Raw genomic sequence first — 284,137 nt, forward strand, 5'->3', positions numbered from 1 at the left:
ATCCAATTCCATTAGCACAAACGCTTAAGCATTTCTGTTACAGATAACATCAGCTCTCTTCAAAGTAGAGAGGTAGTGGACAGCAGAGAACCTAAAAAACAAACCTGTTGTACTAGACATGACAGCACAGGATGAGAATGAGCAATAGCTATACTTAAATCAATGCAGTGACAAGTAATGTCTTAAGGCCCCGATATATACTCACAGCGAAGTTCTTCTTTATTCACCACTTAGGGATAAAGAGAAGTTTGAAATATCTTTTCAATGATATACCGTTAGCAAACTTCTGACGCCGACCTCGCTGCTGAGAACGGAATTTAGATGAATACATAAATATTTGCTGCACGCTTTCCTCTCAATAACAAAATTGAGAAAAATTACAGTGGTGCGAAAACAACTGTAAAGAAAGCATCTGATCATAGCAACATTGATATATTTGCTCCAGCTCTGCAATTTGGCAGTCCAGTCAAGTCACCCTAAGTTTATTTATATAGCACTTTATTCAATAGACTGCTTTAAGCAAGCAGCTTTACAGTACTGAACATAACAAAAAATGTCACTTTCAATTAGAACCTAGGGCTGGGCGATATATCGCATTCGATTGTCACACGCATTTCGTCAGTAAAGCCGGTTCCCTGATTACCGCGAAATCGCCATCACCTGCTTTCAAATGGAGCGCCATTTAATAGACAGAATCGTAGATCACTGACAAGCTGCGCAATATCGCGTTCGTTATCGCAGATGAATCGCCTTCGATAATGAACGCGATATTGCGTAGCTTGTCAGTGAACTACGGCTCTGTCTATTAAATGCCGCTCCATTTGAAAGCAGGTGATGACGATTTAGCGGTAATCAGAGAACCGGCTTTACTGACGAAATGCGCGTGACAATCGCATGCGATATATCACCCAGCCCTATTAGAACCACAACTTTAATTTCTACTATAAAGCAGCTCATGTTTTTACTCGTGTCTGACCTTGATGGACTAAACAGAAGATTTCCATGCCAAAGAAGGCGGAGCCTCAGAGCTCACCTATGTAATTGCCATCGACCAATGGTAGCTCAAAGATGTTTACCAGCTGAAGCAAACTTTTCCAGAAAGTTCCATTTTGAACTCCCGAAACGAATTCCAAATTAACTTTGTATAGGCCTGATTTTGTTTGAAATTACACCAGTTTATTCTTTGATTTCACTTGAAGTATAACGGGGGCTTTACTTTTTCATTGCAAATGTTCGCTATGTTAGCTACAAAAACTATTTTTACAATAACAATCAAGCATTAGTAATTATTTGTGTAACGTATTGATAAATGTTAGATGTTAGAGTGTCATATCATAACTGTTAAATTTAGGTTGTCTTTACTCAAAAAATGTGATGAAATCTACCCAAACAAATTAAGTGCAAATTGTTACCTCAATTTTGTTGAACAGATCCTATAGGTTTGTTTTTACAGTGTACCCACAAGCACTGCATTCTTTTAATGTTTGAGTTTGGGGCCAAAGGGCTGTAGGGTTGGGAGGGGGTCAGGGTACGCCTGTGTGTTTTAATGGGGGTGTGAGATGCTGACAAATCAGTCCTCACACTTGGGTCAGGTTACCACCACAGAAATGTGCATTTCCTTCCCAGGACATCATTTAAAGCATCATGTATAATAAAACTTTAGTGCACATTAGTCTGCAAAACCCTATGTTTGACATAAACCGTCTCAAATGGGGCTGAGTCTGCTGCTGTAAAGTTTAAAACCTTCACATTACAGAACATAATTTTCACTTTTTCACTCTAAATACTACAGCAATGACTTAAAGGAGAGAAATCAAACTCGACGCCAAGGTTGGAGTCTCTAAAATCTACAAGGCAGCTTTCTGCACCTCAAGATTCGCTCTGGAATGTCACATGACGTCATGTATTTGGGATCGGGTTTCCTCTGCCTAAAAGATCCGGTCCACGATATAATCCACAACCCATATTTGTGTTTTCCTTAAAAACTCCAAAAACACATTTTGTGACAGTATGTTCCTTTCTTTCACATGTTTTTTTTTTTTTTTTTACATGTGAACACTATCATTCTCAAAGGAAACAGAGTAGAACAAAGTGTCAACACTGCAACAGTTGAACACTCCCCTTTTAATCAATGAAGCTATCTACTTAGGGAGTCTAACTCATTTTGATTCGGTTTAACAAAATGATTCAGAGATTCTTTTACGACATGACATAACTGTCATCATGTGACGCTTGTCATCCCGGCAATAACACAAAATTATTTCATAAAATGTGTATGTGCATTGATTAAACGGTCACATAATCAACTAAACATAAACATTTCTAATATATATAGCACACACACATGTAGGCTATATATAATATATACACAATTCAACATCTTTAAATTAATAGTTTAATCTTCCTCCATTTTTAATTTCACTGTCATTCACAATGCTTCATGGGATTGTAGTTCTTTCCTTCATTAAAGCTGTTAAGTATACATTTATATATACATAAATGCCTATACATAAATGCTGTTTGTAATATATCTCTTAAGTACTTTACATCCCATCTGTCAAATCCTCAAAACTCCCCAAATACTGTGCAGACAAGTTCAATGAGTTGGTGATTTTTAAATTGAGAACCTCAGGGACTGATCTAGTCTGATTAAAGAAAGAATCGTCCAGGGCTGCCAATGAGAAACGCAGCCCAGACTGTTTTTATGAACAAGTTCAAGTGATTCATTTGAAAAGAATCGACTCAAAAGAACGCTATTCTACAATGCAAGTTCACACAGCTTCCCACCAGAACGCGCTCCCCTGAAGTGAGTGTATGTAGACAACTTTGTTAATGCCATTATAGACGGAACTGGATATTATGTATACAATATAAATCACACGTCATACTCATTGAAATGACGTTAACAACCCAGCCGTTACGACATTATATTATTCGCGTGACGCTTAAGCAAACAACTTGTTGCTGGGAATTGACGTGTCACTTTCCAACTGTCTTTGGCATCTTTACCAGTCTTGTTCTTAAATATACAAAGGTTTCATGTGTAATTGGCAAATGAAATGCAATATGATTATATTATATAAACAGCCCCTGTGTTGATTAAAAAAAAAAAAAAAAAAAAAAGTTTCGTAATGAACGGTATCAAATTCCAGAATTTTCCGGGAAAGATGCAGGACAGAATCACAATAGCGAATCCTCCTTTATTAATTCTCCTTTTGACGTTAGGAACGTCGTGGAAGTACATTTTGATAAAGCAGTGTTAATGAGGACTACGAATTAGTAGCTACTTTTTCCTGCATAAAAAAAGTAAACAAGATAGGCTAGCCTAAAAATTGCAGTATTTCTAGTTACAACACAGCTGTCAAAATAAACTCATGTAAATCAGCTCAAGCAAAAGTTTTAAGAGTTTAAAGCACTAAGTTTCGTTTAAGTTTCGTTTCGTTTTCCATTAAATTCAAGACTTCCCCTTCCCATCAAAGAGTCAACCGGCTCGCGCTTTTCTGCAACTTGAAACTTTGCGAAACAATGTCTCAGCGCGCGTCGTAAAATACATTACTTTGAACAAAAACGCGTCTACTTACCTTGGGTTCAGTAAATCTTGCTTATTAACACTTTAGTCCCTAAATGCCCGAAATAGAAAGCATGTCATTCCGTTGCTGCGAAGTCCACGGTGGACCAGACCAGACCAGAGTGGAATTCCGCCATGTCAATTATGTGGAAGCGCACATGGGGGTGTAGAATTTACCGTATTACACCAAATACTCTCCCGATCCATTCCATCAGCGACCGCATCCGCACCACCGGACAAATGTCTGATGATGATGATGCGGATAAACAGGAATGTTAGGAGAGATTGCCCTCTTATGAAAGATTAGTCTCGACTAATCTTTTTCATACATTTTCTTAAACTAGCTAGCACTGTTGTGGAAATTTGACAAGCTTGAAATAGAAACCGGTTAAAGCAGACTTTTTTTTAACGCATTTTTTATTTATTTATTTATTTATTTATTTATTTATTTATTTATAAATGATTTTATATATAAAATATATTTTATATAGGCTATTTATATATTATACATTAATATTTATTTATTTAGGAGGCATATTGCAACTTAATAATAATAATAATAATTATATGTTTTGTTATTTCAAAATACAAAGAAGCATTGATGTAAAACACATTACTGGTGTAAAAGTCATGTGCTTTATCCACAAACTTATTAAGTTCCTTTTTTGCAGGTTTCACATCCTCAAATATGATACACAGGATTTTGTTTAGGTCTAAGAATGGGATATGATTAGCCTACATAGCTGAGTAAATAATAATAATGATAATGACATGAGCAGATAAATACATTACCAGTTTATTGTTAATTTAGTCATAGCACTGGTAATGATGTATTTTTATTGTGATGGTAGTAGAGATTATTGTTACTATCATTGTCATTATTATTGTTATTATAAAACTGTGATATAATAGGATAGGGTTATATTACATGATTATTATAAATACCGGGACATATTAGAATGTTTATGATAATGAGGATTATTATATTGTATTATTGTGATTATTGAGATCTACTTCTTTCCACTCCCTTTCGAGCAAGTATTATATGTGTAAATAATGTGTGTGGATATGTGTATAATAATTGTAATGTGTATATATGTGTGTATATGTATGTGTGTACGTGTATGTAGGTATATTATATATAGGCTATATATATATATATATATATATATATATATATATATATATATGTGTGTGTGTGTGTGTGTGTGTGTGTAGCTATTATGTGTAATGTATATGTATACACACACACACACACACATATATATATATATATATATATATATATATATATATATATATATATATATATGTATGTATGTATATGGGAGATAAACTGTTCTATTTTTCGATGTATATTGTGTTTAATATATATATATATATATATTCCTCTTGAAATAAGCTTAATCACTCAATCAGTAAAAAGATATCTCATAAAAAGCCACAGTGGTGGAATCTGTCTATAATTTCACACTCCCATTAATATATTCTATGGCTACACATACTAATAACCCTGCATTGTTGAATGTTTATCTTATATTTATTGTAATATTATGACATTCCAAAATTCATGAATCAAAGTTTTTGAAACACTTTTTATTTGCCTGATTTGTGGGTCAAATGAGAAATCTTGCTTTATTTCTTATAATAATAATGTGATTGACATTTACAGTATGAGTGAAAATCTATGTATTTTTGTTTTTTGTTGAAATGCTATTTAATTAAGTTTAAAAAAAGATGTAATATATTTCTATAGCAAAAAAGTATAGTAATCAATCAGTCAGTTTGTGTAGAATGGGGTGACCATATCATAAAGAGAAGCTACAGCGCCACTTAGTGGTCATTAACATTACAGTAATCAGATCTCATATTAAAAAGAGATTAGTTCACAGTCTGGGATTAAACAATTGAAGCGAGATTTATCAGGACATTAACAACCACTTCAAAACGAATAGCAATCTATTTTTTACAGTCTATGGTAGCATTATCAAGATGACTACTAGCCTATTATACATAAAAATAGGCCTATAATTTCTTTATAAACAGAATCGTAATTGTAGTAATAGCATTTGTTGTAAAAGAGGAAAAAAAACGTGTAGAGGTTTCATAACTGGGCTGACAGACATCTGATATACAGTACATTCCAATGTGACGTATGCAAACAACTGTTACATGATAAAGCGTGAAGAATATTTCAAAATAAAAGTCACCGTCTACAAGAAGAATACAGTGCTGAGAAAATAAAATCAACATGATATGTCGTTTATTTAAACATTCGCGTAAATTTCGATTTATTCAACAATACATGATTGGTAAATAATGCTAACCATCAACGAATAATATGCACAAAATAAAAAAGGCGGACTCAGAGCTCTCTAATACCCGAGGACTTTTAAAGTAAAATTTGCTGTGATTTCAAAACCGCTGCTCTCTGGGGTCAGATGGGGTATTACAACATCATACGGTCAGTCACTATGTCAACTCTGAGACCGGTGTAGTTTTACAAGTTTTGTTTGTGTTCATTTAACTTATTCCATCATAATGATGCGGTCCATTTTGTTCATGGCGATTTTAATGTCAATAGCAGCTGCTTATTATATTTATCTGCCTCTGCCCAGCACTATATCAGAGCCATGGAAACTCATGTTTATGGATGCAATATTGCGTGGGGTAATGCATGTGGTAAGCCTTTGCATTTGTTTCCATTATATAGTCTATAGAATATATAAATAGGCATAATTGTCATTTCAATGTGGATACATTATTTAAGCATAAATAAAAGAGGGATAGCTAATGCACTCATTTAGAAATAGTGTTTAATATTACATAAAAAAATTTGTGAAATGCACGAATAAAGTTTAAACACTTAAGAAGGAGAACTATAACTATATGCTATAACTATTTCTGAATATGGAGTTTGGAATATGTTTGGTGTAAAAATAAAATTATTTATTTGTCTTTTCATCATATTTTTACTTCAGTTAATTGAAGAGTTTGTTGCATTATTTTTTAAATGTTGAATTCTAATGTAGGATATGCCAAAATCACCAAACAATTTATGTGTTTAAATCTACCAACTTTTCATGCTTGGTTAATTTTATACACAATTTTAATACAAAAAACTTTGGATTTGAGCCTCTAATGCTGCTGCTGCTGCTGCTGCTGCTGCAAAAAAAAAAAAAAAAAAAAAAAAAAAGTAATTGTAAACCAAACTTCATAATCTTTAGGACATTCCTTATATTCCAAATGGAATTTTCTTAAAGAGATTTTCTGAGACTTATAGTGTGTATAACAATCCTGCTCTCTGATCCTACTAATGTTAAGTCTTTTTTCATAGAGCTTAGCTCATGATCTTGGACTGAGTTGCCCTTTCAATGGTGTAAAGTGCACTGTGTCATGGGATGAAATTAGATTTGTTTCACCATTTTACTTCAATTAATGTAATATTAAAATTTGGATGTTTGTATGATTGTTTTTAATTGTTGACCTTTGATATGGGAATTGCCAAAACCACCAAACACTTTATGTGTTTTCATGCTTGGTTGATTTTTGTTAGATTATGCTATATCTAATATCTCTCAATAATACAGAAAAAACGTTCGATTTGAGGCTGTAATGCTGCAAAAAATCAAAACAAAGAAAAAAACTTCATAATCTTTAGGACATTCCTTATGTTCCAAATGGAATTTTCTTAAAGAGATTTTCTGACCCTAGGGTATATAACAATCCTGCTCTCTGATCCTACTAATGTTAAGTCTTTTTTCATAGAACTTAGCTCACGATCTTGGACTGAGTTGTAATGTGATGTTGTAAAGTGCACTGTGTCATGGGATGAAATTAGATTCATTTCACCATTTTACTTCATTTAACTGAATATTAAAGGTGCCCTCGAATGAAAAATTTAATTTATCTTGGCATAGTTAAATAACAAGAGTTCAGTACATGGAAATGACATACAGTGAGTCTCAAACTCCATTGTTTCTTCCTTCTTATATAAATCTCATTTGTTTAAAAGACCTCCGGAAAACAGGCGAATCTCAACATAACACCGACTGTTACGTAACAGTCGGGGTGTACGCCCCCAATATTTGCATATGCCAGCCCATGTTCCCAACATTATGAAAGGCATTAGACAAGGGCAGCCAGCATTAACGTCTGGAGCAGCACAGCTGAATCATCAGACTAGTTAAGCAAGCAAGAACAATAGCAAAAAATGGCAGATGGAGCAATAATAACTGACATGATCCATGATATCATGATATTTTTAGTGATATTTGTAAATTATCTTTCTAAATGTTTCATTAGCATGTTGCTAATGTACTGTTAAATGTGGTTAAAGTTACCATCGTTTCTTACTGTATTCACGGAGACAAGAGCCGTCGCTATTTTCATTTTTAAACACTTGCAGTCTGTATAATTCATAAACACAACATCATTCTTAGCATTAGCCATTAGCCACGGATCACAGCCTTAAATTCATTCAGAATCAAATGTAAACAATATAACAGTATACAATACTCACATAATCCGATGCATGCATGACGAACACTTTGTAAAGATCCATTTGAGGCTTATATTAGCTGTGTAAACTTTGTTTAGGCACTGTTTAAGGCAAGCGCGAGCTCCGTGGGCGGAGAGCACGAGAATTAAAGGGGCCGCACAGCATAAATCGGCTCATATTTAATGATGCCCCAAAATAGGCAGTTAAAAAAATTAATTAAAAAAAATCTATGGGGTATTTTGAGCTGAAACTTCACAGACACATTCAGGGGACACCGTAGACTTATATTACATCTTGTAAAAAAACGTTCGATGGCACCTTTAAAATTTGGATGTTTGTATGATTGTTTTTAATTGTTGACCATTGATATGAGAATTGCAAAAACCTCCAAACATTTAATGTGTTTAAATTGACCTGTTTTCATGCTTGGTTAATTTTTGTTAGATTATGCAATATCTAATATCTCTCAATAATGCAAAATAAAAATGTGGGATTTGATCCTGTAATGCTTTTAAAAATGCAATAGTAAACTGCCATAATCTTCACGAGGACCTTATGTCCCTTCTGAAGTAATGGAATTTTCTTAAAGAGATTTGCTAACCCTTATAGGGTGTTTAACAATCCTGCTCTCTGATCCTTCTAACTTTTAGTCTTTTTTTTCATAGAGCTTTTTTGCTCACGATCTTGGACTGAGTCGACCTTTCGATGTTGCAAGGTACGCCGCGTCATGGGACGTAATACAGGGTCCACAGTCCATCCCAGCCGTCCGGGTCACAGATACTTATTTTGCAGGGGTGGAGGCACAAGTGTTTGAGCCCACAGCATCAGATCAGGAGCTGCATTTGAAAAGAGGTGTGGTCTATTTCCATGGAGGTGGATGGACGCTCGGCAGTGGAAGTAGGTGAAATGCGTGTGATTTCATATTAAACATCTTTTTAAAAATGTATGTTGTGGACAAAAGTAGTGAGAAAAAAATACATTGTTTATTTATTTTCTTTTTCTTTGAAAGAGATGCAAACATATTTCCTTCAGTGCAGGACTATGGCTGAACAGTTGGATGCAGTTGTAATATCAATTGAGTAAGCAATGCACGTTGTCTACTGTATAATTTTATTGCTACATCCTTAACAAACTCAATTATGTTAATTTCCGGCTGTCATTTGTATAATTTGTATGTTCAGGTACAGGCTGGCTCCAGATGCACGTTTCCCAGATCAGTATAATGAAGCCATGCGGGCCTCAAAACACATCCTGACAGCCGAGGTGTTGGGTCGGTACAACATAGACCCAAAAAGAGTGGCTGTGTCAGGTGACAGCGCCGGGGCCAACCTAGCCGCTGCTGTGGTGCAAGAGGTACGAGAAATCCCTGCAAATGAATTTTCACTATTGAGGAGAAGGAATCCACAATAGTGTTATGTTTATTTTAGTTTTAATAATATTTTGAATTAGCTTTTATTTTTATATTTTTAGTTTTCATGTTCATTTTAGTTAAAGTTTTAGTCATTTCATTATGTGCTTTTGTCATTTTTTAGTTATATATTAGTTATATATTAACACATTACAAGTAACTTGAGTTATATAATCAGATTACTTTTTCAAGTAACTAGTATTAGTTAAAAATGACACTACTTTTAAAGTTACTTTTTCAAAAAAGTAATGCAAGTTACTTTGTTATCCTATTTATTGGCTGACAGCTCTTCTGTCCCCATGTTGAGAGGACTTGGGAGTAAGTGCAGAGGTGTTGTGTGCGCTGTGTGATGATGCGTATTGTAAATGTGAGCATGCATTTTACTCATCTCACTTGCACAAAAACAGATGTATCTCTGGTTACATTCATGCTTTCAGCATTAGCACTGTGTCTACTCAAATACTCTTGAGTGTGTTGTTGTGTGCTCTGTAGAAGTTGAGTAAAGCATTGACTTTCTGACTCAAATTTTACAGCCACAGCCTCTTTGCATTACAGCAGCTTTAGCTAGAGTGGCTTCTGCTTCCTGCTCTCTCTCCAGAGCATCCAAGGTAGCTTCTAAACAGGCTTGTTTCTTTGAGAACGAAGCACGAGCCAAGGAAGCCTCAGCCTTTGCTTGTGCCTTGGCTGCAACCATGCAAGCATTTGAAGAGACTGATGACTTAGTTGAACAGGAGGACTTATATATATATATATATATATATATATATATATATATATATATATATATATATATATATATATACAGTACAGTCCAAAAGTTTGGAACCACTAAGATTTTTAATGTTTTTAAAAGAAGTTTCATCTGCTCAACAAGGCTACATTTATTTAATTAAAAATACAGTAAAAAACAGTAATATTATGAAATATTATTACAATTTAAAATAACTGTTTTCTATTTGAATATATTTCACAAAGTAATTTATTCCTGTGATGGCAAAGCTGAATTTTCAGCATCATTACTCCAGTCTTCAGTGTCACATGATCCTTCAGAAATCATTCTAATATGCTGATCTGCTGCTCAAGAAACATTTAATGTGTACAATTGTACAAAATATTTGTGTACAATCTTTTTTTTCAGGATTATTTGATGAATAGAAAGTTCAAAAGAACAGTGTTTATCTGAAATCTAATCTTTTGTAACATTATAAATGTCTTTACTGCCACTTTTGATTGATTTAATGCATCCTTGCTGAATAAAAGTATTCATTTCTTTAATTTCTTTTCAAAAAAAAAAAAAAAAAATTCTTACTGACCCCAAACTTTTGAACGGTAGTGTATAATGCTACAGAAGCTTTGTATTTCAGATAAATGCTGTTCTTTTGAACTTTCTATTCATCAAGGAATCCTGAAAAAAAAAGTACACAACTGTTTTCAACATTGAAAATAATCATAAATGTTCATTGAGCAGCAAATCAGCATATTAGAATGATTTCTGAAGGATCATGTGACACTGAAGACTGGAGTAACGATGCTGAAAATTCAGCTTTGCATCACAGGAATAAATTACTTTGTCAAATATATTTAAATAGTACACAGTTATTTTAAATTGTAATAATATTTCACAATATTACTGTTTTTTACTGTATTTTTAATTAAATAAATGGAGCCTTGGTGAGCAGACGAAACTTCTTTTAAAAACATAAAAAATCTTAGTGGTTCCAAACTTTTGGACTGTACTGTATATATATATATATATATATATATATATATATATATATATATATATACTTAAGCAAGCCCATACTGCATGTAATGTAATGCATTACTTTCCATAAAAATTAACTAAGTAACACAATCAGTTACTTTGTTTAGTACGGAAGAGGATTAGGGCCAAGCAATAATAAAAAAATAAAACCATCTCGAGATTAAAGTTGTTAAATTTCGAGAAAAAACTTGTTAAATTTCAAGAAAAAAGTCAAAATAAAATGTTGAGAATAAACTCGTTAAATTACGAGAAAAAACTTATTAAATTTCGAGAAAAAAGTTGAGATAAAATGTTGAGAATAAACTCATTAAATTATGAGAATAAAGTCATTAAATTACGAGAAAAAAGTCATTAAATTATGAGAACAAATTCGCAATTTAACAAATTTGTTCTCGTAATTTAACAACTTTTTTCTCATAATTTAATGAGTTTATTCTCAACATTTTATCTCGACTTTTTTCTCTAAATTTAACGACATTTTTCTCATAATTTAACGAATTTGTTCTCGTAATTTAATTACTTTATTCTCAACATTTTATCTAGACTTTTTTCTCGAAATTTAACGAGTTTTTTTCTTGTAATTTAACGAGTTTATTCTCAACATTTTATCTCGACTTTTTTCTTGAAATTTAACAATTTTTTTCTCGTAATTTAACGAGTTTATTCTCAACATTTTATCTCGACTTTTTTCTCGAAATTTAACAAGTTTTTTCTTGAAATTTAACAACTTTAATCTCGAGATGGTTTTATTTTTTTTATTATTGCTTGGCCCTAATCCTCTTCCGTAGTTTAGAGAGAAACGCAATATTGTAATGCATTCACATTTAAAAGTAACTTTCCCCAACACTGTATATTCCAATTTATTGCCAAGGCTAATTTTTTAATTTAATATTAGTTTTTCAACTAATATTTATTTATTTCAGCTTTATTCCAATTAAAAGAAACATTTTAAATAGTCCACAATCACATGTATTTATCTCTTTGTTCACAGATGGCTTTGGACAGTAGCATTTCTATTAGGTTCAAAGTTCAGGCCCTTCTCTACCCCGTGCTTCAAGCCCTAGACTTCAACACACCCTCGTACCAGCAGAACGGCAACATTCCCATCCTTCACCGTCCACTCATGGCCCGCTTTTGGCTGGAGTACCTACACGGGGATCCGAGACTCGTTACATCTTTGCTGGCAAACAACCACACTGCTCTGAATCAGAACCAGGAGATGGCAGCAGCCAAAGCCAAGATCAACTGGACCAAGCTTCTTCCGGTGGCCTTTCAGAAGAACTATAAACCAATGGTTCCGCTTCACGGTGACCCAAAGCTGGTGGAGAAGCTGCCAGGCCTGCTGGATGTGAGAGCGGCACCTTTACTAGCTGAAACAGAAGTGCTGAAGGCCGTGCCGCCCGCCTACATCATGACATGTGAGCACGACATCCTGAGAGATGACGGACTCATGTACGCCACACGACTGGAAGAAGCCGGAGTCCACGTCACTGTTGATCACTATGAAGATGGTTTCCATGGATGCCTTAGTTTTGCTTTCGGGCCCTTTCGATTCTCTGTGGGGTTTCGAAGTTTTAGGAACTACATCCGTTGGTTGAAGGAGAACCTCTAGCAGAGCTAAAGTTTTCTATTGTTATGTTAAATATATTTAGATTTTTAAACATTCTCAAATGGTTTTTAGATTTATAATGGCAAGCAACATGTCAATGCAACTGATTATTTGTGAAGAATTGAATGGGAATAAAAGTGCAGTGTTCAGGCCCAAATAATGTCATGCCCAATTAATTTTGAAATAATGTTTCAAAAACAGTATTCTATTGTTTCAGTAGCAGCGGGCTTAAGATACAGTAGTATGTATTATATGGATAATGCCACATAATGCAAGATGATCCTGATTATATAAATATAAATAATTCTGCAGAGTGTGACTAAAAAAGACCATTTCTGTTTAAAAATATATATTATATATATATATATATATATATATATATATATATATTAACAGTTAAAATGCCTTTCTCTTTTTTCCTAAGAGCAGCTGGGAAGACAAGATAGTTCATGTCTCATGTCAAGATTTGCAGTGGTGTGCATTTTTGTGTACGCGCACACACAAGCATGCAATTGTGCTCTCTGCCCTAGTTTTGTGCAGCTGCATCTGGGCGTGAAGTCTGCACAGATGCACATTACCATGCCTCAAGGAGTGTATCTTAATGAGTAGTACCTTCTGAATGCATGCATTTATGTCTTTGGGAAATAATCCATTAGTATTGCTGATTTTTCACAGTGGAATCTGTGTAACAGAAAAAAAAGAATCTGTAAAATGATTAAATGTAAATACAATATAAATGAATTATAATTAGCATAAAACCATAAAAATCATGTGCTTTGTCCACAAAATTATTTCAGGTTCCACATTCTCAGGCATGGATTACTGTACCCAGGGCTTAGTTTAGGACTGTTTATACTGTCAGTACAAATTTCATAATTTCACACTTCCATCACATTCTACTGTGTAAAATGGTGTGTTATATCAACATAATATTTATTAATATAGTATATATTTGATGTATGTATGATATGATGTCCCAAGATCATTAATTAGAGTAAAGAGAAGAGACAAATCAGAAAACCTCGTCTTGTTGTTAATTTTTGGGGAAATGTAAAAGTGAAAAGCTGTATGACCAGTATATGAACAAACAATGGCTTTGCCTGACATTGATTCATTCAAAATTAATCTTAGAGGCAACAGACATGCAGATTATTTCAAAATAAAAGTCTCTAAGTCTCTACGGCAAATCCAGTCAAAGACTATAGATATATGTAACCCCTCTAACCTGGGTCTCCAGGGTGGGAGTCGGACACTCTAACAAGGAGTCTAAAGGCTGCAACCTCTAGCATCAGTTACTAGAGCATCTCTTGAGATCAGAGAAGTGAGGTTTACTCACACAGCTACTACTAGCTGGCCTCCGAGAAGATCCGGGTCACGACACCAATGTAACCCCTCTACCCAGGTCCTACTCGCCCCGCTCTGCATGGGCCTCAAACCTGGGTCTCCGGTGTGGGAGTCGGACGCTCTAACAAGGAGTCTAAAGGCTGCAACCCCTAATGTCAGTCACTAGAGCATCTCTTGAGATCAGAGGAGTGAGGTTTACTCGCACAGCGACTACTAGCTGGCCTCCGTTAGACAGACGGTTAACTCCTATTAGTTATGAATAGGAGAAACTGCAATGCATAACATGGCGGAATACATCCCGCCTTCAAAGTAAAAGAGCCAATCGCTGATTGATAAAGTTATTGTGTCACTGCATCTTCCGTTAGAAGCTTCGATTCCCATGGAAACCTGGGGCCAGTTGCATAAACGTGTATTAAGAACTAGTATGATCAACTAAAGGCAGGAACACACCAAGCCTACGATTGGTCATCGGGCAGTTTTTCTTCGTCGGCCGACTAAGTTTTCTCAGTGTGCTCCGCACCGTCGGCTGAAGTTGGTCCTCGTCTGCCTTTTTTCGCCCGATTCGAAATGTTGAATCGGCGTTGGAGCTCGTCGGTCCGTCGGGCCATCTGATCATTCTGATTGGCTGTTCGGATGCTGCCGCCTGCTGGTTCAGAAAGGCATTTCATCTCACGCAGGCGCAGAACTGACGTGCTGCTTGGCCGTCGGCTGTCGAGCGTTGGTTTGGTGTGTCAGGGCAACTTTGGACACAGACGCTGCTGACATGAGCCAACCCCGTAGTCTGCTTTCGTCGCCACTAGTTCGTCGGCGTCGGCTTGGTGTGTTCTGGCCGGTAATCAGTCTTACTTTTCGGTATTAAATTAGACCAAACTAAGTTTTTATGTAACTGATTTAAAAAAGTTATGAACAGTCTTAAAGAAAAAAATTTGATGACTAACTTGTAAGACTAGACTTAGCAGTTTATGCAACCGGTCCTTGAGACTCTCGCTTAGGACTGCACATGCGCGTTGGCACGTCTAGCCTGAAAAAAGCATAATTTGAGCATAAGAAGCAACATTAATGTGACAGTTCTTGTTGGATTTTGATGCTGATTTGAAATATGTTATTTAATTGTGAGTTCACCAAGCAGTTATGAGATTTCAGGATTCCCCCATTCAAATAGATAGGACTTGTGCAAATATGGCCGCCGAGTGATTTCCGTGAAAGGGACTTTGATCCAGTAGAGAAGAAAGTAGTACATAATTTAACATTGACAGGTCGTTTGCTTAAACCTTATTTAAAAAAATAATTATATTATAAAAAATTGTTATATTAGACCCACATCACCACAAAAGCTTAATATAATTGCTTTTGCAGTAGTTATATGCGCTTAGGAGTAACTGATCTAAAAATATGTAATGCAATCAATTAACAGAAAAAAAAAAACACGAATAAAAATTCAAAAACCACTGCAGTGAAATAAAAACTTAAGTTCGACAAGAGGACTTTTAATATAAAAACATTTCTGTGAATGTCATAATCTCTACTGTGTAAAATCAGGTGAAGTGTCATCCACTCCACACTGCATGACATTTGTGCAGCGGTCCATTTTAATGCTCCTTTAACATAACGTTAATTAATAATGCGGTCCATTTTGATAGGGACGATTGTCCTGTCAGTAGCAGCTGCTTATTATATTTATCTGCCTCTGCCCAGCACTATATCAGAGCCATGGAAACTCATGTTTATGGATGCTATGATACGTGGCTCGATGCATTTGGTAAGATTTTGCATTGGAATACGTTTATATGTAACATTGGCTTTTATATATATACACTTGTAATGAGGTAACAGGATTTATGGAGTTTACTAAAGAGTTCTGCTGACAAAACACAACTTTTTGAATTTATCTCGTAGAGTTTTGTCGCTCACGACCTTGGACTGTGTTCCCCGTTCGGTGTTGTAAAATACTTTTCGTCTTGGGTGGAGGTGAATAGTCACCAGTCCAGCCCAACCATCCGGATCACAGAGGCTTCCTTTGGTGGAGTGGAAGCACAAGTGTTCGAGTCCACTGCTGAAGGGCAGGAGCAGCGTTTGAAAAGAGGGGTGGTCTATTTCCATGGAGGTGGATGGACAGTCGGCAGTACAAGTAGGTGATAGTTTATGTTAAATTGCATATGATTTCATGTAAGGCAAGCCTTCTGTTGAATGCATCAGAAGTTGTAGAAGAGGTAGCTCAGCAGTCTCAATGCTCCCTCATGTGGTACAGAAAGGAAAACTCCTCAGTTTAAAGACACCATGAAATCAATTCATAGCAGGGCCATAACCACCATAGACAGTAATTAGAAATGGCCAAATTGAAAATTCTGTCATTTATTACTCACCCTCATGCCGTTCCACACCCATAAGACCTTCGTTAATCTTTAGAACATAAATTAAGATATTTTAGTTGAAATCCGATGGCTCCGTGAGGCCTTTTTTTAATTTAAATATGCTTTTAGTACCTTTATGGATCTTGAGAGAGGAAGTGTCATTGCTCCCTATGAAGGCCTCACGGAGCCATCGGATTTCAACTAAAATATCTTAATTTGTGTTCTGAAGATGTGTGGAACGGCATGAGGGCAAGTATTAAATGACAGAATTTTGATTTTTGGGTGAACTAACCCTTTAATATTTATCTATTTTGAGTCCTAATTAGGAAACAACGGGGCGTTTGTCCAAATTTCGATAGCAGCAAAACCTCTTTAATTGCTCTTTTTTGTCTTTAAGAGATGGAATCATATTACCTTCAGTGCATGATGATGGCTGAAGAGCTGGATGCAGTTGTGATATCTGTCGAGTAAGCAATGTTGGACATTTTTTTAGTTCTTGCATATGGTCTTTAAATTATTAAAGGCTTTACTTACCAGATTTCATTTGTATATTTTGTTTTGTATGTTCAGGTACAGGCTGGCTCCAGATGGACGTTTCCCAGATCAGTATAATGATGTTTTTCAGGCCTCAAAACACATCCTGACAGCCGAGGTGTTGGGTCAGTACAACATAGACCCGAAAAGAGTGGCTGTGTCAGGTGACAGCGCTGGAGGGAATCTTGCCGCTGCTGTGGCGCAACAAGTATGAGAAATCCCTTTATCAAACTGTCATTGTTACAAATCAATTTTCCCATTAACATCACAGGTGAATAAAGTAAAACATTTAACGTACACATATCACCATACTTCCCCAGTTGATTAATCACAGTACATTAAGTCAACTCTTTTGTATTACAAGTTTTCTGAAATGTTATGTTTAAAGGTGCCCTAGAACTTTTTTTAAAAAGATTTAATATAAGTCTAAGGTGTCCCCTGAATGTGTCTGTGAAGTTTCAGCTCAAAATACCCTATAGATTTTTTTTAATTCATTTTTTTTAACTGCCTATTTTGGAGCATCATTATAAACGAGCCGATTCAGGGTGTGTGGCCCTTTAAATCTTGTGCTCCACGCCCCCGAAGCTCGCGATTGCCTTGAACAACAAAAAAAAAGTTCAAACCACTAATATAACCCTCAAAATGGATCTTTACAAAGTGTGCGTCATGCAGCATGTCTAATCGCGTAAGTACAGTGTTTATTTGGAAGTTTACATTGATTCTAAATGAGTTTGAGGCTGTGCTCCGTGGCTAACGGCTAATGCTACACTGTTGGAGAGATTTATAAAGAATGAAGTTGTGTTTATGCATTATACAGACTGCAAGTGTTTAAAAAATGAAAATAACAACCGTCTTGTCTCCGTGAATACAGTAAGAAATGATGGTAACTTTAACCACATTTAACAGTACATTAGCAACATGCTAACGAAACATTTAGAAAGACAATTTACAAATATCATTAAAAATATCATGTTATCATGGATCATGTCAGTTATTATTGCTCCATCTGCCATTTTTCGCTGTTGTTCTTGCTTGCTTACCTAGTCTGATGATTCGGCTTTGCAGCTCCAGACGTTAATACTGGCTGCCCTTGTGTAATCCCTTTCATAATGTTGGGAACATGGGCTGGCATTATGCAAATATTGGGGGCGTACACCCCGACTGTTACGTAACAGTCGGTGTTATGTTGAGATTCGCCTGTTCTTCGGAGGTCTTTTAAACAAATTAGATTTATATAAGAAGGAGGAAACAATGGTGTTTGAGACTCACTGTATGTCATTTCCATGTACTGAACTCTTGTTATTTAACTATGCCAAGATAAATTCAATTTTTGAATCTAGGGCACCTTTAAGTATATGTATCCAAATGATGCATTATCTAATTAAATATGCACATATTTGCATACATTTCCAGAACAGAAACCTGAGCTTTAGATAAAGCCAGGTTTGAAATTCTTTTTGCTTCATTTTGTAGACATATTAGTGTGCCATAGTATGTTATTAAAGATATTCATCACAAAAGATTGCTAATAATCACATGTATTTATCTCTTTGTTCACAGATGGCTTTGGACAGTAGCATTCCTATTAAGTTCAAAGTTCAGGCTCTGGTCTACCCTGCACTTCAGGCCCTAGACTTCAACACACCCTCGTACCAGCAGAACGCCCACATTCCCATCCTATACAGACCAGTTGTGGCCCGCTTTTGGCTGGAGTACCTCAACGGCAATCAGAACCTTGTTCCGGCTTTGCTGGCAAACAACCACACTGCTTTGGATCAGGGCCAGGAGATGGCAGCGGCCAGAGCCAAGATCAACTGGACCAAGCTTCTTCCGGTGGCCTTTCAGAAGAACTATAAACCAGTGGTTCCGCTTCACGGTGACCCAAAGCTGGTGGAGAAGCTGCCAGGCCTGCTGGATGTGAGAGCAGCACCTTTACTAGCTGAAACAGAAATGCTGAAGGCCGTGCCGCCCGCCTACATCATGACATGTGAGCATGATGTGCTGAGAGACGACGGACTTATGTACGCCACACGACTGGAAGAGGCCGGAGTCCACGTCACCGTTGATCACTATGAAGATGGTTTCCATGGATGCCTTAGTTTTGCTTTCGGGCCCTTTCGATTTTCTGTTGGAACACGAAGCCTTGGGAACTACATCCGTTGGCTGAAGGAGAACCTCTGAAGACACGATATATCTAACCAAGTTGTGATCCAAATTTGAAGTTGATATCACAAAAAATGAAGATTTTGTTTAGACGCTGTACCAAAAATATCCACTGGGTGTCACCACTGGGTGTTTTTATGCATTCTCCGGTAACAAATTAATAGATTTTTGCCAAGATTTCACATCCATCACAAAACAGTCACCAAATATGGAACCTTGAGACTCAGACCTTTCCAACGATATGTGTTTTGTCAAGATTAGAAAAGGTTTTGATTATAATGTAGTTAAAACGATTTTTGTATTATGAAACCTGACACCGCCCACTAGGGGAGGAGCCCGCTAAAAGAATTAGAGCACCGTTTCCGTGGTAACGTAACGTCCAATTTCAAAACAGTTTCCACAGGATGAACTTATAGTTTGTAAGCTTTCGAATGATACGTAATTTATAATGATTACCAAAATATGTGATATGAACAAAGGCGTTAAATAAAAAGAGCGGGACGTGACAAATGTAAGTGGACTATAATGGCCCTGTCCCAAGTGGCACCTTAAACACTCGCGGTCTTCCTATGAGTCCGCACTTTCGTGACGTAATGCCGCTTTGACTGTCGGGAAGATGTCTGCTGTGGAGCTCGGCAAAAGTGCGCATCGAGAGCATATCGACCGCAAAGGGGGCGCTTTTGAAAAATTGAAAATTCAAAAATTTATGATTATAATAGTAAGAAAAAAACAGCAATAAGTCAAGTAAAAAAACAGTATTTTTACTTTAAAAAAAAATGTATTAAAGGTGCTAAAGAGGATGTTTTTGTTTTATACATTTTTGCAATATTACTTGAAACTGTCTTTACTAACTGATAAAAGACTATTTATTAGGTGCACTGAAAGGAATATTATTAATATACATCATCTGTGCACGAGGTAGGGCCTTAAGAACATCAGCCAATCGTTTACACGATCATCGCGTAAACGATTGGCCCTCTGGCTTGTCAATCACTGCCATTACGTTCCTTGTGAGAGACATGCGCGGCTGCGCGCTCCAGTAACTTTCCACACTCCACAGGCGCCGCATGCAATGTTTTTGTCAGGAGACAGGAGTAACAACTGCAGATTATGAGTTACCTGAGGTGAGTCCGACATAATGAATCCACTAACACGATACAGCGAATGCCGGTGGTAAACACTCGTGTTCCAATACTCGTGCACGAGTTTTGGGAGGCGTTACCTCGAAATGAGCTGTGAAGGAGGGGGGTTGTTCTTACGCATGCGCTCATTTCAAAAACTCACTAACGGTCCTTGGTTTCTCAGTCGACGAAAAGATCCTCTATATCACCTTCAATAATAATATATCATTTTGGGCTTGACAGAGCTTTCAGGGACAGATATAATTCTAGATGGATAGCATGTTCATAAAAATAGGTATATGTCATAAAATCTTTTCTCAAAGCATATCAACATGTTTACATATAACTTATGTCTGTTAAAATACAACACCACTGGGAAAATGTTTCTTACTCTTGTCTGGGAATTACAACTTCTTTGGCAGTTTCTTTGCTGCTGGCAGTCAGCAGTTTTGACAAAAGGGAATTTCCTAAAAACCGGCGGTGTGGTGGTTTAATGAAACACGAGCTGGAAGGGAGTATTTGAGGGAAGCTATCCGTCAGTGTTAGCGCATGGGAAACGCCGGGGGGTTCAGATAAGCGCCGTGGAATGCGGCTCTCACTGTTTTTCTCACCTGTGAGACCTTTAACTATTATTGCACCTTTGGCTTTTTCCTCTAATTGAGAGTGTGGAGACAATAATCGATTTCAGTCGATGTTTACAGGCACTACCATTATTCTCAGGGAAAAATGTAAAAGAAGGATCTGAGAACCAATTATTATACAGACTATCTAATACACCCATATTTATCTCCTCCTTTTCAGCTAATGTTGTTTTGTAACCACTCTGCATGCCATTTTCGAAACTGATACTACTATCTTCTCTCAAGTATGATGAGTATGTGAGTCACTGTAGCTTGTAATCATGTTTCTTTTGAAGCGGTGTAAAAATATAACAATTGTTTCGGAACCTTCTTGATTATGTGATTTCTTGGCTACACAATAAACCAATGATGATGACTTGCTTTGTGACTTTGTGTACACAAAAGATGCCACTGTTATTCAGCACTGCCCACTGGAAAGAAAAATCACAAAATGCACATCTGCATCAGCAATAAGATTAAATGGAGATCAAATGAAGTCTCCAGCATCTTAAATAAAAGACCTATGCAATTTCACATTTGTCTCCTCTAATATCTTGTACCATTCAGATTGTACCAAAAAAAGATTTCAATGAACTAAAACATTTCTCATCAAATTATCTGAGTTATCCACATTAATTTTATTAGTTCATTTAAATTTTTCTTTATTTTAAATTGTTTTATTTTTTAAGTAGTGATGTCAAATCGATAAATCGCGCTTAATTGCATCTAACAAAAGTTAAATAAAATTTTAATTTATATAAGTAGTGACGTCAAACCGATTAATTGCGATTAATAGCATCTAACATAAGTTAAATGAAGTTTTAATTTATATAAGTAATGTAGTCAAACCGATTAATCGCGACTAATCGCATTAACATAAAAGTTAAATGAAATGTTAATTTATATAAGTAGTGACTTCAAACTGATTAATCGTGACTAATCGCATCTAACATAAAAGTTAATTCTTTTATTTATATAAGTACTGACGTCAAACTGATTAATCGTGACTAATCGCATCTAACATAAAAGCTATTTTTTAATTTATATAAGTAGTGACTTCAAACTGATTAATCGTGACTAATCGCATCTAACATAAAAGTTAATTCTTTTATTTATATAAGTAGTGATGTCAATCCGATTAATCGTGACAAATCGCATCTAACATAAAAGCTATTTTTTAATTTATATAAGTAGTGACGTTAAACCGATTAATTGTGACAAATCGCATCTAACATAAAAGTTATTTTTTTTTATTTATATAAGTAGTGACATCAAACCGATTAATCGTGACTAATCGCATCTAACATAAAATGTTTTTTTTTTTATTTATACAAGTAGTGACGACAAACCGATTAATTGTGACAAATCGCATCTAACATAAAAGTTAATTTTTTTATTTATATAAGTAGTGACGTCAAACCGATTAATCGTGACAAATCGCATATAACATAAAAGGTTTTTTTTTATTTATATAAGTAGTGTCGTCAAACTGATTAATCGCGACTAATCGCATCTAACATAAAAGTTAATTTTTTATTTATATAAGTAGTGACGTCAATCCGATTAATCGTGACAAATCGCATCTTAACATAAAAGTTAATTTTTTTATTTATATAAGTAGTGACGTCAAACCGATTAATCGTGACTAATCGCATCTAACATAAAAGTTATTTTTTTTATTTAAGTAGTGACGTCAAACTGATTAATCGTGACTAATCGCATCTAACATAAAAGTAAATTTTTTAAGTAGTGACGTCAAACCGATTAATCGTGACTAATCGCATCTAACATAAAAGTTTTTTTATTTATACAAGTAGTGACGACAAACCGATTGTGACAAATCGCATCTAACATAAAAGTTAATTTTTTTTATTTATATAAGTAGTGACGTCAAACCGATTAATCGTGACAAATCGCATATAATATAAAAGTTAATTTTTTTTATTTATATAAGTAGTGACGTCAAACTGATTAATCGTGACAAATTGCATCTAACATAAAAGTTATTTTTTTATTTATATAAGTAGTGACGTCAAACTGATTAATAGTGACAAATTGCATCTAACATAAAAGTTAATTTTTTTATTTATATAAGTAGTGACGACAAACTGATTAATTGTGACAAATCGCATCTAACATAAAAGTTATTTTTTTTATTTATAGTAGTGACGTCAAACCAATTAATCGTGACAAATCGCATCTAACATAAAAGTTAATTTTTTTTATTTATATAAGTAGTGACGTCAAACCGATTAATCGTGACAAATCGCATCTAACATAAAAGTTAATTTTTTTTATTTATATAAGTAGTGACGTCAAACCGATTAATCGTGACAAATCGCATCTAACATAAAAGTAAATTTTTTATTTATATAAGTAGTGACGTCAAACTGATTAATAGTGACAAATTGCATCTAACATAAAAGTAAATTTTTTTATTTATATAAGTAGTGACGACAAACTGATTAATTGTGACAAATCGCATCTAACATAAAAGTTATTTTTTTATTTATATTAGTGACGTCAAACTGATTAATCATGACTAATCGCATCTAACATAAAAGTTAATTTTTTATTTATATAAGTAGTGACGTCAAACTGATTAATCGCGACTAATCGCATCTAACATAAAAATTATTTTTTTTATTTATATAAGTAGTGACGTCAAACCGATTAATTGTGACAAATCGCATCTAACATAAAAGTTAATTTTTTTATTTATATAAGTAGTGACGTCAAACTGATTAATCGTGACTAATCGCATCTAACATAAGTTATTTTTTTATTTATATAAGTAGTGACGTCAAACTGATTAATCGCGACTAATCGCATCTAACATAAAAATTATTTTTTTAATTTATATAAGTAGTGACGTCAAACCAATTAATCGTGACAAATCGCATCTAACATAAAAGTTAATTTTTTTTATTTATATAAGTAGTGAGGTCAAACCGATTAATCGTGACAAATCGCATCTAACATAAAAGTTAAATAAAACTTTAATTCATATAATTAATTGTAAATATAATATATAATTGTAAATACACAATCCATTATGTTAAATGCGATTAATCGACTTGACAGAATAATTTTAAGTTTTATTTATGTATTGTACATATTTAATTGTTTTATAAAATTTGATATTTAGATCAAGTGGTAAAAATTATCACACACAAAAAAAGCAATGCTTAGGTCATGAGTCAATATAAATTCAATAATTTCTCATCAAATTTGTACTAGACCAACTAATCTGAGCTATACTATACATTTTTTATTATTATGATTTTACTTTAATTTTGTATAGTTTTAAAACATTCCACATAGTTCTATCCACATTCATTTTATTACTATATTTCAACAATATTATTTAATTTTTCATTTTAAATAGTGTTATATTTAAAGTTTTATTATTTTATGCATTGTTAGTTATGGTTTTGCTGGTTTTTGGTTTTGGTTTTTGTTAGTTATGGTTAGTTTATTTTTTGCTGAAGTGGTTGAAAATTGTGCAAGTAATGCTAAGGTCATGAATTTGATTCCCATTGAAAAACTGCTAAAAATGATGACTGCACTGGAAGGCTTGGGATATGAACATCTGGCAAATGCGTACATGAACTGAAATGAGTCATAACTGAGAATAATATTGAGATATGAAAAGCAAAGTCAGAGCAATAATCTTTTCTGGGTGTGTCTTTGCTGAAATCAAAATGCAAAACAGAAAAAGCAAAACCAGAAGACTTTTTTTGCCCCATTTATTTATATAAAAATGGTTTATTCAATGTTTGTTAGCTTCCTTTGAAGAGACTAAGAAAATTGTGCTGTTTTTTCTTTTCATAAACGACTGTGACAGAAGGATAAATTGCTAAAGTGAACACAGGCAGAGTTAGCCTGCAGGCCGAACCGAGATGATCCTGCTGACTGGAATAACCTGTTATCGTTCGTGCTGTGACAGAGAAACTGAAAAAAGCTGAGATGTTTTTATGTGAACCTACTCAAGAGTGTGACATGTCACGTTACATGGCCAAACTTGATCTCAAGAAGCTCGATGGCAAAGTGTGAGGCAGTTCCTGTTCCCAGCAGCTACATAACCCGATACACGTTTTCAAACTTTGCATGATTTGCCTTCAGGAAGAATTTTTCATGCCAACGTCTCAAATCCCACCCAGATTACGATGGCACACTGTAATACGAGTAGCCAATGATTAATCAGGGAACGCTGCGTGATTATTTTAAAGGAAAACAAAACCCAAAGTGTTCACATACCTAGTGCTTGGAGGAATGTTATCTTTCACATTGTTCATTGCTTCCTGAATTTAAGGGTAGTTGCTTGCACGAAGCCAAGCCTCATACTTCCCTGCAAAGCACTTCATTGTCAAAATTTAGAGCAATATTCCCGAGCTGATGACAAAGAAGCCAGTTAGACACTCAGTAACTCATTAAAATCTTTTTTTTTTTTTTTTAAATAGGGTTGTCTGTTAACTATTTGGCCTGATTTCAATTCTAACAGCTCCATAACAATAAAACAAGAAAGTTGAAGTTCTCTGGCAATGTGCACACAAATAAATAGACTTTCACTCCACTGCTTAAAGTGCCCCTCTTATTCTTTTTCAGGTATTACCTTTAATGTAGTGTTATATAGCTGTTTGTGAAAGTAAAAGATCTGCAATGTTTCAAAGAACAAAGTGCACGATAAATGGTGTTATTGTCTCCCAAATTTCTGAACTGCCTGAAACGAGTTGTCAGTAATTCTAGTCTTTTTTTTTTTTTAAATCCAGTCTTATTTCCTGCACAAGCCTATGTAGGTTTGTAACAAATTTGCATAATGCCCGCCCTATGGTTTTCATTGGCTGCCCGTTAACATCGACTTTGACCCGTCCTCAAACACTGTAGTTGTAGCTGAGGCCTGGAAGAGTTTGGTTCGTGTTGTAGACATGTTGAGAAGACATTTTCTGTGCTGTGAAACAAATCGATACACATGCACTTCCAAAAGATGAGGACTTGCACTCTAATTGATACGGTAAAACCGACTCCATCGTTACTGTTTATATCATAGTTTATCAAGTGTTTATCAAGCCTCCAGAGCTGAAATTCAGAAATGATAATGGGCGTTTCGTGACACGAGCTGTAAACGGTAGACCAATCACAACAGACTGGGGCCATCTGACTAATCAGAGCGGAGTAGGCTCTAAAAAAAGGAGGGGTTTAGTTTAGCAAACCGTTTCAGACAGGCGTGTTCGACATCGGCTGCGGCTGGATGCAACCGATCGGCGAGAGTAGCCGCGTGCAGGCGGGGAGGAGCTGAAAACGGAGACATGAATTCAGACACTTTCTGGTTCCTGTAATGACACCAGGGCCGGGTCTAGGGGGGGGCTAGGGGGGCATTGCCCCCCAGAATTTCCTTGTGCCCCCCCAAAAATGAATAAGCCTACATAAACATTAAAAACGTCTTATCTATTGAATAAGGATCGGCCACTTTAATCACAGAAAAAAAAGTGAATATTATGCTTATAATGATATTTAATCTCACAAAAATGGACTTAAAATCCAAAAACATGCAAACTGGGAAGTAACGAACATTAATCAGAAAACACGTCGAAAACAAGTGTACACCTAATCTTCAAGCAAGTAGCCTAAAAAAAATATCACAATGAGGATCATATCTGCATCAGCCGAACATATTTTCTGCATGCTGAGATAGCTGTCAGCGAACATTTCCTCAGTAATTTCGTTAACAATGAATAGTTTGAACATTATATCCAGGGGCGGCACTAGGGGTGGGCTAAGGGGCTGGAACCCCAAATGTTTTTCCAAAAGCCCTGAATCTTTCAGGTTTGAGGTTTCTGTGCTGCGTGTTTTAAAGAGAAGTGTGCATCCGAAAATACAATGTAGACTGAGACTCTATATCACAACTAAAAAGATGTTTGAGCCCTCTTTCATGACCAGGTACAAGTCAATGCTGTTTCTTTGTTCCATTTGCACTCTGTACATGGGTTGAAGCTCTCAGTTTTGAGCTTCCAAAGTGCACCAGACTGATGCATTTAACCTTAAAATACACAAAAATTTCTTAGCGGGGGGGCATGCCCCCGGACCCCCCTAGATGATAATATATAATGTACATTTTATGAACTTTAACCAAGAATACTACAAAAAACGCTCCTTTCATGTCAGTAAATTAAAATGTCATTGGACAAATATAGATTTCGGTTAAGCCCCGAATGTTTACAATGTCTGGCTCCGCCCCTTATTATGTCCATAAATAATTCACATGGCCTACATAGCCAGTACAAATTAGGCTATAGCCTATAATTTGTTAGCCACAAGACGATTCTTGATGAATCAAAAAAACAAAAAGTTAGCTATGAATATTAGCCTAGAAAATGCTGCCCTACCAAAATTTGTGATTGCCCCCCCAGTCCAGCAAGCCTAGTACCGGGCCTGAATGACACTCACGTGGTGTTTGCATACTTTATCACAGCTGAAGTGAAATAAATGCCCACTTTTGTTCCGCAGAGACCTCATACTCAAAAACTTTCATATTTAACGGCTCTTGAGATGCTGCGTGGGCTGACTCATACGACTGCTCTCGAATCGCTCTCGCGGTACTTTGATGCCAGTACGTCACAGTCACATGGTGTCGGCACTGTCTCAAGTCGGACAAAACTTCTTACCAGCATACACTGCTTCAAGTCAGCCGCTGATCGGTCTTTGCAGCGCTGCTTCAAGTCGAACAAGCCTACTGTGAGAAAAGAGGTCATGCTACAATATATATAATGATAAAATTAAAGTGTTTTTTGACCTTGGATGCATGTAAATCTATTGTAAAGACCTCAACACAAAATTATCAACCTTAAAAATAGCATAACATGGGCACTTTAACTGTTTTGTAAGTTAATTAAAACCAAATTCATTGGTAAAATATGCCACATACACACTGAACAACAGCTTCCGCATTGATGATACAGAAATTTAAATTACAAATGGTTGTTTGTGAAAATATCTGAGCTCTATCCCAGAAGCCGTTTTCTGCCACAAGAAATAAAATCATGCTTTGGTAAATCATAATTATGACATTCAAGTCATATTTATGAGATAAAATATTGAAATTTTGCCATAAAAAGTAATAATTATGAAATTAAAATGAAATATTTCATAAATATGACTCAATTTTGACTTTTTATCTTGGTGTGTCATAATTTTGACTTTTTATCAAGTCAAAAGATTTAGTATGTATTAATTTAGACTGTTTATGTCTAGTGCTGTCAAATGGATTAATCGCAATTAATTGCATCTAACATAAAAGTTTGTAAACTTACGTATATAGTGTATACGCTATACATACACACACACACACACACACACACATATATATATATATATATATATATATATATATATATATATATATATATATATATATATATCACTTTTTATGTTTTTTATGTCATTTTTATGTCATTTACCAAAACTAAAGTGCTATTTCATTAGATTAACTGTAGTTTAACTCAAGGACATGAGTTCGCCCAGCATTAGCGCTCACAGTACATCGAGTGATCAAGCTTGTATAGGCGAGACATGTTGATGAAAACAGAGCCTGTTTCATATACTCTTCTGATGACATGTCGGATTACGTGTTTGCACGCAGAGTCAGAGTTTAGATCATCGATCACACCCCACCCAAGAATGACCATTTGGCTCTTAAAGCTTCTTAATAGAGAAACACTGCCAAGTCTAACAGCACAAAACACCCCTCTATGCCTTCACATTTTCATCTTCATAAATCAGCTAAGAAAATCTTCTCCTCCTTAGTGGTTTGTGGCAGACTTTCTCAGCGATCTCTGACCTGAAGTGCATTTCAACTTGAAAACTTCAATAAGAGGCCATTTTCCCAACACCATTTTCAACTAAAAACGTAAAACTTTTTATGCGTTTTGGCCGTTCATTTACACGACAACAACGTTTTGGGGGCCTGAAAATGCAAACTTTTGAAAATGATACCGCTGTTGTCTCTATGTAAACTACAAAAACATGAATTTCTGAAAACTGACGTCATGCACATGCATATTACATGTTTATTCTACAGGCACGTAGTGTTTCTTTACAAAGTGACATCGCCAACTACTGGCCTGGCAGCATAATACAGCGTTTGTAGTCATTTTCGCGGATCCGTGTGAACGGGGATCATTTTGACAATGCTGTTGTCTTTATGTGATAAATGCAAAGGAAAAACGTTTCTGTTTTTAGTACATCGTTGTCATGTAAACGTACCCTTAGAATAGCATACATTAATTTAAGCTCTGATGGCTATGGATGGAGGGAGGGCAGGCCGCCCCTCAGGACAATCCTCCCACATGGCGATGTGGCAATCAACATCAAGCTCTGGCTTTTTCACCCCAGAGGGAAAACTGGGAATCTCCCTGTCTCCCTTCCCACTTACTCAGCAGTGATGTCACAGAGAAGCACAATACGCCCTTGTATCTCGGCCTATAAGTCTCTTGGCACTTTGATTGCATGGCTTAGGCATGTCAGAATATCATTTTAGCCCCCCCACCCCACCCCCATGACTTTATAGCTCCCACAAACTATTTTACTCTTTCACCCCTTCTTAATTTCCTCCTGCTCTGTTTTCCATTTTTTGAGCATTTGACACTAACAGAATTTTTTTCAGACGATAAAGTGGGGCCCCCCAAAATTGGGGGCCTTTTCTCTAGCCAAATTCCTGATTCCCCAAGTGCAATGGAGCATTGAATCAAGGCCTCATAACTCTCTCCGTGAACCCCCCCCCCCAACCCCCCCCCCCTCCCCATGTTCTTCTCAACGGATATGATCACACATTCATCAGTGGTCTGTCAAGTCTTTACAGCCCCTGCGGCTTCGTTTAAAAATCCCTGAGGATGGAAAACTAACACTAAGGTCCTATCGTTAGTTCTCACTTTAGTTTGCTATCAGTTTGAAAAAGCACATAGTAACACAATGATATCACAGTTCAGCTCTATATAACTGCAATGAACCTAAGGCTGATATGAAACAGTCCTGAGGTTTTTGTTATGCAGAATTACATTCAAAAGTTTAAGCAGTGCTTTAGAATGCAAATTCATTGCCATTGTGTCCCTGTTTCCACCTGGGAAACAGGGTTTTGTTTGATCAGATCACTAATGGATGATGGAGACACATACCCGTTTCCACCTGGTATTTTAATCCGTCTCTTTTGTCCACTTTCAACCACTTCTGTAATGATTTCTTCAAGGGTGGGCAGGTAAATGTATGTTTTTTTTCAGATCTTTTGATCTAATCGACAAAATAAGCTGGCGCAATTTACATATGAGCACGCCAATAAAGACGAAAAAACATACAGAGAGCAGCAGCTTTCGTTTCTGCTCTGACAGCCACAAGACAGCCGAACACAGTGAGAAGGAATGGTGGAGAGAACATTGTGATTGGTACATTTTTCGTCTTCAAACCAAACTTGTCTGTCTTCAACAGAAAATGTTCCCGTCTGGCTAGCGTGTTTTCCAAAATATTTACACATTAAGTGCAGTAGGCGACATGAGCGTTTCCACTATGAAAGCATTCCGGTCGAATGTATTCGGCCCTGTTTCCATCTATTAAGATTCATTTTGGTCGATCGGATCACAAGTGAACAACGCTAAATACAGGTGCAAACGGCGTATAAAACGCTTTGAGCTTGTCAACTTTCGACCACTTCCAGAGGTACTCAAAAACGCATTTGACTGGATTGCTTTTATAGTGGAAACGCTCATGTGGTTGAATGTGTTCGAACAGCCACAAAAGACCGCCTACCTAACGCGTAAACATTATGGGAAGCACATTAGCCAGACGTAATTTAAACTTTGTCAGCTGAAGACTCAAGTTTGGTTTGAAGTCGAAAAATGTACCAAGCACAATGTTCTCTCACCATTCCTGATTTCTTAACAGCATTTGGCGTGGTATTGCGGCTATCAGAGCAGAAACAAAAGCTAATGCTTTCTGTGTGTTTTTCCGTCATCTCCAGGTGTGTTCATTTGTAAACTGTGTGAGCTTATTTTGATCGAAATTTATTAGATCGAAAGATCTGAACAAAAAAAACATACATTTACCCGCCCATATAACCTCTTCTCGAAGAAATCAGGACAGAAGTGCTTGAAGTGGTCAAAAGAGATGGATTAAAACACCAGACGGGTATGTGTCTCCCTCATCCACTTGTGATCCGATCGACCAAAACGCATCTTAATACCAGGGAAAAAGGGCCAGGGAAACAGGGAATTAATACCTTAATACCAGGGAAACAGGGCCTTCGACTACCTCTGGAAGTGGTCTAAAGTGGACAAGCACAAAACGTTTTGCACCCCGTGCGTCGTCCACTTGTAATCCAATCGACCAAAACGCATCTTAATACCAGGTGGAAACAGGGCCTATGTTAGGGTGTTGTGTGGATTGTTGTTCTGGTTTGTTGCTAGACCATGTATTTGCTAATGCATTTCTAGTTTGTTGCTTACTGGCCCAAGTTAAAAGATCCCACCCCAAGTCTTATTAATATTTGCTCCCTAGATATAGTCTGAGATTTTTTCTCCCGCCGAAAACTGTAAGTGCGATAGCTTACCGTGAGGGAGAGAGAGCGTTCCTGTGTGTTCAGGGGTTGCTTAAACATTCAGCTCCAAGAAAAAGGGAGTCAGTGGGGGAGGATTTTCTCTCCGGTGCAGGACATCGGTCAATCATGGCGCCAGACTACAGTCATGTTTCATGGGGAGAAGAATCTCCCTCCGCTACCTCCCACACCAACACCACCCACAGACTCATACACACACACACACACACACACAGTCATAAAAGACATCCTCAGATCATTCTGCTTATGTATAAATGTGGCAGGGTCAACATAAGGGATGAGTTTGTCACTCTTTGGCTGCAGTTTTTCCTGGCGTCAGCTAAAACAAACCCAGCCAAATCTATACTTTGCATTCGCTTCTGCTGGAAAATCCCAAGTTTCCGGCCCGTCCACTGGTCGCCTGCCGCTGTGTTTCTTTTTTCTCCTTCTTTGTGTTCCTCCTCCTCCCTTCCACCATGTCTGTGCCAGATATGCTCAGATCCACAGTGCCGCTTGTTGCATTGTTTAGGTTGCCTGCGATTCAGAGCAGGACATGTCAACACCGTGGCCTTCAGAGACCGCAGTCGAAACGCAGCTGGCTGACAGAGATAGAGCGAAAGAAACAGCGAAAGAGAATGGGTGTGGAAACAAAAGAAATATTTGAATTAAGAACAAGGTTCATACCAATTGTTCTACATGCAAGGACATTTTGTTTAGCTGTATAATCTCTAGCTTTGACTGTGGAGTTGCGAATCGGTCTGAACAATCACCACAACAAGTATTGTCATTCAGACTGTTTCTTCACAATAGCACTGCTGATCCTTTATAAAGAAGCACACCCTCCATTTTCTGCTGAGCTTTACTTTTTAGGAGGAAGTCACAGTCATTGTCCCAGGAGATCACTGAAGTCTGTTTGGTCACCTCTGTTCATCTGCTGTTGATTATAGAAGCTGATCTAATCTCAGCGTGACACATCTGGCACAAACAAGTCCATGAAAAAAGCAATATTGGGTAACTTTGCTGACGTTTGTGGAGCGGGATGGAGCTTCAGAAGGCTCTGCTCTGCTGTGAACTCGCATAGGGAGTCGTTTTAAAAGCATCTATAAATGGTAATGTGAGAGAACATGAAGCACCTCCAGGTTAACGAGTAAATACACTTCGCTGGAAACAGTAGCGCTTTTTAAAGAGTGTTATTCATATTTATTATGTGTTTAAACTTAATGATCGTACTTGTGGATGGCACAAAAGCAGCATTGTTTTTAATTAAACATTTTGAGTTTGGAAAATTTGTTTATTGGCTTGGGATTGGAGCATAAACACACTGTGTTACGGAGCACCTGGAATGTCATAAGCAAATAACTTTGTCATGTGAAAACTATATATAGTGTATATACGAGTTAGACATGGTTGGGCAAGAAGAAGAAAACATAGCTTTTCCTTTTTAGACACTGAAATTTAGAATTGACTTTGTTTTAAAGGGGCCCACCAAAACCTGTCAGCTGAAGTTGATGGGAGTAACAGAATAGCTCTTTAAATCAGATGGCAAGAAATGGACGGCCCTTGAGAAGCACAATACATGAAATACCCCCTAGACTTTCTAAATGGGACCAGATTGCAACCACATGTTAGAAATCAAATACAGTCAGAATTGGTCATGTTTTCTCAAACAAGAACAGCGCATTGTTACATTAGAACAATACATGAATTTTCATGAAAACAAACATGTTTTTAAATGATAATACATCAGTTTATTAATACAAAACAACTAATTCATTTAAACCCTGTGCTTTGGTTTCTAGCTGGTCTTTAGCTGATGCAAGTTGGACATTAGTTCAAGTTCTAGTCCAAGATGTTCTTCCAATTTAGACAAACTAATAGCCAACTTGGACCAGCCAATGATGATCAACTTAGGCCAGTTATAAACCAGCTACTCAAACTAAGCAAAATATGCTGTTTGGTGCAGATGTTGTTATTTATATGGCCAAAAAGATGAAATTCTGATAGCTTTAAATTCAATGAGATTTTGGTAACAACATAGCACTACTTACATAAAATGCACATAATTATCAGTTGTAACTCGGTCTCTCCAAATAATATGTCTTAAGCCCGGAACACACCAAGCCGACGCCGACGAACTAGTGGCGACGAGAGCAGACTGCAGGGTTGGCTCACGTTGGCAGTGTCTGGGTCCAAAGTTGCCCTGACACACCAAACCAACACTCGACAGCCGACAGCCAAGTAGCATGTCCGTTCTGCGCCTGCGTAAGAAGAAATGCCTTTCTGTACTAGTAGGTGGCAGTATCTGAACAGCCAATCAGAATGACTCAACACCGATTCAACATGTCAAATCAGCCGAAAAAAAGCCATCGAGGACCAACTTCAGCCAACGGTGCGGAACACACTGAGAAAACTTATTAGTCGGACGACGAACAAAAACTGGCCGACGGCTGAACATCGGCTTGGTGTGTTCCGGGCTTTAGTATGATGATATTTAAATGCGTACGATCAAAGCTCTGTCGTTTTAATTTTGGTGGAAAAAATATATAACGCAAAGCAATACAATGTTGATTGCAGTGTTGCCAAGTCATTGCAGAATTGGGATTTTTTTACACTTTTACCAGGGGTTGTTTTTTTAGTCCAAGGGTTGAAACGACCCCCCGATTAGGCTAGTTTTGGCCGTGATTGGCTGTGAAGCCAATTGCTTTCAGTTGAAAGTAGCTAAAACTGGTTGCTAAATGTCGCTAGACAACGTCATACTGGCGAGTTCACTGATCGATATTAATATAAATATAGATCAGTGGGTGAGTCACGGAATCTAGATAAGGTTTGTCCAAGAAGTTGCTAGATTTGTCGCTAGGCTTTTGAAAAAAGTCTCAAAAGGGGCGGGGAAGTCATTAAATCTAGTGACAAAATCGCTAAATTGGCAGCACTGGTGACTGGGCAGGTTTTGAATAGCACTGGGGCTGGTTTTGTTACTCAAACCTGGCAAACCTGGTTGATTGAGAGATGTACAAACAAACGTTCCTCAAAAGCCTGTTGTATCATTTTTTGATAATTTTTCTTTCTAAAAAAAGAAAAAAGATAGATAATCAAGTAAACACAAGTTGCTTCATACCAGTAAATGTTCATCTTGAAATATTACTACCATAGGTTATTCTTACACTTACTTTATAAAAATTTAACAGCAAAAGGAATAAGACGTGTACCACAACATGAAGGTGGAGTTTCACTAAAAGGACAAAAAAGTATTATGTATGAAAAAAAAGAAGTATAGAGCAAAAGGCATGTAGAGGACCGTGTACAACCGCAAAATTTTGAGCTTGTTGATAATTTAGAGGCCTGATAAATTCATGTATCATATTTGATTTAGAGACAAAATCACTATTTACTCGCCCTGATGTTTCAGACCTGTATATCTTTCCTTTATTCCAGTGAAATCCAAACAGAGATCTTTACCATACAAGTGAATAGTGATTAAGGCTGTCATCCTGACAAACATCTTCATTTTTGTTCCATGGAAGAAACCCCTAGGGTTTAAATGATGACAGAATTTAATTTTTGAGTGAACTGTTCCTTTAAACTGAATTTTCCAGCAGGGCAAACACGATTTTATGATCAAATTTGACAGGTTTTATGTTATGTTATATAGCTACGTCTCAGACGTAATTATTTCATAAAAACTGATTGCACTGATCAGAAAAGCAGAAACGAAAGAGGTTCTTACATGCATTATCTTTACAGGAAAGCAAATCTTGCACTTTGTTTCCTTGATAGTCAAGCGCTGCCCCGCCTCCATGCTTTTTCATATGAAGAGAGAAGGAATTCTGCCCCAGCTTTTGTCTCGAGCTGCAGTAACACACGCAGTGGTCAGCATGACAAGCTCACACACCATGCAGTATATCGGACTTTTGTTGCTGGCTGCAATTCTCCTGCAGACAATAGCAGTGGCTGTAACATTCATATACTTCAGCAACGTCTTATCGACGGTAAGGGCCGTGTACCTTATGCGTTTTCCTGCACGCTACCTCAGAACTTGTGCAAAGTTTGTCTGGACGCCTTGTTGTGCATGTTGCGACATTGAAATGCAGTAAATGGAAGACTTTGGAGCGAATTAGTGCGTTTCTCGTTTCGTTCGCTGAGTTTCTGATTGCATTTTGTTTAGTGGACAGCTGCCAACAGGTCGCTCAGTGGAGCCTGAAGTACAAGTTAAGCAACAGCAGACGACAATCAATGGCAATGTAAAGTTACTAAAAAAGTCTCTTTTAGGAGAAAAAGCTTGCATTTTATGTATGCAAAATATATCTTTTTATCATTGTTATTGTATAATAAATACAAAATAAGCACAGAATGTCTTAATTTGTGCACTATGAATAGAAAAGATTTCACGAAATGGTTATTTATAGAATGGATAGGCTTCATTTCGCATTTTATGTATGCAAAACATTATAAGATTAACCGTGTCTTAACATTCTGTGTATACGATAATACGATTTCAAGCAATATTCAATATATAGGCTAGCTAGTATTGTATAATAGTTATTTTATTGTATGCTAGCAAAAACGATACGATTAGTATTTATACAAAATGTCTTATACAATATAATACTATTTTTTTTTTTTTTTTTGCAATTTATGGATGCAAAAATGATCAATCAAGTGAAATAAGCAGATATAATTTTGCACTGTAAAAAATATATATTTTATAAAATTGATATTTTGCCTGATTCTAATAAAAATAAGTACATATAATGTCATTATGTTTGCGTTTTATGTATGCAAAACAATAATTCATATGTCATGCATATGTAAAATGCTTAATTGTGACATAAGCAGTTTTTGTACTTGGTCACCTCGCAGAATATGTAGTTATAATTTTTAAAATCATAAATATTAAAAACATTTTTTATTCACAGATGAAAGAAACCTTCTCCAAGAGCAGCGTGTCGTGTCTGATGCGCGCCAACCTCAGGACGATAAAGGGTCAGGAACTGAACGCGGCGGAGGGAAAAGACGACCCCTGCTGGCAGGTCACGCAACAGCTCCACTTTCTGATTGAAAAGGTATCCGCTTCAGAGGAGGCCCGTGAAGTCATAAAGCTGGCCAGACAATGAGTCCATTTATGACTTGTATCGTTTTTCGTTTTTTAATTACTACAGGAATTTACTCAATTTTTGCAAGAGGAAACCCAATTTTTAGAAATAATACTGAAGAATTGGTCTATTGACAACTCTCATTGTGAACCCAGAGATTTATCTGTTTATTTTTCTTCCTTTTTTAACAGTCAATGTCCAGTCGTTATCAGAAAGAAATCTCATCTGCCGTTAAAGGTATTTCAGAGCACATTCAGATTAAGTTTATACTGTATGAAGGAGGCGTAAGCCACGAGTGAATTAACCTTCTGGATTTTTGCAGACGAAGTCTCGCGTGTTCTTCCCTCATTGGTGATCCAAGATCAAGACGATTCTCCTCGGCCTAAGATCGCAGCGCATGTGACTGGAAGCTATATACCAGAGGCAGAAAAAGATGGAGGAGGTATGTCTTGTTCCAGCAAATACTTGATTTCCGTTTGTTGATAGCTGCAAGTATGACACTTTTCAGTTTCTGTATTTGTACTGAATTATTGCAACAACAACAGCAGCAACTCATTAAAGGTAGTTTATCTCAAGGCCATAGTCCACATACACCTTTAAAGTGCATTGAGATATGCAGGCTGACTGGATAACATCCAAATCAGATAGAAAACCACTTTGCTATGCAAAAAAATTGCACGAACAATGTTGCATCCCTGGAAATAAACATTGTTTTCTTGTTCGCTTCCCGAAAAGGAAGCTCATAAAACCTTTAATGTAGGTCAGAGTACATGCCTTCCTCCTTTTAAAAAAACCAAACACACTGTTTCATCATATCTCTGTGGCCATTTGCCTGAAACAAAAAGCTGGTTTATAACTTGAGCCGAGTCTTTGAAACAAGCACCCCGTTCCATTCGCCTGCCAAATGCTGAAACAATGCAGCTTTTCTGTCAAACCCGACCCATAATCCTTCTCTTTGGCTTGACAATGCAGGTCTACCGAACAGGAAGGTCTACGGCCAGAAAATCCAGTCGTGGGAGTCCGAAAAAGGTCTGGCTTTCCTCCAGAACGTGGAGTTAAGTGACGGAGAATTGGTGGTGCCTCAGGCCGGCCTCTATTATATCTACTCCCAAACTTACTTCAGACACTCGCTCATCGAGGAGGACGAAAGTGACCGCGGGGAAGAGGACGGCACATCGGGCCAATCGGTCCGGGGGAAACCGATGTTGCAGTACGTTTATAAAAAAGTAAGCTCGTATCCAGTGCCCATCCTGCTAATGAAAAACGCCCGGACGACGTGCTGGTCACGTGACACCCAATACGGCCTGTACTCCATCTACCAAGCGGGGCTTTTTCAGCTCGGAGGAGGGGACAGGGTGTTTGTGACGGTCAGCAACGTGAGCACCATCGACATGGACGAGAAGTCGAGCTTCTTCGGAGCGTTTTTGGTCAGCTAGTGATGCGCAGCCAGAAAAATCGCACCTCACGGTTTGTTTTGAACTCCAAGATGAGCGACAAGACTCGGCTTGCTCAGTATTTCTACCTGAGGTTTTTTTTGAACAGATGCCAAGTGCCTTAAAACATTTGGACGCTCTTGTCGAGATGCTCCGTCTCTTGCCAAAACAGTTAACGTTGATTGATGAGAGCTCGGAAAGGTGCAAACATTTGGCGCTTTTTTACATTCGGCCAGCGGATCTGATTGTAAATCAGTTTCTTGGTGAAATGTGTTGGAGCTCAATCCCAACACGTCTGCCTGGAGGGGCGACGAAAAGCGAGGGGCTTGCCAGGTCGTTTTGGAAGCGAGTTGTTTGGACATGGTGCGTCTGTCCGGGCAGGAAAAAGAAGGTGTGACTTTAAGCAAGACTCTTGCGCCTGCGGAAGAGCTGCGGGCTTTTACTGTGCGCTTCTGTCCTCTTTGGACCTGTGATTGCATTGGCTTTTTCAAAGACAAACTACATATTTGGGATGTAGAAATGCAGTCGGAGAGATGTACAGAATCTTCATGCCTTGATTGTATTATTGACATATTGTGATTGTCAGTTTCAGCACTCTTGTTTGTATGTGCGAGTGAAGGAGAGAGCGATTTTTTTTTTTACATTTTTTTTTTTTTTATTACATAATTCATTCCTAAAGCATTAATTTTGCAATTCGCTAAATGTGAAAATCACTGTGATGGTAAATTGTCTTGTACATAATGTCTTTTGTATATACATTTATTTACCAGCGCTGAACACATACTGAGGAATGTACAGACACCTGAGATGACACTCAAGTCTTTTCACCCTTCTACATTTTAGTGTTTTTTTGTAGTGTTTCAGTTTTATTCTTTTTGTAACATTTAATCTGAAACAGTAACTATGTACGTTACAGTACACCATGTTCTCCCCTTCTGGATATTTTTTCTTATCTGGGCCATAATTTTCATATTAAATATGTACACTATACATAATTTTGGTAAAACAATCATTGGATGATTCATTATATTATATATGATTCATTTTAAGACCATGTAACTGTATTGCATTCAATTTTGTTGTAACAGTTTAATATACATTTTTTTATATTATTTAATAATTTATGTATATGTGTGTGTGTATATATATATATATAATATATACACACATATATCACACACATTACAAAAAAATTGGTGTAATACAGTACATAGTCATTATGTATTATTATGATTATATCTGAAATATTTGCCACTGTCCACTGGAGCTACCAAGTTTTTTGTATCAAGGCTATTTTTTATTGCCATTTTTTATTTAGCAAACCCCTTTTACCCAATCATGTTTCTCGTTATTATGGCAACATGAATAAAATGTTTTATAAAAAATTTGATCAGATTTACTACACCCATTTCCCATGAACAAAGAAGCCATGAATATGCAAATTATTGAGGTACACACAGCATTTTATAACAATAGCAATTCATTTTCTCTGTATTCTGCCCACTTGTGGTAAATGTTCGTAAATACAATTACTGGGCAGAGATCCAGTGCATTACTGCACCCCAAGGTTTGTTTGATTACACTATTATAGATGTTTTGGTTAACCATATAGTGTTCTTTGGAACAAGTGATTTAGAGTTATATTTTTAATCTCTGATGTTTCAGGTGCAATATAGATGGTTCAAAGGTACTGTAGACAAAGATGCTACACTAATACAAACAATACGGATTTTACCATGGCTGAATGAACCTGAGCAATACTTTTCCTGAGCTGGAATATGAATAAAACTATGCTTACTAATTATGTCAAAGTGTTTTTTGCACTAGAAAAGAAAAGATGCTGTGGATCTGCCTCCAAAATATACCCACCTTCATGTTACTTCTGGTTGACTCGGCCAGGAAAAACAACATTGCACATGTACAGTTCATTCATGGACAGTTGTATAAGATACGCACTCACATATGGACAACATATGCAAAGTCTTGTTGCGATTGTAATACACTGTTGTAATTGTTTGCAGCACCTTGTGTTTAGCATCATGTCTGTGCAGCTGTGTTGAGCTTATTCTGTTCACATTCAAGTTTAGATGTATATAGTCACACTAAGTAATACATTTATCATTCAAACCACCTTTCTAAACAAAAACTAGTAGTATGATAAAATGACTTTTGAAATGAAAAACAAGAGTCGTGTTAGGATTTTTCTTTTTTTGTGGAAATATGTTACATTTATATTACAGGTATTTAAATGCCCCAAGGGAAAAAATAACAGTTTGAGACAGCAAAAAACTAGCACAATCAGGACAACAACATAATTTAGACAGAAAAACCGTACATACTGCATCTGTGTGACTTGCATCTGTAGAAATGGTATCCAGCTGATGCCCTGGGTGGACCGTAATCTATGTTAAGTGATACCCAATAAATACTGCAAATGTTGTTAATGTAACTTACAAAATATATCATAAAATGTACTTTTTAAATTGTATTCCGTAAGTCTGTGTACAAAAACTGTTTATAAATACAACCAGTCTCTACTGATGCTGTAGGGTACCATTCATTTAACAGGTCTCATCCCCTAACCTACAAACTGAAAATCTTCCACATATGCACATAACGTGACCCACAACAATGAGGTCAGGTATATCTTGCCAAAGATCATGCCTTATAGATCACTTGTACTAAAATGTAAAAAAAAAAATGGAAAGAAAAACCTTTACCAAAAGTAACTCTCGACTTCCATTATCCCGTCTCACCGCTCCTAAAGGTGTGCAAGGAAACCAAAAAGAATAGTACAAATGATTTAAAGGCACAAGCTTCAGCAATAACTAGTTTAATTGATAATGTGAACTGGAACAGAATCACAGTAGCTGCCTTTTCGCTGACTCTGCTGGCATCAGCCCCTCGGTACAGTGCCGCCACACTGAAAGCAAGCCGGTTTGGAATACAGGGCGATGTTAAAGGAGAATCATCTGGTACTCAGTCAAACCTCATGTCCAACGGTTCATCGAATCCTTTGTCTTCGTGTGGCCCCGTAGCCAAGAAGGACGCCACAGGTGAGCCAGCTGCCGTGGACACATTAAGCATCCCGCCAGTGCTGCTACCAGTGGCGTTCCGCACTGCGATGCTGGTGACGTTGATACCCAGAGTTAGTCTTGTCTGCTCGAGTGCCTTCTCTGGCACTGCGAAGGCCTCCAGCTTCTTTTCGCCATTGGCCATGTAGGAGTTCTGGCAGCCCCTGCATATGCAGTCCAGACAGGCTTTGCGGTTGGAGTAACAGGGGCATCGCTGTCCACGGCATGTAAGAACACTTGGGTTTTGAGTTGCTCTGCCGCACTTGCAGCCCTTTTTCTCTTGCGCTTTTTTGTACACCACTTTTGTGGGGCTACCGGGAATGAGGGTGTTTGTCAGAATCCGTTCTTTCGTCTTCTCTTTAGACTTCGGAGTGCCCTGTTTGGACTTAGTGTATGCCTTTTTGGGTCCATGGTGGTCAAGGGTCTTTTTGACAGTTTTAGTAGGCACCAGTAATGTCTTGCCCACCTTAGAAAGGCCGCCACCGTTGGGCACCGCCGCCATGTGGGGGACAGTCAGAGCAGGAGATTTCGGTTCGCACTTGACCGGAACAGGGGCGGAGGCGCTCAACGTGGGGCCGCGGATGAAGGTGGAAATGGGTAGGGGTTGAATCTTCTCGCTGTCGCTTTCCGACCGCGAGCGCTTCCGGTTGGTCCGTGGCATTCTCGGTGTCACGGCGGAACAGGATATTCCCAAATGTTGCAGATTCTTTTGGGATGTTGGGTGTTGGGGTATGAGAACTTCCTGTGAGTCATGTGGGAGCGAGGAGAGTTGTCGGGCAGAGTCAATCGAGGCAAAAGGTCCGTTTAAGTTCCCCGAAGGTTCAAGAGGTGACTGCAAGATGGCAGGACACTCATCCTGGGTGACGTGGTCTGGTTCTAGAGTCCTGAGCACTTCTTCTACACTCAAGAGGAGAGTCCCGCCATCGTGTTTAATATCCTCGCCAAAGCCACAAATGTCCATGGTGCTGGTACAAAGCTCCTCTCCAGCAGCTGCCACTGCCTCGCACACCGGGATCTCATTTGTGAAACTCTCTTGTTTCACTTCGTCACTCCCACTCTCCACCGAGTCTGGAACACTGGCCTCTAGTGAAGGTAAACTGGCGGTCAATTCCTCCACGTTGGTCAAGCCATTGCAGTCCTGGAGACCATTCAACCCTAGAGGACTAAGGCCTTGCTCTTTGATCTCTGTCGAAGGGGATTGGCCCTCGTCAGGGAGCGTTTCTGAGGTTGAGGGTGTAGGGGACTGGTTTGTCAAGCTCAGGGAGAGTGACTCTTCCCCCTGCCTGTTGTCCAATGAAAGGCCCTCATTCAACAGAGCCAGGATGTCTGGGGACCCTCCCACAGTACTTGAAATGTGCTGGGCCAGAGGAGAATCTGCGATATACTCGCAGAGCTTTCTGTAGCAGTCCACCAAGATGCACAGCTGCTTATTCTCTTCAAACTGCTCATAGTCTTTACACCAGCTGCACGACGGTTTCATCATCATCTTTTTGCCTTTACATGATTTACAGACATAGTGCTGGCATGAGGAATTGGTAGGAGCGATTGGATCTTGTAGCAAATTGCCTAAATAAAAAAAGAAAAAAATGTTTAGACCATGAAACAACATAACAGGTATTTTGATAACATCAATATGCAAACTACTCAAATCAAAGCCTAAATAGGCTGCTTGGATGTTGTACCTTTACAATGATCACTCTGATCTGTAATTAGTTTTGTAGATCATGAGCAACATAATACAAGCACTATATTGTATCTCATAGGATATGGTACTGTAACGTTCAAGAAAAGCCCCACATATGTCCTGATGTTTAAGGGTCATGTGATGTTGCATGATGTGGTTCATATTACATGCTCAGCAGATGGTTAACAGGGATCTCAAAGGCAAATACAAATGCATAGTTCTTATAACACAAGCACATCATGTAAACATGCATTGCTTAATACAAATAGTAATCAATTAATTTTGCAATTAATAAATATGCATGGATTAATAGAAATATATATTTATATATATATATATATATATATATATATATATATATATATATATATATATATATATATATATAGCTATATTAATTCCAAATAAAGCATTACTGCAAACAGGGTTCCCACACTTTTTGACCAATTAATTTTTGACTACAATCAATTATATATATATATATATATATATATATATATATATATATATATATATATATATATATATGCACTGTATATTTATAATATTTAAACCCTGAGAAGCAGGAATCTAAGATGTTGGAAAATCTGAACTGTCTCAAGCAGCCAGTTTTATCTGACTGTGCAGGCAAGGCATTACTATTCAGCCCCCATGTATCTATAAACACACAGTCTGTATGCACTGCTGTGTGTCTAAATGCCCAGGCTCCAGTTGTCATTGTAGGTCAGGAATTTGTGGACTCAATGGGGGTGTGTCATGGTCGGTGGGGCTTCGAGAACAGCTATAAGCATGCAGCGATAAAGCACAAGTGATCATGCAAGCATGCAGTGATGAAGCAGAATAAACGGGCTCTCACCACACACAAGGCAGGCGAGAGACTGTCTGAAAAAAGGCAAGAGCTTATAGATTTCCGCCAAAGCCTGGGGGTCCCGGGGATCGCACTGCAGCACCGACCGACAAGCTGACACGTAGAGAGTGGTCGCATTCACCGGGTTCATCTCAGCAGTGTCGTGCTAGACAGATCCAGTTCGGGGAGGAAAAAAAAAAGAAAAGGAGCGACAGTACAAGACTTCAGTCCCGCCAGCAGCCCACGTATCATCAATGTCGATGAACCTGCGCGTGCAATTCCGTCGCGTGTGAAATGCAAGGGAGATTTCAGCAGATATGCTTGTCTTTACATCGCATGCATTAAAACCACTCCATCTTAACGTTTGCCCCTCTTCCACGGCACGAAATACGGCCAAATCATCATCGTCATCGGATAAAAGCCCATCCACGTTGATCCGATTGAAAACACATTCAGCGATGCATTTGCACAATTTTTTGCATTATTTTTTTTATTATTCAACAACACCACACTGGTGGCGCTCTTCACCCTACCGGGCCTCCAATTACCACCAAATTCAAACAGAGCACAGATTGCCTCCTTGTCTTATCCTGGATGAATGCAGTCCTTGCTTGCAGTGTTATTCCATATGTTTATTTATTATTCTTGTCGTGCACATACGTGATGAGCCTCAGATCAACACACAAGCACCGTCACTCTTGTTATTGTCCGCCGCTCTTCATGGCGCTGCCGCTGCAAAAACAGAAAACAGGCCGCTTTTTGTGCACCCAGCCTTCCAGTGCGTTAGGGTGCCAGATATTCACCGTGCTTGCTTGCGAAGTAATTTCAGGTCGGGTGTAACAAAGCGCCGTGAGTTAAGTGCCCGTTTGATGTCAGTGTGAGCTGCGCCTCAGGAACAAAAACAGGCCGCTTCGCTTCTTTTTAGGATTTATCCTGCCGTTTTCCTTTCGTTTGAGTGCGTCGTAAGTGTTAAGCGTGATAAATATGCGAGTTTAATATCCACACCATATGCACAAATCATTCTTTGGAGAAAAACGTATAGATATATATTCAGTAGCGATATTGAAATGTATGTGTATTTGAAAAGGCTTCTCCCCTCCCTTCCTCTCCGCATTAGAACAAGGAGGGGGCGCTGCTGTCCACATCTCGCGAGAACAAAGTAAGAACGGTTATGGGAGAGGGACGCTTCCGTGATAATCTCGCGATACTTTTCCCGGCTTGTGAGGCTGTAGTGTTTAACTCGCGAGAAGAGAACCCAAACTAGTGTGGGCGACTGGTTCCCTTGGTTACATAAACGTTATGATGTGGGGCGTGGCCCCTCAAGAGTAAAGATGTCCGATGGTTAACAGAGGCAGAAGAAACACAACAATAAACATAAATAATTAGTAATTCAGACACATAGCAGTCAAATTATATATATATATATATATATATATATATATATATATATATATATATATATATATATATATATATACATATATATATATATGACTTAATAAATGTTAAAACAGAAACATGTTCTTTACTAAAACAGTAACATTTATCTGTCTATCCATATACATACATACCTTGGTTTCTTGTCTTTCTATAACTGTCCGATTCTCAGAAAACGCACATTTGTCATTTCAACAGCGCCATCTAATGCGTGAAGCAATTTAATACTAATCTGTGAATTTCTCCTTTCCTTCACAGTATATTAGGATCTCTCTTGCGTCAAACGGTTATTACACATGTATTACAATAGCAGTAGACTATTTTAACTAAACTTTAAAATATATTTATATAAATATATTTTTATATAAATGTTAATTATTCTAAACAATAATAATAATAATAATATACCACAATACTATTAACTTTTGGCGCTCTAGCGGTTAATAAACAAAACTGCATGTTTTGCGGAAGAACATTGTAGCCGGAACTACTTCTCTGTTTATGTCTATGACGAGTCACAAAGGTACTGTAATACTCCGCAGCGGTTGGATTCCCGCTCGGTCTAAAATAGTATAGTATATATATATTTATTATTATAGGCGTACCGCAGTGATTTATTATGATAAAGCAGAAACTCGGTTTTAAATTACATTTTTAAATTAAATAAAATACAGTGTAGTGTTGCACTGAAAACCAGTAATATCTCCATCATGAAACTGCCTCATAGTTTAATTATGTTGGCTGGAAGCCCGTTTCCCAATAAAACCAATGTTTGTTGACACAATCCTTGCTGTTCCCTTCCCATGTCTCTAAAACTTCTCTTCATATTTTGAGGAGCTTGAAGAGAACGTCATTTTTATTAATGTTAGTACCAAAATGTCTGAGAAAATTCAAAACAAATCTTGTATGTAGGAACAATTAATGTGTATTACACAAGAATTTGGTAGGTTTCACAAAATTCTTTCGAAAATACTTGACAATACTTTTAAATACTTTTATTTAAACATTTTTTTTTTAAAAAAAGCAAAGTTTTAACAGTGAAAAGGTTAAAATAAATGACAATCCCACTGTTTGATCGGAGTCTGTATCTAAAAGCACCGGTCTAAACAAGGGTTCTGACATCACTCATCAATACCACACAGGTCTTATCAAAACCTGCTCTGTGGATATTCAGATGGACCTAAAAGCCCAATAAACGATCAATAAATGTTCACAGCAATACAGTATTGTGTGAAAGCTACAATGTTTCCACAAACGCACAGTAAAAAAGGTAAATCACTGAGCAGACTCTAAACAGAGGAGGTAAACATGTCTTTAAAATGGGAAGAAACAAGTTCTTCAACAAAAGGTTTGTATAAAACACATGACCAGTGTCTGAAGTAATGAATACTTCGATGTATTTCCTCCTCAAATATCCTCATATATTTTTACATCTTTCATTTTAAAGAGTTGTTCTGAACAAACATGGGCTTTGCTATTATTAATCTGGTAAATCAAGTAATCTAACACCAAATTCAAGCAATAATACATGTTTAAGGCCAATAATACTTCTGAACAGACTTGAAAAGAAAATGATCACGACCATAACATGTTCCTTTCTAAATTTCACCCTGAACAAAACCAGAACATGAACGGGCGATAGTCTTAAAATATCTAGAAAGCAGTGGAGTAACAAAACGTCTGTCCAAACAATGTCTGATTAAACCACATTTGCTCTAAGAAATCAATGGATGATATGAAAAATAGGAACTGATACTGCTGAGATGTTGCTGAAATCGTAACACCATTGTAAGACCAGCAGATTACAGCTTTTACAGGCTCTCTTGGTCCTTATGAACTGAGGAAATGCCGACTGACAGGAAAGGCTCACAATGGGATTATGGCCAACCACAGAACTAAGAGAGGAAGCTTACATATGCTTGCGTACAGTTGTGTGAAACTGCTATTAAAAAACAAAATAAACATTTAAGATGTGATTCTTGTTGGTTGCTGGTTGTGATCACCCATAGAGGCTGAAATCTCTCTCAAAACATCTGCATTCCGAATCCCTGTTAGAGGAAGAAGTCAACAAGAGAAATCAATTAGTAGTTCCTTCTCAATAGCACTAAGCTTAAATTAGCTAGCCTACAAAACAAGTTACATTGTTACACCTATATCTAATTTACATATCAATCTCGGAGGTACACTTACAGAATCATCTTCCATTATGGCCGTAGAGTCAAAAAAGTCTGGTCTCAGTTCAGCTCTTTCTCTGCGGTTTCTCGACGCTGGCTAAAATGTAGAACAGACAAGAGAGCAAAAAATGACCTCAAAGATCTAATCTAACAGATGAACAGATGTTGTAATATGAAACATAGCCTTGGCCAGAAACATTACAAACACACTAAAGAACTCGGAATGGAGCTCAGCACACATCTGTAAAATCTTACCAGATCTATCACCATGGTATCCTCGAATTCCTCGTTCATGTCCTCTAGCTGACCGCGCGAGGACATCATCACGTCCTCGAAGATGGGCTCAGCATCATCTTCCATGAGGCCTCGCCTGAATGAAATGACTCAAGTTCAAGGAACTGACAGATACAACTTAATTTTTTGTCATTTTATATATATAATTTACTAATAAATAAACATTATAAGTGGATTAAAGTTCACTGGTCACAATTTTGACATTGATACCATGGGGTAAAACTGCCATAACGATATTTTGTAATATCTCATAATTTGGCAGCAGGTATATTAGGCTGCTGTCACTTAAAGACCTGACGCACGGATCCATACTGTTACACATGCGTTTTCTTTATATTCTATTAAAGGTGCCCTAGATTCAAAAATTGAATTTACCTTGGCATAGTTAATTAACAAGAGTTCAGTACATGGAAAAGACATACAGTGAGTCTCAAACTCCATTGTTTCGTTTTTCGTGTGTAAATCTCATTTGTTTAAAAGGCCTCCGAAGAACAGGTGAATCTCAACATAACACCGACTGTTACGTAACAGTCGGGATCATTAATATGTATGACCCCAATATTTGCATATGCCAGCCCATGTTCAAGGCATTAGACAAGGGCAGGATGTCTGGATCTGTGCACAGCTGAATCATCAGACTAGGTAAGCAAGCAAGAACAATAGCGAAAAATGGCAGATGGAGCAATAATAACTGACATGATCCATGATTACATGATATTTTTAGTGATATTTGTAAATTGTCTTTCAAAATGTTTCGTTAGCATGTTGCTAATGTACTGTTAAATATGGTTAAAGTTACCATCGTTTCTTACTGTATTCACAGAGACAAGAGTCGTCGCTATTTTCATTTTTAAACACTTGCAGTCTGTATAATTCATAAACACAACTTCATTCTTTATAACGTTAAATCTCTCCAACAGTGTAGCATTAGCCGTTAGCCACGGAGCACAGCCTCAAATTCATTTAGAATCAAATGTAAACATCCAAATAAATACTATACTTACGCGATTAGACATGTTGCATGACGAACATTTTGTAAAGATCCATTTTGAGGGTTATATTAGCTGTGTGAACTTTGTTTACGTTGTTTAAGGCAAACACGAGCTCTTGGGGCGTGGAGCACGAGAATTAAAGGGGCAGCACACCCTGAATCGGCGCATTTATAATGATGCCCCAAAATAGGCAGTTAAAAAAATTAATAAAAAAAACCAATGGGGTATTTTGAGCTGAAACTTCACAGACACATTCAGGGGACACCTTAGACTTATATTACATCTTTTAAAAACATGTTCTTCAGCACCTTTAAAACATAACTAACTGTGTTTACATGAATACTTGACAAGATCAGCATTTTGACATTATTTTGTGTTTATTTGACTGTTTAAGCGCAATAAGCAGCGAAAAAGGACTCAATTTAGTACTGAGACTCGCCTTTACATGTGCGCACTTTGGGTGTGAATGCAAAAAATCTGCATGAATGAGTAAAATTATGTGCCATATGCACAATCCCATGCCGAAATTCAAGCCCTGTAACACCAACAATATTCATCTGGAGAAAATGAAATGAGTGAGTGAGAGGAGAAAGGTTTGGGTGTCAACTCGCTGTCTGAGAGATGAGAGAGAGAGAGAGAGAGAGAGAGAGAGAGAAGTGCAGCTGGTATCATGCATCTATTCTGCGGAAAATGAGTATTGGAAGCGTTTTATATATTTCAGTATCGATATGTATCGAAAAATCTATATTTTTGACCACTACATTACACTTAGTTTATCATTTCAGATACGTTTTTAAAAGACTACAACTTAAAAATGTATATATTATATATAAAATTCAACCCTAATAGGAGTGACAGCTGAAATCCACCCACATTTAGCAAGTTGGCAGGTGTTAATGTCAAGCCCTATGTATATGTATATATTACAGAAAGGACACAAAAGCTTTCCGAGATGTCAGTGTGAGTACGTACACCTGCTGTCTCACTCCTCCAGTGCGTGATTTCATGTAGTTCATGCCTCCTCTCTCTTTTCTGTTCACCTCCTCCATCTTCTGCTGATCCAACCATGACATCTGCATCTGAGGGCTGAGAGTGAGGGAACAAAATGACGCAAGAACAACGTGAGAATTGCTTTAGCAGGAGCTCAAATTACAAATGAAAACAGTGCATTCTGAAAAATGTTTCTCCAAAGTGAGGAGATCTTTTAGGCATCTTTCAATGTAAAAAAAATCTCTCTGAACAACTGCCTGTTTTTATTAGGCTGTAACTCCATACTTGTGCATGTAGTCTGGTTCTGAGCCTGGTTCCGATGAGTCTTGGTCTGGGATGTGATCTGCTGCCTGTCTGGGGTTTTCCCTCAGGACAGTTGATGTGAGCTGTGGGGTGTGGAGGCCCCCTGGTGTCTGGAGAGTGTCATTACGCATCACCCACGAACCCTCAACACTCTCTTCTGTCAAATGAAACAAAAAAAGACATTGACCAATTAGATTAATCTTAGTCGATGCCTAGAGAATAACAGTATTTTTTATACACGTTGTGAATTTCATCGTTTTTTAATGGTCTTGTATGAAATGGTTTTATTTTACCGTCTGGACGTCTTTTGTGCTGTGGCGGTCGGCCCCTTTTGCTGCGGACCGTGCTGGCTTTGCTGGTTGAGCTGGCGCCGGTGGTGACGGACAACCGGTCATCATCTCCTCCTGTCAGTAGGGAGTTCCTGTACGCGATGAGAGGCAGCCAGACGTCCTCTCTTCTCTCCATCATATACTCCGTCATAAACTTCTCCAGGTAGGAATGACTGTGGCATGAACACATTTATCAGAATCAAAAACAGATGCACAGATACAATACTAAAAGTCTGGACACACAGGACAGTTTTAGTGATGTTATCCTTATTCTAAATTATGGAAAAAAGCAATAATATGATATTTTGAAGAATGTTAGTAACTCATTTTGGTTCCCGTTGTTTACCATTGTACGGACAAAAAAAAATAAATACAATGGAAGTCAATGGGAACCAGAATCATCAACATTCTTAAATATTTTAGAATAAATTACATAAGTGAGTAAAAGTGTTTTCTGTACTTACACAGTCTTTTTGTCCTGTCGTAGGAGTTTGGAGGAGAACTCACAGAGAACCTCCAGGAAGGCCAGGTTTGGTGGTGGGTATTCTGGTCCTTTTGGATTCGGGACCTTGAAGGCGAATTCAATCCCATCCCTATGGTTTTTATAAGACATTAGTTCATGCAAACATTCACACTAAACCTCCAGAGCCAAATGCAACTGAAGGTCATTAAAGAAACACTTGGTCCTGCTCATAATTGCTTCTCATTCTGTAGAAACAAACGGTGTAGTAAAGCTGAAGGATGCCGATCTGAAGAATTTCTCACTTGTGCAGTGTGGCCACGGCTTCTCTGGTTTTGATCTGGTCCAGCCCAAACGTGAGTGCAAAGCGACGGGCCAGTTCCTTAATGCCGCTGACATGGGAGGACGTTCGGTCCAGGTTGGGTCCTTGGTCCTGGATCAGCTCATTGAAGAGCTGCAGACAGGGAAAGTGTCCAAATTGAAAAGTTGTTAGAGATTCAAAATTCATAACCGACTGTGATAATGATCTCATCCTAAAAATCACATCACATCCCATACCTGCTGCAAGCTGAGGATAAGGGTCTTTGCACACTGGATCTTGTCCATCTGTCTGGTCTTACTCAAGGTTTCTTTGATGATGTCTCCATAGTCATTGTAATACTGAAAAATGAACACCAGCCATTTGAATCACTTGTTAACCATACAGATCTATGTGGTTTAAATGTATCAGTTTTTCATACCTTCATGTATTGTTTGAAGATGTCAGCAGCAGCAGGCATATCCACAATGTCGTAGATGATAAGTTTGCAGAAGGCGGCCAACAGATTCCTCCTCTTATGAAGAGCCTCAATCTTATTGGCTTCATCCTCTTCGTCACCTTCTGAAAGCAACGGCCCAGCATGAAGTTAAAATGTTAAATTAGAGCCGGTTTGAACGAATCTTATGAATGATTCAATGACTTGCTCATTTAGACATTTACCGCCACCTTTTTACTTTCTTATTTAGAGTATTCATTTAAAAAAAATAATTTAATATTTATAAAAAATCCATTAAGGGTATAATGTCATCATCTACTCACCCTTATGTCCGTTGTAGCCTAAACATTTATGTGTAATAAATTCTATGTTGAATCAAATATAATATTATTTTCTAAAGCTACTTTTTGTAATGTCTATTTGATGCTTCTTTCATTTAACACAATAATGACTTTAAATTATTTTTGGGGGGTAATTTCTCAGCCAAATGTGTGATTAATTTGGTTAATTCGTCGTCACATCATGTAATCAATTAGATAAAAAAAAATGTAATTGCTTACAGCCCTAGTTTTTATATGTGCTCTATAAATAAATTCTCCAATTTCTCATTATTTCACTGTCTTAGTCTCAGAATAGTTCTGATAATGTCCAAGAATATCAGAACAGACACACACCCATGCTCTGATTTTCATCATCCTGGTCGATAAATACGTGATCCAGGACAAAATTTAGCAGTTCATTTTGCAGGGAGCTGTCTGGATTGAAGACCAATGGCTGCAGAGCGTCTCGACCGCCGTTGACCAATTGGTGACTGAAGATCATCAGCAGGTCACATAGCAACATGAAGGCCTATGAAGAGAAACCAGAAAACTATTGAAAACATGACACATAGTGTATGTTATACATGAAATTTAAGATGTGTAATTAAAGAACCTTAGCAAATAGAATTGTAGTTTGTTATGGTCACTTGTAAAAATGTCTCTGCTCACCTGCTCTTTGACTGGAGTGTTCACATTAGACAGGCACTGTTGGCAAACTGCTAGAAAAGACTTCACCACTCTCCTTAATGCCACAAGATCATCCTACCCAGGAAACACATACGAACTTCTGTGTCACATAATTCTCAGAGAACATAAGTAAATCAGACGACGTACGTGGAAAGTTTTTGGCAACTGCATATTATGGGGTCTATTGCACCTTTGATGGAAATCCTTCAGTAATTTTCACCAGCTGCCACAGGATGGAGTAATGAGAGCACTGCAGAGCCTGGACAGCGATCTGACCACAAGACAAGAGAATACAGATTCATTTGGATTACAAAGGGCTATATCATAATACATTTTTACAACATCAGACATTTTGATTGTAATGACATGTTCCTTGATTGAATTTTTAAAGTTAATACAGTTTGCAAAGCAAGCACTTATTTTGGTTTGGTATGCACTACCAATTAAAAGTCTGGGGTCGGAAAGATTTTTTTAAATGTTTAGCCACTGTTTTACAAGTCTGTTTCTCATGTCAATTTATTCAATGTTATCAAGTTAGCTGCACCATCGATCCCCATCCATTTACATAGTTTAACATGTTTGTTTACCTGCTCTGGCATGGAGCCCTGTTCGATCCCCATCTTCAACAATCGATAGCAGTTTTTGAAAAGGTCCCACTTTGTAAGGTCATGTGCACTGGAAAGCATACAAAACAAACCTGAATACTGTGTAGACAGACACAAACTCTGCATTCCCAAAACAAAGACAAAATCAGAAGGAATCGGTCTCTTACTTATGGAAAGCAGTGAGCTTTTTTAGCGTTGAAAGAACATTATAAATGTCATCGTCATCTGCTTCATCGCCCTAGGAAAAAAAACAAAAATTTTGTTTCAAATACTTAGAAGCCATTCACTAATATTCATACATGAGGAAAAGAACTGAAATGAAGCTGCTCTTTCACCTCCTGCAGCAGGTCTTCCACAGAGTGAGCGAATCTGTCCGTGAGCTCGTCGATGAGTTGGCTGCGAGCGATGTCTACGCGGTTCATGATGGTGTATTCTTCACTGCACAAGATGCTGTAAGTCTTGCTACACGCCTCCAGAACATCCATCTCTGCATGCTTCTCCACAACCACCCGGATCTGCTTCAGCAGTGCATCCAGATGCTGAACACAGCAGGAAGAGACAGGGTTAAATGAGAAAACGACTAAACACTAGTGTAAACTGGAACACAATGCATCGGTCTAGATTTTTATGTTACAGTTGTTAAAACTCCAACAGACCTTCTCCATTCGTCCTGAACTGTAGACCTCGAGATCAAAGAACTGAGGGATCTGAAGGAGGTTTGCCACCTTTTCAGCATCAGCCTGGTACTAAAGACAAAAACAGAACAAATGTGAAGCATTTTTTTCTGTAACATTCAAAGCAATTAGATTCAGCATCTTTATACCATTACAAGCTAGCTTTGATGTATTAGTCAAAAGTTTTTCTTATTATCAATGTTCAAACGTTTTTGTTGCTTAATATTTTTGTGGAAATGTTTCAAGATTCTTTGATGAATAGAAAGTTCAAAAGAACAGCTTTTATTTGAAATCTATTAATGTCCCCCTGTGGTGAAAATCAAGTTTTTAATGTTGTTTATATGTCTTTGTGGTGTTTTTAATGTGCTTTAAGACCAACCATGTGCAAATTCATAAGTCAACACCATTGCCGAGTATTTTCTCTTTAAAACTGCAGTGATCTAAGGACAGTTTCAAAAACACAGTTTGAAATCGCTGGTGTTTGAGACGTCACAAATTTCCTTGTAACCAATCACGTCAACGTGTTGGTGGGCTTTAGCATATCATTAACTATCACTGCTTTGAAGCAGCAACACATTATTAGCAGCTGGGCTAATCATATTAATTACCGTCATGTGTCCAACATTGTGAAAAGCGATACCATTGTGCAGTGTTTACCTCGGTAAGTTGACCAAGTGGATCTCTGAGCTTGTGCGAGTGAGTGGAGGCGGGGCTAATTAGCATATTCATATATCTGCGTATATACTAAATGAAGCAAGGGTGTAGAGTTACATTCAACCTATTTTAAGACATGAAGATTTTTTTTTTTTTTCCCACAGGAAGAAATGTTTAAATGTGTCATTTTGGTGATAAAAGATGAGTTTTAAGGGATAAAATTATTGACTACAGGAGGACTTATATGTAACATTATATGTAATAATAATATGTCTTTACTGTCACTTTTGATCAATTTAATATAATATCTTTGGTGAATAAAAGTATTAATTTCTTTTAAATAAATGGTAGTACATCAGAGTTTCCACAAAAGTATTAAACAATTTTCAACACTGATAATAATAAAAAATGCTTCTTCAGCACCATCTCAGCATTTTAGAATCATTTACGCTTTAAAATATATTAAAACAGAAAACTGTATTTTTTTTAATTATAGTATTTATTTTACTGTATTTTTGATCAAATAAATGCAGCTTTTGTGAGCACAAGAAGCATAAGAGAGACTTCTGTTAAAAACATGTATACTTGTACATTTGTAAATCATTTTATTGCAATGGAAAATAAACTGACTGAATCAGCTTTATAACATGACAGAAATAGGATATGAGAAACCACCAACTGAACTTGTGCCATCATGCCACATTGAATGGCAGAAGAGTAGACAGCTTTGTTGATTATAATTAGTGCAATTTGGTTGTGATTTGCATGTAAAATTAATGTTTTGAAAACTATGTTGTGAAGCCATTCTTTGGACTCTTGACATTATTGGACCCTGGTACTTTACCTTTGAAAGTAGCATGGGCAGAGCAACAATCAAGTGCTCAGTGAGTCGATTCTTATCGTCAATCTGTGTCTTCTTCTCCTTGGCAGTGAGCACCTGAGGTGAGCAAAGAAGAACATCACAAAGTCTTTAAACTCAAGAGTATATAATGTGTCTACATTAAGGACTAATTCCAAGACAACTTACCCTCTTTCCTGTTCCTCTGCCCACAGGCGGATGAGCTTCGGCTGCCTGCCTGATGGTGCAGACCATGAGTTCGATCAGTGCGCTCTCATGCCGGTCTCCCAACACTACAACAAAACCCACAATCAGAAAGGAATAATGGGCAACACAGAGATACAGGCTAGGTTCATCCAGAAAAATCTGACATGAGTTGCTGTACCCTCTTCCCCCTGCACAGGGTCCTCCAGCAGGAGCTCTACCATGCAGTCCCAGTCTTTCAGCAGATCCTGCGAGCTGTCCCACAGACTGTCCACCAGGTATGCCGCATGCTCATGAAGCTGCCATGCAAGAAGACAGGAGGATAGTTAGATAAATAGCAATAACCAGTGTTGGGGAAATATCAGGAGCTAAGAATTGGCTTCCTTTAATGAAAATGGAATTTTAATCCCACAGAAGGGTGAATTTTCTAGAACTGCTATTCAAAGAAATTCACAGTCATACAAAAATTGTGGCAAAACAATTCATTATTATGACTAAATAAGGATAACTGAGAAATAATGCAGGACACATAAGCAAGATTACAAATATTTTCTTAATTAAAGGGATAGCTCATCCAAAAATGAAAATTCTGTCATCATTTACTCACCATCAAGTTGTTCCAAACCTGTACAAATTTCTTTCTTCTGCTGAACACAAAAGAAGACATTTTGAAGATGAAGAATATGGGTAACCAAATAGTTAACAAGCCCCATTGACTTCCATAGTATGGAAAAAAATACTATCAAAGTCAATGGGGCCTATCAACTGACATTCTTCAAAATATCTTCTTTTGTGTTCAGCAGAAAAAATAAATTCATACAGGTTTGGAACAAACCAAGGGTGAGTAAATGATGACAGAATTTCCATTTTTGGGTTAACTATCCCTTCAAGTTAAAAAAACCACTGATTTTAATTTGGACAGAGTACCAAAAAAAGTCCATCACATATTGACAAAACAAATTAGCTGTGATTAGAATAGGCTACTTTCTAAAATGTATTACATTTATTAAAATATGCATATCAAACATGAATTTATAATTTTTATGTTTAATATTTTTTGTGCGCCAAACCCCCCCCCCAAAAAATGACTTACATAGTGATGGCCGGTTTCAAAACACTGCTTCAGGAAGCATCAAAGCATAATGAATCAGCGTATCAAATCATGATTCGGATCATGCGTCAAACTGGCAAACTGCTGAAATTGCGTGACTTTGGCACTCCGAACCGCTGATTTGACATAAAAGATTCATAACGTTCCAAAGCTTCATGAAGCAGTGTTTTGAAATCGGCCATCACCATATAAGTCATTATTTTGTTTTTTTTGGTCCACCAAAAATATTCTTGTTGTTTTATAATATTAATATTGAACCACTGTACTCACATGAACCGATTAAAATATGTTTTTAGTACCTTAATGGATCTTGAGAGAGGAAATGTCATTGCTCCCTATGCAGGCCTCAAGGAGCCATCGGATTTCAACTAAAATATCTTAATTTGTGTTCCGAAGATTAACGAAGGTCTTACGGGTGTGGAACGGCATGAGGGTAAGTAATAAATGACAATTTTCATTTTTGGGTGAACTAACCCTTTAAGGAAATGAATTTTTAAGTGAAGAGATAAGCTAATAAATTAATATGTGGTGAATACAGGCATATAAAAACAGAGAAATGCATGAATTTTTCTCACTTCGCTCTCAAGGAAGAAAAGCACCAGCATTTTTATAAGGTTCCCATTGGGGCTGTTTCGACCTCGTCTCTTCGCCAAAGCCTCCTCTGCCTGAGGGTCATGCCTGCTGAACAACCTGCAGCAAGACAACAATCAAATGATCAAAACATTAGGGAAGTTGGGCATGCTGTGATCAGGTTTGAAACAGACATGTTCATTCATCTCACTTTCTGTGAAGGAACTCTCCAGCTGCCACGGCAACAGGCCGATGAGCCGAATACACTAGATGGTAGACGTTCTCACAGTCTTCATTAGACAAAGCATCCTCACTACCGCTACAGGAGGAAAAAAAAAAAAAAGACAAAAGACAAATGAGACATGAGAGATGGAAGAGTCATACAACAGAGATCTTATAATAAACACAGGAAAGATTATTTTAGGAACTCTTCTTACTACGTCTATAATATAAAATATTATTATTTTTCTTATGCAAATACCTACATTTGCCAAATTTTCCACCACTCAACACTACAATGTAACATACTATTGCTTTTAAACGTTTAATAATGCTGTCATATTATTAAAATAAATGTTTTTTATTGTTAAATATCATAATATAATACAATATATAATATAATATAATATAATACAGTCATGGAGTCAAAGAAAATTGAAAAATAGAGATTGTGTAGAAAATACTTACTGCAGAATCAAAGTGACAAGTCTTATGGCCTCTACTGCCACATCATACTCTTTATCCAGCGTCATAGACACAATACGGTCCTGAGAAAAAGGAAGTGACATCATAATGTTTCCAAACTGATGCCTACAGCACTTGGAAAGATATAATAAAGGCTGTCATTGAGTATTTACACATGTGCTACCTTAAATCGATTGGTGAAGAGTTCAAGCTTGGGGAAAAGCTCTCTGTTGGTGTAGAGGGTCTGAAGGGCCTTTAGACATTTGAGTCGAACTTCACCTTGCTGTGAAGGATTACATTTTACACAATTATTTAAATCTAGATTAACACCAATATATTATTTGTTACATGTGATAGTTATGAGAGATGGGAATAAATAAAACACACACACACACAGAGGAAAATATAACTTACTCTGTCGTGTAGCGTCCAGCCCACATACTTCAAGTAACTGTCATTGAGAAAAGCATCACTGTATAACTTCATCCAAACTCCAATCTCCTCTATGCAAATAGCTCTAATCTCCGCAATGGCATCCCTGAGAGAAAGCAAGATAACACAACATGAAACAAACCTGTTGTCTAACGAGTTTCCAGTCCAATGAATGGATATGTATTTGATTCACTACTATATCATTCAATCAGACTATGATTTGTGAAAATGTTTGAGTTTAAACCATCACAAATGGGTTTCTACCAGCAACTTACCTGTAACGGTGAACAAAAATACCCTTGAAGATCGAGTTCATCATGTTCTCAATCTCATCTTGATTTTCTTGGAGCTACAAGATGAATTAAACAAGAAAACACATTGAAAATCAAATTCATGAGACAGTAAAACAAAAAAATTGGAAAGAAAAGGAAACAATCCCACCTCTTTTCTCTTCTCCAGCAGCAGTTCCAGCTTCTCGTTGGCCCTTTTCCCTGCAACCTTATTCCGTTCAGCCTCATACTGCCTCTGTGTGTTATCCTGATTGATGCTCAGGTTCAGAGCCACATTTACCAGTGCTGTCATCAGTTTCATTGCTGCAGTAGAAACAAGACACATGACAAAACTTAATAACTCAACTGCAGTATCAGGTATAACTTAAAGGGATAGTTCACTCAAAAATGAAAATTCTGTCATCACAACTCAACACAAGAATGTTTGAAACCAAACAGTTATGAGGCACCATTGTATTTTTTCTGTGGAAGTCAATGGTGCCACACAACTGTTTGGTTACAAACATTCTTCAAAATATCTTCCTTTGTGCTCAACAGAACAAAGAAATTTATTCAGGTTTGGAACAACCTGAGGGTGAGTAAATGACAACAGAAGTTTCATTTTTGGGTGAACTATCACCTTTAAAAGGTCAAAGGTGAGGGACTGACCTGCCAGCGTGCTGGTGTGTCTGAAGGCTCGGACCTGTGAGTCTGAGAGTCCAGTGAGCAGAGAAATAACCGTGTCCATCATGTATTCATCGTAGATGATGCTGTACTGGCACTGACGGATCAGAACCATGATGAACTCGCAAAAGTTATATCGGAATTTCTTCCACTGTGGTCCTGCCATTGTGAGAGGGTAGTCGCCGCTATCCTGGATTTGACAATCAGAGAAATTTATTAACAGAGTATTTGAGAATTCAGGTGGGTTAAAAAAAAAAAAAAAGTCAAAAGTAACATCAAACCTCATCAAACTCCTCTGTCATCTTCCTGATAATTTCAGCATTCTGCATGTTCCTGAACATCTCGATCCTTACAGTACCTGCGATTCACATGAATATATCACATCAGTACAGTTTGATATTTGTGAAATATCAAACAAAAAATATATACACAACCGTTCATAAGTTTGGGGTCATTAAGGTTTTTTTTTTATGTTGTTTTTTTTTTTTTTAAGAAATTAATACTTTTATTCAGCAAGGATGCATTAATTTGATCAAAAGTGACTGGGAAAAAAAATCCTGATCCATGTTTTCCTCAAAAAATATTAAGTTGTACAACAGTTGTCAATGTTGATAATAATAAGAAATGTTTTTGAGCACCAAATCAGCATATTAGAATGATTTCTGAAGGATCATGTGACAATGAAGACTGGAGTAATGATGCTGAAAATTCAGCTTTGCGTCAGGAATAAATTACATTTTAAAATAGAAAGTTATTTTAAATTGCAATAATATTTGACAATCATAGTGGAAGTGAAAAGTGGTATTCATTTGGAACTGTAATGAAACGTGAAATACAAAAATTACCTTTACAGCCAGAACACTGAATGAAGAAGTTGATTAGATCTAGGAGGGCAAGATCTCTGTCTTGCTTGTAAGATTCAATCCAGTCATCAATGACAGACTGAAAACAAAAAGAAAGTCATTTAATACAATTGCACCTCAAAGAGACAGAAAGAGATTGAAAGACACTTGACATGTTGTGTTTTACCTGCATGGCACTTTTGCCTTGTTTGACCACCTCGAACAGAGTGCTTGGGTCTGGCCCCTCTCCATTCTGATGGGCCACTCCATTCGGCCTCCTCCCTCCTTTATCAACCGGAGATCTTCGGGCCTTCTTATTGGCCACCTGGCAAAAAAGACAGACCAGAAAGAGTGGTTGACAGCTGGCATTTAAGGTTAAAATCAATGTAATCAGTTGATCTGCTCTGCAGTGGTGGTCTTACTCCTTGTTTTCCAGGCCTTCCTCTCTTTTTCTTGCCTTTTCCCTCCCCAGAGTCATCCAGTTCACTGACACTCATGCTCAGACTCATGGTGTCGCCTTGCCCGTCATTTGACGAGTCCCTGCACAGAGTAATGCAAAAGTTTATTAACACTTGTATGGAAATGCATACAAGTTCCCTTCAATTTAAAGTGTTTTACTTACTGCAATACAGGAAATTCTGAGTTGATCATGTTGAGCCCTCTGACAAAACTAGGGGAATCTAGAGAGGAATCACCCAGTGATGCCGTGAATGTGTTCGCAATTCTTCAGTTCAGGCCCAGAATGCTTCAGAACACATAACCTGAGAATTAAGAGCAAACAGAATCATATCAGGATGATGTGAAACATAATTACGTGCAGATTAATGCAAAACAAGTACAAAAAACTGATGCACAATATGACATAAGCTGCTTGGCTTACTGGCCATTTTATTTGGACATTTAATAGATTTATGCCTCAGTAAATATTTAGACAAATATTATTGATAGAGTGAATATAACATTTTTTTTAAAACTTTATTTTATATTTTTTTACATATATATTTAAGTTAAAGAAGCTATACATAAAGCTAAAAATTGCCATTTGAAACCATTTAAATTAAATGAATAAATCAGTAACATCATACAACCACTAGGGACAGCACAACCCATGATTTTTCAATAAAACTAAACTCCAGAATAAGGATCACAAAAATATGCAACAACTCAAAATGCAATCATAATAACCACTTATTACAGCAAACTGACATTTGTCTTAAATCACTTAAACCTGAGGCAAAAATATTACATTAAATTACATTACATTAGACAAAAGAAACACTGCCATTAGGGGGCATCCCAAGCATGACTTTTCCCTGTTGCTGTGGAAACAGCAGAAACGGAGGCAGACAGGAAGGCTAAACACATTTATGTCAAGTGGAGATAGGATGTATACGGATCTAAATTAGATCAGACTTTATCTGAGCTATTAAATAATATGAAAAGCAAACATTTCCATCCCTGACTAAATTAGACAATGCACTTGGATGCATCTTCACACATGATTTGATCTTAACCAACACAAGATGGCTCCCCACCCCCAGAGGAGACTTTCCACACGGTAGTAATAGATGTTTCTGTGGATACTGAGGATTCAAACTGCTTGTATGCAACCGTGAAGCAGACATATGGATAAAGTTCAACAGGAATGCACACTGGAATTCCCTTCATTACAAGAAACAGGGTTTTCAAGACCAAACTGCCGTCAGATGGTTTTCTAAGTGGACATAAGGAGAAAATAAAACCCCTTACTTTGCATCTTTACTGCTCCCCTCCCCCATACAGATTTGGATATCTCAGTAAATATGGCCCAGGCCGAAACTGGGCTTCTGCTCCAGAAAAAGACTTCGCAGTTTTGTCAAACTCAACAGCTGACCGTTACGTAATCACACCAGAGATGGGCAACAGACACATGAGACAAACAAATACTTATTAAAAGAACATTTTTCAAGCACAAATATCTCTAGTTCAGCAGAAGTGTATACAAGCGGTTTCTCTCTGATGAGTAAGTGTTAGCTTAACTATAGTACATACTAAGGGTACAACACAGGAAAGAAAATGTAATTTACACCTCAGCGGTGGAGGCTGGTGACAGTGAAGAGAGCTGAATCCTTTTGGGAATTCTAGAATATGAATGTCAATGTCAGCAATACACAATGGAGGAACATTCAGCAGTACACCTTCAATGGTTCATGGTAGTAAAAGATCATTTATTTGAAATTAATCACTACTTTCACTATGAGCTTCAACTAATCTTCTGGTATTTAAAGGTGCAGTGTGGAATTTTTGTAGCACGAGATTAGAAGAACTAAACAGAATTGCAGTAAAATGACTTTTTCAAAACATGCCAATGCCATTGTTATTACAAAACAGGAAGCCCCACCTTAAACTCACACAACCAAACGTCCTTTTAAGGTAAGCCAGTCACTCGGCAGCCATCTTGGTAGCATTTCCAGTCAGGCAAGTACAATTCCTGTCTATTTGAATATGAAAGAAACATTCAAAATGGTTTAAATGTTTTAAATCCCATTGATTTTATATTGTTATTGTCGCCTATCCATACTATATCTCATTCTGATGTTCATTTTCACAACCAGTGGCAGTCACAAATGGCCCTGATGCAGATCATGCAAAATTTTCAGTTACAGATATAATTGTAGAAATGCATAATTTAATTTATTCCACCAGCAAAAGTGTCCAACAGCAAGGGTTTAAAGAGGTGTTCAGCTTGTCATGTGATCTTAAAACGACTGCTCCCATGAAGCTACCCACTGCGTGTTAAATAACTGCACATCATTGTAAGTGTTTGTCAAACATACTATTCATTTCTGGGTGGAAAAAATACTTTTAAGATAGGAAAAATTATTTTAAAGGGATAGTTCATCAACGTCATCATTTACTCACTCTCAAGTTGTTCCAAACCTGTATAAATTTCTTTATGTTTCTAAGAATGTTTATAACCAAGCAAATCTCGCCCCCATTGACTACCATTGTATTTTTTTCCTACTATGGTAGTCAATTGGGGGGGGGGGTTACAAACATTCTTCTAAATATCTTCCTTTTTGTCCAGCAGAACAAAGAAATTTATACAGGTTTGGAACAATTTGAGGGTGAGTAAATGATGACAGAATTTTCATTTTTGAGTGAACTATCCCTTTAACATTTACCTGAAAGAAACATGCATTGCATTACTGTTCAAAACGCAAACTGAAGAGATGACAGAGGGGTCAAGACCAGAGTAAATGGTTCTCTCGGTGAGGTCAAATTGGAAAAAGAAGTGTTGATGTGCCAAGTAATGGCATTGGACAGAACAGCCCGTGAAAGCAACTCAATGGCTCAGTGAATGTGCTAATGGGCCTGCAGCTTCTCATCGAGCTGGTAGAGCAAGCAGCACAGATTCATTAGAGTCTGGGGACACACTATTAAATGGTTTGCACTGTATGATGACAGTGAAATGAGGCTATTCTTGGCACTGGCCGTGTGAGATGCTTTTAAATTAGACCAATTATGTCCTTTTCCCATTCAAAGATGGTAACTGGCTATTTTCATGTTTGTGCATTTCTTTCAAATCACTCTGGGCTCTTAGTTGAATCACTAATGGGGTTAAATGTGGAAGAGACACTCTGAATCTTCAGTTTGGTTTACATCAGACCAAACTGCCCATTCTAAATGTTGTTTGCATCATGCACAAACCTCTGATATCTGCGTCTGATCTCTAGCTTTAATGGTTTTGTTGGATGAAGAGTGGATTTTCATGCTTATGTTACATAATGACTTTCAAGTTCATCTCTGATTGCTAAAACATACATATCTTTCAAGCATACAAACATCACATTACAATGAAAGATAGCTAAACGATCCAATTCACTCCACAGAAAACAATGCTTTCACAAGCGTAACGCATCTTACAATAACTAATGACATGGCGCAATAAGTAGTTGCACAGAATTACTTTCCCTGACTCTAAATTAACACTGCAAAGATATTATTGTTGGGTTGCAAGTCAAATTCTCCTCAGAAGAGGGTTGGATGCAAATGTCTGTCAGTTACAAATTACAAAAATGTAACAAAATTTTACATCAGTTATAAAATTTAAACGTTAATAAGCGAATTATCATTTGTTTCCGTAGCTCAACTACATCATAGCGCAAACAACTTAAAGGTTGTAGGTTCGATTCCCACTGCTAACATGTACAGTTTGAATGCACTGTAAGTAGCTTTGCATTAAAGTCTGTGCCAAAATCATGAATGTAAAAACAACCACACAAACCTGTTCACAAAACAAGGCACATTTCTAATAGAAAACCTTGTGCACATTTCCCTTTTTCCTCAGCAATTATTTATTCTGGTGTCAAAAAGAAAAATTGAGCGTGAGAGTGACCTGCCAAACTCAGCCTTTTAATATTGTACTGTATCTGGAGATCACAGATATCTTAGTCTATACGTGCACTGGTTTAGAAGTGAAGATTGTTTATTCAGAGTAAATGAGAGTTAATTTATATCTCCCTTCATCTGTTCATCTCATAAACACTTGTGTTAAGAACAGACAGCAGTCTCTAATGATCTGTGAAACACTCAAAATAGCTTGACAATTGCCCTGAGAGTCTGTGAGAAAAGCAGCATTCGCTCTCGCTTTGTCTTGCAGATGCTCATTGCCATTTCAGGTTTGAAAGAAAACTCAAGGTTTAATAGATCAAAATCTGTCTTAAGACATCAATGTAATCAAGGTCTTTTCAAACGATTGGGCCGCAATGAAAGGCATTACCAACACCGACTTTCTAAATTATGTAATTACAAGTGGCTTGTCAATGTGGGATTTTGCCTTTAGCTAGATGACATAAAAATATCTTGTAGATAAGTGTAACATTGTTTGTTTAAACTCCAACACTCTTGCTACTACACTTGCTCATTTTTACATCGTTTTAACACTGAAATATCTTAAATGAACCAGGTCTACATAGAAGCAGTGCATGCCCACGTAATTTGAACAGCTGTTATTCAAAGTTTGAGACATTTCCTGCCTCTTGAATGTTTATTTATTACATATTTTGGATACCAATAGGAGCACAGTGCTTTTAGTTTCATTTAACTCTTTCTACTATATTTAAAACCATTCCACAGATTTCTTTTTACCCCAAAATCAGCACAGAAAATGTGGAAAAAGTACTAACAGCTAATTAGAAAGTGTAGAGAGCTACATATTGCAACTAAACATACAAAAAATGAGTGTATAGTGTATATAAATGCAGTGTAGTAATAAGTATGCTATGATAAGTATTTAAACAAAATTGAGTTGTGGGTGAAAATGGCATTTTAGACTATGATCTTTCTGTGATAGCTTTGGCTTGACTAAGCTCAGATTCAGAGAGAAAACAGATTATGAATATGATATCAACCAATCATTAAACATGTAATCCATTTTTTCTCAGTTTAATGGTTAAAGGGTTTAGATCAAAAATTTAAATTGTGATATTTTACCCTCATGTTGTTCCAAACCAGCATGACTTTCTCAAAATACATTACTTTGTGTTCCACAGAAGAAAGAAAGACATACAGGTTTGAAACAACATAAAATGATGACAAAATGTTCTGAAATTTTCTGGTGAACTATCCTTTTAATGTGTTTTGCATTCGTAGGGTATACATTCAAATCTAAAGTGCACTGCAATTTATACTAAATAATAATATTATACTAAAATAAATATAGTCAAACCAATATTTGCTTTATATGAGATTGTACCATAGAGATTAATTATTCCATACAGGTTTATACTGTAAGCAAGTAAACAGAGGGATATTTAATAAGCATATAAACATGTCACGAATATGCACGTGCACAGGAATATTAAAGCCCCTTTCAACCCCATACATAAGAACACCTTCAGATAGGGATTAATGTACAGACATCAAAAGCCTATTCATACAAAAAAATCTATATCCACTTCCGTAATTAAAACTATTATTCATCCCACAGGTGATGCGATTTTTCTTATCTCTTAAAGCAACATTGATTCATTGATCTCCGTAACACATCCAATAAAATTCCAGGATAAGAGCATATGACCGACAGTGAGGGTGTTTCCATGGCAACAACGGCCTCCTGGAATACATGTCACGCATCTAAATTGCTCGCCAAAAACACCCGCACTCAGGAGAGGGCATAATACTACAACAGGAAGGTGAAGTCACACTAGTTTAATATTAACTATCCAGGCACCATTTAATCTAATAAACATCCGTTTCAAAATAGTTCACTTCAGAATCAAAGCTGATGACAATCATAAAAATATTCACTGGTATAATAACCATACGTTTTATCTTAGCATAACACACACCTATATACACACAAACACTAAATAATGCAAATAAATGAATGACCAAAGCAGAAAGGTGATATCTATGCTTGTATAATTTACTAAGGAGAGCTTTTCTCTCCATATATGTGGTTCTCCAAAGGGACAAAGCCAAGGACACCAATTGCTGCGGTCTTTAATATGGGATTTCTGCCTACAGTTCAGACTATAAAAGGTGAGAGATAATGAAATCAGCACACTTGAGCTGAAGCCTGCCAAGAAATGGGTTTGAAAGGAACTCCATCAAAGAAAACAGACTTTAAAGAAATCCCAAATTTAAGTTAGCTATACGATGTATCTGAAGCTAGGATTTAGGTTTTGTTTTGAAGTCTATAATAAGTCCTCCAGGGATAAATCCTAGTCTATTGGGAAATCAACCATTTTACACTTCACACAAAGTCTCCCTTGTCTACGCCAAGATGTATAGATAGAATTACAAACCACAGCCTTCATTTGATGTATTTAAAAAGCCATCAAGTTCCTGGCAACAGTGCAAACAGAAACACTTAAACACAATAAGAGTAATGTACTTCTAAATCCAATAATATCTTTACAAATAACAAGCCAACCTCTGATGTTGGTTAGACTATTAGATACTAAAACATTTAGCATTCATCACAACGATTATAAGTTACACACCTTTATGCTTTTATTAAGAGTGTGTGAGGTATGTAGACAGACTACATAATCGAACACTAAATTGTCAAAAGCCTTTTATATCAATGTAGGTTTCTTGAATCAGCACAGACCCTGCATGAAACCCTCACAACAGTCGCAGATCAAACGGCTTGAAGCTTTCTGGCTAAATTTGAAACTGTGTCTTGCAGAAATTCTAATGTTGTACTATTCCTCACGTCTGCCAAAATTCAATACAAGTAAACAGAAACTTGAATGTACAAACCAAATAAGGCTGATGATGACTAATGATACATTTCTTACATTTTGACCAATATATCTCCAAACCCTTTTCAGTTCTTGGAAATTACTGCATAAGAACACATTCAAAATCAATCATGCATCATTCAGACTGATTCGTGAACCAGGAATAAATTAATTTAAAAGAACAATTCTGTCACAAATCAGGAAATATTGCCTACGGGTGAATGATAGCAGATTAAGATTTTATTAAATCTCATGCTTTCTTAAGATGGAAAACATGAATTTAAAAGTCCTTGATATTTCCAGGTTTTTCTCACGACAATAGTAGCATTTTATATATTGTGTGTGGAACACTGCAACATAAGATCGTAAACCATTAACTGAAAACCCTCAGAAATACACTACTCAAATGATGCACAATTGCATCCCTTAAAAGCATTTGATGTAACCACATATTTGTAGATTTGATGCAACCACATTTCCTCAAAAAGCAACGACGTGTAGCACTATCATGGTTCAGTGCTGAATCAAGATTAAGAAACTGCACAAACAACATTTGGATAATGCTTGTTCAGTGCTTACTCAGTAGTACGGGTGAGAATTTACAGACACCTGCCAACATCTCAACTTAAAAAGCAATACAATCAAAAACAAATGATGTGTTCACATTAGTGCATTGGACTATAAATAGAAAACGGATTGATGGGTAAACAAGAGCTCTCACATGATGTCAATCAGTGTTCATTCAGTCTGAATAGAGGATATGACCAACTGTGACAACCTAGTTAGCCAGGTATTTTTAAAAGTTACATTATATTTTACAAACATGGAATGAAGCCTAAGTCTTCAAGTGGTCATGTTGTTCAATAAGTTAAACAACCATAACTCTCTTTTTGTTTTTGGTCAGCCCAGGTAAAAAAAAGTACATTTCTATAATGTACTTAAAGTGCTCTGTTTTCGTGCACTAATTTTGTACTTAATATACTAAAAATTCTTCTTTAGTACTTCTTAAGATCATCTAAGTGTACTCAACTGTGCTATTTTGAGACGCCATAAAATATGAACTAAAATCTGCTTTTAATATACTATCTCTGTATTTTAAAAAAATGTATTTAGATACTGCTTATAGTACATTTGAACCCATAGTGTACTACAAGTGATAACTAAATATAGGTTTTAAATGCAGAAATAGTATATTAAAAGCAGACTTTAGTTCATATTTCATGGTGTCTCAAAATAGCACAGTTGAGTACACTTAAGATTATCTTAAGTATATGTGTATGTATATGTGTATGTATGTATATATATATATATATATATATATATATATATATATACACACACACACACACACACACACACTTAAGTATACTATCTTAGTATATTAAGTACAAAATTAGTGCATGAAAATAGAGCACTTTATGTACATTATTGAAATGTACTTTTTTTCACCTGGGAGTATAAATATAAATAAAATATTGTGCATGGAAGTATTTCATTGCTCATGTTAGCAATCAAATACCAGATAAAGTCCTGAAACTAGCCTAGTAGTGTCTAAACTCCTCTTATTTATTTTTAAAAAACCCTTCATGAAGTAACTACCGGCTAAACTTGGACATAAAGTGAATAAGAAAAGACAAAAACTAAACTTTGAATGATTTAACATACACAAATAACACTCCACACATTTTTTCCTCTCATGCGTTTTATGTTACTTAACCAAGTTATGTACGTTTAGGACAAAAAAAAGTTGTGTTGTTTATCTTTACTGACCCAGATTACTTAACCAGAGCCAATCTCCTTCCCTTAAGTTCGTAAATAAATCATTTAGTTCGTGACAACTGTAGGAAACTTAGCAGCAAGTACACAAATCAGACATTACATTTCAAACTAGCAGCGACCTGCACGAGCGCATCAGAGAACAACAGCAGTTCAGAGTCTCGCGCGCCTGACTGACTGCCTGTCCGCGTGCATGGCGGCAGGAAGACATAATGTCACACTCGTCCCTGCAATAACACACCAAATCACAAACGCTTCAGCTTATTAGGATAATATAGCCATGAGTGAAATGGAAGACAGTGCCACCAAGGACAGGGGGCATGAACACACTCTCACACACACACTGTCCTTCGAGAATTGATCCCATCCCCCCTTCACGCACACACATATACACACACACGCACGCACACACACACACACACTCCCTCTTGCATGTCCTCCATCTTTAATGCAAGCTCGATTTACGCAGTGAGCGCGCACCCCACAGAAAGATTCAGATTCAGTTGTTACAAAACTAGTACAAACTCACCTCAACCGCTTAAAGGGGTCCTCCGGGACACGCGTCAGTAATAATTGGCGCGATTAATTCACCAAATAGTTTATGTTTTTATATTGTAAATTAGACCTGAAGCAGAACCGCGCCTTTCCTGAGAGAAGCAATCCTAAACTGCCATCTGGCGGCTTTTACCGCAACGAAATGGCGCGATGGGAGTCTGATCTGAGGTCGCCTCCTGGTGGACAGAGGAGATTTTTACACAAAGCAAAAATAAAAACAGTGTTTGGAAGAGATAAAGAGATAAAGTTTACTGTTGACCACTTACAAATGTTGCCTTTTGTTATTCTTCATGAACATATGTGTTACTCTAGACTTTTGTTTAATCACAAAAACAAAAATATAGCAACTTTACATTTATTTTTCCACCATTTTCTCCTCTATGGCCTGTACCCCTTTCTTGAGTTATTTTCTATATATTAAAAATAAATAAATATGGAAATAAAAGCTAGCATGTTGTATTTTTTACCTCTCTTTGTATATTTTACATCATGTGGTTGACAATAGTTTATTAAAATTGCAAGTATTTTAATTAAAATGTATTGCACAAACACTTTAAAGGGTTAGTTCACCCAAAAATGAAAATAATGTAATTTATTACTCACCCTCATGCCGTTCCACACCCGTAAGACCTTCGTTAATCTTCGGAATGCAAATTAAGATATTTTTGATGAAATCCGATAGCTCCGTGAGGCCTGCATAGGAAGCAATGACATTTCCTCTCTCAAGATCCATTAATGTACTAAAAACATATTTAAATCAGTTCATGTGAGTACAGTGGTTCAATATTAATATTATAAAGTGACGAGAATATTTTTGGTGCAGCAAAAAAACAAAATAACGACTTATTTAGTGATGGCCGATTTCAAAACACTGCTTCAGGAAGCTTCGGAGCGTTATGATTCTTCTGTGTCGAACCATGATTTGGATCGCATGTTAAACCACCAAACTGCTGAAATCACGTGACTTTGGCGCTCCGAACCGCTGATTCAATACACTGATTCATTTGTGCTCCGAAGTTTCCTGAAGCAATGTTTTGAAATCGGCCATCACTAAATAAGTCGTTATTTTGGCACACCAAAAATATTCTCATTGCTTTATAATATTAATACTGAACCACTGTACTCACATGAACTGATTTAAATATGTTTTTAGTACATTAATGGATCTTGAGAGAGGAAATGTCATTGCTCCCTATGCAGGCCTCACGGAGCCATCGGATTTCAACTAAAATATCTTAATTTGTGTTCCGAAGATTAACGAAGGTCTCACGGGTGTGGAATGGCATGAGGGTGAACTAACCCTTTAAGAAATTCTTTGGCTTATCGAATGTTTAAAATCATAAACAAATTTAATTTACATTTGCATATACAAAAAGGGGAATTAAAATTGTAATAATTTCAGCCATTTTGTTAAGACAGTGTGAATATTATACTTGAATATTTTTTCCAATATTAAGGGCACAGAAAAACACGCTTTTCTTCTATTTATATCAAATACTTTGATTGAATTAATTTATTTAAATAAACAATCTCATATTGGCTAAGCATTTTGACCCTTAAACTGCACATAATGTATCTTATGGTGTCTGTAGATCCTCTAAACCCACACTAAACATAGATTAGAATATTATGAAATATAGAAACTGTTCTATGTCATATCAAAAACAAAATTCTCCATATGCCTACAGTCTTAATTTTGGCACTTTCAGTGGCATTTTTCCTAGTTAATTTCTGACCCTGGTTCACATCTCGTCATCTCTCACTATTACAATCTGTCAAACATATCTGGGATGGTGGTTAGGTTGTAAAACCATACATCAATGACTGTTCTTGCACATTTTAAATACTTAAGATAAGAAGATTTGATAAAAACACCACCTTTAAGAGATCAGAACTCATTTTTGGCCAATATCAGTATCCGTAGTCTATCTCAACCAACCGAAAAATCTCGCAGATGAAACGGAAGCAAAGAAGCTTCCAATACAGGCCAGACCGTCCACTCAGACACACATGAGTCACATGCTTCTCAGTGACGATACTGATTGGTTACATTCCTTAGCAGTGAAGCAGATGCTGCCATCTTTTCAAAAACACAAACATCATCTAATAAATGTAAAGATTTTTACATACAGACCTATATATAATGATTTTACATCAGTGTTTTCAACTGATGGGTCGTGACTCGTGACCACTGATCTATATTATTTAAATATAGATCAGTGGTCGTGACCCCAAAAACGATCTGTTGCGATGGGGTCATTGACAAGAGGGAAAACAATGCTAAATAAAATTTAAAATAAAACAACGAGTAAAATGAAGCCACATTAACATGTCTGCATTTGTTGTTAGCTTGTTTATACAAAATACAATCAACCAGATGGGAACTAGTGATTTACATACATAGCTTTAAATTTAAGCACATTATTCGTGCATAACTGCCAAAAAGAGAAAACCAACGTTTTAATTTGATCCATAATCTCTATGGGTTACAGAGCACTCACAATTCATTGTGTTATGTCGCCCCCTATCGACAGCGCTCATTGAACTGCAGCTAAACGCAGTAGAACATACAGCCGTTGAGTTATTGAAAGGGCCGCAGTGGAGAGTGGGCGGGCTAGTCAATAAAGCGTCTCTGGGCGGGAGTTCGCGGTGCGGTTTGGCCGAGAGAGTGAAGCTCAACTCCGGACACAAATACACGGGGAGGGAAGAGGCGTGCGGCTCCGTTCTTCATCATATCCCAGTTTAACTAGCACGTACACTTATACTTAGTCGCATTTCCCGCACTGTGATTTAAGCCGTTTTGAATAATAACACCTTCACTCTCGTGTTGTTAACATCTCGACAACAAACGTTAGCCAGTCACTTAAACATCACCAAACAGACCTTTAAAGTTGACTATCAGGCCTGGTACCGAGGAGCTGGTGGTATTTGGAGGCTGTTGAACGCGTTGTGGTGGTTTAAAAGTTTCCTGCACGGATTCGTGGATTTGTTTTTCTAAGTTTTGTCCGTGGAAGTCAGACGCTCGGGCCCGCAAACAGTCTCCCGTGCGCGGAGAGCAGATACAGGTGAGTAGAAACTCATACGAACGATTATTGCGCTTACTTAATCGCATATTTCATCCCTGCATAATTTCAGACAGCCATTTGATGTAAATGTCAATAGCTAGAGTGTTTATTCACCTTTTGAAGTTAGCAACTTAAGCTAACTGTTCAGGCTAGCTGTATTACTTCTCACTATCTGCCAGTCTTTAGCATGTAGGCTAACATAGACACTTATTGTTTTTCTATTTGAATTCGGATATTTACCATTTTCTGTTTGGTGGTTAAAGCTTTTAAGAATTGAAAAGTTTGTTTTTCATATGTTCGTGTGCAGTTAACTTCATAGTTAAGGAGACTTCGACTGATTCAGCTAGCAGCTGTCTGTTGTGTTTATGGGTTTGGCCTGCAGCATTTATGTGCTTTGACATATGGATATAGTTGGTTTGACATCTTCTGTACATTTATGCCATTTTATCATCATTTAGTTTCATGTGGCCATTATATGTCGTTTTGGACCACAGTATTTGTTATTGTCGTTTTAGATGGTAATGCATTGATTGCATTGCGCTCATGTTTACGTATGTGTCATAATGTAAACATCCCCCATGTGTCATTTGAAAGGACTGTCTTTAGTCAGCTTTTGTGTTTGACAGGTCATGTATGTTTTTATTTTAGCATGATCGAGCAAATGTTAAATAATATTTAACCCAGGCATGCATCATTAATTCAGAATTTAAGTGCATTAAGTATTTTTGGTAAATCATATGGTCTTAGTTTGGATATAAATGCATTATTGTTTTTTTTTTTTTTTTTTTACCTAAATATGCCTATATGATACTTTAAAGAGTTGTTTTCATTACAATATAGATGCTTTTTATTCATAGATTTGCTGTTCATATTACTGTACAGATATTTTAAAGTATTTTTTAATTTCTCATGAATGCAATCTTGCCAGTAATCAATTTTAGATATCTTGAATGTCAGTCTTCAGCTGAGTTCCTTTTTCAGCATATTAAGTGTTTGTAGGTTTTGATGATGTTGGCTAGTTCAGAGATGCTTTCCACAGTAGTTATATTGACCAGTCAGCTCTACTGTACAGATTGAATTTAAAAAAAAAAAAAAAAAAAAAAAAACCCTCAGAAGGTTTAATTTCAAGCAGCCGTTGTACATTTTGTCAAAACCATAGGTTGAGCTCTTGATATTTGTGGAATGTGGAATGGTTTTATGTATTTTTTAATACCTTAATATTAAAAAAAGGTATATATATATATATATATATATATATATATATATATATATATATATATATATATATATATATATATATATATATATATATATATATATATATATATATCTATCATACACACACACACACACTACCATTCAGAAGTTTGGGGTTATATAAATAATATTATTTTAATGTTTTTGAAAAGTCTCATGCTCATCAAGGAAATATTTTTTTTTAATCAAAAATAGTCAAAACAGTAATACTGTGAAATATTACAATTTAAAGTAACTTGTTTTCTATTTTAATATATTTTATAATGTAATTTATTCCTCTAATGTCAAAGCTGAATTTTCAGCATCATTACTCCAGTCTTCAGTGTCACATGATCATTCAGAAATCATTCTAATATGCTGATTTGCTGCTCAAGAAACATTTCATATTGTTAATGTGAACAGTTGTGCTGCTTTATTTCTGTGGAAATGCATTTTTTCTGCATGCTATGAATAGAACGTTCAAACCAACAATGTTTATTTGAAATGGAATTTTTTTGTAACATTTTTACTGTCACTTTTGAGCAATTTAATGCATCCTTGCTGAATATTAATTTCTTACCCCAAACTTTTGAATGGTATAGGAATTATTATAAATATTTATAAAGTGTAACTGGTTAGCATAGCAGTGTCAGCTTTCTTGCCTGGTGTCATTAAATGTATTGAATAGTATTAAATGAATATTGTACTGTGAATATTATTGATTCTTATAAAAAATTGCTTGTGATGCTCCCCATTTGTAAGCTGCTTTGCATATATTGTCATTTGAATTGATTTAGTAAATGATTTGTAATTGATTTATGTTCTTTGTTTCGTCATCCACAGTTCCCTGGTGGTCTGGAGAGCTCTGCGTTCGGAGCTAGAACCTGGACAGCTCATGACTTCAGACCAGGAAGGAAAAACTATCGTGGAGCCACAGGTGCAGCAGTCACAGGAAGCAAAGGAGAAAGAGATTCCCCTTTTGGTAAAGTATAAGCTACATATTGTTTCAGTCTTTTGAAGTGTGTTAAGTAATTGTGATTAGGGAATTACAAACCTACTAACGAAACAGCAGAGATGCCCCGCCCAGCTTTGGGTGTTGTGAAAGGGCTTAACAGGCATTTGTGTGAACCACCCTTGTGCTTTGAGACCATGCCAAGTTGCTGATCCCATTCATATAATGCAAGTACAGCGTCCATAGAAGCACCAATCATTGGAGAGTTTGTATTTGAGTGATGGGCCCATGTGAGTCAGCTGTATAATTTTAAATGTGCTATTTTTGGTTTGGGGAGGGGGTAAGCAGCCATAGCGTGCGCCTCTGTCTCTCTTTTCCTCTCTGAGGAGCTTATGAGAGGAGCTACACAAGTTTTTGTTCATCCATTTACATAGACGTCCTTTCATAAATTAAAATATGGGGTGTTGTTTCAGCAAAGAATTGAATCCTAACCTGGTCAGCGAGAGAACAAGTCTTCTACAGGCGGCCATTCCTGAGGGCTCCACAGCGAAAGACGTCAAAGACTGTGCTTGGTCTGTCGCAGATCTGACCGACGTTAAGCCTTCTCAAATTGGGAACGTGAACGCTGCTTTAGATATCCGTTGTGATGCTTCCTCCACAAACTTGTCAACAGGTCTCAACCCCATTAAAGAAGGCGGTAGCAGCATACAGGAAGGGATGGCATTTTGGGACCCACCTGTCGGTGATCCACATATCCACGAGGCTACGATCCAGAAAGGAAATGCCAGTGAATTGGGAAGAGACAGTAGAGACAATTGCCAAATTAAGGAAACTGAAACTTTGGATTTTGTGAAACAGAGAATAGCTGAAAATGCCGTAATGAGAGCAAAGTGGTTTTGTGATGGTCAACAGTCTTGTTCCACAGATTTAACTGGAGTTGGCAAGAGCAAGAACGAAATACAAAATACCCTGGGCATCAGTCCGTTATGCATTTCAAAGGATCAACACTCGGATGTCTCCATTATTGCAAAAGAGGAACAAGTTAAGACACTGTGGCATGCACAGTCAAAATCTGCGTCCACTCCAAAGCATGCCATCTCTCCATTCAATAAATGCTCTGGGAGCTCGATGAATCCGGATGACTCAGAAGAGGGAAATTCTGGACTGTTGATCACTGACCGTGGCTTTAAAAAAGAACAGAGTTTCTACAGCATCTGCTTGATTGATTTAGAGGATCTCGGGAGCGAGTGTGGGCACCAATCCATGACTGAATCTGACGCAGTCAGGTACGCAAGCGCACCAGCTGTCTCTGAAAAGGCTTTGTTTGATAATTCATCACTCCCGAAGGACCACACAATATCGGGTTCAGGGCCTTCACATGAAATTACAGCAGCACAACAAACAGAAAAACGTCCCACAGAGAGGACTCTAGGGTGTTCTGAAAGTCTACCTGTAAATGTAGCACTTCCAAATGAGGAACACCCCCTCCCAGATCTTCTAAATCAATTTCCTGCCCAAGAAAATGAAAAGCTTTTATCTGAAAATGACATTTCCACTTCATGTAAAGATACAGAGAGCACAAATTCTCCCTTTACTGCTGTAGAGGACGGCATTGATCAACTCTCCCCAGATCTTCTGCTGCAAAATGTACAGATGTCAGTGTTGAAGTCAAGTACAGATACCGCATCGCCACAGGGGGAACCTGCTGACCTACTTAATAACCATGAACTTTATGGTAGCTCTGGTTACAAGGCCACCGATCTGGAGACTGGTTCTGAACTCAACATGCACAACGCAGTGTTTGATGAATCAATGTTGAGACCACCTCAGCAAAATCTCAATGGTCCTCTGGATGAAGTGGAACTGGAAAATCATGATGATTATAGAGAATCCATGGACCTAAAGGAGGAGAAGAAGAAACTGATTGTGTCAGATAAAGATGATTACTCCATTTCTTCTTTTAGCAACACAGCAGATGGATTTCCAAACTTTGAAGTCGCTATTGAGGAATCCGTTCAATGTGCTTCCAAGAAAACCCCTACTGAGAAAGTTTACAAAGAAACGCCCCAAGCTTTCTCGGCTTTCAGCACTGCTTCAGAAAGGTTAGATGATACAGAGGACCATGGATTTCCCTGTAAAGATGCCTCTGAAGACATTGAAAATGTAAAGTTTTGCTCTGAAAGCCCACTGGCTTCTGATAAAGAAGACAACCTGTCAAAATCACCTTCCTGTCATGGAGTTGAAGTTGAACCAAGACAAATAGCAACACAGGAGGAGGTAATTCTGAATCCTTGCCAGTGTAGTATATTGCAATGTGAAGGGCAGACAAATGAATCTGACATGTTCAAGGTTGCTCAGTGTTCGAGCAGTCCATCTCATGCAGAAAGTATTTGTGTAGATCCTACTTGTAATGCTGAAGAAGACAAGTTGGACATGACTTTGAGCACACATGTCGACACTTACGGTGTTTTTCCCACTGACCAGACAAAGATTGTGTCAGAATCTTGTGACATTCCAAACAGGGAACAGAATGTAGAACCAAATGCAAATTTTACAAATACTGAACCATGTGACATGAGTCCATGTCAGCTTCCTACGAATGAGCCTATGAACTTTGAGCAGTTGCTGGAATTCACTGGTAAATGTGAAGAAGCTGATTATCACAATGTACATTCTTCAAGTTCTTCTGTTGTTGAAGTTCACAGAAACACTCCACCTGTACCCGATTCTGATTGTCCTCTTGAGGAAGATCTCTCCCAGGGTGATGCCACCTGGTTTGTAAAAACATCGAACAATGATATCTGTAATAAAGGACATCCAGAAAGCGTTGCAGTGAATTATTTAATACAAGTGGGATTGGGAAGCGAATTGCCTGCAGTAGCACAAGAGCAAGTCGTGAACAGTGAAATAGGAGAGACTTGTTTACAACATGATGAGAAGACGCATATTGCCAGCGAATGCTTCAGTGAGGATGAACAAAAGGTACTGGGTGAGATTTGTTTACTTGCAGATGATGACAAAACCAAAATGTCAGAACTTGAACCGCAGGGACTCGTACCAACTTTAGAGCTGCTTAATTGCTCAAATAATGGGAATAACAACAATGACTGTTTGAAATCTGTTTGTTCTGCTAGCAGTGATGTACATGCACCTTCTGAGCTGCCATGCAAATCTGAAGTATTGGAAACTTTTGATTGCACTTCATTGTCAATAAACTGCTCAAGTGAAAGTGCTTGCCAGTACCTGGACTCTTCTTTAGAACAGCCATCCAATGACACTCAAAGAGATATTCAGGAGCATGGAGACCTTCAAGATATGGGGGAAATAGGAGGCACTGTTGTTGACTGCAGCATTCCTCTCGTGAGTACTTCAGGACTATCACTTGAAACTGGAGAGGCACAGTCATGTGCCATACAAGGCCATGGCGCCAATTATGCGTCTGTTGAGAGCTCGACAACTACCATGCCTCATGTTTCCCAACTTATAACAAGCAGTCTTGGAGTTCTTGACATTGATCAGTCTGATTTGAAAGTCATTGTTGAAGATATGAATGATGAAGCCCCTTATGTAAATGCAGCAATTCCGTTACCAGTGGAGCCTGATCAGGTGGACATTTACGCCACCATGCCATCTTACGAGATACATTTTCTCAATAAAGATCTATTCACGGTTCCTGTGCAGGTGGAAAACCTTCAGGGTTCGGGCTGCTCGGATGAAATGGAGGGAGAGCAAGGCATGCTGAATATGGTGTCAGACCTTCTCGGGAAATCAGAGTTGAGCGATGAGGTGGACTCTAGTCACTGCCTTCCGGCGTGGGCTAAAGAACCACATGGCCTGTTTTCTGATAACCAAATAGAGGCATGTGCGGCATGGGACCATGCTGTCTCTGAGGCAAGCCTTACAATGCAAAATGTTGATCAGGATACAGAATCTAACCTTGTTGTTGGCCCAGAGGATTTTCAGAACTCTATGGGTTTTATAGCACCCTACCCTTATAACCTGTTAGCGACTGAAGGATCCTGTATATGGGACTGGCAGAATGCTTTTTGTGAACTTGTGAGTACTGTCCATCCAGCTTGTTTGGCTTGGTTATACAGTGGTCCCTAAAATTATTTTGGTGCTTTAGCCACGTTTACAAATGTATGAATGTCAGTGCATTCCATAGAAAAAATATTACATTTATTTAAAATTTTATTTATTAAACAGACATTTTATTAATTTATTTTTATCTTTTATTTTTTATTTTTTATTGTTTTTGTTTTATTTTTTATATTTTAAGACATTTTTATTTATTAAAAAGTTACTTTTATTATTATTATTATTTTTTTTTTAAAAAGGTTGTCTTTGCAAAAATTATTAGTTTTTCTCTGTTCTAAAAAGCTGTAACATCATTTGTTTGCAGATGCTACTTGGTTTTTATATTTTATGTAATGCAGTAAAATTCATATTTAAGTGTGGCTGAAGTGGCCAAAGTTTTTGTAACCAATTGATTTTTTTTTTTTTTTTTTTTTTTTTTTAACAGGAATCCTCCAAGATCTCAGACCTCAATCCCAATGCGAAGGCATGGGCAAATTACATGCCTAAACCAGAGGCCTCTGCTACAACCTGCCCAGATTCTCAGCAGTCATGGGTAGATGCGGCCGATGACCCATCAAACTGCATCTCAGGAGGTAAACCTCAAAATATAATTTCACATATGTTTTTAATTCAGTATACCGACCTTATCAGTCTGAAGAGGTTTTGATCTGTTTGTTTTGTCCATGTCCAGGTTATAACAACAGTGAAGACAAAGGGAACTGGAATGAGGAACAGCAGGTATCTACCTCTGTAGAACTGCCCTTTGCAGCACAGCCAGAATCGGTGTACATGGGAAGCTCAGCCAGTGAGAAGGGCATTGTGTCAAATCAGAACACCAGTATGAAAGGTAATATCCTTTTGGTCTTTTGTTCGCTGTTGTCAACCTACTCCTTGTTTACAGTTGTGCATGTTTACAATGACACAAGACGTCACAGTCATGAAGGATTAATTTCAACCACACCATTTTTAAAATAATTGATCTTTTGATTTCTTTTGTGCAGGGGTGAACGATTCAGACTCCTCTAGACAGCTTGAAGACCTTCGGGAACAACTGAAGGCAACACTGGAGTTCTGCCTCTCTAGGTAATTACTCGCATCTTCACAACTGATCACATTTAAGCTGACTTCATGATTTTCTTAACTGGTCCTGTCAGGTGTGCTGTCCTGGAGTTCAAGGCTTTTTTTCTTTCTTTTCAAAACCTTAAATCGAGAACAATGTGTCTCATTCACTAATAATTGTGTGGATTATTCCTGTTTATACGCACAGGAGAATGTCTTAAGATAAAATTGCTCTCAGCGAACATGATAGGACCACTCAGAGTATGTGTATGTGGTTTCAGTTGTTCCTAAATTTTTTCATAAATTTAAGAATAAAACTTAGAATGAATGTTATTGATGAATGATGATTTGTTAATTAAAAACGTTCGAATGCAGATTTGACGTGCACATCTGTGTGTACGCACGTTTAGTGAATGAGACCCAATGATTTTCAGACTTGAGTGTTAATATTTCCTCAGATGTTACACTTTTGCAAATGTAAACTAAGAGCGTTTGGCATTTGAATATTTACAAGAACCAAAATTTTATGTAAACTGTGTGCTAGGGTGTGCACTACCGTTCAGAAGTTTGGGGTCAGTTAGATTTTTAATGTTTTTAAAAGAAGTCTCTTATGCTCATCAAGGTTGAATTTATGTTGAAATGTTAAAATGTAATTTATTCCTGTGATGGCAAAGTTGAATTATTAGCATCATTACTCCAGTCTTCAGTGTCACATGATCCTTCAGAAATCATTTTAATATGCTGATTTACTAAAGAAACCTTTCTCATTATCAATGTTGAAAACAGTTGTGCTGCTTAATATTTTTGTGGAAACCTTGATACATTGTTTTCAGGATTCTTTGATGAATAGAAAGTTCAAAAGAACAGCATTTATTTGCAAAATAAATATTTTTAAAAATGTCTTTACTGTCACTTTTGATCAATTGAATGTGTCCTTCCTGAAAAAAAAATTCTTGCCCTTTTGAATTTTCAATGGTAGTGATCATTCTTAAAAAAACACTGAGGATATTGAATCATTGTAGGATTGATGGTGACCAGAATAATCTTGTCTTATTCCAGGGAGAATCTAGCCAACGACATGTACCTCATCTCGCAAATGGACAGTGACCAGTATGTGCCAATAGTGACTTTGGCAAACCTTGATCAAATCAAGAAACTCACCACTGATGTTGATCTCATTGCAGACATCTTAAAAAGTAAGTTTAAACATCACCATGTCACTTTTATGGGTCATAGTGTGGCTTTTTGTTTTAGGCTCTCAAAATGGGGTTGGTTACACGCAGCAGTTGGCTCCGACATTAATGATGCATTTTTGATTCACCAGCGCTGCCTCTTGTCCAAGTGGACAAATGTGGAGAGAAAGTGCGGCCCAATCAGAACCGCTGCATCGTAATTCTCAGAGAGGTTCCTGAGGCCACTCCTGTGGAGGTACACATCATCCCATCTCTCTTGTTCAATAAGATCTTTAATGCCCTGACCTTATTTTTGATCTGTATGACATTTGGCTTTCATTTGTACAGGAAGTTGAAACACTCTTTAAGAGCGATAATTTGCCCAAATTCATCAATTGTGAGTTTGCCTACAATGACAACTGGTTCATCACCTTTGAATCTGAGGCAGATGCTCAACTGGTAAATGTTTTTTTTATTCGATCATTTCTGATTACAGACTCAGAATTTTTAATAAACTTGCTTCTTATTGCTAAACGTTGGCATACATCACTTTTTCAGGCATACCAGTATCTCAGAGAAGAGGTGAAAACTTTTCAAGGGAAGCCGATAAAGGTAGAGTGCACTGCTGCATATGTGACAGCACTGAAGGATATTTTGTGCTATTTTTTTATTTTATTTTTTATGAATCATGGCTGTTGAAGTTTTAAATTCTTTTTTGTCCATCAATGTTTTATTCTAGGCTAGAATAAAGGCCAAGGCCATTGCCGTCAATACCTTTGTGCCAAAGAATGGGTATCGGCCCGTGGACGTGTCCTCAAATGTCCAGCAACGCTACACCCCTTACTACATCCCACCTGTGTATGGAGCACAGCAACAGTTTCCTCTTTACAGACTAGTGACGCCTCAGGGCTGGTCAGCTACCCAGAGCTACCTGGACCCGACTCTGGTAAGTGCCATGTGGTCTGTTTGGCTCTGAGAAGCATCTGAATGGAGTACTAGAGGTAATAATCAGGTTTTGTCTATCAACAGGTTACTCCGTTTCCCAGCCCTGCGTTTATTAACGGCTTCGCTGGTTCTCCGACATTTAAATCAGCAACATCTCCACTACCTGTCAGACACTATACACCTCGAATCAGGTACAGTGTTACAGTGAAAACATCTGTTATACATTTAGACTACCATTCAATAGTTTGCTGTAAGTAGGATTTTTTTTTTTTTTTTTAAAGTATACTTAATATTAATAATAAAATTAGTTTATTCAGCAATGACACCATAAGGACCATAAAGACTTTTTATAATGTGACAAAAATTGATCTTTCTAAGCACTTAAATCAGCATATTAGAATGATTTCTGACGGATAATGTGACACTGAAGACTGGAGTAATGGCTGCTGAAAGTACAGCTTTGCCATGTCAGGAATAAATTGTATTTTAAGCTATATTAAAATAGAAAAGAGCTATTTTAAATTGTAATAACAGTTCACAATATTACTGTTTTTACTCTGTCTTTACTCTTTTTGATCAAATAAATGCAGCTTTAGTGAGCTTAGGAGACTTTTATGAAAAAGTTAGACACAAAACTTTTGATCAGTAGTGTATAGCCCGTAATATAACTGATTTGTGTCAGTGTAGTGACGTTTTTTTTGTTTTGTTTTGTTTTTTTGAAGAGCTTCAACTGAGATAAAGCTCTGTATAACCATCTTTTCATCCAAACAGGAACCATAACAAAACACACATTCGACTGACAACAGACCGTGGAACCACCCTGCTGGAAAACCCTGCTGCTTTCTCTACTTTCCCTACGGAGAGAGTCCCTAATGGGACACGGCCTCCACAGATTCATCACTTGGGTAGCCGACCTCGACTACCTAGCGGTCCAGGCTATCCACGCCGGGACCAGGTGGGAAGTGGACGGATGGAAGTGAACGGGGCTGATTACTCTCTGAACGCGGGCCGTGGGAGGTAACGCTGCACATCTGTATCAGCTGTTTTTTAATTTCATACATACAGGTGCTGGTCATATAATTAGAATATCATCAAAAAGTTGATTTATTTCACTAATTCCATTCAAAAAGTGAAACTTGTATATTATATTAATTCATTACACACAGACTGATATATTTCAAATGTTTATTTCTTTTAATTTTGATGATTGTAACTGACAACTAAGGAAAATCCCAAATTCAGTATCTCAGAAAATTAGAATATTACTTAAGACCAATACAAAGAAAGGATTTTTAGAAATCTTGGCCAACTGAAAAGTATGAACATGAAAAGTATGAGCATGTACAGCACTCAATACTTAGTTGGGGCTCCTTTTGCCTTAATTACTGCAGCAATGCGGCGTGGCATGGAGTCGATCAGTCTGTGGCACTGCTCAGGTGTTATGAGAGCCCAGGTTGCTCTGATAGTGGCCTTCAGCTCTTCTGCATTGTTGGGTCTGGCATATCGCATCTTCCTCTTCACAATACCCCATAGATTTTCTACACAGTGGACCAACACCACCAGATGACATGGCACCCCAAACTTTACACTGGACCTCAAGCAACGTGGCTTGTGTGCCTCTCCTCTCTCCTCCAGACTCTGGGACCCTGATTTCCAAAGGAAATTCAAAATTTACTTTCATCAGAGAACATAACTTTGGACCACTCAGCAGCAGTGCAGTCCTTTTTGTCTTTGAGACGCTTCTGACGCTGTCTGTTGTTCAAGAGTGGCTTGACACAAGGAATGCGACTGCTGAAACCCATGTCTTGCATACGTCTGTGCGTAGTGGTTCTTGAAGCACTGACTCCAGCTGCAGTCCACTCTTTGTGAATCTCCCCCACATTTTTGAATGGGTATTGTTTCACAATCCTCTCCAGGGTGCGGTTATCCCTATTGCTTGTACACTTTTTTTTCTACCACATCTTTTCTTTCCCTTTGCCTCTCTATTAATGTGCTTGGACACAGAGCTCTGTGAACAGCCAGCCTCTTTTGCAATGACCTTTTGTGTCTTGCCCTCCTTGTGCAAGGTGTCAGTGGTCGTCTTTTGGACAACTGTCAAGTCAGCCGTCTTCCCCATGATTGTGTAGCCTGCAGAACTAGACTGAGAGACCATTTAAAGGCCTTTGCAGGTGTTTTGAGTTAATTTGAGCTAATTAGAGTGTGGCACCAGGTGTCTTCAATATTGAACCTTTTCACAATATTCTAATTTTCTGAGATAATGAATTTGGGATTTTCCTTGGTTGTCAGTTATAATAATCAAAATTAAAAGAAATAAACATTTGAAATATATCAGTCTGTGTGTAATGAATGAATATAATATACAAGTTTCACTTTTTGAATGGAATTAGTGAAATAAATCAACTTTTTGATGATATTCTAATTATATGACTAGCACCTGTATTGTTGTGATATTATATCCAAGATGGAGGAAAAATTCTTATAGAGCTCTATAGAGCTTCTTCCATAAGAAATTGTGGTAATTTTTTTGGGATTGCTTTATCTTGATTGTTTGTTTCTTTTGAAGAAGGGGCGGCTATGGATACAGGAAAAGGAGAGATGACAACAAGTTTCCAGTATGTAATTTGTTTTGTTTCAGCTAACACTGCATAGACGAGTGTTTTGTGTTTAGCTTTGCTTTTATTATGATAGAAAACTTTTTGTACTTCAAGTCAATTGTAATATACAGTCAACCCTTAGGGGCTGAATGTATATTATCTCACTTATTACACAACCAAGTAAACAAACAAATGGACATGAAATATTGATTTGAATAAAAATCTCAGTAAAAGAGGCCCCAGAGTGATATGAAAGACAAAAACTAGCACATCCATGTAAAAAACACCACCAACAAAAAAAGTTGGCTGCTGCAATTGACCAGAATCCAGTAATCCTGTAGTGCTGTGTAATAATGTAGGATATTGTTCTGAAATTACTGAAAACGTTTCTATCACAGCAGGCAAATTTTTAGAAATAAATGTGCCAATATGTTTACAGCAGGGGTGTCAAACTACCAGCCCAAATTAAATGCACCTGGGGGGGTATTCTAGAAAGGAGGTTATGCGACATACCAGAGTAGGTTTATTGACAAACAAGTGGATAACCTCAACTTTCAGTTCCAAAAACTGAGGTAACTCTCAGGGTAAATAAGTAGCCATAGCAACTTATTCTCTCCGCAGCTTATTCTCCGGAGCAGGTTATGTTCCACGGTTAGTTTAATTCATAGGTATTTTGCACATGTGTTCCCTATTGATGAGGCTCCAGTGGGTGTGAATTATAAAGCACTATTATAAAATAAATCAATGTTATTTTACTGTTTATTTTATTCTCATCTCACACATCATAGATGTGATTTCAGATTTTTTTTTTTTTATGAAAACGGGACATTTTCTATATAATGCATTTCTATTATAAAATACAGATGTGATGCATCTCACAACAAATGTGTAAGTAAAATGGCTAAACAAAAATTATATGTATGCCATATTATCCTTGCAAGCACGTACGTTTTTTTAATGTAAATATTTAGCATTAAACAAACAATTTGGTCTTCATAATGTCTGTTTTCCATGGTGACTCCTGGATTCGGTGATCTGTTGAGAATGTTTTTGTGTGTTAACTGTGAACATACTCTGGGTTGACTTAACTTACTCCCATCCGCGTTTTTGGAACCAGCATACCCCGAGTAAGCAAGGTTGGGGTTAATTAACCAAAAGTTCAGGGTATATGTGATGGCAAGTTAACCATACTTTCTGGAATACACCCCTGATCCAGCTAATCAAGTCTTTCAGACTTATTTGAAAACTACAGTATGTGTGTTGAAGCAGGGTTGGAACTAAGCTCTATAGGACTGTGGCCCCCCAGGAGCTCAGTTTGACACCACTGAGGCTTGTTGCATGAAGCTAGTTGAGCAAACTCTGCGTTTAGAGTTGACAAAACCATTCAGATCCAACCTGGTTTAGATCAGGTTCAGCTATAAACTATAAACTGCTATAATTTGGAGCTAGAGATACAGGCTTTATTGTATCAGTTATGTCACTTTGCTGACAGCTGATTGGTCCAGTTTTAATTTGTGATCTCTAACCCAGAATAAAACCTGCTCCAGAGCAGGGGTGCGTTTCCCGAAGCCAACTATGGTTGCAAGTTCCATCGTTACCAACACAATTCAAGGGAACTTGTGACCATAGCTGGCTAACGAGGCTTTTGGGAGATGCACCCCCAGGTTAGCCATCTAGAGCAAGTTACCATGCTAGTAAAAACCAATCCACCTTCTTGAGCCTGAAAAAACAAGCTAATCTGAAACTTAAACTGGGCTGCAAATGAAACTGGCTTTATGCAACAGGCCTTTTGTTTACAGGCTCAATTTGTTGTACATGTTTCAACTCATTTTCTTCACCTGTGTGTTTAACAGAGAGCAGCAACACAGTCGCCCCCTCCTGTTCAGGAGCGCACCCCTTCCCCTAGCTTTGAGCTGGGCCTGTCCAGCTTCCCTCCTCTGCCTGGAGCTGCAGGAAATCTAAAGCCTGAAGTAAAAACTGAAAACAGCCTTGACAACCGACTGTCTGATGTTGTCGCTGGAGCGGTTAAAGACAAGGTTGACTTTCATTCAGTCCTTAATATGTGTCTTTTGTGTTTAAGTGCTGCTGCATGAAACTCTTTTAATATTTTGAAATTCAAAAAGGAAGCAGAAAAGGCTTAAATTATTTGAGTTCTAGAGAAGGTTAACAGATGCTCTGGGTTTTTAAACATTAACTTGCACTAAGCATGGAATGCAATGTTCGCAGCAGACCTTGCTGTCAGTCATAACCACAAGTCCTTGGGTGTTTTGAGTGCTTCAGAGTGAGTAAGTGTGTGTGTGTAAGTTCCTGCTGTCCAGCTGTTATGTTTGTTCATGCTGTCCTTGCCTTAGGAGTTTCACAGAGGCCCCTTTGTTTCTCCACAGCCTCTAAATAAGGATGTGGTCACCAGCCGTGTGATCTCAGGGACCTCCAAAGAATCCGTGCAGGCTGTTCCTGCTCCTGCTCCTGCTTCTGCTCCTACTCCTGCTCCTACTCCTGCTCCTGCTCCTGCTGCTGCTCCCGCTGCTCAGACCCCAGTGGACCACCAACACTCGCCCTCTCCAGCCCTTGCAAAGTGGGTTTTCTTACAGATATTTATGAATAACTGATCAACAAATGTTGCAAATTATTTTATATTATAATTTTGGTCATTTTAACCACACTATCTTAAAAACTGTACTTTCACAAGACTAAAAAGGATTCACAGACATATGTGCATATTACAGTATTTCTGATTGGCTTAGAAGCAATTCCTCCTTACTACTTTGTTTTTTGTTTTCCTTCTAAAGTAAGTTTACAGCTGTCACGGTGACAGGTGTGATTTCTCAGGATTCCATCAGAATGTGGGGATATATTCATGTGTGGCATTCCAAAATAAATTGCTTGCAGCACTTTGAAGGTTTCAACATTTCATTGAGATAAACACTTGTCAATACTTATTTAATTTTCAGCATTTTTTTCAGAGGTAGTGTTACTGCTTTCACATGAGTTTAGCTAATCATTACAGAAAATGTATATAAGGTGTTAAAGGTACAGAAGCAAACAGCTTTAGTTGTTGGTAAAGTAATCACATGAAGTTAAATTGATTTGCTGCAAATAACATAATATTATAAGTGGAGGGGGGAAAAGTAAATATTGTAAACTGTAGAAAATGGCACATTCTAATAGATGGACCTTGTTTTTTTACAGCCTGACAACTGTAGAAAAACCTAAAGAGATGCAGACACCTGCAGAGAAATGCTCCGATACACACGCTGCTAAAACTGCACCACTGAGCAACCCAATTACAGTAAGTGTAAGTCATTGATTGAGTCACTAAAAAAAACAGTAAAGTCAAATAATGCCAAATAAATAAATAAATAAATAAATAAATATCTCAACATATTCAGTTATGTTTAATTATGTATGTAGTGGAGTCAATGACAACTCAATGACACAAATGGTTCATGGGAGTAGGTGGTCACTAGCCACGTTTACATGGATACTTTTTGTTTCAATTGGAATGATGTAATTAATATTGATGAACCCGAACATAGTGAACTCTAAATAAAGTGATCGTGTTGATGCGTGAGTTTGTCACAAGCTTTGAATCAGATTTAATCATTTGACATGCGCACACTGCTCAAATATATAGTTTCCCACTGTTGTTGCATAATAACCATCCTCATTTTCTTTGATTTTAAAAAGCACACTTAAAATGTATCTATTCCGGGTACTAATTAGGAGATGACTAGCACACGAGAAGCTTTTTTTAATCGGGCAGTAAAGACACCCATTCCTGTACCCAAAACAAGGTGCCTACAGGTGAGAGTCCGAAGCAAGCACTTGTGGGACAATGCTGTCCTGCACCACTTCATAGACAATGAGTCGAAAAGAGTATTTTAGATTGACACTACAGTCATTTATTTTATTGTCAAAAGTTACTTGACGTGAAGGCCAAGTATGGTAACCCATACTCGAAAGTTGTCCTCTGCATTTAACCCATCTAAGTTAGTGCACACATATTAGGAGTAGTGGGTAGTGAACACACACACACACACACACACACACACACACACACACACACACACACACACACACACACACACACACACACACACACACACACACACACACACACACACACACACACACACACACACACACACACACACACACACACACACACACACAGAGAGAGAGAGCGAGCAGGCATTTTTTGCTGTGGCGCCCAAGGAATGGGTTGGGGGTTAGGTGCCTTGCTCAAGGGCACCTCAGTCATTTTCCTGCCGGCATTGGGAATAGGACCTGCAACCTTTGGGTTACCAGTCTGATTATCTAGCCATTAGGCCACGACTGCCCCATATTCAACAACATCAGCTCGTTCTGTATGTGCCTCATTCGTCATTACACCATTTCTACATCATTACGCATGCGCAAAACTTTCCTGTTTTGGTTTTCAATCCAATCAAGTATTTACATGTTCTGTTGAACGGATTAGAAAAGGTTTATCCCACCCCTCTCAACCCGATTGGAATTTCAATTGGTTTGGGCATTTTTATTCCAATTGAGGGGTTTACATAGAGCATTTACGTTCGGATTGGACTTTTAAACCAATTGGAATACAATACTCCATGTAAATGCACCTACTATTGAGCTGTTGTGCCATGATTTCAGTTCTATGGTAAAAACTACCTCTTTGATTGTGGCTAGTGTCTTTCTTTATCGGAAATTCACCAGTTACACTATTTTATTTCACTATTGAACTCACCTGACTTGTGGCTTCCACAGAAGCATATATCATATGGAACTGTTGCGCTCTATTGCATCAGTTCCTGCAGTACTTTGTGATTTAAAGTCTTTAACAGCAGATTTACAATACTATTCAAAGTTTTGGGCTCAGTAAGATTTTTATTCTATATCTTAATACTTTTATTCAGCAAGGACGAATTAAATTGATCAAAAGTGACAGTAAAGTCGGAGCCATAGCTGTGTGGGCAATTGCTCTGACATAGGGTGCCACTTCGGTAGAAGTCCCATCTCGAGGTCCTTTCCCGGTCCAATTCCCCTCTCTCCTCTCCCATGATTTCCTACTACTGTCCTATTTAAATAAAGCCAAAAAAAAGTTAAAAAAAAAAAAAAAAACCTTAAAAAAGAAGTGACAGTAAAGACATTTTACAAAAGATTTCTATTTGAAATATATAGTTATTTTTAACTTGGTTCATCAAAGAATCCACTAAAATATTAAGCAGCACAACTGCTTTCAATATTGATAATAAGAAATGTTTCTTGAGCAGCAAATCAGCATATTAGAATGATTTCTGAAGTATCATGTGACTCTGAAGACTGGAGTGATGATGCTGAAAATTCAGCTTAGCCATCACCGGAATAAACTACATTTTAAAATGTATCCAAATAAAGAGACATTCATTTAAATCTTAATATTTTTTCACAATATACTGTTTTTACTGTATTATTTTGATAATAAATGCAGTTTTAGTGATTTTACATTTCACAATGCAACTATGCAAGATTGATTGCCTAAATTGATTAATTTCATTCATTTATTGCGTTTGACCAGGAGCCCCGGAAGCCGAGCTACGCAGAGATCTGTCAGAGGATAAGAGAGGCACCAACACAGCAGCCGTCAGCGGATCCCCGACCTCCCAGCTCCACCGTCGAAGACATCAAGACTCCTGACTCGGCAGAACGCAGATGCAGAGAATCAGCACCCGCACCTGCCAAATCCACAGCGACGGCTTGTCCCAGAGAAACAGTGAAATCTCATCAGAGCGCCGGGGAACGAGCGAGCGGCGGCACGACAGCTTCCTTCCACCAATCCTGAGAGTCTCCGCTTTGCTTCCAGGACCGAATGGGAAGGAAAACTTTGTCAGGGCTGCTCAAAAAAAAAGAAAGAAAGAAAGAAAGAAAAGTCCCTCTTATCTCACGGTCTCTGTGAGTGCACACACAGACAGCTTGTCACTGGAATCAGGGCCTACAGACAAAAGCACTTGTGCATAAGGGTTCTCTGAATATTTTTGTTGTCCTTTCTGTCGTTTTGTTTTTCAGTTACAAGATCTTTTGTTGTTTTTTTCCAAGGAAAATTGGATTAATGAACCAGCACCAGTTGGAGATTAACTATTTAAAAATGTTTTGTCAGAGCTCAACTTTATTTTGGGGTTAAAACTTCAAATAGTGCTGTTGGGAGGAAATACTGATTTTTTTTTTTGAATAGTGCTGATCCTGAAACACTTTTTTTTTTTGTGTGTGTGTTTTCTTTCATTTTTTTAACTGATATGTATATAATTTTGCTAACCTTGAGTGTCTTGGTACTGGTGCGATTCCGTACGTGAATCTCGGCGGTCCCAGCCATTACAACTGCATGAGTGAGACTTTCGTGTAAATCTGTTTTGTGTTCTGTTTTTATGTTTGGATGTTCCAGCACTGGAGTGACGTGTTTTTTTTTTTTTTTTTCTCTTTTCTTTTGGAGCTCTGAATTATTTTTTTACATGCTAATCCTCTATCAAATTGTACTGATGTGATATTGTAGCAGGTGTATGTATACCTGTTCTTGTGTGCATGCTTTCTTTTACTTTTTTTCTTTTCTTTTTAACCTTTTAATGGCACACATTGGTTTGCTGAATAATTTCCTTTCCTTTTTTTCCTATTCGCCAATTGTTTGGGAAGAATCCACTCTGATGCCTCTTCATTCGATCCTGGAAGATCTTCACACTGCAAAGTCCTCAGGTTGCGAGGGTGAAGTGTTCATGTGCCTAGTCTGCTGTGATCTAAATGATAGATGGATATATAATTTGCTTCTTAGCCTCGTTTGTTATCCTGGTGTGGTGCTATGGTTCGTCACATGGTTTCTTTGGTGCTTTTATCTATATTAACGGAGGGAAAGTCACCAACACGCACCAACGTCTGTCGTTTGACCTTCACCGATTCGCTTTCATATCACCACGACTATACGAGTGGGATCGTGTACATTTATATAGTGACGTATACATCAAGAGCAAAAAGATCTGAGCCTTCAGCACACATGGACCAGCGTTGTTTTTTGGGGGTTTCTCCTTTATGCAGACTTTGCTTTTGAGTGTCACTCTCGTTCATGCTGTTCATTAGTTCAGTTCATTGGTTCTCATCCGAGTTTGAAACCGTCTTGGGCCGAGCGAGACAGACCGTTTATTTTGTTTCGATGTCTTCCTGCAGCGTGGAGCACGTGCAGAATGCTTTGAGATGTTTGTCATGGCGTCTGTTGTATATGTTTTCTTGTATCTTCCCTGTGAGTTTTTCTTTTTTTTTTTTTTTCTCGGTTAATCAAAAAAAAGTTTTTGTTGATTTTTCTGACTTTTCGAATGCAACCGATCATTTTTCCATCAATAAATGAAGCATACCATGGTTGAAGTAATGAAGGTTTCATTACATAAACCATTAAGATGTTCAAAAAATAAACAAGCTAAAAAGAAACATCACATATAAATTAACAGTGTTTGAAAACTTGAATTTTATTTAAACTTGAAAAAAATGTCTCTGCCTTAACTTTTTAGATGACAGTTTGGAGGGTTTTTTTGTTTATTTGCTTTCTTTCAATTCCCAAAGTGTAGAAAAAAGGATGATGTGGTAGAGGCGTCCGAAGCCTTCCTCACTACATTTGTGTAGCACAATACTTTTGGGATTGAGATGGGATTATTGTTTTGTTTTGTTCTCCTCTGTGTAAATGCTTGTAGTCTAAACTGTAGTACATGTATACATACACATATACTTGTATGTGTGTGCTTTCTCTGTACAGATGTAAATAATTGGAAAATGTTAAAAAGGTACCCTAAAATTGGTTATGAGAAACTGTATGGGAAAAAAAATAATAAATAAATGTTAATGAGAAATCGTGTCCAAGTAGGTCTGTTTTGCTTTGCGTACTTGAAAGGATAGTTTACCCCAAAATGAAAATTGTCATTTACTCACCCTCGAGTTGTTCTAAGCCTGAATAATTATTTTCTTCTGCTGAACACAAAAGATATTTTAAAGAATGTCTGTTTCTGGTCCCCATTGTCTTCAATAGTAATTTTTTGCTATGGAAGTCAGTGGGGCCCATCAACTGTTTGGTTACTGACATTCTTTAAAATATCTTCTTTTGTTCAACAGAATAAAGAAACTCATACAGGTTTGGAACAACTTGAGTAAATGATGACACAATTTTCATTTTTGGGTGAGCTATCCTTTTAAGTTGTGTTTTCATTCTCAATGTTATGTTTGCTCACAATTATGACCACAAGGTGGCATAATAAAAGCGTTAATAATGGACTTCAACCTTGTAAGACTTCAAATACAAATGGCTTACCAGCACACGAATAAAAGATCTCCAGGGGCCTGTACCATGAAGCCGGATTAGCTGGCTAGCCAGTTAAGTTTCAGATTAGTTTGCGCCAATCCTGAGTTTTAGGTATCATGAAAGTGACTTGACTTTTAGCGGTGTTCATCGCCATGGTAACTTACACTCCACGGCTAACCTGCTCCAGGGCAGGTTATGTTCTGGGTTAGAGATCTCAAACTGAAATTGGACCAATCGGATGTGAGCAAAGTGACACTGACATACCCAACACAATAAAGTCACTCCCCCAGTTTCTCTTCCTCCAAATTAAAAGTCATTATATAGTAAAAACAAATATTTAATGATGAAATTGTGTGGTTTTAATGATAATTGCTTAGAATTATTTTATAATTTTTGTCTAATTATTATATGATCTATATTTTTATTAATCCATTACACACACGCAAGTTTAGTTTAACAGTTATTATTAAGCATTTAGTTTCAATGAATATTAATATATATAGATCATATGTAATATAAATAAGGTGTAAATATACGCTTTAAATATGACTACATGTGACATTGTATGTTTGAGTCTCTATCTCTATATATTATCAACTATATAACTTCACAACTTTCATTTGCACTGATAGAGAAAGATCATTTCTTTTATTTGTTCTCTTTTACAGACAAGTGTTTTCAATTGGTGTAAATAAGTTTAAATTCTTAATTTTCAGCAAAAGAGTTAAATGGCGCCGACTCTCTCGCGAGAAGTAAATGATAGTTTATCTCTGTTGCAAGGCATGTGATTGGCTGTTTGCTTCTGATGTCATGGATTCATGTGCACATGCTCCACAAACTTAGGATCAAAGCCTGAGTTGACAGAGAAAGTTGATGATCAGCATCATGGTACCAACAAAGCCGGATTGGAGTAGTTTGGTTTTGTCAACTTGAAACTAATCCTATAAGCCTGAGTTTGTTCAACTACCATCATGGTACAGGCCCCAGGTCTTTTCAATATGCAGTTAAAATACCATCTGAAGTGTTAATGCAACCAACAGAATTATCAGTCAAAAAGTCTGAGATGTTACATTTATTTGATTGGTGACCTGAAAATAGTGCAGATTTTTTAAATATTTCTTTTTTTACCTTATGTTTTTTTGTTTTAAAGTTCTTCACTTTATTTCAAAATGCAGATAAAAAAAATCCCAGATTTTCAATGTGATCTTAAAGGGTTAGTTCACCCAAAAATGAAAATTCTGTCATTAATTATTCACCCTAATGCCGTTCCACACCCGTAAGACCTTCGTTAATCTTCAGAACACAAATTAAGATATTTTAGTTGAATCCGATGGCTCCGTGAGGCCTTCATAAGGAGCAATGACATTTCCTCTCTCAAGATCCATAAAGGTACTAAAAACATATTTAAATCGGTTCATGTAAGTACAGTTGTTCAATATTAATATTATAGAATATATTTGGAGCGCCAAAAAACCAAAACAAAATAACGACTTATTTAGTGATGGCCGATTTCAAAACACTGCTTCATGAAGCATCAGAGCACAAATGAATCAGTGTATCGAATCTGCTGTTCGGAGCGCCAAAGTCACGTGATTTCAGCCGTTGGCAGTTTGATACGCGATCTGAATCATGATTCGACACACTGATTCATTTATGCTCCGATCGAATCTTCTTGAAGCAGTGTTTTGAAATCGGCCATCACTAAATAAGTCGTTTTTTTTTTTTTTTTGGCGTTTCAAAAATATTCTCGTCGCTTTATAATATTAATATTGAACCACTGTACTCACATGAACCGTTTTTAGTACCTTTATGGATCTTGAGATCTTGAGTTGAAAACTGCTGTTTAATATTTTTTGTCTATTTTGTTCAGTATTCAGAAAGCATTTATTTGAAATAGAAATCTTTTGTAACATTATAAATGTCTTTACTGTTACTTTACCGGCACTTTTAATATTTAACATATTTTATTTTGTCATTTCATATCTGTTTGTTTATTTATATAACGATAACATAAATATATATTATATAAACGTAACCTGAACAGGTATTCTCAGTATTAAATAATTATTAATGGCAACATAAACAAAGGCGTTCTGTCGCCCCCTTGCGGCTGTAAAAATCACACTCGCCTTGCGTCATGAGAGAGTGACAGAGAGAAAGAGAGGGAGAGACGCACACACATACACACCGCTCCGATCTGCGAGCTTCACCGCACTGACAGTCCACATCTTACACTGCTGACTCTAACGGCGGAGCCCTTCAGATATGGCGGGGCTTCGTTGAGAGGGATAGAAAATCTCCGAGCACTACCGTTCACACAGAACAGTTTGTTTTTGGACACGCGTCTCCCCCAGCCCTCCTTATGCACCGCTGCGACGCGGAGAAACGGCAGCAGCGCTGAAAGAGTCGAAGAAAGAGGACGAGAGTGATTTTTACCCCCTTGAACGGACAATGGCGGACCGCGATGCGCTGCCCCTTCCATTGGAAGTGCGGGCCAGATTGGCTGAGCTGGAGCTGGAGTTATCCGAAGGTATGATTGACATTTTAAATGACTTATTTCGTTCGACAATATGGTTGTTGCGGAGGATACTTTAACGGCCCCCTCTCCTCCTCCTCCCACCCGAAAACCCACCACTACCTCCACCACCATACCAACACAACCAACACCAGATGTTGGAGCCAATTATTATCCCCGCAGCAGCACTGAGGTTGTGTTCGTAAAGGCGTTCTTTCGTTCGTTTGCTGTAACTCCCGCCGCATTTTCTTTGTTACAATGTATCTATTTGACCTTGAGGAAACCATTCAAAGACTTCAGAATTGATTTTTCCGTTAGGATTTTGAAAATGCGTTTCCCTAGAGACCAGCGGTCAAAATACTGCCTTGGAATCTTCATGTACCCGTTAATATTTTTTTGAATTTCTGTGGCTGTGTTGTTATTCATGCCAGTATAACGTCTTCAGTACACCAGCATTTAGGTAAACAAGCAGTTCCTCACAAATGCATCGCCATATATGCCATCTTTACACTGCAAAAGCTGCATCTGAAGCTGCATTTATACCACAAAAAGACACAGACTGTCTAATGCTGCATACATTAATTTACACAGGATTATAATTGAAATGAACGTTTTTAATGTGAAATATAGAAACATGAAATTATGGATTCATAAAAATATGGAAACGTATGCTCTTGTCATGACAGGCAGCAACAAAGCTGTTTAAAAGTTTAATGCTTCTCTGATGCTGCATCCTTTGCACAGAACCAGAAATGTAAAAATATAATTTTTTCCATGATTTATGCAGTGTATTTTAATGTTTAGATACAGAATAATCATGAACAGACTTTTTAATTATTGTTTTATTTCAGTTTTTCATTTCATTTTAATCATAATTTTTTTATGTCTAGATTTTGATAGCATTTTCTAAATAATTATTGGACTACATCAATAAAAACATTTATTTATTAATTAATGTGACAGTGCTAAATAAAATTCATGCATATTCATTAGTATTATTTGTAAAAAAAAAAAAAAAAATGGGTCTACCAATAAATCATATTAGTTAGGAAAAAAGCGTAATATGCTATCAGTTATCGCCCAAACCAATTATTGCTGGCTCTATTGTGCAGCATTGTGATTTTGCACAGAATTTGGAGTCGGACAGAATACAGACATGTAATTTTTAAATCATTTGTCATGTTGAGAATTTTGGCATCTGACATAAGCAAACTGAATAGAGTGAACTGTTTGCAAATGCTCCTTTTTCCATTTTATTTGTAGTGCCTGGTGGTCCTTGTGTGTGTGTGTAATGTGTGTGTGTGTGGCATGTGCGATTGTGTGCTGTGTGTAGATCTGAACCATTTAAGGCGATAAGTGCTTGTGCATTTGTTAACCCTGCCTCAAAGTTCCAGGCCTGTATCTCCAAACGATCCTAAAACACACTGCGCCAACCTGTGTAGCGAAAACCAGCATCATTTTATACCAAACAAATCACAGTCCGTGGGTTTAACGGGCCATCAGTAGATGCATCTCAGATATTCTTTGTGTTTAGTGTTGAGTTTGTCTTACAGAAAGCTGAATGGGTACTAAACTTACCGTTACATGTTATGATTTAGACACTGATGGGGGTGTATGTGTTCATTTAAACGTTAGATTACAACCCTGCTAAAAACATCTTAAACTAGCCTAATGCAGTTTGCTGGTTTTAGCTAGTCTCCCAGTCTTGTTGGGTTGATCTATTGGCTGGTTTTGGGTGTTTTTTTTTTTTTTCAAGCTTAGAGACCAGCTAGATCAGCTAGCATGGCTAGATTGGAAGACCAGCTGAAACTAAACAGGTTTAAACGGGAGGGATGTTAGTGAGAAAGCAGCAAACAGACGCTTGTGAAAAGTAGTCACGTTTGCCTAAGGAGGTAACCATAGTAACAGCTGCTTGAGCGCTTAGTATGGGATGGTACTTTGATAAAATAAAAGTATGTAATTCTTTGTCATTTTAATATAGATTTACATAATAAATATGTAAAAAATATCAATGTTTTGTTTAAAATGTCTTAAGATGGTTAGCCCACGGGTTTTGCGAAGGTCATTGAATAATTCGCTCACTGCTTAAATATATATCTCTAAGTATGTAAACTTAGCATGTAGGCCCACACCTTTTATAAACCAATCATGGCTTTCATATATGGATAGGTGTGCGGTATGTATTAGGGCTGGACGATTATGGCCTAAAATCAAAACCTCGATTAATTGAGCATTTTACCTCGATTATGATTAATGAACGATTATTTTATTTTTTTGCCCTTACAAGGTTACAAGGTTTGTACTGTAAATATTCTTGACTATTAAAGGTGAGATATTGTTTCCTATTGAAAAAGTGCTCTGACATATCAGCTCACTTTCAGCAGTTATTTTATCTATGGTTCGTAACATTTCTTACAGATTTCTGCTCGTTTTAAATCAGATAAGATATATTAGCACTGCATCAGTACGTAATGAGAGCGATTGCATGTGTGAATTAGTCATACCTTCTCTCTATTAATTGTGAAGCTGTGGGTTGTAAATAGTTACTTCAAAAGTAGAAAAATATATGCTATAATAACTTTTGAGTTTCTAAACTACTTTAGTAATAAATCACAGGACAGCACTGACAACTAGTTTCTGCATTCTCTCTTTTACATCTTTTACATCATGTTTTGTGCAGCTGCTAAGTGTTTGTGCCCCAATGCAGCTACGTGAGCACGGTAGCTTGATATACATGTCCGATCGTCTAAAATCGCTTGAATGTCCAAACTGGCAAACCGTAAAACACATACAACTGACAAAGTTTAGCGAAGACGCAAGGCTCTTCGCTCGCGCACCATCTCTGTGTGTTGACCAGGTGTTGACTCGGCGTTCACCTGCGTGTTGACTGGATAGGGTGGAGTCACATGACTACATACACGGTAGTATGTTTTTAAGGGGGAAGTATTAACAGGATTAAAAAAAACGAAATAACCGACATGGGAAAATTACATCGGTTAGAGGTTCTGAATTTCGGTTTCGATTACTTTTCGATTAATCGTCCAGCCCTAGTATGTATTGTCTACAATTATCAATTATATCGTAGGCGATGTAGAATGCAGTGCTTCCCACACATACGCTGCGTCCGAAATCACATACTGTTGAGTAGGTGCTACATTTGAATTTAAATTTACTTCATGACAATTGAAAAAGTATGTTCTATGCAGTACAAATGCGTGTAGTATGAATGAATTCGGACAGACTACATCTGTCATGTTGTTACTGTCACATGACCTACCAGCGTCAGTTACGTCCCTTCAACTCCATTCAAAAATCTTCTCCCGTGGCATCATGGGATAGTAAACGATAGCATCGTATGCGCACTTCGGAATCTCACCGGAAGTAGTAAGTCATCCGGGTTTTTCACCTAATGTTTTTCGAATACTATGAATTCAGACATACGTCTCTGTTCACATACTGTTTTTCGCGCACTATATAGTAGAGCAGTATTCGATTTCAGATGAAGCTATAGACTTTATGTGAATCTAAAGAACTCAAAGCAAGCATAAATGGATTTTCAGCCCTTGCATTAGCTCTACTACTAAATATATTTATGGAAATGAAAAATAAAAAACCCACCCTGTAAAGCTATCATCCGTTGTTCCTCCATCTTGGCTGAGCTTTCGTTGTTGTTACGGAAAGCCAAAGCTAATTGGTTGGTTCTTGTCATATGACCTGCGGTGCGCTTGCGGCATTCTGAAAAGTTGAGATTTTTTAATCTCGCTGCGGTATAGACTCTATTTAAGCGCGCTTGTCGTGCGTCTACATTTAAAATAACAAACTGGAGCATGATCGCGATATAGATGATAATTAAAACCAAGCAGATGTTTTGTTAGTATTTGGCAGAGTATCCGCAGGCAGGATAGGGCTGCAAAATAAATCGATGCTTCTCGATTCGTGGATCGATTCTGAGATTTTCCGAATGCATCACGATTCTCTCTCGAATCGATTCTGAGCTTAATTTTTAACAGCAGATGGCACTCTAGTTTTTAACCGCACACTCAAATGCTCACGAAGAAGAGCCCTCGTGTGTTCGGCTGAGTCTGGGAAAGTACTTGCACCTCAGAATGTTTTTATGACGCGAGATTAATGTAAATAGCCCACTGCAAACACCCTTGTATTTTCACTTCAACCTTTTCGAACTTTATGAATGATTATTTTATAGAAGTTTCAAGTGGTTTGTGTAAGAAATTGGAAGCAAGCAGAATACGGCTGTTTGTGAAGCACACAGTGCCATCTACTGTTAAAAACTAAGCTCAGAAACTATTTAAGAGAATCGCGATGCATTCGGAAAATCTCAGAATCGATCCAGAATCATTTCTCGATTCGCAATGCATTGATTTATTTTCCCAGCTCTAAGGCAGGAGCTGTTGAAGGAAGTGCTTCCTGGAAAGGGGGCGGGGAGCAGCAGCTCATTTGCATTTAAAGACACATGCACAAAAACAGCATGATTTTGCATGCACTCAAAAATGGGGATATTATTTACAACATGGTATAATAAATGATCTGTGAGGCATTTTGAGCAGAAACTTCAGACACATTCTGGGGACACCTGAGACTTAAATTACATCTTGAAAAAATGGGCATCCGATGTCCCCTTTAAAGATGATCACAGGCTGCTCCATCTGCATGTGGACATGAGTATTTTTAGCTGCCCTTCAAGCTTCGTTAGCCTTAATCAGCTCGTTTTGCATTTAAACGTTTTGCCTCACTTTATGACTGCGGTGGAGGGAATATTCTGGCTCGTTTCCCTCTTTCTGCAGCCCTGTATGATTCTTCTGAACCTCTGCTTGTGTTTGTGTTTGCCTTTGTAGAAATAAGATGCTCCCTTGCCATTCCAGCTTAGCTTGTGGTGCTGTTTAGCACTGCGCTCATGGAGAGGTGATTATCTCAGTGTGTTGGCACAGGATGAAAGGCCTGGAAATTACCGAACGTCTGCTCATCAGTTTGCGAAGAAAGATTTGCGTCTGTTTACTGACCTATGATGTCCTTAAGAGCAATATTGTGTTTCCTAAAGTTTGTATACAATGTAACAAAGTTATTGTGTGTTCCACTGCCTCCATTTATAAGTCAAACATGGTTAAGTTTTAAGCAACAAAGGTTTTATTTATACTACGCATCTTTTAATTTCACATGAGGCTTGTTTGCGATAGAATGGTTGATTTACGTGGCTTGAAAATCATCCCCGATTGCTGAGAGTTTCTCTCAGTGGTATTCTGTCTATGCTGGCAGACTCTTAATGGATACTGATTCTTCAAACTCCATATTGGTCTTGTTCATGGCAAATAAAGAATGAATGGATCTCATTTCAGCCTTAGGGTAACACTGTTAGTAAGTGAAAAGGTTAAGTTTTTAAGCAGGGGTCATGCTAGCTGTGGAAGAAAAGAACCTCTTTTTGACCCCTGATTTGAGGCCTTGTCTGTTGAGAATGTCAGCACAAAGGACTATAAATGTATGTAAAGATGTTTTATTAATGTTTTGAAATTATTTTTGCACATTTGACACTAATATTCACAGATTTATATTGTCATGGTTATGGATTCTTATTTTGATATTCTGTTTTGTTTCCTTTAGTTCCTGTTTCCCTGTTCTGTTTAGTTCCAGTTTCCTGGGTTACTAATTATGTCCTCATTTTTGTCTGTGGTTACTTATGATTTGCACCTGTCTTTCATTATGTTTGCCTTGTATTTATACTCCCTGTTATTTTCAGTCCCTTGTCATTCTTGTTTATGATTTACATAGTAAGGGTTTCTCCTATGTTGTTCTTTTGATCCCCTGAGTATTTTACATTGTGAATAAAGACTGCCTATTTGTATGTTCTTCATCTTTGTGCGTAATATATATATATATATATATATATATATATATATATATATATATATATATATATATATATATATATATCAGAGGTCGCGTTAACCGAAAATTTTCCGTCATTGACGGAATTTTTTGATCAATGACGGAAAAATCTGAAGGCCGTCCGTCACGGTGACAATTACACTCAGGGTGATCTACTGTAAATTGTAACTGTAATTTCCACCCCTGTCCAGTTGGTGGCGAGTGCGCTCCAATGTAGCAGCAGAGCAGTGGATCCAGAACAAAAATAAAACTGGCAGGAATCTTTTGCTATGCATTTGATACTGATAACGCACAGGCGAGTACCCAGAAGCTACAACTCTCTATCACGCCACATTAAAGAGCGCCAAAACGGTATTTATTGCTTGAATTTCTTAATGAAATGGACAGAATTTGAAATCTGAGACTTTTGTTCCATATCAAAAGCAACACAAAGCGTTAAGCCTATTGCGATTTATTGGATGGGAGGCGCACAATGTACTGTTTAATCATCAACTGAAAACAGCATATAGCCTACCAAGAGATCGACTGATTTTAATTGTTTATTAATAAAGTAATGTTTTCTGAATCAGTGTCGGCTGCAAAGATGAAGTTGATATTGACTCTCATCATCTCCTCATGGATGCGCTAGAGAGAGAATGCACTTCATTCGGTTTAGTCTACATAATCAGAGTAGCCTATTTCTTTTCGTTTTGAATTAATTCGTTTTCGTTAAAGTAGGTATTTAAAGCTTTCTGTAGATATATTTCTCATGTCTGTGAGGCAAGCAGCCGCTGAGTTTCGGTTCATTTAGCTGACGCGTTCCAGTTCATCGCGCCCGCGCCTCCATGTCATGATTATATTGTCTGCTATATTTGCTTCTTATTTATTACATCCAGGCAATTGGTTAATGAAACATTGATTAAAATTAAGATACAATTTTTACAAAACGAAATTCACTTTAAAGAAAGGCTTTCTACAAAATAAAACGTAATGAAGTGTTTAAAATCATGTCTGACCCTCTCCATGTCTCCCGATATATTGCGCATCTTATGATGCATCTTACTCATGCTGTTAACTTTTCATAATCAAATAGATGAATTTAAAATATAACATAGGACTATTTAAACATAAATATGAAACTACGTTTTCTTTAATGGCTACCATCGTAGCCTATAGTACAGTACAGAGAAATTTCACGTGTGAATTACCCGTCATTTTAATTTTCATATTTTAATTATAATAACACATTTAATTGCTTTTATTTTTGTTCAAATGCTATAATAACACATTTAATTGCTTTTATTTGTGAACAAAAATAAAAGCAATTAAATGTGTTATTATAATTAAAATATGAAAATTAAAATGACGGGTAGTAATAGATTATGACGGAATTTTTACGACCCTGTCCGTCAAAATGACGGACAATGTTAAAGTATAACGCAACCTCTGATATATATATAATATACATTTTTCTTGCAGATTTGTAGTGCTATATTAGCCTGTAAAGAAAGATGCTGGATTTTTAGTGTTGCTATATGGCCAATAAAGAAGAAGATGGAGGAAGTGATGGAATGTTGTGAGGTATGTTATGGGCTCTGATGAGAGCTGACAGGGGTTGTGCAGTGGGGTCGTGACGCCGCGTGTGGTGCAAGATAGCGTTGCTGAGGTTGTGTCACTGCCAGTCACCTGTGCGTGGACATGGGGAGATCATGACATTTGCTAAATGCCATAAATTATTCGTAAGCTGTGCCAGACAGACGGCATCTCACTGCTTTACCAGCAGTTTTAATTTTATATTTGACGTTTGTTAGCTATTGATTGAATTTTGTAAAGATTTAGTAGGAAATGTATGGTTTGTTTACTTAGAAGTTATTAACAGATGCTGTAGCATCTGGCATGACTGACATCATTTCCTCTCTCCGTCTCTTTAGTCTCTGTGGGAGCAAATACCATGAGTCCCAGTTTCCACCCTCTCCCAGTATTCCATAGAAAAATTAATATTAAACAGCACTTCCCTGTTGACGGTATCACACCAGCAGGTTTTTCTCTTCCTTGTACGTCTCACTTCCTTATGATCCAAATGTAGGTTAATGAGCTGAAACATGCTGTTTTTGCCTTTTTACCTTGCCTTATATTGAGGTGTTCTAGGATGGATGAATCTCCGGAAGCTTCAAGAACATGTCCAGAATCACATTTAATTTCACCCCAAATTATATTTTGCATAATGAAAATGAGCCAGATTTTAAGACTTTTTTTGGTTTGTGACATTTTCATGATAATTAGGCATCTCATTCCTGAATTCTCATTAACATAACATGAAGAAATCATATCATATTAAACATTTAGTTGTAATTTAAACAAAAAATATATATATAATGAGAACCACCAATAAAGGGGACCTATAATGCCCCTTTTCACAAGATGCAATATAAGTCTCTGGTGTCTCCAGAATATGTCTGCAGAGTTTCATCTCAAAATACCCCACAGATCAGTTATCATAGCGTGTCAAAAATTGCCCCTATTTGGGTGTGAGCAAAAACATGCCGTTTTTGTGTTTGTCCCTTTAAACGCAAATGAGCTGCTGTGCACGCTTTGGTTGCTCAACAACCACAAAGCTGGAGAATCTCACGCAGCTAAAATTACGATTGTCAGTAACGGTGTTCAGCCTTACGTTGTTCAAACCTGAGTCGGACACTGATGGAGAGACTCAGAAAGAAGTTACAACTCAAAAATTGATTTTGGATCATTTTTAACCCAAAAAAGTTACGGACTGCAGCTTTAAAAATTGAAAGCGTAATCAAGGGCCCCTTTAAGAAAATTGACAATAATAATTTTGAAGTCAAAAATGTGCTTAATTACCTTCAAAATTAGGTCACAATGCTAAATAAGGCTTCATTTACTCATTTTGGGGTGAACCATAAACTAGTAGACATGTTCTTGACAATGTTTCATAAGGTACACTAAGAAAGCGAACTCGCACTTGCATCTTCATGAAGCGTGATAAAGGAGATCTATTACCACAAATCTCCTTTGACTGCTGTTAGCCTTGTGGGATTATGTCATCCTACTGACCTCCAAACTGCTTATCCGCCACATTCATCCAATCACTGTTGTCCACTGACCCTGTGACCCCCCCACTCAAAGCAGATGTTAAGATCTAATAGAGAGGATTCGTCTGACAAAGTTGTTTTTCTTTGCCTAAGCAAACATATTGTATTTCACGAGCACATACAAATTGCGATCGCACGAGAGACTTCAAAATCCTGTTAGCATATATGTTTCATGTGCTCCAACTCCAAATAACCTTTCTTAATGATATGATACTGAGACCAAAGTTACACAAGTTCTGTACATGCCTGTACACATCCAGTTTTCCCACATGTTATGCATGGATTGTCAATTTTTTTGTTGTTGTTGTTGTGACTGTTGGAAAAGTGTCATAGGATGCCTATGAGATAATCTTGTAGAAATCAGTCCAACATAGCATAACTGGAGCCATCGAAGAGGAGGGAGACGTACGGACAAGCTCTTCATACTAATCTAAGCTGGATTTTATTCATAAACACTTAATAATCGTTCAAACTTGAACCATTTAGCGGTATTAGTGTAGAAGCCACTTATAGCTTTATGAAAGGCAGTAAACAATTTCACACCTTGCTGACTTGCTCGACAGCTTCAGTGAAGCTAAATCTCCTTCTGCTCTTGGAAGACATTTCTTATACAGGGAATTGAGTGCATATTTTTTGCTATATGACTGTGTTATCAGGCTGGAACGTAATGCTGCATTTGTAACCAAACCCTCATTCGAGGACACAGCTGCCTCAGAAGAGCGCCTGCTTGGCCCGCTGACCACTCTGCAACCACATCCGGCTTGCATTGACCTTTAACCCCGTCACTAAGTGAAAGGTGTAAGCTTATTTCCTCCGAACCTTCTGTCTGTCCTGATTACAGAAAAATGTGCCAAGTAAATAGACAGAAAGACACCTGGTGTTTCATAATGCTGTAAATAATGCGCTCTTGAAATGGTGTCATTTGCTTCTTTATAGCAGCTGAAAGCATGTCCCAAATTTTGAGGATGTAACTCAGACATTGTTTCTATTTGGGCTAGATGAAGAAAACACTGCTAACTGGCTTAGTGTTTTTGCCAGGATCTTCCAATGTCTCTTACAAATAGCTCCAGCGCTAAACTTGTGTTATAGGGTAACTATTCAGACTAAGAGCTCTAATTCAGCAGTTAAGCCTTGATACACTCGTAATTGGAGGTGAAAGTGGCGTTGAATGAGTTTAATAAGTGAAATATTTTACCACATTAGATTGCACATGTGTTCAGTTTGGTGTTAAAACGTAACAGATGTCTGTGTTGCCCTTAGTGAACCTTGATAACTGCATGTAGAGAAGAGGCTCGATTTGTTTCAGATGGAAATCTTGAACCCTTCTGAAGAAATCTGCAACATTCAGGTCTTAAAGCTGAAGTGTGTAATTGTTTCGTTATGTGTACTTGCTCCTATTCCAGCTTCATATACAGAGACGGCTATAAGCATGACATTCGTAGGTTGATTCCCTTTGAAAAGTATAAACATGATGTCACTATTAAAACATTGCTTTGTATGTTTGAATGTCTTGACTACAGCAACATTGACTCAACCAATGGTGTGAGTTTGGGGCCAGGATATCTGTTTATCTGATCAATGAGTGTTCCAGAAAAAAGTTTGTTTGGCAACACTAGTGTTTTAGAATTGACACTAGGGTTGGGCGGAAGTACCCGCTTTTTGGCGTGTTCGCACCGCAGGAACTGGGAGTGGTTTTAGTTATTGGAACGCCTTTTGGGGGACTAAATTAGCTCATACTTTAGAGTAGGGTCTAACCCAGCACAATAGGTACTACCAGTGATTTTTGAAAAGCTTTTTACAAACACACTGTTTACATAATCTTACTCCACAAACATGGAAAACAGCGATAGATGGACTGATGGTGAAGTCCAAGCACTTCTCAACCTTTACACTATGGAGGAGTTGATGTTGTGAATCCTGCTCTTTAATGACGTCGCTGTCGGTTGTCTTACGTCATAGAGTTCAGAGTTCCTACTGGCGGTGCAGATGCAACCAGGAATATGGCTCTAGGGGGAAATTTAGTTCTCGGGGGATGGCCCTGGTGGCAACTAAATTTCTATAACTACCTGGTGCAAAAGCCCCTTAACTGGTGATTTTTGTTTGGAGACGATAAAATGGGTGAAAAAAAAAAATCCCATATGCTTGCATTGAAGGAAGGATCCGAGCCACCAACCAACCACCACCTAACAAACCTTACTAGCAAGTACCAACCATATAGCTAAGCCCTGGCAACCTCTTACCCCAACCTCCTAGCATCATGGCAGGAAGTTTTGCATGGGCAAGCACCACTCACGTTTTCTGTCCTGACATAATAAATAGCTGACATGCTTTGAGAATGCCGTAGTCACGTGATCCTGCAACAGACAGACAGGCAGCAGGGCTGACAGACAGGCAGCGGTTGCACAGCTGGACAACAGCAGCCGTGGCAGTTTTACTGTCCATCTCCTGTGTGTGTCTCTGAAGCTGCTATAGGAATGCAGTCATGTGGTCTCAATCAAGTCCTCTGTTTACATCACAGTGCTGCTCAGGAACAATGTGCTTGTGTTTCCAAGCCTTTAGAGACCCGTTCCTTTTCTCTTATCTGTCCGCAGCGCTTTGATCGGTATCATCTCTCATTTTTAAACATTTCGCTCACAGTGAATGTGAGGCAAAGCTAAAATAATACAGAAATGGGTGAGATAAAGTGAGGAAAAAAAACCGATATGCATAGGCAGACGAATTTTTTTGGTCATTATGCCGCTTTGAAGACACTGCGTCAAGTATTGTTATTATTGTGTTATAATAGTGTTATTATATCATATCACTGAGATACAATTCATTTTTATTTTTTTATATTTTTTTGTTTTCATTTTAGTTTTTGTTGTGTTTTTGTAATTTTTATTAGCTTTAATTAAATATGTCTATATATATTTTTTAAATTGTTATGATTCTGGATAAATTGAGAATCACAATTCGTTATTTGAAGCACCATGTTTCTTTAAAAAGGTTTCGATTGCTTCCATACACATCAGTGTTTATATCCTTGCTGTAAACTTTTATCACCATTCTTCTGTGATATTCGGAAAATTTGTAACACAGAAATAACAATACTGTGTGGTTGACTGTTTTGAAAAGACTGTTTGTGAATCTGTTTCATGCCTATACATAAAATGAGAAATGTCGTCTTTGCGACTAGCTGACATAAAATGTTTGATTTTTGTTTAATTGTGTATTTTATTTTAGTTAACTTTTTTTTATGTTTTTAGTTTACTCAATGTAAAAAGTTTTAAAGGGTTAGTTCACCCAAAAATGAAAATTCTGTCATTAATTACTCACCCACATGTCGTTTCAAACCCGTAAGACTTTCGTTCATCTTCTGAATACAAATGAAGATCTTTTTGATGAAATCTGAGAGCTTTCTGTTCCTCCATAGACAGCTACACTTTTGAACGGTAACACTTTGTTGTTCATAGAGATCATTAAACTAATCCATATGAATAGAGCGGTTTAGTCCAAATTTTCTTTGAAGAGACTCAATCGATTTATGTGATGAACAGGTTTAATTTAGGCTTATATACACATAAATATTCACACATTAGTTGTGATAAACTAAAATATATAATGTACAGATAAGCTTCTGCAAGAGGCTTGTTTTCATGCATCACGCAAGTTCGGTTGAGCTTCTGTTTATCTTCGCTGAACAATATATGTGAGTAAAATTTTAAATTAAATCTGTGCATCATATAAAATGATTGTGTCTCTTCAGAAAATTTGGACTAAACCACTCAATGCATATGGATTAGTTTTACGATCACTTTATGAATTTTTTGAAGCGTAAAAGTGTAAGTTGCATAGCAGTCTATAGAGAGACCGAATCTCTCAGATTTCATCAAAAAGATAATTTGTGTTCTGAAGATGATTGAAAGTCTTACGGGTTTGGAACGACATGAGGGTGGGTGAGTAATGACAGAATTTTCATTTTTTGGTGAACTAACCCTTTGAAAACGTATATGCAGTTTTTTTGGTATACAGAATCATTATCCATTTTTTACCCTCTTGAGCTTTTTCTCACATAATGACCATAATGTTTGCTCATTACGCAAGACAAATAAACAATCAATTGCAACAACAAAGCTGGGATTTCACTTACAAATCAGTTTAGTAATAATGAAATCAGGGTCATAGTTTGTGTTTTGGGTTTTTAGTATAGACTTATAGAGATGTGTTAGTATTATGCTTAAAGAAAGTATGATTTCTAATTGATTAAAGCCAGAAGGCCATTTGTTTAAACACAGAACAAATGGGGTGCATGTTTGATCCGTGTGGAATGGAGAATGTGCATAGATGTTAAGCCAACTGTAATTTGAAATGCCTGTCCAACCAATCAGAATAAAAGGCATTTCTGTTATTTAGACCATTTAGAACGGCACTATTGAGTGTAGTCAGTATTTGCGTGTGTTCACGGGCCCTTCCCAACCGCTACCCGCAGCTCATGGATCCAGCCAGGGGCAAGCTGCCAAATATGTGACTTTGTACATTGTACAAGTTTATATATCAATGACAAATTCTGGAATATCAGCAGTGGGATGCTTTAAGTCCATACTTAAAAGAGACTCTGCTTAGGATCTCTCTACACGAACAAAAATAAAAAAAAATAAAAGAGGCGAACTGTTGGCTAACGCTCACTGTTTTCAATTTCACATTCCCAGCTTGGGAAAGAATGTTCTTTTGTGTTTTTGCACACTGCAGCATGGGTTGTTAAAGTTTTAGCAGCCACGGATTTTTACATTTCTGGGGCACATTTCTAGAAGTTGGACAATTGAGAAAAATGAGGCGTTGAGAGTCGGAGAGAGATGCCATGAAACTAAAGGAGAGTAAAACGGAGCTATATTGTTGTCTATTACCTACACAGACGGCTAACTAATCTCTTTAAAATCTCTTCCAGAGAAATCATAGTTTGTGTCATAATCAGCTGTGATCACTGCAAGTGATGAGTGAAAGTACATTTTGTTAATCGTTTGACCCCGCCCATTGTGAAATCTTATTGGTCTGCTCACTTTTGACTCACTTTTGAGTTCCAATAGTTTGACATGTTGCAAGTAACACTGTAGTCTCATAATCAATAAGATATTTTTCTTATTTATTAATAATAATTAAGATTTTTTTTTTATTTATACAACAACACTGTTAGGAACCACTCTTGGCAACTTAAACTGTTTGATATCTCAGTTGATATTGTTCATTGAAGCTTACTGTATTATGTAGAAGATTGTTGTGAGAAAGTGATCAATTGAACAATTTTATTACCTGCATTCAGATTTACCATTTTCCTTCAGGTCAGTCCTATGTTCATAATAAAAAATATATTTAAATGTCCGCTGCAATATCTTGTCCTTTTAACAGTTAAGGGGTTTTCCCGTGACTGACAGCGCTAGTCTATAAAGACAGTCTTTGCCGCCATCTAATGGCGTAATAATGTAACTTCTGTTGCTGTTCAAGGTCTGGGACTATTTTTTTCCGGCGAAAGGAAGGTTTTAGTGAAAGTTTACTTCATGAAAGTTGCATTGATACATATTTTTGGCTTTAATATTTGTATTGTGTGGTAACCAACCGCTTTGCGTCGTGCCTAACAACGCCCTTCAGCTGTGACTAATTGACGATACAGCACAGCCTCTCGTACCTTATTGCTTACTTATTTGTTATTATTTAGATTATTAATTAAATCTATTATTATTTTATTTAGGTATAGCTTATAGATGCTTTTTGATATTGAATTTCATTAAATATCCACTTTTAGTCTTACTTCATCCGCCATTTTTTTTTTCTACTGAGCTTGCAGAAATTCTAGAATACTTTAGAAAGTCTAGGATTGCTTTATCTATTAACTATGTATACAGTAATGCCATTGAATTTGCCTCAAGTGTGGTAGTGAGTTTGCTGCCTACCTTCGCATATGCATCGCATCTTGGTAGGCAACCTACTAGAATGTAGTACAGAACTATTGTGGTAGGGTAGATATTTTGTATCCTCTTCCAAAAGATGCTGACAGATCACTTGGCTTGTTATCCAAACCATCAACTCGACGAGCCCCTCGCCGAAGGACTCGGGAACAATCTCATTTTACCAAGGCAAACACATTATCATGGGTGGTTAGTGCTTCTGGAATGGAGAGCGATAGAAAGAAAGAAAGATTGAGGCTCATGAGCCATAGCAGACCGCCTGCCGCTCTGCACCCTGACTCTTTCAATGCAGAACTCTTCTTTAATTATTCAGCTCCACCAGCCCAGAGGCCCTGCCTCTATGAAACCGTGGACACATTAAGGCCTGTGGATGACAATGCGCTCTATTCATAGGCCGTCTCTGAGCAGGCCTTTTTTAGAGCTCAGGAGCATGTGAAGGCTGTGGTATGAGAATGCGCTGGGCTTTGTCTCATGGGAGTGTGGGGATGTGTAGAGCTGCTCTCTTTCTGGCTGTGCGTTTTTTGCCATCAGCCAGGCTTGCTACGAGTCATGAGGTTTTTTATGCTTATTCGAGCTACATCTGTGACTCACTGTGACCTAAATTCACGTTTAAAAACACCTTTGAGCTAGTATGTATCTACAGTGTGTTTTTTGGATGTCACTGTTGTGCCGTGCACCAGGTTGAAACCTCTTTCTGTCATTGTCGATAAGTCGTTGTGGCTGAGAGAGATTTTGCGAGCAGATTTTGATGTGCAGTTCTTCTCCTCTGAGGTCTGCCATGTGATGAATATTACATGATTTTGTTTGACTAGAAGTTTTTTTAGAAATGCTACCTGGACATATCTGTCTAGACCATCTCATTGTGTTCTCAAAAGTTCATCTCGGCCATCATTGCAGTTTTAACCTTGCTGGCGTCATCCTGAGCGCACACCTTCTGTAGGCAATTAAGGTGTTCATTTCAATGTGGCGTAAAATGCAGGTTCTTTCATCTGTGCTCTAATGCACTCCAGGCACTTTGAGAGAGAAACATGTGCCCAGAGATAAGACTCCAACATTGATATCGGTCTCACCGGTATCATAGACCCCCTTACTGATGGATCTGATCCGTATGTTATCGCAAAGAAAGAATTTCAGAAGGAGTCGCATACTTTTCACTGATTTTCTGCACAGTCTCAGAGGTTCTCGTACATTTAAAGGTATAGTTCACCTAAAATTGAAAATTAATTTCTTTAATTTCGTTAAGAAAAAATCTGCATTACTTTTTTTTATTGTAAAACACAAACACGTTTAACAAAATGCCTGAGCTGCACTTTTCCATACAATGAAATCATACAGTCATCAGGCACTGTTAAGCTCCAATAAGCACCATAGTAGATTGAATGAATTATATTCCAAGCCTTCTGAAGCCATATGTTAGCTTTTTGTGAAAACACCAAAAAATGAATCAATTTAAGAACTGGCTGACTTTCATTTCATGAGTGGAATTTGAATTATATTGGCTATGCAATTTGAATCTGAATGACAAGAAAAGGAGATCAGGATGAGGAGATCCAAAAATATCAACGATGGTTAATGCATTCTGGTAAATCCATCCATCCATCCATCCGTCCAATATATAATGTACTGTTCATCCATCCATCCATCCATCCATCCATTCATCCATTCATCCATCCATCCAATATATAATGTACTGTTCTTCCATCCATCCATCCATCCATCCAATATATAATGTACTGTTCTTCCATCCATCCATCCATCATCCATCCATCCATCCATCCATCCATCCAATATATAATGTACTGTTCTTCCATCCATCCATCCATCCATCCATCCATCCATCCATCCATCCATCCATCCATCCAATATATAATGTACTGTTCTTCCATCCATCCATCCATCCATCCAATATATAATGTACTGTTCTTCCATCCATTCATCCAATATATAATGTACTGTTCTTCCATCCATCCATCCATCCATCCAATATATAATGTACTGTTCTTCCATCCATCCATCCAATATATAATGTACTGTTCTTCCATCCATCCATCCATCCATCCATCCAATATATAATGTACTGTTCATCCATCCATCCATCCATCCATCCATCCAATATATAATGTACTGTTCATCCATCCATCCATCCAATATATAATGTACTGTTCTTCCATCCATCCATCCATCCATCCATCCATCCATCCATCCATCCATCCATCCATCCATCCATCCATCCATCCATCCAATATATAATGTACTGTTCTTCCATCCATCCATCCATCCATCCATCCAATATATAATGTACTGTTCTTCCATCCATCCATCCATCCATCCATCCATCCATCCATCCAATATATAATGTACTGTTCTTCCATCCATCCATCCATCCATCCATCCATCCAATATATAATGTACTGTTCTTCCATCCATCCATCCATCCATCCAATATATAATGTACTGTTCTTCCATCCATCCATCCATCCAATATATAATGTACTGTTCGTCCATCCATCCATCCATCCATCCATCCAATATATAATGTACTGTTCATCCATCCATCCATCCATCCATCCATCCAATATATAATGTACTGTTCATCCATCCATCCATCCATCCATCCAATATATAATGTACTGTTCTTCCATCCATCCATCCATCCATCCAATATATAATGTACTGTTCTTCCATCCATCCATCCATCCATCCAATATATAATGTACTGTTCTTCCATCCATCCATCCATCCATCCATCCATCCATCCATCCATCCAATATATAATGTACTGTTCTTCCATCCATCCATCCATCCATCCATCCAATATATAATGTACTTTTCATCCATCCATCCATCCATCCAATATATAATGTACTGTTCATCCATCCATCCAATATATAATGTACTGTTCTTCCATCCATCCATCCATCCATCCAATATATAATGTACTGTTCATCCATCCATCCATCCATCCAATATATAATGTACTGTCATCCATCCATCCATCCATCCATCCATCCATCCATCCATCCATCCATCCATCCATCCATCCATCCATCCATCCATCCATCCATCCATCCATCCATCCATCCATCCATCCATCCATCCATCCATCCATCCATCCATCCATCCATCCATCCATCCATCCATCCATCCATCCATCCATCCATCCATCCATCCATCCATCCATCCATCCAAACTTGGCCTGCCAATCAGTAATGCCATTGGCATCAAGCCTGGTGCAACATGTCTTCATGTGCAAAGATTTAAGAATTGTAGTGAACTTTCCCTTAAAATGCTGAATTGCTTCCACTTCACCTAACACCACCTTTAAAAGGTCATCTGTGATGTTTTGTCTCCTGTAATATGCTTTGCTCACTTCTTAACCTATTCTTGATTCTTACACACTGTAATGGAAGCTAAATGTGATGGAACGCCAATGAAGCGTTGAAGAATTTTGTTCAAGCTGCTTTTTTGGGGGTCCCAAAAGCAGTGAATTTGAATATCATTGATAGATGGTGTTTTGGCAAGGTACGGTCGACAGACGCTGGCATTTTACACCTGGCACGGTGACGCATAAGCAGCCTGTTTTCTCAGGGGCGAGTCCACGAATCTCAACCCCTCTGCCGGTGCCTCAGAGATTCCAGTCTGCTCTCTTCAGTTAACTTGTTTTCCAGGAATCCAGCTGCTCACCTCTCGCTCCACAACTGCACTTTGAAACTGTTCTCCTCGTCCATGTGACAGGAAGCATACCAGAACCGATCTCAGTCTGAGGGACTCTCTCTCAAGAGTCATTTCCACATGGCCTCTTGAAATAAATCGATACCAGGCTTTAAACAAAAAGCCAAGTTTCTTTTCCGAAAGAACTTGGGGGATACAAGTGTGGTCTTTTTTGTTGAAGTAATCCCTTTTTTTCAAACCAACAGAGAATCCGGAATCTCAAAAGAGACACTAAGCTTCTTTAATCCTTTGTCATGGCCAATAGCCACTGCTCTTCTGCAGGACTCATATAAAAGCCTTGGAAATATGAATGTAATGGAGAGAAGCTATGAATTGTGGGAGGTGGGTGGGGGTGAAGGCATGCACAGTTCTCTGAAGTTCTGTCAAATGCGTCCACACAGTAAGTCTGTTCTGTGAAATAAGGAACGCATTGCTTATGATAATGCGATGGCTTGAACTTGGGTTGGGTTGACATTTTATTCTGTGGTTAGTCAGTCAAGCCCCCATTGGATTCCCTCACCTCGAAACAATGACCAAATGTGACTTGCTGCTTTGTAACATTGGAACCTCTGTTTTCTTGGGCTGAATACGTCATGACTCCTACACCTACTTGACTTGAATCATTACTTCTGTCCTTGACAAAGGCGTGTTATGACATTGCCATGGTTTTGCTGTCATGGTAATAGCATATTTTTTGGGTCCCTTTGGTACTTTGAAATACATTTATATTTATTTATTTATTTTTTATTTTTATTTTTTGGATTATGTATGACTATAAAAATCATTTTTTTTTTCATTTTTATTTTTGCTTAGAAATTGTGGTATTATTTTTATTTCTTCTGGTACACATTACTGTTCAAAATTGTGTGGTTTGTAGTTTTTTTTTTTTTTTTAAATATGTTTTTGAAAGAAGTCTCTTTTACTCTCCAAAGCTGCATTTATTTGATTAAAATACAATAAAAACAGCAATATTGTGAAATAATATTTTTATTAGTATTTTTTTTTTTTTTTAAAGATTTATTTTTGCCGCTTTTGCCTTTTATTATGATAGGACAGTGATTAGACAGGAAGCGAAGTGGGAGAGAGAGAGAGAGAGGGGGATGGGATCAAGAAAGGACCACGAGCCGGGACTCGAACTCGGGTCGCCCGAAGCGCATTGGCGCTACATGTTGGTGCACTGCCCATGAGGCCATCGACGCCGACTTTTATTATTATTATTATTATTATTATTACAATTTTTTAAAAAGTGTTTTCTATTTTAATATATATATTAAATAGTTATGCCTTAAAGGGGAACTATAATGCCCCTTTTACAAGATCATCCATCCAAGTTTCAGCTCAAAATATTAATTTATTATAGCTTGTCAAATTTGCCCCTATTTGGATGTGAGCAAAAAGAAAATGCTGTGTGTGTCCCTTTATATGCAAATGAGCTGCTGCTCCCAGCCGCTTTCCAGAAGAGGGTGGAGTTTTAACAGCTCGTACTTTGGACACTCAATAACAAAGCTGGAGAATCTCACACAGCCAAAATGACGATTGTCAGTAACGGTGTTCAGCCTTACATTGTTCAAACCAGAGTCGGACACTGATGGAGAGACTCAGGATGAAGTTACAACTTTTAGAATGCATCTGGATGTTTCTGAACGGTTAGTGGATAAATAGTTGCTGTGGAGTTGATTCAACTCATTAACTAGCATGTGCCGTCATATTAATCTTTTGTGCAAATCCAGCATTGAATTGACCTTTGTTTGTGAAGCACCCGGCGTAAAATGACGGCATGGTAACAACACTCTACTACAGCAACTCTTCCTCTTCTCTAAAGCAGCCCAACATGGCCTCACCCCATTTGTTGCATGTAGTCCCTACCAGCCGTTTGTTGTAGTCCATAAACAGAGAATTCTGTAAAAGAAAATATCTTGCATTGAACTTTGAGCGTAATTACTTTTGTTTATGCTCAAACAGCAACATTAAACACTAACTAAATTTAAAAAAGTGAAATCATAATCAACCTCTGCTTTAATACCTGCATAATAGACTTCTCATGATTTCACTTGAAAGTGACCATGGTAACTACACACGTATACCACACAAACACACACATACAGCTTGTCTCATGAACACGAGCCTGTTGCTCGTGTAATGTGTGTTAAAAGGCCTTTTCTCTGGTGCACACAAAGCAGGAAGGTGGGATAATGTTTCTACCCTCCTCTGCTCCTCGCTTTCTCTTTTGCTGTCCGTCTCTCTGTCTGTTTTTCTCCCTCGACTCGGCGCGGTCAGGCGTGGCACCTTGTTCTCTGGGTGTTATATTACTTCTCTGCAGCCCCACTCTGTATGTATGTATGAGTGTGCTTGTGTGATTGTATGTCCACTGTGAAGAACGCGTCTTGAATTCAGCTCAAACCCCGGCCTCTCCCAGCGGCCCAAATGCTCAGGGATTAAACCGTCCTCGTGAGGGACATTTTGCAGATTTTATTCTGCATGTCATTCATTCTCTGCAGCAATGATATGACCAGAAGTGACAACCAACTTTTGAAGTGATGAATCTTATGTCCTGTGTGTATTAATGGTAAACTTGCTCTGCTTTCTGTACTGGATTGTTTACAAATCCAGTCAATGCATTCTTTTAGTTTTGCTCAGTTCCTTAGCCAGAGAATGAACTATGATGAGCAGCCAAACAGAGATGACTGGTTTGTGTGTGTGTGTGTGTGTGTGCGCACAAGACTGTTTTGAAGACTGTCAAAATAAAACCCAATTTTATAATTTTATTTTATTTTACATTTTTTTATTGCTCCTATATTTTACTTCCTTAACGTGATGTTTTTTTTTTTAGTTTAGTTTTGTTAGACTCGTACAATTTAATTTTGTTTTATCTATTTGTTTTGCTTTTTTATGGTTTGTTTTATGATGACTACGTTTTACATTTATAACATGACATATTAAATAAATATGTTAACTAAATATTCAGCAAGAAAAGGGGCAGGACTTAATTTTTTACTTGTACATCATGACTTTAAGGGATAGTTCATTCTAAAATGAAAACTGTCATCATTTACTCACCCTCAAGTCTAATGGGTTTGGAATGACATGAGGGTGAGTAAATAATGACAGAATTTCCATTTTTGGGTGAACTATCCCTTTGAGGGCACTTAAGGGCATCACATTATGGAAGTAAATTACATCCACTAGTGCCATATCATTCTAAGTAAATATTAATTTATTTTATTTTATTCACCATCATTCAACATAGGCTACAGATGTTGAATAAAATATTTGGTCATTGGTTAACATTATTTTCCCCACCACGGGGCCTAGCTGATGTCAGCTGGTGAGGCAGAGCTAGTTAAATTTTGATACGTTGTACTAGGGCTGCATGATTATGACAAAAATCATAATTGTCGATTATTCCCTTGAAATTGTAATTGCAATTATTAATTACGATACGAGACTGAATGTTGTTTTGAATAGCTTTATACCATTGTTTGAAACTACTGCATGCCATATATATATATATATATATATATATATATATATATATACGCTGATATATATATCCATCCATCCATCCATATTTCTTCCGCTTTATCCGGGGCCGGGTCGCGGGGGCAGCATTCTAAGCATATACGCCCAGATATATATATTCCTCCAGCTCTTCCGGGGGAATCCCGAGGCGTTCCCAGGCCAGCTGAAAACACTGTTCCTCCAAAATGTCCTAGGTTTCCCCGGGGCTCCTTTCCGGTGGGATAGCATTAAACCTCCCCAGGGAGGCGTCCAGGAGGCATCCGGAACAGATGCCCGACACCTCAGCTGGTCCTTGATGTGGAGGAGCAGCGGCTTCTCCGAGCTCCTCCCGAGTGAAGAGCTCCTCACCCTATCTCTAAGGGAGCGCCCACACCCTAACGGAGGAACTCATATTCGACCGCCATTTTCCTGGTTGCATTTTTCGGTCATGACCAAAGCCAGACCATAGGAACTCTGAAGTGATTGACCGGTATAAACTGTCACGCTCAGCTCCTTCTTTACCACGACGGACCGGTACATCGACCGCATTTTGATGGTGCACCGATCCGCCTGTCAATCTCCCGCTCCGTTATTCACTTGACGACCCCAAGATACTTAAACTCCTCGACTTGAACAGCTCAGCCAGAGCCTGAGCACACAGTGCTCGCATTTTCCATCTTCATTAGTTTACGATCTGTTTAACAGTCCTTTGACTCCTGTATAAAAGAGAGTAGACATTATATGAAAAAGTATTAGTGTTTGCCATGTGGTTAATGCCCAATGTCGCTAGCTGAGCAGATGTCGCTTGGTCCACTCAAAGTCGTGCTGGATTTTCTTCTTAGTGTAAGGTTGAGAGGTCCATCTATCACTGTTTTCCATGTATGTAGAGTTAGTTTGTGGAGTAAATATAGGCTGTGTACATGGCTTTTTATAAATGGCGGGTGCCGGTGTTTCGCTTAAATTCAACCAATCAGCAAAGACCTACACTGAAGTAGTCTTGATTTGCCTCTCACAATGTAACATGCTCTCAACACACCTCTTTAACATGCAGAATAATGTACGTGGGTTTTTTTTCTTGTAATCGTGCCTTTGAACGATCACAAAATTGTGGCAGTCGTAATCGCGATTAAAAATTTGATTAATTGTGCAGCTCTATGTTGTACACAAAAATACCAGAAACATGCATTCAAAAACTAAATGAGGTCTATTTTGATTTACTTAATTGTGTTTGTGATCTTCAGCTGATCATAAGACTGTAAAAGACTTGAGATTCCCCAAGCCCCACTCAGAACGCCCCAAGGACCCATCTTCTCCCACTGTATTGGACGTAGTTGATTACAATGGATGTCTCTGTGTCTAGGGTTATGTGCTCCACAGGGGAACATTCCTGCCCTTATTGGCTGTGTTTGCCCACAGTGGGGCTTTCATCTGCAATATGTCTTTAGAATTGACTTGTTGTAAGAGAAAAGAGATGTACTTCCCCACAGAATCACTATGGGTGTCCCTTATTACCCATGTGCAGTGTCTTGTCCTACCCAGTACGAACAGTATTTGGAAACTTTGAATTCTAATTGAGTCTCCTGGTGGTGTTTTCCCATTTGCACATGAAATACATTAGCTTTGACATCAATACTCGCCTTGTGCATTGCTTTAGATTTGTGAGGCTCCAAACTGGAACTCGGAGCCCTCTGGTCATTTAGCATCCTGTGTTCATTCTGCCAGGGTTTTGTGTTTTACTTACGTAAACATTTGGTATTGCTTGTTTCTAGGGATGTGCAAAACAAAATACTTGCTAAATCGACTAGCCTGTGGATTGCCTGAAAAACAAAGCCTCACTAATCAACTAGATGGTTGTTAGTTGACTAGTAGTTGTCCATCATTACACATACTTATGACTCAGTCATGTACAGTCATGCTTTTCTGTCTGTGACCTTATTTAGTGACCTCACTGGGACTATTGACCTCTTCATTAAGCTGTAATGGGCTTGTGTCAAGCTTACTAATTACCCCTCTTACTAGCTTTACTGGTCTAGATTTAGAGGTCAGCGCGGGTGAAGTTACTGTAGACCAATGTTTTGTTTTGTTTGTTTTTTCGCAATTTATGTCTTGACATGATAATACCATGTTTTATTACAAGTAAATACCACTGCACATGTGAATATGATTATGGATATTGACATCATGGTACTATATCAGAGTAACATGGTACCACCATTTTTTTTCATGCATTGTGACATCAAAAAAAAAAAAAAAAAAAAAAAAAAAAATATATATATATATATATATATATATGTATATATATATATATATATATATATATATATATATATATATATATATATATATATATATATATATATATATATATATATATGTGTGTGTGTGTATATATAAATATATATATAAATATATAAACTAAAAAATGACCAACAATATATAATCTATATAACAATAATACAGATTTTAAAAAATATTTCCAAATGCATATTTATAGTTGTATTTTTTGTCCCTTGAACTACATTTTGTAACATATTTTAGTAATTGTAAGTTTAAACAAAATATATTGTGCATTTAAGATGCTTTGTTTACATGATATAATAAAAAAATATATAAAAAAATGTCATTTTTTTGCCACATTAAATATTGCTGGTGAAGGTGAAAGCCTAAGTTTTTAAATAGCATAGTATTAGTGTTTGTGGTGTGGTTTTTGCTTGTAAATAATTCATAATTTGATCATTTAGTTTGATTATTCTGTTAATGGGAATATCAGAAACAAAAGCCCTTTGCATCCAGTATGTATCAAGACCCTCAAATCCTCAATTCATTAGCACATAGATGCAACATTTCTGAATGTAATTTGGAGGAAAGAGCGTGATTAGTCAAATTAATTGTGTTAATCGTATTTATGTGTGTACATGCAAGCATACACACACACATGTCACACTCATTTCCCTCCCTTCTCTCTCTCTCTCTCTCTCTCTCTCTCTCTCTCTCTCTCTCTCACAATTATTGCTATTAGATTTCAAATCTGAAATTGAAAATGAAAAATGGCTGCTGCTGCCTTTTTCCAAGAGCCTGGTTGCTAGGCAACTCCCGCTCTCTCTCTCCCTGTGAGTTGGACTTTCTTGCGGGTGGAAGATGGTTTCTCCCTGCGGAGCATGTCAGAGGGAATTCAGATGGGGATGGCGCTTGTGTGTCGTCAGCTTGGCCCAGTTTATCGCCACGGAGAGATGTGTAAAGCAAGCTGCCAGCTTTATGTCAATGTGTAAAGTTATGTCTGAATGACATGACAAAGTCAATTTTCCAGGCATCAGATTGGTTAAGGAGTCAACGAATGTGTATTTTTAATTCCGAAGACATTCTGCCTGTAGTCTAATAAATATTTGATATTTTAGAGTGGTTTATTATCATATTTACTGACAGATTCAACTGTGGAACTGACATGTCAGGAGTCGCTGTGTTTAAAACCGAGTGTGCTGCCTATCTAGACAGCATAGTGAATAGTTGTTGTCTAGGTATGCAGCACTCTAGGTATTGAGACAGTGTATGCTGTACATCTGAAAACAGATGTTCTCTGTGTTATGCAATACACTGGCGGTGCAATTTCAGCTGTGATAATAGTTTTCTCTATTAGATTTTTGTTTACTTAAAGGGAGGAATCCTATTCTGTAAATCTGCCTCAGTTAGTCCGTATGGTTTGTTGCATTGTACGGAGATGAACAATCAGAGATATATATCCAGCAGCCGTGAGAAAATAACAAGCCTTTGTGTTGCATGAATGAATGCAGTATAGACCATCGTCAAGGCAAACAAAGGTTTGTCTCCTTCCCCTCCCGCTTTGACCTGAATTCAGTCACATAATTCACAATAACGGATGTTAAAAGGAGGCAAATGAAATAAATGAAATAAATGGGTGTTTCTAATCATCTCCTCATAGTGTTGTTGTTATTGACATTTATAATGGGCAATTGTCATTTAAAAAGGGGATAATCGTTTCATGAAAAATGGCTTGTTCCTGTGCCAAAAAACATGAGGCGCAGCTAATGCTAGTAGGTTCATATTAGAGTGAAATGCTGAGGTAAATAAAACAGCAAAGTAATGTGCCGTCCCACCTAATGGGCATTAATTGTGTGCAATGTTTTTGTTGTTCTTATTAGAACAGTCAGGTCTTGTGTTCATCTTTTTGAAGTTTGTGATTAGTAAATTATATTTATTTGCCTTGTTGTTTCAGCCTGAACCACAATGACAATATCATTTAGTCTGATAATTATGTAGGTGCAATTGTCATTTTAAAAAGGACAGCCTAAATTGTTTGAAAAATGGCTTGTTCCTGTACACAAATAATGCTAAGCAGTATTGTTGTTGTTAACAAAACATAAATAAGTAATAATTTTCAGTAATTGAAATAAAGCTGAAGTAAAATAAAATATTAATGTTAGATGAATAACTAAAAAAATATGAGAAGAAAAAATATTAGAAATATTTTCTAATATTTGGAAAAATATTTTCTATTTCTTTTTTAAGAAATGTTGCTTTAGCAACTAACTGAAATTAAAATTAACTTAAAGAATTAGTTCACTTCTGAATGAAAATTTCCTGATAATTTACTCACCCCCATGTCATCCAAGATGTTTGTGTTTATTTATTCAGTCGAAAAAAAATTACGTTTTTTGAGGAAAACATTTCAGGATTTTTCTCCATATTGTGGACTTCACTAGGGTTCAACATGGTTGAAGGTCCAAATTGCAGTTTCAGTGCAGCTTCAAAAGGCTCTACACGATCCCAGACGAGGAATAAGGGTCTTATCTAGTGAAACAATCGGTCATTTTCTAAAAAAAATAATAAAAATGTATATACTTTATAAGCACAAATGCTCATCTTGCACTGCTCTGTGATCCGCACGCATGATGTAATCACGTTACAAAGGTCATGCATGATGTAGGTGGAAGTACCGATCCAGTGTCTATAAAGCGAACGTGCAAAGATTAAGCCAAACGCCCTTTACAAAAAAAAGGTAGAACAATGATGTTGGACAATTTTGAAGTTGGAGGTGAAAATTAGAAGAAGTTTTTCGCCCTACCGCGGTACTTCCGCCTACGTCACGCGTGACCTTTCAACGTAATCCGTGGTGCATCATAGAGCTAGTGCAAGACGAGCATTTGTGGTTAAAAAGTATATTTATTTTTTTAATTAAAAAAAAAAAAAAAAAAAAAAAAAAGACCAATCATTATTTTAGATAAGACCCTTATTCCTCTTCTTGGATCATATAGAGCCCTTTGAAGCTGCACTGAAACTGCAATTTGGACCTTCAACCCGGCGAAACCCCACTGAAGTCCACTACATGGCGAAAGATCCTGGAATGTTAAATATTAAAAATATTAATAAATAATACTAACACTGATACTAAGATCTACGTTAGAATTCATATTAGAGTAAAACGTTGAGGTAAATTAAACGCCATTGCTATATGTATACGGCTTTTGTATAATTGTTTTAAAGATGTGGTAGAATAAATTGATTTAGTTTAGTTGTTTTTGTCTGTAAAATATTGACAATTTGATTTAATAAATATTACATATGTGCGATAGACATTAGTTAGGGTGGGTTTCTCAGAAGATGTATTTCATCAGTTAAACTACCGGCACAAAATTTTTGTAATATAATTTAATCTTGTTGTTGTGCTTCACAGCCCTCACAGCCTTGTTTTCATGTCAAATTAAATATTTTGTTTGGCGCTAATGCTAATAGCTTCACATTAGAATGAAAGGCTGAGCTAAATTAAACACCAAGCTAAATGCGAAGTAATGTACAGTTTCACATTTGTTTAATTATGTTACTTAGTCGCTCTTATTAGTTAATTAGGCTTTTTGTGGCTTATTTATTTAAATTAGTAATATATTTTGCTTTGTTGTTTATTCCTGTAAATTGTTAATAGTTTAATCAGTTAGGCTTAAATACGTGCTAAATTGTTTAGTGAAAAATAACTAGCTCCTGTTCCCAGCTAATGTTCGTAGCTTCATGTCAGAATTTATATTAGAGTGAAACTCTGAGGTAAATAACAACTCTGCACTAGTTCTGTACACATTTATCTTTTGTATAATTGTGTGAAAAGCATGTCTTAGTCATTCCTTCTTCAGCTCTTGTGCTTATATTTCTTTCCGTCAAAGAAATGAAGTCTGTCATGAAAGCTGAAGAGTTTACTCACTGTTAATATATAGGGATTTGAGTGTTTAGTCAGTCTTTTCAACCAAAAAATTCAACAAGGCAAAGAAAGAGGGAAGTGTGTGTTAACATTATTTGCGTTCTTTAACAAGAGCTCGCGGCTTTGCCAGGAGAGTGTTTATAGAGATGTTTGGTTCTCCTGGGACAGCTGGCCATTTTCAGTAACGTACACCCATCTCACCCTGAAAGGCTCATTTCATCCACAGCTAAAAATACCAGCATGTGAGGAAATACCTTATTATGTGACATACCGATCATCTGCATATATAGAAGCATTAACATTCTGAGGCCAGACCAGGCACAGACACAGTGGGAACGTATTGTGAGCTAATTTTACCTCAAAAATATGATCTCATGAATGATGAGGCGGTTCACAGGATATGTACAGTTTCCCTTTTTAGAATCCGTTTTTCTATTCCCATGGTAACGGTTTTGTTAAGGGTTCTTCGTTGCTATGAATACTGACCTGTGGCAAGAACACTGGCATGACACTCTTCCACACCCAAATCTTTTCTTCTCCTCATCTTCTACATTCACTCATTAAAAATGCATCAAGCCATCATGTTTGGATGTGACACCGCTGTAGCCCATTGCTTAGTCACAGATGATAGCTGATGGCTTCTCTCTTAACGAATCGTAGCTGATTGCATACTTAAAATCACTCTTTTTAGTAAAATTACATCATATTTTGTGTCATACGTAAGAACATAAGTATTTGTGTAGGGCATTTGTCTAAAGCCTGGCTAAGCAATGTATTAAATATTTGTTAAAATATATTGTGCAAAGTCAGAAATTCAGTTTCCTAAAAACTAGGTTTGCATCAACTCACATACACACTCGAGTGTATATGTAAATTCTGTACAATGCTTTTATTAGTGGGTTTTTTCGTTCACTCTGTCTGAGCTTAAATGCCTTTGTGTATTTTTTTTTTACACACATTGTTTAATGTTTTCAACTAAAAGAAAATCTCAAGATATAATGGAATCTTATGTATATTTACTAAAACCTTATAAGCTTATTCATAAGCTTGTTCAGAAATGGTGACAACTTAATGATTAAAAAATAAAGTCTTTCTCATTAAACTTCATTTAAATAAACAAATAATTGAATATATCCCTTTTATGAGCTCAAATATTCGAATACAATAAATAATGCCCATGAGTAATTTGAGTAATTCTGATTCGAGTAATTCTGATTCGAGTAACTCTGATTCTGATTCAAGTTATTCTGATTCAAGTAATTCTGATTTGAGTAATTCTGATTCTGATTTGAGTAATTCTGATTTGAGTAATTCTGATTTGAGTAATTCTGATTTGAGTAATTCTGATTCGAGTTTTTCTGATTCGAGTAATTCTGATTCAAGTTATTCTGATTCGAGTAATTCTGATTCGAGTAATTCTGATTTGAGTAATTCTGATTCTGATTTGAGTAATTCTGATTCGAGTAATTCTGATTCGAGTAATTCTGATTTGAGTAATTCTGATTCTGATTTGAGTAATTCTGATTCGAGTAATTCTGATTTGAGTAATTCTGATTTGAGTAATTCTGATTTGAGTAATTCTGATTCGAGTTTTTCTGATTCGAGTAATTCTGATTTGAGTAATTCTGATTCTGATTCAAGTTATTCTGATTCAAGTAATTCTGATTTGAGTAATTCTGATTCTGATTTGAGTAATTCTGATTTGAGTAATTCTGATTCGAGTTTTTCTGATTCGAGTTTTTCTGATTTGAGTAATTCTGATTTGAGTAATTCTGATTCGAGTAATTCTGATTCGAGTTTTTCTGATTCGAGTTTTTCTGATTCGAATAATTCTGATTTGAGTAATTCTGATTCGAGTAGTTCTGATTCGAGTTTTTCTGATTCGAGTTTTTCTGATTCGAGTAATTCTGATTCGAGTAATTCTGATTCGAGTAATTCTGATTCTGATTCGAGTAATTCTGATTCTGATTCGAGTTATTCTGATTCTGATTCGAGTTATTCTGATTCTGATTTGAGTTATTCTGATTCTGATTTGAGTTATTCTGATTCTGATTCAAGTTATTCTGATAGTGATTTGAGTTATTCTGATAGTGATTTGAGTTATTCTGATTATTTTGCATGATCACTCAAAATGTTCATCCTTTGTGTGTTTTTTCATATGTTTGGTATATTTATGTAGGTAAATTTTATTGTTTGGTAATATGTAAAGATATATTGGGGCATAAAAACATTTTTTTTAATTAAATAGAAAATATTGCATATTCTTCCTTGTTCATTTAATAAACTACTGTTGTAGTTAAAAGTATAAATATAATTGGTTATGTTTTTAGTTTTTTTTCAGATTGAATTAAATTACACTTTTAAGCCCTTTTTTAGAGTAACTGCATACATAAATCAGAGATATAACAAAAGTCATCTAAAGGCTGAGAAATATTTAGATACAATTGTTTCAGCTAGAATGGTGAAGGTGTCCGTATGTGTGTCTTTTTGTTTACCAGCCTGTCTGTCTGTCTCTAGGTTTCTCCATGCAGTTCTGACACGCTAGAGCTGGCATGAGGGTGTGTTTGAAGCCCGTGCATGGGGCGTTTTGTCTGAGCAGCCCTCCCGTGCTCATTTAGAGCGGTCTGGCCTCTGTTGTTTCCGGCTCCGCCTCGTACGATACAGGGCGACAGGGATGACTGCTGTACCAAAGCCATCCTCTCACAGATCGCCCCGCGTGTGTTCATCTCTCTCCTCAGTGTTTGGCGGGAAATAAACAGTGCGGCCATGCTTGATTTCCTCCATTTCCTCTGTCTACCTCTGATCCTCAGGCGAACCTGGATGTGGCTCGCTCTTCATGAGGGTGTCGAGGAGGAGAGGAAAAAGATTTGTCTAAGACGCTTAGTGCCGTTTCCAGCAAGACGAGGGCAGCGGTGCGTTGGCTCCTTACCAGATTGGTGATTTCAACTCTCTGCAGCCCTAAAACAACGGCTGTGGGGGAAAAACCGGCATGGGTTTACGCGTGTAGATGAAAATATTTCGAACAGCTGGTCGGGTCACTACACTCGGCTCACTCTCTCTCCGCTCAGGATGTATTTGTTGATTTGCAAAGAAAACAAAATGGCCAAATAAAGGTGAATCTTATAGAGAATAAAAAATGCATATGTCAAAACAGGAAAATGCTAGCGCAGAACTTTAAAGTCAGAATAGACCCTATTACTTTCTTAATAATGCACATTGCTGCTCTTGTTGTGCATGATTCATTGGCCCATATTAGGGGTGGGCGATATGACCACAATCTTATTTCACAATATGAGTAATTTTATTTCACAATAATGATATTTCACATTATAGTTATGAATGTGCGTCACGACTAATTTTCTTAATGTTTAAATAGACATTTAGTAACTAATTTGTTGACTAGTCTAACAAACTCGTGTGCAATCCTTTTGAAATAGCCTAATTAATCTAAATGAATCATGATGTGTAATGATTTTGATGCCTAATTAATTTATGAACCATGATGTGCCGCTTACATACCGCAGTATAAACAATATACAATAAAGAAGGCATATGGAAGATCTTTTTGAGCATAGAATGAATCTTCTTTTATGTTCCACAGAAGAAAGAAAGTCATACAGATTTGATATAAGGCAAAGTAAATGATGACAGAACTTTTTTTTTTTTTAGGTGAACTATCCCTTTAACATAATTAAATATGTACTTTATGGACCTGAAAAGTGGACATTTGGTTGTAGCTCTTATCTAAGGTTTTTAAGCTCTGTAATAAAAAGCCTTTATGACCCAGAGTCAAGCCTAATACACGGCTTTATGTTGGTCACCACTGACCGAATCTACCGGATTAAAGTGATCCGGCTGGTGGGTCATTTTTTTGCAGCACCATGACATGCGGATGGAATTGCAGAAGCAGCATATGTACATGCATAATATACGCTTGCACATATGTGCAGACTCGCATTCAGGCCGTTGCATAAATTTGCTATGGTGGTGAATCCTAGTCCCAGTTCTTATGGAAAAAAAGGCATTCTTGCATGAAACCTTGTGTCTTTTAAGCTCAGGAATGGTTATTTACATCTAGTTCAGCAAGAGTGCATTGCAAAGTGGATATGGCACTTTGAAAAAGCTATTATACCGAGCTTCAAAGACAAACTGCCAACGCGAAGACGGTCCTACAGCACTCATAGAGTCTACACCTGTGGTGGTACAGCCATCGATGAGTATTCCCACAGGAGTAAGGTACTCTGTCTGTTGCTATGGCGACCATTGCCCTGATTATTTTGTTCTCAGGCCCACACATTTGTGCCACGCTGGTTCCTAAGCGCACATTCAGATCTCATAATTCAGCTGGCGATGGGCTCAAAGAGGTTCTAAAAAGATCTACTGGGTATTGTGGCTGTTTGATCAATTACATCACTTCCTCTGTGACTGGAAGAGAGCTGCGCTTTCAACTATACAGGAGAGAGATGTGACAGAATAACAGCCTGGCTTATGTTCTGCACACTTTTATGACTTTTTCCTTTGTTTGGTGTTTACAATAGTCGAGTGTACAGGGATCAAATAACCTGGAGAGGTGTGCATATATATGTTGCATATTAAAATAGACAACCACTATAGGTATCTATAAAGAGCATACTTGAGATATTTTACAGGTGCAATAGGTGATTCTTTACAGAAACATTTTTTGTTATACTGGTTGAAAGTCACCTCATATCCTGATAGCAATCACTGTTAAACGGTCTATATGTATCTTTTGAAGGCGGAGGATCATAAAATGTGCATCCAATCGTTATATTTGGTCTGAATGAAATAATACGATGTCCTACCTGCCTGTCAACGTATGTTTTTACCAACCCTTGCGCAAACAAACAGCTGCCACTTTTTACAGTTCCTGCCGAATCAAAACAACGAGCTTATGCTGCGTTCACATCATAACTATCATAATTAAGAGATGGCAACCCGTGATGTTCTAACCAGAGCTGTTCACACCCTCTGACTCGGAATTATGCGTTTCCATGTTAACAGTATCAACACCGAATTGAATCTGCAGCAGTCAGGTACAAGCTTTTTAAGTTGTTTACGTTCATTACTATTGTAATGGTATGTGCTTTAAAACATGAGGTAGTTTAAAGCCATCCCTTGTGACGCTTTGCCCAGAGCAGCTGTGTGTGTGCGTTCATGTGTTTTGGAGGAGGCGTGGCTTTGGACAGCGTATGCTTTCAATGCTAGCAGGCTAACGTTAGTATTTCCCAGATCTCCTACTGCATCTTTAAGGGCAGCTGTTTATATATATATATATATATATATATATATATATATATATATATATATATATATATATATATATATATATATATATATATATACACATGGGCGTCGGAACCATTGTATGTGGGTGGGACAAGACCCACCCACTTTTTAAGACCAATGATATTGGACCCACTCACTTTTACCGTCTCTAATTCAGCATTTGTCTAATCCCCCTCAGGTGCTACTCAACAAACCACCAACAGAGCATAAAAAATACCAAAAATAAAAATATTTTTTAAAACATCGCCAAGTAAAACGCTGCGTTTATATAGAACTGTCTCTTTACGACCACAACAAACGGGACACTTTTCAGACGCGCATTCCAACCTTGCTTCAGCGCCAGGCGCAATTCAAACGAGCACGGAAAAGGTAGCTTCAGCTGAACAACAGTGAACTGCGGTCAGTTGAGATGTTGTCAGGCTATGTCAGTAAAGCTCCAATCAGCCGTTAGGCTATATATATATATATATATATATATATTAGTATATTATTCTGCCCCATCAGTTTATGTATAAATGCTTAAGTTATTCAATCATACTATGTGACTAAAAAAATAGGAAGAGAGATTTTCAGCATAAATAAGCATAAAATAAGTTGAATCTTTACTTACTTGTGCGGCTGTTGTTGGCATATGTGAGTCTAACTGCTGGAAACGATCTGTCAAAATACATTAACACCTTTAAATTCCCTGCGGTGTGACAGCAGTGTTCTGTGCTGTGACTATGCTAAAGTCTAAAACTATTTTGAAAATATAATTATTAAAACTACTACTACTAAAACTTTAACTATTTTGCTGCAGTATTCAACCTCAAATTATTAGGATACTACATGGAATGTATTTTTTGTCATTTTTGTATAAACTCCATGTCAATGTAGAGTATTTTATGCTCTAACATGGTTTAAAAAGACTTCTTTTGTGTAAAAGCATTTTAATGCAAGAAGCACTAGCAGTAATAGGCATATTTTTCCACTCCGTTTTTCACTAAATGAACCCAAGAATGATTTATTAATATTTCATTTATTAATTTACTATTTTATTATTTATATACATAATAATTGCCATCAGTATTTACCATCACATATTTTTATTAAAACAAAAATATTTGAGTAAATGAATCACTGAATCATTGATTTGAACTAATTCATTTGAACTGATTCATGGAAATGTAACTTCCCAACTGATAGAGAATGGATGCTATTAAAATATCCCTGTTTTAAAAATGTCATACTTGCGAACTGTCACATGACACAAGAAAGCGGTGTGAAACTAGCCTACTTGCCAACAAGAAACATATCAACTTGGTGCCCTAACTGCAACGTAGCTTTTTGTTTGAGTTACTCGTGTTGCATCTCAGTATATAGTGAACCTGACCTAAATTTGAGGCATCAGCAGGTCTCAAAGCCTGTGGTCCAGACCTCCTGCGCAAATGCAGACACAACTGTTAAAAGATTGATATCACTGTGGATAAAATGGCCTAGAGTACCATCTTCTGTGCTAAAACACACAACACATAAACATGAGCGTACATGTGTTATAATTTTCAGTTGTTGACAGTGCAGTGCCTGTATTGCTTTATTTCAGTGCTACACCTCTGATCCGGTTTTTGGGGTGCCATCCAGCATTTTGAAGCTGTATTTCACCTTAACATGTGCGACCACCGCCCATTCTACCCCAGCTCCCTTAAGATCCCCTGGACCGTGCATGTGACAAAGTGACATTTTGGGATCACAGGGTTCGCAGCCTGAGAAATGTGCCATGCTTAAATAATCCAACAGGTCAAAAAATTTCAACTGCTGAATTATAGATGCCCGGCTGTCAGTGGGGAGATGTGTGGTGGCTGTATAAGAGCAGGGCTGTATTCGAGGCTGCAGGCTCAGAGAGTAAACCAGCGGACCCTGGCGCAGGTTATCAGATGTTGCTATGGAAAAAGGATGAAAAGCCTTCTGGGAATTTTTTATTATGGCCATTTTGTGGTAGTAAACAGCATAGAACTACGCCGAGAGGCCTGGACTTCACATCTGAGTGCTTTTGTCCTGATATTATGATATCTTCATCACTCCCTCTTTCTGGCAGTGTTTGATTTGTGTGCTGCTCAGCCGGACTCTGTCTGCAGTATTAATTGGTTCCATTAGTCTTGGCTGTCTCACAGTCGTTAGGAACACCTGTGAGTTACAGTTTAAGGTAATAACGGCAGGCCATAAAGCAAACGTAGAGCAAACTGACTTAAAGTCTTTAAAGAAATTGTTCACACAAAAATGAAAATATCATCATTTATTCACCCTCATGTCATTCCAGATCTAGAATTTTTCTTCTTCTGTGGAACATAAAAGATATTTTTAAGATTATTTCAACCTTTTTTGTCCATACAATGTCAATAGGGCCTCAAAACAACATTGGATCCCTTTGACTTTGATCACAAAATAGCATATTAGAATGGATTCTGAATGATCATGTGTCACTAACTGGAGTTTCCATTAAATATATAATATTTATTTTATATACACACAATCTATATACAATCCATATATATAATATATATATACATACATACATACATACATACACATGGGCGACATTTTTCTCTCAAGAAAAAAAAAATCAAGTCATTTTGTACCTGCATCAGCAAATTATACGCAGAAATTTTAAGCAAACGAGTTTAAGTTTGCTTGTTACTTGTTTATTTACTCATTTATTTAATAATTTACTTAATTTTATTATCACGGGAAATGACGCGCATGAAATGTGAGTCATTGTCTGTCATTTTGCTAACAACTGGTAAAATGCCACATCGCAATATTTAAAATATTTCCATTTTAAACCATGAAGGCGAGCTAGTGGATATCACACAAGCAAAGTGCATCCGAATTGTTGTGACAGCACAGACGGCGCGCATTCGGTACGGTACGCGAGGTTGGTTGTAACACACGTGGTTTAAATACTTCCACACACGCTAGCATGAAGAAACTTAGCGTATTTACTAGTTGCCATATTGACAATATATAGAGAAAAAATTGCGCCAAAATTCAAAAATCTTTGGAAGATATCACTGAACATTTATTTAACAATAGCAAAAGTAAATTTCTTACTCAAGCTAATTTTTCATCTATATTTTTAGTTTTAATTTAAAATTAGACAAATCTGATATTATTTTAATCTCCAATCTCTTGTTTAGCAGTTTAGATAGTTCTTTAATGCTTCACTAACTATCAGAAGACACTAACCAGGTTTAAATTCCAGTTGCGCAGATAGTGTTCGTTGTAACACGGCGTTTCAATGTTCCCCGCTATACTATTCTATATAGTTACGATACAACTGGCATAATTAACTTTTATGAATTTCTGTTGATAAACTATGGAAAAAAAGGCAAATAAAGACTGAGAGGAAGAACCTGAACATCAAGAAAATATTATTTCAAGAAATGTTCAGCATTTGTACGGGCTCGTCTATTTATCTCATGTCCTGTGAGAGCTGTGAGTGGAGGGAGAGGAGTGTTTTTGTTTAGCTCTGTGTTTTTCTGAATGTCTGGATATGTTTCTTCATCTGTTTGCATGTATTGTTTTGACCAGTGCTGTATAGCTGTGTTTTTGCAGAGTGTTCATTGTCAAACTACAAAATTATTTAAATTTGAATAAAAAAAAAAAAAAATGCTATTATTTTATATGAAAAAATAATTATTGTCTTTTATTGACTAAATATTTTAGTTTGTCATGTATATATTTTTTTAATTAAGTCAGATAAAATGGTCATGTTACAACGTGCCCCATCACAAGTTACAATGTGCCCCACCTATGGGGCATGTTGTCACATTTCACTTCCCTTCTTTTGAGGTAAATAAAGAAAAAAGTATACACTGTATTAATGAAACAAAGCTACATATTTATACCAGACATGTGTGAAATTAATGTGGAGCAAAATAAATTCTCTGAACCCTAAGTAGATTTACACAAACTGAGAAAGTCAAAAAGCGTCAGGTTGCGCCCCGCTCTCCCCTATACTTTAAAAGGCTCGCGCCACACATGCTCAAATGTGCACGAGACGGACCGGAATGCTGAAAATGAAGTTTACCCGGGTCTTAACTGCTCTAAATTCTAGCAGAGCTGACAGCTCACATCGGGAAACTCCATTACTAAAAAAAAAGATATGAAGGGGCATCTGCCTCCCCTTGTCCCCCCTTAACGTCGCCCATGTATATATAGCATACAAAACACAACACAACAAAGGCTGGTGTCCGACTTTACTGCTCTTTTTAGCAGGTATGATGCTGATCACGGTGCAGGGTTTGCCTTTGCGCATGTTTTTGACATGCAGCATCCACATCCGTCACGTCACGCAGGGTGAGGCGATTAATATTCCGTGTGCTGTGCAGATGCCGATTTCAGACGGTTGATGCAGCTCAGACTCAGTCAGCCTACTTCAGAGGGAGTTAGGTAATGCTCTGATTCACCATGGATACTGAGACCCTCAGAGAGCCGAGCGTTTTCATATTCACTATGTGTTTTCACGTCGAGCGTTTGCTGTGTGTGTGAGCCGCTCAGAGGATCAGCGGGGCCTGCAGGCTTGAGCTAAAGCCTGTCAAGGTCACCCTGTAACAGTATGACAGGCTGAGACTGTCCTCCTCGCTGCAGTCAGTAAGTGAATTGAAGAGCAATCCTCTTGATTTACTGAAGCTGTTTACACCTGTTGATTGACAGCTTTCAGCGGCGTGCTGATGCGCACAGTGTAATTAAGGACTGAAAAGACTCTGTTAGCTTAATTAGCTAGCTCTGATATGACAAGAGGAGGATTGTGTGTGTGTGTATTTCTGAACTAGCTATATTTTGAAAAACAACATGACTTTTTAATTTCGTTATTAGCTATAGTGTTTAATTATTCGTTCTGCTTTTTTTTTTTTTTTTTTTTTTACATTTGATTACCTTTTCCATCGTTTAAGTCTCTCTTAAAGTTAAAGGTCCCGTTCTTCGTGATCCCATGTTTACCTAACTTTAGTTAGTGTGTAATGTTGTTGTTAGAGTATAAATAAAATCTGTAAAATTTTAAAGCTCAAAGTTCAATGCCAAGCGAGATATTTTATTTAACAGAAGTCGCCTACATCGAACGGCCAGTTTGGACTACATCCCTCTACTTCCTTCTTTAATGACGTCACTAAAACAGTTTTTTGACTAACCTCCGCCCACAGGAATACACAAGAGTTGCGTTTGTAGAGTGTGTTTGTCGCCATGTCGTCGAAACGCTGTTATTTTCATCCCGCAGTCCAATCACCGGGTCTGATTCCGGCTCAAATTGATAGGGTAAAATTAAAGACATGTTTACAATAACACTGAGCGCGTGCATCTCCACGTTATGGTAAGAGGCGTGACCTTTCCGGGCAAGGTGCGCTCAGAGCTGTCGAATCACAACACAGGAACCGCTGGCACAATCAGAACTCGTTACGTATTTCTGAAGGAGGGACTTCATAGAACAAGGAAGTCATCAGCCCGTTTTTATGACAGTGGAAACAGCGGTATACAGATAAGTAAATTATGTGAAAAATACTGTGTTTTTTTACACGCAAAACATGAACACATGTTATATTGCACACTATAAACACAATCAAAGCTTCAAAAAACCACGAAAAACGGGACCTTTAATCTTTAAAAACAGTATTTTTTTTACATGAAATTTTATAAAACATAAATAATTTAATAACACTGTTAAATGTAATATTTTGCAAATATCTAAATGATGCATTTTTCATACTGTACCTTATAAAGTTGTGATGCCTAAATTCTTGAACTTGTAGGATTTACATGACTTATTTTAGTTTGTAGTTTTTTTAAGTTTGATTTATTTAGTCAAAATAGTATATCATTGTTATATTGACCATTTATTATCTGCCATAACATGAAAAATAATTATTGGCTTATTATATTTGCCAGAATTTTATTATCTGTGCTGAATGCTAAATTATGTCTTTATTTAGTTAAAAATACTAGATGTTTTATTGTAGGTTTGGGATTTTTATATTAATTTTTAAATCAAGATTGTTTTGCTTCAATATATGATCTTTTTGGACTGAGGAGGAAGTTCTAAAGATGATACATCAAACTCTTTTATTTAAAAAGTTTAGCTTGAATTTGATTATTTGATCCCTTGATGAACAATAGAGGTCAATGCAAAGTCCCAATTTAAATTTAGTTAGGTGAACTTGGTATATTAAGTACCAGATCCTCCGTGGTTTCCAAAGTGTTTTTGAGTAGAAGACTGTCGCCCTCATTCCAGCAGTGAAGACGGATGAGTGCCTATCTCACTGTTCAAACCGTCATCTGATGGTCTGCTCTTGTTCATCCAAAATATATAAGAGCCAGCCGTGATAGAAGCTATCCAAGATGACGAGGCATCTCCATGGCAACTTGCGGAGGATTTTGATGTTGCCAGCCCTCCATCATGAAAAGACTTTGATCTCAAGAATTAGAGAGGCAGTTAGTGGTGACCCTTCTCACATGTTCTCCTTTACTTTCCTTCTCCCAACCTTTTTGTTGCTCTTTCTCACTTGTGTCATGCCTTCATAAGATTCTTCAGCCAAGGGGATTTTGTATCTCAGTTGTTATTTTTATTCATACTCATTTAAAATATTTTTCAGCTATTTTATATGAAGGTCACATTAAAACTGTCTAGACACTTTTTTCCTTGTGCCTTCATTTTTATCTTCATGCTTTTATCCATATTATTTTATTATTTTACCCTTCAACTAGACCCAGACTATAAATCATACAATCATAAAAATATTATTTATTATATTCATTTCTAAACAACAAGTAAATTAAAGATTTTTTAATGGTATCAAGATGTAATCTTGTTAAATTATGCAAAAAAAGTGTAAAAATATTATTGTGTGTATTTAAATTACATAAAATGTTAACTAAATGTTAAGGTCTGGTCACATTTACCATTGTTTAGTGAATTGTCGTTGGTGAAGTCCTGTCATTAAATTAGGAATTCGAGTGAATGTGAAAGATTTGCCCAAATAGATTTTGCAAAAGTTTTTCAAGTGAATTCGCCACGTTAACAAACGGAGAGATGCTTCCATGTGATCTGTACTTCGTACAATGCTACAGTATTGACAATACCAAGTAGACATTTTTTGGGCCGCAAAATTTCACTAAGACCACACCTTTAGACTGCAGTTTTATTCCATAAAAGTTATTGACATTGTGTTTTATACTTTGTTGGTTATGGAATTTGCACTGAACAAAAACTCTGCCGTTTTGAGCGGTGTTGAGTGGATTCTGACTAATTAAAACATCTGATTGGCCATTGTGTTCACGCACTCAACAGATATGTCTGTGATTGACTACAAAGCTCAATGCTGCAAAAACACGTAAATAGAAACCCTTGACTCTCTCAACAGAGCGCTTGCACAAACACACATGAGTGTTTTAAAGCAGCCGGCTATCATTGGATACCGGTACTGCAGAACGACAAATATTGTCATGTTAAATTAACAAATAAATCATTGGCGGGACAAACAATCATTTTGGCGGCCTCAAATTTTTTCAATGTAGGAAAAACCCTGGTATACTGCATTTACCCCTACATTTAGTGACATTGTTTGTAGCTAAATTAAATAAATAAGTGTGTTTTAGGGTTTAATTTCAGGTCCACAGGGCCAAAGTGCCCATAGTTGAAGAATCGGCCAGTTGTGTCCACTCATCACTTCTCCCATCCTCCTTGGCACTCCTGCCGTGAGCGAATGCCTGACCTTTATCCTCATCCCTGGCTCCCATAATGGTCCGGCTTGTCATATTATTATTTTTCTACTTTGATTAGCTCTCACCTTGCAGACCCTTCACACTGACAGAAATATCCTCGCCTAATGTTCCCTCTCACCCATTAGAGCTCTGTTGTACTCCTGGAGTCATTTGTTTGGTGACAAAGAATGTTGGCGAATAAAATGAATGTTGACTTTTATCCAAATGGGGATTTGAACTCGCTAGTTTGGTGAGGGGTGAGTGGGGGGGTTCTAGCATGCCAGACTCTATTATGACTCAGTCTGCTGAGTGTAAATAGCCATTTTATTCTTATATCTTTAATTCATAAAACAAGACACATTCACCTGCTGTCTCTGAGGTTACATAACTAGACCATGTCATCAGAAAACAAAGCTATCTTCTCTTTTGTCCTGCCTTTTCAGGTCTGCATGTTTATTTGTAAGGAAGTACATATATGTACTAGCCTGACGTGGTCATACTCAATTCTAGTTCGAATATGAGTTTGATACTGCTCCATTGGGCTTTGATTATGGGGGCGTATTTCAACCGATCCAGGAAAGACCTCAATTGGATAGACCTACAACCAATCAGAGCTACAGAGTAAGTGACGTATGTTGAGCGACGCATAGTTGTCAACAGAACTCTTCTTAGCGACAATCGGGGCCAGCTGATAAATCAAACTTTTGCTGAATCCCGTAGGAAGGACGGCAAAGACATCTTTCCCATCGACAAATGCCTTAATCGCGGTCCTCTATTCCTTTTTCAAAATTAATGCGCTGTCGATATCTTCTATAACGGACGCAATGGCGGAATCTACACATCTCAGTTCTTCAGCAGCCATCATTGTTGTCAACTAATTGACCTTTCGCAAAGACCCGCCCCCCTTAGTTACTGTTGCTTTGTCCGACAAGTCGTGGCGCTGTCACGCCACACAGAGTGGAAAATACATCGCGGAGCAAAGAGGAAACTGACAACACATCGACAGACGAGGCAGAGCAGGTTACTTATGATATTAAACAAAGTCCCAGCTTTCAAACTGTGTAGTTATTAAAAAAATTCAAACAATAAAAACCGTTTTGTGGCTCTTTAATGGGTTGTGACCATGATCAAGAGGCTCGTGAACCGATCATCTCTTCCTACTAGTCCATTTATAGCATCAAATAAACATGAATGAACATGAAAATGAATGTTGTTTCAAACGCGGAAAGACGTCAATATGCATAATTTTTCAAGTTTATCTCCACCGAGGTTAATCTTCTAACTCCTGACTGCTTTGTCGGACAAAATGGCGGATGCGGCGTTCTGATTGGTTAGATCGCTTGTCAATCAAACTCCCCAAACGCTCTTTGATGACGTGGCTGATTACGTTTCTGGTGATAATCTGTCAATCATCGCCCTGACAATGTGATTGGTCCGAACAGTTTCTGTTCGGGCATAATTACTCCTCTACGGATCGAGTCCAGACCGAACTCCCCGACCTCAAAATGTTGTGGGCGGGGCTAAGTTCGGCTGGCATCCAGGCTATATATGTACCTGTGTTTCGATTTATTAGAAATGCATTGTTTGGCTTAAAGGGATAGTTCACCCAAAAATAAATTGATGAGATATATTTTTAAGAATGTTTTTATCCATAAAATGAAAGTCAGTGGGGTCCAAAACCAATTTGGACCCCATTTACTTTTTATTTTATAGACGAAAAACATACTTTAAAATAAACATACTTTTTGTTTTCCACAGTTGATCAAATTCGGAAGACACAAGTAAATGATTTTTGGATGAACTATCCCTTTGGAGGTTATTCAAAATACAAAATTTCTTATTGATTGAGCGTGATCTATATAGCTTTAATTGAAGGTGTGAAAGTTCATTTTCAACAATAAGCTCTCAAGCTGAAAACTGTTTTTTATGATCATTTTCACCTTGTAATGAGGTTTGAAAGAAGGTTCTTCTCCTAATGCATCATGACAGACCTGCCAATAACCAGTCGTGCTCTTGTTTGGTCTTGTCCTGCAATCTTTAGCTCCTGTCTGCATGCACCACATGCTCAGCTGATCTATAAGGCAACAAAATTGACATTAATGGTTTTATTAGACTCCTAATGGTGAATGCAATTGTTGCCCCTGTCAAGCATAGTCCTCCTAACAGACTGCTTAAGTCGAACACTTATTTATTTATTTCTTTCGACTGAAAAGAAGATTGAGCTTTTAAAGTTGTTCCCGTGAGTTTGACGAATGCAAACGCTGGAGCGAATTAATCTTCCCGGTAATGCGTTTTCATTTGATTGAATAGAATCCGGCGCACTATGGCATTCGGGGAGTCGGGTTAATAGAAGGCTGGCTAAAAGCGCTTGGGTTCTCCGTGCCAGCGGACCACTCACTGACCCGGGACGGGGGAGTGGGGATGTGTGCGATGGAATCCCCAAAGTGTTCGCAGTTCTCTTCTAATTGATTATGTGTCACGGCGATACGTCCAGAATAGGACCGCCTCCTTAAAAGCTTCTGTTTGTACGCCTACTGATTTACGTCGGAGCATTTGCAAAGAGAGACACAGAGATGGAATTCTAAACTAAGACCTCAAATAATGGCATGATGTGATTTGTGAATGCACTCAGTGTGATTACCTCTGTGCTGTGATAGATCCATGCAAGCTGTTGACTGCGGGTTCCAGCACAAGAGCACATGAACACATGCCGCTAGACAGTCTGTCTCCACTATATGCTGCTATGAAAACTTTATGTGCATTATATAGGCAGCATTTTTCACTTACATTTTTTCAACCTTAATACTTTTCCCTGTCAAATTCTGTCATTATTTATTCACCTCTGTCTTTATTACTTTAATGTTTTTTCAAACTTGTATGATTTTCTTTTCCATAGAACACAGAATGAGGTATTTTTAAGAATGTAGTTGATGGATCTTGTCCAAGCAATTACAATAAATTGTAAATTATAGTGTTGTTATGCCTAAATTAAGCATTTAAACAATGAATTTGTTTAATGAATTTGATAAAATAGTATAGAATTTCATTATTGGCCATTAGTAAGCATTTTAGCCATAAGATGAAAATAATTATTGGCTTATTTTTATCAATATTTTATTGATTTCAATCTTCAAAAATGCACTACATCCCAAATCTTCTTAAGCCATAAAATATCTTTGTGTAAGAGGAAGCAGCTGAAATTGATCAATTTATTTTTAAATTTATTAAGTCATTTTTTCACTAAAAATCTACTTGCTTGCTCAATGTTTGATTTTTGGGAACAATTATTCATTTTTAGTGGGTTCTTTTCAAATAAATCAATTGTTTTGGTTCACAAAGTTAGCCTGAATGATTCATCCTCAAATCTTGGTTCAACTCGATTCGGTTTCACCTTAATTTAAGTCATTATTCACTAATAATTATGGAGCACCGCACATGACATGTGGAAGAAAAAATAGATATTGTGGCCATGAATTAAGAATTTCCTCCAATGACTTAATTATTCATGATCACGTTTTATTCATTTTTTCCCCCTTTCGTTTTAGTTAAATCATGGCCACGCAGTGGTAATTTGTTCCCTTGTTTTAATTTAGTTAAATTATGGCCATCTAATTTGTTCCCAACTAAAATGAGGGAATGAATTAAGTTGTGGGAGCAAATTATTAATTCATGGCACAGTATCTTTTTTTTAATATATATATCATGTGCGAGGCTTAGTAAATACCCCCCCGAATAGCCAACTAAAAATTAGTCAACTAGAAGAGGCTTAGTCAACCAAAATTTAGTCAGTTAGTCGCAGAAAAAAAACCTCCTCAGGAAGTGGCGCACAGTTTTTGTGAACTGAACTGAATCAACTGATTCATTGAAAATATCTGATTCATTCACTATTCATACATCAGACTAAGCACATTTTCAGTTAATAATTTTCAGTCACTTTCATGGTATTTTTATGATGCATTTGCAACGCAGTCCCATTTTTTTGTAATTGCATAAAAAGACTGACCAGCTACATTCAGCTACAAGCAATGGCAGACAGAGAAAGTTTTTTTTTTTTTGTAATTCCTTCTGATGACACTAGTGACACTGAAGTTACAGACTACATCTTTAAATCAGTTGCAGTTGGTAACAAATCCAGAGTTCATATGGAGGGACCTCATTCTGTTCAACTGATGAGGACTTTAGAAAGTCATTTTGAATACTGATATTGTCAAATGTGATATCATAGCAGGGGTTTATAGTTTCTCTGAACTTTCATCTGTTCTGTGGCCACAGCTGCCTGTGTAATTCACCACACAGAACAGGATTTAGATCGATTTACTTCAGAATTATTCCTGTCATCTTATCGATGTGGCAGCCATTGACATGGTTGGTCTGGAATCTCCTCAGAGTAAAAGTGATTTTGGAAGAGCCCACCGTGGGGAATCTGTCATTTTAACCAGCTAATCTAAATGCAAATGAGCATCAGGCATGACCCCCATCTCCAGGAAAAAAGGTAAAATGTTTACCGAGAGGAAGAGGTTTGTCCTTAGAACCAGTTCAGGAAGCACAGAAAAAACTGCATGTGAAGTCATGGCTGACAAATGCTAAATAAAATCAATGTGGCAACTAGCATGTTTTTCTGCATGTGTCATGTATTTAAATGTTAATAATATTCATCCCCACTCATTCACAATCAATCAAAATTACATGCGAAACCAAATGAGAGTGACAGCCACTTTTGGTTCTGTTACGCCTCTCTTTACACTTTTGTTTGTCTGGGTTCGAACGGGTTTCTTGCTCTCATCGACAGTGTTGTTGAGCCTAGGGGGCAAGCAAAAAATACGGAGAACGGCTAGCTGGAATCATGTTCTGTCTATTTGATGAGAGAAGGTTCTTGTGCAAGGTCGAGCACATCGAGATGCCAGTCTCTATTCTTCCTTCCCACGCTGTCACAGACAGATGCAAAAAAAACAAAAAAAAACAGGTGGCAATATTACAGCTCTGCTGATTTTCACTGATGAGAGATGCAAACCTAGGCTGATCATTGTGGTCTGATGATCCTTATTTGATTATTACAGTCCATATTAGTTAAAAAAGAGACATCCTCAGCTTAGAATCAAACTTTAATAATCAACTCCAAGTAAGGCTGGAGTATTCAAATAAGAGTCTACCTTAGAGTCTGATTCTAAGCTGAGTTCTTCTCCTTGACCCTGAGCCGAGTGTTAAGCTCTGATACTGAGCTGAATGGTACTGTATGTAGAATAAGAGATTTAGGCTGTGGATTTATGCTGTAGTAGAGTGACTCAGTGGACCCAGATTTAAAAGAGCTTTACACAGAGCCAGACCATTTTATTGACCCACAAACGGCTTGCGGATCCAGCCAAACCACTTCTTTTTAAAGTATCATAAGTGTAATATGCAAATCTCCAGCTTTTGTAGAGCCTAAATATGAGGGCTTTTGATGTTTTTGAAAAGCAGTGGATTTTAGGGTATTTAATTGAATTGGACCCACTTACTCCCACTAATCTGTTATTCAATTTTTAATTTTCACATACAGTACCTTTAGGAGCACATTTGATAGAGTCTGGCATGTGGGACATGGTAAGTCTATTGGTCTTTTTTCCCTGCCACATCTGTGTTTAGAGCTCCAACAGTGCACTGGGACTGATTGTTATTTCATCTGCCTCCGTTCCAAAGCCAGCAAATCACTCAACAGAGCGTCAGGTTGTCCAGCAGCAGGACTAATCAAGCACTGTGTCTTTATTAGTCAAGTGGACAAAAGGGTTTCCATCAGCACTCACTTTCAGTGATTAGCAATTCTCTTCAGGTTATCGATGTGGTGATAGTACCTATGCATGGAACTCTGAGTCATGAAATTGACCTTTATTAAATTTTCTTAATGTGGGTTTCTGGTCTGATATTTTTTCGTATGGTGCATTATAATGATAAAAATTACATGTACAGTGGGTACGGAAAGTATTCAGACCCCCCTTAAATTTTTCACTCTTTGTTATATTGCAGCCATTTGCTAAAATCATTTAAGTTCATTTTTTTTCCTCATTAATGTACACACAGCACCCCATATTGACAGAAAAACACAGAATTGTTGACATTTTTGCAGATTTATTAAAAAAGAAAAACTGAAATATCACATGGTCCTAAGTATTCAGACCCTTTGCTGTGACACTCATATATTTAACTCAGGTGCTGTCCATTTCTTCCGATCATCCTTGAGATGGTTCTACACCTTCATTTGAGTCCAGCTGTGTTTGATTGTACTGATTGGACTTGATTAGTAAAGCCACACACCTGTCTATATAAGACCTTATAGCTCACAGTGCATGTCAGAGCAAATGAGAATCATGAGGTCAAAGGAACTACCTGAAGAGCTCAGAGACAGAATTGTGGCAAGGCACAGATCTGGCCAAGGTTACAAAAAAATTCTGCTGCACTTAAGTTTCCTAAGAGCACAGTGGCCTCCATAATCCTTAAATGGAAGACGTTTGGGATGACCAGAACCCTTCCTAGAGCTGGCCATCCGGCCAAACTGAGCTATCAGGGGAGAAGAACCTTGGTGAGAGAGGTAAAGAAGAACCCAAAGAACCTAAAGGCTGAGCTCCAGAGATGCAGTCGGGAGATGGGAGAAAGTTGTAGAAAGTCAACCATCACTGCAGCCCTCCACCAGTCGGGGCTTTATGGCAGAGTGGCCCGACGGAAGCCTCTCCTCAATGCAAGACACATGAAAGCCTACATGGAGTTTGCCAAGATGGTGAGAAATAAGATTCTCTGGTCTGATGAGACCAAGATAGAACTTTTTGGCCTTAATTCTAAGCGGTATGTGTGGAGAAAACCAGGCACTGCTCATCACCTGTCCAATACAGTCCCAACAGTGAAGCATGGTGGTGGCAGCATCATGCTGTGGGGGTGTTTTTCAGCTGCAGGGACAGGACGACTGGTTGCAATTGAGGGAAAGATGAATGCGGCCAAGTACAGAGATATCCTGGATGAAAACCTTCTCCAGAGTGCTCAGGACCGCAGACTGGGCCGAAGGTTTACCTTCCAACAAGACAATGACTCTAAGCACACAGCTAAAATAACGAAGGAGTGGCTTCACAACAACTCCGTGACTGTTCTTGAATGGCCCAGCCAGAGCCCTGACTTAAACCCAAGTCTAAGTATTCAGGGTCTGAATACTTAGGACCATGTGATATTTCAGTTTTTCTTTTTTAATAAATTTGCAAAAATGTCAACAATTCTGTGTTTTTCTGTCAATATGGGGTGCTGTGTGTACATTAATGAGGAAAAAAAATGAACTTAAATGATTTTAGCAAATGGCTGCAATATAACAAAGAGTTAAAAATTTAAGGGGGTCTGAATACTTTCCGTACCCACTGTATATAAAAAAAGTAGTTTTTAGTTTGTAGAATTGTATTTTTAATATATTTAGGCATATAGTATAGAATTTTAGTATCAACCAGGGCTTGACATCAACACCCGCCAAATGCAGGTGGATTTCAGCAGTGGCGTGTAACGTAGTCACTCCTACTAGCCACTTTGGTGGGCTAAATTTTAATTTATATAGGCTAAATAAACATTTTTCTAATTGTAGTCTTTTAATAAAAGGCATCTGAAATAATGTTGTCAAAAATATAAATTTTCGATACATATCGGCTTTCTCGCTCTCTCATCTCTCCAAAAGCGAGTTGACACACAAACCGCATAATTTTACTCATTCCCGCAAATTTTGTGCTCACACCTAAAGTGCGTGAGCATAAAGCCACCTCTCAGTACTAAATTGAGTTGTTTTTCACTGCTTATATCACTTAAACGGTCAAATACACACAAAATAATGTCAAAATGCCGGTCTTAGCGAGTATTCATGTAAAACCAGTCAGTTGTTTTAACACGTGTAACAGTATGGATCCATGTATCAGGTTTTAAAGTGACAGCAGCCTAATATACCTGCTGCCAAATTATGAGATAATAAAAATATCTAAATGGCAGTTTTTCCCCATGATGTCAAAATTGTGGCCAGTGAAAATGCTGAGTGGCTAGTAACTTTGGAAAACCACTAGTAAAAGAAGTTAATGTCAAGCCCTGGTATCAACGATTTATCAGTTGTTAACAATATCGGCCAACATTTTTATTTTAGTACATTTCTACTTTAATCACAATATAAGAATTTCCACTGATTTGTGCACAGCCTTGATTCAAACTTTTGTCACCCAAACGAGCACCACCACCACTACTTAGTGTGAACATATAATCTAGACAAGTTTTCAGTCTTATCACAGCACAAGGAAATTAAGTTAAACAACAACTTGTTCCTCTTTATATAATGAATATCAGAGTATCATGTTCCTGCTCCACTGAACTGCTTCATGAAATCATGTTGGTTCAATTTCATCCGTTAACATTTAGATGGTATGAATGAAGACTTGTTCCAGAAAACAAGTCTTGCATGAGCTTTCGCTAAGGCCTCAGTGGATTCAATATTCTGTGAGACTAATGGAGAATTATCACTCTGGTGTTTGCTGACTCTCGCTTTCTCTTATAGTCACCATAGTTACCTGATCTCCCATGACTACAAGTGTTCCATCACCTCAAGGAGTGATGCGTTTATTATTATGAAAATTATACCCGAATAAACACGGTTATATGAGAAAATTCCCTTTAATACAATTTTAAAAAACTGCTTTTCGACAGTCTCTCAGCCTTTTATGTTTTGATATTTGTTGTATCCTCTGGATGATTGTGTGGGGGAAAACAGTCTTGATGTATCTGATCAGATAAGGTCTATCGCAACTGAAACCATCCACATCGGCCTTTCCTGTCAATGTGCTGTGCTTCCTGTTATCTTTTTTTTTTTTTTTTTTTATGTTTGCAGCGCTTGTTGATATTGACACCTCTCTCTCTCGTACAATGCTTGCAGCCTTATCGCCGAGCTTCTACAAAGGGGTCAAGGGAAGAGTACTTCCTCTGGGAAAGACATATTTCAATTTAAGTATGGTTTATTCATCGAGTTGCTGGGGCAAGGCTGAGCGCTAATGTACCTTCTCTGCCACAGAGAAATGAGGCTTTTACATGTCCCAAATACCTGGCCTTGCATACATTTAAAAGATTTGAATGACCTTCATATCCACAAGTGAATGTTTTTTTGTTTTATTCGAGAGATCTGTGTCAGTTGAGTAAAACTCTCATTGATGGGGAGGTTTATTACCAGCGCATTGGAGAGACCATGCCTCAGCAGTTTTCTGATATACCCCCTCCCATGAGGATATACAGGCAAAGAAAAACATGTTGACTGCGTTGTTTCCATATCAGACAACGGTTTTAACTGTCAGAAATAGCAGTTAGCCCTTCAGGCGCAACCTTTTGTTTAGTAATTTGATCCGTGTTCAGCTGTTCGGGGGTAAAACACATAGCTCATTGTTACTTTTTGAAATGCATCATGGGATGTGTGTGGGTGAACGATGCAGTTGATGTGTAAATATAAGGAGTGATGTCATTTAGGAGGGTCAAGGAGTGTGGGGTTGATGTGCTAAATAAAAATATGCTTTTGACACTTTTGCAAATTAAAATTTCTGAATTTCAAATATGGATGCACAGATTTTTTTTAATAATATTCACATTTTAATTTCTTTATTTTATATATTTTTTAATTTTATAATGATATGCTCATTTAAACTATTTTTACATTTTGATTTCCCTTGCCATCTAACGCTTACTCGAAATTAATCTTTAAAAACATTAATAACACTGTTAAGTGAAATTATTAGCAAATCTCAAAATAAATATCTTTTTCATGCTGTACTTTTGAATGTTTTGAAATTAATTTGTTGCGTTTTGATCGATTGATATTCTTTTGTGTTTTATTTTGAATTTATTTATACAAAATGGTATTTTATAAATTTAATTGTTTATATTTTAATTTTAATAGAATATTTATCAGTTATGGGTAGGGCTGGGCGATATATCGCATGAGATTGTCACGCGCATTTCGTCAGTAAAGCCGGTTCCCTGATTACCGCTAAATCGCCATCACCTGCTTTCAAATGGAGCGGCATTTAATAGACAGAACCGTAGATCACTGACAAGCTACACAATATCGCGTTCATTATCGAAGGCGATTCATCTGCCATATGAACGCGATATTGCGCGGCTTGTCAGTGAACTACGGCTCTGTCTATTAAATGCCGCTCCATTTGAAAGCAGGTGATGGCGATTTAGCGGTAATCAGGGAACCGGCTTTACTGATGAAATGCGCGTGACAATCGCATGCGATATATCGCCCAGCCCTAGTTATGGGCCATAACAATTAATTATTTAAGTTGAAATTAATTATTGACTTGTTAGTATTGGCCAGTATTTTAATTACTGTGCATCCCTAATCAGAATTTAAACTCACTCACTGATTTGTGCAATATCATTGCATTAGATAAAATGTCATTCCAAATGTCTTATCTTATTTTTTTCGTAAGTAATTCAAATTTCCTTAGCAATATTTGCAATTACATTTAACCAGCTGGTCACAGCATAATTTTTAGTATGAAGTCAGTTCCTCAAGTTCACACAGGTGTCCTACCAAAATACATTTTTACTTCTTAAAATTAAACAGTTGTTTTTCACTGCTTATATCACTTAAACGGTCAAATACACACAAAATAATCTCAAAATGTCGGTCTTAGCTAGTATTCATGTAAAACCAGTCAGTTGTTTTAACATGTGTAACAGTATGGATCCATGTATCAGGTTTTAAAGTGACAGCAGCCTAATATACCTGCTGCCAAATTATGAGATAATAAAAATATCTAAATGGCAGTTTTTCCACATGATGTCAAAATTGTGGCCAGTGAACATGCGGAGTGGCTAGTAACTTTGGAAAACCACTAGCCACAGTGGCTGGTGAATAAAAGAAGTTAATGTCAAGCCCTGGTATCAATCCATTCCAAATGTCATTTTTAGTATGAAGTCAGTTCCTCAAGTTCACACAGGTGTCCTACCAAAATACATTTTTACTTCTTAAAATTAAACATTATATTAATGTATCACTTAGGGGTGTAATGATACGCTCATGTCACGATTTGATACATATCACGATACTGAACTCACAATACGATATTATTGCGATACTCTAAGACATATGGTAAAAGGATAACAAAAAATGTACTGTTGATTAAAATGTTAAATTTGGAATTACATTGGGGGTGGAAATTAATAGGCTTGGACTTGGTGCAGGTAACCCAATGCACAGGTCAATGGTGACACCAGAATAAAAATATTTATGATTCTAACGCTGAACAACAGATTTATTTTAGAAGAATATGTTTGCACTGACTAGATATATTAAAAAAAATGTGGGCCACTTTTTACTGGTAACATAAGACATTTGGCATTATCAGGACCCACAAATATTCCCCCATTGCATTATTATACATTATATTCAACATTATATATAGTAGTTTAATGTAGTACAGACACTAAAACTCTGTGAACTTTTATTTTTTCTCACACAGTAATTTTCATTTTGGGTGAACTGTACACAACACATGTTGTCTCTATCCATGATACGATTTTGTTGCATTTTTGTATTGCGATATATTGTGACACAATATATTGTTAGAGCCCTAGTATCACTTAAACACAACTTAATGTGAGATGTTTTGTTAAAAAAATGTGCTATCTTTCTTTAAAATAAATGCCACAGGCTTTGACATTTCTTTATCTAACGCAGTGACATTCATACATTTTAAAGTGTGTTTTAAGTTTCCAAAAACTTTTTGAGGACGCTGTATTTGCTGCATATTTTGCCCTTCACACTCCCTCGCACACATACACAGGTAGATTATCCAGCACATCTGACGACTCGGCCTTTTGCCTGATTAGATCCCTGTGGAATACTCCCTCACACCAAACAGGAAACCAATGACATCACAATATCCTGTCATTTTGGAACACAGCCCTGTGACATCATATTCCTAGCACTGCACTGTTGAAAAACCTTCATTTTGATAGAGCTAAAGATGGGTTATATTATACAAATCGATGCAAAAGCTCTGTCAGCTTTGGTGTAATGCTATAACACTAGACCCTAGCATTGCTTGTGCTCTTGTAGGCCCTAAAAAGGCCTATGAAGGACTTGTAAATATTCTCCGAGCTTGTAATCCTCTTAGATAAATAGAAGAGAATTTTTGCTTGTGAGGTTGCGATTTCCATAGAGGCAGATTCTTTCCACCGAAGCCCATTATTAAGACGTTTATGTTGTGGAAGAAGCAAAAGGATGGTTTCCTGTATTCTGTGAGCCATAAGCTCCATCACCTGGAACATGTAATTACACTGTGCGCTCGTGAAAAACGAAGAATTGTAATGTAGAACTTTTTGTTGAGTGGAATGAAGCCATTTTGTTACACATTTGCCTAAGACACCAGCATAGGCTCGCTCAGTGTTTTTCAGCTGAGAAGAGATTCATATACTGTAGGGTTTTTTTTTTTTTTTCAATGTAGTCACATCCAGATGTAAGCTCATCCAGAAACACATGGGGTAATAGGATCTCCTGGAGCCCGGCCTGCAGCACGGGACTGTTTTACATTCAGTCTGTTCTGAAGGAATTTCAGATGGGTGGATTTACTGTCAGATCCCATTCCAGTCTATAATGATGATAGTAACAAGAATAAGTCTTAAATAGAGCTGGATAATATATTAAATATTGATGATGATTTTGCTGATATATGGGTCAATGACGTCATTTTTTTTGTCCAAGGCCTTAATAATAATAAAAAACAAAGATATGACATCCAAAGTATGTAAGGTAGCACAACTAGATCTCTTTCATTGAATCCAAAAGGTTTTAATTATATTTTGTTACATATAAAGGTATTTTAAAGATTTTGAAGTGTCGAAAGGTCATTCGGTTTAACCGTCCAAAGGCCAATTCAGCCATTTCATTTGTGATTAAAATATCTTAAAATGTAATAAATGTATATATTTTTTTATTCTGGCATAATTTTATAACATCATATATTAACATAGTGCAATGGTATTAAAATTATGTGTAGAAGTCGTTGCTTTGTTATGAGAAAGAATGTCTGGAAAAATGAACTTCATTGGTGTCATTCGGAGTAACCAATATAAAAGGACCATTTTAGATCAAGTCATGCGGTCAATATCATGTGACAGGATGTGACATCATTCAGACACCTGCAAAGGATCACATGGTCATGAACCAAAGTAACTAGCTAGATATCAGCCTGTTAGCATTGTTTGAAAATATCGTCATTCAATATAACCAAAAGTGTCATTCGGTAAAACCGAAATTTTGGTTAAACCAAATTACTTTTTTGGTGGCACAGTTTGTCCATCTTGTAAAAAATGACAAAAGCAGTGTTAATTTATTATAAAAACCACATAATTTCATTGTGTTAACACTTAATAAAACTTCAAAATTAATTAAATCTCCATTATGTTTTTTTTACGCTTTTTAAAAACCTTATCCGTCAATGACCTATATTATAAAATTAAGCAACATTGTAAATATTAGGATTTTAATGCAGTGCTAAGTTTCCTAAATTCTATCATTATCACTATCATCTATCATCATCTATAATTTCACAGTCATTCCCTGTTGTGAGACTAGGGATGTGCACCATGAACAATCAAATTAACATTTAAATGGAAATTTTGTAACTGACTAGTCGACTAATTTAGCAAACCCCCAGAAGACAGTCAAAAAACAACAGTCTGTATAAGTGTTCCATTTGAAATAGCCTACTTAATCTATAAATCCATGAAATCCCATACTGAATGCTGCTAAAAATAGGTCATATACATGCAAAGTGCTTGCCTTGCATTATTAAACTTAGCGTCCACTTAATCTACGTAAGCCAATATAGACATTTATTAAAATTAGATGACAGTTTAGGACCAATATGTACAAACTCAGTATTCCTAAAATAAAAGTTAGATTGCACATCCAGGTTTGAACGTGCTTCTCGTGTATGAAAAATACCTATACAGGACAGGTGGCAAAATCGAAAGTAAAGCTTTGCATGCACCGCCAACTTTACATTTAAGAGTATTCTATTCATTAGAATATTGATAAAGATCTGTGGTTGTCAAGTAAGTTTCATTCATAATGTATTTCATTCATCAATGCTCCAGATATACACTTTTCAAAATAATGTATCATTTAAAAAATGTAACATTGACATGACAGCAATTTGAACGTGGAAATATAAAACATAATGTGGAAAAAATGTATCTAAATGCCTAGTATTTCCAATGTCTACTGGCAACAGCAGAGTTTAGTCGACTAGTTTTGCACATCCCTAGTTGTGACACACAAATATGACAGTATTAAAGGTGCCCTAGAATTAGAATTTGAATTTACCTCGGCATAGTTGAATAACAAGAGTTCAGTACATGGAAAAGACATACAGTGAGTTTCAAACCCCATTGTTTCCTCCTTCTTATGTAAATCTCATTTGTTTAAAAGACTTCCGGAAAACACTCGGATCTCAACATAACACCGACTGTTACGTAACAGTCAGGATCATTAATATGTATGACCCCAATATTTGCATAATGCCAGCCCATTCGACGCATTAGACAAGGAAAGGCAGTATTAACGTCTGGATCTGTGCAGAGCTGAATCATCAGACTAGGTAAGCAAGCAAGAACAACAGCGAAAAATGGCAGATGGAGCAATAATAACTGACATGATCCATGATATCATGATATTTTTAGTGATATTTGTAAATTGTCTTTCTAAATGTTTCATTAGCATGTTGCTAATGTACTGTTAAATGTGGTTAAAGTTACCATCGTTTCTTACTGTATTCACGGAGACAAGAGCCGTCGCTATTTTCATTTTTAAACACTTGCAGTCTGTATAATTCATAAACACAACTTCATTCTTTATAAATCTCTCCAACAGTGTCTAATGTTAGCTTTAGCCACAGAGCATAGCCTCAAACTCACACAGAATCAAACTTAACCATCTAAATAAATACTTTACTCACATAATTCGAAGCATGCATACAGCATGCATGACGAACATCTTGTAAAGATCCATTTGAGGGTTATATTAGCTGTGTGAACTTTGTTTATGCGATGTATATATAGTCGAGAGCTTGTGGGGCAGAGGGAGCGCATCTCTTAAAGGGGCCGTGCTGAAAAAATCAGCGCATAGTTAATGATGCCCCAAAATAGGCAGTTAAAAAAATTAATAAAAAAAAATCTATGGGGTATTTTGAGCTGAAACTTCACAGACACATTCAGGGGACACCTAGGACTTATATTACATCTTGTAAAAAAACAATCTAGGGCACCTTTAAGAAAATTTGAAAGTTCAGTACCAAAACAGTGTTAGAGTTTGATTCTTTTCAGTGAATCAGTTCAAACTACCAGTTTTAGCAGATAGATTAAATATGATTCAATGATTTGTTTGCATCATTCACTCAGAAATGACATGTATCTATACACACACACACATTATCTAATATTTTACCTAGCTTATATCTTACACTCTTTCTGCTAATGAAAAGGAGGCATCTCCAGTATCTCCAGTAATTTGCATTGATGCCTGTGCAGAGATGTTTTGATTGCTGTGCTTTTTAACTCAATTAAATTAACATTATTTAGACCCGCAGTGCTTGTCTGTCTCTCCTGTCGATCTACAGTGTGGTTGTTCTTGGCCGCTTCCTGTCGTTTTGGACTATGTGAGATGCTTGTTGTCTTTGAAGGTGTGTGATGTTACTCGCAGGAATCCGATGTCATATAAATCTGTCAGCAGAAACATTGAAGTACATACCACTCTTTCTGCAGATCATATTGCTTATGGAGAACAACTAAAAGTTCCTCTAACACATCAGAAGTATGTCGTAGCACAAATGAACCGGGGTGAGTTATGCACCGAAGTTAAATTGTTAGGATTGAGGTTTGTTCAAATCCTCAACTGTGGGTTTGGGCAATACTAATAGTAGTTGCTTTTGAAAGCGCCACTAATGAGTAAAATATTATCTACCATACAACTCTTGATTTTGTTTGTACATCTGTTTAATTTTTCAGAAAATATGAGACGGCAGCATATGCAACAAGTCTGACAGCTGCTCTTTGTTTCGTACGACATGTTTTCAGTTGGCAGCTGCCAAGTACGTGAAATATGTAGCCAACGTCACACCCCCAGCAGATTAAACAGCGGCGTGTCACACACCTGGAGGATAACTGTCCGGTAGCCGCCTGTCATTCCTGCCACCCTCGTTTCCACTCTCTTCACGACGGAGGCTGCTGCACTCTCGTTTTTCTTGCTTTTAATGGTTACAGACTTAGGCAGAGGTGTCAAAATTTATAAGGGACTCGTCCCTCAGGGAAGGACAAGGAGAGAATTAGACGATGAGAGAGAGAGAGAGAGAGTGTGTGTGTGTGCGAAGCAAAGAATAAGTAAGCGAGATAAGGACAGGCAATGCTATGTATCTCCTGAGCAGAAACCACCACATAAGGCGGTTTGATTGGCGGCAAGTGGGTGTGAAGAAATGAATCATCCAGTCTCTGTTTAAAAAAAAAACCTTTTCATTTTCTTCTTCTGTGTTTTCTTTCATCCCAAAGCCCGCTTCATCCTCCTCCTCATCAAGCCTTTAGCCTCCCAGCCATTTTTATTGGGCTGTTAAAGAGGTCATTAGGGAAAAACAGCCTTCACTGTCACTTTTTCCTGTCCTTCCGAGGATCCAAACAGTGGTTGATCACTAGATCACTTCATTGTAGAGTGTGTGGGAACATCATTTTGTTGATTCATGTGGAATCATGGGTGAGGAGGACGAGATTAACTTTGATTCCAAAACATACTGAAGCTGCCTACCTGGACTGTATTTTAAGGCATCATCTTCTGAAAGTGGTTCCAAAAGGTAGGCAGCATGATGTTGCCTATTAGGGGTGGTTGATTATGATTTCACATTTTTAACTTTAGTTAGTGTGTAATGTTGCTGTTTGAGCATAAACAACATCTGCAAAGTTACGATGCTTAAAGTTCAAAGAGTTTTAAAGAATTTGCTGTTTAAGGACTACAACAAACGGCTGGAAGGGACTACAATGAGCTTCTTCCTGGGTTTGTGACATCACTAACCCTAAAATTTACATAAACCCCTCCCCCGAGAACACGCAACAAAGGGGGGTGAGGCCATGTTGGGCTGCTTTAGAGAAGAGGAAGAGTTGTTGTAGTAGAGTGTTGTTACCATGCCGTCATTTTTACACCGGACTGCTTCACAAACGAGGGTCAATGATTTGCACAAAAGATTAACATGACGGCACATGCTAGTCGATGAGTTGAATCAACTCCACAGCAACTACATAAATTTATCCACTATCCATTCAGAAACGTCCGGTTGTATTCTAAAAGTTGTAACTTCTTCCTGAGTCTCTTCATCTGATGTAAGGCTGAACACTGTTACTGACAATTGTCATTTTGGCTGCGTGAGATTCTCCAGCTTTGTTGTTGTTGAGCAACCGAAGCGCAAGCTGTTAAAGCTCCGCCCTCTTTTGGTAAGTGGGCCGGGAGCAGCAGCTCATTTGCATTTAAAGGGACACACCGAAAAAGGGGCAAATTTGACAAGCTATAATACTTATGGGTAACTTATAATATAATACTGTGGGGTATTTTGAGCTGAAACTTCACAGACACATTCTGGGGACACCAGAGACTTATATTACGTCTTGTAAAAGGGGCATTTTAGGTCCCATTTAAAGGTGCAGTGTAAATTTTAGTGACATCTAGCGGTGAGGTTGCGAATTGCAATATAGAGAAGCTACCGTGGCCGACACAGGACAAAAAATGTTCTCATCTGAGACGGCAGAGAGTAGCTAGTCAAGCAAACGCACTCTGTAGAGCAGTAAGGGGACCCGCGGTGTATGTAGTTAGAAATGGCTCATTCTAAGGTAATAAAAACATAACGGTTCATTATGTAAGGTCTTTATACACAACTGAAAACATAGTTATGTATATTATATTGCATTTCTGTCAATATATCCTAATAAAATTTACAAATATCTTTGGCCTTATTATATTTCAAAAACGAGTTTGCATATATCCTTCATTGAGAATCCTGGAATGCATTGCTCAGTCAATAAGGTCTGTTAGTAAGATTTTATTTTATTTTTTTTGAAAGAACTGAATAATTTTTATTCGGCAAGAATGCATAAACTTGATTAAAAGTGACAGTTAAAACTTTTACCTCTGATTTCACAGACAAGGCTTAAGCCTAGACCCAGACTAAAATGCATGTTTGAGTTGTCTTAACTGAAAGCAACTTGCACTGACAGTGCAATATCAGTGCCATTGTTTTGTCTCAAGATGCACAACAGTAATGTTTTTTCCTAAGGCACGATTATATAAGCTTCTTAAATGCCCTAATTTAACTAAGGCCTAATCCTGGCTTAATCTAAGCTTTGTCTGTGAAACCAGGCCTTAGATTGTTACAATATATTTCTATTTCAAATAAATGCTTAGTTTTGCATTGTAAGCATGGGACCATGCTAACATCAAACTTCATTTGTGTGTGCTGCACATGAGTGCAATTTGTGTGCTTTTCAGAGTTAAAGTCTGAAATAAGTAATTTTCTTTTTTTATCCTAACTTAAAAAGCAGCTGTATGTAGACAACGGACAGCAAGGCAGCTCTCTAGGTTTTGTAACGGAACTATTGATTCATGGTTGCTCTCGCATTTAGTTATTCTGTCACTTGCCGAGTTTCCGTCGCTCTCTCGTTATGCACCAGATCTTTTCTTAATTTCCACGCAAATGTGACGGCCCAGTCGCCTAATGCTTTGTGACAAGTCACAAAACCTTGTTACATTAATCATTGCAGGATGTGCTCTGTGTCACCCACACCATCCGGATGGTTTCCTCAAAGATCTGCCCATAAACACCTTACCTAACCATTAAAAAAAATAATTAAAAAAATTACCAAACAAAAAATGGATACCCTGAATGAAAGAGGAGTTGTGGTGTTGGTTTAGTGTTATAATCTGCTTAAGCAGAGAGGCGATTGTGATTTGTTTGTTTTTTACATTTATGAATGCTCTTTGCACATTTTGTGACGCTCCCTTTCTCTTGCAGGCGACATCACTCAGAAAGGATATGAAAAGAAGAGGTCAAAACTGCTCGGAGCATATCTGCCACAGCCTCCAGGTAAGAGCCACAACTCTCACCTCACATTTAGAGGGTCACAGAATGCGTTTGTACCCACAGACTTGCATTTGCACGGGTTTAAACAGCTGACTGAACCAGCTTTTCTACAGCAGATGGGCTTGCCTTTCTTTCTCTCATTTAAACTGATCCCAAAAACCTGCAATGGGAATCTGTTTCCTGTGGTCTAATATTCTAAGCCTTAAGATCTCAACAGATGGATTTCACAGTCGTTCTCTCGTACATAAACAAGCAATGACTTTTGTAGGGCATCCTAGGGTGCATCACTATGCAGTTGGTAAGGTATTCAGAGTGGTTAGCACACCTACATATGGATCGGGTTTCAACTTTAATACAGGCATATGGGATTTAATTGCCCATTTTATCATCTGACAAAATGATAATTGATTTCTTAAAGAACTTGTATGATTTGAAGTATCATTCATGTCTGTAGCACTTAAAGTTAGAGGTTTGTTCACATCTCTAACCCTAAGTAATATGATTTTTTTTAAATGTAGGTCATATGATCAGATATCCGATTTAGAAACATATTTGAAAGTGGCCCAAATCAAATGTGGAAAAATTGGAAGAAGATTCAGTTTTTGCCAGATAAAGGTGAAAAAAAAAAAAAATCAGAATCGGTTGAAAGTGTAAATTTAGCCTCAAAGTCTGAAGTTCCCCGGCTCTATTTAGTCTTTTTACTCCTGTGAAAATCTTATTTGGAAAGCGAGGCCATCCATAAACCGGTCCAGCCCCAGACTTAATCAGTCTATTTGCCCGCTTGTTCTTCAGTGCTGCTTTAAAATGAGCTGATAAGTGACTGTAGGCACCAGAATTAAGAGGCTCCTTTAAGCTCTTCTCAAGAGCTTCATAAAAGGTGCTTAGAACTTTTTTCCTCCCTTTTCATTGAACTGAAACAACCTCCTCTTATGAATATTACTGGAAAAGAAATCAAATGTTCAGTGTTGCTTTTCAATACATGGTTCCTCAGTTGATCAGTCTAGTCACCCGTTTAAGTGCACTTAAATAAATACTTTGCATTTAGACTACTGATAAAACGCAGTGTCTCCAGCTTCTGATGGCATTAGTCTTTAAAAGTGCGCCTCAATCATTAAAAGGAAGAGCTAGGTAAAGTAATTGCTTGGCGTTGAAGAACGTTTTAAGAAGAACTGCTTTTTTCCCCCAATGAGACGATTTATTCTCTATTACATTTATCCCAGACAGTATTCGCAATATATTTAAACTAGTTTCACAGTCTCTCCTTGCTTTGTGCATGAATAAGCTCAAATCAATTCAAAATTCATTTGCTACATCTCTCAAAAATGTCATGGAACTCTTTGTGTGGCATTTTTTGTTTTAAAGTGTTTCTGTAAAAATATATACAGATAAATACTGCTATAATTATTTTTACATCAGTGCATGTAAAAAAAGATTACATTTTCTGCATATATTATGTTCATTGTTAAAGTGTGGAAAATTTATTTTTAACTTTTATTTAACTTTTTTTACTTGATATTTTAAAGGGGAACTATAATGCCCTTTTAATTACAAGATGTAATATAAGTCTCCCAGAATGTGTCTGTGAGGTTTCAGCTCAAAGTACCCCATAGATCATTTATTATAGCTTGTCAAATTTGCCCCTATTTGGGTGTGAGCAAAAACATGCAGTTTTTGTGTCAGTTTAAATGCAAATGAGCTGCTGCACCTGGGCCCCTTTCCAGAAGAGGGCGGAGCTTTAACAGTTTGCGCTTCAGTTGCTCAACAACAACAAAGCTGGAGAATCTCACGCAGCCAAAATGACGATTTTCAGTAGCGGTGTTCAGCCTTGCATTGTTCAAAAAGGAGTCAGACATTGATGAAGAGACTCAGGAAGAAGTTACAACTTTTAGAATGAAACTGGACGTTTCTGAATGGTTAGTGGATAAATGTATGTAGTTGCTGTGGAGTTGATTCAACTCATCGACTAGCATGTGTCGTCATGTTAATCTTTTCTGCAAATCCAGCGTTGAATTGACCCTCGTTTGTGAAGCAGTCCGGCGTAAAATTACAGCAACAACACTCTACTGCAACAACTCTAAAGCAGCCCAAAATGGCCTCACCCCTTTGTTGCATGTTCTCAGGGGCGGGGTTTATGTAAATTTTAGGGTTTGTGATGTCACCAACCCGGGAAGAAGCTTGTTGTAGTCCCTTCCAGCCATTTGTTGTAGTCCTTAAAATGCAATTTCTCTAAAAGAAAATCTCTCTCTTTGCATTGAGCTTTGAGCATCGCAACTTTTCAGATGTTGTTTATGCTCAAACAGCAACATTACACACTAACTAAAGTTAGAAAAAAAGTGAAATCATAATCAAGGACCACTTTAAAGTCACCTTTTTGAAGGCAATTTGCAGGCAAATGCATACATATCAAGATATATATTTTCAAATGGCTGAAAAAAATATTAAGATATTATATTTTAGCTATATCACCCAGACCTACTTACAATGGTAATGCTGCTTTTAGAGTTTAGTAAGAATTTATGTAACTTTTGAAGGTCTCTGATTTGTACTCGGCTTGTCTGGCTGCATTGTTGATTAGCAAGGCTTCTGTTGCCATAGCAACAGGCAGCCCGCATATTCCCAGTCTGGCTCCCGGCGAAAAAAATACATGACATCATGCTCGGGCACAAAGCATGTACGTGGCATGAAGAGCGGCATGCGCCAGACTCAACGCGACGCCTTCTTTCTTGCAGGAACTCGTGTTATTTAACAGTCCCGTGACGGCATGAACTACTTTAACGATCAGTCCTTTATGTAGTGGAGCAAGGGAGCGTGGCATAGTGACACCTCCCTCAGTGCCCAGCCTGATTGTGTGTGTGTGTGTCTCCTAGTTTTTAAGAGCATCAGGTTACTAGCACAGAGGAGAGATTGTTTCCGCTGCTGCCTTCGACTGAATGACAGGCGTACTTAGACGTTAACCCAATCAGTATTGATCGGTGACTGTTACCCTTGGCTTTTTAGTAGAAGGAAGACTGTGTGTTCATTGTACTTGAGTCAGAAAATCACATCCTCTGCTGCATGAGCTGGTGTATGATTCTGACTTAACCTGCTGTCTCACCTTCTGCCTTATTGAATGAATAAATCCACCGGCTGATGTCTTTGGCTATGGCAGCACGGGGCCAAAATTGATTTCTCCGGCCTGCACGCAGAGCTCTTGGCTGGTGTGCCGAGCGCAACCTGGGCCGTCTCACGTGTCCTAAAATCTGCCAGGAGGAGCAGAGTGGTGCTAAGCTCTCTGCTCAGAATCCAAGACAACAAAGAACAACAGAACAGAATAGAGCTGGCTCATCACAAGAGCCACTGATATATGAGTCATTGTGGACTATTCGCTGCTGTGTGTGCCTGGAATTAAATATTTTATCTATTCTCAATTAGGGCTGCATTGGCATAGACATTTTGGCAAATATGGATTGTCTATAAATGGCTCAGCAGAAATCAGATTTCTGCAGAATGCCATTCATAAAATAAAAACAAAACAAACAAACAACCAAAAAAACTCTTTTTAGAATTAAAAAAAAAGTTCTATTTTAAATAAATTTAAATAAGTTGCATAGGTCTACAATTGTTTAAATTTTGTTTTTTTAATGGCTTGCATTTTTTAATGTAATTTAATTTAATTTAATTTAATTTAATTTAATTTTTTAATTTTATTTTATTTTATTTTATTTTGCACTTCCACACAGGTGAAATAAAGCTTCAAAGCATTACAATGTAGAGTAGAAAGGCTAACTGAACTGTTTAGCTCTTTTTATCTTGGCATTGAAAAAGAATGTACTGTTTAAGTTAAATAAAATAAATTGTATAAAATAAGATATCTCCTTCAATAACTACAGATAATTGATATGTATTTTTTGTGCTTTTTTTGATTGCTTAGTTTTTGCTTGAGTTTGTTTTTTGTTTGGAATTTTACATGTCTCCTAACAATATCTTTGACAAAACATTATAATGTTCTGTATAGGGATGCTAACGATTAATCAATGATCGATTAATTGTCGATAATAATTTAATCAATAAAGCTTATTGATTCGTCCATTAAGCAAGGCCATCATTAGAGTGAGTAATTATGAAGTTCGTGCGGCTCATGCACAAAACACGTGCAGCAGACACACAAGGAAAATTGAAGCGAGCACGCTGTAGTTACGTATTCTAAATTTATTATCATCTTCAAGCCATGCAATGGATTAGGTAGGCTAGCCATTTATGTCTAAACATAATTAACCAAGGGTTAACTACTTCGCCACAATAAAAGTCAATAGAATAAACAACAAGTATTAAGATCCTGGTTGATGAGTGATAATCTTCCAGTGCTGTTTTAAGCTGTTGTGTTCCTATTTTATGGCGCATAGAAAATCAAGACCTGTCAATCTGAGCAATCAAACCAATCCAAGCATCCGATTGGTCTCTACACATTGTCTCTACCCACTGTACCCACCCATCACACCAAGATCCAGTTTCTATTGGTTGAATTTTAAAATGGCGTTTAAAATGGGAAAACATTGCATCATGATCGCGACGTGATTGAATCCCAGAAGTCCTATAGCTTTAGCCAAGCAGCATTGTGATATTCACATTGTCTTATGTTGTGTTTGGGCTCAGTTGAGACCACCTGCTCTAATTAAAGATATGTGATTACTAATGTTACAAACAAAAACATGGTGCAAAAGTATCATATTTATACGGTTTACGGTTACTGAGTTTTTCATACAAATGCTTGGTGTAGTTTGGTCTCTAACTATAACAAATATGCTTGTTGTATTCTACTATTTCAGACCTAATATGTCAGCAAATCCCTCCAATTTCGGATTTAAGAGGTTACAGTTCATTTAAACTACAATCAATTATGGGAATTTATGTAAATTGATATTCCTAGTATTGTATATTAGAAAAGCTGAAAAATAATTGTTTGGGATGTTTTTTTTTTCTCAGAATTGCGAGATATAAACTCCAATTCTGAAATTTTCCTCAATTGTGAATTATAAAGTCAGAATTGTGAGAAATAAACTCGCAATTCTGATAAAGTCAGTCTTTTTTTCTCTCAGAATTGAACTTTATAACTCACAATTGCGAGTTTATCTCACAACTCTGAGAAAGAATCGCAATTCAGAATTGCAAGAAAATTCTGAATTTTTCCTCAATTTTAAACACAATTCTAAAAAAAAAAATTACGAGTTTATATCTCACAATTTTGGCTTAATAACATGCAATTGTGACTTTATATCATGCAATTCTGACTTTATAACATGCAATTTCAACTTTATATCTCACTATTCTGACTTCAACTCGCAATTGTGAGCTTATATCATGCAATTCTGAGAAAAATGTCAGAATTACGAGATAAAAAGTTGCAATTATCCTTTATATTTTTTTATTACGTGAAACAAGCTTCCATATTTATCTATTATCTCTTTCTAATAATAAATAAAAACTCTAATACTGGCCAATGCTAATATATTGTGTATCTCAGTCACTTCTGAATCAGATACCAATAAACATTTGGGTCCGAAGGGGTGAGAGATAAAGAAAAAAGGCTGACAGCATGTCAGAAAGAAAAGCTACACTGAACTTAGAATGAAACAAGATAGTAAGTTGTCAATGAGAAATTGAAAGAAGACGCTGATTAAAACAAGATAAAATCAGGGACTCTCTTAGCCTGTATATAAGAGAGAGTGTTACAGAAAGAGATCAATGTGGTGGACATATAATAAATGAGTCTCTGGCTGAGACGTGTAATTGTCCCTCTCTTGCTCTCTCTGTCATTTAGGGCTAGAGGCATCCATGGCACACGAGCGCCGGCCGCCCATGGCGCCCTCCTCCGCTTCACGATACCACCGTAGACGCTCCTCTGGCACCCGTGATGAACGTTACCGGTCAGGTGAGTCCGCGGCAGGACGGGAGCCTGGAGTTTATTCCAGCAGTGCAATGAGTGATCCCTCAATGATACTGTCACTGGAATGATGGGAAATCTTGTAGCTGCCTAGAGTTTCTGTATCATAATAGTTTTACAGCAACTAAACAAGAGAAATAAGCTGTTTCTCAATGGCTGCTTTAAAAAAAAAAAAAAAAAAAAAAAAGGAATCAAGGGGATTCATTCTGTTTAATTAATTTTGAAATGATTTATCTCCATTGTGGGGTTTCAGGGTTAAAATGTCAATTTCTTAATGTACTTTAAAAACAAAATCCAGATAAATTATTTTTTTACACCAAATATGAGCCTGTTAAAATGTCATGTATTTAAATCAGAAACAGTGTGTGTTTGTGTGTCAGATTATGGATTGTTTGTTCATCTCACTGGCCTCCTCCCTACTGGCAAATATACAAATATTGATATATAATATGTGTGAGAGACAGATTTATCTGCTATGAGCTGTACATATTAAAATGATAATCTGTCCTGTCTCTGTGTGTTAAATAGACAGCCACACATCCAAAATATAGAGATAATAGAATAAAAATAGGGTTCAGTAGTCATGAGACAGCGTTTTTTGAGCTTTTCCTTATTGAAGGTTTTACGATTTTTGGTTTTCAAAAAATAAATTCACATTTAGTTTTTGTTTATTTGGATACATAAACAGCACTTACCAGGCCATTGTCTAACTTTAAAGGGTTAGTTCACCCAAAAATGAAAATTATGTCATTAATGACTTGCCCTCATGTCGTTCCAAACCCGTAAGACCTCCGTTCATCTTCGGAACACAGTTTAAGATATTTTAGATTTAGTCCGAGAGCTTTCTGTCCCTCCATTGAAAATGTATGTACTGTATACGGTCCATGTCCAGAAAGGTAATAAAAACATCATCAAAGTAGTCCATGTGACATCAGTGGGTTAGTTAGAAGTTTTTGGAGCATCGAAAATACATTTTGGTCCAAAAATAACAAATTTATTTAGCATTTATTCAGCATTGTATTCTCTTCCGGGTCTGTTGTTCATCTGGGTTCACGACTCTGCAGTGACGCTGCTGATGTGTTATCCGGTGCGCCCGAGCTTCGTTTACAGTCTGAGGGAGACGTACGCTGCATTCAAGCTATTCTACATTGTTTGTATTTTGGTATTGCTATATTTTTTAAAATGGTGCGTAAGTGTGCATGTCGCGGATGTCCTAATCGCCAAAAACAACGATGTATAAGTGCATTACCAACGCCAACAGATGAAAGGATTCAATGGAATCAATTCAATGGAATCAATTCAATGGAATCAATTCAATGGAAAGGATTCCGGAAGAGAATACAATGCTGAATAAAGTCGTAGTTTTTGTTATTTTTGGACCAAAATGTATTTTAGATGCTTCAAAAACTTCTAACTAACCCAGCGTTTTTATTACGTTTCTGGACATGGACAGTATACTGTACAAACACTTTCAATGGAGGGACAGAAATCTCTCTGACTAAATCTAAAATATCTTAAACTGTGTTCCGAAGATGGGTTTGGAACGACATGAGGGTGAGTCATTAATGACATAATTTTCATTTTTGGGTGAACTAACCCTTTAAAGACAACATGGGATCAAAATGGACCCTATTTAATATTTACTGTCTTAATAAATGTCCCTGTTCTTATAGTGTATGATTCACCAATGCACATTCTTGACCTCTGAAACTACTGTCCTCTTCTGCTGATAGCACACTAAGGCCTTACAGTTGAAGAAAAAAAAAAAATCAGCTCCAATCAGATATCTATGGATCAAATGAAGTCATTCTGTCTCATGCAGAAACATTTTGGAAGTTTATTGTTTTGAAAATTCTGTTTCAAGTTGTCTATTAGAAAAGAAAAAACGGCATCAGTGCATCACTTCCTGTAAAGATCAGCTCTAGACATTCAGTTAGAGCAATGCAACCCATTGACCATGTTTACGCGCACAGCGTTTCCTCTATTAAGCTACATATTCTGATTTTGTCTTTATTCCCAAAAAGAGTTTCCGCTGCCATTGTGATATTGTAGTTTACATGTAATCAGCATATTTAATGAACATACACATTCTTTTCTAGTTCCCTTTAACTGCATTTGGACAGTAATTAAACCAGAATATGACCAAATTCGCATCGGAATATTCTTGTACGTGTAAACACAGTCAGTGTGTTGATGGAATATGTTGTTCTGTATCTCATTAGAGAGTCCAAATAACAGCTTGGATTATTAGAAGCCGTGACTCTGCCAGCGTGAGGAGTTCAGCCGTGGGTACAACGTACAGTCAACCATCTCACACAGACACACACACACACATACTGTGATGAGTCACTATTGCAAGATCACAGAAGGGCTGGAGGTGGTGGCTTGGCTCTCGTCACACACTCTCACGACCATCAGCCAGTGAGACTCATCTCATCCACGTCACTGTAAACACCAGCTTGGAGGTCAGCAGCCAGTTAATATAGATTCACTTCATTTCATTTCTCTTTTTTTATTCTCAGATGTCCACACAGAAGCAGTACAGGCAGCACTAGCCAAACACAAGGAGAGGAAGATGGCCGTTCCCATGCCTTCCAAACGCAGATCTCTAGTGGTACAGACGTCTATGGATGCCTACACCCCCCCAGGTGAGCTTCACACCTGATTCTAAATCATCATTCGTTTAAAGTCAACATGAAATCAAAAATAAATGGATTCTTACTTTCTTAAAAAGATAGTTCACCCAAAAATGAAGATTCTGTCATCATTTATTCACATTTATGTTGTTACAGACCTGTAGAAGAAGAAGATATTTGGAAAAATGATTTTATTTTTCATACAGTGAAAGTCAATGGGCTCCAGTGTTATTTTTCTCCACTTCTGAAACAACTTTTTCTGCTAATGTCATTTAGGCTGTGTAGGCAGGGAAAATAGCAGTAATTAATAGCCAAATTGCTATATTGTTTTAAGATACTTCTGTATGAAGTGCAGCCTTTCTAAAATGCTCAATTGTTGAACGCCCACTTTTCATAATCTAATTAATTTACTGATTGGAAATTACGAGAATGATTTGTGATAGTCTCAAAAGATTCAGTTAGAATGGGTTGCAAATCACACATAAGTGTGAGCTACTATATAAGTGTGAGCTATAACAGCTATATTTTCCAGAAAAAGTGTTTATGAATTTATTGCTGTCATAGAGTTACAGTTATAATTTTCAGTTATTATTATACCTAAATATTACGCACAAACATGTTGCGATTTCATGTTTTATGGGGACATTCCATAGACATAATGATTTTTATACTGTATGAACTGTATATTTTATTCTATCCTCTAACAGAAAACTGCATTTTTTACATTTTCTAAAAACATCAAGTATGATTTATAAGATGTTTTCCTCATGGGGACCAAAAAATGTCCCCACAAGGACAAGGATTTCAGATATTGCCATCTTTATAGGGACATTTTGTCCCCATAACATTGAGAATACCTGAACCACACACAAACACATTTGTTTCACTATATTAGTGAGGAAATTGCATAGACTTCTTTATTATATTAAATTGGTAATTGTAAACAATTTAATATAATTTAATAACGTACATTTTTGTATTTTTATGTGAATGTATTAGGGGTGTGACAAGATCTCGCAAGATTAAAATGTGACTGTGATTAAAAATGTGTCTCGTGATATCGCCATGACGGGACGTAAGGGTGAAATTAGCGTAGAATATGCCACCGCTAGGTTTACATTATGCCTCCACTGTCGTTTTGCTTTTCATAGAAATAAAAACTATTTAATTCAATTGGATAATAGTCACTTCAATCCCATCCAGCTCATCCAACACGAGCTGCAGAGTCGTACGTTGTGCAGCAGGAATCAGAGTTCACTGATCATGTGTTTCGAGAGTAAGTGGCAAGATGACTGACGAGACCATGGCGGAGGATTCGTCGCACAACAGAGCCTAAGCGTCTGACTATTGTCTTTTCTTGTAGACTGCTTGCTCAGCACCGCCGCTCCCTGTTCACAGAGTACGAGTGTTTGCGAAATCGAAAGCGAAAGTAAAACGCGAGCACGCATTCAAATGCGATTTCAATACCCTGCAAGTGGCTCTCTGATACAGGCATCTGAGAGATATCTTAGGCTGGGCTGTGTAGTTGTAACCATCTCTCAGCTCTGTATCATGCTTGAAGAAAAATTTGCTCTCTGTTTGCACTTTGAATATTGAGAGAGTACTTTGATTATGGTGGCACTTATTGATTGCTCTTAATAAGACTGAGACAAAACTGTTATTTATTTTTATTTATACTGATTTTATTTATATGATCAATTTGTGGAAAGGAGTTCAGTTAGGAGGTCAAAAGATGTAGAAGCTCATAAATCTAAGGTCTACAGGTCTGAAAAGACTCATATGAAATCATACAGGAGAGAAGCCAGTCAATTGATTGGCAAAACCTTTTACAGTGCTTGACTATTGTTGTCTTTTAATGCATATGACAATTCATACTCAGAAAGTAGAACTGAAATGACATCCATTACAAGATGATTAATTAAAACATTTCAAATGCACTGGCAGACTATTTTTCTAGTCATGTATTTCGTCATTGAGGATTTTCTTAAAAATACTGTGCAAAAAATCTTGTCTCATTCTCGTGGACTAATCTTGTGTCTCGTCACACCCATTGAATTTACCTTGGCATAGTTGAATAACAAGATTTCAGTACATGGAAAAGACATACATTGAGTTTCAAACTCCATTGTTTCCTCCTTCTTATGTAAATCTCATTTGTTTAAAAGACCTCCGTGAATCTCAACATAATACCGACTGTTACGTAACAGTCGGGATCATTAATATGTACGCCCCCAATATTTGCATATGCCAGCCCATGTTCAAGGCATTAGACAAGGGCAGCCAGTATTAACGTCTGGAACTGTGCACAGCTGAATCATCAGACTAGGTAAGCAAGCAAGAACAATAGCGAAAAATGGCAGATGGAGCAATAATAACTGACATGATCCATGATTACATGATATTTTTAGTGATATTTGTGAATTGTCTTTCTAAATGTTTCGTTAGCATGTTGCTAATGTACTGTTAAATGTGGTTAAAGTTACCATCGTTTCTTACTGTATTCACGGAGACAAGAGCCGTCGCTATTTTCATTTTTAAACACTTGCAGTCTGTATAATTCATAAACACAACTTCATTCTTTATAAATCTCTCCAACAGTGTGTAATGTTAGCTTTAGCCACGGAGCACTATCAAACTCATTCAGAATCAAATGTAAACATCCAAATAAATACTATACTCACATGATCCGACGCATGCATGAAGTATGCATGACGAACATCTTGTAAAGATCCATTTGAGGGTTATATTAGCTGTGTAAACTTTGTAAATGCACTGTATTATAGTCGAGAGCTCGGGGGGCAGGGAGCGCGTGATTTAAAGGGTCTGCGCGCTGAATCGGTGCATAGTTAATGATGCCCCAAAATAGGCAGTTAAAAAAATTAAATAAAAATTAATTTAAAAAAATCTATTGTGTATTTTGAGCTGAAACTTCAGACGCATTCAGGGGACACCTTAGACTTATATTACATCTTGTAAAAACTGGTTCTAGGGCACCTTTAATAAAAATAGAAATATATTACTTTGACACTAAAATATATATATTTTAAAAACATTTATAAATTATTATAATTATTTGTAATGTTTCATTACCCAATCAATTCCTTATGGATACAATTTTTGTACATTTGTCTATTTTTTTCATTCTAAAATCCATCCAATGGGTTGCAAATCCCTTTTCATGTTGACTTTAATTGCACTTGTCCACTTTCTGGGCTGAGTGTTGAGTGGGTCTGAGTGACTCTCACTAGGCCTCTCCCCCCCTCTCCTCTCTGCCCCCCCCTGACAGACACCTCGTCCGGCTCGGAGGAGGAGGGCGGCCAGGGTGAGGGTACCCCCACCTCCAGCCAGGGCAGCGTCAGCATGGAGCACTGGATCAGCCGGGCCATCCACCAGGGTTCCACCACCTCCTCCTCCTCGTCATCAACGCAGAGTGGGGGCAGCGGAGCGGCAGGGCGCCTGGCTGACGTCCTGGCTCAAGCACATGTCGGCAAATCAGGTAACACCCCCCCCCCCCCCTCAGCAAACCCCGCTTCCACATCTATCCCTCAGCCAGTCACTCCCACAATTCCTGCCATGCTTCTAAACCCTGCCTCCCTCGCCTATGTGTGTTGTCCGCAATTTCTTTTGCTTCTTATTGTATATCTGTGCTGTCGTTGGACCACGCTTGCTGTCATTGATGTGATTCGGTGGTAATTGCCTCTGAAATTGTCTGTCGAGAGGTTTAACTGTTCAATCAGTAAATAATCATTAATCTTTGTCTGCATGGCTCAACAGTAAGGATAGTCCGCAGCCAGTTTAAGAGCATTTTGGGGCAGAGAACAAGACACAATGACCACTGTTTTAAATTTGTTGATCACGTGTTTGTGTTTTTATGGCTTGCTAACATAAACATTTTCTGTGCTAATTTACATGTCTTTGTGAATTCTGATGATTTATGTCACCAAGTATGTCTCTTAATTGTGCAAATGATTTATGATAGTCTTGCAGTATCACAATTGGTCTAATCGTAAATCACTGTAAGCTATTTTACCTGCAAAAGTGTGTAGAGTTTATAGTTGTCATGGAGTTACAGATATAATTTGTAACTCCATGTTATTATTGTTTAAAAACATAAATATAAATGATATATTATTGTAAATCAATTCTAAGCTATTATCAATGATGTACTATTATAAATAATTACATTTCTAAATAAAACATAATTAATCATTATAAAATAATTTAAAGAACTTTAAAAAAAATGTTTTTTTATGCAAATTTATATTTATTTAAAATGTTTTCTTTAGAATTTTAGACATTTCATAACAAATAAATATATTACTTTCTGGCCCATATAAAAGCCTGTTGCTAAAAATATACGTTTAAAATATTGTTTTAATTTTTTATCTTTTCATGACCTAATCAATTCTTTATGGATACATTTATATCCTGCCCTAAATTTCTTGTAGAATTTTCTTTTTCTTTTTTTTTTAAATTAACATTTAATAAAAATATATTTCTGACAAATTTAAAAGCCTGCATAATTATTATTATTATTTATTTTAATATTTACTATTGTAATATTGTAATATTTGCTATTCATTTATTAAATATTTTTAATATTATAATTTATTATTATTATTTTTTTATTTATATATATATATATATATATATATATAATATATATATATATATATATTTATATATATATATTTTATTGTTGTTGGTGTGGGCCACAACAAAAGTACAAATCTAGTGGCCTGACTGGACCAGCAGAAAAATATCCTTATTGTTGAGTCCTGAGGTGACAATTCAGTCAACAAAATGCCAGTTACACCTCCCCGTTTTGTCTGTTTAAAGAAGCCCTGACTAGCCTGTGCTGAACAGCAGATGTTAAATCTATCCATCCAGCTGTTTTTAGATGTAAACAAAGAACGTAGCAGAAAGAGGAAAGAGTTTTGTTGCCACTTTCCCCTCCTCCACTCAGAGCCCAGAGAAAGAAAGACGCCTCATTTTCAAAAACCTCACGAACCCTCTGTATCCAGAGGGCTTAAAGTTGTAGACTGTGGCTAAGTGATGAACTCTGGTGTCTTAATAGAGCTATGATGATATGTAGGAGTGCCCTGTGGAGCAGTTTAATGTCTGAAGAAGGGAACTCATCTCTTTCACACTGTCCTGTTACCTCTCTCCCTTCATCTTTTTATTTCCCCTCACGATTTGGTTCTCAGCGTTCTATCTCAATTTCCCTTTCCTGTATCAGCTTTCCTCCCTGTTCTGTATTTCAAATCACTCTATCTTCATTTCTTTCCACCCTCACCATTTTGTTTCTTCTTAAGGGCATTTTACACGGTGCACAATAGGCAACAAGTTTTGTGTTTTTTACCAGTGCTTTTCCATACACAGAAGAGGTGGCAATTGCTACTGCTTTAGCTCAGTGTTAGCAATCAAAAACTGAATGAAGTGATTGCTGTAAATATTATTTTCAGTGTTTCATATAAGATATAGATAATTAAACTACCATGTTAAAAAAATAAGCCTTTTTTTAATTGCTGGTTATAGCAGGTTTAGGGCTGTTCACACCAAGAACGATAACTATAAAGATAACTGTAACCTCATTGGCATCCACACGAACAGATAATATTGTTTTGTTTGTTATAAGCGGGCACACAAGTTATCTTGTCTGTTGCTTTAAACAGTCAGCTGGATTCTAATTGGCTGTCAATTTAATCATTTACCATCTGGAAAAAAATCTTTCTGAAAGTGAGTCCAACGGTATCATCCCTTTGTGTTTTTATCTTTATAGCTGTGATGTGGACACTATTCTCATAGAATTAAGAGATTATTAAAACACAGTTACAGTTAGTGTTGTCAAAAGTACCAACTTCGGTATTCGTAAACACCTCTGATTGGCCATTGTGTTCACACGCTCATCAGATATGTCTGTGATTGGCTACAACGATCAATGCACTGGAGTGTTGAAAGCAGGCCCGGGCTCCCGTGTGTATCTGTATAAGCGCTCTGTGAAGAGCATCATTGATGTCCATTTACAACATGTTTTTAAAGCGTTGATCATTGTAGCCAATCGCAGACGTATCTGATGAGCATGTGAACACAATGGCCAATCAGAGGTGTTTACGAATCCGCTCAACAGCGCTCAAAGCATCACATTTCCAACTTGGTACTGAATTCGGTACTTTTGACAACACTATTTACAGTTATCTTTCTTTGTCTGTCAGCCTGGCTAAGCTGGTCTTAGCTGGTTTAGCTAGTCTCACCTGCTGAAAATGCCCAAAACCTCTTTAAAACCAACTAAACAAACCAATTTGACCAGGCCTGGAGACCAACGCACCAATGTAGGCAGTGTTTGTTGAGCAGGAAACAAAATAAAATGGGCTATAAAATAGGCTAACCATGAATAGAAATAAATGTGATTGGTGGGCAGACATTTGCCGTATCTAAAATCACTCATTCTTTTACTCATTCACATTGTGTGGGCAGCAGGGAGCGATTTTAGACGCATCAATTCTGAAAGTGACTAAAAACACTAAAACTAAATGCAGTTTGATTGGTTGGAGAATACTGACACATAACATTTTCTGATTGGTCAATGACACATAAAATCTTGGCAAGATTTCCTTGCCGCCTCCACTCTGCCATCTTGAAAATAAACTGGGAATTTGTGGTCATCGTGTAAAAGAGCCTTTCGATTTTCTCTCTCTCTCTCTTCCTTTTTGTCCTCCTACATGATAATGTTGTGGTACCATCTAAAAGCAGACAACCAACCTCAAGAGACTTGGTCGTGTTCGGAGCTCTCAGAACATTGTTAGTGCATATTTAGGAACACGGCAAGGGTACTTAATGTCTCTCTGGGACATTTTTAAACACTGGACCAGGAACAAAGTTCTGCAAGTGCTTCCTAGGTTTTTGCTTTTGTCCCGTTTTCCCATATTTGTCACGTACCATTGGGAGAAACATGGCAGTGTGGGTGCTCCTGTAGGAATGCTCAACCATTCCCACCTCCTCCGTCCCCCCCACCCCCCACCCCCCCTCCATGCAAGATATCCAGAGTCCTCGGTACTCTGTTGGGAACATGGCGCTGTCCATGCTCGGCTCATCAGTCCCCGTCCCTCCTGCCCATCCATGCCTGCGGTCAGTGAGGAAGTGGACGGCTCTCAAGGTTCTGGTTCTCCCCCTTCCTCCCTTCCCCATCCAGGGCCGATCGCTCACCTCTCGTTGAAAAGGAAAACTATGCTTGGCGTAGCAGAGAACGGAAACTCGCTGCGGCGCTCCTGTGAGTTCGGATCAGATCTTCTCTGGCCGCCACCCTTGGAGTCGGAGGGTCAGTATACTGATGCCGCACACACACACACACTTACATCATGAACTTCCCCCAATCATCCGACCATCTAGACAGTCTTTGTCCTCCATGTGGTTTTCTCTGGAGTCTGGGGGACGACAGGCCCCTCGGTGTGTTTGTGTTTGGAGTTGCGTGCTGTGAATTTTATGACCTGATGTGTCTGAACGTCAATTCTGCTGTGTATGTACGATTAAATGAGCACAATTCTCTTAGAACAGTTATGAGACTTTGTTTGTGCTGTTGAATTTGAAATATGGTCTATCTGTGAGTAGTAGTGACTGTGTACCTTGTGTGTTTACTAAATATTTATAGTTTTTTTTTTAAATTAAATTATGAAGTGTGAAATGCTGTTTTTTCAAGCTTCCAGTCTGCTTTTAGATGTCCATTCTTTGTCTCTATTTGCTAATTGTTGTTGTTCATTCCCGACCTTGTGTGTTTCAAGGAATAGTTCACCCAAAATTGAAAATTTTGTCATAATTTGCTCATCCCTTAAAACTTTCTGAACATGTATGTCTTTCTTCCGTGGAAAACAAAATTTTTATGTTCACGCTACCTTTTTCCATACACTGAAAGTGAATGGTGACCGGAGGCTACCACAAAAAAGCACCATACAATCATGATAAATCTCTTCTGAAGCCATATGATAACTGTTTGAGAAACTAATCATGCTTGTCACCTATTGTCACTATTCACTTACACTGCATAAAAAAGAGCAGCTGAGACATTCTGTGTAATATCTTCTTTTATATTCCACGGAAGAAAGAATGTTAAACAGATTTGGAACAACATGGCGTTGAGTAAATTATATCAGAGTTATCTTTTTTGTGTGCACAATTGCTTTAAATGTCAGTGTTTTGTGCTACCTATCACTACCTGTGTGTTTATCTGTTAAATATGCATGATTATTTCCCTAAATGTTATTTGCATTGACATTTGAGATGTTTTTTAACCACTGAAATCATTTCCTCATTGAAACACAGGCACATGTTTATGTCATATACACCATTCAAAAGTTTGGGGTCAGTAAGATTTTTTTATTAAAGAAATTAATACTTTTTTATTCAACGATGTGTGTGTATAATGTTACAAAAAATTCTATTTCAAATAAATGCTGTTCTTTTGAACTTTATAGCCATTAAAAAATCCTGGAAAAAAGTATCATTGTTGACACAGAGCATATTAAATGATTTCAGAAAGATCATGTGACACTGAAGACTCGCTGGTGGAAATTCAGCTTTGCCATGACAGGAATAAATTAAATTTTCAAATATATTAAAATAGAAAACGGTTCTTTTATATTATAATATTTCACAATTACTGTTTAACTATTTTTGATCAAATAAATTCAGCCTTGTTGAATATAAGAGACTTCTTTCAAAAACATCTTTCTGACCCCTAACTTTTCAATGGTAGTTTATATTGGTGTTTTGATAAATTGCTTCCATCATTTATTATATGCTATATAAAAAAGTGTACAAATTTTTTTGAACAGTACTTAAACCAAAAATGTTCTCATTTTAATGTAATGATGAATGAAAATTGATTATTCATTCTTATGCATCCCTCCAGACTAGAAAGGTTCTGTTTGTCTGGGGTTGTCTAGTCTCAGTGACGCAGATTTGCCAGCAGGTTCCCTCACGTGACACAGGACGTCATTTTTATTTGTTCTCCTGCAAGCACCTCTGGGCTTTGAGGAAACTCCTTTTCCACCACATTAGTGTCCGTGTCACTGAAGAGCAGGGGGGTGGAGTGAAGAGAGAGAGAGGGAGAGAGTTTAGATGTGGGTTATTTTCAGCCTGTTACGCAAGGGCTCTAGCTGCTGGGTGTTTTCTCGTACACTCATCACTGATGATAGAGGCAGGAGACGAGGCAGGGAGGCCAGTGATGAAGCAGGAGTTGAGGTGGAATACAAGGCAGGAAGGTCGAATATGAGGCAGGGAGGGAGTCTGGAGATTAGGTCTGGAAATCGATTTCCCAATTTCAATTTGATTCAGATTCACAAAGCTCTCATGTCAATTTGATTCTGATTCCGATTTGATTCGATTCCAATTCATTCGGGTGTATTTCAATTATGATATTCGTTTTGCTTACATATTCTTATAGGTGGAATAAAATCTCTCCAATAATGCTTTAAATGTTTCAGACCGGTAACTTATCTTTTTGAGAAAGTCTTATCTTATTCTTTAAAAGAACCGGCTCATAGGAATTATTTGTTGCAGGAATCAGGCTCTACCGGTCATGCTGTATGTTATTGATTCATTAAAAAAGAACCGGCTCATAAAATAATTTATTTCTGAGTCAGGATTGTATGTTCTTGTTTCAAATTAAAACAATCAGCTCATAACAGTTGTTTGTTCAAGCATCAGTGAATCATTTTTGATTCAATAAAAAGTCATCTGTTCGTGAATCAGTTTACACTGATGACACTGTATGTTTTGATTCGCTATAAACAACCTACTTATTTAGAGTCATTCATTTGAGAATCGAGCTACACATCATCCTGTATGTTTTTGATTCGCAAAAAAAGAACCAGCTCATAAGAGTCAATTGTTCATGATTCAGACTACACTGGTCTCAGTGTATGTTTCTGAATCGCTAAAAAGAACAGGCTCATAAGAGTCATTCATTTGAGAATCAAAATACATGTCATGCTGTATGTTTTTAATAAGCTAAAAACAACCCGAATCGAGCTACACGACACACTGAATGATTTTGAGGCACTAAAAGAACCGGCTCATACAACTGTAAGAGTCAAGAGTAAGAGTTCAAAAGTTCAAGAATGAGACTACACTGGTAATATTGTATGTTATTGTTTTGCTAAAAAGAACTGGCTGACAAGAGTCATTAATTCGAGTATTCGGAATTGAGCTACATGTTGTGTTGTATGTTTTTGATTCACTAAAAAGAACCAGCTCAAAAGATTCATTCTTTCATGATTCGAACTACCCTATTCATGCTTTGTTTTGATTCAGTAAAAAGGACCAGCTCACCAGAGTCATTTAACTGTTAATGTTGTATGCTACTGATTCGCTAAAAGGAATCGACTCAGTCATTTGTTCAAGAATCACACTTTTAAACGAACAGGCTCATAAGGATCATTCAGTCGTGAATTGAGCTGCACTGGTAGTCACATCAATATTTTTACTCAGCCCTCCTGGAGATGAGAGAGAAGTAGGAGTCGAGGCACTTAGTGCTGATGGTGGGTGGAAGCCCGGTCCAGGGGTCGTGCCCTTCCTTAGTCACATCCTCCATCACAATCCCCTTCTGTGCTTGGCACAATTCCTCAGACAGGAGGCATCTCGCTTAATCACGTTCATTCTGTTGACTTATCTCTACCAGATTTAACACTTGTACTTCAATTCATATTTATACGTGATAGTACTTTATATATATATATTTTATGAGTCAGAAACAAAATGATTTATGAAATATAGCTAAAAATTAACTGTTTCTCTACTGTGTAAAGTAATGCACTGAAATACACCACTCTATCTAGTTTTGATATTAATGTATCATATCAGTCAGATACGTACTCAGGGTCTGCATGAAAGTTTTATTATATTGAATTTGAAAATCATCTATGCTGAACTGAAGCTAAGCAGCTAAAAGCCTTGGACTGTGTCGTCCTTGATCACAGTGGACGTTTCTGTTAGGGCCATTTTGGGTGTTTTATGGTGGAGGGGAAATAGTGCTGCCTCATTGGCATTCTCCTCATTCCCGGTGTCGAAATTACACACGGCCGGTTATTTCTCTCTGAGCAGCTCGATTGGAGCGCGGGATGAAATGGAAGGAAACTTGTGACACTTTATGAGCTTTTAGCGAAAGGCTCACCCACTGACTTCTGCCATTTGAAATCGCTCAAAACAGGAAAATGACATTTATTTACTCAACGTTAGACCACACAAACTCTGTAGGAATATCATAATGGTAATATGTGGCAGCCAAGGGCACCGAATGTGAAAGAGACGTTTCAGGAGCGAGCTGAGGGGAATGAGAAAGAGGCCGCAGACAGCTGAGAATTTATGATCTGAGAGGGAGGGTGAATGGTGAGAGAGATGCCCAGTGGACTCACCGAGTGGAAGTAAAAGGGACTGTAATTAAGGAAAGGATGGAAAAGCTCTCCTCTGTGTCTCTTGCGTTCCATCCGTCTCTTTCTCTGAGACAAGTGCATGTTTTCCTCAAAATCACTTCCTGTCTGCCTCCCACCCTCTTCCTTTTAACCGTAAACAATGTGGCAAGTGTGTCAGGGCTCTTTATCAAAGCCAGGTAGGACTGAAATCCTGCTAGAATATCTAGTTCAAATGGTTTTTTTTGGAACATGATAGTTGGTTTAAAGCTGGCCCAAGTTGGTCATTAGCTGCAAAAAACAGTTGCCAGCTGGGTTATAGGTGGTTCAAGCTGGTCATTGGATTGGTTATTTGATGTATATTATAGATTGATCAGCCAATGGCCAACTTCAACCAGCTATTCATTTTTGGAAAATGATAACTTGTTGAAAGCTGGTCCAAGTTGGTCAATAATTGCAAAAAATCAATTTGCAACTGGTATAGGTGGTTCAAGTTGGTCATTGCATGGTCAAGCTGGTAATTTACTGTATAATATAGATTGATCAGCTAATGACCAACTTGAACCAGATATAAATTTTTGGAACATGATATTTTGTTTAAAGCTGGACCAAGTTGGTCATTAGCTGCAAAAAAAAACAAAAAACAAAAAACCAGCTGGTTTAGGTGGTTCAAGTTGGTCATTGAATTGGTTATTCAATGAATAATATAGATTGATCAGCCAATGAACAACTTCTACCCGCTATACATTGGTTGATAGCTGCAAAAAAATCTGTTTCCAACTGGTTTAAAGGTGGTGATAGTTGATACCAACATGATAGTTGGTTTAAAGCTGGCCCAAGTTGGTCATTAGCTGCAAAAACAGTTGCCAGCTGGTTTATAGGTGGTTCAAGCTGGTCATTTTTATTGGTTATTTGATGTATATTATAGATTGATCAGCCAATGGCCAACTTCAACCAGCTATTCATTTTTGGAAAATGATAACTTGTTGAAAGCTGGTCCAAGTTGGTCAATAGTTGCAAAAAATCAATTTCCAACTGGTATAGGTGGTTCAAGTTGGTCATTGGATGGTCAAGCTGGTAATTTGCTGTATAATATAGATTGATCAACTAATGACCAACTTGAACCAGATATACATTTTTAGAACATGATGGTTTGTTTAAAGCTGGACCAAGTTGGTCATTAGCTGCAAAAAAAACAAAAAAACAGCTGGTTTAGGTGGTTCAAGTTGGTCATTGAATTGGTTATTCAATGAATAATATAGATTGATCAGCCAATGAACAACTTCTACCAGCTATACATTGGTTGATAGCTGCAAAAAATTCTGTTTCCAACTGGTTTAAAGGTGGTGATAGTTGATACCAACATGATAGTTGTTTTAAAGCTGATCAAAGTTGGTCATTAGCTGCAACAAACCAGTTATGAGCTGGTTTATAGCTGGTTCAAGTTGGTCATTTTCTGGTAAATGTATATTGTAATCCTTTCCATGCTCCAACACAGCTTAAGCTGGAGTTTCTCATCCTGCATTTTGGTTCCTTCTCACATTCCCAAACCCAGAGAATCACTCAGCCCCTCCGGACGTCACCACCTACACCTCCGAACATCCTGTTCAGGTGGAGAGGCCACAGGTGTCCACCGTACCCCGGACCACACCCAAATATGGCAACGCCGAACTCATGGAGACCGGAGACGGTGAGGGCACAATAATGTGTGTGAAAGAAAAGAAGTGATGTTTTAGAGACAGTAATGACGTTTTCATTTCAAAAATTACAATGAGCTTTGAAAGATTTACATGAGACATTTTCCTCAATCATTTTGACAACCCATCTAGTGTTTCTCTTCCACCCTAGACTTATTTATTTTGGCAGATGGCTTTATACAGAGCAACTTTCATATAGTCCCTCTGCAGCAACCTGGGGTTAAGGACACAGTGGTGATAGTTGGTATAAATACTGTAAAAGTATTTTTTATTGTTAGTTCATGATACTTAAAGCATTATGTTCACCTACATTTTCTGATTTTTGGTAATTGAAATAAAGCTGAAATACAATAAAATAAATATTACATGAAAAACTGATTAATGTCTAATCCATGTACATTATAAATATATGCTGTGTATGTATATATATCACACAGTCTGTGATATCTGCTCTGATTGATCCTCATTTATGAAGCTGTGATTGAGGGCATTGATCCCACTCTTATATTAATATGCTTTAATGTGATCTCTTGGGGACGCCCCTGAAGGCCGGATTTGACTGCATCTGTCAGAGGCATTAATCAATGTTTGTAAAATTGATTTGTTAGGGGTAAGATGGAAATTGAGGTGTTTGATACAGAAGTAAACACAACAGCGGGGAGTTGAAACATCTTCATTGTGCACATTTGGCCATCCATCTAATCTGTTTACGGCCAGTCGTTTAAACCCAGACAGCCCTGTGTGTGTGTTCATAGGCTCGTTCAGGCAGATTCAGGACATTGGTTTATGTATGAGTGATAATATTTGTTTTGTTTTTGTTTGTTTGGTTGAATCCTTTTCATAGGAGTCCCTGTTAGCAGTCGTGTTTCGGCTAAAATCCAGCAACTTGTGAACACACTAAAGCAGCCCAGACGACCTCCACTTCGAGAGTTTTTTGTTGATGATTTTGAAGAGCTCCTAGAAGGTGAGTGTTTGACTCATCATCACAGTTTCAGAGTTTTTTTTAAAGCTATTCTTATAAACAAACACATACACATAATGATGCCTGATTCATAAACAAAGCATTCTTTTGAATCGGTTGTATTGAATCAATCAACCAAATCACCTACAGCAAGTCAGCTAACTGAAAACATTGTAATGAACATCACACATGAACTGCTGATTCAAGGATTCACTGTTCATTAAACCAATTTTGCTAAAATACGAATTATTTTTTGCCTCCTAAATGGCCATGTTTTGCCCCTTGCATCTTCTATCATTCAGTCCAGCAGCCTGACCCCAACCAGCCACGGCCAGAGGGCGCTCAGATGGTCGCTATTCGAGGGGAACCCCTGGGAGTGGTCACTAATTGGCCACCATCTTTGGAAGCTGCACTGCAACGTTGGGGGACCATCTCACCCAAAGCGCCCTGCCTGACCACCATGGACACCAACGGCAAACCCCTCTACGTCCTTACTTACGGTAATATAAGCATATTAAACTACATCCATACATATAATGACAACAACTGCATACTGTACAAACATACTGGAACAAAATAAAAATATAATATTTATATGTATTTTTATCATACTGTAAACTCTCTAATATTTTGGAGTATTAATAGGGACCACACAGTCTGATACAATGACCCCAAAAAGTATTTCAACACTTAAGTCATGCTTAATCTATAAATGTCTTTTTTTTATCATACACAAAATATTATAAGTCAAACACTTCACAAAAGGATAGTTATTTAATTTTAAATTAAATAAAATATTGTTTAAAATTAAGACAAAAAATATTTGGATATTGAAGTCACACTTAATGCATGTCTTTAATCTTAATTTTAATTTTATATATTATTTTATTGCATACATAAAATGCATCAGATTTGTTGCATACATAAAATACAATTTATTTATCAAACTAAGTGGGAAGAAATAAAGCACAAACATTTTATAAGTCAAACATTTGAAAAAAAGGATAGTTTGTTTAGAAAATCTAGTTAGTTTTGAGAAAAGCATAAATTTTTTGGCAGATGCCACTTGTTTTTATATTTTGTATTAATGCATTGGCATTTTTAAGTGTGACAAAGTGTCCAAATATTTTTGGGCCACTGAATATACTGATATATAAGAATGTTCATCTTATATTAACAGAAATACCCTTGTCTTCTTTTTTATATCTTATTTATGCTCAGTCATGCGGGGGAGATCATTGTAGGGCTTGTTTTGTGTAGTGTGTGTGTGTGAGATCTCAGTCTCTCAGCTGATTTTTCTCGATGAGGATCCTGACGGCAGCACATCACGGGTGAGAGTGTGAGGAAGGGTTTGCAGTGTGTGTGTCTGCTGTAATGGATTGGTATTTCCTCTCTTCTTTTTTCTGAAAATTGAAAATGATCATCAAGCCACCTGAGCATAATCATTTCTTCATCTTTACACACACACACACACACACACACACACGTCATCAGGATTCTCAAAACCCTACCAAGAGACAACCTCTACTGCCACTCACACAGGTTGCAGTGTGAGCCAGAAAATTAATGGCAATGGCTGTTTGTGTGGCGCATTAACTCCCCCCCCCCCCCCACCCCCACCCCAACCCCCAGAACTCACCGAGGAATATCACCCTCCTCCTCAGCTCGTTAAAAACCTCGCCCAAATCAAAAGAGTAATTAACTTTCCACAGAATGCAGCCGCGGAGCGAGATCACTATCTCATACACACCGTTTTGCTTTCACTGGGGCTTCATAGCCATGAGTTAAATTCTGATAACAGCAGGTCAAAAATTCAGCAGGACAGAGAAGATAAACTGCTGAAACGCCCTGTGTGTGACTCATACAGATACTTAAACTTTGAGAAATTTGGCCATTTGGTCTCAGTCCATGTTTGTCCTTCGCTTGCCCTTCAGTGTGTGGAATCTGTTCACTTTTTCTTTTTCTTTATTTCGCACTTTCTTGAATGTAGAGCTTAGTTTTCTTATGCACCATTAAAAAGTACTCCATATGACTCCGAAATCAAGTCTTCTGAAGTCATACGATAGCTTTGTGTGAGGAACAAAAGGGAACTGACTTCATTATTCACTGAAAATCTTCCTCTCTGCCTTTAATCTCATTTGAACTTCCATATACATGTATTCAAACTGGCAGATATTGTTTGGTTATGAGATGCAACAACCAATAGCGTTTCACATTCACGTCTTCTATACCGTTCAAATGTTTAGGATCAGTAGGATTTAAAAAATAAAAAAAAAATTAGTACTTGTATTCAGCAAGGATGCATTAAATTGATCAAAAATTGCATATATAATGTTACAAATGATTTCTATTTTTTAAATAAATGCTGTTCTTTTAAACATTCTATTCATCAAGTTTAAAAAATATTAAGCAGCACAACTGTTTTCAACTTCCATCAAGGAATAAATTACATTTTAAAATGGAAAAGTGTTATTTTAAATTGTAATAATATTTTACAGTATTACTGTTTGTACTGTATTATTGTTTAAATAACTTCAGCCTTGGTGAGCATAAGACATATATTGGCGCTTTTCCACTGCATGGTACTACTCGGCTTGGCACGGCTCTGTACGGCATGGCTCAGCTCGCTTTACTTTCAGTTTGCTTTCAGTACTGCTTCAAAGTGGGTGGGATTATAGACTAATCGTAGTGTTGCGCCGCCTCTACTGCCGTGAATCTGCTTCTCGGCAACCAACAAGTCTGCACCTTATCTACTGATACAGTCATGATACAGCCATTTCATTTTTCAAATTCCATGAGACGGTCGTTTAAAGCAAGTCATTTAGCTAACAAATAATACTATGGTGGCTGTTACCTACTATTTAAATCTAGCGGGTTTGGTGTCTCGTGTTTCAAATCCAGTGACGCTGGTAGTGACGATTCTCTCTGACTAATCAGTGATCTGCAGTGTTTACACGTCACATTTAGTATTTGTACGGCACACTTGGAACCTCCACCGAGGTAAGCGAGCCGTACCGTTCCGTACCGAGCCGTCCCATGCAATGGAAAAGCACCAAAAATTGAGCCATACCGAATGGTACCATGCAGTGGAAAAGCGCCATATTTGAATACACTGAGACACAAATGAGGTTTGATAACTTCAAGGCATTTTTGGTGAACTGACCCCATAAAGGACAGTCATTTAGTATGTATTTCCTTCTACACAGGTAAACTTTGGTCTCGGAGCATCAAAGTAGCATACAACATCCTCCACAAACTAGGCACAAAACAGGAACCAATGGTCCGACCAGGAGACCGGGTGAGTGTGACAGAACCTCTTAGAACCAGTTCACCTTTTTCATTAGAGGAAAGTTGCAAGTCCAATACAAGTTAACCTCTACATGCTGTTGATTACCACAGAGAGCTGTCTTGTTCCTTCATTTTCAAATACAAACCCGATTTCAAAAAAGTTGGGACACTGTACAAATTGTGAGTAAAAACAGAATGCAATGATGTGAAAGTTTCTTAAATCAATATTTTATTCAGAATACAACATAGATGACATATCAAATGTTTAAACTGAGAAAATGTATTATTTTAAGGGAAAAAATAAGTTGATTTAAATTTCATGGCATCAACACATCTTCCCTGAAAGAGACGACGTCTGGATGGGAGCATATGTTGTTCTAGAACTTGGATATACCTTTCAGCATTGATGGTGCCTTTCCAGATGTGTAAGCTGCCCATGCTACACACACTCATGCAACCCCATACCATCAGAGATGCAGGCTTCTGAACTGAGCGCTGATAACAACTTGGGTTGTCCTTGTCCTCTTTAGTGCGGATGACATGGCGTCCCAGTTTTCCAAAAAGAACTTCAAATTTTGATTAGTCTGACCACAGAACAGTTTTCCACTTTGCCACAGTCCATTTTAAATGAGCCTTGGCCCAGAGAAAACGCCTGCGCTTCTGGATCATGTTTAGATATGGCTTCTTTTTTGACCTATAGAGTTTTAGCCGGCAACGGCGAATGGCACGGTGGATTGTGTTCACCGACACAAGTATTCCTGAGCCCATGTTGTGATTTCCATTACAGTAGCATTCCTGTATGTGATGCAGTGCCGTCTAAGGGCCCGAAGATCACGGGCATCCAGTATGGTTTTCCGGCCTTGACCCTTACGCACAGAGATTGTTCCAGATTCTCTGAATCTTTGGATGATATTATGCACAGTAGATGATGATAACTTCAAACTCTTTGCAGTTTTTCTCTGAGAAACTCCTTTCTGATATTGCTCCACTATTTTTCACCGCAGCATTGGGGGAATTGGTGATCCTCTGCCCATCTTGACTTCTGAGAGACACTGCCACTCTGAGAGGCTCTTTTTATACCAATTGACCTAATAAGTTGCAAATTGGTCCTCCAGCTGTTCCTTATATGTACATTTAACTTTTCCGGCCTCTTATTGCTACCTGTCCCAACTTTTTTGGAATGTGTAGCTCTCATGAAATCCAAAATGAGGCAATATTTGGCATGACATTTCAAAATGTCTCACTTTGAACATTTGATATGTTATCTATATTCTATTGTGAATAAAATATAAGTTTATGAGATTTGCAAATTATTGCATTCCTTTTATATTCACAATTTGTACAGTGTCCCAACTTTTTTGGAATCGAGTTTGTATATGAATATTGTGTGTACACTAATGCACTCTAAATGAAAGCCTATGAGGCAAGGTTTTTTCAAAATGAACCAGTTAAATGTTAAAACTAATTAAATACTTATTTAATATGAAAAGTAACTTGTAAATCTGCCTGTATTAAATTTTTACTGTGTAAATAGAAGCCTATACTGGTAAAAGGATGATTTAGACAGCTTCACAACTTAACTAAAAAAAAAACTAATTAAAGCACTTTAAGAAAATGACACAAAATTCGAGCTGCTTTGAAACCCTCTGGAATGCCTTGCCCCATAGACTTCCATTATAAATGAAGTATGTGCAATTTTCTGTTTTAACATACCGAGGGGCGAGTCAAAATGATTGTCTGTGGTAATCGTCAACATGCCGCAGATGCTGAACATAGAGCATAACTTGTTTTGAACCCAGAACATTCCTTTAATGACAAAGTGTCGTTTTCTGCCGCATGCCTCGGTTTTAAAGCATGTCCCTGTCAGATTAGCATACGCTCGTGTCTGAAGTCTGACACCTTTCCTCTCTTATCACTCCACGAGCAGGTGGCTCTTGTGTTCCCCAACAACGATCCCGCTGCCTTTATGGTCGCCTTTTACGGCTGCCTTCTGGCAGAGGTGGTGCCCGTACCTATCGAAGTGCCACTTACCCGAAAGGTGAGACTCTAAATATACCTCCATGAGACTCCATGAATGACTGTCACGTTTTCAAGCCTACGGGTCTAAATTTTTGACACCGTAACAAGTTATAGTTCCTACCCACAATCCTCCCCTGCAGATCTTTCTTCTCAGCATGGAATCACACTATCGAGTGCCAACCTAACAGTCTTTACAGTGCAAAATATTAATATTTATTTATTATACATGCTTAATGTTAACGTGTTGCAAAGGCCTTCTGGAAACTTGACCTTGTAAATATGGCAGGCTCTCCAGTCAGCTGTCTATTTTGAGATCCATTATCTTTTCAGAATGTCAGGCTGAATGTATCAGCTCGGACCCCTTGAGGCTGAGGTATTGTCTCAGATACGTATGTCGAATTTTAGTGGTTGAAGTAAAGGAGGAGACTAGCTTTGGCAAGAGTCAGCCTGATCCCTCTTCAGTCCAAACATTCCAGGAAAGGACCTGGAAACTGGCAGAACACTCTCTGGCTTCCTCTGCATGCAGTGCACTTCGGAAACCAATAAACTTCTGTCCAGTCCAATAGCAGCTGTGTGTTTTTCTGCATTTTTGACTTATAGCACAGCAAAAGCCTTACAGAAAAACTACTGTGGGAGAACTATGATGCAATGTCCGACGATAATACCTTTTTCATTTACATTTATGCATTTGGCAGATTTACATTTTTACTTAGATTGCATTCAAGCTACGCATTTTATAAGGAAATCGAACCCATGACCTTGGCATTGCTAGTGCCATGCTTTACTGTTTGAGCTGCAGAAACACCAATGTAATGGGACTAATGATTACCATATTCAAATACCATGGTATTTGCATGGTCATTAAAGGTACTTTGTAGAATATTGTGATAATGCCATGGTACATATGCAAAAAAACAAACAAAAAACATGATAATAATGTCATAGTACTTTGACTATATTCCATGGTACTTCTGAAATTATACTCCAAAAACAACTGTAATACTTTATTAATGGTAGATATTAAAAAAACAAACAAAAAACATGGTAGTACCATGATACTTCTGGGTTCTCTTTTTTAAGGGTACTCTGATGAAAAGTACTAAAGAGTACCATGGTTTTACCATGTTTTTTGACCATGTACCATGGTGTACAATGCAAATACCATAGATCATGAATTTCATTACCATGGTACATGTGCAAAAATGATAGTATCATGGTACTTTAGTATATACAACAGCACTGAATGGTATTTACATGATACTTCAAGGTACTTCAAATAATGATATATACCATGGTACTGAAAGCGTACTCCAAAAACATCCAAAAAACAATGGTAGTACTATGTTGACATGTCAAATAAACTTGGTAGTCCCATGTACTTTTGTCTACTTTTTTGTAAGGTTACTCAAAAAATAAGTACTAAAAACTACTATAGTTTTTGAACATGTAGTTCTCAGTAATGTAGTAAACATACAGTATATGAATTTCAATACTATGTTATATTTCAACGTAAGGTATTTTTATGTTTTACTATGTTAAAAAATGTGACATTTGTCAGGTGGAGGTGATTTTAAAATTCTACCATCAAAGATAAAAGAGTTATTCAAGTATTACGGGTAAACATCATTTCTCAGTCTTCTGTCTGTAATAAGTAGGCCGTCACCTCCCCTGCAGTGTATTTTGCTGCTGTACTGATGATGGATGTTAGCTGGTCTTAGCCTATTTGTCTCTGTGTGTGTGTGTTTGTGTGTGTGTGTGTGTTAGGATGCAGGAAGTCAACAGATCGGCTTTCTCCTGGGCAGTTGTGGGGTTACTGTGGCTCTGACCAGTGACGCTTGCCACAAAGGCCTTCCAAAAGGGCCCACTGGGGAAATACCACAGTTCAAAGGTCAGTGCATTAATACACAACTCCAAAAGTGATGTATAGTGGCATGTAGTCAGACTATAAGTATAAAGTCTAGTCCTTTACAGCTTAATATGACCAAGAACCACCCACTTAGACAAGAAGAGACCATCTGATTGACATTTACATTGTTGTAACATCCCATCAAATCAGATTAGAGTCTGTGTACGTAACACAACTGTTTTCAACATTGATAATGATAAGAATGTTTCTTGAGCATCAAATCAGCATATTAGAATGATTTCTGAAGGATCATGTGACACTGAAGCCTGGAGTAATGATGCTGAAAATTCAGCTTGCCATCCATCACAGGAATAAATTACATTTTAAGATATATTAAAATAGTGAGAAACTCTGTGGACCGGCGAGCAAACATCAAGAGCACGATGGGCCGTATCATGCGTGTGATGTTATCTGAGACAGACGTGCTAGCAGTCAGCATTTTTTGCCCTGTCTAGGCCGCAGTAAGACGAGAGAAGGTATAAATAGAAAATGTAGAGGTAATGATTCTGTGATGTTGTAATGATTAAGAAGTCCTGAGAGGATAGTCATTTATCCCGAGACAGAGAAAAGAAGGGCTTACTCTCATCCCGATGCACATAGTCATTTAGCCAGTCACCCTAATCACTCACTATCGTTCTTTTGAACGATAATCACCACTAATAATGGTAATGATACTCATGGTTGACTCATCAAGCTGCATGAATATTAATAGATTGGTATGAATATTTATGTGTTCTCTCTGTTTGGTCCCACCCACTCATCAGGATGGCCAAAGCTGCTATGGTTCGTCACAGAATCCAAACACCTGTCCAAGCCACCACGTGATTGGTTCCCTCACATCAAAGATGCAAATAACGACACCGCCTACATAGAGGTGAGCTAACCAATGGAATTATGACGGTTATGGAAATATCAGTTTATTCAAATCATTTTACCGGCCGTACATGCACAAAAAAATCCCAACAGTCTGGGATTGTTTTTCCATATGCTGCACCCCACCAGCCACTTTAATTGTTTTATGATATCTGATTGGTAGATATTCTATGTCTCGAGCCACAGAAATCAATATTTCCTATCAGCATGCCGGGCACAGCTGCCTCCATTAGAGAGTCGCTGGATAATGGATGATAAATGATTAATGTTTGTTTAATTGTGAATCAGGACTCTTGTAGGAGATGCTGGTTGATGGAGTGGGGCTGGTCTCGTGTTATTGAACCAGTTTTGAGTGAGCTGTCTCAATGTTCCTCACCAGATCCCAGAAATCTGAGAGTCTGTGCAAAGTGGCTGGGTGTCAGATGTCCATGGTGCTGGGCCGATGTTTGCTTTCTGTTTTACTGTACGCCTTTTCAGTACAGTATAAAACACATGCCCAGAAGAAGGCGCTTTACTACTAAAATCAAAAGAAAAATAAGAAATTATATTTTACTTAAAGAAAACTAAGCCTTTTTAGCACCATTAAGATTTTGGCATAGTGACATTTATTTTTATGACAATAAAGCACATTTTCCCCTCAATTCTTATTACTGTAAAGCAAAAAAAGCTCATTTTTAATTATGTAATGTGAAAGTATTATTATTAAAAGTATAAAAAAAGAAATGAAGTACATTTCCCCCCAATTATCACAAAAAGCTCATTTTTATTTACATAATTGAAAAAAAAAAAGTATTATTATTAAAATTTAAAATATATTATTTAATAAAGCACATTTTTACCTATTTATCATTACTGGAAACCAAAAAAATAATATTTTAAGATAATTTTTCTGATAATAGATAATATGTAAAAGGTCTTGTTATTATTATTTTTTTTAAATAATAGCATTTTCTCCAATTATCATTATCAATTACAGTTATCGAGCAAATTGTTTGATTATATAGTATGAAAAAAAGCATTATTAAAAATAAAAAAAACGTAATTACATAATATTCCTTCATACATCCCTTTAATTTATACGGAAGAGGATTAGAGCCAAGCAATAATAAAAAAATAAAACCATCTCGAGATTAAAGTTGTTAAATTTCGAGAAAAAACTCGTTAAATTTCGAGAAAAAAGTCTAAATAAAATGTTGAGACTAAACTCGTTAAATTACGAGAAAAAACTTGTTAAATTTCGAGAAAAAAGTCAAGATAAAATGTTGAGAATAAAGTAATTAAATTACGAGAAAAAACTTGTTAAATTACGAGAACAAATTTGTTAAATTATGAGAAAAATGTCGTTAAATTTTGAGAAAAAACACATTAAATTTCGAGAAAAAAGTCGAAATAAAATGTCGAGAATAAACTCATTAAATTACGAGAAAAAACTCGTTAAATTTCAAGAAAAAAGTCGAGATAAAATGTTGAGAATAATGTAATTAAATTACGAGAAAAAACTTGTTAAATTACGAGAACAAATTCGTTAAATTATGAGAAAAATGTCGTTAAATTTTGAGAAAAAACACGTTAAATTTCGAGAAAAATGTCGAAATAAAATGTTGAGAATAAACTCGTTAAATTACGAGAAAAAACGTATTCAATTTCGAGAAAAAAGTCGAGATAAAATGTTGAGAATAAAATAATTAAATTACGAGAAAAATGTCATTAAATTACGAGAAAAAAGTCGTTAAATTATGAGAACAAATTCGTAATTTAACAAATTTGTTCTCGTAATTTAACGACTTTTTTCTCATAATTTAATGACTTTATTCTCAACATTTTATCTCGACTTTTTTCTCGAAATTTAACGATTTTTTTCTCGAAATTTAACAACTTTAATCTCGAGATGGTTTTATATTTTTATTATTGCTTGGCCCTAATCCTCTTTCATAAATGTATGCTTATTTTAATATTAAATAAAAAAAATAACATTTTCTCTAATTATCATTATAAATTACAATTATCAAGCAAATTGTTTGATTATATAGTATGAAAAAAAGCATTATTAAAAGTGAATTTTTTTTTTTACATAGTATCCCTTCATAAAGCCCTTTAATTTATGCTGATATTAATTAAAAAAAAACCAATAATATTGTACTAATATAATTTAATAATGTATTACAGTGATGAGAATCTAATAAGAATAACAAAAACCTCAAAAGTTAAATGTCTACATGGATTATGGTAATAAGAATTGTGGGGAAGATGTCATGAAATTGTCCTGAAAGTTAAAAAATAGAGAATTACTTTGATATTTTCTTCACAGGTTTCACACATTCATCCTTACAGTAGTGCGTTAACGGCCATGCAATCTGTGTTTGTAAAAGGATTTGATACGTTAATATTTGTTAATGATTTCCCTGTATGACACTCTGGTGTTTATTGATTTACAGTATAAGACCTGTAAAGATGGGAGTGTTTTGGGTGTGACAGTGACACGGATTGCACTTCTTACACACTGCCAGGCCCTAACGCAGTCTTGTGGATACACAGAGGGTGAGTCCAACAAGAACAAACACACACCGCGTTATACCTCTAGGTCAGTCCCCTGCCCTTCTCAGACTCAGTAATATATTAAATCTGTCTTTTCTCTTTGTCTTTCAGCTGAAATCATAGTGAATGTATTGGATTTTAAAAAGGATGTGGGTTTGTGGCATGGAATCCTAACTGTAAGTCATGCTTCTAAAAAAATAATGTAAACAACACATCATATGTTCCACATTCAGGGTGGTAATATGTCACTTCCTGTTTCCCCAGAGTGTCATGAACATGATGCATGTAATTAGCATCCCATACTCCCTGATGAAAGTCAACCCTCTGTCCTGGATCCAGAAAGTGTGTCAATATAAAGGTCTGTCAGACAGTTTTTTTACACCTGGTCAGATATGATTAAATGATAGTAATTTATATAGTAGATTTTTTTTTCCACACTAAAACTATTTTAGTATGTTGTTTTTGTATTTTGTTTTTATCAACAAAAGTGTTTACTTCAAGTCCTATACGACTAAAAATCTAAATCAAATAAATAATATTTAAATAAATGGTGTTGTGGTGTTGTCATTAAGATAATTATGTATGTTTTTTGCATAGTAAAATAAAACCTAAAGCCAAGTTTGCCTTTATTTTTGCTAAATAATTTTGTCAGATAAATACCTTAACCAAGTTTAGTGTTTTGTTCTTCCCTCATATGTAAAATATTTTAAAAAATATGAAATATTTTCCTCATATTTTAATATTTTAATTGAACTTGTAGGGTCATTAAAAACAAATATCCCCTCCTGGCATCCTTTTTGACCACTACTGTGTATATTTTTGACTTTATGTGAAGGAATTTATGTGTATGCATTGTTTTGTTTTAAAATATATTTTTTTGTGTGTGTGCTAAAAATGTAGACTTGATATAAATAGACTTCAGTCTTAATCTTTAATCTTACTGGTCATTTTTCATGAAACATGAACAGGACAAAATTTTGAATAATCATTTGTAAAAATCCTCGTTGGGACCATTTAAAAGTTTGCTCAGAAATTTGTTCTGCTCATGTTTCATGAATTAGTCATATGAAAGTGACAGTGCTCTTTAATACAGTTTTGTATGTGTCCAAGATGGCCGTTCTTGTGATTTTTATAGTGAATTTGTGTGTTTACGTGTAGGTAAAGTGGCTTGTGTCAAGTCCAGGGATATGCACTGGGCTCTAGTCGCTCACCGAGATCAGAGAGACATCAACCTGAGCTCCCTGCGCATGCTGGTGGTGGCCGACGGATCCAACCCATGTGAGCTTTCTCTCTTTCTTTCCCCTCTCTCTCCTTTTATTAACACTTCCTTTCCCTTCCACCTTCCTCTCACACCTGTTTGTTTCTTGAAATATTCCTCTGACTGGAAACAAGCTGAGGTTTAAGCAGCTGTTTACACACCGAGCAACCTGAAAAAAAGCTAAAAGCATCATTCATAAGTGTGTAATATAAATGTATACACTCATATATGCCCTCTGGGATTATAACTCACAGAAGAGATGAGTCAGGATAGATGATGCCCAGAAGCCATTTTCCTTGCATATACAGATACATAATATAAATGGATGGATGCTCCGAAGGACAAAACGTTCCTTCTGCTGCCTGTTTCATCCTAATGCCAATGTAAATGCCAGTAAGATACAGTCAGTGTGTTTCTGATGGAATGTTCAAGAAGTAAAACGGTTTTAAAGAGTCGTATGAGGCTTTTTCCTGGTCTTTTGAGATGAATAGATTGATGTACTGTGTGGACATAGCTGAACATTTATAACGCAGGGATCCCTTTCCAGTTTTTATTTTCGTTTCGGTAACTTGCAGAGATGGAGATATAAGCTGTGTCTGTCTTGTGAAGGTTTCAGATTCTTCGATATTGTGGTCTGTGTGTGACTCAAATGCTTTGCTCTCCGCTCAGGTATAAAAGCTGCTGTGGGTAAGATTTAATGATGAACTCGCACCGTGTCGATGGAGATAACATTTCAAGAATTGCAAGTAAAAACAGATGTAATTTCCAAACAGTGTGAGCGTAGCCATTGAAACGTAACATTGATTGGTGTATTGCAAAGCATTGAATACATAAATTGGTCGGAACAACTTGAAATATTATTATATTATATTATATTATTGTAAATTGACTTTTCATTAACTTCTGAAAGGCTGCACAACAAAGGAAATGTAATCGACTTTGTTTTCTGCAGGAAAATGATCTGAAGTTTTTAATGATTAAATGATGGTGAAGGGTGAGAAACCTGATGAGCCACACAGTTTTTGTCTGTCAAATAGCCACAAGTTCCCGACCTCTTTTATAGATGGACAAAAATTTTAATTTTCAGAAGAAAAAAATAGAAAATATATATAACTTAAAGAAAATAAAGCCTGTTTTTGGACTAATAATATTTTAATTATCAGTAACTGTTATACTGAAACATCTCATTACTGCAAATATATATTATTTATTAAATAATTTGTTGTACCTAATTTATCCTAATTTGGAGCTAATTTAAAAATTAAATTTTTTACATTACTGTAATGAGAAATTAGATTTTTAATTTCTTAAATTTATTTTATTCTATTGCAATAATGATAGTTTTTGAGAAAATTGTGCTTAATTTTAATTAAAGGTGCCATCGAACGTTTTTTTACAAGATGTAATATAAGTCTAAGGTGTCTCCTGAATGTGTCTGTGAAGTTTCAGCTCAAAATAGGGCTGGACGATTATGGCCTAAAATCAAAACCTCGATTAATTGAACATTTTACCTCGATTACGATTAATGAACGATTATTTTATTTATGATTTTTTTTTTTTTTTTTTTTGCCCTCATAGTTCACTGACAAGGTTTGTACTGTAAATAGCCTATGATTGACTATTAAGGTGGGATATTTTTTTTTCCTGTTGAAAGAGTGATCTGACATCATAGCTTACTATCAGCAGTTATTTTATCTATGGTTTGTAACATTTCTTACAGGTTTCTGCTCGTTGTAAGTCAGATAAAGATAAATTAGCACAGTACCAGTAGTGATTGCGTGTGTGAATTAGTCATACCGTCTCTCTATTAATTGTGAAGCTGTGGGTTGTAAATAGTTCCTTCAAAAGTAGAAAAAATAGATGCTGTAACTTTTGAGTTTCTAAGCTATTCTAGTGATAAATCACAGGACAGCGCTGACAACAAGTTTCTGCGTTCCTCTGTGTGCGCGCGATCTTCACGTTTTGCGCAGCTGTTTGTATGAGTGTTCGTGCCACATGCAGCTGCGCGAGCGCGGCATAGATATATGTATATATCTATGCGAGCGCGGTAGCTCGATATAATAATACACATCCGATCGTCTAATCGCTTGAATGTCCAAACCATAAAACAAATACAACTGACAAAGTTTAGTCAAGACGCAAGGCTCACCGCTCGCGCGCCATCACTATGTGTTGAACCAGCGTTCACCTCCGTGTTTTGCTTTTATGCCACTGACTGGACTGGGCGGAGTCACGTGGCTACACACGCAGTTATGTTTTTAAGGGGGAAGTATTAACAGGATTAAAAAACCGAAATAACCGACATGGGAAAATTACGTCAGTTAGAGGTTCTGAATTTCGGTTTCGATTACTTTTCGATTAATCATCCAGCCCTAGCTCAAAATACCCCATAGATTTTTTTTTTATTAATTTTTTTTAACTGCCTATTTTGGGGCATAATTAGAAATGTGCCGATTCAGGTTGCGGCCCCTTTAAATGCTCACGCTCCCCACCCACGGAGCTCGCGCTTGCCTTAAACAGTGCATAAACAAAGTTTACACAGCTAATATAACCCTCAAATGGACCTTTACAAAGTGTTCGTCATGCATACTGTATGCATGCGTTGGATTATGTGAGTATTGTATTTATTTGGATGTTTACATTTGATTCTGAATGAATTTGAGGCTGTGATCCGTGGCTAACGGCTAATGCTAATATTACACATTGTTGGAGAGATTTATAAAGAATGAAGTTGTGTTTATGAATTATACAGACTGCAAGTGTTTTGTGCCATTTTCGTGTTGTTCTTGCTTGCTTACCTAGTCTGATGATTCAGCTGTGCACATCCAGACGTTAATACTGGCTGCCCTTGTGTAATGCCTCGATCATGGGCTGGCATATGCAAATATTGGGGGCGTACATATTAATGATCCCGACTGTTACGCAACAGTCGGTGTTATGTTGAGATTCGCCTGTTTTTCAGAGGTCTTTTAAACAAATGAGATTTACATAAGAAGGAGGAAACAATGGAGTTTGAGACTCACTGTATGTCATGTACTGAACTTAACTATGCCAAGATAAATTCAATTTTTAATTCTAGGGCACCTTTAAATTAATGCCACAATGCAACACATTTAATGGTCATAAAAATAGGCATGATTTTCTTTATGCAAAATATAATTTCCATTTATTTTTTTTGTTTTAACATGAAGTATGACATTAAAACATGAACATTCAGATTTATATATTCAAATGTATTCTGTAATTTCAGCCATTAGGTAGACAAAATGTAAACAATCACAATAGAAGTTGTTTACATACAGATATCTTAAAGGTACAGTCGCAGAATCAATCTGTTTAATTCTAAGGCTGGTCATGAAAAACATTTTTTGGTGCAAGAAAGCTTAGACTAGCATAAGTGGTCTTCAGGAGGAAATAATACTATAGAACAGTGCTTCCCAACCACATTCCTAGAGGCCCACCAACAATGCACATTTTGCGTGTCTCCTCAATTAAACACACCTGATTGGGGTTATCAGTTCATTAGTAGTGACTCAAAGATCTAAAATGGGTGTGTCAGACAAAGGAGACATGCAAAATGTGCAGTGTTGTTGGGCCTCCAGGAATGTGGTTGGGAAACACTGCTATAGGATATGGCCTCTTTAAACTGGGTGTTTTTAGTGAACCGTCCCTGTAAGAGCTCTGTTCCCATTGTACCCTACAAATGTTATGATACTTCTAAAGGTGAGAACTGTTTAAATGTTAACTAAAATAGACATTACATTTATTCTCTCTTTCTATGCAGGGTCCATCTCATCATGTGACGCGTTCCTCAATGTCTTCCAGAGTAAAGGTCTACGGCCAGAGGTCATCTGTCCATGTGCCAGCTCAGCTGAAGCCCTCACCGTGGCCATCAGGAGGTGGGAAGAGTGCTGACACATTGACCACTCACTCACCCTGTAACTTCAGCTTGTATCCAAACTTGCATCCAGAACATTTAGATCTTTAGTCTCTTTTACGAGTTTCGTATTCCAAAAAATTTGGGAAAATGATGGAAATATGGACACAAACAATTTTTCTGTTGGTTAGACAGACAGATTGAAGTTAATGGTTCATCCAGAGAGCTTTACCAAAGACTGTGTATGTCTTTTTGCAATTTTCCAAAACCTTTTACAAGAAAATAATGTTTTTTTAGGCTGCCTCCATAATTACAGCCCTGAATAGTCCTGACATCTTTGCTTTGTGACCGAATCAAACTCGTGACAGAACGCAGAGCATATGGTTTTCATTCCACAGGATTAACTCCATCACTGGACGTTTTTACAGACCTTCTCTCTCTCATGACAAATTTGAGGATGAGAACAGCTTGTATGAATTTGAACAAAAAGTGAAATGAATTGAAAGCTAATAAAAGAGCCTGGTGTCATAGAAGAAAACATCACTGTCTAGTGAAGTCAGAGGAAAAAGTTGTTTCAAATGCGACCAACAAAACGTAATTCCGATATTTCTGTCATCAAAGAAGTTACGTCATTGTTATTCGTAGATTTACAGAGCAAACTAATAGTAACCTCATTTTTCACCTTTAACCCTCATTTGGTTTGGCCCATGTGGTTCGCAGAATATTTCTCACTCTGGTAATAATTTCCTTCCACGTTATATTTCATTTTTATTTCAGAGCTCTAGATGATTGGTCCAACATTACTGCACTTCTGCTCTGTTCCAAAACTTAGACAGCATTTTAAAGAGTCAGACAGTATGCACACACCCGACACGACAGCTGTTCGGAAAAAAAGTCACCTTCTAAGATACCTCATTTTGATTGAATGTCCTTTCGAAATCCCTGAATGCATTGCAACAGGCTTGTACATGCTGTACAGGAAATGTTTATTATAAATATACTTGTATTATATTCAAAACTACTGAATATACAAAATAGAATGGTGAGTCAAATGCTGTTCTATGTTCCACATCAGTTTATTGTAAGGTTCCTTAGTAGGCAGCACCCTGTGTAGTGTGCAGACAGCAAGGCAGCACACTAGTTTTAGAACACAGCTATTATTTCCAGCATACCACATCAGCACACCCTGTTTTTTTGCTCAAATAAAGCCTGCTGTTCCTTGCCAAACATATCTATTAGCTCAGACGGGTGTCTTTTAGAGGACATTGTGTGTGGGTGGGGCTTAGGGCTGTCTATCAAAACTAGTTGGACCAATCAGCTTCCTCTTCAGGTTTACATTGCATTAGCATCACTGTGAAGCTGGATTCGCAACCATGATTCCATATGATTATTTCTCGTTTTAGGCCCACGGATGACAGCAACCAGCCGCCAGGTCGAGGAGTGCTGTCTATGCAGGGTCTGAGTTATGGTGTCATCAGAGTAGACTCAGAGGAGCGTCTGTCTGTACTCACCGTACAGGATGTGGGCACTGTGATGCCAGGAGGTACACATATGTACATGCATGAATGGTTCTGAGAAAGTGGTAAATATTGTTGTACGTTAAAGAAGGGCGTTTTTTTAATGTGTACGCCTCTCTCTGTGTGCTTTATTTACTGCTGCATAAAATGTTTGTAATGTGTTTATTGATGTTGTGTATGTGCAGCTCTGATGTGTGTGGTCAAACCAGAGGGAGTTCCTCAGCTGTGCCGAACAGATGAGATCGGAGAGCTGTGTGTGTGTTCCATCGCCACGGGAATGTCATATTATGGGCTCTCGGGCATGACAAAAAACACCTTTGAGGTTTGTGTCCTATCAGAGCAAGATCGATTTGGCTGTAGATTCTCCTTCCCACAATCCCTAGATCTCTGCTCGAACTGATGCTAAAGTGCTCCGATCAAAGTCTTTTCTTTGGCTTGTTTGTTAAATTGCTCTGAAATAATGAATAGGGCATTTTCACACTAAGGGCCAGATTTACTAAACGGGGCAAATTTGTGTGAGAGCGCAATTCCGAAAAAAACGCCGATGGGAGTGGAAAGTTCTGCACGTGATCTACTGACGACAGACAGACGCAGACACAGTCGGATCATTTCCACAATTACCAACACAACCTAGCAAGAGCAACGCAAATTAGCTTCTGGTTTAAGACTTGCAAGCTGTTAGTTAAATCTGGCACAAAATCTGATATCTGAAGCCGGATTTCACCTCATAGAGTACAGAAATAAAACAGGTGATCGTGAGATAAAGTATAAGAAATGAAATCTATGTGAAATATAATATCACACTATGAGATATAAAATTGCAATTTCAAGAAACACAGTCACAAATGTGAGGAAAAAAGTCACATTTGTAAGTTAAAAAGCCCCAATTGTGAGATATAATGTTGCATTTGTGAGATAAAATGTCATAATTATGAGAAATAAAACTGCAATTGTGAGATAAAATGTTGCAGTTAGGAGATATAAAATTGCAATTGTAAGATATAAAGTCACAATCAGAAATGTGAGATATAGCTGCAATTATAAAATATAAATTCGCAATTGTGAGATACATATAATTACAGTATAATATAGTAAGATACACTAGAAAGTTGCAAAAAAAATGTTTCTCAAAATTGCGACTTTTATTTTCTTTACTTCAAAGCGAAACAGACTTCCGTAGACTAAATTGCGTGACCAAATGACACAAAAGTATACAAATATTCACTATCCAAAACTATTTAGGTGCCTATTTTCTCAAAAAAAAAAAAAAAAAAATCCAAAAACAACAACAAAAAAAAGTTCAGAGGCCCAACTGAATTCTTTGGTGTCCAAATAATTAAACTTCACCCTAGCCTCCGAATAAAATAATGCCAGATCATTGAAATGCAACATTTTGGATTCGGCCAGTGGCAAATCTTGGATATTTTTAATCTAATCTTAGATTTCTGTCATTTACAAAGTGAAAATCTGTTACATGAGCTACATGAAGTTTACGAATTTAAATTTAAATGTAAAGATTCAATTTTCAACCAGTCAGTAATCATTTCAGTGTATTGTTAAATGGGTGAGAAGTGACTCTGTATAGCTCCCGCCAAAAATATGTTATATTTTATCCCACTCCCACCCAAAACTTTCACGTTTTATCTTGTTACCGCCTGCAAAAGCCCGTAGGAAGAGGTCTGTGTGGATTTTTCAGTCCTGGTCTGGTTAGATTCTGTCTCGTTCTTGTATTTTTTCCAATTTCCCCACACACACGTCACTTCAGATCTCCAGTGACAGACTTCTCCGTGCTGTTATTATTAGATAATTATATTTTGTGGGAGCCCACGAGTCATTTCTTTCTCCCGCTTCCCCCGCACGTATCAGTATCTTCCCTCCTGCATCTGCACTCTACTCCATAGCCATAATTCTAGAGTCAACTTCCACATTTTTATAAAGTATTGGATTTACAAATGTATAGTTTGATCTTCATTTTTGTTTTTTTGTTTTGTTGGCTGTCAGGTTTTTCCCATGAGCAGCTCTGGGGCTCCTATCAGCGAGTACCCCTTCACACGTACAGGGCTGCTGGGCTTCATAGGCCCGGGTGGGTTGGTGTTCGTCTCTGGAAAGATGGACGGTCTGATGGTGGTGAGTGGACGGAGACACAACGCTGACGATATTGTCGCCACAGCGCTAGCAGTGGAGCCCATGAAGTTTGTGTACAGGGGCAGGTGAGAATACTTTAAAAACGAACAAACATAGCATATTCTTCTTCGTCATCAAAGACTGGGTGGTATATATAGAGCATGAGTTTGTTTGCTTTGAACATGCTGAGTGCAAATTAAATGGATTTAACACCTGCTGGGGTGGCAAGAGCAAGAGTGTGTGTGCTCTGTGTGTTGTGTTGTTCTGTTTCAGTTGCCTCTGTGAAAGTACCTCAGGTTTTATTCATCAGTTTTCTTAAAGCTTAACGCAATGTGGTAAAGCAGATGTGTTACAGTAATAATGTAATTTTAGCGCTGTAGGGTTATTTTGTTAACTAAAACTAAAGTTGTAAAAATACATTTTCATTACTTGAAACAAAATAAACATTAACTGAAATAAAATAAAATATAAAAAAATTTCATTTAGTTTAAGTTGAAGTACTAAAATAAGTAAGGAATAATTGACGAAGGGCCGTTGAATTATTAGAAAATAATGCACACCCGAGGTGGTAATTCGGCCACAATGCGAAGCCTCGGGTGTGCATTATTTTCTAATAATTCAATGGACTGGAGTCAATTATTCTGCTTATACTATGGTTACCACACCTCAAGATATTGTTCAGAGAAAGAGAGTATGTGTTTTCTGTAATTTTGTGGCAATAATTTGTCGTTTACTATATTTATTTGCTTGGTCATTGTCGTTGTGGGTTTTGTTTCTTTTGCTGTTGTAGGCTGTACGGACCTTTGAAATAACTGAAATCATTTGGCAAAGTGATATGAAATTATAATGCGGTCAAGACCTTCCTGGAACTACTTTAGCCGTGCGTTTCCCTGAAAATAATTGCACACCTTAGAACGTTCGTCAACCAATCGGATTCAAGAATTCAACAGTCCCATAGTTTAACTAAAACTTAATAAACTAATACTTAATACAAAATATATTGACATATTTGAAAATAATAATAAAAATGAAAAAAACAAAACAAAATTACTAATACTTTAAAGGTGCCGAAGAACATGTTTTCAAAAGATGTAATATAAGTCTTAAGTGTCCCCTGAATTTGTCTGTGAAGTTTCAGCTCAAAATACCCCATGGTTTTTTTTTTATTAATTTTTTTAACTGCCTATCATTATAAATGCGGCGATTCAGGGTGTGCGGCCCCTTTAAATCTCGTGCTCCACGCCCCAAGAGCTCGCGCTTGCCTTAAACAGCATAAACAAAGTTCACACAGCTAATATAACCCTCAAAATGGATCTTTACAAAGTGTTCGTCATGCAACATGTCTAATCGCGTAAGTATAGTATTTATTTGGATGTTTACATTTGATTCTGAATGAGTTTGAGGCTGTGCTTCATGGCTAAAGCTAACATTACACACTGTTGGAGAGATTTATAAAGAATGAAGTTGTGTTTATGAATTATATAGACTGCAAGTGTTTAAAAATGAAAATAACAACAGTCTTGTCTCCGTGAATACAGTAATAAATGATGGTAACGTTAACCACATTTAACAGTACATTAGCAACATGTTAACGAAACATTTAGAAAGACAATTTACAAATATCACTAAAAATATCATGATATCATGGATCATGTCAGTTATTATTGCTCCATCTGCCATTTTTCACTATTGTTCTTGCTTGCTTACCTAGTCTGATGATTCAGCTCTGCACAGATCCAGACGTTAATACTGGCTGCCCTTGTGTAATGTATTGAACATGGGCTGGCATATGCAAATGTTGGGGCCGTACATATTAATGATCCCGACTGTTACGTAACAGTCGGTGTTATGTTGAGATTTGCCTGTTCTTCGGAGGTCTTTTAAACAAATGAGATTTATATAAGAAGGAGGAAACAACGGTGTTTGAGACTCAATGTATGTCATTTCCATGTACTGAACTCTTGTTATTCAACTATGCCGAGGTAAATTCAATTTTTGAATCTAGGGCACCTTTAAAATTAAAATAAAAGAGAAAATCAAATATCATTCAAATATAATAAAAAAATGCAATCTTTTGCGACACATCAAAAAACATTATTGTAAAGTATTAATCATTAATTAACCAGTATTATTTTCATTATTAATCATTATAAAATAATTAATAAATGTAATTAAGTATTACAATTATTATTATTATTTTTAAATATCCATTTTAATAATTCAATTCAATTCTGGCCACTAGTTCCTTGTTCAAGATGTTTTAGGGGTCGGTCTGATATCTCCTTTCTGTATCTCCATCTTCAGGATAGCGGTATTTTCTGTGACGGTCCTGCACGATGAGAGAATTGTGGTCGTTGCCGAGCAGCGGCCAGACTCCACAGAAGAGGACAGCTTCCAGTGGATGAGCCGTGTACTGCAGGTATTTGTCCTTTTTATACCCACCCTTGCCGATCAATTTGGGCAGCGACGACTTGCTATTCCCGTCCAGTCTGACGGGAGTCACCTTAATCACTGCGTACCCCCAGTCACCATCCAAACTGAATTAGAGATCAAGCTATTGCTGACCTGTGTACTTTCTGTCAGCACTTTACGGGTCCTTACCGGCATGTAAAAATAACAAGAAGCATTCAGGCACAGAGGTTGGCCTTCATTTCCACCCACCCAGACGGTTCCATTCCACTCTTTTGTTGTAGGTCATTAATCTTGCAAATATGGTATTTTTTCCTTTCACTTCCTGAATTCCCGTTTGGTAATTTGGTTCTCCCCGAGGCATCGGTAAAGGTCAGCGGCTGCATCAGATCTCAGCTGGCAGCCTCTTCTCGGCTTCTTACGAACTCTATTTTTAAACCTCACCTGACAATCGAATACGTCTCTTTCTGCAGGCGATAGACAGCATCCACAACGTGGGGGTGTTTTGTTTGGCTTTGGTGCCTGCTAACACTCTTCCCAAGACTCCGCTGGGAGGGATCCACCTGTCGGAGACCAAGCAGCTGTTTTTGGAAGGCTCCCTGCATCCCTGTAACGTCCTAATGTGCCCTCACACCTGCGTCACTAACCTGCCCAAACCCAGACAGAAACAGCCAGGTCTGTCTGTGGCAAGGTCACCTCAGATGTCATACGAAATTAGAAGTGCCAGAAATGCTGTGTCTGTTGTCACCTGCTTGTTTATTATGTACTTCCTCTGCTCGGTCCTGTAGAGATTGGACCCGCCTCTGTGATGGTGGGAAACCTGGTCTCAGGGAAGAGGATCGCTCAGGCCAGCGGCAGAGATCTGGGCCAGATTGAAGACAATGATCAGGCAAGAAAGGTGTGTGTGTGGTACCATGGGGCCTCGATTTTCATCTGTCACTCCATTCATTCTCCCTCCCCTCTCATTCATTCCCCACCTCCAGCAAGCCATCCAGTCCCATCCAGCCAAGAATATGCACAGAAATCGACACGTGTTAGTCTTTAATGCCAGCGTTTCAATACATTAAGCTGCCTCAGGGGGCTTTTTAGAGGAGATGTAGCACCTGAGTCCCAAACTGAGAAAAAATACCAGGTGTATTTTGCATTTTATTTTTATATATATATAAAATAAAATAAAAAATATATACATTTATTAAATTTTAAGATATTTTAATCACAAATGAAATGGCTTGTATTGGACAGTTAAACTGAATGACCTTCTGACACTTCTTTAAAATCTTTAAAATACCTTTATGTGACAGATCTAGGTATACTACCTTACATACTTTGGATGTCATATCTTTGTTTTTTATTATTATTAAGGCCTTTGGACAAAAAAAACGACCCGTCACGTCATTGACCCATATATATATATATATATATATATATATATATATATATATATATATATTTTTTATTATTTATATATATACGGTATATATATGTATGTACTGTATATATAAGTAATGAAAAGAAATACAATTAAATAATGTTTTATTGTAATAAAAGTAATTTAAACTAATTAAAATAAAGAATAAAATTCAAACAGCACATACATATTTGTTTTTTTTTAAAACACAATGCATGTAATAGAAAAAAAGATGTATTTTTAGACAGTAGAATTCCCTTTTTTCTTTCTTAATTATTACAAACAGTGTTTTTTTTTTTTTTCCCTCTGGTCATTTTCTCAGCATGAAATATATGAAATGATTCATTCTCCTGCATCTGTCACAAAAAAATTGAAGACAGATTATGGTTTTCTTCTCTGTGTTTTCATTTTGGTGGCTTAATGTTTGGAATATTCCACACGTATCACCGCATGGATAATTTTAGTCTTCTTAATTAAACCTCTGATGGTATATTTTTCCAGGTTTCTTGACGACGGGTGATTTGCAACAGATGTTTTGTATTTTATAACTTGCGTGGATTTAAATCGCTTGTGTCACTTACATCAGCGGGAGTCAGATAATCAATCTTACAAGTCGACTTAAACATGTTGCAGCCTCTTATAAAGTTACCGGCCAACTTATTACACACATTTGGCGCTCGCCGAGCATTCGTTTTGAACCCTGTGTGGCACGCAGTAATTGTCCCGACTGGATTTGTGGTAGAGGAACTGACCCCTGACGGCTTGTCAGACCTCTTCCTCTCAGCCAGATCGTTTCATACCCAACCCCTACAGAGAGCATTCTGGGAAACTGTTAAAACATTATGTCACCAAACCAGAACTTGACAATTTTATGCTTCTAAAACTTTTTTGTTTTGAAAGTAAGGATTTTAAAAGCAGTTTTGTGGAAAACGTAGAGTACTCCATTAGAATAATTATTGCACGCTGGGCTCTGTTTGGGAGGGCTGGATTGGTTGTTTTTTTTGTGCTGTTAGCGTTGAGTTGATGTCTTTGGTTTTGCTGTGCTGTCAGTCAACCACCTCGACACAAATACAATCCATTACGCTGCCCTCTCAGGCTGAAAGATGGCAGCCATTATTCCGTCAGCCTGTCTGCTGTGCACAACACCGTAACCTTAACACACACATACACAGGAGCACAGCTGTCGGCCTCGCACACAAACCACATATGCTCACGCACACTCAAACAAACATGTGCACAGGCTCAAAAATGCACACGCATACACAGTACTGCAACAGTTGTTGGCTGCTGCCTCTTGCATGCCTTCCTCATCCTCTCTCTTTCGCTCATTCCTTCACACCCTTCCAGCCCTGCATGGGTATGCGCTGTCTGACACCAACAAATGTTACCTCCGCCATCTGCGCTGCTCAAGGAAACACAGCCGTCCATGACTCTTTTCCATTTTTACACCTCGAAGCTTGTGTTGTTGTTTTTTTTGTTGCTTCCATCCATTCATGCATATGAAAATCAGGCCCGCTGAATGAATGGAAATAGTTTTATTTCATGCTTTTAAGAGGAGGAATGCGATCCGATGTGAGAATAACAATGGGAGTTGAGGTAACGCACGACTGCATTCACTTCCAACCTTAAGACCAACACCGCTTACTAATGACTTTAACAGGTCTTGCTAATTGCAAAAAAAGCATTCTGTGTTTTAACAGTTACAGTCAAATGTCATGTTTCTTTTATAATATTGCATTTGGCATTGCAGTATTGCATTGAATCAGGTTAATTAGACTTGTTAACACCCACATGTTTATCCTACTATGCGAATATTTTACTAAAAACTATGTATATTAACATTTTCTGATTCAACAATTATCACATTTTGGGAATATCATGTAATCTCCCTTAAATACTTAAATCTCCGATTTTGTAATAATCATCACAGGCTTCCTTTTTCCACCTATAGTTCCTCTTCCTGTCTGAGGTGTTGCAGTGGAGAGCTCAGACCACCCCGGATCACGTGCTCTTCACCCTCCTCAGTTCAAGGGTATGACATGTAATAAGTAAGATATATAGATACTGTACATACGCTACCGTTTATAAGTTTGGGGTAAATAAGATTTTTTTTATGTTTTTGAAAAAAGTCTCTTATGCTCATCCAAGATGCATTTAGTTGATCAAAAATACAGTAAAACACTAATATTGTAAAATATTATTACAATTTAAAAGAGCTGTTTTTTTATTTGTGTATATTTTAAAATGTCGTTTATTCCTGTGATGGCGAAAGCTGAATTTTCAGCATCATTACTCCAGTTTTCAGTGTCACGTGATCCTTCAGAAATCATTGTAATATGCTGATTTGGTGTTCAACAGCATTTATTTTAAAAAGAAAAATATTCTAAGATTATAAATGTCTTTACTGTCACTTTTGATCAGTTGAATGTGTTCTTGCTTTATAAACGTATATAAGTTTAAAAGTATATCTAAAAAAAATTGTGAAAAAAAATCTTTCTGACCCCAAACTTTTGAATGGTAAATATTACTAAATAAATTTAAAATAAATAAATAAATATATATATAATTTAAACATATATTTGATTGTTTATATGAATGTTTTTTCTTGTTTTGTTTATATTTTATTAAAGAGAACCACTTTTTATTAAATACCACTACCATTCTGGTGCTAAACTGATGACTCATGATGTGCATGAGAAAGTGTACAAAGAAATATCTCAGTTTCCCCCCTCTAGGGAGCAGAAATTGGTATCATAAATGATTTTGCCCTGGTTTTCAAGGGATACGTTTTTTTAATATACTAAATCTGTGACCATTTGTCATCGCAGGCTATTTTGAACACCACATGCCCTCCATAGAAGAGTTGTAATGTGATAACTCATCCTGAGCTGAGAACTGTGAGGAAACTGTGTCGTTGACATGTTTGTGTATGTATGTGAACGTAGGGCGCAGTCCTGAGCTCATTGACGTGTCTTCAGTTGCATAAGCGGGCGGAGAAGATAGCAACCATGTTGATGGAGCGAGGCCACCTGCAGGACGGTGATCACGTTGCGCTGGTGTACCCGCCTGGTAGGACACTATGAACTACAAATCTACAACTCTAAATCTGTGATCAGTCCCACTATATTCATATTATAATACTCTAAACCAGGGGTCTCGAATTATCTGGAGGCCGCTAGCATTAGGTTAACAGTTTAGTGCAGTAAATATTATATTCCTTGACATTCTCTGAGATAGGACACCAGAAACATCACAATCTGGCTTTTATATAATGGTCAGAAATTATTTACAGAGGACCTATTATGCTTTTTTACATTTTTAATTTTCTTTAGTGTGTAATGTTGCTGTTTGAACATGAAAAAGGTCTGCAAAGTTACAAAGCACAAGGTCCGCTACAATCACAAAGTGTTTGACCAGTCACAACACACTGATTTAGCTGACCAATCAGAGCACATTGCGCTTTCCTTCATCGAAACAGGAACTAAACAAAGCGTTACTGACAGACTGGGAAGAGAGGTGCTGCAACAATGTAAAATATGTGAAAAAATAATGTGTTATTTGAATGTTCAAGCATGAAAACCTATTCTAGGGCATTCTATTAAGGGCATAATGGGTCCTCCTTAAATATGCTTGATACTCGAGAGGCCATATAGTTTGAGACCTCTTATCTAGGACAAAAAATATATACTACACATAAATGTATACATGTTTATAATTTACAGGTATAGATCTGATTGCTGCCTTTTACGGATGCCTGTATGCCGGCTGTGTACCAATTACAGTTCGACCACCACACCCCCAGAACATCGCCACCACCCTGCCCACTGTGAAAATGATTGTGGAAGTAAGTGTTGACCTGAGATCCTTCCCTATGTAGTATATGATTTGTGAAAAAAGCAAAAACAATCGCTAATATATGAATTTACGTCTAGGTGAGCCGATCAGCATGTGTGATGACCTCACAGATCATATCCAAGCTCCTGAAGTCGAAGGAGGCGTCTGCCGCAGTGGACGTCAGGACGTGGCCTCCTGTTCTGGACACAGGTGAGAGTGGGTCAGAGGTCAGATGGCTTTTTAGAAAATGTAAAGTTGAACATTCATTTAATATCTAAAATGTTCTCAAGACGATCTGCCAAAGAAGAAGCCCCCTCAGCTCTACAAACCCTCCAATCCAGACACGCTGGCTTACTTGGACTTCAGCGTCTCCACTACTGGGATGCTTGCAGGAGTAAAGGTGAGTATTTATTCTCTTGTTTTGTGTGAAATGAGAAACCACTGCTCTTTACTTCCCTATACAAAAAAAAAAAATGGAAAGAAAATGTTTGAAACCCCTCTCAGTTTGCAGATCAGATGTCATGTGCACAAAGGAACTTTTCTATTTTATTGTGTAGAGATGAAAACTAGGTTTTGAACAGACAGCTGCTATTATGTCATAGGAGCCATGAGTGTTTGCGGCGTCCACCCAGTATTGTGTAGTTCTTCTGTCCTTTGACCAAGAACTGATCTATTCAGGCCCCTAGAAATCCTGTATAACCCGACACTTTTATATTTACTAGCATTTCCACTTCAAACATGGCAGCCCTCACAAAATAACTCATACCTTGTCTCATGATGATAAATGCATTTAAGTCAACAAAATATATTTTATAATTATATATTTTGTATACATCTTCTCAGATGTCCCACACAGCCACCAGTGCCTTTTGCCGCTCTATAAAGCTCCAGTGTGAGTTGTATCCCTCTCGTGAGGTGGCCATCTGCCTGGATCCATACTGTGGCCTCGGCTTTGTCCTCTGGTGCCTCTGCAGGTGAGAGTACCACGTTTACACCTGAATTTACAATTTGAAAAATATGTACAACAAGATTTATACTTAAACAAATGATCTTTATGAACTCATTCACATTGTGTCTGCAATGTTATTCATTGTTGATTTTAAAGGAATGGTCAGGTTTCAATACAATTTAAACTCGCAATTGTGAGTTATAAAGTCAGAATTGTGTGATATAAAGTCAGAATTACTTGTTATAAAGTCAGAATTGTGAGAGATAAAGTTGAAATTCTGACCTTTCTCTGAAATTCTGACCTACAATTGGAAGTTTTTATCACACAATTCTGACTTTATATCACACAATTCAGACTTTTTTCTTAGAATTGTGATATAAACTCGCAATTGCATCTTATAAACTCAGAATTGCATGATATAAACTTGCAATTGCATCTTAAAAAGTCAGAATTCTCAGATATAAACTCAAAATTCTGACTTTATATCATGCAATTCTGACTTTATATCTCGCAATTCTGACTTTATATCTCACAATTCTGACTTTATATCTCGCAATTCTGACTTTATATCTCGCAATTCTGACTTTATATCTCACAATTCTGACTTTATATCATGCAATTCTGACTTTATATCTCGCAATTCTGACTTTATTTCATGCAATTCTGACTTTATATCATGCAATTCTGATTTTATATCATTCAATTCTGACTTTATATCTCGCAATTCTGACTTTATATCATGCAATTCTGATTTTTTATCATTCAATTCTGACTTTATATCATGCAATTCTGACTTTATATCTCACAATTCTGACTTTATATCATGCAATTCTGACTTTATATCTCACAATTCTGACTTTATATCATGCAATTCTGACTTTATATCTCGCAATTCTGACTTTATATCTCACAATTCTGACTTTATATCATGCAATTCTGACTTTATATCTCGCAATTCTGACTTTATATCATGCAATTCTGACTTTATATCTCACAATTCTGACTTTATATCATGCAATTCTGACTTTATATCATGCAATTCTGACTTTATATCTCGCAATTCTGACTTTATATCTCACAATTCTGACTTTATATCATGCAATTCTGACTTTATATCTCGCAATTCTGACTTTATATCATGCAATTCTGACTTTATATCATGCAATTCTAATTTTATATCATTCAATTCTGACTTTATATCATGCGATTCTGACTTTATATCTCACAATTCTGACTTTATATCATGCAATTCTGACTTTATATCTCACAATTCTGACTTTATATCATGCAATTCTGACTTTATATCTCGCAATTCTGACTTTATATCTCACAATTCTGACTTTATATCATGCAATTCTGACTTTATATCTCGCAATTCTGACTTTATATCATGCAATTCTGACTTTATATCATGCAATTCTAATTTTATATCATTCAATTCTGACTTTATATCATGCGATTCTGACTTTATATCTCACAATTCTGACTTTATATCATGCAATTCTGACTTTATATCTCACAATTCTGACTTTATATCATGCAATTCTGACTTTATATCTCGCAATTCTGACTTTATATCACGCAATTCTGATTTTATATCATTCAATTCTGACTTTATATCATGCAATTCTGACTTTATATCTCACAATTCTGACTTTATATCATGCAATTCTGACTTTATATCTCACAATTCTGACTTTATATCATGCAATTCTGACTTTATATCACGCAATTCTGATTTTATATCATTCAATTCTGACTTTATATCATGCGATTCTGACTTTATATCTCGCAATTCTGACTTTATATCTCACAATTCTGACTTTATATCATGCAATTCTGACTTTATATCTCGCAATTCTGACTTTATATCATGCAATTCTGACTTTATATCATGCAATTCTGACTTTATATCATGCAATTCTGATTTTATATCTCGCAATTCTGACTTTATATCTCACAATTCTGACTTTATATCATGCAATTCTGACTTTATATCTCGCAATTCTGACTTTATATCATGCAATTCTGACTTTATATCATGCAATTCTGATTTTATATCATTCAATTCTGACTTCATATCATGCAATTCTGATTTTATATCTCACAATTCTGACTTTATATCTCACAATTCTGACTTTATATCATGCGATTCTGACTTTATATCTCACAATTCTGACTTTATATCATGCAATTCTGACTTTATATCTCACAATTCTGACTTTATATCACGCAATTCTGATTTTATATCATTCAATTCTGACTTTATATCATGCAATTCTGACTTTATATCTCACAATTCTGACTTTATATCATGCAATTCTGACTATATCTCGCAATTCTTACTTTATATCACGCAATTCTGACTTTATAACTCGCAATTCTGAATTTATATCAAGCAATTCTGACTTTATAACTCGCAATTCTGAATTTATATCAAGCAATTCTGACTTCATATCACGCAATTCTGACTTTATATCTCGCAATTCTGACTTTATAACTCGCAATTCTGAATTTATAACTCGCAATTCTGACTTTATATCTCGCAATTCTGACTTTATATCTCGCAATTCTGACTTTGTATCTCGCAATTCTGACTTTGTATCTCGCAATTATGACTTTATATCTCGCAATTATGACTTTATATCACGCAATTCTGACTTTTTTTCTCGCAATTATGAATTTATATCACGCAATTCTGACTTTTTTTCTCGCAATTCTGAGAAAAAAACATCAGTCTTTTTTCTCTCACAATTGGTCATTATATCTCGCAATTCTGACTTTAAATCTCACAATTCTGACTTTAAATCTCACAATTCTGACTTTAAATCTCACAATTCCGACTTTATATCTCGCAATTCTGACTTTATATCACATTTCTGACTTTATAACTCACAATTCTGACTTTAAATCTCAATTCTGACTTTATAACTCACAATTCTGACTTTATAACTCACAATTCTGACTTTATATCTCACAATTCTGACTTTAAATCTCACAATTCTGACTTGAAATCTCACAATTCTGACTTGAAATCTCACAATTCTGATTTTATATCACCCAATTCTGACTTTATATCACACAATTCTGATTATATATCAGCCAGGATTAGTGTTCAGAGTTTGCCGAGAGGATTTCACTGTGCCTTTAGTTTGCGCTCTGAGTTGCATCCTGATATTGTAGAGATATAAACTCGCAATTGCGAGAAAAAAGGTCGGAATTGTGAGATAAAGAGTCGCAAGTACCTTTTTTATTTCATGGTGGAATCAAGCTTCCATATTTAACAAAAGCTCCACATTTTTGCTTCACAATTCAGAACAGTTCTTTTGATTATTTGGATAACTAACAATTCAATCATCCATGTACAGCTCAGCATCAGAGTATTTTTAACACTGCAGGCTGATGAGCCACACAAGTATTGAACCAGTTTCTTAGTAGACCGCTGCCTTGAAAAATCTTGGTTTTGTGCTGCGTTCACTTGAGTGTGTGTGTTTTTATGCTGTGCTGTGTCTTCTCTAGTGTAAAGTGTGTACTCAGCTCCTGTCTCGCTTGACTGATGTGTTGTTTTCCCGATGTGTCTTATTTGTCAGGGTGGGCAGGTTCCTCTGCTCTTGTGTTGTGTTGTTCTGTGGTGGTAATGTTGCATTCTCCTCTGTCTTTTCCTACTGGGTGAAGTGTGTATTCAGGGCATCAGTCCATCTTGATTCCCCCGTCCGAGCTGGAGGTGAACCCCGCTCTGTGGCTGCTGGCTGTCAGTCAGTTCCGGGTCAGAGACACATTCTGTTCATACTCCGTCATGGAGCTTTGCACCAAGGGGTTGGGCCTACAGACAGAATCCCTCAAGGTACCCGAATCTCTCTAAAGTGTCAATCATTAGCCTCCTTTCCTTCTTGAGGAAGCTCTAAATCTTTTTTCCATTAGATTTCATGTTATATTTTCAACAGTGACAGAAGGTGATTGTTGGTGGTCTTGTGTGTGTGAGTGTTCTGTGTTCAGGAGGTGTGACTGTGTATAATTAACGTCTGTTCTGAGTTAGTGAAGGAAAGGCCGCCCGTGCCTCCTGGCGAGCCTGTCTTGTAAAATCTTGTTTTATTTACTCTGATTTAGTCATTGAGATTGCCATAGTTACTAACTGCAGTCTGGAGCAGAGTACAGTTTATTAACATCACAACAATCAATGAGGAGGAAAAATGAGCCCCGACCGAAAGACATTTTTTGGTATAATGAGGTAGAACTGGGAAAATGTTTTCTCTTAAAATGTAGCCATTAGGGTATGTTTATTATATTATATTATATTATATTATATTATATTATATTATATTATATTATATTATATTATATTATATTATATTATATTATATTATATTATATTATATTATATTATATTATATTATATTATATTATGTTATATTATATTATTGGTTGATTATAGTTATAAATATTAATATGAATAGATGAACATTTTGTGTTGAATTAATTTGATAATAACATCCTTGACATCAGCTGATAAGAAATAATTATTTAAAATTAAAATATTTTAAAATAAAATGTTTGAAATATACAACAATAGGTACGATCAATGTTACATTATTTCCCTCTGAATATTTTGTTTGACTAGGAAATGTCACAGAAGTTAAATGTGGTGCAAATACTGTTTCATGTTGCTTTGAAGTGTTTTTTTTTTTTTTTTTTTTTTTTTTAAATGATGATAAATGTTCTGGTTCTTGTACACTTGACAAAATTTAAAGTTCTGTATCTCTCTGTCCCATCCTTCAGTCCCGTGGACTTGACCTGTCTCGCGTGAGGACGTGTGTGGTGGTCGCTGAGGAGAGGCCCAGGATAGCCCTCACCCAGTCCTTCTCCAAACTCTTCAAAGACTTGGGCCTGCACCCGCGAGCTGTCAGCACTTCCTTTGGATGTAGAGTGAACCTGGCCATCTGCCTGCAGGTTAGTTGCGTTTGACTGCGTGCGTGCCAGCGATTAATCTGGTGCTGACCAGAAAACACAAGGCAGAGATTGGGCCGTAATCCCAATCCCAGCGTTGTTTTAGCAAGCCGACTGCAGCCGGGATTAGTGTTCAGAGTTTGCAGAGAGGATTTCACTGTGCCTTTAGTTTGCACTCTGAGTTGCATCCTGATGTTGTAGAGGTAAAATCAGGTCAACACTTAGTAAGTCAACAAATAGTACTAGTCAACTGATACAGGGATTTCCAATGCTGCTGTGAGTAGAGTGGCCAATTGACTGGGATATTATACGGCTCTTTAGAATACTTGATTCTGATTAGTCAGTTACAGCATTCTTTGGTCAAATATTGATCAAATGTTGCAAAATATTTCTGTTTTAAATAAATGCTATTCTTTTGGACTTTCTATTCATGAAGTAAGTCTGAAAAAATCTATTACTGTTTCCACAAAAAATATTTAGCAATGATAAAAGAAATGTTTCTTGAGCAGCAGATCAACATATTAGAATGATTTCTGAAGGATCACGTGACACTAAAGACTGGAGTAATGATGCTTGAAAATTCAGCTTGCCATCACAAGAATAAATTACATTACATTAAAATATAAGAAAACAGTTATTTTAAATTGTAGCTATATTTCACAGTGTTACTGTTTTTACTGTATTTTTGATCAAATAAATGCAGCCTTGATGAGCATAAGAGATTTCTCACAAAAAACATTAAAAAATATCATGCAAAATATAATAAAATAAATGATAATCAGCATTTCATGCATTATTTATTTGGTAAGTATCTGTCCATTAATGTACTGTCAGACAGCCACAAAAATAAACCTTCTTATGGTAAGACTCCGCTGTAAACTCTGGAGTTTATTTAGCAATAAGAGCAGTTTTAAATTGCTTTCAAGAAAAAAAAAAATGTTGGATATTTTTTGTTACCAGGCAAAAAGCACCACAACACTTTATCATACTACAGATGTTTCCATGGCTACATACTAGTAGAGAGATGAATTATTTTACATTTAAGAGCATAATGACCATTAAATCATAAGATACTCTAAACAACCCCACAGTTTCTTTATCATCTGGGTTGTGGGAGGGGCAGAAATGAGACTTTGAGAAGACTTGAGTTCAACTGAAGTCAAAATGAACCACCAAATCTTCCCATATTATTATATAATATATATAATTATATAATATTATATAATCTATTATAATAATATCACAGCCTTAGTGACATCAGCTGATAAGAAACAACTAAAATTAAATATAATTATATTTATACATTACTTAATCATATTAAATTGTTGATTATATTATAAAATATAAGAAGTAATATATAAATAATAAATTTCAACAATTTTTTTCTGTCAGCAAATGTCAATAAGTGCGTGTAGGTGAGCTAAAATAATAAACAACCAATAATATCTCCTTTTATTATCTGTATTATTTTGACACTGCATGTTGTTTTTCCTTCTTTTGCCCCACATTGTTCTTATATCCTCCTTTTATATTGCATTTATTCCTTTCTTTGTCACATCCACAAATCTTCACCCTGTATTCCTCTTTCCTCACTCTCTCCCTGTCTCTCATCTGCTCACTGGCTGTTGTAGCCCCACAGGCTCGGGAAGCTTGCAGATCAGGTAGGGAAGTCCGAACGCTCCCCGCTCGATCTGGCATTGGGTGTGGAATGGGGTCCGACTAAGCTTTTTTTACCCCTCGGCTGCTGGGCTCTTGATCCTTGCAGTGTGTGGCTTTTGCTAATGTAGTGGAAGCAAACGGCTGGATCCATCTGAATCAGTGTGACTAATTTATCAGACTAATGGCTGACCTAAAGGGCTGCTTAGTTTTGAACAGGAAAGACACCCTCAGAGCGGTGAGATCCAACCCTCCTCCAGTGAGATTGCCGCTCACCTGGACTTACACCGGGGTCAAGAGTTGCGTGTTATTGTGCAGCTGCAGTCATTAGTAGTGTTCCCGTAGCGTAGAGCTCTATAATCACAGCCATTAGGTGGAATCGTGCCTCCCCTCCCTTGTCCGCCACATTGTTTTACCGTGACATCACAAACACAAGGGGCTTTGTTCGGAACATGAGTGCCTACACATGAAATATCACAGACTCCGGCACTGTGTGAGTCAGTGATCTGAAATGCGTCTCCAAGGACCGTGTCTTGTCGACAAAGCCAGTTGTTGTTCTTCAGACACAGGGAGACCTCTGCTGGCCCCGTTATGTTTGTGAACTGAAATTGCAGATATTTTCTCATTTAGATTGAGTTGGGGCATCTGAGTGCCTCATAACGAACAGTCATTGCAAGTTCAGTAATGATCAGTCATGAAAAATAATTGCATTCATTTGATCAAAATGATGAGTGTTCATTTGTCGCTTGCACTCAAAGGCAGCAGTTGTTTGTGTTTTGTCTGTTCATTTCTCATTTGTATTGTTCCATAAAGGCCATTTCACATGACTCACGTCGACAGTCCCCAAATGCATCAAAAAGGAGCGACGCATTATGCACAGTTTAAATGCTGTAAAGTGATGCTCTCAGACAGTCAGTTCACTGCTGACTAGGGGTGTAACAATATATCGTGTCTCATTATATCGCAAAACGAAAATGCAACAATATGTATCTTGGATACTGACAATATGTATTCTGTGTAGTTCACCCAAAATGAAAATTACTGTTTCGAGTTTTAGTGTCAGTACTACATTAAACTACTATATATAATGTTGAATATAATGTATACTAATGCAATGAGGGAATATTTACCAATTGTCTTATGTTACCAGTAAATATTTGTGTTTTGTATTTTCACTCTGTAAAAAAAATCCCAGTAAAATTTACGGTAAAAAAACGGCAGCTGTGGTTGCCAGAACTATACCGTAAAAAATACAGTAGCAACGTAAAAAAAAAGTCTGTTAAATTTACGGTAAAATAACGTATTTCATTTACTGATATAATGTTAATTTACCAAGCTAATGAAGTACTAATATCTGTTTTGTACCTTTATAATACACTGACAGTCACCAAACACAGTGGTGATAAGAGTCACATGATGAACCAAAGTTCATCACAAGCTGAGAAAGACAACACTAACATGTAGAAGGTGCACACAGTGTCATTCACACACACACTAAACACCATCATGGTAACATGCATGAAATTTTAAAAATACAATAAACATTAATTTAACAACATTAGATGTAACATAAAACCCTAATGTACATAACTGATTAGAAAAAAATGAGAAAAACTAAGAAGAAACAGAGTTATTTCAACGAAAATATATCAAATGTGAAGTGTCACGTAGGGAATTGTGGGAATGTCAATTTACGGTTTTTCACTGTAAATTTTTACAATGAATTGTTATTTTTCAATTCCAAAAACTGTGAATTTAACGGTATTTTACCGTAATGTATGTACCGTTAGATCTATTACAGTTATTCACCTTATATAGTACGGAAACTTTCTGTAAACCAATTGACAGTTTTTCACCGCAGCATTTTTACAGTCTTTTACTGTTAAAATCATGTACATTTTTTACCGTGCAGTTTCAAAATCATGAATATTTTTACTCTGGTGTCACCATTGTTCTGTGCGTTGGGTTATTATTTCCACCTTCACAGTTAATTTTTTTGTTAACCTTTTACCTTATGTCTTGGAGAATCGCAATAATATTGTATCGTGAGTTCAGTATCGTGATATGTATCGAATCGTGACGAGGGTATCGTTACACCCCTACTGCTGACCTTGCAAAATGCTGCCAATGACATAATGAAAATCTGAACAAGAATAAAGAGAGAATGATCCTGTACATCAAGCTGTACGATATATTGTCAAAAGCATATTATGACATTCAGAAATCGGATTGTGACAAAAAAAAAAAAAATCAGGCTTGTAACCGGTTTTGTTTGCTGTAGGGATGAACCAATATTAAAATTTGCTTGTGTGATCAATACTATTTTGTGTAAAAGAATTAAAACACTAAAAACTAAAATCAATCCTAGTAAATGCTACAAGTGAATTTAGACATAATATGTACTGTATAATATATTGATATTTATTTAAATTACAAGTGAGTATTAGATTATGCAATCTAAAGGTAATCTAAATGTAAAAAATAAGAGAAATGTCAGACAAAAGTCAGCAAGGTGTTTTTGAAGTCAATTATTGTGCCTTTAGCCCCAACAATGGGGCGCTTTTTACCCCAAATATCATGCTTTTACATATTCTTTGGTTATTAAAAAATTTACAAAACTGAAAATTATTAGCAAGATCTTTGTCTCTAAATATATTTGGTCATTTTGTCAATTCTGATTTACTACATAAATCTAAAAAAATTTTAAGCTGCAGTCCGTAAGTTTTTCTTCGTTGTCGCCATCATGTTTGAAACCTGCAATTGCAGTTATGTGTGGAATCATCATCTTATGTGGGTTGTGCATCGGCACGGCTCCTCAGCGCGGATGAATCTAGTCACCACATCAGTGTGGATACTGTACTTCAGAATCACAGATTCTTTGTCTTGGAAGTATGTCCAAAATAACAATTTTCACCAGAAAAGGAACAAGTAAATAACATGTCTAGCGATCGCGTAGATTAAAGGTGCCCTCAAATGAAAAATTGAATTTACCTCGGCATAGTTGAATAACAAGAGTTCAGTACATGGAAAAGACATACATTAAGTAAACCCCATTGCTTCCTCTTTCTTATGTAAATCTCATTTGTTTAAAAGACTTCCGGAAAACACACGGATCTCAACATAACACCGACTGTTACGTAACAGTCGGGATCATTAATATGTACGCCCCCAATATTTGCATATATGCCAGCCCATGTTCGAGCATTAGACAAGGAAAGGCTGTATTAACGTCTGGATCTGTGCACAGACAAGGTAAGCAAGCAAGAACAACAGCGAAAAATGGCAGACGGAGCAATAATAACTGACATGATCCATGATAACATGATATTTTTAGTGATATTTGTAAATTGTCTTTCTAAATGTTTCGTTAGCATGTTGCTAATGTACTGTTAAATGAGGTTAAAGTTACCATCGTTTCTTACTGTATTCACGGAGAAAAGAGCCGTCGCTATTTTCATTTTTAAACACTTGCAGTCTGTATAATTCATAAACACAACTTCATTCTTTATAAATCTCTCCAACAGTGTAGCATTAGCCGTTAGCCACAGAGCATAGCCTCAAACTCATAGAGAATCAAATGTAAACATCAAAATAAATAATTTACTCACATGATTCGATGTATGCACACAGCATGCATGACGAACATCTTGTAAAGATCCATTTGAGGGTTATATTAGCTGTGTGAACTTTGTAAATGCGCTGAAATAGTGTCGAGAGCTCGTCTGGCAGGGAGCACGTGATTTAAAGGGGCGGCGCGCTGAAAAAATCAGTGTATAGTTAATGATGCCCCAAAATAGGCAGTTAAAAATATTAATTAAAAAAAATCTATGGGGTATTTTGAGCTGAAACTTCACAGACACATTCAGGAGACACCTTAGACTTATATTACATCTTGTGAAAAAGCATTCTTGGGCACCTTTAATAAGTTTAATTGGTAAGTTTAATTATTCCAGCTGCTGTGAGAAAAGGTTATAAATGATCCGCCACCTGCAGCATCCTCATATGTGATGTAGCCTACTAGCCGGGACTCCTTCTTTATGTAAAACAACGTTATGTAATAACATAAAGACGAACGGCAGCAATCTTGAATTTCCAGCGGAAACCTACCAGTACCACTCAAATTAGAACACATTATTACAAGCTTAATGTTGTGAATACCTCTAAGGTAAGGAGATAATTTTGACTACTGGCTGGTTATGTACTTGCTCAAAAATTGATTTTGGATCATTTTTAACCAAAAACAGTTATAGACTGCAGCTTTAAAATGTTATCAAATTTCTCAGTGTATAATGAACACAATTAATCATAATGAAAGTGCTGCGATGAGTTTTTGTGCCAACTAGTTTTTTTAAGAAAATCAAATCAAATCAGGATACCTTTTTGCTCTGGTATCCTTGTTGTACCCTATAACAAAGGCAAAAAGCCCCAATTTTGGCCATCTGCGACACTATCTGCAGCACTTTTCTTGTGTAGGTCAAAGCATCGCATTACGCTTGCTTTGCGAGGTGCATTGAAGCTCTGATGGGAGTCTGAAGGAGCTTAAAGGCAGACCTTAGTTTATAAAGCAGCTGGTAAATGCTCTCCTGTTCACCCACTGGAAAAAGTTCTGCAATGCCGGGGCGCTTTCACCGCAAGCAGACATTCAGATCTTTAAAGGTTCCGTCAGCTTTTATCTACGCCTGTCTTTTTCTCCACTTCACAAACACCCACACGTTTGTCATCCCGGCTTCATAAACGATTCCTATTTTTTGCTCTGCTCTCTAAAACGCCTCCGTTCACAGCATCATTTATAACCATGTGCCTTTCTGGGTGATTGTTTAAATTTTGGGTTGTTTCTTCCTCAGTTTGCTGCTTGTCTCGCCCTTTTTTTTCCCCAAACCCCTCATCTTTTTCACCATTTTCAGTCTGTGATCTCTAGGCTCTGCTACTAACTAGTTAACAGCTGAAGTGGGTTAACTCTGAGGAAATTGACCAGTAGAACCCTTCCCCTAGAAAAATCACTCATAGCTAGTTTTCTGTACAGTATATTGTAAACTGTATTAGTGTGTGATTCCTGGTTAACAGCTTCATGGTGTGCATTTCAGGGGACATCGGGACCAGACCCGACTACTGTGTATGTGGACATGAGAGCTCTACGACATGACAGGTGAGACATTTAATGAAAGTGGAGAAATGACTCAAGTGAGCTGATTTATGGTCAGACAATATGGGTTTAATATTGGCCAATGCTGCTGGTGATATTTAGAGAGTAAAGTGAATTATGTCTGATAAAATGCTGGAATAATGATATCATTTATCATATAATAACAAATTAGCTGTACTTTTTTCTTTATACTGAGGTGTTAAATAATGACACAGTTTTTTTATTTTTCACTCTTTGTTATATTGCAGCCATTTGCTAAAATCATTTAAGTTCATTTTTTTTCCCTCATTAATGTACACACAGCACCCCATATTGACAGAAAAACACAGAATTGTTGATATTTTTGCAGATTTATTAAAAAAGAAAAACTGAAATATCACATGGTCCTAAGTATTTAGTATTTAGTATTTAGTAGAAGCACCCTTTTGATCTAAGACAGCCATGAGTCTTTTTGGGAAAGATGCAACAAGTTGTTTCAGCTGCAGCTGAAAAACACCCCCACAGCATGATGCTGCCACCACCATGCTTCACTGTTGGGACTGTATTGGACAGGTGGTGAGCAGTGCCTGGTTTTCTCCACACATATCGCTTAGAATTAAGGCCAAAAAGTTCTATCTTGATCTCATCAGACCAGAGAATCTTATTTCTCACCATCTTGGCAAACTCCATGCAGGCTTTCATGTGTCTTGCACTGAGGAGAGGCTTCCGTCGGGCCACTCTGCCATGAAGCCCTGACTGGTGGCGGGCTGCAGTGATGGTTGACTTTCTACAACTTTCTCCCATCTCCCGGCTACATCTCTGGAGCTCAGCCACAGTGATCTTTGGGTTCTTCTTTACCTTTTCCCCCGATAGCTCAGTTTGGCCGGACGGCCAGCTCTAGGAAGGGTTCTGGTCGTCCCAAACGTCTTCCATTTAAGGATTATGGAGGCCACTGTGCTCTTAGGAACCTTAAGTGCAGCAGAAATTTTTTTGTAACCTTGGCCAGATCTGTGCCTTGCCACAATTCTGTCTCTGAGCTCTTCAGGCAGTTCCTTTGACCTCATGATTCTCATTTGCTCTGACATGCACTGTGAGCTGTAAGGTCTTATATAGACAGGTGTGTGGCTTTCCTAATCAAGTCCAATCAGTACAATCAAACACAGCTGGACTCAAATGAAGGTGTAGAACCATCTCAAGGATGATCAGAAGAAATGGACAGCACTTGAGTTAAATATATGAGTGTCACAGCAAAGGGTCTGAATACTTAGGACCATGTGATATTTCAGTTTTTCTTTTTTAATAAATCTGCAAAAATGTCAACAATTCTGTGTTTTTCTGTCAATATGGGGTGCTGTGTGTACATTAATGAGGAAAAAACTTAAATGATTTTAGCAAATGGCTGCAATATAACAAAGAGTGAAAAATTTAAGGGGGTCTGAATACTTTCCGTACCCACTGTATATAAAACTTTATTACTTTGACAGTGCATCTTTTTTTTAACCCACACCTTAATTAATGTTAGTTGAATAACCCTTATAAAAACCTTATAAAAATCTTTATTTTATTTTATTTCTTACTATTAAAAAAGCCTGTCAATAGAATAAAAAAAACACAAATAATGTCATGATTTCTGAAATTAAAATAATAAAATTATTACTGAATGAAATTCAGTAAATGTTTAAAATGTATTGTTAGACATATTTTTAATTAATATCTAAACTACATTAATTTAATGGATATCAACTAAGACCTTTTTTGTGAAATCTTTTAAATTTTGTAAATATAATAAGAAATTCTCATTATAATAATAAATAAAATAAATAATAATTAATAATTAAATTTTTTCGGAGCCCCACACATGACATGAGGACAAACATATATGATTTGTGGTCACGAATTAAGAATTAATTCCCACAAATTAAGAATTTGTTCCTTCGTTTTAGTAAATCATGGCCAATGAACTAATTCATTCCCTCATTTTGATTCACTTAAAATGAGGGAACAAATTAGTAAAACGTGCTGATGCATTAGTAAGTATATACATATTTATATACATATTTTTCCCCCAATGTCATGTGTGGTGCTCTGTAAGTTTCCTACAGACAGCATTTAATTTTTTTTTTTTTTTTGATTTTGGTCATGCTGCCCACTCGTAACACAAGGGGGTGCTAATACTAATGATAATCAGCCAATCTGGTGTGGGTTTTTGGTCGATAAGCTCAAAATGGCCAAGTATGGAACAAGTAATCTTCATGGCTGATATTGATCATTTTCCAAAAGTTTGTTATGCAATTGCTGTATTTGTTTGGTACAGTATGCATATGCATTTTTCTTTAGAATTGTATTACTTTTGCTCACTCTGAATTCTAAAATATCATTTTGTGTTTATTTACTCGTGAGTGTCAGGTTCTGTTCTTGAAAGTGACATTAGTCATGTCTACGCTTGTGTTTATGATCTGGTAATTGATAGTTTGCCAGGAAAGCAACAGTGTGCTTGTTTTTGCCCAGAGTGCGGCTGGTCGAGCGAGGCTCCCCACACAGTCTCCCCCTCATGGAGTCTGGAAAGGTACCTGCAAACACTTTCTCTTTGAGTGCATATGGCTGGATATTTCTCAATTATTACATTACTGAATCTCATTTTCATCCTCCACCAGATTTTACCTGGAGTTCGAATCATCATCGCCAATCCCGAAACCAAGGGCCCGCTGGGAGACTCCCATCTAGGGGAGGTAAGTTCATATTGCAGGATTAAAGGTAAAGACAAAATCATCTGTGGCTGTTTACGACTGTGTTCCTGGTCTGTTTTGTGTCACTAGATCTGGGTTCACTGTGCCCATAACGGCAGCGGTTACTTCACGGTGTATGGAGACGAGGCCCTGCAGTCCGATCACTTCAACTCGCGCTTGAGCTTCGGAGATACGCAGACGGTGTGGGCACGTACCGGCTATCTGGGCTTCCTCCGCAGGACCGAACTTACAGATGCAAGTGGAGGTAATTATGCACCTTTGTTTATTGAATTTTTGGCTTTAATTTGAAGTCTAAGAATGACGCTAACATCCTCTGTGTTTCCAGAGCGGCATGACGCTCTGTATGTAGTGGGCGCTCTGGATGAAGCCATGGAGCTGAGAGGAATGAGGTATCACCCCATCGACATAGAGACCTCGGTGATACGCACCCACAAGAGCATCATGGAATGGTACGACCTTCTCACTTCCAGTCCAAGTACCTTTATTTATTTATTTATTTTTTAGGGATGCACTGATAAATACATTACGGCCATTTTATTTATTTAGACATTCAAATGTATACTATTTATACTATTATGTAATAAATAGGATACATAAATACTAAATAAATGAAAAATAAAACACTTAACTAAATCAGTCAAATGTATTTATTTTGATATTAAAATGTATATTATTTTATCTAAATAAATGAAATATATGTATAGTATTTTATCTAAATAGATGAAAAATAAAACATTTAAAACTAAAATATGTTACATTTATTTTGATATTAAAATGTATACTATTTTATCTAAATAAATGAAAAAATAAAACACTTGAAACTAAATCAGTCACATTTATTTATTTTGATATTAAAATGTATATTATTTTATGTAAATGAATACAATATATGTATACTATTTTAACATTTAAAACTAAATCAAATTTATTTGTTTTGATATTAAAATGTATATTATCTAAATAAATGAAATATTTGTATACTATTTTATCTAAATAAATGAAAAATAAAACACTTAAAACTAAATCAGTCAAATTTATTTATTTTGATATTAAAATGTATATTATTTTATGTAAATGAATACAATATATGTATACTATTTTAACACTTAAAACTAAATCAAATTTATTTATTTTGATATTAAAATGTATATTATTTTATCTAAATAAATAAAAAATAAAACAACTAAAATCTGTCAAATTTATTTTGATATTAAAATGTATACTAATTTATCTAAATAAATGAAAAACAAAACACTTAAAACGAAATCAGTCAAATTTATTTATTTATTTTGATAGTAAAATATATACTATTTTATCTAAATAAATGAAAAATAAAACAACTAAAATCTGTCAAATTGTTTTATTGATTTATTTATTCTGATATTAAAATGTATAGTATTTTTTTCTAAATTAAGGAAAAAAGAAAACACTTAAAACTAAAATCAAATTAATTGATGTATTTATTTTGATATAAATGTATACTATTTATACTGTTTTGTCTAAATAAAACTAAAAATTAGTCATTTTACAAGTTGAATTTGGATGTCACAATATCACAATATTATAATTTACAAATATGGAAAATGAGTTAATTTTTAGATTTGTAAAGATTACATTTAAATGTGTGTGTCTGTGTGTGTGTGTGTGTGTGTGTGTGTGTGTGTGTATATATATATATATATATATATATATATATATATATATATATATATATATTTTTTTTTTTTTTTTTTTTTTTTTTTTTTTTACTTTTTGTTCTATTCATAAGGCATTTTCGCAGTTGATTTTCATTATTGATTTCTTGATCTAAAATCTCAATTGTCAGTTGTATTTTAAACATCACATATGTTCTGATTAGTTAAGATATATGTTGTCACCTCAAATCACCAATTATCACTGAAAAACTTCCTGTTGTTTTGTTGTTAGCGTGAACGGCCCATTAGAAAGGACGTGTTTTAAATGAACTGATCTGTGTTCGTTTCAGTGCGGTGTTTCCCTGGACCAACCTGTTGGTTGTGGTCGTGGAGCTGGAAGGTTCGGAACAGGAAGCTTTGGACCTGGTTCCTTTAGTGACCAACGCGGTCCTGGAGGAGCACTACCTGATCGTGGGCGTGGTGGTCGTGGTGGACATCGGCGTCATTCCCATCAACTCTCGCGGAGAGAAACAGAGGATGCACCTGCGAGACGGCTTTCTGGCCGACCAGCTGGACCCCATCTATGTGGCGTATAACATGTAGCATGAGTGTATGTTTGCGTGCGTGTGTTTTGCCGACTGCACATGACCGGTCGGGCGATCTTCAGCGAATGAACACTTACTGGGAGAAACTTTAAGAAGTGTTGACAAAGCCAAACAAGAAACTCCGATTGGCGGAAGAAGAATCGCCTCTGCTTCTGCTTGTGTGCGTGTCGCTTTTTCACGTGAGGTGTCGCGACATCATTCATTTTTATTCCGCCCTACACGAGCGAAGGGTATTTTAAAATATCTGCATACTGTGGCGAAATGTGCATTTTAAGTTTCCCGATGATTTGGAGTAACTTGTTGAAAGTACACGTGATATCAGACACTTTGGACACCATTTCTGTTTGTTCATTTAAAAAAAAAAAAAAAAAAAAAAAAAAAAGGTACAACAACAACTTAGTTGCATTTGTACGTACGTTGCAGCCGTCCTTCAGCAATTTGCCGGTTTAGTTTTTCAACCTTTGTAAATGTTCTCGAGCAGCAGGAAGCAAAAAAGAAGAAAAAACATCCCCTGCTTTTTCGATTCCTCCATGTTTAATATCATTGTACAAAACTGAAGGTGAACACAAAGTCGGTTGATATTGTGTAATTATGTACAGATAATAGTTCTTATTTATTTTGCTCTTTTTAGAATTGGTGAGCGAAGACATTTGGAAATGTTTTCCTCATTAAATAATATTGCTGATATAAAACATTGTATCATCTTGAGTGAGTAGCATCACATCAAGTCTATGTAAAAATATAAATATACATACAAATATATATAAAAAAAGAAATATATATATAAAATAAGATCTACGAATCACCAATGAAACATTTCTAATGCAGTACTTCCCACTTGCATGGTGTCTGTTGTAGAGAGAATCAACTGACCGATCGAACGTTACCCACACGTTTATTAATAATAATACTAATAATACCAACTCGTAGGAATTTCAAGACGATGTCAAATGTGCGGAACAAACGCTTCGTTTTTTCTAATTGAAACTAAATCGCTACGCCCTTACTGAGAGAAAAGGAACCCTAAAAATGTGCCTGGAAGTTTGTTTACATTTGCTTTAAGACTCAAATCTGCACCGCAATTTGTTACGTTGCGTTTTTATTTGCTTGGATTGACTTTTTAACTTGTTTTGTATCATTTTCTGTGGGATTTCATCATTATTTATTGACACAGGCTTTTTACACAAGTGCGTTTTTGTTGTTTACCGCTCAAACATCACAGTGTTTTCATTTATAATGCATCCGACTGTAACAGATTTTGGTATTTCCATGAAACATTTACGTTAATGACACGCACACACACAGTTTACTTTCAACCCCGATCGGCTCACGTGAAATGGATTAAGCTCTTGTTTTTAATCGGCTTATGTGGGAAATACATGCTAAATAAATGCCGGCATATTGTTGGCGCTTGCAATATGGGCAAAGCATGAAACATGACCGACTGGCTATAATAATGCAAACAAAAAGTGAAGAGACAAAGAGAACCGTGCCATTATTCTCCATTGTACCAGCTGCATTAGAAGAGACGTGTTTTCTGAACTGCTTTTCATAGCGCTGGGAATCCGTTAAATCGTCATGACAAAACTGAGTATTCAGGATTTTATTCTTTTCTTTGCCACATCCTGCCTCACCGATTGATAACACAGCAGGCGTCAGGCGATAATCGTGGAGATCTACTGCAATCAGATATCAGCACCCTCTGGCCTCATTGAGGTCGTAGTTTTAAGGCGACGTTTTATTTTATTTTTTTTGGAATCGGTGTCATAGACGTCAATACTGTGTATGGGAACTGAGTTTACACTTATTCAGAGAGTGATGATGCAATGTTCACTTTTTTTTTTTTTTTTTTTTGTCTGTTTGTTTGTTTTTAAAAATGAAGGAAAGAAGTCTTAACCTGTTCGGATGCTTTAGTGTTGCCATTCCCATACAAGCAGAAATGTTTCCCCATTTTAAAAAGAAAGAAATGTGCACATAACTTTCAACCTGTGAAGTTATTTCCCTTTTTTGTTGGAAATCTGGACTTATGTGAGAGAGTCTGCATGGTGTATGTAAATATTGTTGGTTAGAGAGAAAAAAAGACAAAAAACAATTTATTTTGTATGGTGCAGGTGTGTTTGAAATTCTGTTTTGTACACATAATTAAAAGTATTAAATTACACTTTTATAGAAGCCTGCTTTGGCCTACGTTCACAAAATATGGTGCAATAAAGTGCTTTGATTGGTAAATTTGTCTTTTTAAATTTGAGAAAAAAAAAAAAAAAGGAGCAAAGCTATCACCGGTTGATATGGTTTATTTATACATAGTACTGTTACATAATGTAATGCAAGAAAGGGGAAATGTTTACACCACATTTTAATTCGTATGCACATGAAAGACAGGTGTTTGTATAGCAGACTTCTCGCTGGGTGTCGGAAATTCTCAGTAGTCATTTCTTTGTCCGCATAAATATAAGTTAAAAATAAATTTTAAAAAGGGTTACTTGCAATTACAAAGTGGCGTCAAATTACCCTAGAAAACCAAAAAGGAGACATACTGCATCACTGATGACACTCAAGAACGTAGATTAACGTAGAGCCCAAAATAAGGTACACACAACCTGGTTTCATGCACACTGGAATGGAACATATTACCGTTATATCACAAATATTTTTTTTTCTTTTATTTTATCAAATACATAGTTAACGCGCTCATGAAATGTACATATGCTAACGTGCAAACGTCATCAGTCACGGTTAGCGGCAAACAGTTATTTACATGTAGTGCAACAGTGAGGTTGGGAAGGGAGCGAGAGAGAAAGAAAAATAGGGCAGGGCAGGACAGAAACCTGGATGAATAAGACGTGATTTAAGATCCAGAACTTTAGAGAGAAACAGAATACAGGTGCACGCACATACGGATCTGTGCAAAAACACTTAAAGAAGGACCTCACGTTCCCCTACATCCTTCAGCTGATTGATTCTCCTGGTCGACAGGCAAATTACATCTCAAAAACACTCTAAAGATAGGTCTTACCTCATTTGTACTTAAATTTTTTTATTGCAATATTTAAAAGGATAACAATTCACCTAAAAATTCTAATTTTGTCATTTACTCGGCCTCATGTCGTTCCATAGGTGTCTGACTGACTTTCTTGCGAAAAACACAAAAGGAGATGTTTAGCCGAGTGTTCGAGCTGCTCTTTTCCGTACAATGAAAGTGGATTGAGACCAAGTTCAGCTATTTGCTTTCACATATAAGGTTTGGAACAACTTGAGGGCGAGTAAATGGTGGTTGAATTTTAAATTATGTATACTATCCTTTTAACTTCTCCCTCAGGTCAGAAAGTGCCATGAAAAGTCATTCTCAATGATAAAACCCTAAAGCGATAATTTCTGATTGTTTAATTTACTCTGATCACTGTACAATCTTAAGTCTGATTAAACTTTGCTATTTAATGGGATCTTGACATACGAAATCATCAGGTTTTGTTCATTCTGTCTGGTACAAGCGAATTCGCCCACGCTTATAAACATCACTAAAGATCCCACTTGGCAAAGATTTAGTACACTTAAGCTACAGAAATGGACCCCAAAATTAGCACATAATTTAGTTTTTTCGCTACAAATTAAAAGGCCTATTTAAAAGTGTAACCATGAACTGTGCATATTCATTATTGGAAGATTGTATCATTCAGACAGACATGACCTGCCATCTTTAAACCCTGTTCCCAACAAAAATGACACATCACAATCACTGATAAAAACCAACCGTCGAGATTAAAAGCACCAACTTCACTCAATGCAGGAGGCTGACATGATTCGCTCATATAAAAATTCAAATATCTACATAGCTTCAGATTAAGTTGTTTAAAAAGATTACTAGTACTTCACATTTCAGCTAGTCTGTATGCAAGCAAGGCTGATTTCCATCATACAGCAAATAAAAGGGTAAAAAAAAGGGATATGTAAAGAGATACCGTTAAAATCCAAACATAAAAGCCATCTCTACGAGGAATATGTGAAACCCCGTGCTCACTTGTCCTGTTAGCATTCACCGCAACCCAGTAAAAATGTCCAGGTAAGTGTCCTAAGGAGCTGGGGTTTAAAATCCTGGCTATAAATCAAGAATCCATGATCTATCCAATAGCGTGGCTTGTAGATGGGTGGAGTCGAGAGGAGGGGCGTGGCCAGCGGCAGCTCATCTCTTCCGGCGGCAGGTACGTTTGTGATCGGCGTGCCAGTGCTCCTGCTGACATTTGATGGAGCAGTACGACGTGTTCCAGCAGCAGTGGTACATCGCCTCTTCTTCACAGTTATAACACTGAAAAATAAAATCAAGAGAATACTGAGACGCTACAAGACTTGCACATAAAAGTTGTTAAGTAAAATTTCCAATGAAACGGAACATTTGGGTGGGACATAATCAAAGGGCTTTTCCCCTTTTAAAAAAGTAAATCGGTTTAAATTTACATCATAGCAATGATCACGGTTTGCTGCGTTTTAGTCTGTTGAAGGGGGAGGGACATTTTCATTCTAGAGAGCATCTGATTGGACAAAAATCTGTGTAGTGTGGAATGAGTCATCAATATCTTTGGTTTGTTTTCCCAGAAGGACTAAATTGTGTGTTAAATGTGTTAAACTGCTAAATGTGAGTTTCTCAATGTTTAGGAGAGCACTAGCATACAGATTAGCCTCTAAGAATATGTGGACTGAAAGCCACAAAACACTAATCTTGATTATGGTTAGAACTGGGAATGAGAGATATCACCTAAATCTTGTATCACAAGATGAGTAATTTAATTTTGCAATAATATATATTATGATATAGTTATTTTTGCTAGAAACAAGGTTACAGTACCAACAATATACCAATGAAATGTAATTTGATTAAAGTTAAGAAAAAAGTTTAAGCAATTATTGAAGACAAGTAAACAGTAATAAAACAAGAACAGAAACAAAGGACAAATAAATGCATAGATGTGAATTAAGTATAGTGATTTTTATTAAAGCTAGAAAAGTTATTAAAATTAAGAGCATAAGTGATTCCCCATTTTTCTTTTTTTGTTTGATTAACATTAAAGGATTAGTCCACTTTTAAATAAACTTTTCCTGATAATTTACTCCATGTCATCCAAGATGTTCATGTCTTTCTTTCCTCAGTCGAAAAGAAATTAAGGTTTTTAAAGGAAAACATTCCAGGATTTTTCTCCATATGGTGGATTTCAACGGCTACCAACAGGTTGAAGGTCCAAATGGCAGTTTCAATACAGCTTTTAAATGATACCAGAAGAGGAATAAGGGTCTTATCTAGCGAAACGATAAGTAATTTTCGGAAAAAATACAACCGTTTATGCTTTATAAACAAAATATCGCCTTGAACGCACTTTCCGTTTCCACATTCTTCAAAGCGCTTATGCTGAATGTTCTACGCCTTACGGAACGATTCTACTTACGGAATGAACGCGGCACCAGTTTCGTTTTTTTTCCGTAAGTAGAATAGGGAAGGCGTAGAACAGTCAGCGTAAGCGTTTTGAAGAATGCGGAAAAGGAAAGTGTGTTCAAGGCGATATTTTGTTTATAAAGCATAAACGGTTGTATTTTTTCCGAAAATGACTTATCGTTTCACTAGATAAGACCCTTATTCCTCATCTGGTATCGTTTAAAGCCCTTTGAAGCTGTATTGAAACTGCAATTTGGACCTTCAACCTGTTGGTAGCCGTTGAAATCCACTATATAGAGAAAAATCCTGGAATGTTTTCCACAAAAACCTTAATTTCTTTTCGACTGACGAAAGAAAGACATGAACATCTTGGATGACATGGAGGTGAGTAAATTATCAGGAAAAGTTTATTTATTAAAAGTGGACTAATCCTTTAAAGAAAGCAGCAGGTAAATTAGGCTGCTGTCACTTTAAGACAGCATTTCATGTATTAACAAACAACCGATTATCCCAACTGTTTGCGTTCACTTAAGATATAACCGATTGTGTTTACGTGAATACTCACCAAGACGAACATTATATGATAATTTTATGCGTGTGTGTGACAGTTTCAGCACACTAAAGTTTTGAAAGAAGATAGTCCCGCGCTGAGTGAGCGCGCAAAAAGCTTGTCAACGTGAACGCGTGCGAGTGACGAATACAGTCTAGAAGTTTCGTCTAAAAGTTGCGGTTGATGATCAGTTTGTGGGTAAATGTACGTTTTTTACCAACGTTTTTCACATTTTATGTACTTTCTAGCTAAATATTACTATTGTGTGATTAAAAATGTCGCTGTAGGTTAGGTTACGGATTACGCTGCCTCAGAAATCTGTCCGAAAACAGTTTCGTGAGGTAACTTCGTGCGCAAACGCTGCCTCCAAAGTCATTGCCTGATAGGACAGCAGCCAGTCAACAAGATATTATCAGCACACGATGTCACATCGCTCAGAACTAACGTTATATTCGTTATTAGTAACATTGACGAACCAACAATAGATATGGATCCAGCCAGGGACACGATCTACTGGACAAAATCACGGTTACCCAAACATAAGGTACTGTTTCAGAGCTTGACGGAGATCAACAAAATGGACGGGTGGTGGTAGTTTTTTTAAATAGCGTCATTATTCCGGGTACGTTAAGCAACTAAATCCGACTCTGTTCATCTACAGAATAATAACACAACCCCGCAACACAATATTGACTCAGTCAGGCAGTAATTGTTCTTCATTTCCTAATTCTGCCCTCAGAGCTGCAACATTTCCCAGAAGAGAATTTTGAAATTCAGGTAAGTAATATGCTGGAGAACCATTTCTCATCTCCTAGCCACAGGTGGAAGCTATAAATAGACTGTAAATACAAGGCAGGCAAATTAGGACTTCTGGGGGAAAAAAGTTCTAAGACGAAAAATAATTAAGTTTACATACAGACGCCAGGAGGAAATGTTCTTCAACAGATGAGGAGTCACATTTGAATGAATTTTGCCTGATTCAAACACTCAAGACTATTTTAGTATTAATTAGCGTAACCTTCATAATGCATTCAAAACATGCAAACAAGCACCTGACATGCTGGAACATAAGCTTGTAAATCATAACTAAAACCATATTGTAACTGATCATTAACTTCTCAGCTTTTGAATATCTCCTTTAAGTAATTAAAAAGTCAGGAAATTCTTTGGAATTTAAAAATTTTACTTGAACTACAGAAAAAACACTCTGATGCAAGTCTGTTTGGAAACAGTCTAACTTTATGAAACCTACATATTGATTTCCTAACAAAACAACATCAATATTACCCTGGAATGTAAAAAAAAAAAAAAACACTTTTTTTGCACCTCTTTCACTTTCAGATGAAAAAGATTATCATATTCATGTTTATCAACAAAATTCAATCCCCAAAGCATGTCTGTGATATGCAAAAGAGGCAAATATATTTTACAAAAGTTTCTGAGGCAAATCTAACTTATAAATCAAAGTCTGAATAACCATGTAAAGCCTCAGCTGATACCAGGGTCAAAATGGACCCAGAAGCAAATGGTTAAATCTTTTAAAATACTCTTTTTAAAAAAGTTTTTTATAGTCTTGACACATTTTCAAAGTTTAGTTCCCTTAATAAAAACCATGCTTTTTTTTTGTTTTTTTTAATTAAGAAATTTTTATGTCTCTTCTGGGTGAAAACAGACTCAGATGCATAATTGTATCTACACTCAAGATGTTCTGAAGGTTGACTCACCCACTGCTTCTTCTTGGTCTGGGAAATAAGTTGTTTATGCTGAGCTACCATCTTCTTCATCTCCTCCATGAGCTCCTCTTTGCACTTCTCCTTCACCTGTTTACACTTTCTCTCCATCTCGGCCTGTGTGCTGGACACTGCTTTGTTCACTGCCTGCCTTTTCTCCTCTTCCATCTCACCTCGCAACTGTAAGGACGACCACATTGCTGAGTTTGCTGCGATTTTTCCCCCCTTTCCACCAACAGTGTGGCTTTCTTGGAGGAAAAGGGGTATTTTTAAATCTGGCCACAAGAGGGAGCCAAATAATAAAGTCCAAAATGAAAAAACATTCCTCACCTTGTCCAGAGCCTCTTTCAGGACGCGTTCAGTCTCCCGCTTGTTCTCTGCTTTCATCATTTCTTTAACATCACTGAAGATCTTGGTGTATTTGTCGTGGCACATGTTTTGGCAGTTGCCCTCGTTGACCGTCTGTGTGCCTCGGTGTACCATTCGCGGGGCTGGTGAGGAAGAGGAAGAAGGCGAGCCAGACTTTTTGGTCTGGGTGGAGACGGACATACGCTCGGGCTGATGTGGAACAGCTGTTGGGATCTCTTGGCTGGAGCTGACGGCTTCCATCTCGGGCTCCGGTTCCTGATATAACAGCAAGGAGCTGGTAAAGGTGATGTAAACTCAAAGCCGCATCTCACTCAATAAACATGATGCACTACAAACCTCTTCTTTGGGCTCGGCGACTTGGGAACGGCGGCTCTTTTTGGCTTTGGGCTCTTGGTTGCCTTTAGACTGTTGCAAAAATCACAAGGTGCCAAATTAAGCAAAGCCAATCTTGCTTATTTAAAGGTGAAATGTGACATTTTTGTGGCACCAAAGTGCTAACCTGCTCGTTGGATGTGGAGGAGATGCTTGACTCCGCCTCTTCCTGTCTGTCTTCTTGTCTTTCGTGCCTCTCCGACCGGTCATGCTTTTCTTCCGGCTTCCCCTTCCAGGTACGGCCCTCCCTCAGGAACCGCTGGTGAAGCTCCAGCTCATCGCACGCCTTTTTCCAGCCCGAGCTGCGCTTCACCTGCAGCTGCTGTACACTGACTGTGATCTCCTGGATGTTGTCAGAAGGAATCCATGCCCTGCAGCAAAACAGACATGAGCCTGCTAGTTTCACAAGCTAGTTTCCCACTATTTTATCAATGTCTTGAAATGTGGAATGACATTGCTGTGTATAAGGAGATCAGAAACCTCTCGGATTTCATCAAAAATATCTTAATTTGTGTTCCGAAGATGAACGAAGGTCTTACAGGTTTGGAACGACATGATGGTGAGTAATAAATAACAGAAATTTCATTCTTGGGTGAACTAACCCTTTAAAGCCATTTAAATGCCACAAGACAAACAAGAACGTGCTGTCTGTGAATGTTGTGTCTGTGTGACACACACACATGACTTGTATGCACAGAAAGGCGTGCACCAGTATTGAGTTCTCTTTCACGCTTGAACAAACAACACCACACAGAATTATGCCACAGTTGTGTCGAGTATCCTCATAAAAGCAGTCATAAATGAGTTAAATAACACCATAAAGAACTTAAAGAGAAAATGAGATGCGTGTCAGATCCGCGTCATGTTCGGCAGCGGCAGGTCTTAAAGTGACAGCAGCCTAATAAACCAGTTGCTGTGATGTCTGTCATTAATGTCAATCAAAAAACAAAGGTAACGGAGAAAACTGTAGCTTTAATAAGGATTAATCTATATTTTATTTATAATTTATATATTTAAGTGTTTGATAACTTTATTCAATTTCTGTATAAAAGTTATTTTTTAAAGCCTAATAAAAGTTCAAATTGATAGCTTTCAGTTATACTGTAATGTTAAATGTCTATAATTATTGTTTTAAAAAAAGAGACATCAGTACCAATAATAGTATCGGTGATACTGGCCTTCATTCATAAAAAGATGCCATTAAACAAATATTTAAAATATACCGTCTTTAAGTTGTTTCTACATTAATTTGCAGAGCAACTGTGAAATTATTACAATATAAAAATACTGAAAACTTTATAATTACAGAAAAAAAAAAATGTGTGATTGATTAGTTAATTTTTTTGAATCAACTGACAGCACTAATGTAAACATTGTATTATGTTGTGAATTTTTGATATATCGCCCAGCTGTAATTCTGCGTCAATAATCTAGTTTAGTATATAGGATGAACTTCTGAAGTCTCATTATTCTCCTTTTAAAGTAAATATTGTTCATGTTCCTGTTATAACCTGAGGCTCACCTTTGGTGCTGGTGCCCAAAGAACCGAACATCCACCTGGCTGCCCTCCCTCTGCATCACCTTGGCAGGCCAGTAACCAAAGCCCTTCATCCTGGCCCAAACCAGCTCATGATTCGGACTCTGATCACAGACAAATATTGTTTATACACTCACATAATCACACATAAATCTGCAGAAAGCAGTGTGTTTGTGTGTCTGTGCTTACACATGGGTAACAGAACCAGTTGTCGGGTCGTGCATTCGAGAGATAGAAGCAGTGTCTGCACAACATTAACTCGTTCAGCTGGAACAAATAAACAATTGCACAATTCATTGTTCAAAAAGGGCGCAAAATCTTTTACACATTATTAACATAAGAATGTTGTCAAAAACCTAAACATCAAAGCTTAAACATGTTTGTCAAGTGCATTAAACAAGCTTAAAATTCCAACTATTTGCTCAGTCTGACCTCATGGCATGTGTCGTTGTAGAGAAGTCTCGCAATTTCAGTCTGGTCGCTGTTTACTGTTGACAGAGAATGTGGAATCGGTCAAGTTGACACTCGAGTTAAGTGTACACATGCGGTTTCATAAATCACACTGACGGCTGCGGTACAATAGCCCTCACCTCCGTGTAGAATGGCTGTGTTGTGAACTATAAGCTGAGCGTCAGCCCTGAACTCCTCAAAGCTCTTGTACTTCCCCTCTGAGATGTTCTGTAGGAGAACAGAAGAAACATGAGAACGTGCCGAGGCTTATGGAACATGATCTTTGAATTGTTTCTACTAGTGTGTGCCCTGTGTACCTCTTGTATGTTCTCCACATCCAGAGGTGTGTGGATCAGTCGTCTGTACACGGGTTGCTTTGACTCCTTGCCTCTCTTGTGCAGGTCCACAGCCTGAAAGAAGATCAGGAGGAGGAAGAAATCTGCTTCACAACTCAATAGAAAAATGCATGTGGGGAAAAAAGCTTCATTTCTACATGATTTAGTGTGAAAAAGTGTGAAGAAAGTGTGAAACGCACCCTTTCCTTCATGCGTCCAAGAATGAACTTCAGGTATGTTGTCATTTCCTGTTTGTTCAAATTCTTCCTTTTACTGCCCTGTTAGTAAACATCACCACAAGAAACTAATGACTCAATAACCACATCATTATATTTGCTAACTTGCTCTTAAAATGCAATTGGGGTTTTTAAATGGTCATAAAACTACATCAAAAACACATATTTCAGATTCTTGAATTTACAAAAACACTATTTTTTAAAGAAATCTCTTATGCTCTCCAAGGCTGCATTAATTTGATCAACAATACAATAAAACAGTAATATGTTGGATTATTATTACAATTTAAACAGTTTAAACAGTTTTTTGTGATGGCATAGCTGAATTTTTAGCATCAATACTCCATTTATTTATTTATTTATTTTTTTTTAAAACGTGTCACATGATTCTTCAGAAATCATTCTGATATGCTGAGTTGGTGCTTAAGAAACTTTCCTTATTATCAATGTTGAAAACAGTTGCTTAATATTTCTGTGGAAACATTTTTTCAGGGTTCTTCAATGAAATTAATATTTATTTCAAATTTAAAACTTAAACATTATACATGTCTTTACTCTAACTTTTGATCAATATAATGCATTCTTTCTGAATAAAAGATCAATTTCTTTAAAAAAAAAAAAAACAGTTACATTTGTATGCATGACATGAAGCTATACAATTATTTGGTGAATTTTCTATGATGATTATTACATTATTACAATGTCATTACTATTTGGTGAAAATAAAAATATGTATTTTTTTTAAAAATCTGATTATTATATCCACAATAAAATAACAGTTTTTTCTAGTTTTAATAAAAACCTGAATAAAATTCTTCTATAATTATTATAATATTGTTGCCTGGAAAATCCAGCCTCACCACTGTACCAGCAGATGAGTCTGGTCGGCCATTGAATCAATTCGATTTCTAGGGCGGAGCAAATCCAAGCAAACAGGAAGCGGAGTAAACCAATCAGAGAAGGGCGGATATGACGTTAGCAAAGCGACAAGAGAGTCAACAGCGAAAAGTAAATAATTAAGGTGTTTTTGGTCATTTAAAACTGAATTCACGGCTGAATAGAACAAACTCTCGGGTCTCCCGTGCGCAATCTTTGTTGATATTGAAGGGACTTTTGCCACACTAGAGTGACGCTGTTTGCATCACTGAAATAAATGAATCTGATTGCACGGTACGGTTTGGAGTTGACTCGAATCGCGACGGAGGGCGGACTGACCAGACTGATATATCTTGTAGAAGATATATCAGTCTGGCCTTGCCAGGCAAATACTTTTGTTCATTATTCTAAATATAAGCTGTTGCCAAGCAACATAACACTCAATGGGCAAATGAATATAGCATATATCAGCTAAAATGGAAGAATTTACAATCTGAACTAGGAATTTTCTAATGATCTCTCTATACCAGAGATGCTCAAAGCAGGGCCAGTGGGCCAAGTTTGGCCTTCGATTTGGGCCGCCATGCCATGAGGGGAAAAACATAACCTAGGGAAAAAACATACCATTGAAATAGACTTGTGCTGGTATTCAGTAATACTGTTTATACTTGCGGCAATAAATATGCACAAAATTGGGACGCTTCAAAAAACTGTGAATAACATATTCAGCATAAATGTTTTCCTTTCTCTGAACTTACAGTAGTGTCATTTCCATCAACAAGTCAAGATTCAGAATGTTCTAATGCCACATGCCCTTGCAACTTTTACTTTCGGCCCACAGACCCCAGTTTGCTTTTTGGCTCTTTGTTGTAAAGTTTGGGCACCCCAAGGTTGTCAAAAGTACTGACTTCGGAAGTGAAATTTTAAAAATGTGACGATACCAGCATTTCCCCCTAGCATTCTGAGCGCTGTTGAGCAGATTCCTAAAGCCTCTGATTGGCTATTGTGTTCATGTGCTCAACAGATATGTTGTAAATAGACATCTTTGATTCTCTACACAGGGCGCTTTCACAGATATATAGTGGATCCCTGATATATACACTGATAGAAGGATCTGCTGATAGACGCCTGCTTTCAAACACTCCCGTGTGTATCTGTGTAAGCACTCGGTGAGCGCGTGAACACAATGGCCATCAGAGGTGTTTAAGAATGCTGGTACCTTCACATTTTTGAAATTTCAGTAGTGACTTGGTATTGAACTCAGTACTTTTGACAACCATTCTCTGCTCTATACCCACCCTGCAGATGCCGCACTGCCAGTGGGAGGTTGTGTCCCGTGGCCGGTGGTCTTCAGACAAACATCGGAGGTGGTAGACACGGAAACAGCCGTCACACTCCAGCACGTCTCCGGGAAGGTGACACTCAAAGCAGTACCAGTCATGACTTTCTGCTTCCCAGTCCTGAAACACACAGAGTATAGTAATGCACATCCCCGCCCACCTGGGCCACCACCAAGCTCCCGGGAACAACACCACTGATCCAGAAAAGCTTTGTCCTTTTAATAACCTGCAAATAAAATCTTGGGAAATAGCTTTAAGATCAGCCCTCTTACTCTGAAATGCTTTTTTTAGACTCTGGAGTTTCTCTAAAATTAGTGACCAGAGCCCTGAGAGGCAAATAATAATAATAATAATATTTAGTCTATGTAAAATCACTACAAACATTACTTTTTCACATGCATACATTATATTAAAGTATGTATACTGTGTGTGTGTATATATATATATATATATATATATATATATATATATATATATATATATATATATATATATATATATAAAATCAACGTTTGAAGCTGAGAAAACAGAGTATGAGAGCTGTTCTTATATGATTAGCAGTATTTCAAAAGCACAGAGAAAGCAAAAGTATAAAACCCCCCACTCATTAGTTATAATAAAGAAAAAAAACATTAATCAAAAGATTGTAGGAGTTTAATATGTTTATATTAAACATAGGCATGTTACATTTTTGCATTATGGTTCAATTTAAATGGCCATTTTTTCATGTTTTTACAATTGAAATGAAATGTTTCTGAACAATAAGTGCTTGAATAAAGCCCGTTCAACACGGATTAAACACTTTCAAAGACTATGAAAGCTAAAGATTTAAGACAAAGAAAATACTACCATATACTTTCAGTCAAATGGCTATTTAAATCAAACCTCAAATATGACAAAATATTCTTTGAAAGAAATGGTGAGCAATCACATTCTCACATGCCACGATCACATTCACCATATGTTAACACTATCCTCTAAAAATGTCATCGATCTATAGTACATTTCTCAAAACACACCACCACACACCAGAGACATTCCACCATATTCACTGTTCTGGTTACAGTACAAAATCTCTAGGATTTGGCAAAAGTTTTAGTCTGCAAATTGTCTTTATTCTTACCTTTAAAATGGGTCTAAACCAGTGTAAGACGTTAACAGGGGTTTAAAGCAAAAATGCTAAAGACAGTGACAAAAATTCCATATATTTACCATTTTAGGCCTATTTATGCATAATATTTCACAAATATGAGTTGATTTAATTTCACAGGTAATAGATTTCTCATTATTCAGATCAAGAATATCATCCTTAAATGGATAAGCTAACTTCTGACACTGGTTTTAGCCCAAGTAAATAGCTTCCTAACTCTGCAAACACAGGTCTAACTGGTTCTGACATTGAACTGTTCTTGACATTGACATACAAATCTCGCAAAAACAAAATCTTGATTTAAAAACATGTAAGATTAATGTGTGAAGCATACGCACATCTTGAAACAGAGCATCAGAAGGCAAAGAGGGCTAGAGAAGAGAGAAATCACTAAAAATGAGCATTCAGTGGCAAAAACAAGGCGCACAAAACCTCACACAGCACAGCACTGAAGTGACATAAAGCTTGCTGATGCCAGTATAGCCGCAGATACCAGTATAAATAGTGTGTATTATCACAATATTTAGAATGATAGTTATATAGAATGAGCATTATCGATTCAAATTTCTTGGAAAATTTCAAATTTCAAATTTGGAGGCAAAAGTCTGATAGAAGCTATACACCATAGAAAGCTCCTTTCAATTCAGCTGCTGTCCCATGCGCAGGTTACACATACTATTAACTAAGGGCAGATTATGTTGTTAATTAAAGAAATCACAGCAACTGGATGTGAACATACCTTGCTTCCTTCTGACATCTGCTCCTGCGATTGCAAGTGATCCAAAAAACATTGTTTAAAATCCTAATCTGAGAGCTGGGATTGGCTGAAACTAACCACAGGCGCTCCGTGTTAGGGACTCGCAGGTGGGTGTTTGGTGTGAGAAGTACCGGGATTCAGCACAGTTACAACATTAATCTACGCTGCCATCATATTCATAAATATGCTGGTTTTACGTACACTGCCGTTCAAAAGTTTAGGGTCAGTAAGATTAAGTCGCTTATGCTCATTTGGTCAAAAATACAGTAAAAACTAATAATGTGAAATATTACTACAGTTTCAAATAACTGTTGTCTATTTTAAAATATTTCAAAAAAGTAATTCATTCCAGTTGTGACATAAGTCAGTCTTCAGTGTCACATGACCCTTCAGAAATAATTCTAATATGCTGATTTGGTGCTCAAGAAACATTCTTATTATTATCACTGTTGAAAACAGTTGTGCTGCTTAATATTTTGGTGGAAAGTAACCATGGTACATTTTTTTTCTGGATTATTTGATCAATAGAAAAGTTCAAAAGAACTGCATTTATTGGAAATAAAAATGTTGTTACAATGTAAAGTCTTTACCATCACATTTAATCAAATTTAATTCTTCCTTGTTCAATAAAAAAGGTGTATTTCTTTATTAATTCAAACTTTTGAACAGTAGTGTACATGTAGGAAGGTCTTTCATGCAAATAAGACTTGGTGATTTTTTTGAATGAAGAGGACACATATGGCTGATGAAGCCTGGGACGAATGCGTATATTCCTAGCTGTAAGCCATACCCCAAAAACAAACAGTGCTTCCTTCAAAACATGCTCTCTCACACAGCAGAGGAATGTCTCTATGTGCTGGTGAAGGCACTGAAACATCAACATCTACCATTACTAGTGCATATGGAGGAAGTTTACAGCTGAAAACTCACTGCTGAACATTAAAGTCATGAACTTAATCAACTGATTTTTTGGGCCATAAAGCTGAGGAACTATTCAAATATTTCTTACTGATGGACTTCAGAGGTTCATGGCTGTGTTGGAGCCAGCAGCATATCTACATTTTGAGCTCTTTATTTCATTTGATTAATGTGTAGTAAAACCAAGCCATGTTTACCTTTCGCATTTTTATCTAGGAGGCGTGTAGATAAAAGTATGCCATGTTTAAAATAGACATGCTCTGTTATATGTCTCACCATCTCGTCTCCTGGGAGCCAGTATCCCTCTTGTTCGATCCCGGCTTTAGAGCCTTTGCAGCCCACTGTGAGCGTCTCCACCACCAGACCGTCTTTCACAGCCAGAACCAGCTGCCTGGCCGTGTCTTTAGGGTGCATCCCATACACACGACTTAAATATCTGCATCAAAACAAGGCCATCTCTTAAGATATTTCAAATGAATGCATTGAAGGGATAGTTCACCCAAAAATGAAAATTCTGTCATCATTTACTCACCCTCAGGTTGCTCTAAACCTGTATAGATTTCTGTGTTCTGCTGAACACAAAGGAAGATATTCTGAAGAATGATTTTTGAAGAACAGTTGTGGGGCAACACTGACTTCCATAGTGAACCAACTGTTTGGTTACATTCTTCAAAATATCTTTGTTTTTTGTTCAGCAGAACAAAGTAATTTATACTGGTTTGGAACAACTTGAGGGTAAGTAGGCCCAAATGATAACAGAATTTTCATTTTTGTGTGTACTATCCCTTTAAATGTTATTGTGTTAGTAAAGTCGAGTTTAAGCAATTACTTTGAGATTCTGTCCATGTTTGCGATTTGTTTCTGATTGCGGATGACTTCAATGGCCGACCAGACATATTGAACCACCTTGGGGTCCGCTTGCCTCTTCTTAACCACCCTTGACATTGTGGCCAGTTCCAACCTAGGACGAATACCAAAACCCTTAAACAAAAACTCACGCTTCCCACAATAAACAAAGTCTTAAGAGCTTAGGTGTTTGCATATAAAAAAGCAAAATGCAAATATTTGTTAGTTTTGTCAGAGAGCATTAAATTACACCATTTCTCTAAAGAGTGCATCTCACGAATGATTACTCTTTTCATCGCTGTAGACAAACAATAGATCTTCTCAGAAAATGGCTCCAAAATAAACATAACTTCTTTATTAAGTCTAAATGGACTCTAAACTCTGTTCTCTTTATAAAGACCTCTTGCAACTAACTGAATGTAAACCTAGGGTGGAAAGTCTTCCAGGATCTTCATATAAAATTCTGATGAGGTTAAACATTAAAGGTGTCCTAGAACCAGTTTTTACAAGATGTAATATAAGTCTAAGGTGTCCCCTGAATGTATCTGTGAAGTTTCAGCTCAAAATACCCCATAGATTTTTTTTAATTAATTTTTTTAACTGCCTATTTTTTCGGCATCATTAACTATGCACCGATTCAGCGCGCGGCCCCTTTAAATCGCGCGCTCCCATAGTGCTCCGTGGCTAAAGCTAACATTACACACTGTTGGAGAGATTTATAAAGAATGAAGTTGTGTTTGTGCATTATACAGACTGCAAGTGTTTAATAATGAAAATAACGACAGCTCTCTTTTCTCTGTGAATACAGTAAGAAACGATGGTAACTTTAACCACATTTAACAGTACATTAGCAACATGCTAATGAAACATTTAGAAAGACAATTCACAAATATCACTAAAAATATCATGTAATCATGGATCATGTCAGTTATTATCGCTCCATCTGCCATTTTTCGCTATTGTCCTTGCTTGCTTACCTAGTCTGATGATTCAGCTGTGCACAGATCCAGACGTTAATACTGGCTGCCCTTGCGTAATGCCTTGAACATGGGCTGGCATATGCAAATATTGGGGGCGTACATATTAATAATCCCGACTGTTACATAACAGTCTGTGTTATGTTGAGATTCGCCTGTTTTTCAGGGGGTCTTTTAAACAAATGAGATTTACATAAGAAGGAGGAAACAATGGAGTTTGAAACTCAATGTATGTCTTTTTTTCATGTACTGAACTCTTGTTATTCAACTATGCCAAGGTAAATTAAATTTTTGATTCTAGGGCACCTTTAAGCGTTCTTATAAGGATATCGAAGAAAACAACAAGAAAAACTAAATCTAGTCCCTTTCATCATCATTACAGAACAGCAGAGATTTACAGTCAAAGACATAGAAAGCAAAACAAGTTCAATAAAAACCCTCAACAGTATTCACTCTGCAAAGTGCCGCAGTATTTCAGGTCTGCATGTGGCATGAAGAACAGATAAAAATGACGGTCATATTTATTGCTGTTGTGCATACTGTAAGTTACAGCTTCTACAATCAACTGCCAGATGGTTCTGAAACTCCTTCTGTAGGCTGAAATTTAGTAATGAAAGTGCATTCTAATGAGTTTCCAGGAATAAGAACAAGACACACTCATTAATTAAATTACGGAAATAACAGTTTTCGAGGTACAAGACATTAATCTAACAACTCTTAAACATAATGTTGCAAAGCGTTAGCTGATAAATGTTGTTTCCATTTGAATAAACAAATAATTTAATGTCTGGAAAGAACAGACGTAGAAAGATATGTCACACTATAACATTATTCATGTGGCAGAAGTAAAACTTTAAGTCATTTGCATTTTACAACATTCAAAAGTGCACTCAGTTTGTTCGTCTAGCGCTTTTTGTTGCAGATATACTGACTCCTATTGGCCTGGATGCATGAATATTGAATACTAAATACTGCTGGTTCACACACCTGTCTGTCATTATACTGTACTTTGTAAAGCACCTTGGTCAGGTCTGACAGTGTTATGTGTAGGTAAAACGTTTACTGAATTGGGAACCGCATACTACTCAATCTTTCTATGGCAGACACAGTAAGAGTAGTATGCGGTTCGGAATTCAGCAATTAATATTAAAACTACTACCAACTTGGTAATTTGCATGGCTGGTCACGTGACGTCAACATAGCAGCACCCATAAAGGGGCGACCCGCTGCATGTAGAATAAAAACGCCTTTGTGGAGCCTTCTATCTACAACCTTAATCATGATTCTATTAATTTCTTCATGTATAAACATTTTAGTTAGAGAAGAAAAAAAAAATCACTGAGTGCAGCTTTGATGTCACCAGCAAGACCTGTCGCTTTATTGCGCAATACACATGCAGAAAGGATGGGAACCGTTCGCTTCCTGATCGAATATTACCACAGCAGCGTTATGTTTTTGTGACAATCTTAACTTTTATTCACATCGTTACAGTCTACAAGTGTTGCCACTGGTTTTTAAAAGCTTCACAGATGGCTACAGTATCCACAACAGCTCATGTGATCTACAGCCCGAGTGCTGGAATGTATGGCGCAAAAGCATAAAGAACACAATTATATTAACCAAGCGACCAAAATAATGCAATTTCAGAAACCACGATGACTTTGACAGCTGTCTGTCACGTTTGTGGTCAATCAAACCCAGCGCAGATCCCGCTTTTCGGTCACAGTGCCTAAAAGAAACAACAAACGTGTCTAAGAGTCGCAAAACTACAAACATTAGGACATCGGAAACGCGCGAGCTGTTTTTGTCACGCGCTTCGTATAATCAAACCGAACGGAATCACGATGAATAACCTAATGAAATTGCAAATGGAGGGAAAACCTTCATCGGTGCCTAGACATTCTTGTTGGTTGGTTGGTGAGCTACATGGACGCCATGTTGATATCCCTCCCTCGCTTCTAGACAAAACCAACCAGTTGGGAGTGGATTTTTTGTTCTTCTTTGCTGCGAATGTCATGAAATTGAGCCGGTTTATGCGCTTACTTACCGCTGTCCGACAGCTGATCAAACGCCTCGCCGTTCAGTCTCACTTTAGGATGTAACGCAGCGCTGGTTACATTTGTGTTTCCGGAGTTAAATGTCAGAATTGTGGTTGGTTGGAGGAGCCGGGCCACAGTTGAGAGCTCGGAGGGGGTAAACACGCTCTCATACAGTCACAGGCTGTTGGAGAACTCTAGTGGTAGGACGCAGGAGTTGCGCGCTTTACTTTGCACGTCTCACCTTGAAGCTTTTTTCCCTCATAACTTACTACAATTTTTACTAGTTTTTACGTATTCGTAAATGTAAAATTCCTAGTAAAACTTCACCTTTCTTTACTTTTAGAGTTGATAATGATTCATCTGACTTCTGTTAGATGAGCACATCATCTCAAAAATGCATGCATTTATTATAAATCTGCAATATTATGTTTCGGGATTTTGCAAGAACATATCATCAAATATAAGAGCTGTTTAATTTTTCAGTTCAGTTTATATGAAGTTTGTTATTGTTAATATGGAGCATGTCTGTGTACAAAACATTTTTCTGTTTTCTAGCAACAAAAAAAGTTAAATTAAAAATATAAAAGATATATAAAATATAAAAATAAAATAAAAGGTTGCAAGTAACAGGGTTGCAAATTTAGCCTGCAGTAAATCAGGGCTATTATGGGGCCAAATATTGATTTTTCATAGTTGATAAACATATATTTCCTATAAATTAAAGAAAAATATATTTTGTGTGATTATTTTGTTCTAAGTCTTACAACTTAGGTAACATTATTGAGCAACAAATTTGTGTAAAAATGAATAATAATAATTTTCAAAATGTGGGTCAACTAAATATGACTTTTTTAATAATAGTAAAAAGTTTATAATTAAAGTAAGTTTAATGTCAAAAACTTCACATTGAAGTGTACTGTATGCATAAATGTGCTATAATAGGTTTCTTTCCTCACTTATGTAACTTGGGTAAAGTTGGTTTTATATTCGCACATTCGGACTTCTGATAAATTCAGACTTTCCAATAAATGTGCAATAAATTAATGTTTGCGAATTTTAAGCAGCGACATGATATTGACAACCAACGATTGTCAACTATCAACATTTTTCCCAGTCGATCAAAATAGGCAAGTATTGTTTTAATGGCATATTTACTTGTGAATGTCCACTGAATGTCCAATGTAGTGTGATTAACAAGGCTATTGAATACGGATGTCCGAATGTGCGAATATAAAACCAACTTTACCGAAGTACTTATGTAATGTTGCATAAGTTGTTCACTAATTGCAGCTCACACAAATATATTATAAGACTTGTTATTTCAGATGAACAGATTTTCCCAAAATAATTCTCATTACCCTCAAAGGGATAGTTCACCTAAAAAAAAAAAAAAAAAATATGAATTATAAGAATTATAATTCTGTTGAACACAAAAGAAGATATTTTGAAGAATGTTGTTAACAGTTGGCCCCCATTGACTTCCATAATATTTTAGTCAATGGGGGCCAGCAACTGTTACCAACATTCTTCAAAATATCGTCTTTTCTGTTCAACAGAACAAAGAAACTCATACTGGTTTACAACAACTTGGGTGAGTAAATGACAGAATTTTTTATTTTTAGGTGAACTAGCCCTTTAAGAAGAAGCTCCAGCAGATGGTGCTAAATTAACACAGACTGACACCAAAATGTCTGCAACCAATAAATAAAGATGACTATACAGGTAACAAATACTAGTGCTTCATGTCACCTCTATGGTCTGTTTAAAGTTTTTAGTGAAAGCCCAACTGTTTTATTATTGTCCTTTTTCTTTTCCCATTGGGTTTTTACTGTCAATGTACATCTGTTGAGCACTAATATTTCATTCATTGCTTAACATGAACAGAACAATGTGAGTTTTGGTACTTACAAAAGTATGTTATGACAGAATGAGAGAGGTATTGCGCAGTGATTGTATAGTCTGAACTTGAATTAGCCATGTCCCTATGAGCTGCTGTGTCAGAGATCTGAATGCATTTTCATAGGTAATATCCCAGAAATGGAAAGTATTCGGCTGTTTTACCATTATGAGGGCTGGACTGCAGTGAATGTTCACAGTTCTCTGTAAAAGTTTGCATAACCAAATTTATTTGGATCCTCGTGTGCTTACATTTTCCCTCACTTAAATATCACAACAAAAAATTGAAAAGTCTAAACACATCTCAACAGTTGACAAAATGTTTGTCATTATTTCTATTACTCTGGCAAAGTCTGCTTATATGTCCTTTTTTAAAGAAAGTATTTGCCAAGAATGAGAACACTCAGAAGACACTAAATAATTCTGTTCCATTTGTATACATCACTACAGAAGTCATATATTCTTATGCAAAGGCTCGTTTTTATTGTTGATGCTCAGGCATAATGCATAAGTTACCAGCGGTTAGACATATTCTTTTCAATATTTATATTTTTGTAGTATTGTACACTCTTAGGCCCCGTTTACACTAGTGCGTTTTCGTTTTAAAATGCATAACTTTTGCTACGGTTACGCCTGTTGTTTACACTACACCGGCGTTTTCGAACCTCAAAAAATTCGTTTCAGTAAACGGACCAAAACGGAGACTTTTGAAAACAATGGCGTGTCTGCCCACGTTCGCTCTGCGTATCCTTGAGGACTGAGACTGAACTGCAATCTTTGCTGGCTTTGTTGTAATTTTTAGCAGCCGTCGTGCAGTTAAACTGTTTTTTTTTAATACTGCAGCTGCCTACATGCGCAAGAGGCAACTGTTTACACTTGTATGCACATGCCCAATGTGAATGAATGGTCATGTAGTGTAGACGGAGATTGTTTCTGAAACGCTGTGGAAACGCCAGTGTAGACGAGGATCGTTTTCATTTTAAAATGCTGTTTTAAAACAAAAACGCACTTAAAATAACCTCTTTTTTTTCTTAGGCCCCATTTACACTAGTGCGTTTTTGTTTTAAAACAGCGTTTTAAAATGAAAATTATCCTCATCTACACTGACGTTTTTCACAGCGTTTCAGAAACAATCTCGTCTACACTACAAGACCGAAAACGCATGTCACATGACCGTTCATTCACACTGGGCATGCGCTTTAAACAGTATTTAAAAAATGCAGAGTTTAACTGCACAATGGCTGCTAAAAATGACACCAAAGCAAAGACTATAGAATAACACAGGACGTGTCACTCGTATTGTTTTGAATGGGAGAAAGTGTAATGCGCAACATGGCGGAATAAGTCCCAATCGCCGACTGGTAAAGTCATCGCGTCACTGCAGCAGCCGTTAGAAGCACCGGTTTCTATAGAAACAGTCAGACGCGAGCCTCTGAAACATGGCAGAAGAGACGCGCATTTAGGTCTGCGCATGCGCATTAGCTTGAGCCAGCCTAAAAAAATACAGTTTTTTGTCATGATTCGAGCGTTTGGATAAAATATTTATAAGACAGCTGTTGTCAGATTTCATTGGTGATTTCAAATATGAAATGTAATCGTAAGGTTGGCGAACAGTTTTGGAGAATTTGATGTTTCCCCATTCAAAGAGATAGGGCATGATGCCCAGGATGCCCGAGAGGCGTTTCAAAGATGGCCGCCGAGTGAAATGACTTGTCTTAAAGGGACTTTGACCAAAGCCAGCAAAAATTGCAGTTCAGTCTCCATGTTATTGTTTACATAGTCATCAAGAATACGCAGAGCGAATGTGGGCAGCCACGCCATCGTTTTCAAAAGTCTCAGTTTTGGTCCGTTTATAAACGCAACCCCGGCATTTTTAAACTAAAACTGGGTCTGCGGCGGTTTCAAATGTCCTGTTTTCAAGTTTCAAAAACTCTGGCGTAGTGTAAACGACAGGTGAAACCGTAGCAAATCTTATGTGTTTTAAAACGAAAACGCACTAGTGTAAACAGGGCCTTAGTATGAAGACTTTCTTAAACTAAAAAACCTTTTTCCACTTTAAAGAAGCTTTTGTTCGTTGTTTAGGTCCTTCATGGAACCATTGACGGCAATAATGAACCTTTATTTTTAAGAGTGTAGCAGCGTTCTTGTTGCAAGGCGGATTGTTTTGTACAATGTAATAGGCTATTTTTTTCTCAGCAAAAGCTTTAGAACTGAGTGTACATTAAAAACTATATTTTTTGTCTCCCTCAACCTATGAAATATGTGAGACTACCAGTCTAATATCAGATTACAGATATCCAGGATCAGTCCACTATCTGTAGGAACTATCAGTGCAGGCCTTAATCTCGACTCTATTTAGTGCACTCTTTTCATTTTTCCTTTTCAGAATTTTTAGGAAATGATAAACCATTGAATCTCCATAGAAGGAGAAATCCCATCTGGGTTTTATTTTAATATACGCATCTGACGCAAAGTGCATTTTTTGGGAACGTAAAAGCATATGCCAGTATCAAAAGCCATAAATGATGATCAACTACATGTCAGTATTTTCCTTTGTGAAATGTTCCAGTGCAGATGGTCTGGATTTGAGAGAGTAATGTCTTCTGTTCATCTTTCCACATTGTCTATGATCATCCAGCTTACTGCAAAATAAAACTTGCTACTCATATTTTATGGAAATGCTTTTATTCAAGCTTCATACAATCCTGCATAGTTTTACTGATCTCAAAATACACTGATTAAATTGTGTTTTTATCTGTCTGGCTAATGTCTGGTTTGCATTTGAATGAAATGCGTTCTCAAACATCACATTTGGGATGGTTTCATCCAAAGCTCATTATATGGCAGGATGGTTTATAATGTGTCACATTAGCCCTAGGACAACCAGAAGAGGTCACTGTCATGTCAAATCCCAGCCATGCAGCGAAATAACTAGGCTATGAAGTCGTTAATGAGCAAATTCACGTATGTATTTTTGAACAATATCCTCAAGTAAATGCATGAGCTGTACTTTATAACGTCTGGCCTTATAACAGTTAAGACAACTCGTATATTACTATGTTTCTGTTTGATACACTCTTCCTCCCGTCAGTTCAGACAGAGGAAAACTGCTGCTTTTTGATTTACTTCTTTCCACATCTGTCTCCAAACTCACAATGTTCACACAGTCACATTAACTGACCAAGAACAAACACAGTGAGGTGATTTCCTGGAACTGCACTTTAGTGCTGAGAAAGTTGTGATTTATTAAGCTGCCGTTTAGCTCAACTGACCCGCTACACACACACTGACAGCGTCATTCGTGGGAGATCTTTCAAATACAGATTTAGCTGTTCTGTATTTAACAGTTTTATCAATGATTAATCATAAAATGTATCAGGTGCATCAGCTTATAAAGTGTGAAACAAAGAATTGCAGTGTGAACATTGAATTCATAGTTGAAAAACAGTAAAACTAGACAGGCACAAAAAGGCAATATGTTTCCCCTATACACACAACCACTTGCACTTTATAGAAAGGATTTTTTTTTGTTGTTGTATGTGGTCACTCTATCTATATTATCACATCTATGAGCTACATACATTGTGGTTTCACATTTATAGAAAGAGTCTCAGTAAGCTATTTATTCACAGGTTCGCCCACAACATTTTCTCTTTAAGAAGGTAGTTTATATAAGTTCATGCTAAACTAATCAGCAAAGTTATTTGATGCACAATTGTTTGGAGTTGCAAGAATAACTAACGAAGTGAAAAGATCCATCAAATCTTCCACTGCCTGTTAGAATCCAAGAAACTTCACACTTACACTCATTTTTGTGCTTGTTTCCCGAATGTTCTTCTCTCTAGAGGCCTAATGATTTGTGCTTTTCACACCAAGATGTCACAATGTTGTTCAGTTTCATATAGCATTGAGCTTAACGTTTATAAGGTTTAGTCAAAAGTCCACTTACACAAATGTAAGAGCAGGGCTGTCCTTAGGGTGGTGCAACTGCTGTGACCGCATCAGGCCCCATGCTTTAGGGAGCCCTGTAGCGAATGTCCATTGTAAAATATTATTTTCATGATTTGTTTACTCATTTTTTTTTTCTTTGTCATTCAGCTTAGATAATTAATGTGGTTCAGATAACATAATATCTTGAGTTTCTGTTGATTAAACCAATCACCTTTATTGTATTAACTCAAATTTTTAATTTCAATGAACTCAAAATTTAAAGGTAACATGTAACTTTTTTAAATTCTTTTTTTACAGTGTGAATGTACAGTATTATTTTAAATTCTGTCTTTAGGACAGGAAGGGTTATTTTTCATAAATGTCAAGTTGAAGTGTATTTGTTGGCTAAAACAATGATTTTTATATTTTTGACGTTTCATGAAGTCTTTTATTATACACAATTATTTACTATTTAAATGTTTAGGAAAAGCCTATAAAGGCCATTTCTGGCCATGTTGCCTCAAAAGCTCAGTGACCTATAAGTTGTTCCTGGGCAGTGGAAATGTTCGATTTTTTTTTTTTTTTTTTTGTAGTCAATGATTTAGGGTATGTGTCTATACAGAGACTGACTTTCAAAACTAAGCCTACTCTGAGAAATATTTACTGGAGTAAAAAGTGTGACAACAAGCCCTATTTAGCCTATAATCAACAAAATCACCCCAATTTGAGTGACCTCAAAGCAGATAAACACTCAAAGTGTTTGAAATGAATGCCAGTTAAATATCTGTCCAAGTGCTGGCAGTGTAAGATGTGTTCATAAGGCGCTTCTGATGATCTAGAGGAGGAGGAACAGAATCAACAGCCTCCCCTCAGTGCACGGGCGCACGCGCGCACTCGCGCGCTCATCCATCCTACACTCCACACGCGAATTTTGCGCGCTCAGAAGTGTTTTCACCGGACATCTTGACACAAGTGACGTGTTGTCTTCTGTCCTCCAGCATGACTTCTCGCTCTTGATATTGAGGACTGGCTGGAATTTATGCTAACGAGATATTATTTATGAAACCAGCAAGAAATGAACATGAACCTCGTGAAGTGTTTGGCTCTTCTCTTAGTTTGGCACGCGCACTCGGTAAGTAACCTACCTGCACCGGTAGTTATGAATTTCTCAGCCTCAGGTGCGCGTTTCAACTGTCAAAATGTTGTCATAAGGACTGTATTTCAGTAAATATGAGATTTGTGAGTGAAAAGTTAAATCACAACAAATGCGAGTTTTCTTTAGTGGTTTTGTATGTTGGTTTCAAACCGAGTTAAAACGCTTATCCATTACGATGTCAGTGAGTTGTGTCTTCCAAACTATCATATTTTAGCTAGGCTATAGCTGCTAAGTAAAAAAGTTAATACATTAAAACCACGGGAAGAGGTTTCAGACAAGTGTCAACTATATAATGAAGGTATATTTAAATTAAGAGGTTAAACAATGTTCTCATATTTATAGTTTATGCAAATGATTAATTATAGAAATCTATTAAATAAATACATGAATAACATAACAAATGTATGCAATTACAATGCTACAAAAAACTTTTGAGCAATTCTCTGCTCTAAAATTGATGAAAGTTACAATTTAGTCAACTTACATATCAGCTTATGGTGGTCAAACTGGTTTCAGAACATGATAGATGGTTTGTTATTGGTACAAGGTGGTCTATTAGGTTGATCTCAGTCCTGCTGGACTGCCAGCTGAGCCATCATTGAGATCTGTTTGGTCTAACCACGCTGACCACAAATGACCAGCTTGGACTATTTAGAAACCATGTCAAAGCCAGCTACTATCAGAAGAATAACAAACAGATTTTTGCCGTTGCATGAATCATTTTGTGCTTCGTAATTGCTTTAATTTTTAAAAAGCTTATAACAGGCTGTTGAGCTATGATGCGACAACATACCCCATTATGACATCCCCACTTATTGGGGCGCATAAGGACAACATGCATTCTTTTTTCTTGGGCGTTTTTGGCTTTTTTGAATGGTATGTGGTTATAAAGTATAAACTTCTTGAGTAAAAATTGTGAAGCCACAGCCTCCTCTTTATGCAAAAAGTCTGATTTTATGCAATCTAAGATTAATCTGAAAATGTTATTTGCAGAGTATGTCGTCCATTAGTGTTAAAAGTGCATTAATTTCTATTGTATGTAGATTTGGTTTATTGATCTTCATTTAGCATCGACCTTGAGTCATTCAGACCTTCAGCTTTCAGTTGTGTTTGTACTGTACACTCTTATACAGCTTTAAATTAAATTACAATTTAAATGAGTCTTTTAAATATGCTAAAAAGAGAACATAACACAATGTTTTGAAGAGAAGTGGGTCAGGGCTATTCTAGACGGGCTCTATTTGTGGTGATTCAGGTGTTTCGCCCAAAGGGGTCTCACGGAAAGGTTCATCGGGGCATGAGCTACTCAATTTCTTGCTGTGCAGTATAAAACTGGTGGTTTACAGACAAATAAAAACCTATATGCTTTTTTTTTTTTTTTTTTTTTGCCCAGCTACAATTATAATTATTTTCGTTAAACATTTTAAGATGAGCATGCAAAATTGCTTTATAAGTATACTTCCAACATTGGTCTCCTAATGCAGTTATAAAGCAGGAAGAAGAAAAAAAAAGTTGAATTTTTTTTTTAACTGGATTAAAATACTGCTGTTAGAAAGTACACAAAAATTCCAAGTTCACTAAAATTCAAGATACATTCTCTTATTCACTTGTATTTTCTAAGGTAAATTCATCTTGTTTTAAGGCTGTTTATAAAAGATACTGATCAAAAATAGGATTTTTTTTTTTTTTTTTTTACATACCAATGTCAAAGATAAATAGTTTGATATCGCAGGAAAAGCGATGCACCATAAATAAACTTATATAATCTATTGTTTACAAGCTCTGCTGTTAATCTCATTTTAAATAAGCCTAAGCTTATCTATTCGAAAGTCCATTTATCAGTTACTTATCTTGTAGATCACTGAGCATCTCTTTATGACCTTAATTAAAGTGCAACACTCTGTGTCCATATGGCTGCATCCCCAGAGGCAAAGGTACACACAAACTCAATGTTAGTAAGCTGCAGAATTTTTCAATTGTACCATATATGTATCTGTCTTCTACAGGGATTACGATACAAGATGACTGTCCTTGATATGTTTTCCGCTCTACAGTCTTTGTCATGGATTAGTATTGAGAATGCACCTAAACATAATTGTTTTGTGTGCAGCAATGGTTATATTTATTTAAAATAACATTTTCTTGTTGTACTACTTTTTTAATTTGCAGTGATTTGTAAAGCTCATGCAATATCTGCCCCCAAAAGTCCCTAAAACTAGGTTTTCAATCCGTGGATCAAGAGGTATCCTCAAATACTGAAGACATATTACACAGAGATCCCATCAAAGCTCTGAGAGGAAGTTGTGTGTGGTTGTGCTCTATTACAATTCAATCCATTCAATCCCTGACCAATTTCATACAGCAGCATTTAATGTCTTTTTTTTCGTTACTCCTCATCCTCCTGGGGTTTGATGGCATTCTGTTGTATTTCGATGACAGGCTTTTGTTGTTCGGAAATGTTTTAGTGGCAGAAATAACAGTTTTTTCCCTCAACCCTGTGCTAAACAAAAATTACTTTTTCTACTAAATACTTAATCAGACAAAAAAATAGTCTAATATCATTTTTCTAATGAATTTCCATTGTTTATGATAGTAATAACACAGCTTTTTGTGTGGAGCGCAACTGTTTAAACAAAGCAATAAAACCTCTGAACGCTTTTGACCTTTAAATGCATTTCTTATTCTCGTTAATTACTTTTTGTTTTATGCTCTAGTGTGAGAAATGGAAAGTTGGCTTGCAAACTGATAACAGTTGCACAACTGCTTTTCGCCATCAACACAAGACCACACGTTCTCAGATAATCAGATGATGACATTTGCAAAGTTTCATGCTTTCCAGCTGACCCACTTGAATTCAGTAAAGGACTGCCAGAATCCAGATTCACCTCTTGCAGTTTAAATCACCTGACTGTGTCAGAATAGTAACATAGTAGCACAAAAACAAGTCATGTTAGGTTTAAACTTGAACAGTCACACCAGTTTTGTGTGTAACATTTCAACCACCGCAGTCTAATTTAACTAGATGCTTTCTGTGCTGTGCATTGCCATTGTTTTCAGTGAAAATAAATTACCAGTGACGACATTTTATTTGAAGTAAATTTCCCCTATAACCTTCAAATAAATCTGCAGTCCTAAAACAACTTATGGAAATGAATTTGTGGTGGCAGTTACTCCAGTGGGGTTTAAACATGAGCGAGCAGGAAAGTGTGTCACACATGCACAGCAGTACAGCAGGGTGCAGAAGGATATTACAAATAGAATAGGGTGACTGACATTACTGACACTGAAATTAAAGATCACCTTTATTTAAAGGGTTAGTTCACCCAAAAATGTAATTTCTGTCATTAATAACTCACCTTCATGACGTTCCAAACCCGTAAGACCTTTGTTCATCTTCGGAACACAAATTAAGATATTTTTGATGAAATCCAATGTTATTTTTTTATCACCCATAGAAAGCAATGTAATTACGGTCATTCAAGGTCCAGAAAGGTATTAAAGACATTGTTAAAATAGTCAATGTGACTACAGTGTTCAACCTTAATGTTATGAAGCAACGAGAATACTTTTTGTACCCCAAAACAACACAAAAATAACGACTTTATTCAGCAATTTCTTCTCTACCCTGTCAGACTCGTACGCAGTTGACGCAGTGAATACAGTTCAGCCCTTCTGTGTTTATGTCCGTGAATAATTTTTGCACACAAAAAGTATTCTCTTCGCTTCATAACGTTAAGGTTGAACCACTGTAGTTGACTATTTTAATGATGTTTTTACTACTTTTATGGACCTTGAATGTGTTAATTTTGTTGCATTCGATTGAGGATAAAAAAAAAACTTTCGGATTTCATCAAAAATATCTTTTTATCTAATATTTGTGTTCTGAAGATGAACAAAGGTCTTAGGGGTTCGGAATGACATGAATGTGAGTTATTAATGACAGAAATCAAATTTTTGTGTGAACTATGCTTTTAAAGATGAAAATGCACTGGATATGTTGCTGCTCCAGCTTCTGCCTATTTATATGAGACCGGGGCAAATCACAAGGGCTGTACCTCATTATAATAGAGTAAAAAGTCAAATACACATTTTTGTTTTCTCTAGGAGTAGTTTTGTTTGTTAGTTTCTAATGGCTAAAAATCCTCAGGTTGGGGGAAGTTGTCACATTTTTATATTGCATATATACAATGCAATATATCATTATGTCTTATTGCCTTTTTTTATTAATTACAATATTTGTTGGTCAAAACAAATAGTTTGATATATATGTATGTTATGTTTTTCTGTTTCATTTATTGTTTTAAGTTTCATAAATATTTTACTTTTTAATATTGCTGAAAAACCAATAATAGGCTGTTTAATAGCAAGTTTCTATAGTTAGGACGTGGAAAAAATGTCAACTTATGACCATTTTTATAGAAAAAGGATAAAAGAAATTCATATTTTATTCAGCAAGGACACATTAAATTGATCAAAAGGGATAGTAAAGACTTTTACAAAGTTAAAAAAACTATTTTCAAATAAATGCTGTTCTATTGGATGGCTATTCATCAAAGAATCCAAAATATTAAGCAGAACAACTGTTTTACAAATGTTTCTTAAGCACCAAATCAGTATATTAGAATGATTTGGGAAGGATCATGTGACACTGAAACAGGAGTGATGATGCTGAAAATTCAGCTTTGCCATCACAGGAAAAAAAAAACTTTAAAATATATTAAAATGTAAAACACTTATTTTTTAATTGTAATGATATTTCACAATACAATTTTTACTGTATTTTAGAAATAAATGCAGCCTTGCTGAGCAAACCTTTGAACTGTAAATGCCTATATAGAAATTAACTTACAGTCTTGCCTATATGGTATTTAAAATGACCTTTTCAGGTAAATGTTGGTAATATTTACTTGAAACATCCTTTAGAACTCTGATAAGTGACATTTATCTGATCATCTGAAATATTCATTTCATTTTTGACATTTTTTTTGCATCCCCGTCACTTAGTTTACTTTTAGAAAGCATCAATCTCAGGTGGAGCTGTTTTACATGTTTATTGCACCAGATGGTCCCCTTTCAACTACAAAGCCTCTATTCGTTTTCTCAACAAATTATTTTCGAAAAACATGTCAATTCCCATGAAGCAGAAGGATGAGTCAGATATGTGCCCTGGCGACCGGCTGCTGACAAGACTCAGTCTGCTAAACCGGGACAACAGACTATCAGGACTGATACATGTGATGCACTTTTCTCACAAATGTCATTAAGATATGCAAAAGGAACACTCTTGAAGCTCATTTGGATATTTTTAGTAATGCTGAGATGTTTGGATCCAGAGTTTTGGTAATCCACATACTAAATCCATTCTCTCTCTGGAAGCTGAGAAAGCTAAAATAAAAAAAAAAAAACAGTGAGAATGTCAAATCTGTTTTCTACTTGGCTATAATTGCTCTCAGCCTGAGTTAATCTCAGTCAGCGTGCGTTTGCTCTGACAGTAATGATCCAGAATAATCCTGATACAATCATTCATATCATTAGCGTGTGTGGAGATCGTTCTAGCTGTGATACATAATGGAAAGCTCTGCTCCGCTGAATACTGAGATGTAGCTCAAGATTTTGAAAGAGATGAGCAATGACAGACTTAAAATGTAGGCTTATTCCTGTTCTGATCCGAGCTGATTTGTCTCTGTGCTGTTCACTTGGAAAAACCAGAAGCCAAAGTGACTAAGAGTTCACACACGCAGCGCATACGGTGACCTTGTGTTTCAAACATTTGGGTTTCATTTTTTTTTTTAAACTTTCTTACAGTCTTTGATGTCAAATAGAATGCTTGTTTTGTTTTTTTTTTAATTCCGATTTTAAATTCTAACAGCCTGTGCTTTTAGAATGAATTTGTAGCATTTTCCCCTCACATTTATAACGCAAAAATCCATGACTAAGCACCAAGTGATGAGATCTTTCACCCAAGACTTCATGTGACTCTGGTTAATTCCCTTGATATCATTACAGTTCTTATAATAGAGGAGTTTTAGTCCATCAGTTGAACAGGCTTTGTGGTGGCTCTTTGATCACACTAGCTTTGAGTCCAACTGTGTTGATCAGTCATTTTGGATGATGTCACCAGCAAGCCGTCTTAGCAATTCAGCACTGCTTTACTTCAAACCCTGCCTTCAGGTGACAAACCTCATGATGTTTATGTAGATCCCAATAAGCTGCAGGGTGCATGTCTGTGCAGATGTGTATTGTTACTGAGACCAGGGTTATTTTAGTTTACTAAATCCATAAAAAATGTTTTTTTTTCATATTCATATTCATTTAGTTTAATTTGATGTACAAAAATAACTTAAAGGATTAGTTCACTTTAAAATGAAAATTACCCCAAGCTTTACTCACCCTCAAGCCATCCTAGTTGTAATTTTTTTTCTTTCTGATGAACACAATCTGAGTTATATTAATAAATATCCTGACGCATCCAAGCTTTATAATGACAGTGAACGGGACCAATGAGTATGAAGCTCAAGAAAGTGCATCCATCCATTATAAACGTACTCCACACGGCTCCGGGGGTTAATAAAAGTCCTTCTGAAGTGAAGCGATGCGTTTGTGTAAGAAAAATATCCATAGTTTATGATGGATGGATGCACTTATTTGAGGTTCATACTCATTGGTCCCGTTCACTGCCATTATAAAGCTTGGATGCGTCAGGATATTTATTATTATAACTCCGATTAGTCATATGTGACCCGCTCTGGCGAAATGAGTTGGAAGTCGCAACGTTCTATTTTAAGATATGGGCCGATAATGTGGAAAAACTTAAAATTTTAAGCTAATTTCAAAGAACAGACTTTCAAAAATAATCTCCCAAAGTTTCGTAGTCCAGATAATTGAGTAAAGGTATTTAAATGGCTATTAAATTTGACATGGTTTTACTAAATTCGCTGGAAATGAACTTCTCAACTCCTCTCGTCACTCGAGCATTTCCCGGTATCCCCTGAAACGTCACTATCTCTGCTCTCCAAATATGGTGTTACACGTTGTATAGAACCAATCAAAAAGCTTAGAAATGTAAACACACTGACATAAACGCTGATTTTTATCAATGGGAACATAGACATCATATAGGTATATGATGTCTATGAATGGGAAGCCCCGTTTTGACTGACAGGTATGCGATTGGTCCAGCCATCCTCCTCTCAGACTAGCGCGCTGGTATCTCCGTTATGAATTTGTTACACTGTTATTGTCAACTAGCCTACACAAAGATATGATTGCATAGGCTAGCATTATTTGTTCTCTCTTTGCTTATCTCTCTGCCTCTCTCTCTCTCTCTCTCTCTCTCTCACTAACACACGCGCACACACACACACACACCCTCTCTCTCAAGCAAAAATGTAGCACCTCTGTTCAATCTTTCTGATTTTAGTAAATCTTTGTAAAAATGCCTTATAAAATATTAATTCAAATAAATACTTTAAAAGAATTTGAGCTTCAGCCTGGTTTAATAGCATTTATATATATAAAAATGTCTTTGGTCAAATTAAGCTGTAAAATAAATAGTTCATCCCTTTAAATGCAATGGATTTTGAAAGATATCAACAAAAAAAAAAAAAAAAAACAGGCAAAAAACTTTAAAAGCGATTTTCTCAGGTTTTCAATTGGAAAAAGAGGGCAGACGACCATAATTCAAATGGGTATATCTTTAAAACCATTCAAGGTATACTTTGACTAGGATATCATTTTAAAGCTTATTGTCTCATCTTTCCATTGATACCAAAATCTCAGTTTTGAAATTTGGGTCACTGTGACTCATTTTGCTGGATCAGGTCACATATACACCTAGGATGGCTTGAGGTGAGTAAAGCTTGGGGTAATTTTCATTTTAAAGTGAATTAATCCTTTAAACTGAAGAAAAAAAAAAAAAATTTTGTAAAGTATATGTGTACTTTTAAGTGATTTTGTTTTATTTAATAATTGCAAGATTTGTTGGCCAAAACAAATAGTTTGGAATTTTTGTATGTTACCTTTTGATGTTTCATTTAATTTTTTTATGTTTCGTAAATGCTTTACTGTTTAAATTTTGCTGAAAAACCTATAATCGGCTGTTTAATAGCAGGTGTCATTATGACAACTTACCCCTTGTATTGATCCCTAAAACTGTTTATACTTTTTTTTTTTTTTTAAACGTAGCAAAAACACAACTAAATTACTAAAAACTATAATTAGTTATATAACTATAACTATATTAAAAAAACTAAAATAGTATCACTGACACAACACTGACTGAGATGTTTTTCACTACTTTTTGAGTGGCAGTAGCATTGAGATCATACGGTTGATTTTCTTTCCTTTGCCCCTGAAGGTCAGCGGGAGACATCCAAACTGTCACTTTCTGTATGAACTGCAGATGGCCGAGAAGGAATGTTTTTACGTGCTGGCAGATGATTTTCCTCCGCACACCAAAGGTACTGTATTAGTGCGTGTATTTGTGCACACGCACGTTACATCATCTTCTAAATCCACTTACAGCATCTGTTTGGTTGTATGGTCAGAATGTGAAGCTGCATTTCACTAGTAGGCAAACACTGTAAGATGTGTAGTGTTGTGTGTGTTTGTGTTATGTTTCCCACACACATTACAGTGAAAGAAATCTGAATGAGCTCTCGCCGCAGTGTTTGTCCTACATAATCAGTTAATGTCTCATTGTTTTTCTGTTGGTGTGTAGCAATGCTCTGGCAGATGTAAAGTCACATTTACTGTTGGCTGATAGTCATTGAGTTGCTTTTGGCTCCAGCTTTTAAGGTCAATGTTGAATGTGATATTTATTTTGTCTGGATTGGTGTGGTGGAGTGGTGCAGGGATGACATATTTTTCTAGGCCAAAACCTGGAAACGAATTCCGGTTCCATCGTCCTGAAGTTAATGTTTTGATCTGTGGTGAACACAAGCTCAAGATATTTTCATGTTTTATTCTATGCCATAAAACACACAAAATGTTTTAAAGACTGAAAGAGTTGTCGGAAGCTTAGTGATGGTGATGTTGAAGTCATGCCAACGTATTTCATTTACAGTAGCCTTTTAAGTTATCTGTACTTAAACATTTAAGTTAATTCAATGAAAAGTCCACATTAGGTCACCTTAAACTGAATTGTCAATTTCCGCATTACTCATTTGAACTGAGGGAATCACTTTCCTCAAATCATTTGAGTAGTCTCAACTTATTAGGGTTTACAGTGTATGTTTAGCTTTAGCCGATTGTATTTACGCTTCAGAATTCTTTATGATTATCACAACGAACAAAACGTGTAAAAATCATAAGCTTTTGTTAGTCACAGACCGTATTTTCTGGAATTATCTGAAATCCTTTTGGGATTTTATTGAGGGAACCAGGGTGATGCTAACTTCCGGGCTGGCCTACAAAAATGTGTCATCCTTGTACCACTCTGTTGGACATGACCCACATTTCCCTCTCAGTAACTTTGTCTCACAATTGTGACTATTTCTTGACTTTCTTATTTATTCTTAACTTTATCTTACAATTATGTCTTTTTTTGTATGTTTTTGAAAGAAGTCTGTTATGCTCACCAAGGCTGCATTTATTTGATCAAAAATACAGTAAAACAGTAATATTGTTGAATATTATTACAAATGAAAGTAACTGTTTTCTGTTTTAATATAATTTATTCCTGTGATATCAAAGCTGAATTTTCAGTATCATTACTCCAGTCTTCAGTTTCACATCAAATCCTAATATGCGGATTTGATGCTCAAGAAATTATTAATGTTGAAAACAGTTGTGCTACTTGATGTTTTTGTGGAAACCCTGATACTTTTTTTTTGTAAAGGATTTTTTTGATGAATAGAAAGTTCAAAAGAACAGCATTTATTTGAAATAGAAATGATTTGTAACATTGTAAATGTCACTTTTGATCAATTTAATGCATCCTTGCTGAATTAAAAAGTATTCATTTATTTTCTAGGGTCATCTTACTGACCCCAAACTTTTGTATGTTTATATATACTTCATACACTATCCTAACAAATTAAATTGATTTAAGTGAGTCTGGATGAGGTAACGGAAGATATATTTCTTTCTTTTTTTATTGGAACAGAGATACTTATGATGAGAGCTCTCAGATCCTACTTTGAAGCTTTTAACAAGCCAGATGTTTTAGTGATGACTCAATGTTACTGATGCCTGTGTTTCAAAAGGCCTTTCTTCTGCATTTTCCCAGCTCGTATCATCTCTGGTCATTGGCTGTAATCATACAACCCCCGGTCAATAATAGCCAGGGACAATATTTGGCATTTGTTTATTTATGTGACATTTCTAATGTTAAACAACTAAATTTAAACACAAAAAAGCCTTAATCAAAGTGCAATCATAGACGATCTTTTCTTTATTTTTACATGTTAGTTTTGCATTGTTCTACATGCTTTGCATCCACTTTAGAATAAAATCAGAAGTGTGGGAATAACACTGCTTTGCTTGGGTTTGCCTTGATGACAGCTGCATGGTGTCCATCAACGGACAGATGTTCCAATTAATGGTAATTATTTGGCAATAAATACACACAGGTCTTGACCATTCGAATGGGTGAAATGAGTGACAAGTCCCTCTGGAGATGACTGCAGAAAAAAGCGGTTTGGGCCACTTAATGTATCCCACATTTCTGATGGTTCATAAAAGGGCACAGTGGACTGAGCGCTGACCAATCAGAAGCAATGTTTACTGTGTCTTAAACAATGCTTGATGAGTGACATGTTTTCTCTTAGTTTAGATTCCTTATTTTTTCTCTGAACCGACCAGCTGTTTCAGAGAAGACGCAGCTGTTTAAAGGAATAGTTCCTAAAAATGAAAATTCTGTCATTATTTACTCGCCGTCATGCCTTTTCAACCCTGTATGACTGACTTTCTTCTATGGAACACAAAAGCTTTTTTTACATGCACACAATACTGTTTTGGGGTCATTGATTTGTTTTTATTGAACAAGGATACATTGAATTGATCAAAAGTGATCAAAGATTTGTACATTGTTTTAAAAAAAATGTATTACGGTTTCCACCAAATCTGAATGATTTCTGAAGGATCATGTGACAATGAAGACTGAATGATGCTGAAAATTCAGCTTTTGCCATCACTGGAATAAATTATATTTTAAAATATATTAATATAGAAAACTGTATATATTATAATTATAAATAAATTGTAATATTATTTCACAATATTGCAAATAAATGCAACCTTGATGAGACTATAAGACTAAATCACTTCTTTCAAACATTAAAACAAATCTTACTGCCCTCAAACTTTTTAATGGTAGTATATATTGAAAATATATTTTATTCTGGTTACTCTTTTCCATATACAGAATTGGTATTTGCCCTCTCAAGTTCCAAACTGACAACATGAAAGTATCATAAAACTTATCAATATACAAACCCGATTCCAAAAAAGTTGGGACACACTACAAATTGTGAATAAAAACAGAATGCAATGATGTGGAAGTTTAAAATTTCAATATTTTATTCAGAATACAACATAGATGACATATCAAATGTTTAAACTGAGAAAATGTATAATTTTAAGGGAAAATAAAGTTGATTTTCAATTTCATGGCATCAACACATCTCAAAAAAGTTGGGACAAGGCCATGTTTACCACTGTGTGGCATCCCCTCTTCTTTTTATAACAGTCTGCAAACGTCTGGGGACTGAGGAGACAAGTTGCTCAAGTTTAGGAATAGGAATGTTGCCCCATTCTTGTCTAATACAGGCTTCTAGTTGCTCAACTGTCTTAGGTCTTTTTTGTCACATCTTCCTCTTTATGATGCGCCAAATGTTTTCTATGGGTGAAAGATCTGGACTGCAGGCTGGCCATTTCAGTACCCGGATCCTTCTTCTATGCAGCCATGATGTTGTAATTGATGCAGTATGTGGTCTGGCATTGTCATGTTGGAAAAAGCAAGGTCTTCCCTGAAAGAGACGACGTCTGGATGGGAGCATATGTTGTTCTAGGATGAACTTGGATATACCTTTCAGCATTGATGGTGCCTTTCCAGATGTGTAAGCTGCCCCTGCCACACGCACTCATGCAACCCCATACCATCAGAGGTTCAGGCTTCTGAACTGAGCGCTGATAACTTGGGTTGTCCTTGTCCTCTTTAGTCCGGATGACATGGCGTCCCAGTTTTCCAAAAAGAACTTCAAATTTTGATTCGTCTGACCACAGAACAGTTTTCCACTTTGCTACAGTCCATTTTAAATGAGCCTTGGCCCAGAGAAAACGCCTGCGCTTCTGGATCATGTTTAGATATGGCTTCTTTTTTGACCTATAGAGTTTTAGCTGGCAACGGCGAATGGCACGGTGGATTGTGTTCACCGACAATGTTTTCTGGAAGTATTCCTGAGCCCATGTTGTGATTTTCATTACAGTAGCATTCCTGTATGTGATGCAGTGCTGTCTAAGGGCCCGAAGATCACGGGCATCCAGTATGGTTTTCCGGCCTTGACCCTTATGCACAGAGATTGTTCCAGATTCTTGAATCTTTGGATGATATTATGCACTGTAGATGATGATAACTTCAAACTCTTTGCAATTTTTCTCTGAGAAACTCCTTTCTGATATTGCTCCACTATTTTTCGCCGTAGCATTGGGGGAATTGGTGATCCTCTGCCCATCTTGACTTCTGAGAGACACTGCCACTCTGAGAGGCTCTTTTTATACCCAATCATGTTGCCAATTGACCTAATAAGTTGCAAATTGGTCCTCCAGCTGTTCCTTATATGTACATTTATCTTTTACGGCCTCTTATTGCTACCTGTCCCAACTTTTTTGGAATGTGGTTCATCAGTTGAAATGAAATCCAAAATGAGCCAATATTTGGCATGACATTTCAAAATGTCTCACTTTCAACATTTGATATGTTATCTATATTCTATTGTGAATAAAATATAAGTTTATGAGATTTGTAAATTATTACATTCCTTTTTTATTCACAATTTGTACAGTGTCCCAACTTTTTTGGAATCGGGTTTGTATAACTTTACATTATATATCAAGTTCAAGTGTGCTATATAGTATTCCACAAATGAAAGAAAGTCATACAGATTTGGATCAACATGAGGGTGTGTAAATGATGACAGAATTTTTATTTTGTTTAGGTGAAATATCCCTTTAGTACACAGAAACTAAATGCCCTCTTTGCTGTACTGTTTGTGAGAGAGTTTGGAGTTGTAGATGTAGATGGATGGGGGTGTGATTTCATTGTCAAACCTCTTTGACCATCTTTCTATTTATGTTCAGACCTTCACAAAACACTCATCTGACCATAGATGCTGGAATGCGTCCCGTCCCTGTGGGCTGGTCTCAAGAGATTCAATGACTTTCTCCTTTTTGGGTTTTTTGGTTGTACTGTAGTACCTTTACTGCTAAATGAAATGCTCGAGGCATGTTCCATGCAGTGTTTGTGGTGTGTCAGCTTAAATGAGAAAACATGTACAGATACACTCAACACATAAAAGACTCTCAAGAACATTGGTAAATGAATGCAGATCTTATCTTAACCTGGATTTTCCCAGATTCCTGTCAAACACATGTCAAGTTTCTCATGTGCAGTGCTGCAGTAACTTTTGTTGAAAGTTCTGCTATTTCAGCATGTTTTGAGCTTTTATTTTGTTTTCTACATCCTTACAGGTTGCAGAGGGATGTGGGACAATATTTCTTGCTGGCACCATGCCGAAATTGGAGAGGTGGTCGTCAATACCTGCCCCGCTGCCCTAAAAAATTTGTTCACCAGAGATGGTAATTTTTACTTTAATATTTGCAAACTGTCATTTATCCATCTTAACATGATGCTGAGATCCAAATGATGAGATGCTGAGATACTGGTATCATTGGCTGATACCAGTAATTAAAAAAAAAAAGTATAATATTGGTTGTTACAATGTCAGATCCAAATTTTGGAGAACCTCTAGACGCCCTTTTGAAGATACAGTGGCATGAAAAATTATGTGAACCGCTTGCAGAATCTGTGAAAATGAGAATTATTTTAATAAAATAAGAGGGATAATAAAAAATGCATGTTATTTTTTGTTTAGTACTGTCCTGAGTAAGATATTTTACATAAAAGATGTTTGCATTTAGTTCACAAGACAAAACAATAGCTGAATTTATTAAAATAACCCCATTCATAAGTATGTGAACCATTGATTCTTAATACTGTGTGTGGTTACCTGATGATCTACGACTGTTTTTGTGTTTTGTGATGGTTGTTCATGAGTCTCTTGTTTGTCCTGAGCAGTTAAACTGAGCTCTGTTCTTCAGAAAAATCCTCCAGCTCCTACAGATTCATCAGTTTTCAAGCATTTTTGCATATTTGAACTTTTTCCAGCAGTGACTGTATGATTTTGAGATTCATCTTTTCACACTGAGGACAACTGAGGGACTCAAACTCAAACTCAACTTTTTAAAAAAAAAAACTTTTGTATTCAAATATCAAGGTAAATTGTACTTAATTTTTCTGCCGGGAAACATGCAAGTATCTTCTGTTGCTTCCGAAGGGCAATACTAAATGAAAAATAATGATATTTAAACAAAATAAGAAAAATGGTGACGTCTTCATCCTGTTCAAAAGTTTTCACCCCCCAGCTCTTAATGAATCGTGTTTCCTTCTGGAGCATCAGTGAATGTTTGAACCTTTTTTAATAGTTGTGTTTGAGTCCCTCAGATGTCCTCAGTATGAAAACACAAATATGAATCTGAAAAACTGATGAAAAACTGATGAATCTGCAGGAGCTGGAGGATTTTTCTGAAGAACAGAGCTCAGTTTAACTGCTCAGGACAAACAAGAGACTCATGAACAACCATCACAAAACACAAAAACAGTCGTAGATCATCAGGTAACCACACACAGTATTAAGAATCAATGGTTCACATACTTATGAATGGGGTTATTTTAATAAATTCAGCTATTGTTTTGTCTTGTGAACTAAATGCAAACATCTTTTATGTAAAATATCTTACTCAGGACAGTACTAAACAAAAAATAACATGCATTTTTTATTATCCCTCTCATTTTATTAAAATAATTCTCATTTTCACAGATTCTGCAAGGGGTTCACATACTTTCTCATGCCACTGTACCTCATATATCCCATTATGTCTTTAAAGGAACTTCATTACTTCAATATATATCTCAAAAACATTCCCTTTTGGGGTTATGTTTGGGGCAACGTAATGAACATTGATAGTCTTTCTAGAACTATAGGTTCCATTTTGTAAGTTTCTCAGAGAGTTGTCCTTGAAAAGGTACCTAGATTTTCTCCAAAGGGTTTAACCAGTGTATATAGGAGCCTAAACAGGGTTTCTAATGGCATTAAGCTGTAAACCCCTATTTTGAACATTAAGTTTTTGAAGTTTAATCAGTTGAGCTCTCGTGCACAAAGCAGATAATGACAATAATATGCTGCTATGATTTTCAATTTGAAGGCGAGCATTTTGTAAATGAATAGAGTGAATTGTGCTGGTGTGATTGTGAGTGTGAGTAAATTAATGAGTAAGGGAGTAAACCGAAGGCTGGAGTGAGTGAATCATGTCTTTCCCCTTCTGCTCGGACATGCTCATTGACCCGTGGACCCAAGCCGAGGGCACAGAACCAGCACACTCGTTCTTCCCCACAGAGAAGTTGCCTGTCAAGTTCCAGAGTGTGGGAGTATACAGCCCTGATTCCCCAATCAGTCTATTTCCAGCCCATGTGAGCTTTCTAACCTGCTGGCACAGAGAGGTCATGCAGGAACACATGGTGCTGCTGGATATCCACAGAGTTAAGGAGCCAAATTAGCCAAGAACATCTGGAAACACATGCTGACCTGTGGTTTTATAGCACATGATTATCATTTCCAATCAAGCTTTCTAATGTATGGCTGAACTTTTCACAGATGAATCACTGTCATCACCATCAGCATCATTTATGCTCCATTAGCTGTTACCCCAGATATTATCAGCTGTTTTTTTCCTGCAAAGTAGCTCTCAAAAAAGCAACGCATTACAGTTTCTCAGCCCAGTGTTCAGAGGGTATATTTTCAATCATTTGACAGAGGTTAATGGATTGTAAGGGGTAGAACAGATATATATATCACCTACTTTCATTGTAATAGGTAGATTCATGTGCCTTGGGGTTGTGTGGGCAGTGAAAGGTTCAACCTCCCATTCCTCTTCCTCAGCTGAGCTCATGTACGTTACATCAGGGGTTTTCAATTTGTGGTCCAGTTTTAGAGAAAGAAAGTGCAAAAACATATGTTCATTAATTACTCACCCTCATGTCATTCCAAACCCTTAAGGCCTTTGTTCATCTTTGGAACACAAATTGATATATTTTTGATTTATCCCCCATAGAAAGCAACATAATTACATAATAACCACATTCAAGGTCCAGAAAAGTAGTAACACAAAGGAAGATATTTGGAAGAAGGTCAGTAACCAAACAGATCTCTTATCTTAATATCTTAATTTGTAGTGGTTAAACGGAATCGTTGTTGATCCGTGATCCGTACGGATCGTTCGGCATGCATGTGATTCGCGGATCAATTGCAAGTGTAACTGCAATAGAGTGAAAGGTTATCATTTGCACGTGTTTTGTCTTGCTAGTTAACACATTAAATAGATATAAAACCATTCCAGCGCTAGAAGAGGCAAAAGAGGATTTAATTCGGTATCACACGCCATGCTGTTATCGGTGCGCACAAACGCACATACAAGGCTCGCGCGCACACACAGAGAGAGAGGTGCGTTTCAGATCGCAAACTCCAAATTGATTTCTCTTTCGCGTCCTCAGTGCACTTGGATGGACACATACACACATTATGTCAGTCAAAATACCCCTCTCGGCAAGTATTGTAACTTTATGTTGTATTTATCTCTGCTTGTAATTGGTTTACAGTATTTGTTCATTTTACAGTCTGTTAACTTGTCTTTAATAATGTATTAGTTAGGCTAGTAGTTTCTGCTGTGGTATCGGAGTAGTTAAAGTGGGCTAAATAATAAACCCCCCAATTTTTTATTTTATTTTTTTTGTACTGATCCGAAAAATGTTCCAATCCGTGACTTAATAACCATGATATGATCCGAACCGTAAGTTATGTGATCCGTTGAACCACTATTAATTTGTGTTCTGAAGATAAACGAAGGTTTTATGGATGTGGAACGACATGAGGGTGAGTAATTAATGACTGAATTTTCATTTTTGGGTGAACTAACCCTTTAACACTGGGGGTTGTATGGCAATATTATCTATAAAATGGCTTTAGAGCAATATATTGTGGAATTACTGTGTTTAAAAAATATTTTTAATTTTTATTATTACATTTATTTATATATAATAATTAAAAAACAAAGCCCCTGCATCACATTACTGCATTACACCTGTCATTTCCACAGTAGCCTTCTGGAGGACATACAAAATTACTCCACATGTAGCCTTCTTCCTGTCTTTGTTGCTAATGTCATGTTAGATGTAAAGGTTTTGGACTGATGTGCCATGCACGGAATGGAAAGTAGCTGTCTGTCAGGCTTCTGCCAGCACAAAGCTGTGCGCCTTTGCGTCCCTGAATGGCAGTTAGAAGCAGCAAAGGAGTCCCGCTTTGTGCTCCCGCAAAGCACTTATGCACCTGGACAAATACATGTTTGATTACCCTTCTGACAATCTGAATTGAAGATAAGAGCTCACGTGATGACGTAATTACCGGATCCATGTGAATAGGATGAGTAAGGTGGACCAGGATTTCAAAGATGGGTTAGTTAGCACCTTTATAAAGCCTGAATCTGTCTGTTTGTACAGACGGACCCTTTTGTTAGGCTTGTGCGTGTGTTTGAGTGCCTCTATGCACATGTGTAAGTTCTGATCTGCATGGCTGGGTGTGTGAGAGCATGTGTGGGTGTGTATTTGGGGGATTTGTTTCAGGCTGGACACGGACAAAAATAAATCTCCATGTTGATACATGTCAGTAGAGTTTACATTCTCTCTCTCTCTCACAAAGTGCTCTACAGTGATGTAGTTGTGCTCTCCCGCATATTCGGCCCCATGAAATGCAATTAAATATTCATTCTGCTTTCCTCTCATTCCTAAAATATAGATAGAACATACACACTTCACAAGGAGCTCTGAAGTCTTCAGAAGTTGTTTCACTTGAAGTGTTTTTACAATCACTATTGATGTTAGTAAATACACATTATTATCTTGCTTAGTTGCTTTTAGGTCAATGATCTACTGACCGAGTCTAATTTGTGTTGGGTTTGTGAAGTCAGGAAGAAAAGTCCTCTCTCTGTTTTTTTTTTTTTTAAATCAATTAAATTCACATAAAAACTGAGGCAAATTTTTGCCTTTCTCTGGAAAACATATTTCCACAAAAAAAGAAAAAACAAAGCAAAAAATAGCTTCCAAATTAAGATGGATCGCTGTAAATGAATGTTTAGAAATTATTCATGCTAAAAATATGACTGTGAATGAGTATTTACTCTGTAGAAGTACATTGTACATGATATTTTGTGAAAAGTGTTGGACAAATAAAATTTACCTTGATTTTTTACTTTTTTTATTATTTATATAATAAATAAACATCATATATATACACACACACACGAATATATATGTGCAGCCATATAGTAATTTTTAAACAATTGTTGGGTTAAATAAAACTGCCCAGCACGTTGGACAAACATTTAACCCAACCGCTGGGTGAAAAAACAAACCCAATCGCTGGGTTTGTCCATTTTCAACCCAGCATTTTTTCGAGTGAACCTACAGATTGTTTACTTATAGTCTCTGCATATTCAGCTGGGATAAAATAAAGTATTTTATTATGCACTATCTTCTTCTTTATATTGTTATATTCTGTTGGTCTTCACTCTATCCAGGAATATTTTTACATCAAATGTTCCAAAATGTATCTTTCAGACCACTTATTTTCTTGTACAGGGTCTGTTGGGTGTTATAATGTTCAGTTGTTTTGTAAATGCGTTCATGTATTCTTTGTTAGCCTGCCAGCTGCTCTTCTTCAGGTGTAATGGTGGTCATTGATGCAGTGCAACGTGTAGGAGGCTGTTTTCGCTACTGAGAGGATTAACAAGCCTACACGCAGATACTTTAGTGCATGAAACACAAATATACTGTATTTATACTTCACATTCAGCCTCTGCCTCTCAGCCTTGACTGAATCCATCAGTGATGTGCAAAACTATTCCATTATCACTGGTGCCATATGGATTTACAAGTATAATGAGTGAGTGCAGCCCATGTAGCAGGAAATATACAGGTAATTGCACCTAAAGAAAAAGGCTGGACACAGAATAAAGATGTATTTCAGAGTCATTTCACATATAATCAAAAGGAAAAATATAAGAAATAATAGTTCTCATTATCAAAACACTAATAAAAAATGCATATTCTCATTAACATAACTTAGTTATATAGTAATATAGTAATGTTAGTAGTGTTTTTAGTATACTGTGATGTGCAATGCTGCAAAGTGTTACCCACCAAAACACTCACTAATGCTCATTGTCAGACTAAATTGCTATTAATCAGTTTGATAAATTGGCTGTTAACAAAGCGATGTCTGTTTGTTCTAGGGACCATTAAGAGGAACTGCACTACGGAAGGCTGGTCCGACGTGTATCCCAGCATCAACATCGTTTGTTCTGAGTCCACCATGAATGAAGACAAGGTGAGTGACTGAATTTATGCAGTTAGATCTTTCCCAGAATGACTTTACAGTCATTTGTCCTGATACCAGAATGGGACTTTTGATTGTACACAGTATTTAGGATCATTGCTCTTACCATCCTGAAGGAGCTACGCATGAATGACAGTGGTAACGGAAGATATTTTTTCTGAAAGGCACTGTTGTTCCCTCTCCACATGTGCTACAACAACAGAAAAATCACTGTGTGTGGACGCTGAGGACATTTCAGGACCCTGAGCCTTTTAGTGCCCGCATCTATGCCAGCTGGGACTACCTTTGGGGCAGAGACCGTGTTTGTGCGCATTTGGAAATGCGAGCGCGTACATGAATGCATGTGTGTGTTCATGCGTGTGTCAGACAGAGGCAAACAGTCGTGGAAAGCACTAGAGTTTTAAAAGAAAGCAAGCAGCTGGCTCAAGTGTATTTTCATGGGCTTTCAACCAAATTGCTCTCAGTATTATATTTCTTCCCAGGATCCCGAATTTGGAGACAAATGATTTTAGATGCGTTTGAAGTTTAAAAGAGTGCCAGAAAGCCAAAAAAAAAAATTGAGATGATAAAAGAATCAGAGCAGAGAGGTGCTTTTGTTCCTTTATGGCAGCAGAATAAAAAAAAAAAAAAAAAAAAAAACACTATAAATGTCCAGTAATATGTGACATTTCTCATAATAACATTAGAATCTCTCAGTCCATTAAATAGCTTGTCGTGGAACAGCAGTCGCCTGTGAAATTTACAGTTTCATCCTGTGATTGTACTTTAGGGATATGAATAATCATGAGCTAGTGGAACGGAGAGAATCTCTGCAGGAAGTGAACCATGGCAATGCCAGTGTCAAGACAGACTGCCAAAACGGAGGAGTGAAGTGAATCATTTGGAGTTTCACGAGTTTTCAGTAATTTGTTCTGCTAGTCTATATTGGGTGGTTAATTTATTTTTCTAGAGTTTTACCTCGTATAATTCACATTTTTGTATAATATCCTATTCTATTCCATAACTTTTTAAGAAACTATGACATAAGTCATGATTCAATTATTCATTCTAATTGTCAGAATTACAGGCTGACCCCCACTGATGTAAGTCGTTATTCAAATCAAATCATGTAATAAAGAAAACATCTGTCATGATGTACATAATCTATAGCTTCCTAAAAGGTTTTTTCTCCTTATAGTGACACATAAGCACAATGTTCCTCAGATTAATCCACCAAATTGAAATATTATGAACAAAACAGATAAATATACAATTTACTACTGTTCAAAAGTTTGGGGTCAGTAAGATTTTTTAATGTATTTGAAAGAATTTCCCTTATCCTCACAAAAATGCAGTAATATTTTTTAATATATTTTATTTATTTATTCCTGTGATGCAAAGCTAAATTTTTTGAACCCATTACTCCAGTCTTCAGTGCCTTCAGAAATCATATAATATGCTGATTTGGGGCTCAAGAAACATTTCTTATTATTATCAATGTTGAAAAAAAGTTGTGCTGCTTAAAGGATTAGTTCACTTTCAAATAAAAATTACCCCAAGCTTTACTCACCCTCAAGCCATCCTAGGTGTATATGACTTTCTTCTTTCTGATGATCATAATCAGAGATATATTAATAAATATCCTGACGCATCCGAGCTTTATAATGGCAGTGAGCGATACCAGGTATGAAGCTGAAGAAACTGCATCCATCCATCATAAACGTACTCCACACAGCTCCGGGGGGTTAATAAAGGCCTTCAGAAGTGAAGTGATGTGTTTGTGTAAAAAAAAATATCCATATTTAACAAGTTATAAAATAAAATATCAAGCTTCCACCGGAAAACGGAAAAAATGGAACTGGTGTTGCGTCAGTTATGCTTTTTCCGTAAGTTGAATAGGGAAAGCGTAGGACGTAGCATAGGCTTTTTGAACTGTGAAAGGTGTTGCACTTTCTTATGTCCAACTGTGTCCAACTGCGTTCAGTATTCGCTTGGTGAGGTCTGATTGCGCTCTGACAACGGCAGTGATGTCTCGCACTCATTGAAGTATATGTGCGAGACATCACTGTCGTTGTCAGAGCACGATCAGACCTCACTAAGCAAATGCTGAACGCAGTTGGACATAGTGGTGTTTTAGAGGTAAAAAATGACATAAATACTGTTTGTTTTCTCGCACAAACCGATCGTTTTGTGTCTCAGGACTAGGGCTGAAATGATTAGTCGACATTATCGACAACGTCGACAATAAAACATTGTCGACAAATATTTTTGTTGTCGAATAGTCTCTTGATCTCATACGACCTATTTGAAGGGCCTGCAATAACGCGGTGTAACCAGTGGGGCGCTGTAGCGCAATACTGTAATGCAGCCCTCCCGGATCCAGTCCAATAAAAGAAGTCAGCGCTTTGGAGAGCATAGTGCAAACGAAGTCGAACCCGTGAAATGTGGGAGATTAACATAGCATAAACATAACAAACATAACATTTAGCATAACTACAGAATACTGTCATGCAGGGCCACCAACTCTCATTCAAACTCACTGTTCTCACGCCACACGTTCATTTTCTCACACAGTGAAAGATGCATCGCAGAGCAAAGAGGACACAGACAACGCACCGACAGATCAGGTTACTTTTGATATAAAACGAAGTCTAAGCTTTTAAATTCAGTCAATATTACTACGGGATTCAAACAATACTTGTGGTGGTGACGCTGTTTAACGTGTGGCAGATCGCTGTAACATCTCGGTTCAAGCGGCATGTGAACCTATTCCTCTCTATTACAGCGCGAAATAAACATGAATGAACATCAAAAAGTACTTACTGAACTTACTGAAATGAATCCATCTCCATTGTAATCACTTATTCGGAGTTTTAACCGCAGAAAGAAGTCAATAAAACTTGCAAACAAATATATCACACAAAATATAACATTTACCTCAGGAAAGCCATTCAATGACCATAAACTCGATAGTTTGTGTGTGTGTGTGTGTGTATATATATATATATATATATATATATATATATATATATATATATATTGTTTTATTTACTAGTTAAAGTACAGTATAATATATTTTAACTAATTGCTAAAGTAGAATAATCGAACAAAGCTTACTGATTAATCAGTGCAATAATCGATAATTAGTCGATTAATCCTTCTAATAATCGATAGATTAATCGATTATCAAAATAATCGTTTGTTGCAGCCCTACTCAGGACATCAATGTGCCGTCACGAGCCACAGGGTTTAATTTGGATTTGTCTGTGCATATTTATTGACTCTTATAGATAGTGTTGCCATTGACTCGCATTATAAGACTGACAGACGGCAATGGTTGGAGTTAAAAATCATCATTTGTGTTCTACTGAAGAAACAAAGTCTCCTACATCTTGGATGGCCTGGGGGTAAGCAGATAAACATCAAATTTTCATTTTTGGGTGAACTATCCCTTTAACCCCCCGGAGCCGTGTGGAGTACATTTATGGTGGATGGATGCACTTTCTTCAGCTCATACTCATTGGTATCACTTACTGTCATTATAAAGCTCGGATACGTCAGGATATTTATTAATATAACTCCGATTATGTTCATCAGAAAGAAGAAAGTTATATACACCTAGGATGGCTTGAAGGTGAGTAAAGCTTGGGGTAATTTTTATTTGAAAGTAAACTAATCCTTTAATGTTTTTGTTGAAACCATGATACATATTTTCAGGATCCTCTGATTAATATAATGTTATTTATGCTCTCTCTTCATTGCCATTGCTGTGGCATCAGGGAACATCCCATAAACTCTCCCTACCCTAATAAGAATGAAAAATGAAACATTTAATCCCCATCTTATTTTTGTAACTTTTAGTCAAAACATAAGTCGTGAGATGTTTTTAACTCGTACCCATGACCTGTTTTGCCTTAAGATTTGTAGCATCGTTAAGTCTTCATGGCATTGTTTATTAAATAAATGCTCGTAATAGTTCTGTGCTATTTTATAAGGGTAGGGAGCCTTGGGAATGCAGGGAACGATAGGAACGTTGGAAACCTTAAGCTTAAGTCATGTATGTTGTTTTCTCCACATGTATGTTGGAGGCCGTATTGGGGAAACTGTCATTTTGACAAAAAGGAAACGTCTCCAACATAATCAGATGAAACCTCCCCTGCATTCTAACTTAAACAGCCGTCTGAGGGAAAGAAGAGCATTTAACACACAAACCAAATAAGGATTTAAATGCAAATGTTAAGTATCTTATAAGTAATTATGACAAATAAATGTCCTATTAAGTATCAAAATGTCCCAGATTAACATAAGTCAGTTGGCAAGAGCGAAAGTTCAGCCAAAGCATTTTGAGTCTAAGATTGTACAATTTAATAAATTATGATGCTGAAATGTCTAGTCTTGGTAATACACCAAACTGACATTAAACTGCACCGGGAGGAATACTCTATTTTAGAGAAAACGAATACTTCAAGATGACAGAGCTCAAATCTGCTTTAACTTGAAAAAGTTGAAACGAAATCCGCTTTTATTAGAGGGATTTTCTATAAAAATGTCAACACATGTGTTGTGTGTTTTATATTGCCTTACTCTGTCATGACTGTGTGGTTTTGAGCGTTTGTGGACAAGCGTCGTCTCCAGCAGCGAGGGCAAATGCCTCTTATGGCTGGATAATCAGCCCTCTGAAGCGCAGTGAGTTGTCAGTGCGACTTGAGGTGATACCAAGGATCAGAGCAGACATGCTGACACATCGGCCTGCTCGGATTGGCTAAATGTTGAAAGGAGATGCATGCAATGACTGAAGCAGCCTTGAAATGGTGCAAATCAGCCTGTCTAAGGCTATAGACACAAAAACAGGATGATCCAGCATATAAATTGGATTTGAACTGGATTTCATTAGAACCTGTTTGACATCTAAGCAATTATTTGCTTCACGTATATAGTAGACTGAAGTGGAAATGGGTTTTAGCCAAAAAAAAAAAAAAAAAAAAAAAAAAATCACCCTTTTTCTAAACCATAAAGTTAAACGGGCTGTTTTTGCTACTGCACTTTTAACACTGTATGCACATTAGCTCTGTTATCATTGGCTAACCTCTAACCTCATTTATCAATGTGGGCCATGTAACCACTTTCATTTCAAAAGAGTTAGGAAAATCCTGTTTTATTGTGCTTGCGTATCGTTCTTTAATGTTTAGAGAGACGGTACATCTCCCTAGAAATGTTTTCCATCACAACTATCGTCAATGGACTTTTGACATCACCCAGAGTTCAGCACGTGCTCCGCAGTAAGATGGTTGGCAGCCGTGTGGATTGGGATGGTGCCCAGTTGACTCTGCGCTGCTCGTTTGAGCGATGAGGGGACAGTTTGCTGTTTTTCGTGCTTATCCTGTGTCAGGGGAAATGAAACATTAAAGCAATTTCCTGAAGGGGAGAGAGACAGTAGCAGAGGGCACATTCCCATCCTCACAGAGTTCTCTCGTGGAAATTAGCAGAGATGACTGAAGTCTTCCTCCTTAAGGCGTTAATAAGAACACTGATCGACCTTGAGTCAAACCTGTCTGAAACCTGATTTCTTGAGCCCCGTCCTGCTTCGCTTCAAAGAGGTGTGCTCCGGGCCACTTCAGAGAAATTAAAACAAGCCCATTGACGAATTAAATCGGACATTGATCTTCTAACCTTGGGGTATTGATTCTCTTTAAAAGGACAACTGATATTCGTTTTAGGGTTCACTGCAAGTGCTATTGCCTAATGGATGTACAGATATGGTAGATAGACCAGTCTTTAGAGTGAAGGTTGTATTTAAATTAAATCATTTACTAATTGCTTCAGAGGAGAATGGAGGCTTATAATAGCTTCTGACTTTGATTTGTTGTGTAATTTCTGCATTATTTTTAAATAAAAGCATTTTTAAATTAATGACTGTTTATAAACTGTTTTTTCAAACATCATCTGCCGTTGGTCGTAAAATTATATAATCCCGCCCCTGAAACTTGTGTCATTGGTTGAGCCAGCATTGCAATGTCGGATTAAATATAGCAGAGCTCTGTTTGATAGTGCACTTTTCAAAATAATCAACCTAGTATTTTAACATAAAAAAAATGACACACATCACCTTTAAGTGTAAATAGACTACTTAGACATTGTCTAAATAATACTCACCTTTTCCTAGGCCTTGCGCCGCATGTTGAGATCCAAGTGCCATATTAGTGTCACTTTTAATCTGAAGTTCTCCAGAAGTTTTCCATGGGCATTCACTGAAACACATACCACATCCAACAATAAATAAGAGATTGTCAGAAGAAGGAAACAATCCCTCATCTCATCTTAAGCCAGCACAGAGGCTGGTTTCTGTCTCCTCTTTTTAACTGCTACAGCTCAGTTAACCTGCACATCACGTAGTTGTTTATGGATGATCCATTTCAGTATTTATTGTGAGAAATTTATTTATATGCATTACGACTTTGCCCAATTGTGATGTGAATAAATCAAGAAAAATCTAATATTATTTATTATTATTATATTTTGTCAAATTATTCAAAAAGTGTGAACTTTTTAATTGTGTTTATTTATGATGCATAAAATTCTAACTACTTATCCACAGCAAGACAAATACACAAAATATACACTATACACACAGTACAGTCCAAAAGTTTGGAACCACAAAGATTTTTAATGTTTTTAAAAGAAGTTTCGTCTGCTCACCAAGGCTACATTTATTTAATTAAAAATACAGTAAAAAACAGTAATATTGTGAAATATTATTACAATTTAAAATAACTGTTTTCTATTTGAATATATTTCACAAAGTAATTTATTCCTGTGATGGCAAAGCTGAATTTTCAGCATCATTACTCCAGTCTTCAGTGTCACATGATCCTTCAGAAATCATTCTAATATGCTAATATGCTGATCTGCTGCTCAAGAAACATTTAATGTGTACAATTGTACAAAATATTTGTGTACAATATTTTTTTTCAGGATTATTTGATGAATAGAAAGTTCAAAAGAACAGTGTTTATCTGAAATCTAATCTTTTGTAACATTATAAATGTCTTTACTGCCACTTTTGATTGATTTAATGCATCCTTGCTGAATAAACGTATTCATTTCTTTAATTTCTTTTCAAAAAAATAAAAATAAAAATTCTTACTGACCCCAAACTTTTGAACGGTAGTGTATAATGCTACAGAAGCTTTGTATTTCAGATAAATGCTGTTCTTTTGAACTTTCTATTCATCAAGGAATCCTGAAAAAAAAGTACACAACTGTTTTCAACATTGAAAATAATCATAAATGTTTATTGAGCAGCAAATCAGCATATTAGAATGATTTCTGAAGGATCATGTGACACTGAAGACTGGAGTAACGATGCTGAAAATTCAGCTTTGCATCACAGGAATAAATTACTTTGTCAAATATATTTAAATAGTACACAGTTATTTTAAATTGTAATAATATTTCACAATATTACTGTTTTTTACTGTATTTTTAATTAAATAAATGTAGCCTTGGTGAGCAGACGAAACTTCTTTTAAAAACATTAAAAATCTTAGTGGTTCCAAACTTTTGGACTGTACTGTACGTTTTTATTTTTTTATTTTTTATGTCACACAATCACAAATATTTCATGTCAAAATGATCTGAAACCAAAGCAAAAACACACTCGCATGCACACGCACAGACAAAAACATTCTTAACGTGCAGATAAACCAAAACTCGCGGCGAATTCGTGAGTATTTCCCTAAGTATTTCTGTCAGCTTTATGTTTAAAGTATTGCAGGAGGAATGTTCCTGGTGTTGTTGATGTTGTTGAGTGGGTGCTGTGGATCCAGTGTGCCAGGTAGTAAGTCAGACTGAAAGAGTGCTGTTTATGTGGGATGAGTCTGTCTGAGCTTCATCACACTCTTCCACCACCAAGCAGCCGTCTGTCCAGCAAACCATTTCCATGGATATTAGTCATCCTGTGATCCTTTATCTGTGAGAGAATTCACATTTAGCTTGTGAAAATTATTTCATCACATTTAAAACATGGAACAGAGCTTAAGCATAATGACTTTGTTGCGGTGTGAAATATATATTTTGTGTAATGTCTAAAGTGTAAAAAAAGTACTATAGTGGTGCTATGTTGCAGCGATCAAATGATGATACTTTTTAGGATGATACTGAATGAATACCATATTATAGCACCATAATATATTTACATAGTACTTCAAGGGAAGTTGAATACTGTGGTACATGTCCATGCTATAGCCATTGGATTTGTCCAAAAAACATGGTATTGCTCTGGCACTGTTACAGATAGTCTGTGTTTGTTTGAGTTTTACAATGAGTTGTTTTTTCCTCTGTTTTCAGTTTCCTTTGTTCCATTTTTCCGTTTCTAGTTAGTCTCCTAGGTTACTTATTGTTCGATTATCGTTTGTAGTGATGTTCATGTAAATTGGTTTGTTCAGTGTATTTAAGCTCTGCATTTCCTTGTGTTCATTGTCAGTTCTTGTTGCATGTTAACTTGGTTGTTCTGTTCCTGAGTTCTTTTGTTAAACTAAAATTGCTGCATTTACATCCTTTTTTCCTCATAATTTCATCCATTTTGTGACTTTGTGACTGTTCAGAGGGCTTCATAATTTATTTTTTGGTGCTTACTTGGTACCCTAGGTGAGATAAGACGACCAAAGGGAGACTTTTTTTTTTTTTACTAATTGTGACCCTGGACCACAAAACCAGTCAAAGTTGCACGGGTATATTTGTAGCAATAGCCAACAATGCATTGTATGGGTCAAACCCATTTTTATTTTATGCCAAAAATCATTAGGATATTAAAGGTGCCCTAGATTATGTTTTTAAAAGATGTAATATAAGTCTAAGGTGTCCCCTGAATGTGTCTGTGAAGTTTTAGCTCAAAATACCCCATAGATTTTTTTTTATTAATTTTTTTAACTGCCAATTTTGGGGCATCATTATAAACGCGCTTGCCTTAAACAGTGCCTTAACAAAGTTCACACAGCTAATATAACCCTCAAAATGGATCTTTACTTCGTCATGTTCGTCATGCAACATGTCTAATCACGTAAGTATAGTATTTATTTGGATGTTTACATTTGATTCTGAATGAGTTTGAGGCTGTGCTCCGTGGCTAAAGCTAACATTACACACTGTTGGAGAGATTTATAAAGAATGAAGTTGTGTTTATGCATTATACAGACTGCAAGTGTTTAAAAATGAAAATAGCGACGGCTCTCTTGTCTCCGTGAATACAGTAAGAAACGATGGTAACTTTAACCACATTTAACAGTACATTAGCAACATGCTAACGAAACATTTAGAAAGACAATTTACAAATATCACTAAAAATATCATGATATCATGGATCATGTCAGTTATTATTGCTCCATCTGCCATTTTATCTGTTGTTTACCTAGTTTGTTGCTTACCTAGTTTGTTGATTCAGCTGTGCACATCCAGATGTTCTGCCCTTGTCTAATGCCTTTCATAATGATAATGTTGGGAACGTGGGCTGGCATATGCAAATATTGGGGGCGTACACCCCGACTGTTACGTAACAGTCGGTGTTATGTTGAGATTCGCCTGTTTTCCGGAGGTCTTTTAAACAAATGAGATTTATATAAGGAGGAGGAAACAATGGAGTTTGAGACTCACTGTATGTCATTTCCATGTACTGAACTCTTGTTATTTAACTATGTCAAGATAAATTCAATTTTTCATTCGAGGGCACCTTTAAGTAAAGATCATGTTCCATGAATATATTTTGTATATTTCCTACCATAAATAGATCAAAAATTTTCTTTTGTGAGTGGATATGCATTGCTAAGGACATTTGGACAACTTTAAAGGCGATTTTCTCAATATTTTGATTTTTTTGCACCCTCAGATTCTAGATGTTCAAAGATTGTTGTATCCTGGCAAAATATTGTCCTATCCTAACAAACCATACATCAATGGAAGGCTTATAAGCTAATAATATTATTATTTATTATATTTATGATGTATAAATCTCAATTTCAAAAATATGACTGGTTTTGTGGTCCAGGGTCACAATTAATTATTATGTATATGTGTAAAATGGTAGTCTGGGTTTCAGATTGTGTTTAACATGAAATTGTTCATGTAGCTCAATATTATTTTAATATTTTCATTTAGATTTTAAATGATCATATAGAATACTTTTTTTAATAAACCAAGTGAAATTGTAACTGTTAGCCATGCATTTCTATTATATGGAAATGGCAGCTTTGACATTTTGTTCTACTTGAAAAAAAGGTATGATTTTTATGCATTATGAGCGTGGGTGGGTGATGACAGAATTTAAATGTTCTGGAAAATGTGCAACATGATTGGACTAGCCAAATGTAGACATGTTATTGAGTGTTTTAGACAAACACTTTTCCAGTACCTACAATCATCTTTTTTTGCCTACAATAATCAGAAAAAAGATAAAGTTATTTAAAATCATTTAAAAACACTTAAAATCCATTCTTTTTTTAGACAAATGCATAATGGTGTACGTGCCTTGGAGTGAATAGTTGAATTTTATGTGGGGTGTCTTAACCAACTGTAAATAAAATATTGCAAATACGAATCATTTCTTATACTCTGTTTGTCTCTCTGTCCAGCTTGTTTTCTACACAGTGATGAAGACCCTTTACACGCTCGGACACAGCCTCTCTCTCATCGCACTTATCACCGGCAGCACCATCCTCTGTCTGTTCAGGTTTGAAACAGAGCCTTAAATAGTTCCAGTAGTTGTCTCTGCTTTATATTACAGCACACTTTGTATGGATGGATGAGCCTGCCTTATATTAATTGTAATCATTGAGGAGTCCAATTTGGCATGCTTCTGAACGACTATATTTTAAACCTTTTGACATTGAGTATAAACATTATGCTTGGCGCACGGCTTTAACCCGATAGTGTTTATCTAGCTGGAATGAAATTATTAATTTAAGAACTTGTCTGGAGATGTGATGAATGGAACAGTGTTTAAGACGTCTTTGCATTTTTCTCACAAACTAACCATAAGCACAATTAAAATAGAAAGAGACCATGTTTATTTACAGCACTGTCATGCTTCAACAGAAAACTCCACTGCACCAGGAACTACATCCATCTGAACCTGTTCTTCTCATTCATACTGAGGGCCATCGCTGTGCTGGTCAAAGACGCCATTCTGTTTTCCCACGAGAATGTAGAATGTACAAAGCAGCCGTCTCTGGTGAGTGACTCCATCCATACTGAAGTTCCACAAGTAAATTAAAGGGGACATATCATGAAAATCTGACTTTTTATGTGTTTAAGTGCCATAACCAGACCGCAGGTCTACATCTACCAACCCAGAAAACATGAAAAACGTACAACCCAGTAAACTGTTTTGGCAAGCCTTTCTTAACAAGCATGTAAAAAAACATGTCTCTCAGATTTCGCTCCCCTTGTGACATAGGAAGGGGATCTAATTATAATATTAACACCCCTTAATTTGCATGTTTCCAACCACGGCGCTGTCATTTTTTTTCACAAGTGACAACGGTGTACCAGTTCAAAGGCCATGACAAATTTTAAGCAAACCATGCTAACTGTTCTGTCGTTGGCTGCACAGATGAACACTAAACACTATTTAGAGTCTCGTTAGCTTAGATAGCCTGCAAGTTGACCCTGGCAAGCTCGATTGCTAAAAAAAGAGCGTTTCTGTTTGAGAGATATTTTGGAAAAAATATTAGACCGTTCACAGCATTTGATAGCAATCATAAACGTTAGCCTGGTTGCCTGGTTTGGCAAACAGGTACACTATGTATAGTGGGCGCCCAATGGGTTTTGTACAAAAGATTAACATGATGGCACATGCTAGTCGATGAGTTGAATCAACTCAACAGCAGCTACATAAATTTATCCACTAACCATTCAGAAATGTCTAGTTGCATTCTAAAGGTTGTAACCTTTTCTCTCTCCATCAGTGTCTGACTCCTGTTTGAACAATGTAAGGCTGAACACCGTTACTGACAATCGTCATTTTGGCTGCGTGAGATTCTCCAGCTTTGTTGTTGTTGAGCAAATGAAGCGCGAGCTGTTAAAGCTCCGCCCTCTTTTGGAAAGCGGGCCGGAACCAGCAGCTCATTTGCATTTAAAGAGAGACACACAAAATTGGCGTGTTTTGCTCACACCCAAATAGGGGAACATTTGACAAGCTTTTAAAATTATCTGTGGTGTAATTATATCTGAAACTTCACAGACACATATATTACATCTTGTGAAAAGGGGCATAATAGGTCCTCTTTAATGTAATTAAATGTACTTTACATGACAACGATGTACTAAAAACAGCAAAGATTCCCCTTTGCATTTTTCACGTACAGACAACAACGTTGTCAAAACAATCCCGTTCACACAGATCTGCGAAAGCAACTAAAAACGCTGTATTATGCATTCCAGGCCAGTAGTTGGCGATGTCACTTTGTATAGGAACACTACGCGGCTATAGACTGAACGTAATACGTAATACGCATGTGGAGTTTGATTCGGGAGTTCGAAACAGCTTGCCAAAGCAAACTTTCTGGAAAAGTTTGCTTCGACTGGTAAACATCTTTGAACTACCATTGGTTCATGTGTCGATTAAGTAATAGGTCGGTGTGGCTCTGAGGCTCTGCCTTCTTTCTTCAGTTTGCGTTTCACAGGGACAATAACAGTATCATTTTCAAAAAATCTTACCGCCCCAAACTTTTGAACAGTACTGTGTAATTTCAAATATAAATTGTGATTGTTTCCCAACACTAAGACACCCCATAATCCCAACCTCAATCCCACAGCATTTGTTAAACCAGAGGTTGACATACCAGACAGCTCAAACAAACATAGCAATGTTTGAAAGTGCTAATACTTTTCAGGAAGCCAACCTTACAAATGGTTTACTTTCAGCTGTCTGAGCACATTAAACCGGGATATGAGACAGTATTTTAACATCAAAATAATTACACACTTCACCTTCAAGGGTCTGAACTGAGCTAAGCCAAAACACGTATAGTCAACTAAACACATTTTATGCTTGAAAAGGTGGTTATTTCTGTCACTGTAGACCCTAAAACGCCAAATCTTTACACTTTTGCCTGTCATTCAGTCTTTGGTGTTTCAGAGAAATGCAGTACACAATGTGTGCTTGTGTTTAGATTGGTTGCAAGGCCAGCCTGATCATCTTCAACTACTTCATCATGGCAAACTTCTACTGGTTGCTGGTGGAAGGTCTGTACCTACATACCCTACTGATGGTCATCTTCTCTGAGAACAGACACTTCATCATCTATCTCCTCATTGGATGGGGTAAGTCTTCATTAGAAACACTGACACTGACCTTTATAAGCTGTTTCCTTTTTCTAACCCTTTTTTTTAACCTGTAATTTCAAAATCACTTTTCAGTCTTTTAATGCTATTCATGTCAGTGTTTTCAAATATATGCAGGTATTTGAGTAAATAAAGGATTATTTGAGTCTGAAGCCTAGAAATGTTCCACTTCCTACTGCATTAGATTGTTTTCACCCTGTCTGACATGAACAGATGCGTGCATAGAAAATCATCTGAGAACACACACCTCTTCACGGTGTAGCACTGAATGTCTCTTCCTTAATTCATTCAAACACTTCTGAATAGATGTCGCTCACTACTCAGAGGAAAAACAGTGAAGGGAACAATATGATGTGCCCTCGGTCTTGTTTAGTCTGACATTATGTATTAGTATGTCTTTGTAGTTTGTTGCATCCCTGGAGTGTATCCAGGCGAGAGAAAGGAGAGCAGGATCTTCATTCATTTCTAGAGGACAGGATTGGGCGTGGCTTGCTAGACTCTCATATCAACACCTCATTAAGTTTCTCTTTCATCATGACAGTGACGACTAACATGGCCCCTTTAATCATGTTCTGTTTACCAGCATTTCCTCTCCAGCTCTTCTTCTGTCTAGAGATAGTGGTCCACCTCCCAACAGGAAACTAAAGTAACACATTTTTCAGCAGGTGTCTGAGCAGAGATGCTGTTTCCTAACATCACATTATCTGTCTGTCTATTTATTTATCTGTCTGTCTGTTCACCTGTCTGTCCACCTATCTGTCTGTCTGTCTATCTATCTATCTATCTATCTATCTATCTGTCTGTCTTTCTGTCCATCTATCTATCTATCTATCTATCTATCTATCTATCTATCTATCTATCTGTCTGTCTGTCTGTCTGTC

At 36.9% G+C, this 284,137-nt stretch overlaps 10 protein-coding genes and 2 long non-coding RNA genes across 32 annotated transcripts in view; 7 read left to right on the plus strand and 5 right to left on the minus strand.

Annotated features, from left to right (window-relative positions):
- fndc3bb (fibronectin type III domain containing 3Bb) overlaps positions 1-3,785 on the minus strand; it is an 85,395-nt gene extending 81,610 nt beyond the window's left edge. Inside the window, exon 1 of one of the 3 annotated variants that reach the window (XM_048174928.1) lies at positions 3,582-3,785. The gene's annotated coding sequence lies outside the window, so the exon portion shown is untranslated. The remainder of the gene's footprint in view (positions 1-3,581) is intronic. The other 2 variants (XM_048174927.1, XM_048174926.1) reach the window with 2 other exon arrangements.
- The window catches only part of LOC125258095 (neutral cholesterol ester hydrolase 1), a 15,799-nt gene extending 1,928 nt beyond the window's left edge, over positions 1-13,871 (plus strand). Inside the window, exons 1-6 of one of the 5 annotated variants that reach the window (XM_048174932.1) lie at positions 5,975-6,032; positions 6,187-6,250; positions 8,735-8,966; positions 9,079-9,148; positions 9,251-9,422; positions 12,234-13,871. In XM_048174932.1, the coding sequence (XP_048030889.1) occupies positions 6,010-6,032; positions 6,187-6,250; positions 8,735-8,966; positions 9,079-9,148; positions 9,251-9,422; positions 12,234-12,854 (1,182 nt within the window). In that variant the 5' untranslated portion in view covers positions 5,975-6,009 and the 3' untranslated portion in view covers positions 12,855-13,871. Of the gene's footprint in view, positions 1-2,615; positions 2,807-5,974; positions 6,251-8,734; positions 8,967-9,078; positions 9,149-9,250; positions 9,423-12,233 lie in introns of those variants that run through there. The other 4 variants (XM_048174933.1, XM_048174930.1, XM_048174934.1 and 1 more) reach the window with 4 other exon arrangements.
- Positions 13,477-17,220, minus strand: LOC125258097. Its single transcript, XR_007182532.1, has 3 exons — positions 17,081-17,220; positions 16,961-17,006; positions 13,477-13,532 (listed from the first exon to the last, which is right to left on the minus strand). It is a non-coding gene; the product is annotated as an uncharacterized LOC125258097 (long non-coding RNA).
- On the plus strand, positions 15,709-19,774 carry LOC125258096 (neutral cholesterol ester hydrolase 1-like). Its single transcript, XM_048174935.1, has 5 exons — positions 15,709-15,954; positions 16,092-16,323; positions 16,944-17,013; positions 17,117-17,288; positions 18,641-19,774. The coding sequence occupies exons 1-5, from the start codon at positions 15,817-15,819 to the stop codon at positions 19,259-19,261; spliced, it is 1,233 nt and encodes a 410-aa protein (XP_048030892.1). The 5' UTR covers positions 15,709-15,816; the 3' UTR covers positions 19,262-19,774.
- Positions 19,775-35,232: 15,458 nt separating this feature from the next.
- Positions 35,233-39,476, plus strand: tnfsf10 (TNF superfamily member 10). Its single transcript, XM_048175520.1, has 5 exons — positions 35,233-35,549; positions 36,477-36,623; positions 36,845-36,890; positions 36,976-37,095; positions 37,626-39,476. The coding sequence occupies exons 1-5, from the start codon at positions 35,358-35,360 to the stop codon at positions 38,087-38,089; spliced, it is 969 nt and encodes a 322-aa protein (XP_048031477.1). The 5' UTR covers positions 35,233-35,357; the 3' UTR covers positions 38,090-39,476.
- Positions 39,477-40,279: 803 nt separating this feature from the next.
- Positions 40,280-45,404, minus strand: msl2b (MSL complex subunit 2b). Of its 3 annotated transcripts, none has more exons than XM_048175518.1 (2): positions 45,263-45,404; positions 40,280-42,726 (listed from the first exon to the last, which is right to left on the minus strand). In XM_048175518.1, the coding sequence occupies exon 2, from the start codon at positions 42,644-42,646 to the stop codon at positions 41,066-41,068; it is 1,581 nt and encodes a 526-aa protein (XP_048031475.1). In that variant the 5' UTR covers positions 42,647-42,726; positions 45,263-45,404; the 3' UTR covers positions 40,280-41,065. The 3 variants fall into 3 exon arrangements, with proteins under 3 accessions (XP_048031475.1, XP_048031474.1, XP_048031476.1); XM_048175517.1 differs by lacking the exon at positions 45,263-45,404 and adding an exon at positions 43,701-45,013; XM_048175519.1 differs by lacking the exon at positions 45,263-45,404 and adding an exon at positions 42,843-43,129.
- A 704-nt stretch (positions 45,405-46,108) lies between these two features.
- On the minus strand, positions 46,109-69,725 carry stag1b (stromal antigen 1b). 2 transcript variants are annotated; one of them, XM_048175516.1, is made up of 34 exons: positions 69,537-69,725; positions 60,622-60,760; positions 60,422-60,539; positions 60,187-60,324; positions 60,003-60,099; positions 59,439-59,515; positions 59,143-59,347; positions 58,646-58,797; positions 58,480-58,553; positions 58,187-58,310; positions 57,957-58,055; positions 57,776-57,855; positions 57,300-57,407; positions 57,094-57,208; positions 55,589-55,706; positions 55,393-55,496; positions 55,210-55,302; positions 53,694-53,783; positions 53,373-53,576; positions 53,205-53,275; positions 53,020-53,107; positions 52,623-52,703; positions 52,415-52,507; positions 52,100-52,274; positions 51,411-51,547; positions 51,229-51,330; positions 50,976-51,124; positions 50,675-50,803; positions 50,175-50,383; positions 49,864-50,038; positions 49,561-49,674; positions 47,558-47,672; positions 47,319-47,399; positions 46,109-47,176 (listed from the first exon to the last, which is right to left on the minus strand). In XM_048175516.1, the coding sequence occupies exons 2-34, from the start codon at positions 60,648-60,650 to the stop codon at positions 47,153-47,155; spliced, it is 3,768 nt and encodes a 1,255-aa protein (XP_048031473.1). In that variant the 5' UTR covers positions 60,651-60,760; positions 69,537-69,725; the 3' UTR covers positions 46,109-47,152. The 2 variants fall into 2 exon arrangements, with proteins under 2 accessions (XP_048031473.1, XP_048031472.1); XM_048175515.1 differs by having other exon boundaries at positions 51,411-51,550.
- Positions 69,726-72,134: 2,409 nt separating this feature from the next.
- Positions 72,135-92,527, plus strand: larp4b (La ribonucleoprotein 4B). 3 transcript variants are annotated; one of them, XM_048174324.1, is made up of 17 exons: positions 72,135-72,627; positions 74,707-74,845; positions 79,338-79,485; positions 79,584-79,739; positions 79,894-79,975; positions 81,011-81,147; positions 81,276-81,379; positions 81,472-81,582; positions 81,682-81,735; positions 81,863-82,069; positions 82,153-82,259; positions 82,840-83,085; positions 84,632-84,680; positions 86,516-86,698; positions 87,047-87,237; positions 87,852-87,957; positions 90,223-92,527. In XM_048174324.1, exons 2-17 carry the CDS (start codon positions 74,759-74,761, stop codon positions 90,484-90,486), a joined length of 2,232 nt encoding a protein of 743 aa, XP_048030281.1. In that variant the 5' UTR covers positions 72,135-72,627; positions 74,707-74,758; the 3' UTR covers positions 90,487-92,527. The 3 variants fall into 3 exon arrangements, with proteins under 3 accessions (XP_048030281.1, XP_048030282.1, XP_048030283.1); XM_048174325.1 differs by having other exon boundaries at positions 84,635-84,680; XM_048174326.1 differs by having other exon boundaries at positions 72,136-72,627; positions 87,852-87,951.
- A 2,550-nt stretch (positions 92,528-95,077) lies between these two features.
- Positions 95,078-225,561, plus strand: dip2ca (disco-interacting protein 2 homolog Ca). 6 transcript variants are annotated; one of them, XM_048174099.1, is made up of 39 exons: positions 95,078-95,503; positions 155,943-156,014; positions 161,809-161,919; positions 164,454-164,583; positions 167,816-168,063; positions 171,760-171,885; positions 177,525-177,659; positions 178,511-178,630; positions 178,930-179,127; positions 181,834-181,925; positions 183,843-183,953; positions 185,699-185,822; positions 186,605-186,714; positions 189,149-189,251; positions 189,360-189,424; positions 189,513-189,606; positions 190,407-190,526; positions 194,291-194,405; positions 195,787-195,926; positions 196,086-196,222; positions 197,902-198,110; positions 200,329-200,443; positions 200,907-201,108; positions 201,222-201,331; positions 203,793-203,873; positions 204,787-204,910; positions 205,564-205,685; positions 205,774-205,885; positions 205,966-206,075; positions 206,519-206,649; positions 210,300-210,468; positions 211,401-211,571; positions 213,200-213,229; positions 218,309-218,370; positions 220,855-220,912; positions 221,001-221,075; positions 221,163-221,337; positions 221,419-221,542; positions 223,078-225,561. In XM_048174099.1, exons 1-39 carry the CDS (start codon positions 95,425-95,427, stop codon positions 223,328-223,330), a joined length of 4,863 nt encoding a protein of 1,620 aa, XP_048030056.1. In that variant the 5' UTR covers positions 95,078-95,424; the 3' UTR covers positions 223,331-225,561. The 6 variants fall into 6 exon arrangements, with proteins under 6 accessions (XP_048030056.1, XP_048030051.1, XP_048030052.1 ...); XM_048174094.1 differs by having other exon boundaries at positions 164,454-164,579; positions 167,854-168,063; XM_048174095.1 differs by having other exon boundaries at positions 164,454-164,579; positions 167,854-168,063; positions 201,222-201,322.
- A 49-nt stretch (positions 225,562-225,610) lies between these two features.
- zmynd11 (zinc finger, MYND-type containing 11) lies at positions 225,611-243,450 on the minus strand. 5 transcript variants are annotated; one of them, XM_048174101.1, is made up of 17 exons: positions 243,245-243,441; positions 240,204-240,335; positions 239,651-239,810; positions 238,439-238,462; positions 238,038-238,070; positions 236,508-236,669; positions 234,298-234,375; positions 234,080-234,172; positions 233,903-233,990; positions 233,745-233,800; positions 233,502-233,579; positions 233,298-233,416; positions 231,903-232,146; positions 231,740-231,808; positions 231,365-231,658; positions 231,029-231,214; positions 225,611-227,635 (listed from the first exon to the last, which is right to left on the minus strand). In XM_048174101.1, exons 2-17 carry the CDS (start codon positions 240,317-240,319, stop codon positions 227,513-227,515), a joined length of 1,923 nt encoding a protein of 640 aa, XP_048030058.1. In that variant the 5' UTR covers positions 240,320-240,335; positions 243,245-243,441; the 3' UTR covers positions 225,611-227,512. The 5 variants fall into 5 exon arrangements, with proteins under 5 accessions (XP_048030058.1, XP_048030062.1, XP_048030059.1 ...); XM_048174105.1 differs by lacking the exon at positions 238,038-238,070 and having other exon boundaries at positions 243,245-243,440; XM_048174103.1 differs by lacking the exon at positions 225,611-227,635 and having other exon boundaries at positions 231,037-231,282; positions 243,245-243,450.
- LOC125257608 lies at positions 229,377-236,647 on the plus strand. The gene is made up of 3 exons (XR_007182430.1): positions 229,377-229,508; positions 234,164-234,330; positions 236,515-236,647. It is a non-coding gene; the product is annotated as an uncharacterized LOC125257608 (long non-coding RNA).
- Positions 243,451-249,886: 6,436 nt separating the features above from the next.
- vipr2 (vasoactive intestinal peptide receptor 2) overlaps positions 249,887-284,137 on the plus strand; it is a 47,929-nt gene continuing 13,678 nt past the window's right edge. The window contains exons 1-7 of the mRNA XM_048174804.1: positions 249,887-250,194; positions 258,575-258,677; positions 263,908-264,015; positions 269,839-269,933; positions 280,544-280,641; positions 281,007-281,142; positions 283,085-283,235. Coding sequence (XP_048030761.1) covers positions 250,138-250,194; positions 258,575-258,677; positions 263,908-264,015; positions 269,839-269,933; positions 280,544-280,641; positions 281,007-281,142; positions 283,085-283,235 — 748 coding nt within the window. The 5' untranslated portion in view covers positions 249,887-250,137. The remainder of the gene's footprint in view (positions 250,195-258,574; positions 258,678-263,907; positions 264,016-269,838; positions 269,934-280,543; positions 280,642-281,006; positions 281,143-283,084; positions 283,236-284,137) is intronic.

This window comes from Megalobrama amblycephala, linkage group LG22 (assembly GCF_018812025.1).
Source record: "Megalobrama amblycephala isolate DHTTF-2021 linkage group LG22, ASM1881202v1, whole genome shotgun sequence".
NCBI lineage: Eukaryota > Metazoa > Chordata > Actinopteri > Cypriniformes > Xenocyprididae > Megalobrama > Megalobrama amblycephala.

What these genes read in the sequence shown, in the direction of transcription:
- larp4b (XM_048174324.1), top strand. Translation starts at nt 74,759, where the DNA reads ATGACTTCAGACCAGGAAGGAAAAACTATCGTGGAGCCACAGGTGCAG. An exon ending in ATCAAACTGCATCTCAGGAG is followed by an intron (nt 79,486 to 79,583) that starts GTAAACCTCAAA and finishes GTCCATGTCCAG; the next exon opens with GTTATAACAACAGTGAAGAC. An exon ending in CTGAGGCCACTCCTGTGGAG is followed by an intron (nt 81,380 to 81,471) that starts GTACACATCATC and finishes TCATTTGTACAG; the next exon opens with GAAGTTGAAACACTCTTTAA.
- tnfsf10 (XM_048175520.1), top strand. Translation starts at nt 35,358, where the DNA reads ATGCTTTTTCATATGAAGAGAGAAGGAATTCTGCCCCAGCTTTTGTCT. An exon ending in TCAGCAACGTCTTATCGACG is followed by an intron (nt 35,550 to 36,476) that starts GTAAGGGCCGTG and finishes TTTTATTCACAG; the next exon opens with ATGAAAGAAACCTTCTCCAA. An exon ending in TCCACTTTCTGATTGAAAAG is followed by an intron (nt 36,624 to 36,844) that starts GTATCCGCTTCA and finishes CTTTTTTAACAG; the next exon opens with TCAATGTCCAGTCGTTATCA.
- LOC125258096 (XM_048174935.1), top strand. Translation starts at nt 15,817, where the DNA reads ATGCGGTCCATTTTGATAGGGACGATTGTCCTGTCAGTAGCAGCTGCT. An exon ending in TACGTGGCTCGATGCATTTG is followed by an intron (nt 15,955 to 16,091) that starts GTAAGATTTTGC and finishes TTTATCTCGTAG; the next exon opens with AGTTTTGTCGCTCACGACCT. An exon ending in CCGCTGCTGTGGCGCAACAA is followed by an intron (nt 17,289 to 18,640) that starts GTATGAGAAATC and finishes CTTTGTTCACAG; the next exon opens with ATGGCTTTGGACAGTAGCAT.
- zmynd11 (XM_048174101.1), bottom strand. Translation starts at nt 240,319, where the DNA reads ATGTCAAGGGTGGTTAAGAAGAGGCAAGCGGACCCCAAGGTGGTTCAA. An exon ending in CCTCCACATCCAACGAGCAG is followed by an intron (nt 231,809 to 231,902) that starts GTTAGCACTTTG and finishes TTTTTGCAACAG; the next exon opens with TCTAAAGGCAACCAAGAGCC. An exon ending in AGACCAAGAAGAAGCAGTGG is followed by an intron (nt 227,636 to 231,028) that starts GTGAGTCAACCT and finishes TTTATTTTTCAG; the next exon opens with TGTTATAACTGTGAAGAAGA.
- msl2b (XM_048175517.1), bottom strand. Translation starts at nt 43,842, where the DNA reads ATGAACCCGGTGAATGCGACCACTCTCTACGTGTCAGCTTGTCGGTCG. An exon ending in TCTCGCCTGCCTTGTGTGTG is followed by an intron (nt 42,727 to 43,700) that starts GTGAGAGCCCGT and finishes TTTTTTATTTAG; the next exon opens with GCAATTTGCTACAAGATCCA.
- stag1b (XM_048175515.1), bottom strand. Translation starts at nt 60,650, where the DNA reads ATGATCAACTCAGAATTTCCTGTATTGCA. An exon ending in ATTTTTGTTCACCGTTACAG is followed by an intron (nt 58,311 to 58,479) that starts GTAAGTTGCTGG and finishes GCTTTCTCTCAG; the next exon opens with GGATGCCATTGCGGAGATTA. An exon ending in ATACCATGGTGATAGATCTG is followed by an intron (nt 47,400 to 47,557) that starts GTAAGATTTTAC and finishes TCTACATTTTAG; the next exon opens with CCAGCGTCGAGAAACCGCAG.
- dip2ca (XM_048174099.1), top strand. Translation starts at nt 95,425, where the DNA reads ATGGCGGACCGCGATGCGCTGCCCCTTCCATTGGAAGTGCGGGCCAGA. An exon ending in ATATCTGCCACAGCCTCCAG is followed by an intron (nt 156,015 to 161,808) that starts GTAAGAGCCACA and finishes TCTGTCATTTAG; the next exon opens with GGCTAGAGGCATCCATGGCA. An exon ending in GGATGCTTGCAGGAGTAAAG is followed by an intron (nt 206,076 to 206,518) that starts GTGAGTATTTAT and finishes ACATCTTCTCAG; the next exon opens with ATGTCCCACACAGCCACCAG.